This window comes from Anopheles marshallii, chromosome 3, assembly GCF_943734725.1.
Source record: "Anopheles marshallii chromosome 3, idAnoMarsDA_429_01, whole genome shotgun sequence".
Lineage (NCBI taxonomy): Eukaryota > Metazoa > Arthropoda > Insecta > Diptera > Culicidae > Anopheles > Anopheles marshallii.
Genome location: NC_071327.1, coordinates 6,184,267 through 6,472,624, shown reverse-complemented (window position 1 = coordinate 6,472,624; position 288,358 = coordinate 6,184,267). Strand labels below are relative to the sequence as shown.

At 43.4% G+C, this 288,358-nt stretch overlaps 13 protein-coding genes, 1 non-coding gene and 1 pseudogene across 15 annotated transcripts; 6 read left to right on the top strand and 9 right to left on the bottom strand.

Annotated features, from left to right (window-relative positions):
* Window positions 1–77,655: 77,655 nt before the first annotated feature.
* Window positions 77,656–79,224, top strand: LOC128714395 (equilibrative nucleoside transporter 1). The gene is made up of 3 exons (XM_053809270.1): window positions 77,656–78,226; window positions 78,292–78,839; window positions 78,910–79,224. Exons 1-3 carry the CDS (start codon window positions 77,659–77,661, stop codon window positions 79,222–79,224), a joined length of 1,431 nt encoding a protein of 476 aa, XP_053665245.1. The 5' UTR covers window positions 77,656–77,658.
* A 6,658-nt stretch (window positions 79,225–85,882) lies between these two features.
* Window positions 85,883–149,407, bottom strand: LOC128711950 (1-phosphatidylinositol 4,5-bisphosphate phosphodiesterase classes I and II). The gene is made up of 18 exons (XM_053806841.1): window positions 149,150–149,407; window positions 122,727–122,873; window positions 117,092–117,229; window positions 101,983–102,116; window positions 94,828–95,013; window positions 93,858–94,055; window positions 93,615–93,797; window positions 93,374–93,554; window positions 92,923–93,304; window positions 90,822–90,994; window positions 89,952–90,165; window positions 89,530–89,687; window positions 88,592–88,762; window positions 87,988–88,504; window positions 86,988–87,775; window positions 86,811–86,920; window positions 86,194–86,338; window positions 85,883–86,092 (listed from the first exon to the last, which is right to left on the bottom strand). The coding sequence occupies exons 1-18, from the start codon at window positions 149,405–149,407 to the stop codon at window positions 85,883–85,885; spliced, it is 4,293 nt and encodes a 1,430-aa protein (XP_053662816.1).
* Window positions 141,354–141,554, top strand: LOC128716558 (small nucleolar RNA U3). The gene has a single exon (XR_008410042.1). It is a non-coding gene; the product is annotated as a small nucleolar RNA U3 (small nucleolar RNA).
* A 13,267-nt stretch (window positions 149,408–162,674) lies between the features above and the next one.
* LOC128714165 (protein cornichon homolog 4) lies at window positions 162,675–163,294 on the bottom strand. The gene is made up of 3 exons (XM_053809041.1): window positions 163,220–163,294; window positions 162,819–163,141; window positions 162,675–162,747 (listed from the first exon to the last, which is right to left on the bottom strand). The coding sequence occupies exons 1-3, from the start codon at window positions 163,292–163,294 to the stop codon at window positions 162,675–162,677; spliced, it is 471 nt and encodes a 156-aa protein (XP_053665016.1).
* A 960-nt stretch (window positions 163,295–164,254) lies between these two features.
* On the bottom strand, window positions 164,255–183,113 carry LOC128716120 (calcium uptake protein 1 homolog, mitochondrial-like). The gene is made up of 10 exons (XM_053811039.1): window positions 182,797–183,113; window positions 182,533–182,710; window positions 181,844–182,003; window positions 180,559–180,596; window positions 179,237–179,248; window positions 177,308–177,422; window positions 165,161–165,330; window positions 164,784–165,025; window positions 164,499–164,716; window positions 164,255–164,416 (listed from the first exon to the last, which is right to left on the bottom strand). The coding sequence occupies exons 1-10, from the start codon at window positions 183,111–183,113 to the stop codon at window positions 164,262–164,264; spliced, it is 1,605 nt and encodes a 534-aa protein (XP_053667014.1). The 3' UTR covers window positions 164,255–164,261.
* Window positions 171,571–174,330, top strand: LOC128716121 (carbohydrate sulfotransferase 13-like). Its single transcript, XM_053811040.1, has 5 exons — window positions 171,571–171,978; window positions 173,028–173,418; window positions 173,505–173,764; window positions 173,841–174,124; window positions 174,204–174,330. Exons 1-5 carry the CDS (start codon window positions 171,571–171,573, stop codon window positions 174,328–174,330), a joined length of 1,470 nt encoding a protein of 489 aa, XP_053667015.1.
* A 753-nt stretch (window positions 183,114–183,866) lies between the features above and the next one.
* On the top strand, window positions 183,867–185,111 carry LOC128714034 (putative protein FAM10A4). Of its 2 annotated transcripts, XM_053808910.1 has the most exons (2): window positions 183,867–184,995; window positions 185,035–185,111. In XM_053808910.1, exons 1-2 carry the CDS (start codon window positions 183,867–183,869, stop codon window positions 185,109–185,111), a joined length of 1,206 nt encoding a protein of 401 aa, XP_053664885.1. The 2 variants fall into 2 exon arrangements, with proteins under 2 accessions (XP_053664885.1, XP_053664884.1); XM_053808909.1 differs by having other exon boundaries at window positions 183,867–185,111.
* Window positions 185,112–185,976: 865 nt separating this feature from the next.
* Window positions 185,977–187,937, bottom strand: LOC128714959 (zinc finger protein 722-like). Its single transcript, XM_053809840.1, has 3 exons — window positions 187,791–187,937; window positions 187,558–187,709; window positions 185,977–187,486 (listed from the first exon to the last, which is right to left on the bottom strand). The coding sequence occupies exons 1-3, from the start codon at window positions 187,935–187,937 to the stop codon at window positions 185,977–185,979; spliced, it is 1,809 nt and encodes a 602-aa protein (XP_053665815.1).
* Window positions 187,938–188,873: 936 nt separating this feature from the next.
* On the top strand, window positions 188,874–189,759 carry LOC128714985 (trypsin-1-like). The gene is made up of 2 exons (XM_053809868.1): window positions 188,874–188,928; window positions 189,005–189,759. The coding sequence occupies exons 1-2, from the start codon at window positions 188,874–188,876 to the stop codon at window positions 189,757–189,759; spliced, it is 810 nt and encodes a 269-aa protein (XP_053665843.1).
* Window positions 189,760–189,937: 178 nt separating this feature from the next.
* Window positions 189,938–190,317, top strand: LOC128714986 (uncharacterized; annotated as a pseudogene).
* A 137-nt stretch (window positions 190,318–190,454) lies between these two features.
* LOC128714984 (trypsin-1-like) lies at window positions 190,455–191,346 on the bottom strand. Its single transcript, XM_053809867.1, has 2 exons — window positions 191,286–191,346; window positions 190,455–191,218 (listed from the first exon to the last, which is right to left on the bottom strand). The coding sequence occupies exons 1-2, from the start codon at window positions 191,344–191,346 to the stop codon at window positions 190,455–190,457; spliced, it is 825 nt and encodes a 274-aa protein (XP_053665842.1).
* A 667-nt stretch (window positions 191,347–192,013) lies between these two features.
* Window positions 192,014–192,720, bottom strand: LOC128716290 (glandular kallikrein-7, submandibular/renal-like). Its single transcript, XM_053811211.1, has 2 exons — window positions 192,543–192,720; window positions 192,014–192,399 (listed from the first exon to the last, which is right to left on the bottom strand). The coding sequence occupies exons 1-2, from the start codon at window positions 192,718–192,720 to the stop codon at window positions 192,014–192,016; spliced, it is 564 nt and encodes a 187-aa protein (XP_053667186.1).
* A 383-nt stretch (window positions 192,721–193,103) lies between these two features.
* On the bottom strand, window positions 193,104–194,344 carry LOC128715013 (trypsin-3-like). The gene is made up of 4 exons (XM_053809893.1): window positions 194,260–194,344; window positions 193,920–194,194; window positions 193,685–193,855; window positions 193,104–193,409 (listed from the first exon to the last, which is right to left on the bottom strand). Exons 1-4 carry the CDS (start codon window positions 194,342–194,344, stop codon window positions 193,104–193,106), a joined length of 837 nt encoding a protein of 278 aa, XP_053665868.1.
* Window positions 194,345–195,925: 1,581 nt separating this feature from the next.
* LOC128711760 (uncharacterized) lies at window positions 195,926–203,910 on the bottom strand. The gene is made up of 3 exons (XM_053806646.1): window positions 203,853–203,910; window positions 196,235–196,392; window positions 195,926–196,150 (listed from the first exon to the last, which is right to left on the bottom strand). Exons 1-3 carry the CDS (start codon window positions 203,908–203,910, stop codon window positions 195,926–195,928), a joined length of 441 nt encoding a protein of 146 aa, XP_053662621.1.
* Window positions 203,911–218,767: 14,857 nt separating this feature from the next.
* On the bottom strand, window positions 218,768–244,990 carry LOC128713896 (uncharacterized). Its single transcript, XM_053808768.1, has 11 exons — window positions 244,570–244,990; window positions 239,995–240,128; window positions 239,514–239,661; window positions 230,619–230,792; window positions 227,598–227,757; window positions 226,014–226,155; window positions 224,860–225,000; window positions 222,930–223,097; window positions 222,490–222,851; window positions 221,232–221,756; window positions 218,768–219,227 (listed from the first exon to the last, which is right to left on the bottom strand). Exons 1-11 carry the CDS (start codon window positions 244,988–244,990, stop codon window positions 218,768–218,770), a joined length of 2,835 nt encoding a protein of 944 aa, XP_053664743.1.
* Window positions 244,991–288,358: the final 43,368 nt, after the last annotated feature.

Sequence of the window (288,358 nt, the reverse complement as noted above, 5' to 3'; positions counted from 1 at the left end):
ATAAATAACAATGATATTTATTTGCCCCTGATTGCTAACAGTCCCCGAAGACGAAACGGACACACATTCGCCGGGGGCAGTCGGAAAGGATAAAGAAAGGAAAAACCGCTTCCTTCGTTCTCCTGCGGGTCCTATTTGTGATGTAATTTGCTGCCACCCGAGTGTGGGGGAAATTTGTCCATAAAGGAACGCAAGGTCGGACGAGGTAAACCACAACCGGCGCGGCAGATATGCAAAAGGGGGACCAGCGGAGAAGGTTGATTTGAATCGAAAACCGTAATAATGCTGAAACCGCAACGGCAACTTGTTTGCCTTCTCCGGTGCCGGAGCCATACGTCCAGCTTCAGCGACGATGGAAGTGTTGATCCGGTTTTCCGAAAGGATGAACCGAAGGAACGCTAGCTGGAAGGAGTAACGAACTTCTGGCCCACACGCTGGAACACTGCTCAAGAAGTCGGCCACCAACAACCGAGCTGAGTTTATTGGTTTGTGTAATCCAAAAGATTCAAATTAAATTGCTCGACCGTCCACCGGTCTAGCATCGTCGTGCGCCAAGCAGCCGGGCCTGAAGGTTCTCGGAAGCCCTCGGCACAGGGTGGGTAAAACTTTTGCTCAACATCTTTCCCTGCGTAACGGCGCCAAGTACCGCAGCAGCAGTGTTGTAAGATGCAACAAGACGAACCAAACGGTAAAACCTAAATCCCTGACTTTTGCCATTCGGTGCCGTGTTAAGGTAAGGGGGTGGAGTAATCCTGGCAATCCGAGCACCACAATCCACCTTTGGTTCGCATCTGGGATCTCATCTTGCCCAAAAACCGCACACATTAAGAAGAAACTTTCAACTGGATTTGCAAAACCACCGAACCGGCGCTGACCGCAAACAGTCGTCGTTTGTATTTGCCAGTGCAGTGGCATTATGTGCTGCATCGGAATGGGCTTTGCTGCAGGCGGGAGCTTGATCTATTGGGCCAGGCGTTTGGTCAGATGATTTCGTACCCGTTCCGTGCACGTGGGTTTCGTAGGGCTTGGATCTTTGCATTCCGTGTGCTTTCTCCCGTGACGAGAACGAAAACGGACGCTTGATGGAGTGATTAGCAACAGTATTGTACTGAGCAATTTTTCAAGGCATGCAACAGCAAAAAGCTAAAATGTACAACTTGTGATTCCAATGTAATTTCAAGATACGGCAAATTGATTACATTTAAATCATGTTTCAGACATACTTCTCTGTTAATAAAGTTATCATACCCTACCTAAATTAAACTCATCCAATAATCACACAGCTCTTCCACAGTATCTACTAAACTTGTGCACGACACTGTACCTATTCACACACCGTACACACCACGGAAACAATACCTGCAGTAAGTGTTGCGAAAGGTCTCAAGAGGTTAACCGCAGGAATTCCTCAAAAGACTATAAAATATGTCATCCCCGGTTGCTGTTCTATTATTTATCGAGCCTCGACCTGTAATCTATGGCATCGACGCAAACCGTTTCGCTCCGGATGGCGCAGTCAAGTCTTCACGACCTCTCTTTTCCCTTTCACCCCTCATACTGCGTCATCTTTTATTCGTTCGAGAGAGAAAGTTTGGCACCCCGAAACGGAGGTGACCGGGAACTGGTGCGTGGAACCACTCACAATAGCACCCAAAGGAATCCGGAAACGATGCGCAACATCGCGCGCGGTTAACCGCATGGTCCTGCGAAGCGAAAGCGGAACCGGAAGTCGTGGAACGGAACAGAGTTCGTTGCCAAAATTCCAACATCCAATGCCAAGTGGTGTATCGCGCGGATTACAAAAGGACGAGGACGGCCTTTGTGGCCAATGGGCCCCGGCCTAATTCGCGTGGCCAGCTGCCAAAGTGGGCGGTTCCTGTCGGTATTTTTGTGTGGCAGCAAACAAAAAACGGAAAGAACTGCAAAAGGACCAATTGTTTGTGTGGAGCTCAATGTTTTTTGTTGTTGTACCCCCTTACTTGACGCCATCCTGGCGGCCAGACTTTCCTTTGTCATTATGCGTCAAAGCAGACGCTTTTCTGCATTCTTATCGACTCAATCGAGTGTATGAGCAGCATACGCTATGTGCTGTTATTAGGTACCGCCCGTGAAGGTCCTTTGGCTTCAGCTCGCTTCCCGCCAACTTCGAGCAGCAATGTATGAATATTCAAATTCGTTACATAAATGTCGCCAATGTCCCCATTATGTCGGCTCGATCAGTATTTATGTCAGCATTGTCCATCGATCTTGTCACTCGCTTTGATGACACGGCAGCGTGTAGCGTGAATTTGGTTGGCGCAACACAAAGCACAATCATTCTTCACCATGCAATTCTAATCCGTATGCAAAACGGAGTGAAAACAAAAACCGAAACAATTGCAACGCCATTTTGCAGTGCCATTTCGCAGTAAGACACCCTCTCAGTGGGAATCGAACCGGTTATCACACCGACCGGCATTAAATCGTAAATCCATCACCGAAAAACGACCATTGCTAACTCGTACCAGGGTGTGAAAGCATCATTCGCAAGCGCACAATGCCAAGCCCACCGAAAAGAAAAGCAGCGCTGGCCTCATACCGTGCCCGCCTTTTGTCACCGGATAAAACCATAAATCCTTCGGAAAACCGTTACCATTCTCTCACCATAAATCCATCGCTGGCACCATGCAGCCGAAGATATCGTATCGTGCGTATGACACCGAGGCTTGCACTTTAGCTCGGTTCGGTTGCTTTGCAAACAGCTGACCATTCTCACAGACCCCCCGCCCCACAAAAAAAGGGAGGAGATGTTGGTGACCACTCTCCAAGGGCTCAATGATTGCTCAATAAACAAATGGTACGGAATGAAGTTTCTTGGCTATCGACACTCGAAAAGATCGCACACTCTGATCGATCGGCATTGGACCGTCGTTTCCTGGCGATGGCAGCAGCACAGCACGAGCACGAAGAGATGGTCAGTAGGATTAGCAATTTGGTGTTTATCTTTCGCTTACCGTAAGCTCTTAAGCTCGTATACAGCATTCGCCATGGATCGACCAGGACCAGGCCATCATTGTGGAACCAACTCAAGGGTGATGTTTTTAATGGAACAATTCTTGGGATAAAAACATATTGCTTCTAACACGTGCATATGTGAAGTGTTTGGAAATGAACCGCCTTTTAGTTGAGTTGAGTTGAGTTTTAGTTAATGCAATGGCTTTTATTGAATACTTCTCTTTCTCCTATTTTAGGTTTCTCATATTTCAAACAACTTGTTTCGCCAAAACCTAGCTAGTCCGATTACCCATAGCTTAACTATTTACATATCATCAATGTAGTTATCAAAATTGTTTAGGTTTTACGATATCTTAAATATAACAAAGACAAACAATTACCTAAACGTTGTTCCATGCTTTAAAAAATATAAAAAAAAATTTTAAACGGGTCATAATTAAATTAATTGACTATTTCCATAAGGAATTTGCATAAATATGGTATAAAGTCTAAAATTTTTAAAAAATATATCTCAAAACCTTTATCAACAATTAAACAATTTATTCTACAACGAAAGTATCTCATCTCAACTGCCTAATTTTTGCTCAGTTTTATCCATTTTTGTACCCCACGGCAAATAAACGAATTTATTCAATAACCATTATTTCTTTCATCTCGTTTTCAATAAGTTATAGTATATCGAATAGAAAATCCAAGTTTTTTGAAATATTTAAAATGATGGAGGCGTCCAGTGGTTTAGTGATTATATTCAACGGCAGAAACGTCGCCACCTACCTTCTTAAAAGTATAAGACTAAAAAAAATGTAAAAATTAAGAAGAAACAAAATACTACATACACAAAACTTAAATAATGGTTATACAGACAAGGATATATCGCAGAAGTAGACAACGCTTAAAGATTATCACCAAAAGTAAATATTGCGATTCCACAAAGCTTACCTTCGACATAATGTTACTCCCTATGGTATTCTTTCTTATTGAAATACTTCCATAAATATCTTTTATCGAACCGTTCGTACAGTTTTTTAAAGAAAAAAAAGGATAGAAACGCGATAATACTCAAACGCATTTTTACCCCTAGCGAACACATTACTCGAGCTGTGAGCGATTTATCACCGTAGGTAAAGGTTCCGGCCACCCGGTCACGGGAGGGAATAAAATATTCCTATCATTTTGTAGCCTCTAAGATAGGCAGCAGTCTCAATCTAAACTCGAGCTCGAGAATAACGTCCACATGCTTTAAAGTATCCGATAGCTGCACAGTTAGATGACAATCGCACCGGATCGCACCGTACGGCGGCACCACAGAACCGATCGAATGGTAAAGTTATGTTTATTTTACCATGAATATATTGTCCCTTGAGAACCGCAAAACCGTGGCGTAAGAATATACATTCTGTCCAATAAAGTCCTCATCGGCACACGTACCTCTTTGCATGTAGATAGACGGTTCGAGACACTGTACGCCTCGGGAAGCCACGAACCGCACACACTTCCACGTGCATCTATTTATTTTTCAATTCGTTTCCCTAACCTGCCCAACTCCCCGATCGAACAATGAACTGCTTTAGATTGTGCCCTTTTTTCTGACCTTCGTACGGTACGACGTGTGAACTTTTGCATTACGACACATCCCTACACTAACCGACTCGATTGTCTTCCGAGGCATGCATATTTATCTTGGGGACAGATCACAGTACCGGGCCACACCAACCCACCCAAAAAAGGATAGTCGAAAATCTATTAAACCGAACTTGTGTTTGCATTGGAAAATTGCTGCGCCATCTGGTGCAGGGTTAGCAAAGCTTTGGGTGGAGAATAACAAAACAAGCATGGCATGTTGTTTTATTTCAACTTTTCATCTCATTTCACGTTTTCCGTGGAGTTCTGAACATTTTCCCCATCCGGTGGGAAATATTGGAAAAGAAATTTATATACACTTGTGGGTAATCTCGATCTGCAATTCGTTTTCCGCCGACAACGGCAAAGCTTGTGACCGAGTGGCAAAGACACAACAACAGACCCAAAATGCCATCTTTTAAAACTGCACCCCCAGAAGAAGCATCCCAACGGAAGGTTTCTCCCTTCCTTGTTAGTTGGTTCCATTGAAATGCTTTTATCTTGCATTTCGCCGTAGAAAAGGAATCGGCTCAGTGATGCAATTGCATTCGAGCTGCAGTTTTACGTCTAGTTTTTCTTCCGCTGCGAAACCCCACCGGGATAGGGTAAATAGGCAATATATGTGCCTGTGTTCGTGCATCTTGATATGCATCGCATTTGTTTCTTTGCCCGTTTTGGGTTTGTTTGTTTGGTTTTGTTTTACCAAATTACACGTGTTCACGTCAAATGCAAGAAACAACTCTCAAAAAGAGAGTTAGGGCTAAAAAAAAAAGAATGGAACGATCTTGGGATCGTAGAGTGCACACCAGAACCTAACCTGCATCAAGATACAAACCTTCGTGCACTGGTACCAACCGGCGCAAAGAAAGGGAACGAAGAAATTGAGCATGAAATCCATTTTGCAAAAGGATTTCTTTTCGTTTCCCATTTGCCAGCAACCTATTTGCCTTCAGTTGTATGGGTCTGGGAAAGCGAAAGGAGAGGGTTTCTTTACCACCAGCAGCGGCCCTGTGCAGTGCAGTGTGCGGTTTTCTATTCAAATAATAGCAGCACCGATGGAAAGATTGCCAACCTCTTTGCTGCAAGTGAAGAAAGAATGAAAGAAAGATTGGAAGGTGAATCACAGACAAACACATAGGTACACACACACACACACACAAACACACAAGAAAGTAGTACTACAGCATGAAAAGGTAAAGGCAGCATGGCACATCCCGTGTACGCTTGGAACGATAAGAGGAAACATCTTCTTGGCCGGCTTTCATCCCATTGGATTTGTCCGAGGTCATGGGGATTGTGTTGTAGTGTGTTTGGTTTTGCCAATGTTGATTTTATTTCCAACCCAACACAAAAACCACCCTCTCGTTCCTTTTCCCCCTTTCTCGGGATGCATCTCCTTTTCCATTCTATCAAGGCTGCTGGAAAGTACATGTGGACGTGAGCTACGCGTCGTGCTGCAGAAATTGCAATGCCATCCCCACAATCCTTTCGTCCATCTCTCCTGGGGTGACATTGCACTTGCAGATAGTGCGACGAACATGTAATCATGTTTGTTGCCTCGAACATCATGGCGTTTCCTACGTTTATCGATCATCTCTGCCTAATGCCTCGTAGCCAGCGCAGAAGAATAAAAGCTTTCCCAGCCCACTTTCCGATATCCCCGGAAGCGAAAAGCCTGCTGCCTGCTGTCTGCAGGTGCTTGCAAAAACAAAGAAAAGAAAATCCCTTTTCCGGTGCGTCGCTCGGGGCGAGAGCTTTACTCGGCCATCATCATTAGATTAAAAATCAATCTGTCATCCGTTACCGATTGCGACGAGTTTAATGAGATTATGGTTTCCATCGGGTTGACGGGTGATATGACAAATGCTGACTACAATGTAATGCTACGAAGAAAGTGTGTGTGTGTGTGTGCTGATGTGATGATAAAAATCTGTGGTTTAGTAACGGAAGAGGCTACAAATTTCTACCTTGAATATAAAACATTGCAGGTTTCTTCGGTGAGTGTTGCGATTGATTTTTATTTGGTATGCAATAGTTGTGTTTAAGGTTTTAAAAGACAAGTTTTATGTCATTACTAGCGGAAAACCTTTTCATTCATTCCATGTAATAAGTTATCATAATTATTATAGTTATAATAAGTCATAAGTTATGACAATAGGTGTTCGTTTTACACGCTTCTCACCCGTCGTTGCCGGGTTGTGTCACTTCTTTTGCATCATTTCCTACCTCATCTGTCATCGCAGCTCGGCTTGCTGCGACAATCTCTAATCCCACATCACACGCATGCACCGGAATGTGTCAGTAACATCATGAAACCGAACTCGTGTGTCACGGTGCCGGTGTACCCAGAAATGGTACCGGGGAGATAATACGGTTTCTAATTGTGCTTGAAATATGATTGCCATCACTCTTCAATCAAATTTAAATTAGCACTTGCTTCATCTGCCGACAAATCATTCGACATGGTATCGAGTTGGCCGAGCGGTCCAACCGTACGGTGCGAGATGTACTTTGCATCTCGACGTATGGCTTCGCACGTGCACTTAGCCGATGTGTGTGAGTAAAAAGTATCCTTGGCTTCACGTTCTCCTCCGGACGGGCACCGTACAGCGGGTTGGGTTTTACCTGGTTGCGAGGGAAATGCGACTCCGTCCGGTTCGCCGTACAAGTACGAGCTCTAATTGACCTGAACTTTTGAGTCATCGTCATCTCGTTGACCGATCCTACGCACCGTACACGCATGAGGTTCTCTCTCCGCATGGACACACACACACACACATCCGTATGCAGTGCCAAAGAGAAGCAATTTTAATTAAACTCCTGTGATTGTTTCCACCCTTTCTTCCACTGCCTCTTTACCGTCACCGGCCAGAAGGTTATTGCAACCGGTTAAAAGGGTTGCTCCTATACTGCTGCATTGGCGGAAACTAACTGCTCCGGGGCAAAGGTAGTGGGATCAGTGATGCAGAAGTATAACAGCGCAACAAAAGCGGTCGGGAAATTTTCGCCTCTGGCACTGTGGACAGGATCAAAGCAGAATGCGGGGAGAATACGCGTGTGCATCTATCAAGTTCCGGCCGTCCGGTGCTAATGGGTACAGATTTCACAAATGACGCACACGGCTGAAGTTAACTTGGTGGGGGATGTAGATGTAGTCTTATACCTGGAATGATGAAGGAAGATAACTGATGAACAATAAAGAAAATAAAAAAGAAATTTTTATTGGATCACAAGTATAAAAACTTGTCGTTGAGTCGTAAAATAAGCAAATTTCTTTTGCACTATAGAAATTCACCGACAACGGTGACTAAAGAATCACCGTCACAGAGAATTTTTGCATACAGTCCTTTAACCTTTGTAAGTAAGTTAACGGTAAAGAGATCAGGTAGAGAATCAGAAAAAGAAGAAGCTTATGGTACATTTAAATTCGAAATGCAAAAGAAGGGTATCGAATTTAAAAGCGGAGAAAGAGTAATGTATAGGAATCATTTTAAAGAGATAGTGCGTTGGATTCCATCAATTATAATGAAAAAGGTTAGTCACACAACCTATACTATCAATATAAATGGAAATATTAGATTAGTGCATAGAAATCAACTAAGGAAATTGAAAAGCAAAGTGAATTACAATTATGTCATAAGAAATGAATCTAACAAAGAAAATACTGTCGTAAATGCTAATACGAGTAAACGCAAACGGAGCGAATCGCGATCTCCACCAGTTAGACGATCGGATAGATTGCGTGGTCAACCAAGACCAAAATATTTTAAATAATTAAATAGTAAGTTTGCGTTTAGTGAGGAGACTGTAGTATAGGTAATTATGGCATTTAGGTAATTATAGTAAGTCCTTATGTATTAGTGATAAGTTAAGTATAGAACTAAAGTTGTAACCTGAAGCGACGAGTCAGTACCGCTTGAGCTACAATAAAGATCGGATGACGGAAACACAGAACAGTTGTTGAGCATGTCTTTTTTCAACACTTGTGGAATTACTGTTCTATCATCGAAAAACAAAATTCCGTCTTCTATTCCTAGACGATTTTTGACCTTGTTGTATACATTCAACTGTGAATCTGAATTAATTCTCCATCCATTTTTTACTAATTCGTACACCTTCTGGATTTCTTTATCTAGTAACTGATATTTTTTTATAATTTCTATATCTATTTGAGAGTTTTCCTGTAGCACATTTACTCCCAAATGCACGTTTTCTACTTCATTTTCTTCAGGTAGCGGTAACCTCGACATAGCATCTACATTTGACATTAATCTGCCTGCTTTATGCTCAATGGAATAATTATAATTTGACAAAAATAGCGACCAACGTTGTAACCTGGCAGCTGTAATTGCTGAAGTTCCCTTCGACGGATTGAATATTTCTTTAACACCACTATTATCCGTTACTAGCTTAAAAGCTCTTCCGTATAGGTACTTGTGGAATTTTTTAACTCCAAATATTACTGCTAATGCCTCTCTATGCACTTGTGCGTAATTCATCTGTGCTGCAGATAACGTGGATGATGCAAATCCTATTGGCTTTTCCTCAAAATCAATTATATGGGATAAAATCGCTCCTACTCCATATGGACTTGCATCCACTTGCAAAACTAACGGTTTGCTTTCATCATATGGCACTAACACTTGATGATCTACTAGCTGATTTTTCGATTTATCGAATACGTTTTGACACTGCTTTGTCCACTCGAATTTTGTTTGCTTCCTCAAAAGATTATACAAAGGGTGCAATAAATTTGCTAAGTTAGGAATGAAACGATGGTAATAATTTACCAAGCCTAGATAAGCTTGAAGCTGTGTTACATTCTTCGGAACGGGTACGTTAGCAATTGCCTTCACTTTACTTTCGTTAGGATGAATACCCTCGTCGGATATGGTATATCCTAAATAATCTATACTTTTTTTAAACAAGACTGATTTAAATACATTGATTTTAACATTGTGCTTGTTCAATTTGCTCAATATCTGGTACAGTCGCATTTTACATTGTTCCAAATTGCTACCTCCTACCAAAATATCATCAATATACGCGATTCCTTCTGTGTCCTGTAGTATTTGATCTATAATCGCTTGAAAAATTGCGGGCGCTGAATGTATTCCAAACGGCATACGGGTATATTGATATAATCCTTTATGGGTGTTAATCGTACATATTTCTCTCGACGTTTCTGATAGTGGTACTTGCAGGTAAGCACCCGACAAATCTATTTTGCAAAAAACCTTCCATTTTGCTATTCTTGCAAAGATGTCGTCCACCTTTGGCAACGGATAATGTTCCACCGATAATTGCCTATTCAATACCACTTTACCGTCCAAACACAAACGTATGCTTCCATCTTGTTTCTTCACTACTACAATTGGACTTGCCCATTTTGAAAATCGAGTAGGCTTCAACACACCTTCTTGCACTAGCTTTTCTAATGCTGCTTCTACTTTGCTCTGCATAGAAAATGGCACTGGATACGCCTTATGAAACACAGGACCGCAACCTTCTTTCAATACTAAGTCCGCCTCGAACCCTTCGATCGTTTCATGTTCTTCCGCTTTCATTATCTTTGGAAATTTTTCAGATATTTCCTTCTCCAGATCCGGTTCTATACTGCTGATCTCAAACGATTTTCTCCAATTCGGAAATAGATGATCCAACCAATCTCTTCCTAATAAGGGACTTACTTCCCTTTCCGTAGGAATAACTACTAACTCTAGCTTTTCCGCGTATTCCGCTTGTGGCAATTTTACATTCACTTCAATTTTGCCTATCGAACTTAAAGATTGACCTGACGCCGATATAAATGACATAGTAGTCGGTATTAACTTAGCTTGACCGAATACATCTGTATATGTCTTTTGCGAAATCACACTTGCACATGCACCGCAATCTATTTCGAACTCTACTTTTTTTCCGTTACACATTAACGTGATCAACTGGGGTACACTAGTATTAGTTCCATCCACTCTTCGTACGCATCTTTGATTCGATCGACCCCGACACACTTTAGCAACGTGACCTAACTTCCCACACACGTAACACTTCCAGTTTCGCACAGGACAGTTCAACTGGTCATGAACCTTACCACACCGTCGACACAACGCCTGTTGTCTCCGATGCTGGTTCACGGGTTGTTGCTTCGCTGTTCTCTGCACACTGGCCAACACGTTTTTCTCCTTGTCGATCATCGCCTCGTTCTGTTCTTGAGCTGCTTCCCAGGTTCTAGCGATTTCACACGCTCGCGCAAACTCCAGGTTCTCCTTCTTTAACAGCCGCTTACGGAGCTCCTGATCACGCACACCAGCTACAAATTGATCTCGTAGCGCGTCCGATAGGAAATCTCCGTAATTACACGTCTGTGCAGCCGCCTTCAGCTCGATGATATAATCTGCCATCGATTGTTCCGATGTCTGCTTACACTTCCTCAGTTGATAACGCTCCGAAACGACATTCACATTTGGCTTAAAGTGCTTCTCCAATATACGCACTAAATCCGCATACGGCTTGTCTCGTGGATCATCCGGTGCACATAGCTTGATGGCCACCGAATACAATGACGCTCCCGCCATCGTTACCAATATTGGTACCTTTTTTTCCACCGGAATATCATTCGCGGTGAAATACATTTCCAGCCGATGCACATACTCCTTAAAGCTTTCGCCCAACACGTAGGGCTCTATATTTCCGATTTGACTCATCTTTACTATTTGTGGAAATATTTTTGCCTTTTTATCCTCGTCGCCACTGTTCTGTGTTTCCGTCATCCGATCTTTATTGTAGCTCAAGCGGTACTGACTCGTCGCTTCAGGTTACAACTTTAGTTCTATACTTAACTTATCACTAATACATAAGGACTTACTATAATTACCTAAATGCCATAATTACCTATACTACACTCCACTTTCGGTGGCAGGAAGTGAAACATCGAACATCGGGAAAGGGTTTCATTAAAGTAGGACGCATTCTTTCATTTTTCTTAGTACTTGGTTGGACTGCTATCGAAAAATCCCCTTACCGTTCTATTGGTGAAATCGTTGATGCACGACCCCATTTACCAAGGGGCATTTGATTACTATGACGTTTGTGATACCATGCTGGTTCTGTCGCTTATTTCTCATGTTTACTGGACAAAAACTTAAGCTTTTTTGCCATTTACTTTGCGCTAATCATCTGCTCCTAACAGGAGGTGGCTTTAGGGTTCTTTTGTTACACCAACAGCCTTTGTCAATTTTAGGTTCGAGTGTATCCCTCTTTGGTCAACGTCAAGGCTTTCGATCTATGTATTTAGTATGCAGGTACTCAATACTTCTTGATGTGAAGAAGTTTAGTTACGCATGTTGAGTTTTAGTTGTGATTCGAGTCTAACCTGCTAAGTCGTATGATATGTGATAATATTACTCCCAAAACCTTAACGTTGTCCTTCCTGATTTATAAATATTTGAGAAGAGTTTAGCATTAACTTAAACTGAAAGTAAAGAAAAATGTGAATATTTCAAGAAAAAGCACATAAAAACTAAAAGAATTATGATAATAATTTAAAACGATTAAATTCTACATAAACTCTTAGTTACATTTACATACATGGGAGCTTGTAGAAACATTTCCCATCGACGTAATTTTATATTTTAAAAGGACAAAAAATCAACTCATTGAGCTGAAAGCTTTTTCAAAATTGCATTTTCTCTTCGACATTTTCATCGAGTATCTACCGCAAACGCAAAACTAATCATCTGCGGCAACGCATCCAACACGTGGAAAACGCAAATTGCAATCCAGGGATCGATTGCAAAGTAAACCGAATCGAATTACACGTAATTCTTCAAAACTTCGTTTCCCGCACAGCACAACACTATTTCCACGCGATCATCACCGCGGCGAAGCGAGAATATGCGCTGCGGGTTTTTGTTATTTTTATCCCTTTTTTTACATCCCCGTGGCCCACAAGCTATCTGTCATCTGGATGACAATTTAGTTAAGTCATTTCTGGTACAAAAACGTAAGCCTTGTAGGGGGCATCACCACCACCATTGTTGCTGCTGCGAGCGCATTTCGTGCTTTCATTTTATATTTTTAAATATTTGATTTGTTCTTCTGACATTTTGATGCAACATTCCAATTTCGTTACATTTCGATTTGGTAGTGGTATCAATGTGCTAAATCTTCCTTTTTTCATTCCGTACATTCATTCGGTGTAAGCCCAACGTGGAAAACAGGACAAAAAAAAACAAACATAACTCCCTTCGGCGTAGATAGGGAATACTATTTCAGCAGAGTGAAAGCTGGGTGGCGAGTGGTACGAGTTGAGCAGAATAACAAAATAGAACAGGAAGGGGGCCGTGAAAAAATGGTAACAAACCGGACCGTAAGTAAAGCAAACATCAAACCAGGCCAGTGGGCAGAAGGGATAAAAGCGACAACAAAAACGCATCAACAACAGCAGAAACCATTCAGCACAAAAGTCCCGAGCGCGCGATAAGCGCTGGATATCGATAAAAACAATTTGCTCCCCATTGCGACTGTCAACTCGATCACGCGTTGAGGAAGCGGGAGGAAGGCCATAGTGGAAGTGGGGGTTGTGAACGAGTCTGCAGAAAGCCTGCAACATAATCCAACATAGAATCAAACCCTCGCACGTGGGGATTCCCCCTGCCAGACGATCCATTACCCCATTCGGGGACAAGCGTATGGTGACCGTGCCATGGTGGATGCCAACAATCGACAAATATATTTCATTTATCTATAATTAAATCTAGCAAACTATGGCCGCTGCAGTCCTGCTCTATTTTGTGGTGCGCGATTTTCGTGTTTCGCGTGTATGTGTGTTTGTTTTGCAACCGGTTTTCCTCACGCCCTCAACAAAATCCCCACTATCGCCGGTTAAATCATGCTCGAATATCGTGTCTCATTTTTGGAGCTAGTTTTGGCTTTTATTTGCTCATTTGTCCCGCGCCAAGGAAGGCAAGACAAGAAAAACGCATCCTCCTGGCCGTCCATGCTGAGGTTAGGGGGCCAAATCTTTTGGCCGTTGGTCATTTCTGTCACCAGAACGTGGAACAAAAGAAATTGGAACTTGTATGGGAGGAAGCTTCGCTCGCGCTCAAACGGGGAAAGCTTCGTTTGTTTACAAAGCGTGGTTTAATCCTTGCTGCGCTTGTTGTCCATTTAGTCGTTGTTCTTTTCACCGGGACCGGTTTTAACAAATTTCACGACCAAAACGAACGATAGAGCGAAATAAACGACTGTACAAATGCAACATTTATTTTATCCAACATTAATCTTCCACAGCTCCATTTTTTTCCTGGGGAGCCATCTGGGCACATGGACCAATGTCACTGCAAGGATCCATTCCGTTACGTTGAACCCCAAAAAGGGGCACCCAAAAAAGGCTTCATTAGAGGGGCAACACTACAATAGCGATCGAAATCATATATCATATTCGGTTCGTTATTTGGAGATTCCGTTCCGTTCCTTGTGCAAACCAGCGGACATACTACCGGGGGCAATCTTTTTTTTTTGCTCCGTTTCTCACTCGCCAAACAACAGGGCAAGTATTACACTAAAAGCCTTCCTACTACTACTACGGTCGGCCTGTACGTCCATCGACGCTTCGCACAGTAATTCCCCGGCCTGGACAAACATCGCATCCATGCCCGATCTGCTTATTTGGGGTTTGTTTTGTCGACGCAGAAAATGCAAACAATTCGAACCGTTTCCGGTTACAGAAAAGTGTGGTGGAAACTCATCCCCCAAGCGTCACTCCCGGCCACCCGTCCCGGTTCCACTAGCGTAGCGAATTGGAAATTGGAATTTATTGCTGGGTTGCTTGATAATCAGTTAAATGCACAAATTTGATTACTTTTCGACTTACCGCCGGGTATTTTGGGTGCACATGCAGTGTAAGTGCGTTTTCGATGCATTTGTTCACAGCAACGAGTGACGATGTGAGTGGCAACACGGAAGGGTTGCAAACAAAAGTTGCAACAATTTTTGTTCCAGCGCAGGCTGGAAATGTGTGCGGTAAAATTAGACTTACTGTCCAGAAATCGTGTCGCCAGATCGGGGTGCGCACAGTTGGCACCGTGGGATGAAATTGTAACAACAAATCCGATTGCACAGTTTAATCAGATTAGTGGGTTTGTTGATGTTTTGCAGCAGTGAAATGCAATTGTATCGTTACGCTTCAAGGATATGTTTTATTACAGCCAGAGAGATATTTATGTGTGTTATACAGGACGGATTGAATATTTCGTGATGGCTATTTTAAAAATATCCATGGTGTTTCCAGGAGAAAAGAATAAAAATATTATAGATTAAACATTCATTCAGTTTAAGACCATAAAAAACAACCTAACCTGCAATTCACTGGCTCTGAAACTCTTTAAACCAACGTACCTTTTTGTCGGAACAATATCAACAAACTACCAGGGCTAACGCATTATCCAATAGATGAAATTACCATCAAAGTGTTTAGTAACAAATTAGTGTGGAACATACCCACGCCACCAAAGAACCAATATACCATCGCAACTAACATTACTCGCTTTTCACGGTAAACTAAACATCGACCGGGTAAGCGACGATGTGAGAAGGTAGTTGGTTTGCCCAACTTTTCTCATAAACAAGCTCAAAACAGCAATCTAACAATCATTAAGCACGTATCGTGTTATCATGTCGCACCCAAACCGGGAAGCAAACAACAATTATCGATACCCGAATGGAATTCCCCTCCTTCGCTACGCCACCAACCTGCAAACTAGCAACCCCCGGCTTTCGTGCGCCCGGTTTTGTTCTTGCGATAAAATGCTGGGGCTTCCTTATTCACCACAAGAACAGACAACCCCATGTGTTGGTGCACCGCAAAAAGGAAAAGGGCTGGCACTTTTTTTTTACGTCATTTATCTTGCAGTTCAATTTTGCAAAAATAAATTTAGCACGTAAGAGACTTTCTCATACGCGAGAAGGTTTTGCACGTGGGACATGCCGCGCAATGGAGGCGCATGGTGTCTAAACTTTCTCGGCTGGTTTCGTACCGCCAACGATGGTCGTATGGTACGATGTTTGTGTGTGTGTGTGTGTGTGTTTGTGTTGAGACGTGTGTATTCTGAACCTCAACCACATCACCCACACCCATCGGTTCATGTTGACGGTGAACACACGTGTGACAAGCGATAATTAAGTTTCGACTTTCCGCTTCATGTGCAACAGTCTCGCTCGCTGCAGCGCACAATGCAGGTGGTAAACAATATAGCATACGGGGTTTCGTTCGCTGCAACCGTGACACCGAAGACCGGGGTGTCGGGCGCACTGCCATCACGGGAGAAGGAGTTTCCGTCTGCTTGCTTTCTTACCCTTCCGGTGCGATAAGGGAAAACTTCATTTTCCTCCATTTGCAGTAGCTTTGAAGGAAAACTTTTCCTAGAACCACCTATTTTCACCGTCCTCAATGCTCCCATTAATTCACCTACACCCTCACGTCCAGTGAGCAGGCTGTGTTTCATGATTTTCTACCAAGTGACTTCTCGAGGTGCGCGCCTCGATCACCTCCGTCGTTGGGCCCGGGTTGCGAAGGTGACACTTTCTTCTCACCGAGAAAGCACCGAACCGCGTAAGGAATAAAAACCCACATACGGCAGACATGCCGGGGTTATATCGCGGTTCCGGAAAATGGAAAAGCCAACACAGCACCGTTGCCGTGTTGTCGCGGCATAAACGCATTCTTCGTGGGCCATAACGGGAAGGTGAAAAGCGAACCGTTTCTCCGTGCTGCGGCATGCACTGTAAGGCGAGGAAAACAAATAAAACTAGTAAGTCGTAAATTAAGTTGCACACAACAGCATTAGGCGCGGGTCGTTTTACCGGCATTCCACCCCATGGAGGTGACCGTGTGTTTTATGTGATAGTGTTTTTTTTTTTTTTACGTTGTTGCTGTGGCCAGGTTTGGCTTTACCTTCTTGTCCTCCTAGGGCAGCTTCGAAGTGTCCTGCAATCACAGAAGCAAACTCCCTGCTTTGCTACTAGGTTTGATTCCCATCTCGATACGGGTTGCACCTTTACGCCCGACACACACACACACACCCACAAACATGAAGCGCAGCTCCGTGAGTTATGACCCTGCCTTATATGACTCACACGCCCGTGTCGTTGAATGCCTTTTTCTTGGCCGCACTTGGGGTATTGCACTTACGGTACGGTACGACACGTACCCGCAGCTCATGGGAGCTCACGTACAGCTTCCGTCCTTGGAGCTGCACCGCGCGTTTTCACAGCGCCCGGGCGACAGAAATTGCTTACGAGCGCACGGGAAATTCATCCAATTAATCTAAGAAATAACGATCTTAATTACATTGCACCAACCATCCTGCGGCAGCAGCAGTAGTGAGCAGCTACGTACCAGCAAACCAATCAATTTGTATTTTGCTCATCGTATTTTTCCTCATCCCGTTAAAAGGAAAGCTCCATCCCATGTTTTTGCCTTGGCACAATCAACTTTCCTACGAAGATTTCCCCTAAAGAAGAAGCTGAGTGCTGATGGAGAAAAGAAAAAAAAAATGGTGGTTGCTTAGAAAATTACTACCGGGACGGGGTTTGCACTTCTTAATTGCACTGTAACGGATTTTTAGCTTAATTTTGTCGACGACCGTTTCCCGGTTCGTGTCTCCGGCGTGTTCGTTAATTATTGCTGAGTAGATACGGTGATGTTTTTCGTGCTGAAAAACATAATTAAATATTACCCGGCTACTTGATCACATTGGAGATTAGCTTTACCGGGCTTAGCCGTCCCAGAGATTGAGGATGTATTTCTTAATGAGACAGCTAGTAGTTCTTCATTGAAGTGATATTTCACGGAATTTGTATCATCTTACTTAACGTTAAATGGTTCCTATGATTGGTCAAGAACTTTACAATTCTATAACATCGACTTCTTTCAAAAGGCGTTCGATGATTCGCGATTAGCTGTACTTCCAGTTTATTGGATTAAATAAAAAAAAATATTTAAAAAATCAAAAATCATGGATGATAACTTCCGTTTGAGTTTGACAGTGAATGAAATCTTTCTTAGAAGTTCTAACGCCCGTATTTGAAAAACATTGGGACGTTTTGAACCCTTCAGGGATATTTTCATATAAAGGGCGAGGTCATTTCATTCAAGATGGTAGATGAAGGTCACGATTTCTACACATGTTATTGCCATTGGCACCAAATAGCACTCGTCACCCTTTGAGGCGTTGGCATTCCAATTCTTTGCAAAGAAAGCTTACATCAGCACTGTCACTCGCCTCTGCTTGCTGATGATTGTTGAACTCTGACAACTGACGCTTACGAAGGTACTTCACACAGGAATTTATTTATGTTAAGACTTTTAATTGTATAAGTAGATTTATGAATCCCATTTATAGACCCAAATGGCATTTGATAAAAATTATAATCAATTTTATGAAAATACAATTTAATACTGCTTTCTGATAAGCATACCCTAATGTTGCCCATTATTTATAATGTAGTTCCAGTTAATCTTCAATTTATGGAATTTACCATTCAGCATACATTTGGTGCGGGTGTTGCTTAACATAAAATTGTTTCGTTATCGAAGCTTTACCACCATGTTTATTTAAATGACACCAAATATAACATGCAATGCAGTAAACTTTGCGCTAGCATTACTTGTGAAGTCAACGGTTTGGCACGTTTTTTGCCGTCCAATATTTATCTTTCCTGCAACGTCAAACCATTACGCTGAGCATTCCCTATTCAATTACGATAGCAGTTACCGCTTAGCAGCGTTTTTGATTAGCACAATCATCCTCCGCCTAACCACCGTTCCAGCCCCCCAAATGCCACAACATAATGCGCAAAATAGTTTCAATAGCATTGCGCTCGTTTAGTTTTGATTTATGAAACGTTAATATTTGATTAATGTTTGCCACCACGAAATTAGGATGCAATCAAGAGCTAATTCGTCAATTATGATTATTTCGCCAAAACCGCAACAAACGGGCGCCATTTTGCGGTGTACGGTTCACCCACAGTTCGGCAACAGCACAGTGACCAGGCTGCTGACACGATTCTGCTGAGGTCTGTTTTATTTTTGTTAACCATCCGAGGCGAACCCGGCCACCACCGCCAGAACCACTTCCAACTGCAAATTCCAAAACCACCAACGATCCTGACGCTGATTAGCCTTCCTGCTTTCTCATCCGTCTCAGGGTGTACGGTGATGAAAATTGGTTCACCCCCAACACGAAACCATCCTTTTCGGGCGGTTCTCATTTTTGTATCGTTTCCGGTTTATCAATTATTCATCAATATCCTTTCGGAAAAGCCGTATCGGTGTACTAGCCGGGTTGCTTGTGGGCGTGTTTGAGGGTTAGCTGCCATTTCGCTTCGTATTATGGAACCATTAGTGGAGCCGTCAGAAGTAACGCAAACTGGTACTTCTTTTATTCATCTACCAGCACCAGAAACGATTTCCATTTTTTCGGCCAGCAACGATGATGTTCCCACATGCTTGCGCTTACGGCTGCCGATTTCTCAGTGCTTGCCCTGGGAAGAGCACAATCAACCCCAAGGGATGTTGGCTGACGAAAGGAGGAACCGTTTCGAACGCCGCTGGAGCCACCAAAAAAGGACTTCGGAGCGTTTGGTTAGGATTGCGACCATAACAACAACAACAACAACAATGGTTTGCAGCGGCAGAGGACCAAAACGACCGAAAGCAATAATTTTCTGGTTAATTATTCAGTTTCAATTACTGACTCGTGGTCTGGTGCTTTGAGCGCGATCACCACATGCCGTGTTGTATTGTGCAATGCTTTTCTCTTTTCTTTTCCAGTAAGCTCCCACAGGAGTGTTTTCACTTTTCTTGCTGTTAAAGAAGGGTTTAAAGTATCGCTTTCGGGAGTGAAACAATCAACGAACATTTTGGCAAGTGACCGTAAGTTTAACCTAACACTGAGCAACAGGACCTGTTGTGTACAATAGTAGAAATGCTTTAAGACACAGTGACTTCCTGGTGGTGAGTCCTATGACTTCATGTAAGGCATTTCTTCTGTTCACCTCAGTCAGCCACATGTTTGCTTCGTGGTGAAATCTAATTAACGTTTATAATTAACAATTTTATGTTCCACCGACAGTAAACTTGATATTCTCCCACACCCCAGGACAAACAAAAATTTCCATTCGAGCACGTTTCCTCTATGGTTGCGGACAATAAAAAGAGAACACAGAAAACGAACGGTAGAACGAACAAACATGACCCATCCATATTGGATCCGACCCGAAGTTGCTCGATGTGTTTCGTTGTGGCTTCATGCTTCACAATCATTACCATTAGCTCGCAAACGAAGTGGATTGCAACCGGGAAGCTTCATCACTCGCCACAGACACATCGAACACTGAAACGCCCCAGCGGTACTGCAACGAAACCGCTCGACGAACGGTTCGCGCTTTTTATCTTATCTAATCACCGGGCAATAAAACCGTAAACACCAGAAGTTCAAATTGAAATTAGATACATGACTTCACGGCTACGGAAGACGCGACCGGGGAAAGCGAAGGAAAGCGTAACCAGGGAATGAAGAGTTCTTCCGGTGCTTGAATGTTTCATCCATCGTTAAAATGAACCGCCGGCTAACAATTCCTGCACTATCCGTTACGGTTGTGTAGAGCAAACCTTCGTCTCCGGCACCACATTTCCAGCGAAACTACCCAACAGCGAAACCGCACACAACACAGCACGATATCCTGTTGCCTCGAGCGTGAAGTTGTTTTCATTTTCAATTAATTTCCATTCGCCTTCATTTCCTTTCCGGTGTTGCAGACCCGGTTTCGCCGTTGCGGTGCTGGTGACCGTGCAGGACTTACGGGGTGGAAAATAGTTTATGCAATCTATCCCCGCCAAAGGTTTCCCTCGCAAATGGGTGGGAAGCTTTTAGCACTTTGTTGCTTCGTTGCTGCAACAATCCGTGGATCTTGATCACGATCGACATCGTCCGGACGATGGGGGCTTGAATCGATGAGCTGTTTGAAATAAATTACAACTGATAAACTGTTTGCTTGCGGTTTTCTTACTGCTGTTGAGTGGGTGAGACAGTGTGCCATTTGAAAGGGGGAAAGAGTGCTAAGACTCAACAACCATGGCGCGAGTGTACGGCAGGGGTTGTCAACTGGTTGTTGATGAGTGCAAAAGCTGTGGTGTGAATTGTTTCGTCAATATTTCTTCAAAAGCGAAGAAAGTGATTGTAAAGGAACATTAGAAGTAAATAATTTGCATACTTTTGTAGCAAGCAATTTCAAAGAAGAGTTTAAATCAAATATTTTATTTTTCATATATAAATCATTTTTTAAAATTCGTACTATAAAAGATATGGGTAAAAGGCTTACACAATATGAATAGTATTTGTGTTATCAAAACTACTTTGGGATTGTTCGCTTCTTTGTACAGATCAAATACAATACCAACACAGACATAAATTCCCCCAACGCAGATATGAACGCAGAAATTTCAATGTGTACTTTGATGAGAACATGCTGCTACATCGTTTAACCTTTCCATCGAGTACGAGAGAAAAAATCGGTCTACTCCGTAATGTTATCCTACCGCAGCGTTATGAGACGATAGGTATGATTTGCATCCACGCAGCCGTGGAACAAATTGTCATACTTTGTTCTTTGCCACTGCAATCAAAAGATGTCTGTTAAAGTGTGCCTGCTAAAAAAAGGGGAAAAAGGTCAAAAAGGTACCTCAAGAATGAGGACACTCGAGTGCATGTTGACTCGTTTATAACAAAAAAAAAACCGATCCTTCCGTGCGGATGTAGTTGTCACTGTGCTCCGGAACTTCACCTTCAGCATAAATCTTACCAAAGCGGTGAGGTCACGTTGGGGGTAACGGTAGTGCATACAACGTCACATGACATGACATCGGAACACTCGAATGTCACCATCATATCAGCATCAACGACTGATGACACTATCGCCATCGTGATGGGGCAAGATTTTATGCTCACGTATCATCAGCCTGCCGTTTCGACGTTTGACTGTTATTGAAATGTGCCCTTTGCTCTGCTTCATCGTGCAAAAGAATGCCACATCAGCGCTGCCGTCACCTCGTCGAAGGTAGCGAAAGTGCACTCGATAGGGTGGAATTGAAAACTCATATTTCACATTTGCAGAAAAATGCATCACCATGACATAAAGTGCTTCGACGAGTGCTTTATTGAAAATCAATCATCTTTCGCTCGTCAGTTGCACCGTCACTGTCATACGATCACGACGCGGGAGATGCAAGCGTTGGAGATGAGAAACGGGAGAGTGCAGTGTAGCAGCCAGTATTGATTGCGAATGAAGCTTCAGAAGGGCCATTTGGTGTACTTAAGCACTAGTGATAGTAGCTCCGAGTGTGAGACCGAGCGGAAAAGTTTCCATATCTCACTGTAACAGTTTGTACTTACACGTGTTTGATCACTTGGTGGTACAGCACCATTGTCTCGGTAGTGATTAATATCTGATAGATAGAGAACAGTTTGACAGACTTTTAAGCCTTAGAATAACAAAAATCCTTCAGGAAAGTTTTACCTCCTCAAGAAGCTTTCCCGAAAAAAATCTGAACATCCCGTTTATCACACCAACACCAGCGCATCCACTTCATCATTCTCGTACCCAATCATCGATACTCATAAATCTTACACCGTAAATTACCCATTAAAAAGCGATAAAAATGTATCATCCGATTGTTCACTGCGGGCAAATAAAAACGAACATTATTGACCCTGTTTTATGGTGCGGTACGGTTCGCTCACCCTCATTCCGATCCACATCCACGCCATCATCGATTGCCGGCCATACCGTGATGGTGGAATCATTAAAACTAGTGAAAAGAAAAATTGCCATAATAGTATGAGTTATGGTCTATTTGTCTCCTGTTTGGAAGGATGCGCCCTGGAAGACGGTACCATCTTATCTTACGCCGGCCAGACGATGGTTTGGATAGTTTTGCGTCGGTTTAGTTGCCATACGAAGCCGGAGACACTGCTTGCGCATCGATGCACATCGTTAAGCCCTGTTTATGCGAACAGGATACTTTGGCTCCTGTTCCGGTGACTGTCCTAGGTTCTAGGGTGGCTCCATGATTCGTTCTACGTTTTAAAGCATATAATCAAACAGTTGTAGCACGGAAGCGAGTAGAGGATATAAACCAAAACAATGATTGATAATAAATAATAAAATTTCAATAATTTTAATTCGTTTTATTTATTTCCAGGAGCCTTGTTTTAAGACACTTTAGTGTCCGGTAACATGCACCGGTAACATTGTTACATATACTATGTTAATACAGAAATTACTATTACGTGCCGTGATCTCTTAGTATTGTAACAGACCAAGACATGATTAACAATTGAAATCAAATAATAAAGATGTTTCAAAGATGTAGATCAAAGATGTAGAAAGGTCTATCAGGCTCTGCAGTGCCTTATGACTTTAAAAACCTTGTATTATATTAGTCACACGTAATATACTCCCGATATGTTTTGCAATTCGACTTGCCTACTGGTAATGGAGTAATTTAGCTCGAACTAAGACGTTTAACCAACCATGGCAGCCTTCCACCCGTAATCAACCTTCTTCTTTGGGCTGTTACAAAGCTGATTGCTGCTATCGATTCGCCCGTGTTCTCTATTAACACAATGAACCGGGAAAATAGATTTTTAATTTAGCAAAATTTTGGTCCCACCATTCCTCCGATAGGCCACGAAACAAATTTTTAATCTTGCCCTATTCTTGCCGATTTCTTTTCGAACGATTCGTTCACCCACCCCAGCGCCAAACATCCTTCAGCGGGTCAACTTTAGCGATCAAGCGCGACTTTCACTTAAGCACAAATAAAAACTTCCTTATTGACGCTTGGTTCGCTCCGGGTGGCCATCGTTCGCCTCCGGCAGTTGGCACGAGCACGATGGGATGGGATAGATTGAGAAAATTTCTACACCAATAGGCGAAAAAATTGATTTTACCCTGACGCACCATTGCTACCATCCTTCCCGTACCATCCTTCGTGGAATGTGGAGTGGAAGCGCTCGAAACTTTACGGCGAACTCGCGGATTACTTTCACAAAGTAACATTTAAACAGGCCGCGTTTTTTTTTTCGTCATGAACCTTCAGAAAGATTTCATTACGCTTGACTTCTTTGCCAAAGGTTCCAGTGCAAACTGGCAAAAGGTCCCCAGGCTTGTAAAATACCTTGCAACTTGCCGGCATGGGGAAGTTTATCCCAAAAGTAAAGCAAACGGTTTTCTTTTAACAAGCCCCGAAGGTTCGAACGTTAGCACCATCATGGTCAGCGTTGTTGTAAGTTGCAGCTGTACTTTTATGTTACTTTTATTTCAGCCCAATGCTAGTTTAACCTATTGCATGTCGAAAGCAAAGATGCCATGAAACGCGTTTATGAGTGTTCTCTCTTGGGAGGTTGCTGTACAATAGCTACGCGGTCGTTGGTTAATTTTCGCTCTGGCCCGTACCGAAGGCGATAGGGAAAAGATTTTAATACCTTTGCCTTTACCGAACGGACAACGAAGCTAATAGCCCTTTTTTGGGTAATGATAAGGTGGAACTAGGGCGACTCGGGACGTTAACACCTCACAATCACTTTTCGGCACTGCACAGAACATGCAGAACATTTCGGTCCATTTTGTTGCCAAATCGCTTTTTCTTCTTCAGCCTCGGTATTGCATCGGTATCGTTACGGAGTTTTCCAATTGCATTTCACCCGTCCGAGCGTGTGGTTGTGCATGGGAATGCTTTCTTCGCCATTCCATTTGGTGATAAAAATTAAATAAACATCCAACCGTATCTATTCACCGTTTACCCGCTGCACGTAACAAACGGGTGGAAAGCAAATGTTTATGTACACGATAAAAATAAATATTTGATTGGGCACGGTGCCTTGGTGTTTGGGTGGTTTTGGGGTAGCTGTCGGTCGGTCGTTTGACCCGGGAACGGAATAAAACCAACACCGTCCAACGTGAACAAGGCGCCGTATGCGTGTGCCGTATTATCCCGGGCGAAGCATATGCTCGTACTAGTCGATGGGTTATATTGTTCTAAGCATCGAGAAAAGCGAAACCATTTCGGTGATGGTTTGCAATATTGAGATGGTTATTTCTGTGGCTTTGCCTTTTTTTTGTTGCTTTTGTTGGTTTGCTGCTCGTTTGGAACACTTTACTTTACAGCAATTGCCATCTTCGAGGTGATACTGTGTGGTGCGATAAAATCCACGCATACAACCCCATTGTGGAGATTGGTTGACCTTTCGGTTTGAAAGCGAGATATAGATTGCGAAAAACACTAGTCAAAACAGTTTTTGGAAGCAGTAAAAAAACAGCTTTATATATGGTGTTGGGTTCATTCAACTGTATCTGAATCATTTATAATTTTGTTTTAGTGCATCATTACTTGTGTTATATTTTAAGCAAGAGTTTCCCTTTATCTAATAATTCCTGAAGAATCTTCTCTTTCTTAGCAGTTTCTGAAATAAAAATAAACTAATTAATAAATTATTGAGCTTAACCTAGGAAATTGTTATTAAATTAAATTAACTATCAAATTATGCTTTATAAGCTAACAAAACAGTAATTTTGCCCTCTTGAATATGCTACTTTTTCAGGATTTCAAGAGAAGCATTCTTTTAACTCATGTTTTGGATTTCGTTTACAAGTCAGTGAGAGAAAACCACCCGGTGGACATTTTCCATTTAATTGAAAGCTGCTCCCGTTCACCCATTCAATAACTATTGCCAGTTCCACTCCATCATCGTGATTTAAACGATTCCCTATTTTCTGCCTGACTGCTATCCAATTGCATCGAATGTCTTGCGGTTCGGTACCCATTCGCCCCCCCAACCAGACCGCCCAAAACTATCGACATAAAAGCATCACGGGCGGTTTGCAGGCAAAGGAAAAATGGACATACTCTGGCAAAGAAGGAAAAACTTTTCCACCAAACCTGCAGCTTCTTTTCCTGCAAACGAAACCATGGCAGGGCAGGGGAAAAGAAATTTAATATTTCACAATATGTCGCAATAAATCAGAGTGTCAATACCGAAACCAAACAATAACAACACCCGAACGAAAGCAAAGGTAGGTTGTCTGGCGGTTTGGGAAGTGAACGAAGGAGAGAAAATGGTCGTCGGTTAGGTTGGGAAAATAATAAAATTTCAATTTTTATAAAAATATACCGCCGGTGGGCTGTAATTCAATATCACAACGCCGTAGTGCAGCACGGGCAAGAAATCAAGAAGTGAGGCAGAAAAGTTAGTTCAGTCAACGGTTGCTTTGGTTTTTGCTTTATTTGTGTTGTTAAGGAAGCTTTGCCGTGTCCTGTAGTCCGATAGTAAACCGGATGCTGTGTGAGGGGAAACTATTGTCACGTGTTTAACACATCGCTTCGACCAGTAGTTGGAGTTCCGCCCGTCTTTCCTGCTCGTATAGTAACAAGCACTGCGAAAGATCACCACAACTGTGTCTATGTCCGGAAATAGATGAGAGCAATCAGGAAAAAAGGAAAGTTCTTCACATTTTGTCCACCACTTTCTTCTATGTTTCTCCGTTGAGAAGTATGAAAAGAGTGTTTCATTTGACGAAAAGAAGCATCTACGCTAACAACAACAAGAAGGACACTCAAAACGGACCACACACATTGACGTGGGTGATAGGACACTGGATCGTCCTGTCCTTCGGTTCGAAAGCATCGTGTCCATCTCCGGAAACACATGATGATGATGATGGCCACTGCACGGGCCATTATAGATTGATTTGAAGTTATTTGTACGACGAGTACGAGCTAACGATTCGGCTTCGGCCGTTAACAGCCGTCCAACACGTCGGCAGCATGTGAAGGATCTTAATGGAATCCTCTTAAAATGATAAGAAATGTGCACTCGAGAAGGAATGTGTGACACGGAGGCTAGGGAGCGTCGAATCAAGAGACACATCGTTCAAAAGCAGTCAAAGGGAGGAGTGTTCGATCCATCATCGAATTGCACGCCACCCATACGGTGGCTTTATGGCGTTGTAAAGCTGCATATTGCAACAACATTAATTGTGACATGTGAGTGGTTTGCGCAGTAAAAGGAAGCTAATCACGGTAGGGAAAGTGTTTCAGTTAAATTAATGCAGCATGTGTGATGAGAAGAACTTGCTTGGTGTATTGAATGGTTCTTTAGAGAGATTGGCACACTGGCAGCCACTTTGTTGCTATCGAAGAAAACCGATGAAAAGCTTACTTACACACAACGGCCATCTTCGAGGCAATCGGCACAGCAAACCCGAACTAAAGCAATGGCAATGGAAACCAATTTACCAACGAAGCAATCATAAGAAGCTCTTCTACTTGAAACGGGCTAAGGCACGATATTCTTCGGCGACAGAGAAGAACGAAAGCGTAGTTCAGTTTTCAATGTGTTTTTGCTACATGCTCGTTTACTTTTGTATCCGTTGGAAGGATGTGTAGCACACTTACGGGCGACTTGTAGTATAGATAAGTGAGATTGAACGTACGGCTGTTTCCGATTTTCGTCTGGAGACAATTTGTAAAATGGATCGCAGAATGGGAGACACATGTTGTAATGATTTCTAGACATACACACTCAACAACAACAAAAATGCCATAAGTAGATGTCATCGTTAGTTTCTACTTTAAATTTAAAGTCTCTTTTTACATCTTTATCGCGTTCTACTATATTCACTGCCGTCTTGCTTTTCGTTGTTAAACAGACTCCAAACTTCCATATGTAAATTTACCCATTTTCTTTAGTTTTTCTTGCTTGTTTGCCTTTCGTTCCCTATTCGCCGTCAGTCCGCTACAGCATGAACTGCTAACCACCGTTTATAACATGGTAATCAAGGTGAAAAACCACTGTACTGTCCCGTGCTGCTTGGCACCTGATTGTCTAGACACACATACGTACCGCAATCGTCCGATGCATCGAAGGGAGTCTTCGCCCTAGGAGTTCGCTTTCGCTGTGTCTTGCCAGCGTTGGCTGGAAAGAATTCACCTCGTTGGCTCGTTATCGGTCGAAGTAGCACAAACCGGGCAAAGTCACTGTACTCCAACGTTCACCCCCGCCATCCGGAGGCACGGTTTGGAGTCGGTCGGAGTCCGCGGTATCGGTTCGTGGAAAATGAAATTGCCGTGTTATTACTTCTGCGAATTGTAATACAGCTGAACCGGCTTGTTTTGTTGTCTTTTGTGTGTGTGTGTCCCGAGGGGATGCCCGGGGTTTTCGCTAAGAAGGGAGGTGGATAAATGCATACCGTAAAGGTGGTTTAATAATGTAACAAGGCTATCAAACAAAAACAAAGGCTAGAAGTACTCCGTTTGCTGTGGTTGCCATTGCGGCAGGTTGGAAAACGTTGAGGACGGAGCACGGATGGAAGCAGTTATAAGAAACAACAGGTTAGCGTAACATTTGGTTGGTATTTTGAAAACGCTGCCAGCAGTACAGTTTGAGGTTCCGTTTCCGAGAATTGGAACTAGAGCGCGTGTAAACATTATTTGTTACAGTTCTACATGTGTTCCATGTTGACAAACGATAGAGCTATATATACACCTTTGGAGTTAAAACCGCCAGTCAAAACTTCCTTGTAATGATATCCTTTCAGTAGTTTGAATTCTTATGTAATACGCCTACAAGAAGTGCTTTGTTACGCCATTTTTCCATGAAGCTCCTTGAGTTGCGGCGATATGATCAACAATTATGGCTGTTAGTGACATTTAAATTGCTAAGATTTTATCGAAACTAAAGACAAATCAGAAGTACCTCAAAACAAGTTTGCAATAAAGATAAATCTGACTAGTAACAACCAGTTGGAAGTTGCATTTCATAATCCTTTCTTCACAAGACTTATTTTCTTAAAAGAAACATAAACATCAATATACACAATTGTAGCATCATGCTCGACAAACCGGTTAGAGAACTATCGCTGTAAAGAAATCACGTCCTTCTTAAGATATTTCTGCAGCTCTATGAAACGTGCAGACAAGAATTTTCCTGCATGCAACTTTTCTTAAGCACATTATCCCAGGCCCCAACACTGTTGGCATAATTTTCCAGCACAGCAGTTCACTTACGCGCGATATTTAATTATACTGAGAAGTGCTAACTAAATTACGCCAACGCTGCAGACGACGTGTAGAAGGTAAGTTTCGGGAAACATTACATGGCGGATGTGTCGCTTGCCGGTGACAGGACGCCTGCAGCGGTGAATATTGTACCGGAAACTACCAAACGAGAATGGGAGTGCATCCATCGGTTGGAAGATTGGGTTACGTCATTGGCGCTATCTTGGTACCGCGTAGGCACCCCGATTGTTCACGCATCCTTTCACCCGGCAATGCATGTCTGCGTGTAATATGTCCCTGTGCAGACGTTCTGGTCCGGGTGTTTTCCCTCCGAGCGAACATGAAAAACACATTAAGAGATTACGAAGTAAAATTAGATTTTTCTTTCAGGCATTCGCTACGAACACGCCGTTCCTACTGCCCCGACGGCTAAGGGACTTTCTTCTACGAACCAATAATTGAACCCGACGCGATACGATCGCATAATTTTCGGTCCTATCCCCCATGTTTTCAAACCCCCACTGCCAAGCGTCAAATGCAAAGACAAATTTCCGTTCACTTCGCGGCACGTTCCACGATCGCTAATGAATATCCTTTCAACGTGTCGTAGCTGGTACCCCGAGTTGGACCTCCCCCACCCCCCGGAAGACGGTGACGCCAGCCATCCAAACCGGGGCTACACCCATTGATCGACCGGGCACAAGGAACCGGGTGCGACTGCGCCTTTCATTACTATTCCGTCCGTTTAATGAACGACTATTAAAAAGCAATCATCATTTGTTGTCGTACACGAATCCATTAGATTGACCGATGATAAAGCGTTTCTTTCGGAGCGTCCAACTCTCTAAATCAGACGCTTCGAATTCTTGTCGCCAAACACGGCAAGCTTCGAAACGTGAAAACGGGACGCGTTTTCTTGCCACCTTGAGGTTCGGCGTTCGGTGAAGAAATGCAACGCAACGGTATGTAGAGAAAGCGCTCAGCTTAATTATTATCACACTGGGCGTTTGGTGGAGGAATGAAGAGCTTGAAAAAAGTAGGAGAAAAAATCACCGTCACTTGTCCTTATCTTACAACATTAATCAACTAATCTCGATAGCCATGGTTTTGCTGCACTTTTTTTTGTACTCTAAAAAAACGCTGGAGATATTGGACTCAACATCTTTCTTTCTAGAAAAGAATTGGCTTTCCCATCGAAGGCACTTCAATTTCCAGACACTTCATTTACATGCCCATGGAACCTCCCTTCCAACCGACGAAATCTCCTCTGCTCGGTGCACTTTGAAGTGAGTGATTTCGGAATAGCAATAACCTTCTCACCTTGATTACAGGTCGGTCTAGGAAAAATGAAACAAGAAAACTGGTACCGTCCAGATGCAAATTAAACCTCCCACCACGAACAACCACCTGCAAACCAAAGCATATTATTAAGGATTCAATGAAAAGCGAGCGTTAAGAGGTGAAAGTCAAAACGATGATTTTAATCATACCGGGTAGCGCCATGCAAGCTTCACTGCCCGCCTGGATAGGAAGGTAGGTAGGTACTTGGAAGGCATCAGTTGTCAACCAAACTCACCTTGCTGTGCGCTAGCAGCCAAACAAAGGGTAGCATAATTACAAACCATTGGGAGCCGATGGGCAAGCCGGCGATGGTGGAACGAAAATCAGCTCCTATGCTTGACCTGTGATTAAGCACAGCGGTGCGAATATGTTCGAGTTACACTTGCTCACAGGGTGTGTCGTTTCGAAATGAGCATGAAAGAGGAGCATATTGGGAGAACAGTGACAGTTCTATCCGTGAAGGTATGTTTGGAAGTTGTTTTAACCTTTGCAAACTTTCCCCTGTTCGAGATAAACATTATTGAATAATTGTTCATGAGTTACACGAAGCATTCTCCTAAGCTCTCATGTAATAGTCTAATATATTTAATTAATTTACAGAATCTTACAAATTCGTAAAACATATTCAATCATTCTAAGTATCGCTCAATAAAGTAGTATGTGAATGCTGATTTTTAAAGTTAGAATAAAAATTAAATATTAAATTAAATACTTCAACCGAACATGCCCGAGATGAGGCAATAGACATGGAGGAAATGCCTTGAGGAATTTGTACTCTTTGCAGTTATTATAGGACTGATAAGCCGTATTATCAGAGCCAATCAAGAGCCATTATAAATATATTAAATAAAAAAAACTGAATTAAATTACTAAAATTCACGAATATTTTAAATCGCCAAACACACAATTTTGTGTCAAGCTGTAAGCTGAAATAGCCAATGTTCCAGGAAGAGTAATCATAGCCACGAAGTAGCTTGCAGCCTTCTGCCAGCATGCGAGACGTTGTGAAGGCAACCATCGGGTACGATGCTAATTACCACGCAATTCACATTTTACCAAGTCATCTTATACATGCACGAATGAAGCAATTGGCGTAGAATTGCATTCATTGCAGTAGATGAAAGGAATGGGTTGTATTTTTTTTGTCCACTGCTGCTCTTGGATCGTGATCGCAAAACGTGCGGAATGAAACGAGGATTGAAGTGAAGAGTATGATTTTTAATCAAATGTATTTGAACTACATAACAGAATCGGGCATTACGACTGCAAGATGAGTAGCATCGATAATGGATATGAGTTCTGTGTAAACAGCCTGCACCACTATCGCCGGGATTGGTTCGCTTTATTTGCATTGCCTCGTAGCTCCGAAATCGTTGCATATTTATTCCGATCCGATCCGAGTGGACATACGTCGACTATCGGAATTGCGCCAGCATCATCAGCGCCATCATTATTATTCTCCTGGGCAACCGTCCCGCATGTACATACTCCGACACCGGCGAGATAGCGGCCGGAAAGATTGAAAGTCACGAAGCATCCGCAATGATACACACAGCTCGAGCATGAATACAAGCTCGTTGGTACAAGTTTTGGTGTATTCCTTTTTTTTTTGTTGGCCTCTCGTTCCAATACGAAACTGCTCCCATGGTACTTAATTAAACATGTTGCTTGCCAAAGTACAGGAAAAGCCTTTTTTCGGGGCGAAGAAGAAGGAGAAGGGATGAAAAATTACCAAACAGCCGATCGGGGAACAACAACGAATAGCAAACGGTTGTACTAGTGTTGCTGCGGTATAGGACCCACGGTGGGATCACACACTGCCAGACTCGTACGAGACCGTTCGGTTCGGAGTTCCTGTCATAATGCGCAATTTGTGGCTCCGCAGTGTCTCACTTTATGTGTCCCTCAGGCGAACGGTCTCGTGGTGTACGGGAAAAATGGTGGCCAACCGGGGATAAAATGAGCGAACGGGTACAATACCCGAGAAAAAAAATCGCTCCACCACGAGCCTCAACCTCGGAAGCCCGGTGAACAAAAGGCCTACGAACGGTAATCCAATATATGTATACATTTAGTTTTTGAACAAGTGAGCTGCTTGATGGCGGCTGTACGAGCCTGGAAAGAATCTGCTTTGAATACACAGTCTCCGCTCGGCGCAAGGCGGTCCCTTATGATTGCTTTACCCCTTTCGGAAGGCATCACCTTGTCGTTGGGATTAACGAGGGATGGGAATAGGTACGCCAAACGCCTACGGGGCTGCGTCTGCGGCTGGTCTCTTTTTCCCTACGCGACACTGCAGTAAAGTCCAACTTTTTCATCCCGTCGAAGTATGAACCATTCAGATAGATGGAAAAGATGAATAAGAGGAGCGTAAAACAAAACTGCGACAGCAGCAAAGCAAATTAAGCCGCAAGACGAAAAAAAACACACACATTCTAAACCTCCGGTACATCATGTCATCCCATGCGGAAGGAACTCGCCTCAAATTCAACCGCGCTGTCGGACGAGCACATAATATATATTCATGCATTGGAGGTTGGAACCACAGACCCGCACACAGTGAGGAAAAAATTTCCACTCGCATATCCACGTCAGTTTCTATTTCACCTTAAGCTAAATCAACGCGTAGAGAACGTTTCCCTACCGACGCCGAGATGTGTTCCGTCGCTTCCTGGAAGCTGCCGGAAATACAACCCGCAAAAAAAAAAAACATAGAAATGCTCCCGGAAAAATGGATTTCGGAGCAACATGGCAATGACCAACACGTCTATTCAACAGTTTTACGATGGGTGGTTTTTTGTTTTTAAAATTAAATCCACTCGCCTACTGTTGTTGATCGCCCTTTTCCTCTTTGTCCATTATGTTTTGCCAGTAGTGAATGCCTTATTTTTGCAAATAGTCTCCAAAGCACAAAAGCATCTCACACTCACATGTGTGTGTGTGTGTGTGTGTGTGTGTGTTTGTGTGAGTCATAATAATAGCGGAACGATCGCGAGGATTGGAGGTAAAAGGTATAGAGAAAGCTTAGGAAGCGAAACTACCACGAAATGAAGCCGGATTAAGGCATTGACGAATTATTCAAAATCAAAACACCAACAAAAACCTACACCAACTGCCGGACATTGCCATGCTGGACATGAGCACTAAATCTGTAATTGACATAAATCAAAATCGCTTCCCAAAGCGATTCCACCATGCGTGGAAATAACGAACAGGGGAAAATCCAGGGATTGCATCGCTCCACAGGCTTCTTCCACAGTAACCGCCAGTTTGATTCATCCATCATTTTGGTCCTTCAAACCGGATGCGCCATGTGTCATGTACGATCAGGAACTGGACGGTGTACCATGGCGAATGTTTCCCACCCCCAAAACCATCTACCAAATCCTTCCCCGTGCCAGCACGATTCCGTGGTTAGAACCGGTCGAAAAATTGAAAATTCTGACACCGTCGCTGTGCCTAAGCGTGAGAGTAAATATATCATGCTACGGAAACGGGGTGGATGGCCCCAACTGCAGCAACAAAAAAAAACACACAGAATTGGCATCATTCACTTCCGCTCGTTGATCGGTGCCAGTACGTGATGGGGATTTGCGAATTGTGATGCTTCTGGGCAGTGGACACACACAATACAAAAAAAAACACCAATAAATCGAGTGTAAAGGGAAAGGGAGATAAAAAAAAAACCCCCCGCAGGAAAATGGAGTTCTTTTTGCGGCATTGTGCAAAACGGGAACGATTAAAATTCTCGTGACAATCATTCATTACAGTTTGATTGAAGTTTCATTTTTCGCTTCCGATGGAGTGTGTACGGTTCGTGTCTGGGTTTTTATGATTTGTATCGAATGCACATTTAGCGTGTGATGGGAATGTGATCGAAACCCATTAGAAATAGACACTATTTTGCTGATTTCAATCTATTGTGCACGCCCAACCACTTGGTACAGGAAAACACTGTGCGGAATGAAAATAAGTAGCTGATCACGAAACGTTTCAAACGAACATGGCACCAACGGGAAGCTTTTTTGTATAAAATCCTTCTTTAAATCGAACACCATTTGTGAAAATAGGTTAAAATTTAAAGAATAAACTGATCGTAATGAGTAAGAAGCAACATGAAGAAGGGGTTCAAATAGATATTTAGAATTAAATTGACAACAAATTAATGAGACCATTTTAGATTAGTAGAGTTCGTCTAATTTTCAATAGTTTTTGACTAACAGTTTTAAAAAAATCAGATCACGAATTTCGTAAATTCTCCAATTTCTAAAATCCAATTTCAAAAATTTATAGAAAGTCTCCTCCAAAAAGGATCACTATTCCTAACACCATTTTCCATACATACAACCCAAACACATCAATTAGTACAAACCGAATAAACCACCGGAAATGGTATTTGCTTTCCTGCACACAACACCACCGGACGAAACGGGGTTCTTGTTGCGCCGAAAAAAGGCCTTCCCATCCTTCATTCCGACACGGATCGAACGGTGAAACGTGATCGACACGATACCGGGATCGCCTAATTCGCTAACGAGCAGCCACATTATGCAAGCCACCATTTTCCGGGGCATCTGATTTCTTCACTCCAAGAGGCGCTTTCCCACCTGCAAAGGCCTAACATCAATGGCGTGCCATCGCCGAATGATAGCAGTGATTGGTGGGATGAACGCAGGAACACTTCCACCTCGCAGCTGCTTGCCATTGTTGCGTGCAGGTTGAGCCGGACGGAAAATCGGGTTGCTTCAAATTATACGTAAACGGACCCCGAGCTTTGTGTTGTTGCGTGTGACGTTTTGGCCGGGTATCCTAATTGTACCAATGCATGGGTCGGGCGGCCGTAGAGAGAGAGAGAGGGGAAACGCAGTCCGCGCGCGAGCGTTGGCTTCGGTTTGTGGGTTATTAAATTTTCCAAGTCTACGATTTTCCAGCGATTGGGAAAAACGGTTTCACATGCCACGGTACACGGCCTGTTGCCAGCTGAAATGCGATACACAACAACGCTAACTAGGCGCCAATGAACTATGCTGCTATTGATGCTTCAAATTCTCCTGGCCAGACAGGTTGGACACACTTAGCAATCAGCAATCGGTCCTCTCTGCTTGCGCACAATTATCATTCGGCGAGAAATAATAGTTGCTCGAGGAGGATTCGGCGCATTAATTAATTCAAATACTACACGCCCGCATGCAGGAAATCCGAGCCGCTTTAAGATTCAGATTCCAGTTTTGGTACGGTTTTTATATTCCCGTCCAAACATCCCGTCATCCATCCATCATGCTCGAAAGGGATGCAGAGCGCACATCCAGAGCACGGTTCGCTTATTTTGCCAACTGTGTCAACAGCCTAGCGGCAACCCAATTTTTCCATGTTTAATTTCCCGCATCGCAAATATCATTTTCATTCGCTCGACTCGACGCTGGCGTTTCCAGGGCGCTTCGCAGCAGCCACGGTAGCCGCACATGGACACTGACCCGCTGCTCGGGATAGATACTTCCTGCCCGATACGTGTACGTGCAATTTTCCCGAGTAAGCAAGTGGAGCGTCAAATTAAATACCATTTCACTTCGCATATGGTTCCGTGGCGCATCCACGTTGTTAACCGTTTACGAGACGTTCGGTTTCGGTTATCCGGCCGTGCATGCATGAAAGGGTAATTTTAAAATAAATATCATCCGTAACGGATCCGGTAGTTTGCGATGTATTTTCTGTTTTTTTTTTCGCTCCCATTCCGTTGCCTGGTCCACCAAAAGATCGCCCGGTGCTTTCCCAGCAAAATACATGTATTTTCATCAAGCAAAGTCACTGATTTACTGCACTTTTGTATACCCACTTTACGCAAATGCAATTATTTGGTTTAATTACTTAACTTGCAAATTTCCGCCCATCTCTCTTCGCGTGTGTTTGTGTGTGTGCATTTTATTCGTGGTTCTTTCAATAAATGCGCACACACACACACACCGTGCGATCCCGCGTAAAGCGTTGCGGTGAAAATGCTTTTACTCAAATGTGTGCCCGAAAATAAACTTCCCGTACCAAGAACCGTTTTTCGGTGGTTTTGCAAACTTTTTACCCTTTTTCCGTTGTCTCGTGGCCATATCATTCATTTATGCCACTTACCGTGTTTGTGTACTGTCGAGTGAAATTGCATTAAAAAAAACAACTCCCCAATCCAATAACAACATGCAAACATATTGGGGTTGATACAGGCAGGCGCAAGGTGTAGAGATCGGAGGGGTTCATGGCACATTTCGTTCGGCTGCCAAGCAAGGTTTAAGTGCGTTACACTTAATTCAATCAACAAAATTGTCATTTTGGTTATAACTTTTTTCTGGTATTGGAAGAAATGTATTCGGGTCAATGCGATATATAGAAGGCCTTGATTACGGATGACTTGGATGAAATTTGAATTGAATTTACAGTCTTTTGCGATATTCACCAATCTTCGATAATTATTTATCTGCACCCTAATGAAAGACCAAACACACAACCACAGCGAGTTCACCTATGTTTCGAGCTCAATCTACTACCATTAACTATTTTATAGAGCGTCGTTGCTGCAAAGACGAAGAAGCTTTCTATAACAGAGCTTAAATTCAACATAGAGTAGCTGTTTATTCAAAATAAATCCCAGATATCCTTATTCGACTCAAATTGCTTCCGAAAATTGCTCCAAAAATTTGAAAGCGTCCAGCAAAACCTACCCTCAGTAGGAAATCCAATCAGCCCTGTATGCTCCTGGTGTAAGCCATAACGACCGTGCTGCTTTTGGGATTTTCACAAGCAATATAAAGCCCGGAACTGACCACACCGCCACCAACCATCGAAGCAATCCTGCAACAAGCACCCATTTTACGCGAAAAGTCTCTTTGACCGCGCGCTATTGCAGTCCCATTAACCGGCGATGGGTTGTTTCGCCATTGTCGGAACTATCTCGGCCGTTTTAAATCCATTCGACAAGCCTAATCGTATCGGTGACCAATACCGTCGCTTGTTTCCGTTCACTTCCGCCGGATGGTTGCAAAGTGACAGGCAGGAACAGTAGAAGAAAAAAAAGGAAACAAAACGCAGATAACAACCCTGTGAAAAGGAACCGGATAAGGCTGGGTACGACAGAGAGAGGGAGAGAGAGATGAGAGAGAGAAAAAAATAGATTGGGAGCGAGACAGAGTTGAATAGCATGCAACGTGCGTAGCTTTCGTGGGTCGAACGCACCAGTATCGATGCAACTGCAATTTGATTCGGCCATGTTGGGAAGGGAGTTGAAACTGGCCGAACTAAACTTGGCTCCAAATCAGAACAGCACGGTAAATTTGAGGATTTCAGCTAAGCGAGCCCCACCATCATCATCATCTGTGGTAAGGGAAGAAACCCAACAAAAAAAAAACGGTTTGCGAGCATGTCCGAGTTTGCGATATCATCGTACATTATTTCCGGACAAAAGTCGGCCTCATTCTCCACTGCCAAACATTTGGCTTTCGCTGGTATGGCCTTTTTACGCAATCGGTGAGCAGAATGGAAGGGAGGCGAATGTCTCTTCGTTTGCCACCGGTCGGGCTTTAGTGACCGGATAATGGTCAGTTCCAATTTTGGGGTTTTGGGGACAGGTATTTTTCAATTTGTATGCACACTGCGGTTTTACCCACCCGGCACGATACCGTTCGGAACCGATTTGTTTCTGTTGCTGTGTCCTCCGCGCTCGTCCAACACCTGTCCCGCACGCGGAGCGCTTAGCGTGGTGGAGGCAATAAGGTTAGCACATTGGAAACAGGCGTTTCCATTACGGGTTTTCAGCCACCGGGCAAATGTATTTGCGGCTTTTTTTTTCCTACAGCCTCCATTTGCTTCCATTCCGTAAAACCATTGCTGCCGGATGTGCAATGTGATTCGGTGGAACAAATGGTTGAATGGTTATCTGCAGTCAACTGGAAAAAACATGTTCTTTTTTTCACACACACAAACACACACACACACATACTCAAGCATATTAAACACTAGTGCATGATCCGGGGTTTGCTCTTAACCGAAGCTTTTAGGGATAATCGAGAAGGAATTTCATTTTTCGTGTCGTCCGTTCGGTTTGGATGGTCCCCATTGTCGTGCCAGCGGTACTGCGTAGCGTTCTACCTTGAACACCTTGTGTGCGATAAACTGAACAAGCTGTACCGGCCACTTTACAATGCATTGTTGCTCTGTGAAGTGTTAATTACCCTTGAGGCAGGGGGGGCAAGTCCAAAAAATCTGCAACTGCCGTTGCCGCTTATGCAGCAATGCGGTTGCCCGATGGAGATGTTCCAATAATCGGTTCAACAGAAACACATTTGTTGTGACCTTCGGAACACCTCTATGGTACTCCAGGTTTAAACCCCAATGTGGCGATAAGGTGCTTTTTTACAAATTTTCCAATCAGTGAAACAGTTTGTTTCATCATTAATGTTTACTATTAAAACAGAAGCTATTCCCGAGAGAAATTGGTGATTGGCCTTCAGCTAAAAAATGATCTCAATAGTGTGTAGTTTAATAGAGCTGCTTATGCTTCTCCTCAAAAGAATCGCAATAGCTTCATACATAAATAATAAATGACAATATCATAAGTTTTCGGTCGGAAAATTCTTAAAATAGTCCATACATAGTGACGAAGATTTCTTTCAGAATTTTCAATGAATTGTGCCACTGATGGGGTTCGTTTTTTACCAATAAAGAAAGCAATTTAAAGAGCAAATAATGAAAAGAATTTCCGAAGAATGTATTATGTGAATGTGCATCATCGCTTTATATTGAAACAACCTTGATTGTGGTGAAACAATTTTCAATGAATACCTTCCAAGCAAAGCTTCGCAGCAATTCCCAAAGCTTGAATAAAACAGCACTCTCGTACGCTACTATCCTCCCAATCCTTCTCTGTCTAGGGACCCATATCCCTATTGAGGAATCTTCACGTCACTGGAGAAATATTTCTCGCATTGAAATGCTAATTTTTCACTCCATGCAGCACAATTTAGCTCTTCCGACATACGGCCATTTCGATCGGGATGCACAGTGCTCCCCCGAAGATGCTCCACCACGAAACGAGACGACGCCCGGAGGCTGGTTGGGCAAAATATTTTCGGAATGTTTCGAAATGGATATTTAATTTCCATCCATGTATGATTTTCTCTCGTAAAACGTAGCGGAAGAAAAGCGAAACGAAACGGGAAAAGATGTTTCACGGATAAGCCTGCCCACACCGATTGCCTTATCGTGCCCGCAGTGCCAACGGAAGGGCAATAAAATCTGACACCACCGCATGGTTCACCTTCGTCCAGGACCTCCGTCTACCAAAGTTGGGACGCTTTCATCACATGTCCGCAGACGAATCCGTATGCCGCAGCAAATATCGTGGCCGACAAGGTTTTTCCCTAATCTTCAATCCAAAATGCATTCCACACTACGCTCGCACGCTGGGAGGTGGGATCCTTGGGTAGGGTTATATTGCGCCAACTAAAGGAGAAAAATGGTGTTAGACGGGATGCTAGGGTAATATAAACCAGTGAAAAATCTGCATATATATTCAACCGGCATAAGCAACAGACACATACCAAAACGGAATGAAAAAAAGGAAATGAAAAATGAATCAGAAACCAAACAAAAAAACATCCCAAACTACCCAAGAAACTCCTGTGTGTAGCGGTAGTGGCAACGATGGCATACGAATAAATAAATGCTTTTTGCATTTCACCATATATCTTTTTATTGGTTTGCCCGTGTGCTACCATCGCATACGAGAGCCGTCCGAAGAGAGCGCCGGCAGCCGGGCATGAACCAGTGCTGGTGGCAATTTTTATCGCTGCCCAAGATTTTTATGGTTTTTCATATGAATATTTAAGTTGCTCCTTTCGTCACTTTCCCTCTGGTGGGGAATGGAGTCCGATCGAGGCAGCAAAGGGGGTTCTTTTATCTGTGCTTTAGCTTACTGCGGTACGGGTTTTATTGGATGGTTAATCCTTCCATTTTGTGCCTGATGTGCCTGGCTAGGCTAAGATCCATTCCGAACAACAAATGACTTTCGTAACGGTTTTATTAAGTTTCCAAATGGGGACTTTTTCCTCATCAAATTTATTCCTTTACCATTCAAAAATCGGCCTCTTTGCAATAATAGTTTAATTCGCTTGTAGCGTTCGCGGGACATGTCGTGCTAAATGTAATATACAATGATGGATGGCTACGCAAAATGTCCCATTGACCTAATTAACACCCAGTCGCGATAATGTGATGCCATTGCGATGGGCAATTTATTGCATTTTTAATCTCTTCCCCAAAAAAAAACTCATTGAAAGCCATTGAGATTAAAATTACTTTCCTCTGATGGTGGAACCGTCTGCTACATACCTCACATCTGGACGTAATTTTAATAAAGCACGCTTTTAAATTCTCCAAACCCGTAACTTTGCACTTTTCTGTCAAAGTTTTCGGAATGAATGTTTTCCGTTTTTTTTTTGTTACTTTTCTTCTTCAGTTCCCATTCGATCGAAAAGCCGGTTGACGACAGTTAAAAGACGGTCTAAAAAAAAAAAAACGAGATGCAAGACAAAATATGCTCCCTGTCACCCACTCAGCATGAGGCGGTGGCAATAAAAAAATCGTTTGTTCCACGAATGCTCATGTCTCTGTGCACGTCTTTGCGCATACCGTTTCTGTTCGCCAGAGAAAGAGAATTGTCAACTCGCCTACAAATAACATCGAAATATGCAGCACCCACCTTCGTCAGTGGTGGGAAAAGAAAACATTGGAAAAGAAATAAAAAAACGAGATCACGAACACGAAAACTTCCGGCAAATGCACTTCTTGACTATTTTTTATCCTGCTCCATCCAGACGCGTGGAAACGGAACGTAAGTCGAGTGGCGGTTCCGGTCGTTTCCGGTCTCTTATGCTTGCTTCACTTTATGTGCTGCTTTCCGGCCAGCGCCATTGTTTCCCTTACCTTCCCGGGCCATTCCTATGTTAACCCCCTTCCGTTTTGCCGAATCGCACATCGGAACCGGAGGAAAACAATATCCATTCGGGGTCCAAGTTTTTCTCCAGCTTTTTTCGCTTTCTCATCTCATGTGCTGTTCTCAATTTTTTGTTATTACCACTCCTAAGACTCACTGGAGCGTTCTTCCGTTTGTGTCACATTAATTTTCAACTTCGTGCTTTTTTTTTGTTCTTGTGTGCTCGTTGTCATTTGCTGGTGCCGTTCCCTTTATTCGCCTTCCATTCGAGATTGGCATCAGCTTAAAATGCAAACGTAACCCCGCTACCACTAAACAGATTAAAAAGGAAGCCAAAACCCTCTCAAGATAGTGCAACCTGACATGCGATGCATATCAACGCGTTCGCCATACGGCAACAGTGAACCAACGAATGGTGTCGGCTATCGCGAAGGAAGTCATACTGTCGTCCACGATGGCAACACAGAATTTGCATACGGAAGAGCGCGAAAGACATAAGGGTTGACAGTTGCTCAATGAGGTGAGGCTCTAATTGCTGGTAATCCGGCGGAGTAAGCATTGCTTAATCGCTGTTGCAGGCTAATTGGCGTGTGGCGGCACTGATAAGTCCAATCGTTCGAGTGGAAATAAACACATTAGGTGCAGGAATTTATGATTATGTCCTGTTCACACGAGCTGCCTGATGGTGTGCAGTGTTTATGGGCTGGAAGAACGCCAATGAACTCGTGCGAGGTCACGAAGATGCTTAATCTCGGTGGGTCTCTAGCTTGTAGGCCGAGTAACAAGCAAGGAATGTAAATTTTGTTGTTGCTTTCGAACATAATGAATTTCAAATTGCATCAGCATTGTAATATTGTGATGCAAAGAACAATTTCCCTGGCGCTCTTCCACATCGGAGCACCGGCGAATAGCTGCCAATATTACATTTATTGAAATACCGTAACGACTCGTCGCAAAACACACTCCGACAGGAATGTAATTTTGAAACATAACCTCAAATAATCCAACCGAAGCTTTTACCGATGCTCCCAGCAAGCCATGAAATTGACGTCATTCTTGCTTGCGGAATAGCAGCATCACCATCGAACTTGTACGTCTACTCCCACCATCATTCACAGTCCCAAACTCGGGCCAGCCTCTGCTACCGGCCTGCTTCGACTGTCCTTGACAATATGAAACTTTTCAAGCACACACTTGACTTGACTTACGCCAAAGTGGGATGAGAGTGAGCGTTTTTTCTTTCGCTCCCTATTTCTACTTTCTTTGTTTTACTCCAGTTCACCGAACAAAACCACCCAACTTTACGATGGTATCCTGAGCACTTTTGCCCATTTCTCGCGCTTTGCACACACACACACACTCATACACTCGTATAATGCGAAGGACTGTGGGGTCCACAGGCACAGGATTTGCTTCTTTTTTTTTCCTTTCCATCACATTTCTCACCCGCATTGCTCTACCCCCCCTCCATGACCCGCATTCCACAAACAAACGGAAACTGACAGCACAACCTTTCATTCTTTCGCCACAAATCGTTTCGCAAGTGTTTCCGTGAAGGGCATAAAATTTATGGAATTCTGTGTTTTATTTCTTACCGCTGCACTTCTGCTAGGCGTTGTGTCCTATTCGTGCCTTCTTTTCTTTCTGGTACTTTCTTTTGTTTCTGCCACGAATGGTCACGGTTGTCGTTTCTATTGTTTTTCACACTGACAACTGGTGGGCGGTTTAAAGTTTATTAACATTACAAACAACGAGAGATAGAGAATGAATGAAATAGACAAAACCGAAAACCACTGAAAATAAGACAATTTCTTGTATTTGGTATGCAGTGTAAAAGATAATTTGTTAAATTCCTATATTTCCTAGAGCAAAAACAGGAATAAAGAGGATTTAGTAAGAAGAAATTAGGATCGAGAACAAATAAAAGGAGAAAAAAATAAAGAAACGCTAAAAGGCTGTAACTTTCGGAACGTTCGAAGAATTTTTGGGGAAAGAAATATTATGTATTCAATTGTTTGTAACAATCAAAAAATCTAAATTTAAAGATAATTAAAAAATTACTTTAATTGGCAACATAATCAATCCAGCAAGTGCGTCTATGAGACGATAGACTTGTATTTTCCATTCAAATCCATTGCTTTGACCAGCTCTGCTTGTGGCCCCTCAGCAAACTTCATTCCCGTGTCACACGTCACACGTTTTGCTGTCAATTGTCCCTTTTCTGCTGCTCAGCAAACCGTCCAGAAGTCAAAGTTCCATGACTTGACCAAAAAGGACTTCCGTGGTAATGATCTACCTGTAGGACGGACAACCAGATGGAAGGAGAAAGTTTAGTGATAATTAAAGAATTCTTTGCCACTGCTAGACGGTCCGTTCACCTTTCATTTACGGACGATTGACTTCCGGACGGACGAAGCACAAGGAGCGGGTCCGGATGACTACTTAACAAAAATCTTACTTTTACTGCCTCTCTCGTTGGCTGCGAGAGACGAAAGGTTTCTGTCAAACGGGCGTGAAAATGAAAGATCTTAAACAATAAAAGAAAGCGTCTTCCGGGCGTTTCTTTCACTGTTGTGTGACGAGCCATGACAAAAAATCACCTTCAAACAAAGAACGAAGCGGACGCACGGCTGCAGTAGAACGTGATGCCCGAAGGATAGAATTAATTAAAACTAACCTCAAATAGACAAGTGAAATTTCGCTACAGGACTCCACGAGATGGCCGTGGACTAAAGCGTGACGCATAAATAAGTAAAATGAGCGTTTAAATTTGGACTGTTTCCGCTCAAACTGGTTCCCCTGGACGAACTTTATCCCATTTCCAATCGATTAAGTACATTCAAAGCAAACTCCCTGTTTGGCAAATACTGTGCGCGAAACCCGACTTGAGTCGTGTCTTTTGTTACTTCAGTTGGAACAGCGTGCCCATTAGATAATGAATTGCGATTATTGTTGGACGAGCCGCAGGCCAGTACGCGCGGGTTTTGATGTAGCCAGGCGATAACGCTCAAACAACAATAGCAATACCGATGCCGTGTACAGCGATTGTTGGCTGCAAATGTTGTAGGAACCGTGACGAGAAGACGAGTGGTGGATTAATTAGTTAATGGATTAATAATTTTAACAAACACATGCAAACTACCACACGTAATGGCTGACGCCGTATAACCGGGCTGCGCTCGATCAATTCGCCGTTGTTGACCGATTGTTTGACAGGCGCGTCCATCCTTCGGGTGACGTAAAAGCGGTTCGGCTTGGATGAACGCACGGGAAAACCACACCGAAAAGCCATCCTTTTATACTAATTGGGATGTAATGAGCTGTTCCAATCATGCCATTTCGAACGGTGGTTCGCAGGGGCTGGCTTTATAGCGTGCAAGGCTCTACCGTGCAGAACAGGCAATTTATCGTTGTCGTAAGATAAATAATGTAAGAAAAGTCAATACACACCATACAGTTGGTTGGTGGAAGCGAAGCAGGCTTTTGTTCTTGTGTCAGAATGATGATAAACAGTCGCTTGAATCAATTATGTTAAGCATTATTCCGATTAGTGACGGCGATGGGTGTTGCTATCGAGGGTTGATGAAGCGTATTTTGTTTGCCTTACTGTACGCCAATGTGTGATGATGGCATCTAAGCTCTGGGTAAGAATATTATCTGCTACTATTTATTTGATTCTCTTCATATGTTTCAGACGGTAAGGCCTTTCATGATGACTTCAATACAATGAAGTGCTTTGAAGAACCTGTTTGAATGGAGTCGGGATTATTCAAATAATGGTGTTTTAGTTGTGTTTTCATTACCACTTTTGTACAATGTTTCAATTATAATATTTGAATGTAATTCTTATTATTATAATATTTATTACTACTTACTATAACAATACTTCAATGGAATCTTTCATCTTTCAGACTGTTTCGGAACATTGAAACCTTGGTTTGGTTCGTTTATAATTTATTTACATTAACTTCATGCTAATTAAAACAAAGCCACCATTTCTTTGTTTTGTAAATACAATGAAACGTCTGCAATCCGTTACATTAACCATACGGATTACATATGCTTCGCGTCGATCCTTTTTTCCTGATTATTTTTTCCGCCCGAAAAGTTTTCTTTCAACATTAAACGGCAAAACAGAGCCGAAACTAACATTCATCACACGCCCTACATTTTCCCGGCAACACTCAAACGATGACAAATGCAGATTTTACAAACAAATCCACCAGCAATCTTGCCTGGGCGAAACTTGCACGGGGTAAAGCTTCCTCGCCATTACTCACGGAGGAAATGGGAAACGGAGTGGTAGCCCTAAATTCACCGGGCTAATTTTACATCCACACAAAACGCTAGGAGTGGCATACGCGTGTCAGTCATTGTCACTGTGGAAATCCTCATGAGAGTAGGAAAAGGAGCCGGCACATGCCATTACCACGATGACACTCTCGCCAGCAGCACATTGGGTTAGGGAAAACTCACCAAAACAATGAACTCCACTGCTTTGCAAACTGACTCCTGCACCTTTTACTTTTCGTTTGGTTTTTTTACTGGCTGCTGTCGCTTTTAAAAATTACCCGTGACGATGACGGGTATGGCGAAATTACTCCACACAAATGCAGGGAATGGAAATGATGCGAGCACGGAGCGACTCGAGAAGACACGTGGGAAAGTGCATTTTTCTTCTAGCGAAGAAAGGGTAACAACATGCGGATTTGTTTCCATCGGTTCGTCCCGAGCTACTGCAACTCAGCATCATCGCATACATCCGTACGTGCCCAAAAGCTTCCACATCTCGGCTATCCAAATTGAACCTCACGGTGCGCGGGCTGGTAAAACTAAACGTTACCATCTTCTTGCGTCTCTTCGTTCGATGCCTTTGCCGGCAGCAACAATATAACAAAAAATGTTCAAACAAAACGCAACGACATCTACAAAGGCGTGGAAAAACAACGCAGCAGCAGCGAAAAAGAAGAAGTGTGAAGAAAAAAACTAGTCGACACATTTTTCATACTGCCTGCCAAGTGCCAGTTCCTGTGGTGAACGTATTCAGAGGCTTCCTATTTGGGCCACTATCATATTGCCGCGTCGGTTGGCAGAAAAGTACTGTAGCTGAGGACATCTTTACAAAATTTATCTATTTCAAAGGAAATATGGAAATACATATTCTATTTATAAAGGGAAATAGGAAATATAATATTTTTTTTTTTTTGTAAACGAGTTAATAATGAACCAAAATAAATTTATACCACTTAACTTTAATTCAGCGCTTTAAGTAATTGTTACTCTCGAAAAATAAATATTGCGGCTTTTCACACCATATCATGAAGATGTGGAATCCTTCTCGAAGTGAAACAAAAATCATCATAATCAAGCAGGCATAAACTTCTCGAACCATTTGTATGTTTAAAAAAATAAATAAAAACCGAATCTACCCAACCGTTGCAGAGGAAAAGACCATCCGCCATAGGTAACTTTCATTCGCAGAAAGCATTTTATTTCCATCTCGCCACAATGGCAACCATTTGCCGAGACGGCGCATAAATAAACAAAACAAATGAACACACTCTTTTTCTCGCAACACTCCGCAACACTAACCACACCTCACGCGGTACCACGTTGTTCGGTGGCGCAACACACATACACACAAAAATGCACGTAAAGGAGTGAAAACTAGCATCATTTTTCATTCCGGTAGACAATATTTTCACTCGGCATTTGTTCCCATTTACTGCCACTAGCTGGCCGCTACCTTTTCTCATTTTAATTTTGAAGATTTAATCTAAACTACACACTGCACCGCGTGTCTGCGAAATGGTGCGGCAGAAAACGTGAGACACCGGGCGTCTCCACGATCCCGGTAGGGTGATCGGAAGAAGAAACGATCGTACCCTTTTTGCCACCGGAAGCACACTACACGAGTGTGTATTTATTTATGTTTTTCTGGCACTTGGCCACCTGCGGCGACCACTTATTTATATCAACGCCAACTTACCCCCGTGGAGTGTTCGGTTTTTTTTTTTTTTGCTTTCTTGCCGACGGAAATGAAACCGACAGCGCTAGGGCTAGGATCGGGTCGGTAACCGTTACGGACCGTGGGTGACGAAAGATGAATAATGTGTGCGTTCACCGTACCACCTGAACATTGGCAGCATAGTGCAGCTTTGCGCCATTAAGCGCAACAATATTTCTGACCTGTTAATTATTGACACGGTTCATTATGAAGTATTGGGTTGGGATATTAAAAAATGCATTCATCCATCAGGGACAATGCTCCCGCAAGGCACCCCCCGTGGAATGGGGAATGGGGCCAATCGAATGCAAAACGCTATCGTTTGTGACAGAGCAATAAACACAGAAAAAAAACGAAAACGACACTTCAGTCACCGCAATGGGACCGCTTAGCGGTGACTGCTTGCCGTTATAAATGGTGCTTCATTGCTCCGTTTTCATTGTATCGCGTTTGCCGGGGACAGCTGAAAACATGACAACAAAAGCGGTTTTTAAAAATGGCAACTAAGAAAAAACTGGAACAAAACTGCTTTGTTTTTGTAAACCGATCGGTAAACAGCCAATACATTAAATGGTTTTATGTGAATAATACAAAGCACCAAACCAGAGTAAATATGCTGTTGAGCGCTTCAGGAAAAATAAACACACCATAACAGTGCGCAGCATATTTTGTAAGTAAACCGAAAGATCAAATGAGTATTTTGTTTTTCATCGCGGTTTATGCTATCGTCCTTGCCGTTACGCTCCATATCAATATTCATATGGTGTTTAAATACAAAATCGGAAAACAAGTGCAAATCAATCCGTTCCGATTGATTGATATTTTTTTCCGAAGCACAGTTACACGTAACAACAGTTCATATGTTTATCGAACAGGTTATATATCAAATCGTGGGATTAAAGTGCTTTTATGATGATCAACCTGAAGCGATTGCGTTGTCAATACAACGAAATGATAATAAGTAAGTAAATTATGGAATATTGGGGCGGCTCGGTGGTGTGTTGTTAGCGGCGCCGGTCTTCACACGAACGGATCGGATCAAATTCCCATCCGGACCAATCCCCCGTAGCAAGGACTGATTATTCAGCTACGGGTAAATATAGTCACAGACAGGCAGAACTGGCAGGCTTAAGTAAACCTCATGAGGTTGTTGTGGCCGATACAGAAGAAAAAAATATTAAATTATCAATTTTGATGAAAACAAATATACAATCCAATGAATTTCAAATTAATATCATGTTATTCCCGCATTTCTTTCCTCAAACGATTCATTTTGTTCCTCCATTAGAAGATGTATTGCAAGATTTACCAGAAGCTGTTAGCTTAGTTGTGCAGCCAATAATTTGTGCTTTCTGTTATTCTCTTTCCAAAAGCTTGCATTTCGTCATGCGCAAGTTCCACAATGCCTCACCTGCCTGAATGTTGATACTTTTCAAAATTCCCCGTTTTTTTTGGTACATGGTAAACACGAGTGTAGGATAGCATGTTGATTTAGCTGATTCCTTGTTGTTTCATAACTTTCCCTTGCAAAAACCCACAAACCGAACGCCACATTTACTTTGTACGGAAAATTCCGATTGAATAGATCGAAGCGTGGTTGCACTATCTCATCCATTGCCGGGCATCTACGAGGGTAGAAAAGGTAAATAATAACGAAGTCAATACGGTTCCATTTCCAATAAACCGACCGCAGTAAACGATATGCCTGTCCAAACCCCCAAATTTTGAAACCTGCGCGCCCCAAAACTGTCCGTTGTGTGTGGTTGCTTGCATGCGGTTTCGTGTGGACGGAGACTGGGAGTAAAGTCATCCTTTTTCTATTGCTGTTAAAACAAAAAAAAGCCATACACACAAACTTACAGTTTACCCATTACCAAACGCATCAGTAAACGGGCGTGGACGGTTTGGCTACCGAGCTCGGCATGGTATCGAAATTTCCCGTCCATGAAAGACCCATCCAACCGAACAGAAACGGACTCTCCGGCTAATAATCGACGATACTTCCCAACTCCCCGTTTCGATCGGAAAGGGAAGGGATGATGGTTGGGGACAACGTTTTTGGAAAATTGGAAATGTGTTTTGATGTTTTTCGGGCAATGGTCCAATCAAAAGTGGCAAAGTCATTGGTTACGGTATTACGGGGGTTTTTCCTACCGGCCCTACCCACCTAATTGGACGTTTGCTCATCCGAGATTTTAATGAACGCATGGGTTGGTTCGGGTGGTGGTTTTGCTATTGGTTATTGGTGCGATTGTGCACTGACCATCACTGCCGCCCAATGCAATTCCTATCCCTATGGTAACACGTCGCCCGATGCGCTGTGGTAGCGTCACACTAACTTTATCTATTATGCTACAGATAACAATATTGCAACCCGCGATGAATTTCCTTTAAAATCGTAATACATATGCGTAAATTTTTGGTTCCAATTTATAACGCAAAATTGTTAAAAAAAAGTGTAGTAAATGCACAAAACACGAGACGAGATCTATGAAAAAGGCCAACATAATATGATGTAGCAGAACAAATAAATCTAGCAAATTCAATTTGGTTTCAATTGATATATCGCGATTTTTTACAAATTTTCAATGTTGAAATATGCAACTTCTGTAAATTAAATATGGTAATGGGGAACTTTTGCATATTCTGCAAATTCTTTACGAATTTCACATACCAAATGTTTGTGTGAGTTCTTTGAAGAGTATATTAAACCAAAATAACATGCAATTCCCACAAACCTTGTGAGCTAAGTAACTTTGTTTTCGTTTCTGAAGAACTTAAATGAATTTCTCTTTATCCAGTGTTCTTAGTTAAGAGCTTCTGGATGGGGAAAAATGTTAATTTTATATAAATCTGACTTAAATATGAAAGGATAAATTCACAAAGATTTTTCAAAACAGCTATACCTTCAGCATGATTAACTATGGTTTAACGTTAGTTTTATAACAATATATTTAGAATGGAACAGAACGTTTTTAGAATGATATAGCTCAAATTAAGCTGTATCAAAAAAGATGTTTACAAATTAAATTTTAATAAATACGATCAATGGCACTTTAAGCCAACTATTTTTTTGCCCTTAAACCGATTTCACCACGGCTTTCGTGATGATTTAACTATAGCTTTAACAAGAGCGGCTCGTTTCGGTTACTCCCGCCCGCATATATCTCACCCATCCCACCGCCATAACCACATTTTTACGAAGAATCACATTCCCATGATGGATGATACCTTTCACGATGCGATTAAATCCCAAATGGTGGCGTCAGTCTCAAACCACAAACCGGCACGCACTATCCCACCGCCAGACCCGCGTATCCTTCGAGCGTAAATAATCAAAACATTCGACAACAGCCATCGCAACATTACCCAGTTCCCAAACGCATCATTGGGCGTTCCGGCGCGGTTGGTGCCGGTTTTACTACCCTGCACGCATTAATCTTGGTAATTGCCAATTAAATCTGACAGATTAATCGTATTAATAAGTCTCCAACGTACCGTTCCGCCTGGCAATCGTTTTGCCGAGTTGCGGGCGTTAAAGATCGGTAATCCACTTCCGGTTGGGTAGTTTTAAGCTTTGGCTAATCTAGCGAACGGTTACAACTACGCCAAGTGTGTGCCCAGTTTTTGGGGGGCAAGGTGTCAAAATGCCACGCTTACAGTTGCTAACGTTAATGCGCTGTTCGCTGTTTGGGGCAACAGTGAGCAGTCAGCCCGAATTCCACAAATGCTATGTTTATGTGGGTCTAATCCTATTTTTTCCACATGACCAAGATTATGACACCTCGCTGTGTTCGCTCCATTAGCTTTTGTTAGTGGCCCCAAGTATTGGTGTTAGTCATTCGGTTGGAAACATTAACATGATTAGCAGCACGGCAATAAAGGAAAAAACTTCACCAAAGTGAAGATCTTGGCACGTTTAATCAATGATAACGATGAAGAATTCGATGCACAAACTGCATCACTAGTGGTCCTTTAATGTTGCACAACGGGAAGTTGGAATTTAATTAAATATATAAGAGCATTTGCTGCATCGCTTGAGCCCTCGCCAAAAGTGTTCAATTTCCTTCGGTCAGCTATTGCACCAGCACCGTACTACCAAATTCAATTGTCTTCTAAAGCGTTCTCTATAATTTGATTTTCCTATTTGCAAATATTGAATTTGTCCCATGACTCACTACACTAACCGCAGCCTCACTGCCTGTACAAATGAGTGAATCGCTGATCCCCATCCTAAATTACTTACAGCACAGTTACTTACACACATTTCTTGCGACAAAGTAAGGTACAATCTTCAGTTGCCGGTTGGAATGCTGCATGTATCGTTTCGGCCGAAAACCTCACAAAGGTTTTTGCATGATTAATGCTGTGCCTACCAGCACGATGGTCTATTGTTTGCCATGCTTCGTGTTGTTGCACTGCCCCTATGCAAATACACAAACTACTCCGTTTGGTAGTATCTCTCCCTCCCTCTCCCACCCTCCCCCTCTCTCTCCCTCTCTCTACCACTGCATAAATAACAACCGGTGAGTTCAATCGGCCGAAAACGCGCAGCTGGGTTTGCAAAACAATGGTCGAAAAAAAAAACCGGACAAACACAATCTCGCCAGTGCTTTTCTGACCGCTAGAAAGCATAGCCAACCGAACGCCTGCCACTGATGAATGCGCGGCCATATTTTAGCGAAAATTTATCACACACCATTCCACACGCGACCGGCCAGCGACACGCACCGGATGCGTTTGGAAGCGAGGCCTTGCTTGTGTTTGGGTAGGTATTCGATTCTTCCTTTTTTTTTTTCATTCCTTACCCTGAACTTCGATTCGTAGAGATTCTGGTCGAGAGTTCACATTCCTCAAGGAAAATGTATGGCCGGTTTCGATATAATTAGCCAATGTGTGTGAGAGCTTGGCTCCATAATTGGCTGTATAAATCATTTATGTTGATTTGCGAGCGTGGAATGGACATTAAGGAGGTAAACAGGCAGTCAAATAGACAAGGGCGAACGGATACGCTCTTCTTATATGGTGTAACGGCACGTTCGGCTCCTTTGAATGTTCGATAAAACATTTCTCTATTACCAGACGTTGTCTTTCTCCTGAAATAAAAAGATTAACCTTAAATGAAGAAAACTTCTTTGTAGAACTGTTAGCTCCTTTTAATCCCCTCAATAGCATTAAAAGAATGATTTTCATGAGGATTTCTATAAGTTGCTAATTATTTCGCTCAATAGTCTTGTAGCCTAAGGATAATGGCACTAATAATGGCTCTGATGCAGCGACATCCCTTCAAGCATGGTTAATGCTTTGGAAATATCTACTGAGAATCCATCTTTTATACATCAAACAGCTTAACTTCCAGAACCCTGTATGCTCGTAAAAGTCTTTTACATTTTAAAACGCATTCAACCATACATTTCGGTTTGAAATGATTTCCTTTTCTGCTCACTTATAATGCCGAAAAGCTATTCAAAATGAACTAACGCCACACCCAATTTCCAGTGCAATAATTCATTTTGCACCTCATTCGCTGCACAGTTAAACGAAAAACAAATAAGTACAATAATTCATTTCAACATTGCTGTCAACAGAACAGTCAACCACACACAAAACCAAAGAATCCAAAGCCTGCAGGATGCGAAGGATAGAAAATATTACACCCCCGAATGATGGTGTCATGTTTTAAGCTTCTTCTGATAGTGGACGACCGACGAGTTCTACCCTCGGCGCCATCGGCATAAATTCACCTTCACCGCAGCGTACCGTCACGCTCGTTGCCTGCCCGGAACAAACCGGACACTTGGAGGCCCGAGAGACTAAGTCCTCCGGTAACACTTAATTTATGCTTCATTAAATGAATATGCAGATAAAAAGCGAGCTTCCAGTGCACCCATTATCGTCACCGTCACCGAGATGAACGGTATGTTCCTAGGCGAATGGTGAGAATAAATTTTCGGACCGAAAATCGTCCTGAATAGCCAACAGCAGGAAGAAAAAAAAAACACCCACAGATCACGTCCTGTAAGACAAAAAATCTTTGTGGTGTCTTCTAGGAAGTGTGTACTTTTACCATGTTTTGTCATGTTTTTTTTTTCAGAGCTGCGCTCTTGGTAAGGTTCATCGTTAACACAAGCAACCGTTTCGAAATGACATTACGGTTTGCTTTTCTGTGTGTCGAAGACACTGGACAGCCTGCAGCACCATCCGCTGCGGAAGCTTTCCCGAACTGGAGGGTTGTCCGTGGGTCGCTTTCCAACCAACCAGCATAGTAATGAGCGTGTGGCACCGACTATGTGTGTTGGTCTCTTGGTGCTGCTGTTTACTTTGTCATGGTCAGTACCGCCGTCGGACGGACAGCTACGGCACAATCACCCAACGATAGCTTCATTCGCAAAGGCAATCCACCCGACCTTCCGCTTCCCAGCCCCCACGCCGGTGCGGTGGGCGATATTGACAACGAATTCAGTTTGTAAAACACCGACAACAATTTGCTTCATAATCATGCATATTCATAAGGACCTTCTTTATGAAGTTTTCCTCCAAGGTGTCCTTTCGCTCGTTTCGTCACACTTTTTTGTTTTTGGCAGTGGAAATTGCACTGGAAACAGTTCGGCCGCTGGCTATGAACGAGCAACATTTCAACGCGGGTGCAATTGCTGTCTATTACGATAAAGTCAACCGGATGTCAACAGCAGAGATTTGAAAACGTGTGAAAATGGGGGAAGTAGCGACTCGTTGGATACAGAGGTCTATTTTAAAAAAAATTATCATTCATTTGCATACTGCTCTTAATACTGTAAGCTTTAATCGCAAAGGAGGATGAAGAGAGATTCATTTAATTTTTTTTTTCCATAATTTGCTTTCAAAAACCTGGTTTACACCTGAATCAAATAGCTTTTAAAGATTTCTCCGAAATAAAATAATGGAATTGGATAGTACTTAAAATATTTATAAGTTTATATTTCAGATTACAGCAACATTTAGCGATAATGTCTGAAATGTTTTCTACTATTAGAAATACCGGGCTTTTCTTTCGGACAAATCAATCAAATATCGTCTTCGTCAAACAAACTACAGACATTTATGACAGCCGAAGAGATAGTAAAACCATCGCACAGTAAAACTTAGTAGAGAGTCATAACGTTATTTACCTTAAGCAATGCCATTCATCATCTCACAAATCCAATCCGCACGAAAGCTCCACTTACAGCTTCGATTGTGTATGGATCATCATGCATTACATTTACGCTCGACCAATAAATAAGTATTTAAATTAGCTTCATCAGCATTCCGCCTTGCTACGGCAACCAATGTGCGGCACATCTCAGCACTAAATTTTCATACCCTTGGCCCGCATACAGCCCTCAACAGTGCTATTGCATCATTCCAATCAGCGTGGTAACAACCCACGAACCGATCATCAATTTCTTCATCACGTCATCGAGAGAGGAAAATCAAATCTCCCCTTCATGGTACTGCATAAATAAAAACCCAACGGACCACGGGTTGGCACGAGCGACTATCTGCAGCCTTTTCCCAAAACCTCCCAGATGCTTCCTGCAAATACGCTACCGTAAAGCCAGCCACCATGAATTGCTCCGAGGTGCGAAACAGGGCGAACAGGGGCAGGCAGACAACACTCTGCTCATCGAAAAATGTATGAAAAATTGGACAAACATGGCACGGCATGGGAAGATGCTCGAAAATGAGGATCTACTGTTGAGCTTATGGCAGAGCAAGAACGGCATGTTCTTACACGAACAAATCCCAACGCTCGTGGTGCCCAACGTTCAAATGGATTTGCACCCGGAGATGCGGAATCCGGGCGGTTGCCCTAGGTACCGGAAATGAAGTGTAAAGGAAAATATTAAAAAGCGATGAGTGCAGAGGAATCGTACCAGCGCCATCCCCCGGAGTCCTTGGCTTTTCTTCCATTTTATTCTTTTTGGTTAGTATTCAACGGTTGGATCCCTAAGGATCGAACGGGAATACGTGCTTCGGGGTGTTACTATACCCTGTATCGGTGGCACCCGTTAACGGTTTGGGTTTTCAAAAATCACACTTAAGATTTGTTGTTTTGTCAAGAGTTGCCTTCGAAATACACAAACTCTAGCCGTTCCTAGCTGACTTTTCTAGAAACAAATGTGTTTAACTTTGAAGAATTTCACTTCTAATGTACAGAAGAACTAATACTTTTATCTGCTCAATACATTTATTTGCTTGTCTCTTTCTCACTCGTTCGAACATACTGCTAAATTATGCATTGAGAAATCGAACCGAACCATGAATAGAATCCCACATGGCGCACACGGAACACAGCAGCGTGTGTCTTTTTTTCCCCTTTCCCAGCAAACCCGATAGTAATAGGATATTTGGCGAGAATAAAGGATGCTTCCATGACCGTTTTGCATGATACAGATGAGATTCTGAGTGGGACAAAATAAAAAGGACCACACTGCGTGAAGAATTCGTTTGACAATGGTGCTGCTTGCCCGTTGGAGACCGTCTGTCGCATAAAAGCGTACGAAATGCAATCATAAAGAAGCTTAGGAATGCTCTAGCCACATCAAACATGTTTTCTGGGTAGCTTACCTTTAGTAGTACTCATAGTTCTGTTTTCTTTTATTAATGAACAAAGATGAAAGGAGTTGACGAGGAAAAGAAAATAATTGAGAGATATTAATTAGCGGGGAGAGATTATTTTTTTTTTTAAATAGCGCATGGCTTTTTTAATTATTCCATCTATTCGTTTGACTTACAAAAGGATAATCATGGTACAAAGGGTTCTGGTAGTCATGATGAAAGCGCAATCGTAGCATATATTTCTAGAATGCTTAGCATAATTTAAGCATAGCCTGTCATAGCGTATATTTCTCGCGATTTCAATTTATTCGTTCAGAAGTATAAAATAAAATAAAACAAATAATAATATACGGGCATTGTGGTATGCGATTAAATTAAAAAAAAAATAATAATATCCACTCGGCTCTTATCTTTCTTGCCTTTTTTCCAAACTCTCGCTTCCAAGCATCAGCGTTCCGGACTGCTTTAATCCCCATTTCAAATATACATTCAATTAAAATCGCAACATTTCAATTAATCGAAGTAATCGTATTAAAACTCATCCTCAGCTAGTTATTCCTTTTCTTTCTCTCTCTTCAACGATGCGCTGCACTTTACACGTACCGTACACGGGTGCATGTGCCCTATTATGCAATGACGAAAAGCAAGTGCATCAAGCATTAAGCAGCACCGTGCAGCGTACGCTTAATGGCTTTGGTGGCTGGCAGGTATCGCAGGGTCAGGTAAAATGCGCCGCAGGTTGTACTACAAAAGCGTGTATAATTAACAGCATTTTGTTGTTTTCCATTTTGGGTCGGGTAACAATGCCAAAAGCCCCCACCCGGGCTTTTCCCTTTCCCATGCTCCCCATTTGCCTCCGGGATGATGGATTGGATCGAGCACAAAAGCGCATACGGATGGCCGTGGACATTGTAGGGAAAGTGGCGGAAATTAAACTACACCAAACAGACGGTGTGTGTGTGTGTGTGTGTGGGTGGGTGGCGTTGGCCAACCGCCCCATAACCGAATCGTTATTACCGATTGTCGAACTGGCAGCCATCGTTGAAAAAGCGAGAAAAAAAACAGTAGCAAACTCACCCCTATTCGAGGAGGCATTGGTGGATGGGAATCAATGATTGAACGTGGTAAAACATCCGTACTCACCCGCGGGTGTTGGCAAATGAACGTTGCCTTGGTAACAAACGACTACCGGGGTTACAGAATGGCGTAATGGTGTGTATAAAAACAAGAGACAGAGAGAGAGAAAGGGAGAGAAAAAATTCGGATTATCGAAAAAAAACGGGATAAAAAAACTACTTCCCACTCCGTTCGAGGAACTCCAGTTTGGGGTAATCGGGAAAAAGCTTTCATTTCGCATCATTAACATTGTGTGTGCATCCCAACCCTGGACACAGAACATTGGGAAAGGAGCACGGAATACGATTACACACGATCAGCTCGTAGTTGTGCCGTGCGAGTGGGAAATGACACAACGAGCAACAACCAAATGAAAATGAAACACCATGATTAACAGCGTGAAAAACGAACCGATTGCAGCTGCATTTGGGCGCGTTTAGCAATGCATTTTTTTTGCTGTTGTTGTGTTGGTATGTTGTTTGTAATCGAACGATTTTATTAAAGCTCGATCATTATCTTTTTGATTGCGGAGGGAGCAAGGAAGAGTTCGTTAATTTATTAACGCACCGAGAACGATCAGCGAACGCTTATAACTGTTAAGCAATCAATGAACACGTGTCGACGAATGGTTGAAGCTTAATGAAGGTGTTACATCGCGCATACATTGTATTTTTTTCCTATTATTTAATTTATAACAAACAAAAAATGAGGTGAATGTCTTTGCTAATATAATAATTCAATTAAAAAAAGAATGCGCTCCAAAGGGAAAATATTCCCTCGCATGGTGATCGAACAAATTTGCATTCAAGCTCCCAACCTAGTCGTCAGCTGTCGTCACTTTTATTGATTCTTAAATAATGTATATTTTAGGACGATTTTTCTTCTTTTTTTCAATCGCCGATACCAATGTACTGCAATAAAAATGGCCGGCAGGGAATGTGAAACGAAATGCATTTGGATTATATCGACGGCACGCTCGGGTGCGTCTTTACACACGCACACCATTCGCAGGCCCGAACGGAACGCAATTTAATCATAATCCGGTTATACGGTACCGGATGCAAAACAAAAATGCAACAAAAAAGAGCATGAAATAATAATAATAATAATAAAAACTCACGCTCCACCCACCAACTGGCTAATACTCGTATCAACAGCCTGACAATTGTTTATACGTTACCGCGTGCATTTATTCATGTACACGTTGATGAGGGTTGTGGGGACGTCGTAGCCACTGTGGAGCGACATGCATCGAAAAGGCAAAACGAAACGACCCACTCTATATTCACGCTACGAAGGCACAAAATGACATGCGACAAGGGGTTTTCGGGAGATTGGGTGGTTTTTTATGAGATTTATAAAATCGTACGCGCCATGCTAAATCTTCAAACGTGAAGTGAGTGGTGAATGTTTTTTTTGTTCGCTCCTGCGATTTCGTTCGGTTTTGTTGGAGTCCATTTCTCATTTATCCTTCGTTTTCATCCGTTTCATTCAACAACGGAAAAACTAAAAGCGAAGCTATCTTTTATGGCCCACTCCGTAATAAATATTTCATCATCCAATCCGGGGTGTCGTCCGGAGTGTTTCGTCCATACGAGCCGCAACAAAAAAATCCACCAGAGAATGGCAATGAAACCGATTCATCTCCCGCTCGTGATGGCAATGGCCAATGCGTGGAGGGAATTGCATCTATGTCGTATGAGGGTCCCTGGATGGCAATTTTGGGTTAGTCCCCGGTTGTACCAGCATTGTCACAGGTTTTGGTGGGCTCATATGTATGGCACAGCAATGGGCCTTTCGTTTTTCAGTATTAACGGACTTACGGTAGCTTTAAATTTAAGAAGATGTACCTACATTTTTTTAAGTTTATTTTTTTATTTTTCATAATAAAGTAAAATTCTCCTGAAGACCTGTGCCTCGGTTCGTCTTCTATTTTTTTTTTCTAACTGGAAGTTTTTAAATTATTTTTATGGGTTCAGAATAAATAGGCGGCCAGGGGGAGAATTGGTAGTTTACACAATTATCCATTGCAGTGTTACACTGTTTTCTAAAAGGCAGAACAATTTCTTTTTTGGTTTTAACACTTCCGCAACAGTTCTCCATTTTGTTAAACGATTGTTTTCCTACCGTACTATACAAAACTTTGTTTTTTTTTTGTGGACGGCTCAACTTGCCATCCACACAACAACTTGATACGTTTTGCAAACAGCAAATGTTTGGTTGTTTGTTTTGCTTGTGCTTTTTTCAGCAGGAAAAATGGGCATTTTTCATTTCAACATTTTCATCTCGCGCAACGGCAATCGGGAAGGAATTTGCAAAACCCACGAATCCACTGGTGAGAAGGTGCAGGATTTGTTTTTTTGTCGGTGATGTTATGTGCAGCATGGTGCCCGAGACGAAAAAAACCATACCAATCGCAACCACTCGCAATAAAATGGATGAAAAAAAAGGAAAGGGAATGAAAAAACCTGAGGAGAACACGCTTCACACTACAGCACCCCGAGTGCCCAGCGAGAGATAGAGAGAGAGTTACGCAGTGGTCCCATAAATTATACGTTCCTATCTGGAATTAAAACAAATAAAATTTGATAACATAAATCATTACAGATAAGGGAATGGCACCATTGGGAAACTGGTCGGGGGGAAAAAAAGAAAATCTAGCGATGTTATTAGCACTGCCGCATTGGGCTGTTCCGGACGGTCCGTTGGGATCCGGGATGGGCCTTAGGAAAAAAAGCCCTGGCAGGTGCAATTGCACAATGCAGCAGTGCGCCGGGAAAGTGCATCCGTAAAACATGACAGTGAACATACCGAAAGGGGCTTAATAGAAAGGAAGCAGCATGGGAGGGGGATGGGAAAAATCATCACAATACTGTGTGAATGAAATGTGCAAATTCTAAAAAAATCCTTTCCTCATACAATTCATCATGAGAGGATAGGGAAAAAATCACGTTCAAAACAAACAAACATATACAAAGGTGTGCATCCGCAGCTGGATGGATTGGTTTGAATAAAAGGAACAACTTTGTTTTCCCATACAAATCTAAAGCGTGATGAAAAATGGCAGCTGAATTCAGCGGGAGAAAGAAAGAGAAAAAAACACACATACACACACAGGAAACACACGCTCAATGGACAGTCAAATTGGAGTATGCAAGCACGTCATGTCATCATCTACCGAACAAAAGCAACGAGACAGATAAGCCAGGCGCGTCCCATCATTTTTTAGTGCATCGTCTCGACACCGGCCAGCGGTATCGGTGTCATATTCAATTTCCACCTGGCATTATTATTGCATGCTTTTATGCTGTACATATATTATTTCCCTCGCCCTCCAACAGCATGAGTCATATTGGTCATATAAAACTAACCGAAACAGGATACAATTACACAACGCATGTGACCCTCCCCCCTCCAAACACACACGCATGGAAAAAAAGGCAAACAGCCAGTTCAGGAGTTCTGGGTCCAGTCGCCTCTTTCCATATGTTTATATTTGCCACCTGTGCGCCGGTGGCTTCGGTCGGCTGTGCTGATAGAATAATCATCAGCTGCCAAAACCAACCAAACCAAGCTTTTGTTTTTGGGCCAACATAGCCCGTCGGGTTCCCCATCTATCCCGACCGTCCATTATATGGCCAAGCGGGGGAGATTATTATTAATCTGTCTGCATAAATATGTGTACATCGGGGTGCCGCTTTTTTACTGTTGTTTTTCCGTTGCTGTTGTGTTGCTGTGTTCGATCCATACAAGCTGCCACTTTTCGATGCACATTTCACTCACCACGGCCTACTATTATTATTATTATCTCTAACAAGGGACAGTTTGCAGTACTGATTTTTTATCGTTTTCCTTCTGCTGGGATAATAAAACAAAAGCTTGTTCACTTTACACACTTCAGTGAAAAGCAAGCACCAAAACAAGCTGCTCTGCCGCTGATGTCCCGTGGCATGCGGATGTGTATTTATTTGAAGCATGCTTTATGAGGTTTTGGCCTGTGTTTAGTTCACACACGCACCGGGGACGAATTGTTGAGTTTGTTGTTGTTGTTTTTTTAAGGGTTGTCAAAACAAATGCATTTTGCGGTTGCGATTATGGCTGGAGATTTAATTACCATTCCACGAATACTCATGTGCACTTGTTCTCCATGGCATTTTTCACTGTTTGGAGAACGCATTAAAGGATGAGTTTGTGGAATGGGAATAATTACGGCTAACCCTCTTATAACGAGTTTATTCAGTTCCAGTAGTTCACTTGTTATGTGAGATATTCTTTCACACGAAAATTCTACGAAATGTTATAATAATATTGGTTATCAAAAGCTCACCTATGTTGTTTACCAACCAGGACCGATGAAAACTTAAATAAGCTTACGTGATGTTCAACAGGTCAATTGGAGTGGTCGTTGTTTTAACATTTTTTTTATTGAATGTGACAAATAACAGTTGTCTAGATGAAGTTTATCAATACATAAAAAAATAATATCCTAAGCATTCAGAACCTTCAGAATAACTTAACTCCTTTTAACTCCTTGAATTCTTCTCGGGAACTCTTCTTCGATAATGATGTTTTATCGTGCAAACTCATTTTAAACTTTAAGCATTTAAAATAGAGATTTTGAGGAAGATTTTTTTAATTGTTATAGCTTACAATATAATTGTAAATAATTTATAAAAACATTCAAATATACACCATTACGCCAAATATATCGTATATTTATTGTCTTAAATATATTTATCGCACTTCCTTACATCGGCTCGTTGCTTTCCTTTATATCCGTGGAATGGAATAAATAACATTTCCAATCTCCATCTAAGATTCTCTATTTAGAAGACTGGCTTTACTCGACTGCTTTTCCCTCCCTGAAGGAGGCACATCATTTTCAATTGCCAAACACTCACTGTTAGTCTTGCACGATTATCTACGGAATGCGTAACGGTTGATTTCTTCCAATACGCTAAAATATTTACCGAACACATTAGCATCCCACCGCTGCGTAGCCTTAATCACGCGCTGGAAGCGATCGAAACTGCGGCACACAAAAACCCCGGTAGCACGTACCGAATGCGTGACGCAAATACGAGCTGTAAGTGTAAAGGCAAACGAAAAATCACAAGAGCAAGAATAAATATCAATTAAGCGCTGGGAAAGGATTTGTACTTTAATTTCGTTACCCCCGTGCAAAGATAAATAAATTAAATCCTAATCCCATCGAAGAAGATCCATCGGTTCTCGGTTGTGGTAGTAGTGGAGAGGGCAGCAATCTCTTCGCCAATCTGCCAACCATTACCGTGGTACATTTCAATCAACAAGTGTATTGTAGGCTGTGGGAAGCTTTTCCTATCGCACAAAACCCCTAGCTGGAAGTAATTTATGCACCGTTTCCTTAGGCATTGATCCCGCTCGGGAACTTTTGCTATATTGAACAACCCTGCTTTGTGGGAAGGGGTCGTCGCATAATATTTCACAGCTGGAAGGATGTGAATGAATGTCGGTAAATATAAAGAAGCTCCGGAAACTTTTTTCTCCGGATTGCTCCGGGGAAAAAGTAAAATGAAATCACCCCTATTTTACCCTTGAAGATGGAGTCACATCGGTGTAAGGGATGGGTTCTTTCTCCCCGAAGCAAAGGGACGCCAACCTGCTTAACCATCTTGTCGCTGTTGCTTTATGGAACGACATATTTCCACCCAGTTGATCGCAATAATTTCCACGGTCAACTGGCGCTAACTCAATTTGCCGTATATCTCGCTCACATGCACCAACGAAGCTGGTCTGTGCGTAAGCATCATGCGTGTGGGACATTGTACGAGTGTGTGCGTGCGTGTGGTACGATTGCTCAGGGGAATTTTCGATCGGAATAGATATTTCTTTTACTCTGAACCCAGGGAAAAAATGCCGGTCTCGGGGACGTGACCTTTCAATAAAGAAAGCAGTCCGGTTTCACAATGTTCCACCAAAGAACCAACAATTCCGCAACGCAGCCTACTACGGTTGGCGGGATGAGTGCGCACCAAAAATATGGCTACTGCGATGGGATTTTGATTAGCTTTAAATTTGATCCAATTTTCTCGCCGTTGGCGAAATGAAGCGTGGTGGACTGTGCGAGGACGGTGTTCCAGCGTTCCATACGAGACTAGATTTCTGTGCGGTTCTATGCAACGAGTTGAGGCGCTGTTTTTCCTTTTGCCTCCCTGATGGGAATTTGAGACAGTTTTTTTTTTGCGTCCAATCCACATGCGCCACCAGGCGTCTCCATCTGAACGGTCAAAAGACGCAGCAAAAACAATTCCAGCACGCGTCGAATAGCGTTCCGCATCTAGCGCACACACACACACACACCAAAAGTTTTGTTTTTTTTCCTCCCAAGCGCACCAAAGCAAACTGTCACTCTCTACGTTCTCCAGGGCATTTGAAAGCTGAACTCAATATTCGATTCCCGATATCCCCGGGACTGCGAGACGTTTGATGTGATGCCGTTCGACTTCGGGCATGAAGTTGTGCGTTCCAAACATGGCGGAACAAACTCCCGCCCGCCTCTCAAGAGAAATCGCGCGTTTCGAAATGAGAAAGTTCAGAAATTGAATTATTGACAGCAAACAGTTCCAATCGGAGATTTCGCGTCGGAAGTGCAGCTGCCAGCGTCCTTTTGTCTTCTATCTTGGATGTTCACTTTCGAGGGAAAATTGTCTTTATGAAGCGAAGTTAGCTTCACCGTTGTTGGTTAGTGGAAAAATAAATGTCTTCTCCCAACAGAGTGATTGGCTTTCTTTCTCGTCTCGTTGAAGATGTGTTTCTCCGACTATCGCACACCACTTAATGACATATCTCAAAAAGTGAATCACAAGAACAAATGAAGAAAGTTTCACCAAACCGAGGCCACCACTCACCTACGGCAGCAGCATTTCATAATCATTCGATCGAAAAATGTGCCTCCCATTCGGTTACTCTCGGTGGATTTTCTCCGGGCTGCCAGGGCCAAGCAATGGACCGGTTGCCAAAGGGAAGTTTTTCACTCACTTGCGTCTGCTACCGTATGCAGTGTGCGACAATGCATTAGGGATTTTTCTTGCCTGTTTTCTTCCCGTCCGGTATACTTTGTGCACATCTAGTAGCGAAGAAAAATGACTTTTCCCTATGACTCTTGCACTGCTTTCAGCGAGGGAAACTCGCTCGGTCTGACTCGAGTGGCAACAATAGGGGTGAGCTTTATGATACCTTTCATCGTTCATCAATTCCTGTGTACAAAGAAGCAAAACCCCACGTTAAACAAACCGAGCGCAAGCTTACCTTTCAAGAAGCATACCTTGGGTAGCTCTATCAGCGTCCCACACATGCCGGTACCTTCACGCGTCGTACGAGACGAATGTTGCGACTTCGTCCCTTAGAGATGCTGATGAACCATCCAGCGGCTGATTGAAGGATATTTTCATGCAAATTTTTCCTGCATCATCAACGCTTTGCGAAACGAAGTGTTTTGTTGCACTGTGACTAAGTTGCTTCTTTTAGGTCGCTAAATGGAAGATTGTTATCGCGTTAAACGATGGTGTATTGTTGTGATTTGCTGTGAGGTAAGTTTGCCATTTGTATGCAGGTGAACATTCTGGCACGTATATCAGAAGGCAACAAATGAAGCTTTTATTTAGCAAGTATTTTTCTGAAAGGTTTTATCCTCCAAATGATTGTTGAGATAAAACAAATAGAAAGCTGCTGTTACATTAACCAAAACATAACCATACCTAAATGCTAATAACGACTTTTAGTAAATAAATTTAACACATTTTTAGTACACATACAAAACATTCTTACTGATGTTAATGAACGCCACAAAACATAATCCTTTTGAAACTAACTTTTTCCAAACAATCACGTTTACCTAAAGGTTACTCAACAACCGTTGCTACGAACCCCGTGCGAGAAAGACGTCGTAAGGTAGTTGTCGTAGGTTAAACTTCCTGCTGCACCGCCATGCCAGCTTTCGAAAAACAATCCACAAACTACAAAACTTGTCCATTAGCTAACACCATAGACCAAGAGATGTGCCTGCTCCAACGTGTGCTAGCATTGCTCAACAACAGCGTCCAGCACGATGCATGAGTTTGCCCAACGTACGACAAATTTATGCATTCGAATAATTAAAATTAAATTACCCTCAAGTGTAATTTGTTTTACTTTCGGCTCGGGGTGTTCTGTTCTGACCCGGTCCGGTTTTTGCTCAAATCTCTGCGCCACGCAGACCGAACGCTGTGAAAGGGAACGGATCTATTAATCGCATTACTTTCGATCCACCGGTACGGCTCACACCAAGCAATACTCAGTATGGAGAAGAAGTGAGACGCAGTGTGAGACATTCGTTCGACTCACACGGTGAGATGAGCTGACGAAGGTACCGATTGCTATGTGAGCGTGCAACGTTAAGATCAAATCAGTTTAAAAGGACTTTTTATTGGTGTAAAATATCATTCCGACGTTACATTGTGCCCGTAACTCATCTCCGTTCGTGGTGCTCCACCGTGTCCGTACTGCAGCATAGTTGGGTGCACGAGTGAAGATGTAGCAAAACTGCTACAAGGAAAATAAACATACAATTGCTTTACATTAGCATGCATTTCACACACGTTCCCGGGTACACACGTGCGGTGTGGCCGTCGGGCTCAATTTACTCCACTTTCCATTCGAATCCCTTCCGGTTTATTTATACCACGTTTTTTGGCTAAAGTTTGAGACCTCAAAACATCCGTTTCCCATGCCGGCTGTAGAAAGGCGTCGGATGGGAATCGTGGAAGACAAGTTGAAGCTAAACACCTCTCGTAGAACCTACACCCTTGAACAGGACGCCAGTTGGCAAACCCGAACCAAGCTGTGCCTGAGCATTCCCGCTCACAGAAAAGGGTGACCGCCTGCAGGCAGTTCCCGAAGCGGCTCCGGCCAACGTCTGCGAGTCTTGAGATATGGGTACACTTTCGTAATATTTTATTTCCTACCACACTGCACTCGGTGAGACCGGTCCAACGCAGCACCGGCACCACTAACAGGGTGGAGTTGATGGTTCGACCGCAAAACGCTCCAGGCTCTCGAGAACGAAGCTAGAAAGAGATCAAATTTCATAGCACTCCACAACACCAGTGAACCACCGGCAATGAAACTGGAGACTCTCCCTTCCGGGATGTCGGTATGTGGCACCTGGAAGGGGAGCGCCGAAACGCCAAACGGGTCGGAATGCTGCTGCACCGGAATGCAGGCACAGCCGAGGCACAAGTTGCAGAGTCGCGGTTGAAGTGGTTTACATTGCTGTACGAACGTTGGTGTCACAATTCTTAGTGACATTCCGATTTGCCGAGTGTCGGTTATGCGATACTGCTTTGGCTCTCTCTCTTTCTCTCTTTCTCTTTCCCACCACCAAGAAGTAACTATTTACCTTGGTTGCGTAAATCCTTGTAGATTGTTGTTTGCTTGTTGTGAGGAGAAGGAGGAGGAGGTGGACCACAGAGAAAGAACAGGAGTGGTGTGATACTGAATCGCATCATCGCGATGTTCGTTTCTAGTGTTATGAACGCAGCGAAAAGCATGGTGACAATACACGTGCGTCATTTAAAATTTGCAAGTAACGTATTTGTATTAACTTGGAAGGAATGTATCTATGAAAGAATGCTTGCGAAATGTGTAAAAATATGTTAACCCACTATAATAGAAATTTATTCTAGCAATGTAGCTCTGCTGTTACGTCAGCCTATTCAACTGCCTGGCTAAAAACAGGTTAGGAGAAACGCATTTAACTGGTCGGGGCAAATGACTATGATTATTCGTGATTATCAATCAGCGGTGTACAATTGAATAAGCTTTCGAAAAAAATGCATTTAAATTAATTAATCACCTAAAGCACAATAAACTGCAAAAAAGAAAACAAAACGAAACAGAGAAACAAAAAAAATAAGTAGAAAAGTGTACAGCTACAACTGAAATAACTAGATGCAAAAATTAAATAAATCAATGAAAACTCATTGATAATACGTCACAACAGAAACTTATTGTTAAAAATTGACAAACAAAGATTAAAAACAAATTAATGCTCTTTCGTTTGCAATACTTTGCAAAAAAACTTAAATGAAACAGAACAATAAAAGTAACACAATTATTCAAAATAGCTATCTTACGCACAATAGCTAAGTATATCGAAATTGATAATAGAACTATCCATTGTTTTGTTTCAGATGTCAAGAATCGCTAGCGTATTGGTAAAACTTGATTCAAACCAATAAACATAAGTATGAAACTCCTTCCAAATAAACCACAAAACGTCTCTGTGGTATATCTTTACAACAAAACAAAAAAATCTGTAATATATCATAATAAAAGTCTCCCAAACAACAGAAGAAAGTGTTAAATGACGTAAACTCCTTCACAGCTCAGAAACTTACTGCTCTGGAATCACACCGTCACAATATTTACAACAACTGCAACGGATTTTCCACCCGAAACTAACCCACAGCACATTCGTTTGGTCGTACACCAAATTTTCCCCTGTTCTTCTATGCTTTGGCCAAATGTGACATTATAATTCCATCGCGAAGCGGTTTGTTCTATGCTTTGCCAAACGCTCCAGGACTCGGTTGGTGCGGTTTGTGCGAAGCAAACTACAACGGGTTAGTGTACGGCAAACTTCCTGTTCATTGTATTTCGGTTTTGCTTGCCGGCTCGTTTTGCTTGGAAAACTTTTCTATCGTTTTGTTCCCGCACTGCACTTGAAAGATCATCCCTGTTCTGGTCCCCCCTCCCCACACACACACACACGGAATGCGCCCGCCCGTTGAGGATGTATGATGTTTGTGTTTTATGCGGTGTGTTGTACAAGTTTTGGGCGTGAGGAATGTATGACACCAGCGTGCTTCTTTCCCAATCCGTCTAGTGGAAAAGTGTTAGTAAAGAGGAGTTTGAAGCATTCGGTGCAACACACCGCACACAATGAACCACATTTGTCTTCTGCATGATGCGGCTGTGTTGCGGAAATCATCTCCTATTTAATTCTTTCCCTTTTTAAACGAGAAAATCGTTTTTGCTGCCTCACCAGGAACCTGGGACCAAGGCACTATTCCTTGTCAAACGGGAAACTTTTCGCGCCGGGATGAAGTTTTGATCATGCAACATAATTTGCTTTCTCACTTCAAACAAATCCCACCAGTTTAGTAAGCTTTTGTGAATCTTTGGTTAATTTCGTATTCATTTGGGAAAATAATTATCTACACAGCTGCATTTAAGTCATTATTTTAATTGTGACGAGGATTTTTTTTATCATTAATTAGTTACATTTATTGTAAATGTTAATTTAAAGTATATATCTCAATAAGTCCATAAAAATCGCCTAAGTAACCATTGGCTACTTTATTTTCTATGTGGCGCCACCTGTCGGTGGGTAGCAGTACTAATAGTAACATTACGTTTTGTCCTTCAAGAAATCGTTTTCATAAAAACCATTTTCAGTTCGAATAATGTCGAATTTATTATATTTTAAAAAAAATTAAAACAATACTAATTCTCTTGGCTTCAAGTTACGAAACATTTATAGTAACGTTTTAAATATATAAATGAACAATCTTCCACTCCATCTTACACTCGTTCCATTGCTACAGCACTAATCCTTTGGCTTACCACGAGCGGGCATTAAGTGGACCGTATCCTTCCAAACCACCAAGTCCCACTCGCGACTACGACAATTCCCATCCGGTGTGTTTCAATAAAAAACGACAAACCCTCAATTTCAATTTGCTACAGCAAATAAAATTCACCGCCACCGATGGTCACCGAAACCAGCCCCCGGTGGGATTTACATTTGATGGAAAATGGGTGAGTATGGCACTGTAGTATCCCTCCATAACGATTGTCCTCCTTCTCCAGAGCGAATTTCTTAAGCTCCTGCTGCTGGCGGGTGGACGGGCTAGCTAACAGTCCCAGTGTGCTTTTTGATTTGCACTGCGAATCGCAATCTACTGGGCCACTCCTCCCCAAAAATCACCCAACCAACCATGCGACGCGCCGTGAATCGCTTTAACAAAGCGGAAAAATTACTATTACTTCGTTCGCTCTGTGTGTGTTTCTTTTTTAACTTTTCTTCATTATTATTATTCGTTTCCATCTCTCCGGAGGAAAAAGCTATCGCATCAAGCAGCAAGTTACTTTCATTTTTTCGCGATTTTTGAAACGTAAACCCCACGGGGATGGACGAGCGCCCAGGGAACAGGTACGGATCGCAAAACCAAGTTGACAGCTTTGGGAAAATTCGTTCATCATCAGGCCCTGACAGACTCATTTGTTGTTTCAATGGTGACTTCCACTTGCGCCCGTTCCACAATCCAGCACTGGCTGAAGATGTTGGTTTTGATTGCTTGGCACAAATTTGAAATAGCAATTTTTGCGCACGTCACAAACCAAATATCAATGCGTCTCTAGTCAGGATTCTTCCCTTCTTCCGAGAAGTCACTGCCAGAAATGCCGAATCGAGAACTTTCGTCCAAACGGTTTTGTAATTAACGTTTACGCTGATGTAGTTATTATTCTTAGCTTTATCATTTGTTTTCAGCTTGAAAAAATACTTCCTTCAGTTGGCAAGAAAATAATGAGGAAACGTTATTCCTGTGGCAACACAGAACTCAACCAAAGTCTATTTTCAGGAATCCGCCACACCGGAAGCGCCTTTCTCCATGACGTTCGATCTCTTAGCATTTGTGCAGATTCCGAAGCAATTTCATCTGATTGCTTGTTATTCTCGCCCGTGCTGATGGAATGTTATCCACTTCGAACGTATTTAAAAGAACATTCACAACGGAAACCGATTTCCAAGCATTCCAATCTGCCGCCCAAGGCTCAAGGATTCCCATTGCCGACGACGTGTTCTTAAGCGGTGTTTATTTCCACTCCCAGCAAAAACAGGCATGGTGGGTTTTTCCATCTTTTACAAAACACCAAAAGGACACACGGGTGTGTGAGCGATGGTAAACAACGCAAGTATAACCCACAAACGCATGCACATAGGTGTTATCGATTCTCATTAAAATTGTTTACATTTTCCAATCGTACCGGGCGACTGAGGCACCTAGCAACGTCCATAAACAGTCGCAGCACTTGCATAGCATAGTAAGCTTATGGTGCTTTCATCTGTCAGATGTCTTGATTGGAGTCTTTCCGGAAATCGGTGGGTCGGCTCTTCCGGGTGAAGGATGCTAGCAGGTAGTAATATGAAATTATGTTCACTTTTTCGTGGAACATAAATTTACTTCCATTTAACTAAATCCAGCCTTTGACCCATTCTACGATGACGACATTTTTTTAACGATTAAATTAAGGACATTGTCTGGAACAGCCATATCTTCACTGGAATTAAACAACATTTGTAACGTATTCATCAAATCAATTGGTACTAGTTTTGTGTGACAAATTGCGTCCCTTACGGCGCAAACCAGTGCATGTGTAGCGGATCAATCTAGTAGGCATTACATCGCTACTGAAACGTAGCAAAATCATTTGCGATGGTGAACAAATTGAATAAATGTTCGTATGCGTTAACTCTTCAAACGGTTGCGTTTCGTTCTCACACATGTTTTTTTTTTTTTTAATTCCCCTAATGAACCATTGAACAAGGTTTCATATTGCTAAACACAAAATCCCAAATTTGATATATTAAATTGATTTTAAGCTTAAAAAAACCAACGTACGTAGTGCAATGTTTTTATTGTCGGTAGAATAAACACTCTGTAACACTCTACCGCTAGCGGAAAACGAATTTAATTATGTTTTCCTCCGAACCAGACAAAAAGTGCACCATTCTATTGAGGTCGTGCCTATTGGTATCGTCGATTTCATTAAGCCGTACAGTACGCCATCCACGAACCACGCGAAAGCCACTCCAATTCCTAATAAGAACGGCTTTCAAACGAATGTTTCGTTTCGTGTTACCGGTTACCAAACTGCAATGATTTTCCCCAAAAAAAAAGCAGGGCAACACAACAACAAAAAACTGAATACTTCCCACAAAATCTCCATGTGCAATATAACGAGTTTCATTTCATTTGCCTAGACCCGGTGCTCCAAAACAGAATTTCCCTATAAAAAACCCGTAATCACTGCTCATATATTGTACCCACACGGGGTACTGTGCCTATCGGTTGTTAAGGAGATCGGACACTTCTTTTGAAGTGTGCCACTGTGCTTCAGTTCCCTACCGATGCACCAGCAAAAACCGACGTTCAAGCTTCAATCGACTCAAACGGCAACTGAAACATAACATCCGTTCGGAAAAATAGGCTCCGGGAATGCAATATTTTCCCGTTTTGTACCTCCGGTGATGTTCGTTTCGCGGGCGGTACACGATCAAAATCAATCGAACAGCAGCAATGAATGGTGGAACACAGCTTTTCCCTTTTAGTTTGCTTTTATTGTGCTCATTTTCCCTGCCCTGGTGTGTCCGCGTAGTGAAACACGCAGAAATGAGCCTCACAAACGGACAGCGTGTTCGGTACAGTCCGGTGTTCGATTGAACTTCATCCGGGGCTGTTGTAGTTTGGAGTGCTTTATTTTTTTTGGTTCTCTATTTTCCCTTACTTCAATCAAGTTTCAGCGTGTCGCGTGCAACATAATTCTATCCTGTTTTCCTACCACACACTTTGCCGGGCTTAAAAGCCGATTCCATTCAGAACCAACCTCCTCCGCCTCGACAGCAGCGCACGGGCGCTTCATTAAAAGCAAGTTCGAAAGAATACATTAAGCTGCAGTTTACGGTTTATAGCGAATGGAAAGCGAGGCAGTTGTTTTTTTTCTCCTCTCATTAAATAGTGTCACGTAGTTGATTAATATTTTCTTCCCAGAAAGGAACGTTTCCTTTAGCAGTGCGCCACAAATAATCTTTTTTCCAACTCTCTTATCTACAACTTCCAGCTGCATTTGCGCCCTAGTGCAACCGGGTATGCTACGATTGCAATCAATTTGTTTGCCGCGCCTTGGAAATGGAAATTATATCCATAATAATAACCTCCCATTTAAAAGGATTAACACAAGCAATAGTGTGCATTACATTCGTGAGAGTACATCCAATAGCTTTTGGGATAGTTCCCACACAAAATCCCCATTGCCACCACCTACATGCTACAGTTTTCTAGCAAAGGCTTATGCCTTACCCATTATGGGTGAGAAAAATCATTAACCGTGTGCTGCTGCTGGCCAAAAGTGCCCCCAGTGTGCAAGAACCCCTTCGTTCGTGGTGAAGGAAAAACGGGGATTAAGCTTAAAATCTTTACCACAACCACCCGCAAGAAGAGGGAGTGGTTTCTTCGAGGAAGTTTTGCATATCACACACAGGCACACGTACACAAACCACTAGCCTCTATCCGACGGTAGAAGGATCCTGTATGGGGCCACACTCGGTACCGTGGTCTGGGCAGTCTTAATCTATTAGAAAACTTTTGACCACTTTTAAGCTTTGTCGGTAGAGCGGATGGCGGGTTCGACCAGGGAACGGATGCTGCCTGTAGCCGTTAGATAAACACATTAGGAAAGGAAAGTTTTTCATCCCCTAGGTTGTGTGTGTGTGTGTGTGCTTTTGTTGTGCTTTTTTTACTGCTTTCAATTATCATCCATCCTTCTTGTTGCTATACGTTCAAGATCACAAGAGTTATTCTGGTGTTTTGTTCTATCAGATTAACTGCCATTCATCAAAGTCAAGTAAAAACTGTTCAATCTATTCTTCGAAGACCTGTAATCCGGCAACAGTAGGTGGAATTTTAGACACCTGCGTATACCTGAGTTCGTTAAGGCCCTTCACTGGTTTTATGGAAAACGTCTTAATCCATCAGCACCGTGAGAAGACTTCAACCGTCACCTTCAACTTCACCGTCTTCAAATGGCAGGAAGATCCCAAAAAATATTACATTTGAGAGCTTAAACTACATCAAATTCCTCTCAGGCACTCGCTCCAGACGGCCTTCCAAAGTCAACTATATGAAGCATGTTAGTGGGACATAAGCTAAGATCCTAGGACCTTCGCCAAATGGTCATAGCGTGTCTTCATTTATTTAGTGGAGAATCCGCTGCCATTTCCTCTCGTATGTCACAAGTCGTTGACAGTTGGCAACCCAACCTATACCCTCCCCCCATAATCCTTTGGAGCAGTGAACTCCATCTCACTCCAACTCATAATCGTAACCATGAAGCACTTTCGTCAGCAAGCAGTTGATTAGTTTGCACCAAACTTGTGCAATTGCATCGTAAAAACCTTGTCGAACAGGGAGACGAATCAACCGGAATCACAAGTTTGCTAGTCCAGCATTTCCTTTTCCCCACCAATAGAGAACACGTTCCGCTCAAAAGTGGGTGGCCAAGAAATTCGAGTCCAAATCGCTTCAGGGCTCCCCGCAGAATATTAATTCCGAACCCGAGTACATCGTTATGGAGGATAGTCGACCCGGGACCAATAGGGCGATATCCTTCGAAAATTGGTTTGCGCATGGAACGGAGCGAATCGTTAAACCGCTGAATGTTGGCATCAAGTGCAGAATGGTACAGCCAGAAAGAAATGATATTAAATATGCACGCAGGTAATGGACAATAAGCCTCCTGGTGGAGAGGCTTTCGATACATTTGTTTTAATATTATCCCTTCCGGATGGTCCATCTGGGAAAAGGATAGATGTTCTTACTGCTGCTCTTCCAATGAAAGTTCTTTCCAGCCTCATTTTACAATCTCATCTCGATAAACTTTCGTACCAGGTAGAACACTGTCTCGATCCTTGCACCAAACAGTTGTCGCACAAACACGGCCACACTAAAACAATTTACCCGGCCAATTGGGTTGGATTTGGTTTGATACCACACCATCACGCACCAGTTAAACGATCTTTATCTTTACGAGCTTTCCGCTCGGTAAGTGTAATCTGAAGGGTTTCCCAAACTAGCATGCGAGTTGTGGCGCCTTTTTGGCTAAATATTTGCGCCTGTTTTAAGACGGGTAAAATGATACTCTGCGTGAAGGAATAGGCAATCAGTACGGTAGAGTGATTATTACGGCTTCAAACTCACTTCACAAAATGAAACAAGTTACGATGAGCAATAAAACGATTTAATTTCTGTACAGTTCCGTGCGAAATTTTAGCACTACAAAACACGTCTGATACACAAGATTGAAAGTTGTAATTCGGGTAACGGTGAATATAATCACAACTGGTTCGTTGTGTAGCAAAGTTTTTGTTATTTAAACTGTTATTATACAACTGCAAATAATCTTAACAGGCATCTTTTGAGGAAATCACTGTAGGAATTGCATACATTTAGGCGTTTATACCATCAGAGAGAGACAGAGAGGAGTTTAACTATTAGTAGCCCCAAAGTACCATCATTGTTCCAATGATAGTTAATAACTAAACCTTTTGTTCGCTTCCCCGATTACCTCGTTATGGTTTTTAATAAAAATTATAAACTCCATAATTCTAAAACACCCTTTATTCATTGCGCGCTTAAAAGGGTATTTTTACCACTGTGCATTGACTTCATTACAAAAGCGCTCGCCAATAACGCTTCAATTTGTGGGCAATTTGAAACTAACTTTTATGGCATACTTAGATCCATCCACAGTTAGCATACATTTGCCGGTTCGTAATACATGTTCGTGGCATCTCCTACGGCGAGGCAACCGCTTCGCTCAATAAATGTCAGAAAATGTAATACCTGCCCAGGCAGGACGATATATTGATGGAGGTTTTTGTGGCATCGTATCATCGGACATGGTGGTAGAGGTTGGAATTCATAAAAAAGCTGCTTGTTGCTACCCTTCATACCAGTGCTTGCTCCAACTGGCCCCAACCCAACGAAACGGGATTCAATATCTTGGTAATTTCATTCTCCATCATAACCGACCGGTTAGAAGGATGGGGATCACTTTTCATGCGCTTCACTGTAATGCAATTCTTATTTGACAGGGAGGGAGGAAAAAACAGGGATCGAGCGTTGAGTGATAACAAAATAGCAGGTTAAACCCCCTCAGGAAAATAGCATCCAGTTAGGGTGGCCACTCCCGGGTGGCGCTGGTCGGGTAAAGGGAAACATCCCCGGGGCAGCCGTCCGACAGCTTTCGAAATTCAGCTCAATATTTCATGTCAAACGGAAGCGGTACGAACAAAACATCGCAGGCTCACGTTTCGGGGCCAGGATGCAGCACATCCTCTTCGAAATGAAAAAACCCCATGAACCGGTGTGAACTTTTCCTCCCAGTTCTTGCAAGAAAAGAGTGTAAAAAACTTGTTCAACTTGTTTCATCATACGACAAGCCAGAGCAAAAAAAAAAACTAGACAAGGGAATACAATTCGAAAAGGAACATCAATTGGCGTTTGAAGAGCCAAGGGAAAGTTTCCAAACGAAGACAATGCGTAGGAAAATGCGCGTTCCCGGACTGCTTTCCCAGTTCGAAGTCGAAGAAATACTGCCACTTGAACTTCCGGATGACTCCGGGACACTCTGGTCGTAACGATGCTCGCAACGAACAAAGCAACGAAATGGGGGGTGAAAAAAAAAGGGAACACACGCACACCAAACCCTTTCTGCTTTTTGTAGTCAGTCGTTTCAATTGGAATTGAAATAATGCGCTCCGGAAGTGAAGAGGGAAATGTTCTCCGATCGGTTCGAGTTCGATGCTTTGGCCCGTATCTCCGTCCCAACAGGGGTTAGCTGGGTGGAAGAAAATTGTCGAGATGAATGGGAAGAAACTTAAATTTATTACCGACACTCGTGTGCCAGCAGTACTGGCAGTCTTTCATGCCGTTTGCCACTCCGGGGGGTGTTTTTTTCCCGCCCGTTCCGTGCCACTAGCTGCATGAACTTTTATTTATTACCACTTGTTTGCAAGCATCGCGATTCCGATTAATCGAACCGTGAGACTCGCTCCCTACCCACCGCCCACCCAAGTGTATTGGGTGGCAATAAGTATCGTAAAGAATTGGTGACAATGGCTTCACAAGCTCACGCCGGCGAAAGTATTCCACCACCCCTCCCGCACGGCGAGCGAGTGGGGAAAAAGTTTTCGCCTTGAAGCGAACGCGGACACGGGACGCAGAAGGGCCAAGAAGGATCAGATATCAATTGACGGACGAATTGATGGCTGCCTGATATTGTCGACTATATTCCGATAGTTCCTCGACGAGCGCACCATTTGACGTGAACTTTTTATGTTTACGACCTTCGAGTGCTTTCGCTGTTGCTGCTGTCGCTCAAGAGGAAAAAAGTTGTTTTTATTGAGAAGTATTAATAGTAGATAAGCATGGAAGGAAAACTGATAGAAACGGGGTGCGCTCGGACAAATAGTCTTCTTGAAAGAGAGTTGTTTTGTTCAAAATCGTATCATACTAAAAGGTCTCCTTAGTTTAATTTTTGTGTATATTAATAAACTGAGCCTGGCGAATGTTATCAGCAATACGACAGCTAGTATAGCCTTTTTCCTTCCACACATACGGGGCCAAAAATAATTCTAAGCGTCTTCCTCTCAAAAGCGGCTAATGTCTTCGAGACTTATGTGAGTATCGGAACTATATAAGCCCTGTATATTCCCAGCATCGTCCTCCGTTACAAGTGTTTTGAGTAGAGTAGTTTCCTCAGACTGCAGAAGGACCGATTGGCAGCCAGCACTCTGGCGCTTATCTAAACATCCATGTCGTTATCGGTGCATTTTAACCCAAAATAGGTGAAATTCAACTATCTTTTCCACTTATTTTGAGGATATTAGCAATCAAATCTTGTACATCATTCTATGCCAAAAATGAATATTAAAGAAGTCCTGTTTGGTCATTTATTCAACCGACCCTTTTTTCTAATTTTATCCGTTATTTGTCGGACTTGCAAGCAATGTTAACTTTGTACGCAAGCATCACTTTGTTGTGTGCTATTGATCTAGTGAAAAAACTACAGCAATCCTGTCAACGGTTGACAGTTGAATCATGTACCGATGAAAAAGCTTCTTATTTCGTGTCAAATAAAGGGTTACTCACTTTATCATTGCTAATTGCTGGGGGAAATTAGTATTTTAATTCCTCTATAATTGTGATATGTTCGGAAACAACGACATGCAATTAACGTACATGATAAATGTTAACTTTTTCATATTCATATTTGCTGAAACCTAATGCTTTGTGGGCGAGCGATTATTGACGACCCCTGTCCTACATAATCATTCGACATATTTACAAACAAAACAGTAAAAGGGTAAAAAACAAAGCATCTGCATGCGTTTCGCATCGTACGCCATCCTGTGTCGAGTGATTCATTTGTTTTCAGCACCTGAATTCTCGTAAGTTGTAATTTCTCTTTGTGCTAGATAGGACAAACAACAATCGTCACATTTTCCCCCCTCTCGATCGATCAGCTGGTTCGAGCACAGAAGCAATCGCAGCACTAGCTCGACGGGTGCTGTGTTTTGTGATTGCGTGCCTTTTACAACGGTACATCCATCGCTGCAGTAATTGAAGCCCGCATAAGAGCACAAACACATACACACGTACTTAGCCTACAACCGATTACATACCGAGGAGAAACTTCTAACATCGAAGACGATACGGGTGCCCTTCACGCCTTGCAGCGACCGGAAAGTGGTAGCGCTGGTGGGTGTTGATTTGTTATCAGTAGCTACAATCGTGCACATAACGTACCGAAACTCCGACATCATCTGTCCAACAGTGAGAGAGCAGCTTCCAGTCTTTGTTGTGAATCGCGCGAAACATCACACAGCCTTGGGCAAGCGCCATGGTATTGATGTAGTAATGATTGTGCCATACCGCCCATCGATCGATGACTAACAAACAAGGCCGAGTGGGCACGAAAGCGAAACAAGCGTGTGACGAGTGAGACAACACCGGAAGCAGGACAGTGTGACAGGTGATCAGGATGGATTTCGCAACGAATGTGAGACCGCTGCTGCAGGACACCGACGACCGGGAGACGGACAGTGATGCGTTCCTGGATGATGCGTACGCCGGATCGATAAATGCCTCCACCAGTAACATTCCCGATCCGGCCAAGGAGAATGCCACCGAAACGCGCATCATTGCCGGCGGACATCGGATCGCACCGACTGACAAGTTCAACTACACGTACGCCGTGTTCTACCTCATGGGCATGACGACGATGGTGCCGTGGAACTTTTTCGTCACGGCCGAAGAGTACTGGCAGTATAAGTTCCGGAACATATCGTCCAATGATACGTCCGCACTGACACCACGTCAGCTAGAGTTCCAGTCGGATTTAAGCATTGCCGCGGCCGTCCCGGGGACAGTGTTTCTCATCCTGAATGCCTGCATCGGCCATAAGGTTCCGCTGCACGTGCGCATGAATGGGTCGCTCGTGTTTATGCTGCTGATCATGATCGGTACGACGGCGCTGGTGCGTGTGGACACCGATCAGTGGCAGGATGCGTTCTTTAACCTGACGATGCTATCCGTCGTGGTGATAAACAGTGAGTTCACCGTCTGCACACTTACTAACTCGCGTTTTATAATAAAATTCGCACTTTTTTTGTAGGTTTTTCAGCCATTCTAACCGGTGGATTGTTCGGTATAGCGGGACAGTTCAGTGCCCACTACATGACGGCCGCCGTCAGTGGGCAGGCACTTGGTGGAATATTCTCGGCCGTGGCCGACATCATCGCGCTTACCTTCGCCAGCAATCCGTCCACGACCGCGTTTGTGTTCTTCATCGTCGGTTGTCTAGTGTTGCTGCTGTCCCTCGTCGCGTACGTCGTCATGTCAAAGACCCTATTCTTCAAGTACTACACCTGCTCGAAAACATTGATGAAAAGCTCACTGGAAGCGAATCCCGCAACGAGAGAAATCTGTGCCCGTTTGGAGCCCCGGTTTCCGGTGGTAATGCGAAAGATTTGGATTTACGGGTTCGCCGAGTGGCTGGTGTTCGTTACGACCCTTTCGATCTATCCCGCCGTAACGGTGCTGGTGGGGTCGCAAAACCATGGCCGACCGTGGAACGATGTTTATTTCCTTCCGGTTGTGAACTATCTTCTCTTCAATACGGGCGATTACTTGGGACGTGTTTTTGCTGGCCTGTTCGAGTGGGTAAGTATCAGCGAGGCTATGTTGCTGACATGTTACAGCTTAAACTAATCTTTATGATTGTCCTTTTCAGCCGTGGAATAATTCCATCCTCATCGGGGTGCTTACGATCGGCCGGATAGCGTTCGTTCCAGCGATGCTGCTGTGCAACATAACCCAGCATCACAACTTCCCCGTCCTTATACACTCGGACTACATGTTCATCGTGCTGATGGCCGCTTTTGCCCTGTCGAATGGATACCTTGCCAACATTGCCCTCATCGGCGCGCCGCGTGTCGTGGACGGACATGAGAAGGAGATGGCATCGTCCATGATGGCCGCCTTTCTGGGTGTCGGACTGGCGTGCGGTTCTGCCATTAGTTTAATGATCATCGAAATGATCAAGTGATACACATTTTCCCTAGACCAAATGCAACAATGCAGTTAGTGACAGAGTTAAAGACAGAAAGGGGCATTCCTATTTTTGGATGCACCCGATGGAAAACAAAGGTACGTTCTCTAAGCATTATCCCACTCTAGCACTAGAAGGAACTGTTATACACTATATTGTTATACACTGCGGGTACTATTATTGCCGCCTTCGTTAAGTGAGGCCCCTTTTGGAAATGTGGGTAGACTTTATATAGTGACAATTTTATGATTTTCATCGTTCTAACACCGCGCGCTAGCTGTTTTGCAAGAATGGCCACGATATGAGGATTAAGGACCGAGCAAAGTTAGTTATACATTATACACACATCGAACTCCGTAAGATACTTATTTATATCGATCACAATGTCCAGCCCATCGGGAAGGGATTCTCCCGGGTGGCAGAGGCGTGGTAGGAATATAAACATAATCCAACTAGGACAAGAACAGGTGGAAATTGAGCGTGCAAACGTGACGCAATAAATGGTGCTCATATATGTAATACTTACCAAACACAACAACACCGCTCCGTGCCATAATGGTGTTTCTTTCGATTTATTTTTTGTTTCTGGGTGAGTGGAGCACTAGCTGGCAAATATTTCGCACTCTCTCTCTCACTCTGACAGCTGCCCGTGACCGAGTTCTGACCTGACCCGATTGTAAACCATTACGCGGCGCATTATTGCATTATAATTGGCAAGACAAACGCACTGATAACAAAGTCGGCGGGGAGCTGCACTGATCCGAAGCGTTGCAATTGGCATGCGTTCTTTCATCCATAATCGATCCACTTCGCTGTCCGATCGTTGCTTTGCTTTAGCTTTTATTCTTTAGTTGTTTAATGTTGGTTTGTTTCTGCTTTCATCACAACAATCAATACTGCCATCTCCGGTGTTCCCGGTTGATTGTCGGACCGGGTAGAGAGGACAAAAACAAGTGGTAAGTGCGTATTACATGCGTATATTACACCTTACAGTTGTGCAACGGTTGGTTTTTTTTTTTGTTGTTGTAATATTCCTTTCTTTTTTGTTTGTTGCGGTTTTCTACTTCTACTGGCCGTTTCACGAGTGTCGATCAAATCGAACTTTGACAAAGCCTTACCCGCACTGGAGCACTGTGTTCTGTGGGATTAGTGTTGCCTTGTTCGGTGGAAAATAAAAGGGGTAAGCTTTAACCCCCTCCCAAAAGTCCGCTCCGCTCCTGTCGTTGCAAATAGTGTTAAATATGTTCTGTGTCTGTCCACCGTTTTCATATCAATTATTTCATATCTATTTGTTTACACATTAATACAATAGCTGCAAATTGTTGTTTTTTTACTGTTTTTGGTAACTTTCGCTTTCTTCTTTTCATGTTTCGCTTCACCGTTTCGCTATTCGTTAACATATGTGTTTTCCTATTGTGATAATCTTTTTCTCATTTCCGTTTTATTTCACGCATTATCAACTATTATGCAACACCTTACACAGTTTATATAATCAATAAGTATCTTTGCTTTGTGTTTCTTGTTTAGTTTCACTGTTACTTCTGCTGCGATGTGCCTTCATTCTTATGGGCTTCAAGTTATGTTCCCATCGATGGGAAGAAATTGTAGCCGTAAGGGTTTAACAGCAGCAGCCGCATGCCCACGGTCGACCATTAAACCTACAAAAGTGATAGGAAAGTGAAACACTTGGGAGCAACCGGGCACATGTGTTCATGGCTGGCATGTCGACACACTGGCCCGGTGTCCGCTGATCGCTTCAATCACATGTATTGTGTCACAATAAGATACTGTCGGTTTTCCTCGGACACGCACACACCGTCTGACCAGGATGGGCGTACGATCCGTTCGGATCAAACACCGCAAAACCTGTGGCACGGGAGTGGTATACGATCCGATTCGTAATGTACAAGAGATCTCGATTCGCAAAGGAGAGCGAGATCGATTCGAAACAAAGATCAGTCGATGAGAAAATGGTTATGATTGCACCGAGCCCCGAAATGGGCGGTGAAAGCGTTACAAATGAGCTACACTATTCCACCGTCATCCGAATAAACAAACAAACAAATCGAGCATTCAGCTGCAAACAACGATCCAATCTAAATTCCAAGTTTACTAACATTAGTGTGGTGTTTTAAACGTTTGTTTGTTTTTTTTTAGTTTGTTTTCTGTTTCGTTTCAATCTCTGACACCATTCAGTTTTTAATGCTACTTGCCCACTCCATCCGAGACGAGTTTGAAACACAACTTTTAACAGTCTAATAGTTTGCTTATTAACAAGATCCTCTTTTCTTCTTTGCTGCACGCTGTTAAGATACGTGGTTTGATAGTTGCATATTATTTTACTTGAACTATAAAGTAGATGAGGTGACGAATACGCGTGTTTGAAGTGTAAAATGACGTTTCGCTTCCAAACAGGACCACGTTTGAAACGATGGGGAAAAGAATGGATGAAATGTGAGTGTTATGTGCGTGTTATATAGTTTTGTTTTTCCTGTTGAAACTTTTGTGTTCGTATGGTTGTTTTATTTTTCAACGTTCAAGGCACATAGAGATAGAAAGTGTAGTATTTTTTTTTGTTTTTCGGTTGCGGTATCGCCGTGTTGGGTTTTCCTCGTTTACAATATGTTCGAAATATTGTTATCGCAGGCAAACCCTTCATTAAATAAACAAATCACTACTATACAACAAGGATAATGTAGAATTCTTAAACCTCATATTCCCGTTCGTCTCCCTACGACAAACCTTTGCATTGTATTCTTGGTGCGATACGCCTGAAAGTATGCAAACGCTATTTTTCGAGTCATTTTTTAGTCCTGTTTTCGTCCAATTGTTAATTCATTGATTATGGCCTTATCATCCATAGCTGTTGACTGGCCTTTGACTCAAAATAATATTAGTTTACAACTGTCCAATTGTAAACACATTTCAAAAAAAAAATATTATTAGTGTCAGGATCCTTCCAGAATCCAGAATACTCCAAAATGTGTGCCAAATATTGAATACGTTTCTAGATGTTTGCAATTTATCCGTTTTTAGGATACCATTCAACTGTTGCATAGAGCATCAAGTGTAAAAACGAAATTGCATACTTTAAGGCGTTTTGCACCAAAAATACAACCCAATGAGGAACCACCGGGAATGTCGTGTTCACCTATTTTTAGAGCCACAAATTAAATTCAAAAGAAAAGTAATAATGGCAAATAAAAGGAAAATAAAGAGCAACCCCGACTTTCCCTTTCTCTCTCTCTCTCTCTCTTTTTAGTAGCTGCCCGTTACGAGATTTTCGTTCTACGAACACGAATCTTTCGAGTTTTGTAATAGTGAAAGCCCTAGTGTCTTTCTCATAAGATGACAGTGTCATTGATTGTCTTCGTTTTATGTTTTACTTCTGTTTATTCAACTTAAATGGAAAAATAACATATAAGGAGAGATAACAAACGCTAAAAAAAGAAAAGCAAATAAATAATACATATTAAAACTAAACGAAAACAAATTTCCCTTCACAGCGATTTTAATTTATTGGACGATCTGTTCACCATGCTGCCTGTCGTGTTCTTCTAAGAAGAAACCTAATACATACCTATATCCCTTTCCTAAAACGAGTGTTGTGATCCTTCTACAAGTGATGGAACAATGTGGGAAATGTATAATTTTTCTCAACAACTAGCTAGAAGTATTCCTACAAACACACACACACACGCGCGTCAATACACACATACATACATTGGTTGCACAGACACATCGTTCCGAAACGGAAACGAAAGAATGAAACCCAAAAAAACGAACCCCTCCCAACTGCTACGAGCCAATTAATCCCTCTGGGATGAGAACATTTGCCCAAGATATTTCCTACTATGTACAACCCGTTCAACCGGTTCAGAATTCGTCCTCCAATTCGGCATTTGTGGTGTGGATGGGTGTGATCACTATTCCTTGTAACTAGAAGAAACCTACATCAGAACGATACATCAACACTACGCGTCGCGACGCACAATAGACAAGCGAACGGTTCCCATCATCCTCCACAACCAAACAAGCCAAGATCACCGTTGCAAATTGGATTCCGATCATTTCAGTAGCTGGCAGCTACTGCCACCTTTCCGTCAACGTGCCCGTGCATGTGCGACGACATCAATTACTATAGGTATGATAATTATGATTGATATTCCGTTACGGCAAATATGTAATAAATAGTGTTTAACTACTGTTTCTCCAAAGTTCCCAGTTGTCCCCGACGATCGATTACTGCTGGCAACGATGCAATGAAGATGCGCTCAAGACAGCACACGATCACGGACAGGTCAACAGGGGTGTCAATTCAAATAGTGCGTTGCTGTATTCGTTTCCGTTTTTTTTCCGGCCCACTCTGCTCCAAAACTGCTTCCATTCTTCCACAGTTGTAATGGCGGGAACTTCCGTTAGAAGGATGGCTTCAGGGCACCCACGTGGATGCACGGATGTACTACTATACAGGTTTGTTTGCTCCTCCTTCCGAGATGGGTTGTATTCTCTTCTCTTCTATGCGAATAGTGCCCAGGAAGAGAAGCAATGACGGGAGTTTCACATCGATATTCATTAAAAATGCATTTCATTAAGCTACGGTGATAAATACGGAGGGCTTAGGACATTCGGTATAACGGCTGGTCATTGCACCAGTTTGTTTCTTTGTTGTACACATATTATTCTTCTTTGCATAGATGACTACCAATGATTGTTGCTGATGCGTTATGTTTCGCGGCTATGTTACGGTTGGATAGACTGTACCAATTAATGTGTTTTTTTTTTTGCATAATATTCTGTTGCTCAGTAACTGTTAACATGTACCTGTGGTTACATATACATTTATATACGTAGTGGATCGTTTGTTTGCTTGTGTAATGCATAATATGTAAAGTGCAACAGCGTTTGCGCTTTTACTATTGATAACCGGGGGATTTTTGGGTAGCTTTAATACACGGAACCGCATTCACTGTTTGCCGGTGACGGAATGTGACAGTTGTTTGCTAATCATTATCCTCCGTACGCCTTAAAGCTGTACCTTGCTGTATGCCGTCTTATCTTAGAATCTTCTCTTCCAAAACATTCACGCCTTGTTAACTTATTCGAGCACGCGAGATGATGATGGAAGGTTAAATGAAAAACAAAGCAGTGAGATAACGAGATGTTGCGATCACAAATTACAAAAACCGACCTCATAAGCAAGTACATCCTCGTGCATCAAATCCAAAAGCACATCTTCAATTCCTCCTGCCTTCTTCCTCCCATTTAGCTCATGTCGGAGTCAAATTTATAGCGATAAGTTCCTTTTTTCTTCAATTGAATTTAAGTATAAAGTTGATAGTTAAGTAAAAATGTTCCTCACAGCATAAACTCTCTCCGCTTCCGGTCTCAAAGCGATTCCTCCTTGATGGCATCCGAATTTCCCGTTCGAGATTCTTCGCTCCAGTTTTCGAAATCTTTGATTGCTCGCGCTTCTAAACGAATAGATTGCACATCGTTAAATATGTTTAAATATTACATCGCAATGTTAATATGGTTACACGAGAAACGTGCGGCACTTACAGTGCTGTTTTATCGACAATTCCACGCCACCGTCCGAAAAAAAAACACACACACTTAACAACTGTTGGTAACAGACACACGCACACGCTAGTTTCGAGATTGCTACTCTATTGTTTCTAATACCCTTTAAATTACCCGTCAAGTTAAGTGTTGAATAAAAACTATGTACTTGCGCGCCTATGCTTTCGGCCGGGGCAGCATAACACTCTGTTAACTTCAATCCAAACAACTGAGTACTGACTACGTTCCGTCCACAACCAAACCCTTCCAAGCTTTCCACTTTGTACCGTGCCTTGCTTCCTGCGCCAAACGTTCCGTCCCGACACCCCTTTTGACCCAATCGAGCTAATTAATTCTAGTTCTATTCGAGTGGAAATAGAAAACAATCAAACACAACACTGAAAGGCTTCGACGTTCAACGTTTCGGCCCCTCGGCATCGGAAAGCCGCTTTTCCCCTCCCGAAAGTGTTAATGTGTTTGTTCTTGTTTTTTTTAAAAGCTCTCCTCCCGTCTGATTCCTCCCTTTCCCATACCTAAATATGCATTTGTGCACGAACGTAAACGGTGCCATTTTTTGGGGGGGTGAGATTCAACATTGACTAACGATACACACGACTATGGCTCCCCAATCGGTGACTTGTGCCGGAGCAATAAGATCTAACAAACACCTAAGCTTACAAACGGTAGTAGTGCGTTACACGTACGATATCAGACGAGTCGCTCGATTTTCGGGAGAAAAAAGGTTTGGGCCAGCCCGCTACCACGAAACGAGAGCTAACCGACTTTAAGATACGACTACCCGATGATTACCAGCAATACACGATAACAGTAATTAGGCCAATAAGTTGGTTTTGCTAAAGTAGGTTGTGCTGTCGAGTTACAAATATATATAAATATACCGCACGGTGCAAACAAACCTTCCGCGCTACACCTTGTTCTCCGCTTAAACTCCTTCAATGACATAAACCACCGGAGAACCGGAATCTTCGCTCGAAGGGAACCAGGCTCAGAGAATGCAGAAGGTTTGCCGTACCGGTACCGGTAAGCTCAGTTCCGTTTAGCTCCTGCGACCCACGTTCTTGCCCTTGCCGGGTTATGCGTGAGCATTGTTAACGTTGTTCTCGTGGGTGGTACCGGTGGCACCGCAAATGTTTCCGCTCGATACGGACGTCGTCGGTGGATGGTTGGTGGTGGCGCCGACCGACGAACAGCTGGTCGTGCTGTTGCTGGTGTTCAAATGCGCTAGGAATGTGTCCGAAATGAAGGCATGCGATTCTGCCTCCCTCTCCAGCATCGACCGTGCCTGCGGATGGGGGCGGGTGTGGTGTGGGAAGGAACGATACAAAAAGCCATGAGCGATTTCAATGGGGATGTAGCAAACATTTTTGAAAGCGTCCCGCATACCTTAAGTTTGTGTTCTTCTAATCCTTGCTTTACTGCATCGTGCTGTCGCTGGAGCTCGTCTCGCTTGCGTTCGTAGGTGGCCGTCAGCCTGACGCGCTCGGTGACGCCTTTCTCCACCAGAGTAGAGTCCACCTCGCGCTTCATTCTAGTTACGTTGAAAGAAACACAAAGGGTACTTTTACTAGTTTAAAATTGTTAATTAAATTTCAATCGTGATGGGAAATCTGACATCTAGAATCACGAATCCACTCAAACTTTGATCCACAAGATTTGATTCCGAGGAAATTCCTTAGCCTTTCTACATTTCGAACTTCTATGGGATCTTCGAAGTACCAATACTTTGAATTGTCCTGGACAGACTAATGGAATTGATCTAGAGTAGTTGTTCATTTCAGAATGGTTCCAAAGTTCGGAATAGATCCGGAGTGCGAAATAGATGCAGAATTCGGAATTGATCCGAAATTCTGAGGAGATGCAGACTAGAACTTCGGAGTTGATCCGAACATCTTCAGTCACTGAGAATTGATTACGAAGTTTCTTGGAATTTAATCGATCCAACTTCGTCCAGAGAGTGATTATGCCCAAATTTCAATAATATTGAGATGATCGCTACTAACCTCTCCAGTTCATCCTTATCTTTGTGCACCATTGCCAGCTGCTTAACTTCACTTTTGCGCGACAATTGTAGTTGTCGCATCACCTCGCTCGTTTCCCGCTCCAGTTGCGTCTGCCAAAAAAACGGAAGTTAACCATCAAATTACTGTTGACTCTTCAAAGCGTTCCCTCTCACTTACCTTCAACTGCTTCATCTGAGCATCCTGTGACTGGCGCAACAAATCTTCCGCCATCGTGTAGATGATCTCGTGATACTTTTCCAGCACCTCGCGATAGCTGCCAGCATGATCGCGACAGATCTGTCGCAACCGCTCCGACTGCGCATCACCCGTCACATCCGCATCCGACGCAGACGCACACGGTGGTACCTTCACGTTCATATCCGCCATATTTTTGCTACTGAAACGCTTCACCAGCTTGTTGCCCATGCCAAACTTGGACTTCTTCACCGGGGCATCGCCACCCAGGTCGGTACTCTTCTGTGCCGCGTGTATCTTAAGCTTCTCCTTATCGTGACTCTTCTTCAGTGCCTTCAGTTCCTTCTCCAACGCCTCACGCTTTTTGCGGATCTGCTTGTCTTCGAAGATTTTCTCCAACGGATCGGCTACGATTTTGCCACCCTCGGGATGGTTTGCTGAATCACCGACACCCGCGCTGGATGTGTTGGTCGTCGTTGTTATGATGGGACCAACCGTCGGCTCTCTGGCCGTTGATTGCTTTGACGCAGGAATGCTAGGATGGTCAACGGATGATGATTGTGCTACTGGCAGAGCCACCATCTTGGTAATTGCTTCCAGGGGTGGCTCTCGCTCAGCGTCACTCTCCGCCGTTCCAATCGTGCCGCCCGCTCCTTGCGACGATTGATTTCCAGCCACGGAACGTTGCCTCGCCGGACTGCTGGTGGTGTTGTTTTCACTCGACTTCAACGTGTCACCCTTTTTGTTCGTACCTAAGGATACAACGACAACTGATCCACGTTAGGGTGGCAATTGGTGGGAATAGTGCGGGAAGCATAAAGTGCGAGCGAAGGGATTAGGAGGAAATAGAACATAAGAAAACAATAAATAAAAGCGAACAAATGGCACACAAAAAGCATCGAGAAGGTAGAACTACTAGTCCGCAATGGTTGGGTAATGGAAAGAAAACACAGACGAAGCTCTCTTCTCAAATCACCCTTACATGAGTCCTCCTCCGTCGGTTCCATGTCTTCCTGCAGTACGGCAAGCTGCTTCGAGCGCTTTTCCTGCTCACTCTGGTACTTGATCGGATTAGCAAGTGCTTCGGCAAAATCGGACAGCCCATCCGGTACGTAGTCCTTCACCACAATGCACAGGAAGAGTGTGGCCAGCGGTATCGGTTGCCCGACCTCAGTCCGCAGCGTCAAATGTCGATAACCCGGGCACAGCCCTATCACCGGCAGCACCCGATGGCCAATCAGCTTGCCACCCTCCTCGTACGCCGCTATCCGTATGCTGGCAAGCTCTGGCAACACGACCTTCTTGAACACGAACGGTTCCTCGTCGTACACCGGGTTGATGCCGTTGTCGCGTACGATTTTGGTGCGAAATTTTTTACGCACCGTATCGGCCGGTAACCCAAACATGTCCACCTCCACGTACGTGCCCACCTTCTTGTCGGTGAGAAACTGACCCGATATTACCGTCACCATTACCGTACCCGCTATGATACCGTCCACCTGCCAGTAGAGACAGGGAGAGAGATCCGGAAGATTAGACACTCCCTAGTGTGTGGCCGGGGGGGCGAGTTCTTGCCTTCTACTTACCGTACTCTCGGCAAACGGGTCCAATCGACGATCCTTGCGACGCATAAATTCTGGTTTCAGTATGTACCCACACCGGTGGTTGTACTCGAAAATGCCAAGATTTAGCTGCATCGCTAGGTCAAGCGTTTGGTAGTTTAATGCCACAAGCTGGCAACCAGCGTTCCAGAAGAGCTGAAAACATACACAAACCGTTTAGAATACCATTTGTTCTTGTTTTTTCTTTCGGTGATATAAGCTTAGAAGAGTTTTGCGACCATTGTGAATATCTAAGTATTCTTGACTATATTCATCGATACCAATACGACAGTCGAAACAGTCAAAAGTCCTGCCCTAGAAGGTAGACCTTTTCCGAATTTAATACTGATGCTAACTCCAACTCGGCTACCTCTAAACCATCGTCCGCTCACCCCAATGATGAATGCTTAGTTAGTCATTAAACGAAAGCACAGCACTAACGTAACTCAATTTGTACAACTAACAAACAATCGCCTATCATCTCGCTTAATTAAAACCGAATTATATCTATCCGTGTGTACTTCTGAAAAACACCAACATAAATTGTCACATTTTATCCGCCGCTGAAATCAATTCCGGGCAGACAACAATACAGCCACAATCGATTTACAGCGCAGTCATTATAATTACACTGCCACCGATGCCAATCACCAGTGGCGGGTACACCGAGGTCGGATATGCATACCGATTTGTTCCTCTAATCCAATTAAACCGCTTCTATTTGATGCTGCCAAAGTACCACAAATCAGATACACTACGCAGCTGCATCATTAGCTGCAGCTAGCTCGGAAAATAGGAACGCCACTTGCCGGTTCCAGATAATAAATGCAATGCACCCTCATTTGCGTACACAAAAGCTTCCAGCACATCATGCTACGGGTTCCCGTATTGTACTTGAAGTTTCAACATTCGCAACAACTCACCTGAGGCATAAAATTGGAACTGTCGAAGCGTGTACCGGCGGGATAGACGCGCGATAGCTGATGCTTGTTGTAGTTGACGAACTCGATGGGACGCTCCTTGAGCAGCGTGGTCGCCTGCTTCTCATCAAACGAAGACATCTCGTAAAAGCGTGCCTTTTCTGGTAGTGGAAAAAGATACAAGGAAGAGAAAAACAGGAATTGATGCACACGGTTTCAGCCGTTTTCGTCCACCTTCAACTGCACCCGTGTGAATTGGGACGGAAAATTGTACGGGATCCAAGCGGGAAAGCTTTCCCGGGTTCGCTATTGGCGGGCGCACACAAACCCCCGATAGGATGGAAAAGATCCCACGAGATAGTTTGTGTGTGCGATGGGTGGGTGTGGGACAACTTTTTGGTGGTAACATGGGGTGTTGTACATACTTTCCGAATTTTCGAAGCTACTGAAGTGCACCGGCTGTACGTAGTTGACGAGGGCGGATATTTCCGCGCCCGCTTCAGTCTCTTTGGTTTGGGGCACCTTGTCTGCCTCGTTCGCACCGATCGGACCGACCGCCGTACCCGGCATGGATTCGTCATCGCTCGAACTATCCGTATCCGACGAGCCGGTGCTTTCCTTTGAGCTTTGGCGAATTTGCTGCAAATAATGGAGAATGGGGTAAGTTGTTTTGCTAGCTTTACTGAAGTCAACTTCTACGACGTTTAGTGTTTGTTGGGTCGGTATAAAGCTACGAATAATTGAACTACTTTAGATAACAAACAAGCTTGCACATTCTCACATCGAAAAACCATGCTGCGACTATTTACATCTCATTTTCCCGGCTGGCTGCCATTGTACCCAATTGTAAATTGATCCATACCACCCATATTGTCGTACGAGAACATTCTGGTCCCGCAGAGTTATCGAGTCACAAGTCGGTGCAATAAGTTTCAGATAAAATGGCTGGATAAAGATACCAATCGTACCCATCATCAGCCAGACAATCTTCCCGTACTTTCGCATCGCTTCCATTGCGAGCTGAGCTGTGTTCGAACAGTGCGCCAGGCGTTTGCCGATACCTTCCAACGGGTTTCAAAGACTTGCTTATGCGAGCTTATCGCACCGGCAGCTCAAGAAGGAAAAGCCGTACCCTCTACAAGGAAGTACCGGAAGCAAGCGGTATGAATCGGACCGGAACCGATAGTATGCTTGCAACAGGAAGGAAAACTAGCGCACTAAAGCCACTGGTGTTATGGAAAGGAGTGCAGCGGTGCACTGGTGTGCGAATGTGTGTGCCCCCGGAAGTGTAGTACCTGGAGTGGTGGTGCATGGTGCGGTAGTTCCCCGTTTCCGGTTGCTTGCTGTTGCTGTGCTGCTAGTGGTGCCGCTGCCGTACCATTGTTGTTGCTGACGGGGACCGGGTTGCTGGTGCCGGTGACGTTGCCATTAGATTCATCTTGCTGCGACTGCTGTAAGCTTGCGTTTGCTGCTGAGCCCCCGCACCAGTGATGACGATGCATTTGCCGTGTGGTGTGTGGACGAAAAAAAAACGGAAAGGAGGAAAAGAAGCGTGGTAAATAAGAGTGAACTAGAAAGCGTGCAGCTGCAGACGCGAAAGTCATTTAATGAAGCAGGCACTTTAACGGAACGTCATTTTTCCATCCCTGCCGGCTCTAGCACAATCCCGGGTACGTGCTTGTGGTGGATTCGTGTTTACGTCACAACTGGAATTGATGTGATAAAAATTGGGATACTTTCTTCGCCCAACCCGCCAACCTTCCCCGCTTTCTCATAATCCTACGGTTACACTACACACGTATATACGACGGGAAGTTTGTGCAGTGCAATGCACCCATCGCATCCGGTACAACAGCTTCCACAGTGAGTGAGATTTATGTGGTGGAATGCGTTTTCCTGAGCCACCAAGCACATCGCTGGTGGGGAGTGAGATTTCTGGGATCTCGCTCGGTAATGGAACTAAATCGCTGTTCATCAATTGCTAAGTGCGCTCTAGCAGTATCAGCCTGGAGCGTATGCAAATAGCAATACATTTGTTTGCTTAGCTCTTTAGTAGTGTACGGAAGACAGATTCGCTTTCGGAATGTCTAAGTGTTCGTTCCACGAAAGAGAATGCGGGCAATGCTTTTTGCAAGAACGCAAACATATGCGAGCTGTATAGAATGGTTTCCGCAGAAGCATCGATTGAAAAGAATATTTTTTAGGAGAGCAAATTTGAAGAACTGTCATTTAATTTAACACTTAATTGTTAATTCTTCACCCTTAGCCTATTATTAGCAGTCTACCAACTATACTCAGTATAATATAATTCTAATTATAATGCTTATTCTACCAGCACACTTTTTTGCCACTTACTTCTAGCTCCTGAAAGTATGCAATATGTTATCAAAAAATGCTTTTTTAGCAGAATAACCAACTCACCATTGCACTGAACTGTCAAACTTCTATCTGGAACTACGTCTAATGTTGGTAAATGATTGCATACATTTAGGTGCTACATGCCTTTGACAATTACATCAAAGGTAGTGATGCATGTAGCAACTTCACTGGCGTACAATTCCAGCGTACAGTTGTAGTCATACTAGCAATTATTTCCTATTTGGATTAATTTCACACCTTGACAATCATTCCTCTGCTCTAGGGATGATGTGGATTTGATTGCTAGCAAACACACGTCGAAGAATCTCCTTACTCTTTGTATGGTTATTCATTTCCAAATGTATTCCACCCCTGTATGCTGCTCCAGCGCTTACAAACATTTCCTCCGGTTCAATTAAACTTTCCTTTCCAATTCGATCCAATTGCATTTTCCCATTCCATCCACCGTACACTCAGGGATATTATTCTCCAAGGTTTGACACCTACAAAATCATCCTAGCCGTTTGATCATCGGTGCACCTTTGTGCCGCAACGACGAACAAAAGCTCTGTAGCAGCTCGGTCGCATTAAACTTTCATTCCAATCCTGGGCATGTTCTTTCATGTCTCCGGAAACTATCACGTTGACACTTTTCGACAAAACCCTTGTGTGTGCGCGGGGCTTGCGTTTGGTGGTGGGCAGGAAAAGTTGAACCCGCATATAATATGGCGATGACGTTGTGACTTTTTCCCTCGTTTTCCCGCAGACAGCAAAAATCGATTTGCAAATACTCCCGTTCGGTAGCACAAAACCACGTCCGCAATCTGTAAATGGAGGAAACCCACCCCTCCTCACGCTTACTCCACGCTTTCCCGCCCTTGAAGGGCCATGTACTTCCTCGTACCGCATTGTCACATCCCGCATTATCATCCACAGTTGCCGAGTGTCATTATTCGGTCATTTAAAACGAGCGTAGAGAAAAAAAAAGCAACAAGACGAACAAAATAAACCGGATCAAAAATGCCACCCTCCTATTACCTGCGTTTGTACTGTTATTGTTGACGGCCGGCATGACCCCGGTGGGTGAGTTGATGGTGGCGGCGACGGTGGTACTGGTGGCACTGCTGTTGTTAACTGTTGTGGCATGTGCATTAGCTGCGATACTATTATTGCTGACATTGTTGCCAACCGTACCACCGGCCGGGGGTAGCTGTTGCTGCTGCGGGCTCGACACGACGGTGGCCTTTTTATGATGATGATGGTGATGGTGATGATGTTTTTTCTTGTTTTTAATTATAATCTTTCTCTTGAGTAGTGCCGGCGGTGGAAGTTCGACGTTCGATTCGAGCGGATGCGAATCGAGTGGTCGGTCGAGAAGCATGTCACCGAATATCTCCCGACAGTAGTTTGCTATCTTGGCCTGTGCGGTTGGAAAGATAAAGTGTCATTAATCTGGAACACAGCAAACGAGAAACGACCCCGGATTTACCTGTTGCCGCGGATTACAATGATTCTCAAAGCTCAGTATCACAGGAAATTCGGACGTTTTGAAGGCGGTTTCCGCTATCGCTTCCAGCACGTCCTTGGCGCAGATCTCCGGTACGAAGGTGTAGCCGTGTACGATCACCGGCTCCTCAGTACGTCCGTTCCAGAAATCGAGCTCCACACACCTTTTACCAGGACGGAATAATTAAAAAGCGAAAGCTCTACTCTACAGTGCAGCTACTTACCGACAACCGGCCAGCAAACTTTGACGATAGATTTCGACCGAACTTTTGCCGGTTAGCTGATGCCCGGTCAGGTAGGTGTTGTGGGATGAGTTGATGAAGTAGTGCGCCATCGGTTGATCCATATCGTCGGATAGGTCTAGCTTACTTGCCGCCATGATGGGATTATCCTCCGACATCAGATACCTAACCGCAAAATGCAACAGGTTAGTAAAGACCATTTGCTATGGCGGAATCAAACCGTACCTTAGGAAACCGTCGAAGCTTAGCTGTCCCTTTTGGGCGTTAAACTTGTTCGGTTCGTACTCCTGGATGAGATCACGGGCTCGGGCCGTGTTGGCGTACGGGTGCAGGATCTCGTTTAGCCGTGGATCCCGCTGAGTTTTGTTCAGGAAGTCGACTAGCTGAGACGTTGACATTAGTCGCCGCTTCGAGGTTCCGACACTGAAATTGGAAAAAGATACAAATACATGGGCAAACGGGCAACGGAACCCATCGAGAATTCGATTTGCTGAAATGGCCTAGCAACGTGCGGCAGTTCTTTGCAAGATCGACCCGATCAAGTATACGATCCACCCCATCCCGATAATCAATCTTCGTTCGGGCAAACAGATATCAGTAAATTGTTTGCAAAGTCAAGTTGTTACTGGCCGCAGAGTCCAAGAAAAAAAAAAGCAAGTGGAGGATAAGTTACGATCCATCCTTCACAATCATTTCAATTCCAACCGGGATGGCTTTTCGCCACTTCTCCAAAACCATCGTACCGCCAGCACCGCACACCGTAACCTTTTGTCAGGCAGCAGCAGAGTGCAAAACAAACCAAACCAGAAGCGGTTTGTTACATCCATCGAATGTTTAACGACTCAAAAAGAAGAACCCTCCCAACCCTGCCTGGCCACTGCTCGCTGCAAATCAATCACTGTCTGCCGAGCGGTTCCGGTGTGATGCGGTGAAGTGTATAAGCTGCATTCGATCTGTTCTGATTACCATCCACCCGGGAACGCTTGCCCAAGATGGTGCTGCTACCGGGGACAATAATCAATATTTGTGGTACTCAGGGCATTACTTTTCCTAAAGCAGAGCAGACCGTCCCATCGTTCCAAGTCGAAGATAATCCAAGCTGAAGTACGCCGCACACTGCCTTGCAGACAGATCAATCTACAGTCTCATCTATCCTTGCAGTACCCACTTAGCACCAGCCCTCCATTACACTTACAGCTCATCGTACACTTTCTCCACCTCAGTTCTTTGGGAAAGGTTTTTGTACAGATTAAAAAAGTCCTCGAACTGAAACTTGGCCAGTGCGAGGGTATCGCCTTTCCCGGACGGCAACCCCGACACATCCAGCGCCTTCTCGACGCGCCTCCGGTCGTCCTTGTTCGTGGCGAACGTTTTGATGATGCTGTAAAGACAGATGACAGAAGAAAACACAACATGTAAGAACAGTGGGGAAAGTACCGAGAATTAAATCGGGATAAATATGCAAACTGAATGCGAGCGGCGAGCGAGCGCCACAGTATAATGGGGAACCTGATGCGAAACAACGTCAGTAATCCGATAAACCGCATTTAAGTTGTTTCGGGGCGTTTTTTTTTTTGTCGCTCTGTCTTTCCGCCTCAGAACGATTTGGTTTCTGCTTTGCTGTCGTTTTTTTAGTGCGCTTTTGCCATTACTGGTTGCGTTCAGTTAAGCGCCATGCAATTTCGAACAGCAGGTTGGAAAAGAATGAATGAAAGCAGACACTTTAGTTTTTCGCTTGCTGTCGATCGTCGTTGTATTGCTTCCAAGAACAAACGAATATTTATTCTCGATTTTCCTTTCAAATAACAAATCCCACAATGAATCGTTTCGCTGCTGAGATTATTTTTCAAACAAGTTGCAAAAAACGCCCATGGCACAATGGATTGACTGATCATCACTTGATCGTTCATCACGCTTAAGGCGCAATAATCAACTTTATTACCACTAGTTTGCCTCTTCCGAACTGGCTCTGGTTGCTCTTTTGTGTCTGCCCATTTCAAACCAACAATCAAGGCTCGCAGTCGGATGACTTATGGTGCAACATTACGCGTTGTTCTCCGGGCCCATCCGGTATGTTCACACAACTGTTCGCCTGTAATGAAAGTCATATATTTGCTGCTCCCACTCACACACCACAATCGATTTCGACCGCAATTTCACAATTCTTTTGGGGATAAAACTTGGACGGGATAAAAAACTTTTGACCTTTACGACGAGGAGGGGTGTTTTATGTGCGAAACAGTATGGACATGGTAAAGGGCCGTAACAAACACGCCCTACTTATTCGAGAATTCGTTCAAACAATTTCTAGCAAAAGCGTATGGACCGCCTGTCCTGTCCTGGTCCGGCTTGGTAAGCCTCGCGGGTGCAATAACGAGTCTAATGTTGGATTTCCGTATTGCCGCTTAGCACGTAATAAACGCACCATTACTTTCCTGTTGACACCTGAACCAATAACGGAAGCATTCGGAAGGCTGTGACGATTAGTCGCGTGGACGCCTCGCCTGCGGAAGGAACCGACCACTGGTTGCAGTTATTAAAGTGATGCGTGCGAAAGTCGGAAACTGAGGTGTCATAATGCACGTAAACGCGTTACTTTCCGTATAGTTTAATAGCGGAAGTCCGCTGGATTATGTTAGTGAGGCATTATCGGGAAGATTGATTCCGAAAATAATCCATCCGAATGCGAGGGGAATCCCAATTGAGGTTAAAGCTTATGATGTCCATAATATTTTTTTCCTCCTTCATACGCCATGAACCTATTTTAAACTTACTAACTACAAGGTAGAATGTAACGCCACTTTCTGGACGGCCGGTTCTATCTTTAGCAGGGCGGCCGGTAGGTCATCATTGCTGCTCAGCCATCCAAAATGACCATAAATTAAATGCTAAAGATAGTCCGTTAGCAAACATGACCTGACTGGCAGGCGTAATCGGTATCAGAAACATGAAAAAGGACGATCGTCATGGAGAAAGTCGGGTCTACAAAACAAAAGGCAGAAAACTCGCAATATTGTGGACATCAGAATGGCATTCTGTTTTCTATTAAAACTGTGTGCGAAGCTCACTTTCTGTATTCCATATATTGCTCGGAACGCATATATAGTCTTGTTCTTTACTGATGTTCTACTATGCCGGGGGGGTTATGCGGAACAATGATCCGAAAAAAGTCATTTGAGAGCATGTAACACTCATTCTTGATTTTATCCTGAAACGAGTGTGGGCCGATACAAGCCATGTAGACAATTGATCATGTAGAACAGTGCTAATGGGTTTTCGTTTCCATGATATGGATTGTCCTGTGAGGTTCTGTGAAATTGTACTGCATGAAGAAGATGTTCAAACTTAATTTATTTCGAAACAATGGGAAGATACAACAGCACAAAAACCTATTAAAACGCATAACTCATCTCGCTCATATGGTTTTTAAGGATTGGCATCCCATTATTACATTTCACATACAGACAATTTCTAGCATACAAGTAGTTTACATGCTTCACTAGGTACATAAAGTACGTAGCAAATCGGAAATAATATAGGTAGACATTTTGTTCCCATGAAAAAGATGGCCTTAATGACAATCGTATGTTTTGAGAAATCACCTTTACCACAAAAACAGCACCAGAGCTTCTACCTGTGTGGGTTGATCTAAAACCAGCCAAGTTTATCACTCTTCGTGGGTACCCACAGTAGGGAGCCATTATTTAATTCAAGTTAGCAGTACACATTCCCCAAATCAGCAATTCAACTCAACCACCGTTCATTTTGAGCAATCGACTTACGGGGGTTTGCGGGTTTTCTTTTACAAATCATTATAACGTATCGTGCGCTTATACACCGGTCATCAAATTGATTCCTATGCCTTCGCTGTACATTCCCTTTCTTAATGGCATATTATGCTCCAATGAGAAGCAGCTTACCGGTTTCGAAAGGAATGTTTTTAAACATACCGAGCATGTTCTTTTTTAGTTCACTCAGCGTTGCCGCAGGATTCCATTTCAATTTACATTAATAAGATTACAAGCCACCGGGCGTCTCCATTGCGGTGAAAGCACCAGGCGCCTCCATCGAGGCGTCTCCATCCACGTGGTTCCAAACGATACAAAGCAACGCAGCAAGAGCAATCATACTATAATGGCCCTCGGAAATGATCTGATACAAATATTTTACTTTCCTTTTCGTTGTCAAAAAATACAGCAAAGACTTTGGCTTATTCAACCACACAGGTGAACCACAAACATTGCCTCAAAATGATATGGATGCGTGCTGGTACAGGCTGAATATCATTTTATCAGTTTAATGTATTGTTGATGAAATGTGCAAGTAGCCACAAACAGAAACATGTCCATTGCTTTGCGGAAATCTGTTGTAAAAATTTTTATCCACAAATACACAAATACCATCAAGAAAGTACAGCTTTGTGACTGCTACCTATGCTGGTTTCACAAAAAATAAGTAGGACACCGCAAAGGATAAAACACAAGAAACCGTTTTAGTAATATGCAAGACATGCGAAATGTGAAATCCTTCCATCACCAAGCCTCTTGGGGTTGGAAAAATCAGAAGCCCCAATGTGTGTGTGCGAGCTTTCCCGTGTCATTTCATCATCCCATCTCGCCTCGTACCGTAGAACATGTGCACTGGTCCCAACCATTAGACTTGGCCTTTTTTGTTTTTTTTTGTTGACTTAATTTCGTTCCCTTTCCCTTCATTACCGTCGTCATCCTTCCGTTGAGCCATCATTTCACTCCATCCATTAAAAAGTCCTCAATTTGCTTTCCAACCCAGCATTCGAGGACAGGGAGCCCGGTAGTACCGAACAGGGGGCACTAACCGTTTGAGAAGGTGCTGATGGCCAGACAATGATGGGTGAGCACAAAAATCTTATCACCATTTATGCAACAACACTCGCTGCCAAACCGAGCGTGGAAATTGTATCATAGTTGCCCGTCATGTCGCTGCCCGGTACTAGCTTCCGGACGAATGCTGCTACAGCAAAAAACAGCCATCTCTTCCCTATTTTCTCATTTTGGGGACGTGATAGTACACCGCTCGTCACGCTCGGTTACGCGGTGCACCAAAACTGAGCTGGAGGGACACAAGGAACCGAACAAAAACAGCACACACCGGCTAAGGAAACCTCACTTGCGTCAGCGAAAAAGATTTGCAACCATTTAGAAGCTTCTACGGTAGCGGAAGGTTTCATCTTTTCAACATGGGTGGCCCGAGTTCACGGTGTACCCGCGGCATGATGAACGCGCGTACTCGCTTACCATTGAAGCATGTCTTAGGAAGCAGCCTTGGAGCCTTTTCATGGTTTCCCTCAATTTGCGTGACTTTGCATAACTTGTTGTATCACCGCTGGTCGATGGTGTGTGTGTGTGCCTTCTAGCAGCGTGGGAAATTCCCTTCCGCAGCCCAATCGAGTTCCTCCCGAACAAGTAACACGCCAAGTTTATGCTATGTTTGTGGACACGATAGGGATGAAGATGACAGGATTGTACTAAATGAAAATTTTTCCTCACAGGATTTTAAAGTCTTTTTTAACTTAAGCTTACTGAGGTAACATTTTCTCCTCATGTTAATGGAAATATATGAATATTTTGTTATCTTTAAGAGCAATTCTGAGTAAATAATGCATCTGTGGACCATGAATTCTTTATTTATTGCAATACAAAAATAAAATGTCCATAAATCAAATACAAATGACATTAATATCCTTACCATGAGAGTGTAATAAATTTGTTTCAATGTCCAAAACATAACATTAATGTAGGAAAACGCAACGAAACAACATTCTCATCCACTGGCACCTGCTATTCTTTCGACCTATGATAACCTTGGCCGCCGTCGCTGGCAATAAAAGCTTGCTGACAAAACCGCGAAACTACTAACTCATCGATTGAATTAGAAACAGGAAGTGACTTACGGCAAACCTTCAATAGCCATACCGAAAAAAAACGGCTTTGTAGTACCGTTCCCTTATGGAATCCGTTGCCTCCTCACTCGGAAGCCAATCGATCACCTGCGCTAATGTAATTCTCGTGTTCCGGTTGACCAAGCCCATTTATTAACCTGGGCCCAAACGGGCGCATGCACAAGAAGTATTTGCCTGTTGAGAAAGTCTCTCTCGTTTAGAGCCATTCATTCGCCTGAAAGTAAAACCCAGGGAACCCGTTCCTAAAACGGACCGATTCGCCTTTTCCTTGCCAACGGGCGCATTCCGTACTATGCAATAGCGCTGGACACGACGCTTCACGACGCGCTTCACACACGCTAGCAGGGGGCTTTTATGTGTCCATATATCATCGCTATCGGCAGACCGGTATAGATAGATTATCTATCCTTCCGAGATCCGTTCGGTGTGCGTCTCATCCTTCCCTGTGCGGATATGTTGCCAAATCCTACCAAAAGGTTCGGTCGTAAGCTTTTCGTTGACCTTTCCCTTTCGACGGATTTCATTGCATTTCATTTGAGTGACCTTCTGCCATATTTTTTCCACCCATTTTCGGTGCCACGCCTCGGTTCCCATCATAATGAAGGGCTGGTGGTGGCTGGGAGCAGTCGCAACCCCCCAGCGACACACAGCTGCTTCGGAAGTCGAAGTTGCGAAATCGATTTCCGAAACCGTTTGCATGGAAGCACTTGGATTTGAATTAGGTTTCGGACACGGCATTCTGCGTCCGGTTCTTAATAGACTTGCCTACTTCAGACGCGCGTGAAGTGTTGTTCAAATAAATGATCTCAAATCTGGCCTACGAAGTGCTGAAGATAATGTACACTCTGCATTCCCGTGGTGGACAGGAATGGAAAACGGACAAAATAATGGAAAACATTCCTAGAAATCAGTCGATTAAGCATAATTGTGTGAAATTCAAGAAATTGTGGCAACATGTTGCAAAGGCCGTATGTCTTCAAAAGAAAATAACTAAATTGGAAGTCATTCTAGCTATTGCATTGATCTTTATAAAAGTGCCCCTTGCTTCTGTAGACGTCGGAATAGATCAACCGATCCGATTAGAACTTTCCTTTACTATTTGACATATACAAATTATCCTGGAGTGGAAATGAACTTAGCCAATCAAAAATGATCCTGGAGTATTCCATTCCTTATTATTGGCTCGGATTTGATGTTTAAGCTTGAATTGCATCAGATCAGCTTTTTCACCCATTACTCCTTCTGTTTATCAAATCAAATCGCTTTATTAATTATTATTTACAACAAATCTGAGCTAGCTTCTACAATAATTTGCCATCACTTCTTACAACACACTGAGGAAATCGAAAAAAATAAATAAAAACAACACTAGGAGCGATGAAGATTAAACAAAAATACATTCAATTTTATCTTCACAGGAGGGCCGCGACCCATCGCTACCTAAGAAACCAAACGAATGCTGCAGATTATGCTACAGGGCGGAAATTATGTAAATTTTTTCTTCAACCAAACCACAAACGTCACTAATGCCAAGCGGGAAGCATTCAGCAACCAGTACGGTCGGGCCATTTGTGTCAAACCATGCTATAAGGTTACGATCATGACGTGCGAGATGAAAGTAAGAAACGGGCGCAAAGAGAAAAGAAAATACATCTCAAAAACTAACAGAAAAAACGCATTTCCAAAGTGACCTAATTTGACACGATAAATTAATATGCACGGTTTGCCCGGTGGCCTGTTTGGTGTGGGTAAAAATTATTCCAGCCCGCGTTTCCGGTCACATAGCAGTGCGCATCGCTGCCCTGAGGCCCTGTAGGATGTGGCCCCGTGACGATTGAAATGGTAATAAAAATAGGAAAATTATATTTAACCTTCCTTTTGCTACCGATCGGAGTGCAAGCGACAGCTTACACTACACCGAGAGTGACGTTGGCCGTTGGGCAAATCATCAAAACAGCAAACAATCATTGGACGATTTCAAGTGCGCTGGTAAGTGGGTGTAAGTACAAAAATTAAAATAACATTGCGCGTATTACGTGGCATTGCAAGCAAGAAATAAAACTAAAATCAAACCACCACGGTACACCCAGTGCCGACCACTTCACTCCGGGCAAATGCAACAGCAAAAGCCGTTGAAAAGCATACGAAAAAGAGCCAAAGAAAAGTCCCCATCGCCATCTTTCGACGTACATCGTAAAATGAAGTCGTACAAACCCTCACCGGGGCGCGCTGGACGGGAAATGCAAATATTTCTTTACGTCCACTGCCTTTTCCGGGCATCCTCGCCTTATCATCTAGCGCTATTTTTGCTGTGGAGTACACTGCTTCCAGCGCCACCGGCGGCAGGGTTGTAAAGATGATTGGCCCTCCCGCAATGGCCAGTCCCTCAAAAGGTTCGCGGATTCTACTTACTTCTTCACCGGGATCTTGCCAGTCTTGTCAACCTGCAGGCAAAGTTTGGTGTATGCCTTCTGGAGAAACATGATCGCCGGACCGTTCAGCTGGGTCAAGTTGTACGCCATCCGGATCAGCTCGTCGCACCATAGCTGGGGAAGAGAGTGTGTTAGATATAATTAATGGTTGTAAGTTTTTGTTTTGAAGGAAGGAAAACATGGTAAACGAACCAGTTTCAAACATTACCGATGGGTGCTAAATAAATAGCAACGCCGTGACACACACGCCTGAGGGAATGGTTTAATTAGGTACTTCAATAAGTAGTGTCGTTGACTTTACACACTAAATTAGACATAGCAGTGTGTTAGCTGTCTAAAAATTCTTGATTTTTGACAAAAAAAGTAATCGTTGACCTTATTTAAAATTAAGCAATATTTGATGAACATAAAATTGAGACATTTTAATACCACAATCATAAAAGAATGGTAAAAAAGTATCTACTTATTATTTGAATTCGTAATTACATGAGACAGACCCTGCAGAATGTGAATTAAAAATTATCATGTTAAAACTGTTGTTGAAAAAAGCATCGTACACACACACACACATTTTATCTTAATCTACATTTGCGGGAAAAATTAATTAGGAAAACAGCGAGAACTTTCTCTCCAAACCATTCAGCTTCCAACCAAGTTCACGGTATACACCATCACCGGACCGGAATGATGGAGACTGCAAAAAAGCTCAATCTAACAGCAGTTTAGTAAATTTATTAAAAAAAAAACAAGCACACTACACAAACCATTCCGGAGGAAAAAAAACCAACCCACCACGACCGCGAAATGAAACTTTTAATTAGTGCCATTTTTCAGCTGCCTTTGCTGGATCGCACTCAGGCGAGTTTGTCGTATTTAGTCGAACGGTGGTCACAACAGAAAAAAAGCAAAAACGTGTGAAGATAAGAACGAAACCGGCGTAATGGTGAGCTGACTGACGTCATCAGCCATCGAGAGACTGTCCAGGCATGGGCTCGCACATTATAAGCCACAGGATGTGTTCAGGCTGTGCTCCTGTGCCCGGCACACCCGCACACATCATGAACAAACCGGAACCGCGCGTTGCGTTCAAATGCGCGTGTGAAAGGTGGACGGCTAAATATGGTACCCGGTTACCTGTGTACATAGTGGCACACATCTGCGCATCTGCTCACTCCACGCGGAAATAATCGAATGCTCCGGCCATTCACGTGTGCGGGGAGGGGGTGGATGGATGGAGGATCCGGCATCCCATACAATGGTGTGGACTTATTGATTTTTCCTCACAATTTCTACGTCAAAATGGAAGGCTTGCTCAATTTCGCAGCTCATCAGTTAAATTGATTATGGGTAGGTATAATCATAAAACATGGCGCTCACCTCCCAATGGGTGCAAGGATTCTCGTTATCTTGGTGCGTACATTACCAATGTTCATTAGAAGGTTTGATGGAAAATGATTGCTTGTAGTCTGCATTGAGGTGGTTTGGACAGGAAGGAAAGGAACTGCATGCAATGAGGACTAGTTTTATTTAAACGAAAAAAAGGACTTGGGTACGTTAATTCAACCAACCTAGTAAATTTCAAGGAATCAGGAATTAAAATGCTGCAGTTTGAATATACTTTTATCATCTTTCTTTAGAATTCTGAAACATTATTTAAACATTCTCATAAGACTAATACCACAAACACAGACAAGCATCGGCTGTGAGACAAGTGTGCCAAGTTGTGAGTGGGACGCTCGGCATAGCATTTATTGGACGTAGGACAAGTTCTATTAATTGACAGTCGTGCTCGGATCACAATTCCATCGAATTCCCGCCAGGAAGGAAAAGGTAAATATTTTCCCTACCAGCCATCCAGTCAGGAAAAATAGCAGTTTGACTCAATGGCCGTAAGTGTCACACAACCAATCGTGTCACCGAGCTACCAGCGGGCGGTCGGGCGAAGGAAATGATAGAAACTACTTTGCATGTGCTAAATGTGAATACCTTTCGTTAGTGCAGCTCGTTATCCATATGCGTCCTGTGTTCTGTTCTGTGAAAGGAACCGACAAAAAAAGTGGTGTCCATACACATTCAAACTCAATCGTATCGGGAAAAGTCAAACCACTAGCAAGAAATGCGAATCCATTTATACGAGAGAGAGAAAGAGAGAAAGAGTACCAGAAGAAAACTTTTGAATCAACTACACACGCCAAGTGATCTGCTACAAAAGAACTGCGGGATGCCTGGTAGCAGCGCATATAGGTTGAGCAATGAGCAGTAATGGGTAATGGGACAAAGAGACATGCTTTTTTTGTTTGCCTTTCCGATTGCCCAGAGCTTCCCTGACCTACATCAATGTTTATCTACACCGTCCCTTACACTGTGTGCAAAGGCGCAGCAATGTGGGCAAATATATCCTGCCTTGCACATTGCAGCCCGCTGGTGTGGCCGCATTTGTGCAGTGTAAATTGAACGACCCCATCCAGCTAGCCGTTTTAAAATTGACTTTGCGTTGCGGTTGCGGGACAGGTTGGGAAACATGGGGGACAGCGAGGGGGAAAACTTTGGACGTGCACACACAGAAAAGTTGGTCAGTTTTGGTTTCACGTTTTTGTGCGCGGAAGTCAGTCAGTTCCATGCATATATCCACGTTTATCCTGGAAAGTTCTCGGCACCGTTCCGGGTAGGGTTTGTGTGGGTGGGAAAGGACGAAAGAAAAACATCATACACCACTTCTTCTACGTTTTGTAATTGCTCTTGACGTGAGCAAAGAGAGCAAAAGAGTGGGACAAACACGCATGCACACGTGAACATTGTTGCACAGTGATTGACATTATTAAAGCTTCTTTGCATATTTTTCTCTGAGAATTTCTGTTTATGCAATACTGCAACGCCCAAAAAAATAGTGTATTTCCTTTTGGAAAATATAAGAAACATAAAGAGTTCTATGATTTCTTTAATTTAAAAAAATTTTATAAATTTTATTGTTGTCTATTGAGCGTCCTCTGCTTGATGAACATAAAAACCAAACTGTACATGGTACTTTCATTAGTATTTCATCGAAAATTTTATTTGTAATCCATTACATTCAATAAACCGATCATGTATTAAAATATTTTCGTAAATTTACTGAACTGAATAGAGTTTAAGCACCTTTTTAATGCAAGAAAACGGTCAGGTCGTATTGTTAAGCATACAAATCATTCTTATCGTATAAAAACTCAATTTGGGCAGAACTATTTTGCGGCTCTGACTAAACAACACTCAACGCACTTCGTTTCAAAAGGCGGTGGATAGTAGTTTGAAAAGTTTTTATTTCTCCACCGTTCTCGACACAACCGACCTGGTCACTAGATCTGCACCAAGTTGTAACTGCAATCAACCGAATCCACCGCTCCCAAAAGCTTCACTCCTAACAGCGGAGATTTTACTCAAGCTGGTAGAGCAACGAAAGCATGCAACATGTTTGCCCTGTATCCCTACGATCTGGGAACAACTCAGGCTGCGTTGGAACCGAAGTGAGGTTGATTAGTGGCAGCGGTAGCTGGATGAACACGGGGCGGAAAAACCTTCGCCGTGCGAGAAAAAGCGTTTTATCTATGGAAGTAGTAGCAACTTTTCAATCGAATTAAAATACCGGTGGTACAGCAAAAGTTTTGCAAGCGCTCTGTTTTCCACTTGACTAATAGTGCCCTAAGGGCGTTCTACATGGGTGTGGGCTGAAGGACAAACCGACAGTGTAGTGATGGTAGCCTTTTTTTTCTCTCATGTTTGTTTCCGTTCGGAAAATCTTCTTTGCAATTGTTATTTAATAGACTCGCACAACTTTACGACTAAAACATTCTCCTTAAAGGTTAGAATTCATTGAGCAATTCGAAAGGAGCTACACTCTAATTGATAATGTTACCAGCACGATAAAACGACGACAGCTACCTTCCCAATCCCATTTAGCAAATTTCCACACTCCCGGGATCACTTTAAACCCACCAAGACACATAACTTCCACTTCCATTTCAATAATTACCCTTGCCATTTTTAAAAGGATCCATAATCCCATTATCCTTGAATGCTTGATGGTTCTGCTACGCAAAAGTATACGCGCCCCCTTACGGTTGCGGTCCCCAGCGTCCTGCACCTTTCTAGAGTTTCTTCCAAGCGGTAGTTGTTGATTGAAGTGATTCTAAATTAATCCGATACTCATCAACCTCTTTATCCTTTTGACCCTACTCACGCAACCACCAGGAAACACGGGTACGGAGTTCCACCTCCGGAAGCCACACTTCACACGTACCCGGGCGCGACCCGGACCCGGTCCCCAGCTCGGTCCGGGTGCATTGTCATGGTCGCCCGGCTAACATGGCCAACTAGCAAAACTCACCCCACTCATACGCACACACAGCGCCAGAAGGGGTATTTTTGCGCGACCATATTTATCTTGCACTGACAGGCTGGCCCGAGCACACCGTGCTATATGGGGTTATAAATATGAAATTAGAAATCCTTCACAGTGCAGTTTTCTCGCCAACAGCATGCGATAAGAGGACGCGACGGCATGCCGTGCCGTGAAACAGCAGCTTGTTATGTGTTTGAATGGTACCGTCAGACTTTCCACACTTTCACAGCTATTAGTGCTTCAAAAATGAAGTAGATTCACTTCATGCAGGGGATGGCAAATAAGTTTGGGAATTTGTCAGATATTGGAATGAAATGCACAAAAATTGGAACAATTGCTCATTAATTAAGCGAAAAATAGAGGAGATTAATAGAATAAAAGAAATTGTAAGGATAAATCACCTTTTGGTAATTTTATACCCTTTTTTCATTGAAAATTATGTTGAAGAATTTGATAATTCTGATGTTAGCAACAATATTCTGTGAAAACGCATGTTAAAACATTGAGCATATGAATTTTGCGCAGGGATTAATTTACTCTTTGACCTGTAATTTGATGGTATATTTTTTCATTCAGCTATTCAGCTTCATTTATTCCAGCTCAAGGAGATTTTTAACTTAAAAATAATCCAAGATTGAATTTTATAATAATATGACTGCATATTTCACCTATAAAATACTATGGACATATGTAGAAGTGCGCTAAACTTTAATTGCTTAAAAGCTTCGTCGTAGATTCTATCAACCCGCACATTGTCGACCACTGCGCTAGCGGCGCATCCTTTGGCGAACCTTGGATGAGCACACCAACCGTCTCGTGCGTAAGAAGACGCATATTTCCGGTTCCGGCAATGGACCTGACGGCGGATCATGCGAGTATGAGTGCCGCCTACCGGAGCTAGCGCACGTTCGCTTGTACGCTATTCCCCCCGCAGATGCCTGCCAATATTCGCGTCTAGTGCTGCTGTTGCTTTTTCTGCAACTGACAGCCTGCCAGATAGCACTAGACTAGAGATTCCTATTTGAAGAAGGGAATGTAGTACCGTTCCCTTCTCTCTTACCCGCCCCTTGCGCGATGCGTACAGTGCGTGGGACGTTGTCGTCAGACGTCGGTACGGTTGAGGGAACAAATTTTCCACCGGAACGAACCAAATGAGGGCCATCGTTCGTTCCGTGCATTCGTCACGAACTGGGTATCTGCTCAGGTGTTGATGGCTTTGTTATAGCGGGGAAGGGTGGCCGGTGAGGAAGAAGGAACAGAATAGGGCGGTATGAAATTGAAGCCCTAGACGCACCGTTCCGTACCGGTTGGCCGTCGTCACCTGTCTGCGCGCGGCCCGTTTGCAGCAAGGACGCTGTCGGTGGAGTCAGAAAAATTATGCTCGAACATGGTGTCAGGTTGAATTTTGGGTGATGTTGCCTGGCTGGCGCGTTGTTTGTCGGTGCGTTGTTCCGAAAAGCGTTTAGCTAAATTATTTTCAGCGCGTTGCGATTTGCGTACGGTGCAGGGAGTTTATGGGTGAAGCAAACGCCACGTTGGCCATTGTCCAATAAGAAGTGCAAAGTGTAATTAACATTTTCCACATAAAGCTTTTCGTGTTTCTCGAGTGCCATTTTTCATTTGTGATAATTGAACCGTGCCTCGACAGAGAGGACTTAAACTATCGCACCAAAGTGTTGGTGTTCTCATAACTTTAACCGTCCCATTCAGCAACAAAGCGATTCATTAGCCAAACGCAACAAGGTACAAAAATTATCCCCATGACTATCGTTTGGCGTTGGGGTACAGCAGTACAGCAAACGCAATCACCTTCGAATGGGCGGCCAAATTTTCAAATGCGGTTTCTTGTTTTAATCCCCGTACTCTGTCAGGCAAAGTTCGCATCCCTTCGCATCGATGGCGCGCGATTCGGGGTTTTGCACTTCCCAAGGGCAGATAAACATTGAATTAATTATTTAACTTTCTTCATTAATCAACTTTCGAGATGATTCCTTTCTGCGGGCCAACCGAACAACTAAAGGACAAAGGTTTTGCAACGTGTTTGCAGTAGCGTTAAAGGCGAAACACTAACACCCGTCTCCCGTGCGGCGCCATTGCTGTATGTGTGGTTCCCTGCTAAGGCGAGCTAATGCCTGCGGTAATGATATCGCGACGGTGACATTAAACATTAAGGGATAAGTTTAAGCATTTAAAGTTTGCTAAACACCAGGCAACGAACATGACAAACTACCCTGCGCTGCGAGTGAACTATGCGTATTCATTAGGCTGATTATTAATCTTTGCACAGATTATTAGCTACGTTGGAAGTTTTCCATTTTGTTCTTTTATTTACAGAAGGAAGAATTATAAACAGTTAATGTAGCAATGTTGTAACATAAATCACCAATACTTGAAATAGCTATGCTAAGCTAGAGACTTCAAAAGGGCGGACTTTTTCCTAGTGAAAGCTAGATTTATACAAATAAAAATAGCTAAATAACTGATATCAAAGGGTAATAAACCGATCGTTATTACTTATTATTTTCACATTATTCGGAATGTCTTATTCTATCATTTCCGGAATTTCGACTGTTTGTTCAATAATTATTTCAAACAATATGCTTACTACATTGATTGAAGCTAAACTTATGTAAATTGCATTTATAAATTTTTTTTTTTGTTACTTAAATATAAAAAATTAATTTGGAAATTTGGCAAAAACAGACACATATACTCTTTCTTCAGCTACAAATGAAAGTCCAACAAAACAGAATGATCAACTTAACTCGCCGACATAATGTGCGCTCGTTATCTATTATTCAAACGCCAGGTACGAAATAATGTCCATGCCGACGACGCCATTGTCTCTGTCTCAATTCACATTAGCAATACTGAGGGGGAATTAAATTACAGCCTGAATTATGTGCTCGAAAAGAATGATCGGTACAATCATAATTAGAGCTGGCTTGGTCATGCCATATTCAACCAACGTGTTCCAACCAACCGACGGATGAAAGAATACCTTTCGTTAGGCTAATACCGTAGAATATATTTTCCTGAGCCTCACTCAATTTCTTACCTTGAGTTTTGAAACAATGCCATCTATTTTGAATTGAAATTACAATGCTAAACCTCCCTTCCACAAATGGTTCTTCCCGGCAGCAATTCATTCCCCATTCATTATGGTCGCAAGGCAGCGCGGTCCCCAACATTCTGCAGTCGAACTCTCTTGATCCTCCGGTTTCTGTTTGCTTAACCGACCATCCGAAACCAACCGATATTTACCGATGCCACCATCCTTCCGGAAAAAGTCACGTCCCAGCGCTCGACAGCACGCACAGCACTAATTCGTTCGGCAAGTGACTCGCTGCCGTAGACGCCGATGCAAACGCAACAAGCAAATGGTTTCTGCTGCTCGTTCCGGGTTCGTGACACAACACGGCCGTAACCATTCTTTGCTCGATGCCCCTTTTTGTTTATCTGCAATCGGACGTAAACAATCGTAGCAAATGGTTTAAAAACCTACCGTACGAACAGAGTATGGCCGGTAGAGGCAGTTTTGCTGAGTGCGTTCCATCACCTGGAGCGATGGCGATGGTTGAGAGTCTTTTAAGGATTCTTCTGCTGGAAGGATAAAGCTGTAATGGTGCATTTTAATTACACCCCGGGATGGAAATGCTTCGGCAAACCCCATTTCCACAAAGCTGGCACATTGCTACACTTGTAAGCAGTAAATTAATCATCCACAAGCACACTTCAGCACGGAGAGATTAAACTGGCTCTTGTACACTCGGCAGTGTATTTATGATTCTACACCGTACAACCACAACCGACGAGAGCCCCGGAGAGTACGCTTCTCGAACGCATTAAGTCCCATTGCATTATTGCATTCTCCACTTCTGCATTAGAACATCCATCAAACCAGACAATCAGACTCGAGCAGGATAATCATTTGCGTTGTTCCGTGCCCCTTTCGTCTCATGCTCGCTGTTCTTTTTACCCGCGGTATCAACAAACTTCCGAACATGATACAACAACTGCCTCCAGTACTATTCGCCCTACACCACACACCATCAAAGCGTGGAATGGGGCCCAGACAGCAGAGACAAAACCCATTTGGCATGTCTAATACAATGATGGTTGTGTGGCACAGTCAAGGCAAATCAACAGCGATCGGGTTGTCGCTGGTACAATACGGTAACAAAAACGTACAATGACACGGAATCGCTTTAAGCGTAAAACCAATTCCCATTTTATTACGAGCGAAAGCGAAAGAAGTAAAAACAATACGAACTGAAACCATTCCATTTCGTAAACAAAAGAAATACACCGTTGGTAGTCGAAAAAAGCAGAGTAAACAATCCGATGACTGTTTTCATTCGTAAAAACAATGTTTTCCACTCGTCGAATGAGCGCACCGGAACCGTGATGTGTAGAGTATGACAGAGCCATAAGCAACTTTTTAGTATTGAGAGATGATTTATGATACTATATGATTACACCATAGTAATAATAAACGCAAAGAGTGATATTTATAATAAACAAAATAAAAAAATGCATGACTAAACAATGTTTGTCGTTACTAGTTATGTACTTAATTTGAAAAAAAAACTAACTAAACTCAATAAAATTAATTTTAAATGTTGGAACATCTTCTGTTGTTATACATTTTATTTATTTAAATTTTTATTATAATCATTCTTGGGGCGGTCAGATGGTCAACAGTGAAACAAGTTAAATACCTTTGGAAATAAAATACATATTTTAAGAAATCAGAAACGATTTACCCATGACAACCGAGTCATAGCTTTCAGCCCCATTGTCCCCTACGCAAAATTTCATGCTTCACGTTCGAACGACACCATAATATCTCATGTTGCCTAGTATAACGACAAGAACCATGCTTCATACGCACGCGTGTGACGAACGGGGCTTGTTTACCGAGAGCTTTTGTTTAGCTCGAAATGTTTGTACTTCCACAGATGATTGGTATGACTTTTTCGCTTATCTGAGCCTTTGTTTTCTAATTTCTTTCAAAAACAATGTACAATGAATGTACAAAAAAAATTGCCCTGATGTGGTGTGTGAATCCACCGTGTAAAAAGGTTCTGGGAGCTGTTTGTGGTTCTGCTGTAAATGAATTAGATCAATTTATTATTGTTATTTTCATGTGGGTTTCAACAAGCTCAGTCCAAACGTAATGTTTAAAATTGTTTATAATAAAAACTTTTTACGTTACAGTGAATCACAAATGCTATTATCACATATTTTTAACATTTATTAAACCGAACCTTCATGCATCAACCACACTTTATGAGCACCGTTCAATAATTTAGCTATTCCATCAAACGCTACTACCGCACATAACCGCCCTGCGTAAAGTCCTGCTAGGTTGAGTCATTTCACGTGAAACGTTCAACACAGTGCACAATGTAACATTAAGGAAACGATAACGATAGCCCGTAAAACATACATATTGCATCGTGCATACCGGGCGCCCCACACATCCATCATGGTCAAACACCACATAAACAGGGATTCCCTTGGGGACAATTTCTGAAAATCTCAACTTTATCACCATGTCAAAGGCATATTGTCAATCGTGTCAGGACTGTCGGATGATCTAGGAGTGTTTTATAGATATAATAGACCCGCCCATCCTACGCTCTTCCATCCGGGTTCCCTACCCATACCCCTCAAGGCCCTTTGCCAGCCCTATCCTCTGTTAATTTCAGTCAAAATGTTTATGCAAAGAACGCCATAAAGTACGATAAACACAGTAGTGTGTTCGCTTCGTTACGGATGCACCATTTGAAACTCTCTCGCTTCACCCTGCTATTTTCTTGGACTTTATTAGTCATATATGTTGTTGCCCATCACAATCGCATAGTGCTTGTGTCCTCAATGTTGTTGGTAAGAAAAACGACCGAAGAAGGCAAAGTCGTGACAACCCATCATCATCATAATCATCATCATCCAAGCTCAACCTGCCATCGATCATTGCCGTTGCTTCCGTACGTCTGCATTGGTTGCAGGATTTAAGTAAAATACATCACACGACCATAAACCATAACGAGCATCTGCAAAAGCGAAGAAACAGGACGTAAACTACCACTACCAGAACAACGGCTTAGATCGAGCGAAAGCTTTATGAAACGATTGCCCTCCGAGGCGGAGACGTGCTGTGGAATGTTTTGTCATTCGCTGGGCAAAGTCGGCAAAACTATTCCACTTTTACCGGTATCTAGCAATAAAAGAAAACTCGGACACTGCAACCAAGGCGAACGGGTTTCGTAGGACATTGTCTACCCAGTCCCCGAATCTCCTTTCGCCATCATGGTGGCACTCAGCACCACAGGAAATTATTATTCCTGCGAGAAGCGACGGCGACACGCACACAATCCCACTACTGGTCAGGGTCAGTCAATCGATTCCATCTCCATCTGTCCTTCTGTGACTCTGTACAGTCGTCGTCGTGGTCGACGACGTCGCGGAATTGCCCGCGGCAATCGGAAGAAAAAACTGACCCTGCTGTGACACCGTGATTGAATCGTAAAAGAGAAGCTTATATTGTTTATCGTCGTCGCTCTGCTGCTCGAAGTTTCACGCGTGCTAGGGTACGGTATGCGTTTCCGTGAGAGGTTCAGCTGTCCCAGCGTGTTATTTTCGCTTTATCGTTCCCTGTTAAAGGTATTCTTTGCGTCGCTCATGAAGATATCAACATCTTTTCCCTTGTTCGCTTCCACGCAATACACTACAAACAAGCTATCCTGAATCATCCAGACGAACAGCAAGAATTGATGGGATGCTTATTTTCCTTTGCCCGAGGCCACCAAACAAGCGTGGAGGAACAAACCAACCACAACTGATGAAAAGGTTAACCGAAAGGTCAGGGCGTAGGGAAGTGCGAATTATCCCTGCCGGGCGTATGATGACCAAACGGAAATGATCGATTTCAAGGACTTTTGTCCATATTTTTCGGGTTTCAGCTTAAAAACAATTGCTCGACACTGTAACTCTATTGGGAAAAAAGCTTGATTTATGCTGTGAAAAGACATATTGCTCCAATACTACCCACACGATTATTTATATAAATGTCGTTCTTTTAGATAAAACCAGAAAAGATCAGATTGGTAAATAGTGTGTGTCCATTATGACAACCTTGAACGATTGATAGAATTCGTTTTCTCACCGGTCATGAATAATCAAACGTCAAAATAACTGTTGTACCATTGAAGTACTCTGCCTCCAATGTTTGTCTCACACAAAATTTTCCTTTCAGTAATTATGTGAAACAAAACTTAAATTTGATTGTTCATCGAAAAAAAAATCATCTAATTTAAAAAGCCGGGCATTAATAACTCTCAGTTTACTAACCATTACCCTTACCTGTAAGCAACGCGTTGCGAGATACATAATTTAATGATAATCCTACCCTGCAACCGTTCCGAGGAATTTGTCACAAGTGTTCTGATTTCTTAGATATATCCTCTAGACATATCTCTTCCAGTTTCACACCTTAACATCTTGCCCATCAGTCAAAAGATTTACAACATGAAACAGAACAGCAACAGAAGAACAAACTTTTTCCTGAAGGGATGAAATGATTTGAATAAGAAAAACACAAGCCCATCCAGTTGGTGGTGATTATAACTTTGCCCATGGATTTGCGACACTGAAAGAAGGACAGCAGCATCTTGATAAAGCGTCACGCGTTAAACATCCGAACGTAAGGGAATCATTCAGCAGCAGAAGCCTTGCCGAGTGCGCATTTCTCCCCGAAGGGCGAATACTTTGCAATGGTGTAGGGCAGATAAGAACGCAACGCGACGAGCTTTCTACTTTCATTCTTAATCCTTCCCGGTTAATTCAAAACGATGGATTTTTGCTGCTCTGACGTCGCGTTCCTCTACGTTCCTTGATCGTCAGAAGCTTCCAAGTGCCAACAGTTGCCATTAAGCGTTGATTTTGTTTATTATTGCTGTGGCTTACGCTTTCACTCGTGATTCACTTTCAATTCGCGTCGCGTATCCAAAGCGGTACCGTTTAATAAACGTCATTAATGTTACAATAAGGTGCTTTAACATTCTTTTGATCAAAACAGTGCTTTCTTCCATTTTAATCATTCCCAAACAAAAGAAAAAAAAAACAATCATGTGTCCAATCAACCCGACCCGAGCCATTATCGCCCCCACAAGCTGTCAAATTTTAAGCACGCACCATTCAAATATTAACCGACGCCTTCTTCAAATCATAAATTCTACGACCGTCCAATTAATGTCCAATTTAGATATCTCTCGTAAATCCCACCGAAAACTTGCAGCTCTGCCCTGCCCCGAATAATGATTTTGGGGGCACGGAAAAAGTTTTCCACCTTCCGCATCCGAATCTTTGTCACCCTGTTTGTCACCACTCTGACCCATCGATGACAAACCTCCAGCGTGGTTGGCAGCGTTCTTCTGTGCGCAGCGAAACACCTGATGCTCGTAAAAAGCACCCGTGAGCCCGGTTCTGACGTGAAAAGGGGTGGCTTAAAAGTTTACGTCAATGCGACCACACGCCGTTGGCCTTTTTCTTTTTTTTCGGAGGAGGATTTTTTTTTATTCTCTTTATCCTGTCGGGAACGAAAAAGTTTTTCCAACTTTGGTTGAAAAGCAATACCTGCTCACATCGCCTGAAGGTCCATCAAAATTTCAACACCTTTCCAGCGGGTGCAGCACTCGAAGAATGGCCGATATTTCAATTAACCACTGTTCGGAGGTAAGGATTCAACCGTGAGCTTTATTTAATCGAGAAGTTCCATGTTCCATGATGCTTCATGTAGGGGAGAGCTGGGAAATTTTGATGAAAAATTCTGTTTTGATAGCCTTTCCATTGCATTGAATTTTAATATATTCCCGTGATTTTATGCCGAGACAAGGCAGTATGATAACTAGTTAATGATTTAGAATTTTAATATTAACTGATCATTGCGAATTAAAGATATCGAAAAACAAAAAGTGACAAGCATATGAGTGTGGAAGAAACAAATGCCTATAATTAAAAAAATCTACAAGAATTTCGATCCTGAGTGGTGTTCTGCGATGCACGTCCAGGGAATGACAATGGTCATTGCAGTCGGTAAATTATTTCTAACTGTCTATATGTATAGAAGCTTCATGACAGACTTAATTTAAAGGTACAGAATTCGCTATTCTGAGGAATAAAAATTAAGCTCATTCTCCAAAAATTTTTCATTTCAAAACAACTCATCATTCCCGACTGCCCTCTTGATACTCATACGATCTCGATACGATCTCATACGATCACAAATAGTCAAAAATTCTGATATATAGCTAAGAATTTATGTTGTTCATCAATACTAACTCCTCTATGCCCCACAAAAGAGCTACAGGTTAATAATGTCACCCTCTACGATGGATAGTAATTATCCATTTGCATTTTCATAGAACAGCTAAGAACATCCCCGATCATACAAATTGCATGCTCATGAAAGGTGCGAACTTTTCATCCGGTCCACAGAATTATAAACGTTTATCGAAATGTGTCATTGAACATAAGGAGCTAAAACCCAAGGAAAACATTTGCATTTAAATTTTATTCCTTACCACTCGCAGCAACATCGATGCGAACGAAGATGCCACCCAACATGAGCGTCGATCGCGTAACGAATACCCCGACAGCAAATGAACACGTCCCATGCGCCCGATGAAACAAAATGAGCCCCGTGGCTGCCCTTCACGATGCTGCTGTCCCAACACTCGAATGGCACTTTGGAGTGACATCTCGAACGATACACCGTTGGTCTACAGCTCCCGTTGTTGCCTCGAGCGGCACCAAGGAAAGGAGAACCACTACAGAATCAATTTTGTCCCCACATTATGGGCACCGGGTCGGTGGATGGAGTTGCTGTTCATTTTCATTTTCTCAACAGTAGTAGAACGAACTTCCGCTTCCGTTTGCGCGGTATCGACACTATAGGCGCGTCAGTCGCGCGCAAACCAATCTAAGGTCTTTCAGGTTTTCAGGCATATGCTCTTAAGGGCCGGAGATACACACGTAAGAAAAATATAAAGCTCTCTTCTTTCAAGCGCCGGTATCTGTGTGTGTGTGTGTGCAACAAATGAAAACTTTCATGAATATTGAATCCCCTTTACGAATGTAAGCAGTTTAATTCGAACTTTTGTCCCGCTGTGTTTCCGTTTGCTCCGGCACAGATGGTGGTTTGGGAAGAGAAGAAAAAAAAAACAAATTTGGGGAAAAAAGCCATCACCATCCTCATCATCATCTGGTGGAATTCTACTTTGTTTTATTTCCTCAATACCGGGCGAAAAAGGTCTACTTATTGTTGAAAGCTTTTTCTTCACTGCGGAAAAGGTGGTTTTACGAATTTCTTGCATTTCAATCGACTTCGAGCCACTATCTTTCAGTGCTTGAGCGTGGCTTCTTGGAGTCGATTGCCAATCGAGTCCTTTCACTGTTTCCATTACTTTTAAGCTATACACTTTACGCCCACTTAACACCAAGATCGGCCACGTGGAACCTATTTTTTCCCCTCATGCTGCGTGTGTCACGTGTCCGTGCGCATCCTTAACCGCGCGCTCGGGTTTCGATTCATCCATTCAAACCGAACGTTTTGGAGGAAGCAGAAGGAAATTGATTTCAATACCCGGAAATGGATTTCCACGCGCCAAGTAGCCACGGCGGCTGATACGAATTTGTCTGTATTACTTACCCGAGCAATTTCCTTGCGCGTACAGCAAAAGTTGATAAAGTTGACGTTCACAAAGTCGGCCCCGTAACACACGGTGACCGTTTTCTCCTCGAGCGTATCCTGCGAACCCATGGTCACGATTTGTCGTAGCTTTATATCCTAAGGGAGTCGAGGGAAAGAGAGAACATAAAGGTGAATTAAAATTAATATCTATCATTAATGCACATTACAATGTTTGACAGAACGTACGTTAGAAGCGCAACCTTGGGCCAATAATGTTCACTGAAATGACACACATGGATGACAGATGAGTTGTAATTTTTTGAGCCCTACACAGATGCATTGCGATGCTTGATTTGAACGTTCGCGTACAATCAAATTGTGGCTATTGAAATTACACACAGCCGTATTAATATCATCCCCGGTGGAGACGATGAAGCTTACGGCACGGTTCCGTCCATGCCTGTCATGTCATGTATTCGGCATGTAGCGAAACATAATTTTCAATTTCAAACGAATCATACGATCAAACAACTCGATGCCGAATTATCTTTCGAACGTATTGGACCTGACAGTTTGATGGAGTCATTCGATATCCGAGCATTGGTATTGGTTTTCCTTTTACTTCGGAACTGTATGGCAATGTTGAATTGGTTGTGACGTTCGGTTGAAAACATTCCCATGCAAAACAATATTCCTAGAAGTGTAGCAATGCTGTAACGATTCTTCAGAACTACAACTGAATCAATTTCCCACTATTCTCGAGATGTCAGAATAGTCGAAAGAACTGCCTTCAAATATACTCTCTACGATTTCACTTACATCGCACAAGGGCGACGCAATGTAAACAACTTTGGGACCTCAAACAAGTAACAAACTTTCGCCCAAAATGCAATCGAGGTAAAAGTGCTTCATCAGCGCTTGGAACTGCTTCATTACGGAAACAAGCCACACGTACCCACCCACACCAACCCCAAAAAGAGGGGCAAGTTGGTTTCCCAAGCCTTTTGCAAAGCAAATATTCGAATACTGTCCTGGTAAGAAGTTCGGTACACGAGTCAACAAACGGCTACCCGAAGCAAAGACGCCAAACTCGGGGCAGCTTTCGTCTCACCAGCGCCATAAAGGAAGCTCCTCCCCTCCCCCTTCTTCCCGTGTCACCAATGTAACCAAAGCCGCCCGTTCACTTGCGAAGAGAAGACTGCTCAATATTATATCGGTAACTTGATTTAAGCAACTCAATAAAGCAAACATAAACTCAATACATGGACGCATGCATGCAGGGGTGAAATCTTTCCGCAGGTGCCCTGTCAAAGGGACCTGGCGCATGAGTTATCTGTATTTTGTTTTCGGTGCGTTTTTTTTATCCCCTACCGTCCCCTTCGGTGTTTTTGATATTCTTCAAAGAATCGATGCCTCAATGAAGACATCCAGAACATTGGTTGGTCCTGGTCGTCTCGTAGAGAGGCGGGAAATATTGACAATCGCATCAACAACCCAACTCGGTTTCTCTCACTGTAGAGGTAACGTCTTCATTTCTCGCCGTGTTTTTGATCGATCATTTTCACTTGGAGGGTAGATCTCACGTTACATTACCCGTTCCAGCATTACCACCAGTTCCATGTCGAAGAACGGTCTCTTATTACGGCATCTGATCTAAAGGTGCTACCTGGAAGTTAGATGGTTTCGTGCGTTCGTTCAGTTGCCTCAACGTATCACCGATGGATGCGGGTGTCTCGTGGATTCGGTTTTGCAGAAAAACATCTAAATCTTCAGTAGCGAACACGCTCCATAATGTCCCGCCGTTTTGACCTCCGGGCTCCATTGGCAGTAAATGAAACATGATACAGTAAACGAGGTAGCTTCGCTCGCTGACATCCAAAACGCGATCGCGCGGAAGAACATGATGAACAAGCGCCTCAATAAGTTATTCGCTTTGTATAGCAGCAATGCCCGCAGCAAACACATCCCACCAACCTCCGGTTAGGCAAACGGCAATGAGGAACGCTTCATATGGGGAATGGGAGGAAAATAAATTGAATATATGAAAATGGAAAGTGTGCTGTAGGCATCTTATCTCAGGATGTTTCCCTTTATTCGCACCGAAAAAAAACGATCAAACAGAAGAGTGAGGCCAGAAAGGGACAGCAAACGTGAGAACATCAACAACAACACGAACGCCAACCGAAAAGGAAATCAATTTGCACACAAAAGAATGGAAAATTTCTACACTCTTTTCATCGCGCCCGTACGCCAGGAGCGTCGCGAGTAATGTTGCTTCGGAAATGTATGCCAAACACTGTGGTACTTTGCTTCAAAGGCTGTATCTTGGTTTGCCCAAAATCGTAACAATGTCGGTACACGGTGTTGCTGAAGGCGGAACAAAAAACTTCCCTGCATGGTAAAACGGGTCCTCTTCGCACCCGGTTCCGCAGGAACTCTTTCACAGCTTTTACCGTTGGGTCGATGATTTACGAAGCATTCTGTATTGCTTTCGTGTGTTGTCCCATTTTTCGGTATGGACGATTTACGCCTAGAGTGTCATAAATCAACGGTAGGAAACAATGGTTTGTGTCAACGTGTATTTTTCTCCCAACCCACGTTCAATTCAAAAGTTATTCAATCAATAAACGCAATCATGAGCATGATTAATTTGTGCTTTTCCTCATTAAAATTTCATTAGTAACTATTTTTTATCGTGCTTCTAATAGATATTAATTAGAACTTTTCTATTTAAGCATCATTCCATTTCATGGAAGATTTAATCTATTTTTATGAGGAAACGCTATGGAATTACACTGTGAATATTTTGCGAACTTGTCTTATGCGAATGACGAAACGTACTGCAAGGATTTTTTCCCCAACATATACAACAAGCTACAACAAGCATGAAATATTGCTCAATTCGATATTGCACTTGGTAAACAAACAAGCAAAATTATGACAAATCATCTAACATCATCCCCTTCTAGGGTCCATACTCTTTAAATCCACCAGGCATAATAAATAGCGGGTTACATTAGAGTAAAGAGGTGATAAAAATGGATATCTTTATACTTGCTCTCTTGTCGCAAAGCATGCACATGCCTGAGTTCGGTGAGTTCTTCAGAAAGGGTTATAAGCACATCCCAATATACCAAAGCTCACAATAGACCCGATCTCGAGTCAAATTGGGACGTAAAAGCACATGAAATAATTTAACCTTCTTTACACACTTTACCTACCCTGGCGACCACGGTAGCCATCCGTGCATAAACTAACGCCGGCATACCTTAAGCCCCTATAACAAAAACTCACCACAACCTTATCCTTTTGCATAATCCTCCACATCATCACTAATAGATGCGGAGAAATGCAAGGGAAGAGGAAAAAAGAGAAACAAAGTAAAAAAAAAAACAATCTGATACGAACGCTGAACGAACAGCAGCAACAACCATTTCGACACTGTTTCCTCACACACCATATCTTATCTGGGGCAACAACACCGGGGCCTATCTTTTAAGCTAATCAAAGCTCGGCGAGAAGAATACCACCCGGATTATAGGAGCGAAAATACCTAACACAAATGAAAGGATTTTCGACGCATACAGTAACTTCGGCTTCGGCGAACGAAACCGGCTCAAAACACGTAACTTTTTACGATCGTCCATTCTTGTGGGGGACAGCAAATACCTACACACACACACTCACACACAAACACGCAGTAAGGTCGTTACAGAACATTTGTTTGTAGCCGGGCCTAAGGGGAGGCATGTCCACTACGATATTACTTTTTATCCATCGGTAAGAGGATCTCATGTAGGGAAAATCTCACCCTAGGTGCTGTCCCCACGAGAGATCCCCACGAATTTTCATCTTCATCACAATCATCAGCAAAGGGCTTTTCCACTACAGTGACAACTACGTTTGCATCGTTTAGCTGTTGTAGATGCGTTTGCGAGCGAAGCGGAGAGAGAAAGTGGAGAGATAAAAAGGTGAAAAATTTTCCCGACTTCCCCTCGACAAACGTATGTGAGTGTGGGGGAATGGTGTGAACAGGGATGAGCTTTCCATTTGGCATTTTTCCATCCATTTTCTCTCGGTCCCGTCAAGATTATTGTCGACTACTACTTTCCCTGTTGCTGTTACTTGAGCGCGAGCGCCCAACAACGCGAGGACTCTACGAACAACGTTCACCGTCCTGGACATACCCGGGCCCAGCAAGATAAGGACCGAGCAACAACAATACTTTCACAAATGTTCATCAACACGGTAAACATCCTAAGCTAAAGGTGCGGTTGTAAAAATGGAATATAAAGTACGGTAGTTAAATTTAATTGGATTGGAGCACGGCGATGATGTGCCCACTGTCCACAGGACACCAAACCCAGCCCGGGTTGGTAATGAAGGACATTCCGTGGCAAATGAGAGTGTTTGTAAAATAAGACAAAAAAAAGGCTCACATCAAAAAGGTAACACCAATCCCAACAGGACGCTCTCCTGGAGCAATCTAGCATGATGACGGGATAAGCGGTGAATGATCGCATAATTAATTCGTGCCTATTTAGGCCGACCATCCTACCGAAAAATGAGTGGCTGGCCCATGCCTTACAGCCGCATCACACTCCCGAGACCTATTAAGCAGCGCAGTGAAGCGTTGTAAAGTGGAGTGAAGTACAGCGACAAAAAAAAAACGCACACACACACACACCAACGCTTTTGTCCGTCATTTATGTAACTCCCACCAGGAGCTGAATTCCAGACCGTCATTCCATTGCTTTACCCCGGGATGTCTCCCTTTTCGGAAGAGGAAAATGTCACAGACAACGAAATTTGATTCAGTTAATTAGTTTCCATTTCCGTCTAAACTTATTTCAGCGCTTTTTCGCGATTGTGCTACCCTTTAGACCAAAGTTCCTTTCGGTTCCATACCCCTGAAGGTGTTTTCCATTTCCCAAAAGGTTACGTTCACGTCTACCGATACCATTGATTTCGGGCGAGTGAAATTTATGGCGATCGTAAGAACAAAAATTACCATCACCAAACTCAGCTCACCATCGCATCAGTACGATGGAAAATACCACCTCAACGGCATTAACTTCACTGTAATTTATCATTTTCTATAAATTATTTCCTTGTCTCGCATGAGTAAAGGATATCCCTTCGAAATTTATCGCCAGTTTAGCGAGATAATTGTTAATGTTTCTTGGTGTTTTTTGTTCTTCCTGTTTTTACTCCTCTGGTTTATGTTCATAAAGAATTGACATCGAGAAACAGAACCATATTTTAGAAAAAATATTGTTCTTCGTTTTTGGACCCTTGAAACTTTTAATTATAATATTTGCTCATTCAAAAAGCATTTCTTTTCCTAAAACCAAAACATTTCAAAAAATACCTCATAATCTCTAGTAGAGATCGAGAAATAGTTTCACAATCTTAATTTATCGTCACAACTCCGGGAAAGCTCGTACCATAAAAGCATACCTAGAGCTAATGGAAGTAAAAGCCAAACCGTACCTAAACGCTGTTTCCGCCAATCAATCTCACCAAGGAGCAAAGTAAAAATAATCTACCGACAATCCCCCTCCCCCCAGCAGGGTGCTCACCAAAGGGTCAATCGGGGTTTCCCTTTGGTGGGCAGCGTCCCATAAATAGACGCACGCTTGATCGAACTTACCCTCGGCTTCTTGGCGTACTGCCCGGTCCGAACGTCGCGAATGGTGGCAATGTCCAGCATGTCCATCTCGTGGTTCTGATCCACCCAGTACAGAAAAAAGCCCTTGACATCGACCCGCAGCGTCACCGGTGTACCGTTGCACGAGTCCTACAGAGATAGAAGACGTAAGGAAGAAATAGAAGAAAAAACAAACGTGTCAGTGAAATTCCATCCTTTATCCGGCAGCGGTAAGGGCAAATGGGTTTGTTGCGCGTTCGATTTAGTGAGCAGTGTTGGAAATTTATGTCACGCGGAGCTTTTTCCATCTGCAGTTATTTCTCTCTTTCGCTATCTCTCTCTCACTTTCTCGCACTCTTACGCGTCTAAAAAAAGGTTTGGAACACTTCTCGCCAAGGTTGGGCGCACACTTTACTGCAAAAATTACGACTAAAAGCTTTTCGCAATAACCTCACATTTTAACCTTTTGCCTCGAACTTCCGATGCAGTGGCCAATCCAATTAGGCACTCTGTGCAGGGCATTCCGTTTCGTGGTGGATACTGATTTGACCATTTGCATGCAGAACACGAGTATCACTAGGGTCATCGAGTCTAAGCAGCCGAAGGTCCTTAATACCCTTCGATTGTTTGGGAATCGATTATCTTAATGTGCACAATGATATAAATTGTGCAAGTGTTCTGGACACGAAAGCTAACCCAATTGTCCGGTTTTATTCAATCTTATAGATGCAAACCCGATTAGCACCTTCATGTCAAAAAGGCCAATGTTATGATAATGACCCATTTCAATTTCTATAGCAGAAATCCACCATTAAAATATACATAAATATAAATAAACTCGCTATTCAAATCAGAAATGTTTTCACTTCTCTTTCAACGATTGAATCACCGCTTTCACAACGCAACAATACACAACACACCAGGAATTCTCCTTGGTGTTATCGATCCTTCACTGATATAGCAAAACTTCGAAAACTGCTCAACCACGGTTCATTTGGCGTTGCGTGGATCCAAAAACCGTATCCATCCGGTACGGCCACCATATTCCGGACGACTTCCGGCTACAGGAAATGACCAGCAGAACGGGTAGGAGACACGACCTCGATGAAACCACTGCCAGGGCGGAGTGTTTTTGGGTGGTTGCTTCCCATCGTAATCGACAGCTTCTTGGACGGTAATAGATGGCTAAGAATTCCACATTCCCGTACCGAGAAGGGCGACGCCGCAACCTTGCGCTGGTGATTATGTTGACTTCCGGTGCGAGGGATTAGACAAGTTGCACCAAACCTTCGGAGCAACATTAACGCGACGCGCAAAGCCACTGATTGATGCCCACATTTTTAGCTCGATACATTATGCAAGAGCAGGAAAAGGGTTTCAGTTATGGTTTCGCGCATTTGGACGTGACCAATAACAATCCCTTGTGAATATGTTGAAGGCTACGAACGAGCTATCATGAGTCATCATTTAAGGATGTATTTGGAAAGAGTGAACTACGTGGAACAAACTAACAAGCAAAAGCTACATAGTTTCAACTTTTGTATTATTTACAAAATATTTATACAATCAACATATCAACAAACTGGTATATCCCATGTCATCAATGGTATTCGATTCCACGGAAAAGGTTTCGCTCAGATCAAAAGTCATTCGACCACCTATCTAGCTATTTGTATCTGCTACAGCAAAATGGCAAAAAAAGCCAAGCTAAATGGCAATCGTATTCGGAAAAACAGAAGGTAGAGAGTTGCTGGACAACTGCCGCAGTTTAAAGCTAGATATCGCCACAAACATTGATAAAACCCCCAGCAGCAGTCTCCTAAACCACACAGACATACAATGTCCTGGAAGCGAAACAAATTCACCTGATGCGCTACACGAATAGTGCGGAAAAGCGAGTCCACGATACGTTGTATTTCAATGTATTCCCAGGTGAAACGTTTTCATTCGCTGTTCCCACCCTCAACATTCCGGAGTGATTGTGCTATACATAGTTGCTCCTTTTTTGATCGGAACTCCTCGAACTGTAGCTCTTCCCCGTGGCGCATCTTTGAGCTTTCTTTTTACGATTGAGAAGGTTGTAAAAATGCACACATGTTGATTTACGATCCCCGGGACGGTACCGGGGGTGCTAAGGCTTTCGATATGTTCGGTGTGTGGAAAATTGCTGTGATACCGCACATCGGAGGCAAGCGATCCTGCGGGTATCGTGCAGGGGTCTGACATCGGTTGTACACACGGGGGAGGCAAACATATCCCATGGTGCTAAAGCAGCTTTTCCGCTTAAAGGCAGAAGCGTCGATGGATTCTATTAAACATTTGGATGATGTTGCATGCAGCGAACAATGCAATTTTCCTTGTAACCGTTTTTCAGGCTGTTGATGCATTATATAAAGCGATTTGAAGTAAATATTTATAGAGCGATGTTTGAATAAATATTAACTGCTTTTTATTCTTACCATTATCGACAAACAAGTAAACGAATTAATATAAAGTTGTGAAGCTTATAAATAACTAAACGACAAGACTATTTTGCTTCCTACATTACAGAACTTTCAATGCTTCTTTTACAGAGATTTTACACAAGGGCCTGAATGTTATAAAATCCAGCCAAGTTGTGCATGCCAAATTTACAACAGATCGCCTGAAAACAAGAAATCCGGATCGTTTTTCTCGTTGAGTCCCATCGGTATTGCCCTAAAATACAATATCACTCTCCCTCCAACCACACTTCATTGTCTCCAGTGACTTTGACGTAATTTCCGTACATTAAACTTAAGCTTACAATACAGACCTAGCTGCAAGTAATCCATCGAAGCAACTTTTTAGTGCAAAACCAGCTTTTACCGATATCACACTGGTAAATGGTGTTCCATGTCTAACCCCGGTGCCAGTAAACAATAGCCTATGTCGAACCCGAAGCTATGCAATAATGCCTTCCATAAACCAACGTATTCTTGCAGGCTCATGATAAGATATTGCTTTTCTAGCAAAACAGGGAAGCAGGGTTTTCATTTAACTTGGCATTAAAACACTCTCACCGTGCCCGAAACGAAAGCAAGACTCTTGGAGCTACTCTATGGCGTACATCGATGCATTCCTTTGGACGAGGAGAGAGTAGCTGTTACTGCCCTGACGCAAAATGAGCTGCCGGTAGAACAATGCCTGCAGTCACGTCCTTCGCTGTATCCCGATCGCTTCACTCCGTACATTTTTAACCACCCACCGAACGATAAAGAAAAATAATTCCTCTACAAATGCTTCGTAACTGATTTCAAAGTAATTTGTTCCCGGCAGTACCTTCATGCAGGGAGGCAGATGTTTGCCGGCAAGATAAATTCATAACCTCTCCTTAACTAACAAAATCCTACGGTTGTGTGCGATACGGAATAATAACCGGACTGATAAATGGAATTTTTGCTACTGTCAGAACGATTTCCTTCGGATTGTTTCCTAGAACTCGAATAGGAAACTACAATCCTTCCACATGCACCTACGCAAAACCGCTTCACCTATTTGGTGCGAGGCATTGTGAGGCTTTCCTGTGATCGATTTCTTACGCTCTACTTGCCCATTTTCTTTGCCCGACGGCAGTACCAAAGTAATTTAATGCAATTTATGAGGATTAATGATGGGGTGAGAAAAGAGCAAACCGGAATACGTTTTCTTACAAGTACCGAACGTATACATGATCAAGCATCTAGTTTGTTGGGGAATGAGACCAATTGATTACGAATTATGAACATAGAAGCGTAACACGATTGAATCAATCGCTTGTCATTATTCTTAACGATTGTCTTTCATACACGTTGGGCATTGGGAAAATTGAGGAAAATTTGTTTCCGACTTTTGCGATTTCGGCCAAAACATAAATCCCACGTAGCTTTGCTATCTCACCGAAAAGTTCATGCTCAATTGTCATCGATCAATCATTGGGCATTAAACATGAACTGATGACGATTATTATCTCCTCGTTCGTTCTCTTCACAGGTAAACACAGGTATAATAAACGGCAAATGATAAATTGATATTGAAGCATCAACTTCTTCAGCCAGAATGGAACTGATTGTCTTTGAAGATAGATTATCACAGAGCCACGTGGGAAAACAATTGACCAGTATTTATTTTAAGCAAAACAAACAAACAAACAAAAATAACAAAACCATGCTCCAGCAAAGCCATTTGCTCGCATTAGATGACAAATGGGAAGCGAAGATTAGCCAGATCTGAATTAAGAGCACGAAGGACGCATCCATTTCTCCAGCACCCGGTTCGTCGTGTGTTGCTATGGACCTGAAACTTTACAAACATTCTGGCTGGGGCCGGCCACCAAACCCGGTGGCTCCCGGGGGCAGCGACCGTTGTTTGAAAACTTGTTTAAAATAAACAGACACAGCACCGAGCGGGAAAGTAATTGCCAACGCTGAGGCGAACCGGTCTGCCTGCGCCCAGCAGCATCACTGTCAGCTTCACGGGGTTTTGATGCGCAACATTCCACGGCAAATATTTCGACGGAGTAGTTAGTTGTTGGCGATGTCTCATCGTACTTCATGGGGTGGAGCAGTTAACATAGGATACACGCGCGACCGGGACGCAACAGCGGTGGCTGTTGAAGATGTTTGTTGCTTCTTTGCAAACAATTACCATGAGAGAAGCGTGTCGTGTGCATTGTCCAGAAGCGAAGAAGCTACCTAGGGAGCTAGCCTTTTTTTCATGCCGAGATACTGTCAAGGCCAGCGGTTATCTTCCGTTTAAGAAACTCATTTGAAATTCCATTTGACAAATTCATTACAAGACAGCGAACGGTAATTTTATGCGGCAAATTCTTGTCGGAAGCTGCTCTTCAAACACTGTCGAGAATGTATCTCATATCTAAGTTGTTTTGCATACTTCACATTTTAGACAGAAGTGTAAGCTTGTTATTGCTTACATAGCGCTAACTAAGTTATGCCTAGAAAAAGGACGTCCAGAACTAAATCCACACGCAAATGGTGACGACAGCAACAAGGCGGAGCACTGCTGTTTATATTTCCATTCTCACCATTCGGATTAGTTTGTTATGGTACAGTTTTGAAGATGGAATGATAATCACAATAGGTTTTGTCATGTTTCGATGGGCTACAGTGGTTTGAAAGCCTCTATAAGCGAACGGATCACCTTCCTAATGAACGGATTATCTGATATGTCTTTCCTTGCTGTGTCTGACATGACTCTACCCTGATCTCCATTCTGACACTCCTACCACTATTCCGATGTTTATTGAACGGAGCAAGACAAACTTTTGCATGCTCATTCTAGTGGTTACCAGCAGCTTATCCTTCAGCCATTCTTCGAACACCAACTAATGGACCCTTTTTCATCAAAAGTGTGTCTGGTTTGGAAGGATCATTTCCTTTCTCTCCTCGCCATGTTAAACATTCATAACGAGCTAACGAGCTGGAAGGCACAGACAGCTGGCTTCCCTTTGGATGTAATTTTTTAATCCACTCAATCAAATCGTACTTCTAACCAACGGAACAGCTCATTAACCAAATTTCTTTCACAATACATTTCACCTATCAATATGCTCGACTGGTTTTTTTTACTTACGAAACACGTTCATACTTCCTGGATATAGTTAACGTTCCAGTTGGTGAATGTATAACATTTTCCAACCGAGCATAATAAAGAATCACAGATGGACACCGGATCGGTAAATCGGCAGCGCAGCATTGCTTCCGGCGAACACACATCAATCACATTTATGATGCAAATAAAGCAAACGATGCGTGTGCGACAAGCAGAATGGGAAGATATCATTCGCATTTATCGCAAACCGACCCCCTCCCAGGTCAGTCGAACGGGGAGTGGAAAAACCGTTTTACCCCACTCGCGGCACAAATGGGAATGGGAGGCAAAAATTGTTAATTAACCCAAAGATTCGATCACGCTCCATCTGCCACAATGTGTGCACACATTCGCTTTTGATGCCGGCAAGTGCACAACCCCGTACCGCACCTCTGCACTCACACACTCACTGGTGCCAGTTATTGCCAATTGATTGATTTTATCGTGCCACTCTTCAATCGGCACAAAACCCCGGAACGCCTGAGAGAGCAGCGATCTGCGAGCGCTTCAGCGCTTCCACCTCCACCAAAAGCGAGACTTGTTCGTGGAAGATGCTGATGGATGAACTTTTCCTGCCATCACCACACGTAAACTGCCTAACTCGAATGCTATGATCCGGGGGTTCGCCGGGACCGCCGGACGAGGCGAGGATCGGACGAGAAGAAAATATCTTCACGCGCTTAAGCTGCTGCAGTCGGGCCGATGAAAGGCTAGATGTGCGGCTAATTGATTCAATTATCTCCATGGTGAAAGGATTTCAGAATTGTTCGCCATTGGAGGGCTTCCCCGGGCCCGAGGGTATCAAAAGCTAATTGTTAGAAATGGACACCAGTGATGTTGGTGTCATGTTGGACTGACACATGGGGCAATGTCGTATACACCGTATGACACATAGCGGCGTGTCGAATAGAGTTTCTTCCTTCAGCAAGTTTTCTCACAATTGCATATTTTGCTAGAAAACATTATGTGTGAGTGTGTCCTTCAATTATCTTTTCAGAGGAAAATATTGCTCATATTGTGCGTCAATCAAACGTCCAATCTATCAAAACATGTCAGATTACCTTTCGTAAAAACACTTATATCTGAAAGCACAATGCATTAAAGATTAGGTTTTTTTATTGCGAAACAAACCCATAAAACTCCCCGAGCATTTTAAAAGCTTTTGCTCCGTTAAGAATGGAAACAAAAACTTGAAAGAATATACCCAATATACACCACCTCTGAACCACTACTGAGATGCATTGGTCGTAAAACCTGTTATGACTAGCCATCCAAATTCCAATTAACTATGCAAGGATATAATGGATGTGGCATTAACCGTACCCCCTTAAAAAGTATGTTGCTTTTGAATGTTTGCCATTTTCTTTTAGAGTTTTAAAACCTACCAGGAGAAAGCAGCTCATGCTCCAAAATGTACACCGGTACGGTACAGTTCTGCTAATGGTCTGTACCGCATGTATTCTGTCAGTCGTTCAACATTACTCCATCACGCCCAACACTCTCAGGACAGTTTACTGGAGTATCAGTACACCAAAAGTCCTGAAGTTTCTACAAGGACAAGTTTTCAGTACATGAATAAGAACGGACAAAACTGAAGAAAAAATAACTCTTCCACCAGTGTTCATCTCACAGCGCCACACCCATTTTAAGCCCGTTTACCCATTCGACCGTGTGTAGCATGTAAAATCCCTACCACCGTCGCCTGCACGTGACGCATTCCTCCCCGTTCAGGCCTGCAGCCCCCAAAAGGGCGCCGGAAGGAATTTAAAATTTATGAAATTTCACCACCGTTACAGCAACAAGCATTTTCGGCATCGGGCATCGTTCCATCCGAAAGGCACAGCCTTCAACACTGAGCTCCACCTATCGCACGTGGTGTTAACGTGTCATAGGCATACGAGCTCAGCTTGCGGGTAACGTTAACCATGATTATGATCCATTATGGAGCAGCTGGAAGAGTGCTCTGGAGACGGTAAGCGACGTTTGATACCTTCGACATAGCATCCAAAGGGGCGAAGGGACAGAAGAAGTAACGCTTCAACGCCAAAGTAAAAGCGCTTAATTGAATCCGGTACCTTCGCCGGAGGTTCTTCGAACAACTTCAACCACTCACGGTTCAAGTGGCAAAAGCACAGATATGCCGAAACAAATTAATTATCCCTTTAATTGGAAAGATTGGTTCGGGCCCGCAAGGGCATCTGTGTGGTTCGCAATGGTTTTGTGTTTATGTGTGCGCGTAAGAAAAGTTCGCGCTTTGGTTCATCCCCTTAAAGGGTGCTTTGCTAGTGCACGATAGGAGGTTAAGCATTTTCAGCAGTCATCATCAGTAACCGGGCATAATTTTCAAAATGTTTAATAATGTCACAAAGTACTATCTGCAATGGGTCGGTAAATGGTTGCATCTTCATTAGCGCCTACATGTAGGCAAATCGTTTTACAAAAGGTAATTTACTTCCAGCACCAATCAGGACAGATATTGTTGCAAAAGCTGATGAAACACCTTCGCAAAAGTCTCTCTACTCGTTACGAGCAAATGCTGCAAAGCACACGCAGTAAAAACTGTCTTGCAATTCCATTCCCAGAAGTGGCACATAAACATTATCGCACGAAAGCTTCGGGAAAACCTCAGTTCTTGGGAAAACATTCAGAAAAAAAGCACTCGCACTCATTGCCCAAGGCAGCACCATTGACACGGGCGGTAGCAGACGACGAGTAGGCATGAACATGACACTTTTTCTCATTAACATCGCTCCAAGTAACATTCCTGCTAAATCTTTCGACCATAAAAGTAAACATACCGAACCGGCAGCATGTAGTAGACGCGAACGGCAATGCTATCCTGACCCCCACAGTACACAAGAAGCCGTGTTCGGTGCTAAGCAGCCAACTTTATCGTATGTATGTCTTTCATTTCCAGCGACTTAACGATCTGTGTGTTTCGGGCAGCAAACAAACCATCAAGACACCCAAACTCCATCCAAAGGCTGTTTTTCCACGCTCTCGTCCTTCACTCAAACCATGGCCCACCCGACCCAGTGGTTCCGAAGGCAACGGAAAATAATTAGCAGTCATCAAACTGGGCTTCGTCAAATATTGACCGACCAGACGTCGTCTAGTGATCGCCCTTAAAGGAGGTCGGAGAAAACGCTCCGAGCGGAAATAGAAAAAGGGCGGGAAAAATTTGCAATGAAAAAGAAGCGAAACTGAGAGAGGTGGAACAATTTCAATTTTCCCACTCTGTTTCTCTTCAACGGATGGATGCCACCAGACGCAATGGAGGTGCACGAATCGACTTCCTACCACAACAAAAAAAAAAGTCCCAGTATCATTTGGTCAGCGAAATGGTGAAACATTAGAAACATTGGGCGCACAATGCTGAACCGCTAAATGAAATTCCAGTCGATGCTGGTATAGCCATGGAAGTGAACAGGCTATCATTTATTTGGCTGCTTTTAGTATCACCATTGGAAACCCCCCAGAGACCCGAACCGAACACGTTTGGGAAATTTGTTGGCGTTGTTTACGATTACGGGTGTAGCACGGACGAAACTCCCGATCGTTTCCGATGGGCCAAAAATAAGGCGTGGAGTGAGTGGACCTGCACGATAAAGTTGTTTATTTTACACCGCAACATAGCACGTGCTGTAAAATAAAAATGTGTTCTTCACTGGTAAAATTCGCTGACACAAAGCAAACCATCCATGCTGCATGTGGAAATTTCCACCAGGAAATCCGAACGTACAGGCTATTTCCACCAATGTCAGTGCAAAACCCCAGAAAAGAACAGCAGAACATAAATTAAACCATGTGTTCACAGTTTGAATGTCCAGAATCAATAGAGCAAGCTTAAAGGGTGTTATTTTTCGAAACTATTCGTGCGAAAGAAGAACGAAAGAAATGCAGTTCATAAAGGACGTATTTCAGTGAAGCTCATTAAAGAAGCATTCAACAATGTGAAAAATTGCAATTCTTTCAACAGAAAGTCGATTACAAACCAGAACTTTACCAACTTTACTTCGAGGATGGTAATTTTTTAGAGATCTGAAGATATCTGAAGAAAAAACTGTCAAGGCATTAGAGATAAATGTTTCAAAACTCCAATGATTTTGACCTTTGAAATGATGACGTCACTCTAAAGCAGTATGAGTCGTAAGGCCCCTTGGAGGGCTTGGACATGTCAGGCAATAATCGCCAGACAATCCCAAATTAGCTGCCAATCTCTAGCTAATGTGATAATTTGGCAAGAATTTTTTTCTACTATTAATGCTTCTTTTCATTTTTGTCTGCTAAATATTGAAGGAAAGCAACTAACGTGAAACAAATAGAAAAATACATACAGTCTTAAACACACAAAAATGATCGGAATGATCACACAATCTGAAATACACATACCATTTTTAAAGCTACTGAAATTAAATTTGCTATTTGCTAGCCCAACTATTTCGTAGCTCCATGCAATCTAAAATCTTTTTATGTTTACCCGAAAAAGGTCTTACCGGGCCCACCGTGTGGTATTCCAAACATCGCATAAAGGGAGAAAATATGAGCACACTTCCGTCTTCAAAGTGATCGAAGTTTTGGCCAACGATTCATCAGCCGGCCATCAAACGAAATTTGATATTCATACACATTCGAGTAAACATTTTCGTACTTGTAGTGCTCATTTCCTCGTTAAGTTAGGTTCGGTTCGGTTTAATATGAAAGCAAATCGTAACGGATGGTAGCGTGCACAGATGTTCGCATCACAAACTGCAAAAAATGAATAGAAAATGGGATGCTTTGGATTTTTTTTCCACATCGGAGCGAAAATCGGATAGAATAAAACCAAATCCAAATCCCAGCACTGTAGACAAATGGAACATGTCAGAATAGATTAATTGGATGCTCCATAAACAGTACCACCCCGAAACGATCTGGCCGCGTGTTTGCTTATGGCTTTTTTTTTATCAATCCTGCCTTCTTGTTTTTCCGGTTGAAATCTCATTAACAAGGGTTACATTATGATCCTTCAAGCGGACAGCTTTGCCTAAATATTTACTACTTTAAGGTTCGTGCGTAACGGTGCAGTGAGTTCGCAGCTGTAATGTCCATTGGCGAAGACTAGGAATGAGCCAGCAATTTGGCAAATTGACACGGAGCTGGCAAGTCGATTGTGAGATTTCCTTTCATGGAAACCGACTGAAACGCGAACCAGTGTTCTTAACCACTCGGCAGACTGCGGTCATTTATCAAATTAAATCATCTTCATTGGGCTGTTTGTGTGCACACAATCCTTGCAGACGACGTGTGACGAACTTGAACCCGCACGATCATACCGCTAATTAACTTATATGGCAACGACGGATACGCACAAACGGGATATCGCTTTTGAAGCGTAACTAACACGCCTCGCTCATTTCGCTGTCAAACTATTAAACAACAGTTAGCGCAGCATACTCCCGAGCGCCGCGTTCAAATTGTCTCCTGGTACCATATTAATCACATCACACTTGCCCTCCCCTTTTAACCTCCCATTCCTAGGCGAACAGTAATCGGACCCCGACACCCACGACACGATCACGAAGGATCGTTACGTACAAGACAATGGTAACGCATAAAACGCCCATGTTTAGCGCCCACACAAACAGACCGGACGGTCGGACGATGCCGACATCAATAATTCGTCATTTGATGTAATCTTAATGGGGCTTTCCTGTTCACTTCCTGTCCACGAGTAACACACTTTCTCTTTCGCTCGCCAACTCGTCCCACGGTGACCGATTTTCGAAGGCAAGCCTCTCGGTGTTGGCCTGTAATTAAAATCGTATTAATAAAACATTTTATCACCTCGTAGAGGCTGCTCGCACAGGTGAGGTGAACAACTTGATACGATTCTAGGGAAAGGAAGCGAAAAAAAAAACCATGTAGCGAATAAACTACTGAATGCTAAACAGAGAAAAACTGCTGCACACATACAGGAGAAAATGTTGTTAATATATTTTTCATCCCCCTTTTCGGTGGGGTTTCGTCCATTTCATCTAGGTCGGTTCCTTTCGTGGTACAGTTGTCGAAATGTAAATTTGCTCCCTTCCATCAATTATGCATCGTTTTATGACGAAAGTGCCATTTTCTTATCATAACCTCCGCGAAACTTCATCGTCGAATGGAATGCTTGATTTTTCCCCGTTCAAGCACCACCCGCTAGGCGTTGGATGTGTAAGCGCGTAACGGTAGCACTTAATCATCACGGTCCCACGGCAACGCAGGAGACAATCGTGCTAAAATGCTATGTTGGACGGTCGCTTGAAAGCAGCAGGCAGCAAAAGCATAGCTTAACGTCGCTAGGTTATGCGATACCGGGCGTCTCCATCAAGTGCCAACGAAGATTGCCGGTTGGCTGTTTATAATGCTCCCGGGGTAATAGAGAAGAGTTCCGAAAACTGGTCAAAGTTTAATATGAATGGCTGGTGCTTATGGGTATAGTAATTTCTCATTCTCCTTCTACAGCGTGGCTATTATTAAACACCTTCTTCTCACAGGCATTTTTTCCATAACTTTTACCCATTGGTCTTAGCATCTCTTTAGAGATGCAGCGAGCATCACCCGTGGTGGCAGATCAAATTGAATCGATTACCCGGATAAGCACCACGGAATTGTGCATTCCGTGCCATGTACTGTACGCTGTTTATGCAGCACACGATATGCCAATTATGTGAACGCAGCTCAAGCAGCTTGCGGGGCACACAACACTCCCGTACATCACTATTCCAACAATATGGCAATCCCGGCCAAGCACACCATGCGACATGCAAATACGCAAGAATAGTCCCGAGCACAACCAGAACCAATCTGCATACGACCCACCGACCCGTAAGGAAGAGGAACGGAATTGTTCACCATACCGTTTTGACAAATGACAATGGTGAGGTCCCTGACAAACGCACCGAAAGCAGGACAATGGGACGGGTGAAATATGAATTTTAAACACGCATGTGTTCTACACCGTTCGTTTGGGTGGGAGATTTAAATATGACAGCCTTGGAGGGGTGGTTTCGGTTTTCATGCAAATCAAACCCATCACAAACCAGATCCTTGTTGCCGGAAGTGGTAGATAAGGTAAGAAATTATTTAAAAGCGACTAGTGACACGAGTAGCCACACTGGACGAATGACCCGAACCACTTTGCCCAGGAGAATGGAATGCGAACTAACAATTCTTGCTTTGCCTTAAATACGTTGAGAAAGTGTTCCTTCAAAGTGTTCATAATATGCTCGGAAGATCAGCAGAGTTTGGTCTCTTTGTGTCGAGCTTTACATACAATCGAGAAACATTTTTGTTATTTCTTTGTTCGTCTTGAAAGATTGATTAATTTAATGTTAGTAGAAACATCATTACTCTGTACCTAACTCAAAATTTTTTACCAACTGCTCTAATTTTTGGTAGCTTTCGTAACATTTCTGAGCTGCAGAGAAGTTATGCAAATATCATCTGGCTACATTTACATTTCGCCTGAATCGTTCTCGTGCATTCCGTGCCTTTAAACATCAAATGCCAGCCGATAGACAAAGCAATTGAAAACTGTTGCTACTTTTGGGAAAATTAATTTTGCTAATGAATCCATCCTAATCCATCGATTGTCTAATCCGCGACACACCTTCCCAGAATCCATCTAAACAACGCGCCTGCAACGCATTGACGCTCGCATTGCTCGTCTAATTATCATTAGAAGCGCTAATCCAACGTAGCAATTCAATGCACAATAAGTAACACACCAAAGTACCACTCGTCGTTGGCTATTGTTTTGTAAATAAACGCAACTTTACCAACTTCCACTAGCACTTGGTACATAAATACTAGCAATTTTGCTGGAATCAAAACAAGCACCGGCTTTATAAACCACTTTGCCGAATGCTTGGCAGCACATCAAAAACCAGTATATACGATTCGGTGTACAACGGCACCGCCTCCCTTTAGATGTCAGGTGACTACGGGCAAACGGTACGGGCAAGAATGCGGCTGCGTCTTATTAAGAATTCCTACGATCACGTAAACACGCTCGCCAACCAGCATCACCCACAATTATACATAAGCTGAACTATCAAAATACCATCTTCTTCCACAGCCGGCTTCTGGCCCCAGTTGGTCCCTGGTCCCACTAACATCCGTTTGGGTAATTCACATTGCCCAGTGCACCCAAGGTAACGAGAAGTTAGGTCGAAGCAGTAATCATGAAATTAAACATGAAAATTGTTTATTCCCTCGGAGGCTAATGGTTCCAATTACGGAGTACGATTTCTGACGATCGTTTGCAGAAGTAAGCACGATTTTTCATCTTTTTTTCTCCTTCTTTCAGTACTGTACACTGCCTACTTCCCCAAATAGTTTACCAAAAAAAAAACATATCCTTGAAAATCGTATCCCTTTTGAAGCACACCGAATGGATGTTCATTTCGATGTATTCAACAATCTGCACGTACTCGGCAAATGGCACGACTAGCATCATTCCAACTCGGCGCCTTCCAACACACGGAACTAGGGGCGAGACGTAGAGTGCAGAACGATACCCTTTTCCGGACGGGGCAAGCGGTAGTCAAAACAGTTTTACATTCCACGTACCAACACCGTCCATCGACTCGACTCCAGAATGCCATTCCGTATCATCACTTTCTCTCACACGCACACAAAAGGATGTAATTTAATTCATTTATCGTTCGTGCTCTGTTTATGAGTGATCGTGTCTTTCCCGTTCGGAACTGGAAATGTATTCCCAATTGCTTGGAATGCTGGTAATGATCAGATCCAATTTTATCGAATTGATGTTTTGCAATAATTCTATTGCCAAGATGGAACTGGTTTAGCACGTTCATAGAGGCAACGAAAACAAATCCTCCAAGCTTGTTTGCTATAAATCAGAGGTAATGGAATTGTGTTCTTGTATTCCTTTTATGTATATTTGACTACCATTGCCCAATGTTTTGATCTTCATGTTGTATTTATATTGACCTTCCCTGTAATATCGCAAGATCATCTATATGTACAGAAGAAGTGTAGTAAGTCCAATTTGAAGTGGACAGATTATTGATTGACTATCAACCGGGAACAGTTCAGAGAACTTCTTCACGGCGACTACTTCTTCTCAGCAAACAACCTCTAGAACCTCTAGAGTAGAAGATCATATCCGGATCTCGAAGTGACTGAACATCATATCCGGAACATCATATTTATTATTTACATAATAAATACTCAAACTACAAACATTTTATAATATTCCAGTTTTAACTGAGATGATCGTTATTAGTCTATAGCAATCTACAGCAACGTAATGTATTTAGCAATTATATGAAAAATAACCTGTACAACCATCCCAATCCAAACACTCCCTTTGACGCATATTTCTTGCTCAGTAACGAAACAGTCCTCACTTATTCACTCACGTTTGTGAAGAATAATTGCATGTTTACTGTAAACCACCCATTTCGTTTTATGTTTCCTTGCCCATTCGACTCCATGTCCCGCATCCTCTACCCAACCATCCCACGACGACGTGAGAGTGTGGTCTTAATTTTCCTTTTTAACCATTTTATTTACAACCAACGCCCCGTGTAACAGGTGTTTGGATTTTATTAATAAATAATTTATGTCAGCGGTGAACGAGTTTCACGCAGAAGAAACCGAACCGCGTTACAAGAAAACGGATAAGAAACAAAACGGAAGCATTGTGGGCGGGTAGTGTGCGAACCGTAGTGGAAGTGTTGAACGTAGATTGCAAAAAAAAAACAAACGAGAGGCAATGAAAAAAAGGAAAACACCCCCACGTTGTGGTTATGTTGTGGAAATTTGCTTAAGCATTCCCTTTTACTCATGAAATCCGTTACCGTTATAAGAAAACGTTAAGTGAAGGTAAGTGTTTTTCTTTCGATGTCCTTCCGGTGGAAAGTTCGCCAGGTTCTTGCAATTGCTTAATGTTGTTTTGACTACTTCAAAACTCCCTCTTCAGAAACGGCCCCATTTCGCGTCGAGTTGGGTAGGGTTGGGAATTAATTAAACAATTGTTTACGCTTTGCTAACTGGATTTTATGTTTTTTTTTTTTATGGTGACGAAAACGGAATTTTCCACCCGAAGCGGGAAACGCCATATTTTCCGTTCTGATCGGCACGCTGGAACTAGATGCATAATGCCAAAACAACTACTTGTTGTCGAAAATGGCACCAGCGCGTAAAGATTCCACCTTTTGCCGGGCGAGCACAAAACAGCAAAGCGAACTGCAATTACGAAGTTTTGCTCGTAAAAAAATGTATATAAATATATATATACATATATAACCAACAACAACTGGCGGCGGGGCACAGATTTGACGGATCGAGAAAAGAAGCATAAAAAAGAACCATATTCCAGTGGCCTCCCCTTAAAACGACTTTCAGTGTCAAGGCACCGCAAACTGGTGTACAACTTTGTCTCCCTAGAAAGTCCTTACTGAAGACTGAAGACCAACGTGCCATTCCACGAACGATGCAGACAAATAAAACGCGCTGAAATAACATAAACTAACGCCATAAATCAATTCAGCATATGGTGCTGTTGAAAAATTTTCCGCACACTTTCCTGGCACTGCTGGGTTGCGACCGGGAGGGATTCAAGGCTGGGTTGAGTTTGCAAGAGCGATCTGCCCCATTCATCACCGGTATCACGCGTGATCACAATCCGATATGTTATTGGGGGGGAAGGATTTTAATCTAATTTGAATATTGGACACCTTCGAACTCCCATCGAAGTACCGGTGCGATAAATCATACCTTCGTTTAGGAGAAATAAATAAAATATAGCTTTATCTTGGAAAATAAGATGTTACGGAATCGTATTCACACGGTAAAAACGCCAATTCAAATAGCAATCAGCATACAAAACCATTTTATCTTTAATTGATGCTTATTTTTTTTTTGTTTCTACTACTTTCTACTAATTCTACTTTTCGAAGTAGCCTATTGAGTAACCATGAATATATGTAAAGAAAAATACACGGTTGACAACAATAACACTGTTTCCATCTATAACCACTTCATTATTGATATATCACAGCGAAAGCATATTTAAATCACCACGTCTCAACGGTTTGGATAAAGATTAATTCGAACCCATAACCTTTCTTGTGCCCGGTGCTATCCCACGGTACGCGTTAATCTGGCTAAATCTGGATAGTAAAACGAGTCCATTCCGACCGTTCTCATCAATGACACCCACTGTAACGTCTTGCTTCATTGCTTCATATTTACAAAACCTTTCATCAAACACAAATCATCTCTGCGCGAAATGTTACCAAAATATGAATGATCCTCTGCCAGATCGCACCGGGGACTGGTCGTAATTTTTTGATAAAACCTGCGGCACCATGCACCATGCGCGTCACTACGTAATGGCGTTGAAAAACAGGTGAAGATTTATAAATAAAGTATTCCTTTTTTTCGGTTTTGTTCTTTCTCTGCGTTACACTTGACCAACAGTGCAAGCACAGCTGCCCGCCTTATAGGCGAGCGCACGAGTAAACCGGGTATAGAACCAGACGCAAATACATTCGACTCTACGCAACAGCGTCTCCCAGAGCAGCTTTCCCCGCCTTCGTATAACAGCGTTCCAGTTGTTTCAGGCTCAGGTTGTACACGCTTTACCCAAATCGTTTCTCACAGTATGTCGTTATTTAACGCTTTCATCTGATCGTCACCGGAGCTACAAGAAGAAACCCCATCGGACAGTTGTTTCTTGTTTCGCCTTTTGCATGTCAGTATTTGCATTTCTTTCGCAGGATTTTTTCCGTTCTCTGTTTTTTTCCTCTATGCTGTACAAATTCATCTCTTCCCAGAAAGACCTGGCTCGAGGACAAACTTTAGTGTACCCAACGCGAACAGTAGCAAATGCCGCACGGATCTATATGGACAAAAAGATAGAAGAAAAAAGTATATATATCCACGAATGATGAACGATCCTCGTCTTTTTTCCACTTCCTGCAGGACACGCTACATCCAGCTTTATTACAACTTTTATGAATCTTCTTATCCCGTGATACAGGCAATAAAATTTAATCCCATCCACTGTGCGACGCAGCAGGCCAGAAAAAAACCAGAAACACAAAAAAAACTGTATACGAATAAGGAAAAACTAAAATAAAACAAACAGAAAAAAACCCACTGCAAACGAAGGATGGAACGAGTTCGCATTCTCGCTAATCCTTCTTTGCTGATGATGTAAAATAAGAGGTTTTCCGCAGCGCAAACGAAGGGACACAATGCTTCCGGGCGTGGTAGAATCCGAGTGCGGAAAGCGATTGTACTGAAGTCATAAATTACAACTGTCAGATTGCATCGGACACCCGTCTCTTATCGCTTACTGTTGTTGCTAAACTTTCGTTTGTTTAAAGCCGGAAAATAGAAAACAGCTGAGCGTGAGATTAAACATGAAGCAAAAATGTACAGCAATGTAAAATTTACCGATTGCTAGAATTTAAAAAAAAAATAAGAAAACAATATTTTTGGTTTAATTGATTTTTTTACAGAAAGTCAAATCAGTCTAGAGAACGCTTCACCATGCATCAACCAAATCATTCTCAGATGTACTGGCTCTCTTTCTCTTTGCAACTGTTGTAAGGTTCTGCGGCCAGGTTCGCTGTTGTTCTCTTTCACGCACTCACGCAGCGTTGCTTGTGTCAAAACAGCTAAGCGTGCTAAGCGACCGCATGGTTAGCGACCACGTGCTGCGGGCAATGTTTTGATTCGTTGCTTGTGCAGTAATCTCCGTACAATCTCGTTTAAATCAAATCGAACTATCTCGGAGCACGCGACAAAACATTGCATTGTATGCAGCTGATAATAATTTAAAGTCCAAATGGTAAAAAATCGAGCCGCATGCAGGTACGCAACTAAGATCGGTTCTCTGCTCTTTCTTTCTCACGTTCACACCCGATTGACGTACGCACGTCACGCAGTGCTGCTAACCATCGCTAGAGCGGTATGCTTGGCGTGGATGCCGTGAGCAGCTGAAACAGCTGTTGAGCTAAGACTGTGCTTCATAGGATCATTTCTATAGGCAAGTTTTCACCTCTATTTTTCTTAAAGTAGAGTTATTCCAACCCACGATGATGAGTGGTAGTGGCTGTCCTGGAGCGTGAAACTGTCGGACCCGGCTGCGTCTCTGACGTGTCGATCTGTACTTGATGATCGTATCCTTTTCAAAAGGGCAGACACAATCTGAGTGGTGTTTTTAAAGACATTTTAATTATCAGAATTAACATCCTTCAATATCGTCTAACCAGAAAACATTTCAAGAAAGAATTCTAATATTCATAGTTAATCCGTGTCTGTATTAGTTATAACTAAATTTCTGATATCTTGTAGATCGTATTTGACTTATAGATCAATAGAAACAAAGAAATGTCATAAGAATGACGTCAGACATTCCAAGCCGTGAGATTTGTTATAATCGAATACACGAACAGAACTAACGCAGCGATTAAAATTGGTTAAAACCCGTTTGAAGCACTCCTTCAAATATATTACAACCCAATTTGTATTATTGCAAGAATGTTCGCTTTACCCTTAACACTTACACCAGCAAAAACACTTTAATTGTTCAGCATCACCCTCTTAACCACGCCATTTCACGCTCTCTTAACTAATAAAAGAAACGCCATTTCACTTAAGATTGTGGAACGCAACGTAGCGAATGTGGTTGGAGGTGATCGCAATAGGGGGTAGCCCCGTTATCACTCAAGCATTCCCGGAAGAGAGATGTGTGGTTTACACACATCTGCGCTCGCACATCCACACATATGCCCTTCATTCAAGAACAATTCATTTTCTTTGAACCCGCTACCCCGCCCCAGCAAGGGGTGGGTTGGGAACGCGCCCAAAGAAGAACGACCTGTTATCGACCCTCTTGTCCCAAGTCTCTAAACAAAATGAAAAAAAGGATTCCAATATTACTCGCTTGCGGGGGGGCTAGAAGTTTCATATGGTGCAAAAGAAAACGAAAGCCCGGTGTTCGTTTCTCGAGTGTTAGTCGGCTTTTTCACTGCCGAACGCTTCCGAAAGGATGTCTGGCGCACGCCAGCCATAAAAGAATTCTCATCGCTCAACCGTTACCATCCGCCCGCGTCCAGCATGGTACCTGCCAGAGACGCCCGAGATCTCCACAATCGCTATTCTGAACCGCCCCGAAGTACCATACGCCATCGTTGAAGGCACTGCTTAAGGACCTGCAGAGCACATCCTCGAGCCATTTTATTATGCTTTCCTTTCCGTTTTTGGTAATATTTTTATTTTTAGTCCCAACTTCGGGCACGTGTATCCTTATACAAACACTTTTGCTAGAGCTTTGTTTCTTCTTGATCGTCGGAATAGGCAAATCAAGCATTACGCCCTCTGTCTCACCGGGCGAATCGATAGAAAAAACGGAGGAATAAAACTAGCATACAGCACCCAAACCAAGCTGGGGCTCGTGTTTGGTGTGTAATCAGGTCCTATAACGAACCGTCTGGGGCGATTTCTTTAAAGGCGCGGCTCACCCAAACCCATCATCATCATCATCAACAACGTCTTGCAAAGAGGCTACGCAATCGATGAAGACGCGTTGGGAAACTCAAATTCAACTCATCCGTTCGGTCTGATGGAAATGTGCCGTACCGTTCCGAGAAAAATCTCCAACCGTCGCTGGTAGAAAAGATGGTCCGAATGGTAATGAATGCCATGGGATTGAGAGCTAACAGTAGTGTACCACACAACCAGACACACCTTCACTTGTTCAATTTTGCAGTAGGAGGACGCTTGCGAACTGCTACCGAGTGATGGGAAGGTACCATTCAAGATGACAAATACATTTTCTTCCTATCGAGGGAAAAATGTATCACTTTTACGGCAAATTGCTTCTTTCAACAGGGCAAAAAAAAAATATATTTTTAGCGATGGAAAGAAAATTTTGAACATATTTTTTATGGTTTCCTCGAGCATCTGGCACTAAAAACTAATTTATGACATTCTTTCCAGGGCAAAAAAAAACTAATTTGAATCTCTTATGCTGGGTCACATTTTATGAATACACCACTGTCAACCGATTGCGAACTTCATTTGAAACTGATAACAAATTATTACCACACTCTCCCATGGCTCCAACCACATTATTTGCGCCCCGCGTGTTATACGACGAAGCAAAAACTACAGCGCGATGAATATGCATCGGTATAAATATTCATCAAATATTTTGATGTCCACCTTCAGGCAATCAACGCATCATTTTCACCGAACTTGGATGTCGAAACAACGCAAATATATGTCCAATCGAATGGGCTACAGCCACCGTAGTTGTGTTGGCTTTCCAGGAACTTTATCATACATCAATCCAATCAAATCAAACTATTTTACATCGATTTTTATCTCGCCCCCCAAAACGGCACACACGCATTTTGTTGATTTAGTGACTAAACAGGTATGACTGTTTGTGTGCTAAATAAATTTGAAATTTCACCCACCGGACACGTGTACAGGGGAGTTCCAAACATAATTTCTCTTTCACAAGCAGCGCTGGAAATTACTTTAATTTTATAATTCATCGCCATGGTTGAGTGTCCGCGTGTCAACCGCGTGTTCGTCCGGAAAGCAGAGATTATGTGAAATTGGGAATTAATACAACAAAACCACTTCCAGCCACAACCTGACACATGCATCTTTCGACGGTCCCCAATTTGATTGACACCGTAAAAATGGTCATTATTGGAAGCATGTGGAAGTGTTCGATTCCAACAAGGGGGTAAACAAGGATATGACAGTGGGAGGAAAATGGAACCGACTATAAAAAATCGATCCAACACACCAGAAAAAATATGAACACACACACACACACATGCTGTCATGCGTGTCACCCGTTGATTACCCCATTGTGGCCAATCGGAGGCGTTTTTTTTGGTTTATGCTCTCCCTGTGATTAATGCTACTTGTGACAGCAGAACGTTCCCCCCGGCACGATTCCGAACTTTGCACCCTAGGGGACGAAAAGTAATTATTACGCCCGGGTGTACAATCGAGAGGTGCAAAAGGTGTAGAGGTGTTTTGCGCGTAAAATTTAGTTTTAATTTTGCATTCATTATTCGCGCTTCATTCGGCTCAGATCAGCAATATGCAGCGGTTCTATTGACTGTTTTTGTGAGCAAATAGCAAAATGGAGCTGGTTTGTATGAGTTGTGAGCCTGTTAATCACGTCTGATAATTAGAAAAACACATTTTGATTTAATAAGTCAGCCAAGTGACTTTTGCCAGGATCATTCAAATTGATCAACGGATAATGTTTAAAAAAAAAGGAATATGGGCACTGAAACGTACCGAAAGGTAACGTAGTGTAATGCACTTTATCACAACGAATGTTTCATAACTTGAAGTATGTATTAACGGAGACAGAAAGTTTTCCGGAACATGTATCTGGGGAGACTAGCTTTGCCGTACCAAATGAACTGCTTTTCAAATTGTGTGCACCTTCAACATCTTCCAGCGCCACCCATCATGAAGTTTATAACCCGTAAAAGCCCCGACTAAAACCTTCCCATCCAACCTCGTATAAAACCACAATATCACTCTAATTTAGTTCCCTTTTTTTCTCTTCAATTCCTACTTCAAATACCCGCACCACAAACACAGCAAAGATGAAATGCTCCCTGCGTGGTACGTGTGCGCCTTTAGCAAACCGCACTCGGGTAGAAGTTTCCCATGATTCTGCACCTGGGAACCACACGGCAGGGCTTTATGTCAGCAGCTTCCGCTTACATTTCCCTATCAAACATTAACATATGCTTTATTCACTTGCATTTACAGAAATTTCCATCCGACTGTTCCGTTCACCGAGCGGGGAACTCTCTCTCTCTCTCGCGTTCTTCCAGTGTCGATGGAAAGCCTGCACCCCATGAAGCACTCTTTCACCGTCGGTCTGACCGTCAATGTTTCACCATTCCGGGGTTTGTCTTGCTGGAGGATGGTTGGCAGACAACATGGGGGACGACGTCAAAATGCTGGCGTTATCTACCGAACTCATGCTGCTGTTTCTGTCCAGGAAGGACACTAACAGGTAGGTAATGCAGGAAAGCATCCTGACACAAGCATCCGAAACAATGTGACCGAAATGAATGAACAGAAAATGAAGTGGTAGGATGGACAAGCAAGGTGTAACAAGGGACATGCACAAACAAAAACAAAACAACAGCTGATCCAAAGCGTACCCCCCACCGTACGATGGCTGAGATTATGATGCAAATGAAAAAAGACGTATCCACCGAAGCAGCACATTTGCTTCCGTCTCGTCTCAATTCCACCCACTGCATCCTTGCTCTACAACACTAGCTTTGGTTGTAGAGAAAAAGAAAAGGAAACGCCATTCGTGTCACTTTACCTCCCTAACATCACAACTTTATCATTCGCCACTCAACCGAAGGATCACGGAAGAGCGGTGGTGGAGTTTGGGACGTTTGGGGAAAGACGAATCTAAAGCTTTTCCTATCCAAACCCATACCTGCCCAATGCTCGTGTTTGAAAAAGGATACCGCTTAGCTGCTCAGCATAACCTCACTTCATCTTGGGGCTTTAGCGAGACAGCATTGGTGCTGGTTACGGGTGGAGCGGGAGCGCAGTGGTCGGTTGTCAGTGGCACCGCCCTACCCCAACACAGATGAAAGGAAACGGGCCACATTATGCTCCGGGAGAATGCTTTCAGGCATTCGGGGATTTGTTGTATCAACAAGCGTGTATGTAAACACCCGTGCGCAAGAACCGTGGAGAAAGAGAATGAGATGAGTGCATTTGGGAGTGCTGCTGCTCCCTGTTCGTAGTGAATGGTGGGAAAAGATTTCTTTTCCATTCGGTGGGAGACATCATGGTAGATGGTTCTCTTTGACTTAGGCAAATCATATACATGCAGCGATGTCCTACCCTTCAAATCCACAGTGCGTGGAACAATGTTATGTGAGATATTTAGTTGTAATTATTATTATTAATAAACGAGCATAAATATAGATTTTCGTGACTCACGATGTCTGAAAACCTCCAAAGTAAATTTGTACACATCCTTTTCCTCTAATAACATATTTAAATTCATCACCATTTGTCTGCAATAAGAGACGAACGATTAGCAAGTGAATACGACAGTAGATTGTTAGCAATGTTATAAAAAAGATCATCATTAGAGCAAATAGAAATGATGAAGAAAATAATTTTGATACAATACGAAGATATAGACCACTTTAACAACCTATGCTCCAGGCATAGACTCTAAAATATATGCTTGGTGATTATCTTATGAATTTACTATTTACAGTACAAGGGTAAGCCGATTTGAAGATTCCATTCAACAACAAAAATATACTTTGTAGATTCTTAAATTTATCAATGCACTATTAGTTACTAACAATTATTAAGCGAATGCTATCGAAGCAAATTAACCTCGAGTTACATTTAAATTGAACATATTTTAATAACCAACACTGTATGCAAAACAAATGACCAAAAAAGATAACGATACAGATGATAGAAGAGAAAGAGAAAAAATACGATCGTAGAAAATTTAGTACAAGAGCCATATTTTGCGAGGGTTCGTTTGAAGTGGCTCGTTTTGCTGCCAAGCAATGGTTTTCTAAGGACTTCTAAAGGATGACGCTTCAACCCTATATTTGGACGAGGGTGTTCTGAAGGGTGACTAAAGACGCCCCGACACCGAAGGATACGTGGTATCAGTTGCAACTTGAGGACAACGGCAATCCCGTGATTTATGTAGCGCATATGGAAGATTGTATGGAGAGTATATGAGAGGATTACAATGGCGCTTGAATCACACCATCATATTCGCGATATGCACTCATCCTTACGACATTCGTGCACACAAACGTCATACTGACATACTAAATACCATACCATACTAAATGCAACGCAATTTGGTTAATTTTTGCTCCGTTTTAATTCCCAGAACGAATTTTACGCGTCACTTTATGTTTGTATGAAATGAAATTACGACGCTTCATTTTAATTGCCTCCATAGCTACAATGAACGAGTTAGAACAACAGAATAGTACGAATTGTAGCGTTAGATTGTTAACATAATTTGTTATTACTGCATGAAAAATTGGATAACATTACAGCCAATTGTAGTTTCCAAATATACAACCGTCTGTAATTAAATTATCATTACAAATTAACGAACAATTACCAGTTCGCTGCTTCCAGTGTAACCGGATAATGTGCGGCATACCGCCCAAAGACACAAAAAAAGAAGAGAAAACGCAGATTGCAACACAATCTGCAAACACCACGCGTAACAGCGTGTTACGCGATTCACCAGCACCGAAGGCATGGGTTAGATGTTGCGGTTAGGCAAGTGAATCCACTGAACCGACAAAAACGTGCATCGGCGTCCTTTCAGTGAGAGCACCCGGCAATTTCAGGAAGGTTCCTACCGAGCGGTAGGATTTTATACGGATCGATTAGCACATTGTGGTTTGCATCTCGAGATGCTGCTCGCTCGCGGTATCGGTATCGGACTGTTCCGCCCATTCCTTGCACAAAATCTCTGGCAAGTAATTACCGCATTCCGTGCAACCATCGTTAAGTTTTAATATCTCATCCCCTTTAGAACGGTGCCGAATGGCTTTGTTGATTGCCTGCTGAACATCACTTGCGTAAACGAGAGTAGTAAAAACTACAGCCAAATGAAAACTGTCATCATTTCGTGAACCGAACCATGATCCAAGCCCTAAGGAAAGTATCAAAACAACCAGCACAGAATAAAGTGGGCGAGAAAAAATCAATATCTCATCATCCAAACGACACAACACCATTCATCTAACCATCCCTCAGACCGTTCACTTTCGGACCGTAAAGTGGCAGCGGAAATCGGTCAGAATAGTCCATCCATAATTATTATATACGTTGCTCCGCACATGTTCCAGAGCGCACACACATAACCTTCGATACACGAGCAAAACAAAAAAGCGCAGAGAAATAGGAAAAGCTTTCAAAATCCTTCAACATTCCGTCCGCAGCGGGTTGATAGAACCCGATAGCTCGATCTCCGTTCGTGTGGAAAAATGCTCTCGCAAGCAATAATTCCCGGGTCCTTCCTCAGCAGCGGCGCAGCAATAATCTTCGACGAGCAGGATATCCAGCGTTCGCTCCATTTATAAAGTTCATAAATAGCCTCCTGACGAGAAAAAAAAATACTGGGATAGCTGGGATTGGGGAATAGAAACGGGAACGTCACTTCTGCCGTTATGCTACGCGTATCAACGAAAGTACCCAAACAAACGAAACGTGCGAAAGCTTTTTCGTTCGCTGAGAATTCCAAGAATCGCATGGGCTGTAAATTATCATCGCAATGGCGCTTTCCCGTCCAAGGTCAAGCTGTGGGGAAGCTGACACAGCGGAAATGTAACGGATTTCTTTCGATACCGATAGTTTCCCATTCGAACCGTTGCCCTTATTACTGTGTCAGTTTGAATAGTGATACCGATACAAAGGTACGATCAACAATAAAACCCTAGACACAAGCAGATAGTGCTTCTGATACAAACGTCAAAGAACCAATAAGCTGATGCTTAAACATTCTTCGGACGCATTGAACTTATTCATACATTCCAGATCAGCCTCACATCGTGCGCTTGACAGACGGCTGTCAACTGGAATTATCTTCCTGGTGCACTGTCCAGACGGCACCCAACTGAAGTACTCCCGGATTGAGCGCAAAAGAGAGCAAGATATATTGGGGAGGGAGAGTGAGAAGAAATCAAATGCAAATAGCGCCCAACATCTCGAATATCCCGACCACTTACCTCATCCCATTTGATAAACTTCTCGCCGTCCTGGAGCGCCCTCGGGACATCCATAACGCCCAGTTTGACGGCGGTTGGGTTGTTCATCGCCACCGTCGTGCTGCTCGCGGCTGTCTGACCACCGGCATTCGCGCTCGGGGAGGCTACATTTCTCGGCGAACACGATGACAGCGATTGTGGCGACTGAGTTTGCTGTTTGCCACCAGCACCATCCGCTGCACCCGACGTTGCACTTGCGGCTGGCAATAGGGAGGCCATCTTTCCGCGTACTGCCACCAATGCCCGTCAACAGAGCGCAACACACAAACACACACACACAGAAACACAGACGGATCACTGGAAGGGGGATCGATTGCCGATAATTCAATCAATCTCCTTGCCGCTATGTCGCCCGGATGCACTTACACAATCACTAATACACGTTGACGGGCGCGCACAATCACACGCACGCGAGGGTAACTCTTTTCCTGGAAGTAACTTTTTTTTTACCAACGCAGAATCTCACACAAAATGGCGACCGAGGATTTGAAGAACACCCCCGACAATCCGGATCCGGATGTGCAACCTAGACGACACACACACTCACACGCACACTCGTGTGTTTGTGGTGGGGAGGGGGGTTTAATATACCCTTTTTATGGGACACACACACTCAGCCACACACGTGCCTTCGCGACACACGTGCCATTGTTGCCGTTTTAATTAATATTTACACCCGGTCGGATACATTTTCCATTAATCACCACCAACCGATCCTGCCCGGGGAAACCCGTCGAACTTCGATGGGAAAGCAGAACGAAAAGCACACTCTTTTCACGCCACTCCTGCACGAGCCAAAGGAAGCTCACTTTCAGTTCTGCGCCTGGCTTTGTGTGGTTCTGGTGGGTTTAATCAATTGCGGACGTCAATGTTGAAGCAATTCTGAAAAGAAAAACGAAAGAAAAGTAGGAAAATTCAAAGCACGGTCCGACATGGCAACGGCAAATAAGCTGTTGCACAATTGCTCGAATTGTTCTTCCCCTTTTAGAATCGGCGCTTTCGACTAGTCGAATCTAGAATAAACAATTATTTGCCACCATTTGCATATCCACCGAACCAGTGTGCCGGGTGCGCGCCATTTGATTGGTGTCTAACTCTAATTCGCGTAATCAGCGAGAACGATTCTTTTGATCTGTACAAACAACCACCTCGATCCAATCGGCAAGAATCGATCGCCCGCGACCGCAAATCGACGAGGCCCCAGCACGACCATTTTTGCTGCGGCAACGGTAATGGGACACACACGCACACAATTTAATTTATGCAAACAGCGAGGATACGCCGTGTGGCCGTGGTAGATCGGCCGCACGAGATTACCACGAGTAACGAATGAATGGGTGACAAACGAGTAGATTTTAAAACCACTGCTAAAGATGCTCGCCCGGCTGATTCCGGGCTGCCCTTCGGTGGAGCACGTTTGTCCTTTGAGACGAGATACATCTCGAATCAGTACGGTGCCCCGATACTACTGATTTATGGTAGTGGCTCCACAGTAAAGCAAGTATAAATTATGTCCCTCCAGTCTCCGCGTGGGAACGCAATACGCAAGCAAAACTAGAGCGAGCGGAGGAAGCAAACACGTGCAAATGGTAATAAAAACGAACGAAATAGTGCCTCTTTGGTGAAAGAAGAAATGCGCTTCGACGAAGCCACGCTGGCAGGTTCCAGTGCAAGAGTGTGTGCTGTGGCCGCTGCTTGTTGCTTAAGCAAAACACTTTACCCGCCCGGAACGCCCCGGCCAGGGCGGTGAGATGAGGGTGCACATAACCAAAAGGGCGGTGGGTGCTGCGTCGGCAGATGATGGCACTTTCCAACATGCCACCAACATCAGGCGAAGGAAACGGACTGAACCGAACGAAGGCTGCCGCTAAGTGATTGATGATGAATGGACGTCAGTTCGCGCGTGCAGACGGATGGAATGATTTGATTTTCGACGTATAAATGTTTTGCGGATTTATTTCTCATTCGTCTTCGGGTGATGTGTGTTTTCTTGCGATATTTCTTTTCATTTCTCATACAGGATGGAAATTATGGCAGCGGTGCGGTGAGTGTCTGTTTGTAAAGTTATCTATTTTTGTGATGAATAATACCGGAGAAGTTATTGTTCACGCTGCACTAACATGTTTTCTCATGCGGATATATACATAAATCATGCAATATCTTTTTCTTGCTGTAATTAGATGGAGGAACAGTAGTTTTTGTACCGGCACAGTTGTTTGACATTCAAACATAAGAAGTCTTATATACCAATACTTTTATGTCCAGCCATAACAGAACAGATTTAGGAATGAAAACATTGTTTGCAAAGTTCTTCAAATAAAGCCGTTGCGGATTGTAGTTCGGAAACGTAACCGATGAAAAATCATTATTTTAAACTGGGTTTCTCAATTCCCAGCAATTGAAATATCCATGACACGGTCCAGTCGAGACTTTCACCTGATCCTGACGAGTCGGTGAATGGTGCAATACCTTCCAGTCTATGTCTAACCAATGTAAGCTTCAATGAGACAGCAATAATGATTCAATGATCAGTCCTTCTCGTTGGCATTATCAACGATAGTCTTAGCTAAAGAAAAACTATCAACAGGTGTTCGAACACGGTTTATGCTTTGGAAAGCTATTACAAGTGGACTTTTTGGAAATATAAAATGTACCCTAGGTGGAGAATTAGTGAATAAGTGTTGAGAACGCTTATTAATCTCGCTCCACTCAGTAAAACCAAACTACAACTGCCTCGGTAAATATATTAAATATAGCTTCATTTCATCAATTAGAAAATCATTGGGAAAATATACAGGATCGACTGTTGATAGCAGAAAGATCAACAAACTACCACTGATAGATTCGCTTAAAAATTCAGAGCAATCGCAATAAGACGAAGAGGCATTAAAAATAAAGATGTATTTATGCTTAAATTCAACCGTGAAATAAAAATTAATGTTCAACTATCCTTTTATCAGCAGATCGGAAAGATCGGAAGTAATACAATATTTCCTTGCTCCCATTACAATTTTATTTGCAACAGTTTTGATAGTTCAACCCCCACGAAAACACCCAAACAAAAATAGGATGATCATTCCACTTGGGAACACCGGAAATTGTTTTAGAAAAATTGTTTTTCCTGCCATCGCCAGTGTCAAACGCTACTTTACAGCATCATTCACTGGTGCTAAAGACGGTGCTAGACACCAACCCCAACCACGTTGTTCACGCGTCCACTAAATAGCCCCCGTCGGATGGTGGCGGATCATCAGCACCGAGATTGCGTTCATCCGGTCACCTGTTGTCGGTCGTCGATCCGGTATCCGGTTACTTCACACCGCGACCAACACAGCCCTGGCTGAAGCGTTCGTGCAGTGAAGAAGCAAAGAAAGGAAACCCATAGCACAGTAACACTATGGCACTAATAAACCGATCCAAAACAACATCAACAACAAAAAAATGACGCTTTGATACGGTCGAAGGGCGGCAATGGCTTCGGGTCCGTAGGTGCAATATGTGCACGCCATACCCTTGCTGCTCGCCTTGGCGTCTTTCCGGCTGTGTGGAACTGATTTTGCACTTCGCTGAGCTAAGACATTTGCCACCCGAAAACACACATCCTGCACGGCACATCATTCGGACGTATTATTTGTCGTTGGTGGGCTTCTTTTTTCTCCCACGAGGTACGATTTTACAATTTCCTTTCCGTCTGTCACAAACTATGCTCAACGGAGAGCATGCTCGTGGAGTGTATAATCGCTTTCCTGCCTCGAGGTAGCAAATGGAGCGACATTATGAATCCGAGAAAATATGATACTCCATGTAAACCTTTTTACCCATTTCTCGAACCGTTTAGAGCATCGATTGCAAGCACAAATGGGCACGGATCGAATCGCATCGGTTTCGGTTCGACGGTTTAACGCCACAATTTCGCAACACGTTTCGATTTCGAAATACGTACGATGCGTGCGTATTTATATGGATGGTGCGTTCAGATTTTCCCACGAAAATTGCCCGACCGCAAATAACGACTACGACGACCGATTGATCATGACGATGATGATGGCGGCGAGCGGGCGCTGATACCGGCTGCCCCCAATCCTTCACCATCATCGGGGAAAAGCGACCGCCGTTTTTGCACTCTCTCCTTCTAACCAAAACGGAAAAATGGGTGTGTTCTTCTGTGCGAGCGCACACCATAAACGGACTCGCACTCTTGCTTTTGCTCCGTGGCCTTGTGGCCTACGCACCCAGCGTTGGGGCTCACCCCTTGATTGGCCCGATTGGCAAGTTTGACAGATTTGAAATGGATCCATCATCTGTTACGCCGAACAGTGCCACCTTCCGAATAAGCTTTCGCAAAAACATACACACACACACACTGGCTACTTGTAGGCGAACCATTTATAGACACATATGCCAACCCCGGGTTCTCCTTTGGCGGCATCATCGGTTGTTGTTGCGCTAGCGTAATGTGAGCACAACCCGACGCCAACCGTTCGAAACCGCGTTTTTCCAACCCACCACACCCAAGCCATCGAAACAAGAACCAGCTAATGGTGGGTTTCGTTTCGGCTAATTGAAAACCTTCATCTTTTCTCAGATCTGGACCTTCTTCGTGGCGTACCTGGGGATGTAGGGGAAGACATACGAAAGTTTTCCAACGAAATACCTACTCCATCTAGATCCATTTTCTTCGGAAAAATCAGAACAAAACAGCTACACCTTTCGCTCCATCCATCTAAATGAGCTGGAGATTGGCAGACTCATAACTATTCCCACATTCCTAATATAGCAAAGTACGATTCGCAACGGAAAGCTACCAGTGTTCGCATTGTTCTATTTTTAAAACTCTTAAAATTTCCCTTTTTTCATACAACTAAGCGAAACGAATAAAAGCACCTTTTGTAAAACATACCTTCAATTTCGGCAAATCCGAACCCATTCCGTATTTTTTGCATTGTCTTTAAAAATCTCTCCACATAAAGTTGAAACTTTTCGAGAGAAAATATGGAAAATGAGCATCGTTTTTTTTTCTTCCACATCCGTTTTGCAAAAACTGCAGAAACAGCTTGCACATGGAATGCATAATCGATAGCCAATGGTGGGTTGGGTTTGCTAAAGTTACCAGCAGAAAGTTTTCCAAGCAATTCGTACTAAACTAAAGCTAAAGCAAATAAACAGAAAAGCAAAAAACCAACAAGAATTGTTCAGTTTGCTCACTGTTAGCTATAGCAAATTGGGCAAAACTATAGAAAACAAACAATAAAAAAAACTAACCGAAAGTTAGATTGGACAGGATGGTCAATGTTTGTCAGATAAACTTGTTCTTTCATTGTTTGTTTTTTATTACCATTGAGTTTACGGAAACAAGTTTTAGAATTTGAGATTATTTTATACCATCAGTCCGGCAGTTCCATTAATAATTTTAAACTTTAGTTAGTTATTGTGCGTAATATTTTTTAAAAAATCTACTAAATAAAGAAAACACAAACCAAATTATCCTGCTTACCCTGCTGAAATCACCAGACCCGAATTCTACCCCCATAAATATCACCCCCTAAAATGTAAAAGTTACAATAAATTGGTAACTTGGTACAAAAAAAAAACGACAGTAAAAAGGTCTATTTTATCACTTCACCATCCTTGACGCACGGCGTTGGGACAGACACCCTTAGAATGAAGCAGCTGGCAAAGAGATAAGATATTAGTGTTAGTTAGTAACAACCCTAACAGACACCCTCTCAATTAACCAACTTGACGTGAAGGAAACAAAAAGTCTAGGGTTGAAAAAAATCTCTAATCATTAATAACGTACAGGTTCATGTACGTAAATTCACCGAAAAAGAGTAAAGAACGTATTACGAAATTATTATTTATACTTGCACTCACCTACGTCCAGCCAAAAATGACAAGTTCGCGTGTAAGTGACCTTGAGTTACTTAAAGCGTGAAAAATGGAAAGTTTTTCTCCCGTTCTTTTAAGTACCACTACCCATCCTCCCAATTCAGCACTCACTCAATACACCAGGGTGGACAAGGATGAAAAATTGAAATAATTTATGACCGCATTTTACTAATTGCAATTCACAGATCTCACCGTACCTTCCTTCCCACCAGATGCGAATGTGATGAATGTGATTCTGCCGAACCTGGGAAAAAAAACCTCTCCTGACGATTTTCTCGTCCACCATTAGCGTATTTTCTCGTTGCTTTCTAATTGGGGAACAAACAGGAAGCAGGAAAAGAGAAGCTATTTTTCATCCTAAATCCGATGGTAAAGACATCAATTTGCTATCTACACCCTCGTGTCACACGTCTAAAACACCACTGCACCGTAGTGGGCTGCAAATAGTGGTACGATGAGTAATCGTACAAGATCAGCTTTGGTTGATCGTGTCGTGTTCCATCGTGGTTTGTGTTTTTGGGGTTTATTCATCACCTCGAAACCTCATCCATCCGGCCAACTAATATTCCTTCCCTAATGCGCTTCAGAACGGCGTTAATCAAATGGTAATACAAAAAAATACATGCACACACACACACACCTCACACCAACCACACAAACCACCACCCACGGGGGTTGCATTTAGCACCTGCGCTTGCGTTTAAATGCGACGCACGCCAAGATGCATGTGCATAAATATATCGGATCACCGAACGCTCGGTGTGGCGTTGGCAACGGCAAACACGCGAATCGTGAAGGCAGTGTGATGCTGCAGGGCTTTTGGTGTTTTGGGCGGGGGCAGAGACTTAAACCTGGAAATGGCACTGGTAGCGTTTTACCGCCCCACATGTTTTGGCTCATTAAAAAATAATAAAGAAGCCAAAACCACCAACGCCACAGGTGCATCGTTGCGAATGCATTAGCACACCCTACACTGGTGCCTAGATTTCAAAGCGATCGTGTAATTTAATAGCGTGTTGATTGTGGTTGGTTTTGGGAGCGTCAACTTGAAGCTTTGTGCTAATACTGATGGTGCTAAAGCCGATGAGCGAACGAAATAGGTAAATGTAATCTGTTATCTTTAAAGAAAATGCCAGTCTCGAAACGTGACAAATAAACCTTCTTTCTTGTGGTTTAGTAAGAGGACATCTCTAGAAAGGCTCACAATATACTCCACGGAAACGGTCCCACCACGAAATTATTGTGATTGAAAATCAATATGATTTGAATGTATTTTTAAAGTTTTCAAAATTTAAAATTTTTAGTTAAAGTAAAAGAACGCGATTGTAGCGCTTGTAGCATTGTAGAAATCTTGTAGAAATAGAGCATTAAAATGGTATCGTTCATAAATATACCACCACGGAATTAGTTCCACAAAAAAAATTTGCCATTAATTCAATAATAATTGCTGCTGCAATTTTTTCAGATTTTAGAATTTAGAAGATGATTTTACTTTTATTAAGGGTTTTTACACATTAAAAAATAATGGTAAATAGTTAAAAATTATAGGATAAATATTCATCGATAACATTTAGTTTTTTTATTTTTAATAAAATGTAAAATAAGAATGGAAATCGTGATTATTACTCATTAAACACTAATGCGAAAACCTACTAATCAACTTCAACACCGTTCCAAAACCCGAGGTTGCACTTCAGATGCAAACATTTTGTTGTAAGCAACCTTTCAAATGCACACCGATGCCAAACTGATGCAAGCCAGAACTGTCGGAGTGCAGCGATCCTTTTGCGCTAAACGCAACATTCATCGATCAAGATCACTTAGTTTTAAAATAAAATTCCTTTCGCTTTGCGTGCACCGGTACAATCTCACTGTCCCGTGTGTGTATGTGCTTGAAAGAAAACGGTTTATACTAATAAATGGTCGCGAGCGGGCAGATGGGGGAATCATGACTGTCTGGGCAGAAGGAACCGTATAAGACACGCGTACCGATGCAATTTAGTGGCATGAGCTGAGTTCTAATGCAGAAATAGCCAAACGGAGGGGGCAACACCAACACCTGCTTGCAAAATGGGGGAATAATGATCATCTCCCCGGATCACCCCGTATCGTTCCCATCGAAGGGTGATATTTGTTTGTTGATTTCACGGAAAACTCGCGCTCCAAACGTAAGTGAGCCAGGAAAATTGAACCCCGGTGCACCCCGCGTGGAGGATAATAGGTGTAGTTTACGCAAATAAATCGATGCTACTTTATTGGATTGACGGTGGTTAAAAGAGTTCTTGGAGAGATGTTTTTGGGAGTGTTTAAAGTACCGATCCCAATCACCATTTCGGAACACACCGTAATGCTTGCTGAAGGCGACGGCGAGCTGCTTTCCCGACACAAGCGTACCCACCCCCCACATGAATAAGTAAGGACGCTGTTATTCGTGCTACGAAAAATAGCGGCGAACCATGGGCCCTTCTTTGGATGCTAAATACACTTGACTAAATCTGCACCGACTAACCTGCGGTACATGAATTATTAAGATCGATCAAACAAAGCGGCTCATCTTGCTGCTGCTGCTGGGACTAGAAGAGATAGTATACCCGTGCCGGTTCTAACACTGCCGCAGCAAACCAATCCTACCATTTAAAGTTTTTAGTCTTGGCGGGATGAATATTGCATTAGGATTATACCCTGAAGCACCGTACCGCACGGAGCTAGCGCTCGCTATGTATCATTCCGCTATTCGGAATGCAAATGTCGTACAGGCGGGAAGGATCTTTGCATATTGGGCAAAGAAGTAAGGCATGATGAATAAAACTATTAAGAGTATGCTCACTTTTTTTGGACGAGATTCCGGGAAATCATTCAAAGTTTCTGTCGGGAGTGTTAGAAATATGGTTCAACTTTGGCTTACACCGTTGACCTTTTTCAGGGACAGTGAGTGTCCGCCTTTCTGACCGAGTTGACGGGACTTTGGGAACACTTCTCAAACAGCACTTCTGAACTTGTTCAAATATTCATACTGACAAGGACTTCAGTTGACGACTTTAATCGTGCGGGGCGAGTCGCCAAGCAAAACGTTACCTCTGTGTTTGTCACGCACCACCTGTTCACGACCAAATCCAACACCAAAATAACTGACCTACACCGACATTACTTTACTGCCCAGAATGGTGGTGATGATCGATGATGGCACACACAGAAACACTAGCACCTTACCAAACTTACAACACCAAGCGGATGCGGTTCGGATCCTTGTCACTTGGTACACTGCGGCGGTTTTGGCTTTGGTGTGTCCCCCAGACCCACACGGCTGCGATGTCGGCGTGAACCCGAATTGGCCGATGATTGTTGAATGAATGAACCGAGCTGAGATGAATATGTTTGAAGGGTCTGCCAAGCCCTTCAAAAGCGAACACCCCCAAACAGGGATGCATCGTTGGATCTCTCTCTCTCTCTCGCTCATTCTCTCTCGCGCGCGCATTTGGTCATGCTGGTTTGGAGGAAGGCAACCTTGAGAGAGAATACGCGCGACAGAGCGAAACAAATCCGCACGCGAGATGGCGAGATGAAGAGCATGAGAGCACGTACACTTAATATGAGAAAGAGCGAGTAATACACGCGGCACAATCATCAGTATCGCATGATTAATCCCCCAGGGCCACCCATACCACCCACCCCACCAACACCCAGCCCCCAATCCACCCTAAGAAGGAACCACAAGTCCGGGGTTTCGGAATAAAACCGGAGCTGGAGAACAGAATGGCAACAGCGTCCTTAATGGTCATTCCCAACTGGAGTCGCCGGACACAATCCACGTCCAGCGAGAAGGACAGCTAAACACCAAAAGCTTCCAAAAAACGCAAAAACAAACATGCTTGTGGTTTTAAGGCTGTAATAACATTCGAACAAAGTTCCCGTGTTTTTGTACGGGGACATTTTTGCGGTTGCTTGGTTTCGATTGCATCCGGGAGTAACTCGTCGAAAAGTGCCGTCTTGGGTCCGGTCTGCGAGTCTCCCTCGCCGAATGTTTACACGAGACGTGCCAAAGGGGCTTTTTTGCCCCACATCAAAAGATTTCACTGAGCGAGCCACCCAAAGCACGTACATTGCAGCAACGCAAAGGTAGCGACGCACACAGTAGGCCACGCGTATGTCTGGTGAGGTTTTTTTTTTTTAATCTTCTCTTGACATCTCATCGCGATCCCATATGTGTACGGTGTGCACAACACCTTTTGGATCGTTGGCGGGCGCACACACCACGTACGCAACGAGGATGTCTGTGCGTATATATGGCAGCTGCTTGTACGTAGAGGGCCGTCGTGCACGACTATCTATCTGCAACCCACCAGCACCCCACCCCCCCTCCTCAGTGGGGTTCGTTCCACAAGATCCTTCACACGATGTCTGCCATCCAAAACATGCACGTGAGCGAGGCGTTGCGACCCCTACTATCTGCACAAAATGATCGCGCCCTCACCCAACCAACGAAACTACCGAGAGGCCGTCTGCTGTCCCTTTTCTCTTTCGCTGATAAGCTACGGAGAGGGTCAGGCACACAAGCACACGACTTGTAAACGGTTTTTAGTACCAGACGCCCTAAAACAATAATAATGTTTTTACAGCAGTATGTCGTATACGCATACGAGTGAATCACGGGCATCCGCAGAGTTTAATGTTTTCGCTGTTTTAGCCTACTAGATGGCCGTAATTTGTGGTCGCAATAAAGTACCCCGAGGCGACCAGCTTTACTGTCTCCTCTCCGGAACCGGATCTCCACCGGGTGGCTGTAGAACGTCACACAGAATGTTGGTGTTTGTTTCATTGTTTTCCTCTTTTTTCCGCGCCGTCTCTCCACTGCTACACGCTTGTTTACACTTGCGCGCGTCAAACCTGTCTCGCGCGGAAGATCGCACCCGTTTCATAACACAACTCGGCGGTTTGCTTCCTACCCCGGCTTGGTGGCACACGGCGATACGTTTAGATCGTGAACAAAAACCCACACATTAACACTGCTTGATTAACACTAAAAGAAACACACGCACATCTTTACATTCTATGCACTCGAAGCAAGGATGCTGATGACGCGCGATCCATCAAACGTGTTACCATGACAACGGGCACAGTTGCACTGGGTACTACACAAAGCGTAAAGACCAGATTAACTGACCAACTTTCTGACGGTAAAACTCTCCCCAACCTCCTTACACACCCTACCCAAACAAGACATAATGCAAGCGATAAGGAGACGCTTTGACTCGGACGGGAACCATCTTCATCTTTAAAAAAAATGAAGAGAAAACTCCCCCCCGAAAAGGTAAATGGTGTCAGAAAAATGTCTCCGGCGAACGCTAAAGGATATTGAACAAGATAAACAAAATTTACCTCATTTCCTTTGCAAGCCAAAAGTTTTCTCTCCTTCTATCGCTCTCCGGCACTCCATCCCAGCGTTCAACAATAGACACAAAAATGATGCTTCCTATCATTTTACTCCACCATCCCAAGTGGGTGGACCCAAGGTAAAATTGTGGAGCAAATGCTGTTGCTGATTGCGCGGGAGAAAAAAATCAACAACGAACTACTTGACCGGAGATTTGGATAAGCCAGCATTATCCCCCTGCCGGACGGGCAGGGGAAGTGGTTGGAGATTGCGAGAGGGGTTTACCGGGGAGGTGTCCAAAACTCCCTTACGGGTGTGCAAAAAAACAACTCAATACCACAATTCCCGGGGAAAAGATGTCGATTTCAGGCAGCTCCAGAACGACCAGAACTGCGCCCGTGTGCCGTGCGATCCGATGGTTACTTTGTTGTAATGTATTAGTTGTTTCTCTCTTAAACTTCCCTCACTCGCCAATATTATTGTTTGCATTCGTTTCGTTAAGGCGGTCGGTTCGCTTGTACACTGACCTCCACGAAGTCTTTCCAACCCCTTATTTTTCAGTCCCGTTCACACCACTACACACACTCTTGCTCTTGGCCGCTTTCGGATCCCTCGCGCTCTCTTTCTCTCACACGCACTCGCTACACTGTGGGGAGGTTTGGGGGATGACGATCCCCTTTAGCACCTGAAGGTGCACACACAAGAACTCACTTTGGTTCCTCTTACACGCCGTGTGCAGCTTCATCAACTCCCGGCCGCCTTATGCCGTGCTCGGTGTGGCAGATGATCTAATAATGGTTGATGCTACACATTATGCGCTCCTTGCACAACACAAATGCCGCGGAGGATGCGTCGCCTTCGTGTGCTAAACGTTTCTGGCGAGCCTGGCGTTTGGGCCAGTACGCTGGAGCACCAGAAGATGTTCGGTTTTGGTCCACTCCGTGCCGTGTGCGAGAAAAACGGCACGGGTAGCTCACCAATAGGGCCAATCGGGAGAGATAACCGGATTCCCATCAAGAGGAGATAGAAACACTACAAAGTCATGTACGCACTACAGTGCGTACCATAGCTACGGGGGTAGCCCACATCGTTAAGAATAACTTAGGATTTAACCCCAAGATGAATTGAAGTCCTGAAGGAAATATTTTATTGGAAATGTTATTAGATTTTCTGGGAATAATTTAAAATGAACTTAACTAAATCTTATAGCAATGTTGAAATTATCTGTATGATTATTTATAAAGTAGGATCAGCATTTCAGAAGTCTCAGAGAACACTATTATACATGAGTAATTATTGTACATGTCACTTTTATAATTATTTAAATGGCTATCCAAAACATAAGAAATAAACAGTCAATATACGCTACTGCAAACAAATATTACTATCACGCGACACACTGTACGATCCATCCCACATGACCACCTTTTTTTTGCTGAAACGCACACTGTGTATCAGTTTCTCACGTATTGAGAATGCGTGAGAAAGCAATGAGAACACAGGCCATGAATCTTCTCCACCTGGCTAGTAAACCGCTCCCCAACAGTAGAGCTAGAGAGAGAGCATCGGAGAGAAACGCCATCTCAGTAAACAACCCCCTTTTTCTAGAGAAGCGAAAACAATCCACTCACCCTTGCCTCAACCGTCTTTTGTCCACTATTTTACTCACCCTGATTTACGCACGCAGTGGGGTAAACGTTTGGGGGTCTTCTTGATTCCGTTCGGATAAACACAGTGCGTTTCATGTTTTCTCGCCAGGCTTCGCATTTCTACTTCTGTTCCTACCGGGGCAGACAACTTCAGTGTTAACCATGATTGGCACTGTTCAAAGAACTACAAAGGGAGAAAGATTCCAAGTACTACTACTCACATCACCCCAGCATGTTGCCATGGATACCATTTTAACAGTTTGCTAGACTGTTTGTTCCACAATCGAAAAAACGGAAGATTCCAAAGAAGAAAAGAAGAATGGCACCGTGGGCGGGTTTTTGCTAATTCTTATTTATATATTTTACGCAAATTACTTACACTTGTGAGTATTCTTTGGCTAGAGGAAGTTGACTGATTTGAAATCATAATTTACTATATCTATTATGCATTACTATTACCGGGATGTACCGGCTCTCTAAAGGTGCCTTTTATGAGTTTATAAATAAAAGAATCTTTTCAAATGCCACTTCACTACAGCACACGTTCGGTCCGAATGCTTGTCTTCGGGTTGAGTATTTAGAATTCCGTCACTATTTCCTCCTCTTCGTGTCGTCTAATCGGATCTCCCTTCAGTAAGGCGATTATCATACTGCAAAAAAGGTGTTAAAGTTACAAATTTGGATGATTTTTTAAAGAAACCCTCTGCCATTATATACTCACCAGTAAAGATAAACGAAGAAGATAATCAAATAAAAACCCAATCCTATCATGGTGTCTCGCAGGTGCTTCTTGACCATGCCTCGGTTATGGATTTCGGCCGGATCGTAAATGCCAATGTTCCCGGCTGGCACACGATACTGTTCCCACACGAGCCAACCCACCATGGGCAGGTTTACCAGGCACAGGATCCAATTGCCATGAATGAGCAGCAAAAAGGTCAGAAACCCATGGGCAGCCAGCTTGGGAATGGACCAAAAGTTGAGCTTCGAACAACATTCCTGTGCGTTCATATAATCACATTCCAGATCGGACAGTATAATCAGCTGCGAATATTAATAGTGTTAAGGAAATACACTGCCAGATGTGACGCATTCGGTGCGCTAAATATTAGAAAAGGATACGTAGTAAATAAGCAGAAATAGGATGGCACCCGTGATGAGCAGCGCTAGCGCAAACACCAACGTTTCCGGGAACATTTTATGCCGTTCTCTTATCCTATTTACATAAACTGGTGGCGGAAATAGCACTAGCGGGACACTTGCAACTTTCCCGCACTTTTTCGTACGCTAAACGATGTAATTTTCATACATCTTTTCGAGTCAATTACTTATATGGAAGCAATATTCGCTGCACCAATCAGCAATTGTTTTCCTTTATGTTTGTTTTGACAGTTCCGAATGTACGCAGAGAAGCCCAGGGTGAAGAGAGATCAGGTGAGCGAAATACTGTCATTTGGTCCTTATTAACCTTGGCGCGCACATGATTGTGCGATGTTTTAGTTCGTTGCGATGATATTAAGTCCAGTGCGAAGTAATTTTCTATTTTGCGAACTATTTCTCCAAATTCATAATTTTTACGTTCACAACTAGCATATTATTGATGCTTACAAGCTTTTGGATTAAACATGCTTACATGATTTGGGATGCTTTGGGACATGTTCGGATTGAAAATGCAACAAAGAAAGACACACATTTAAATTCGCAACAAGATTCAAAGGTATGGAAATTTAGTGAATAGAATACCTGAGGAGCATTAAAATACATAAAAATCGTTAGCTTGGCGTCGTTTTACGTATCCTGCTCAGCTCTATTCCGATAGCGTCAGGTTGAAAAGGAGGGGTGGCTATTTTAGATTCATTATACAGCTAGGAGAGTATGCGTAGGTTATGACTTTCCTCAAAGGACTTTACGCAAAGGCATTAGAAACTTAACGATAGGTAACAAATATTCGATCGCTTGTTTGCTTTCCTTTAACTTGCATTCACTTCAACCACACTCTAAAACTCCTTCTTGCACACACTAAAACTAATATGCAATCCCTGTTCTAAAACACGTTGCACCCACTTTACTGTCGGTTGTGCTGTAAGTGAGTGTGTGATGAGATTTGAATACAATTGCAAACCGGAGGACACGCGTTGTGCGAAGCGTCGTTTAAGTTGCGTGCTTAAAGATCCAGCAGAACGGGTTTGGTATCCTTGGCACACTTCAGTATCGAATGCATCAGCTTCACGAAACCGGTATCTTTCGGTTTCTCGAGTCCACGGAGCAGACGATTCTTCATTACCGCTACAAATTCCCGATTGCTCAGCTGTCCGTCCACTGTGGAAAGGTTAAAGGGAAAACATTTAATTAAGAATCTCCCCCAAGATGGCAGAGTAGTTCTCTGCGTAGCTTTACGTACTGTTTTCATCGAAGATCGTGAACACAACATCAATCACGTGGCTGGAAAGCTCCACCAATGCCACCGTCCTGGCGACGTGTTTCAGCGTATCCTGATCAATCGAAGCACCAGCAATGTGGTAAAACGTTAGCGCCGTGTCCACGTCATTGATGTTGTTGAGAAAGTGGAAAAAGTTTAAATAATCCTCCTTCGAAATGCCCGAGCCATGATCACGGAACCTAAATAGGGCGAATCGATTAAAATTGTTTTCTACTTTAAAGCAGGAAAGAAAAGTCCAATCTTTACCTCTTCTTCACACGCTTAATCTTCTTCACTTTCTTCTTCTGTGGATAGCCGGCATACGCAAGCAGCAGTTCGGCAAAGTCCGCCTCGCTAATGTTGCCATTCTCGTCCGGGTTTTTGCGCAGAAACTCGAGCGTTAAAATTTCACGCTGCAACTGCTGCTGAAAGTCAAGAAACTTCTCGATCGTCAGTTTCTCGTCATTCTTCGGTCCGAAGAAGTAGGTCGTCAGGGCTGAATTAACACCCTGTTTTGGCACGGAGTTTTAACGCAAAACCAAACAAACAAACCAAAAAACCGGAACCGAAGGAAAAGGAAACCAAAAAATAAAAAAACAAAGATCCCATTAATTCAGCATCAATCTTTTAGATAGTAAAATTACTTTTTTTACTTTAAACGTGTTGCCCGTGTTCGCGTGATCTCTGTGTCTATTACCAATACTCGTTTGCTGCCGGATCAGGTTGGCAACCTTTTCAAACTCTTCGCTATCGACGTCACCGTCACCGTTCAGGTCGAACATCCGGAAAGCAATCTCGAAGTGCCGCCGGGATGCTGTGAATGAAAGCAAAAGGCGAGAAAGAAACAGAAAAAGAGAGAGAGAGAGGGAAGAAAAAGCAAACAGAAATGGGAAGAGAACAATGTTTAGTAATATCCAAACTCGACAAATAATATCAACTGTGAAGTAGTAAATAGAAGTAGCAAACATACAGCGAGAGAACGTAAGAAGAGTAATAAATACGTAAGACATTAAATGTGAACGTAGAAGAAGTATAGTACAGGAAGAGAATGTTATCTAATCTTTCTAACCAAAACAAAAAAGAAAACATACAAAGAAGAACAAAAAATCATTCATCTACTGAGAGTTGATAAAAAAAAACTAGACACACAAAACAAGTGACTTTAGTACAACAAAATAGACACATAATAATCAAACAGCCTCTAATGCTCAAACCGCTGCCGCCATCGATACCTTTTGTTTCTGTTTTTGTTCCATGTGAGCTTTAAATGTATCGTTAAATATGCAACAAAAAAGCAGCCAGCAAACATCTTGAACCAAACTAACGACACACAAACGAAAAGGTACGCAACAGCCTGCACAAATCACTATCTCTACATACAGCGCGGAAAGCTCTTTTCTTGTGTGCACTACTGGCGGTGGCCTGCACAACGACGAGATTTTCCCAACCCACCATAGCGTGTTCCGAAAATGGATCAAAAATTGCTTTATTTCCTTTTCCTGCACCAAGAGCGAACGCGAAAAAAACCACCCGGCATAACATAAATCTACTCCGTTCGATGTCCGTACACAGCTGGGACTTTGAAAGCTTCGGGGTGCTGATGTTTGGTCTAAGGGCGCACACAGGAAATTGCCTCATCTGCTGCTACCACCGGGGGGTTTCCGTTAGACCGAGCGAACCGACCAAACCGATGATGACCGATGATGTTACGGGAGCGAAATTAATACCCGCAAAAAAAAAAGAAAAACAAATCCTGCCATGGGCCGCAACAAGCATAATATTGCGCGTCCTAATTTTGGTCAGTTTCGCCCCTTAATAAAAAAAAACACCCTTTGCTAGTGGAGTTAGCAAACATGTTCCGCCGTTCCGAACCATCTTTTCGAACCAGGAAGAAGTAGTACAAACGACGCGATGCAACCTTCAGCTTAACAAACATGAAATACGACCAGCTATGTACAACCCATCCACATCCCGTTTTGCCCCAACGATTTGACACCACGTTTAAAAGGCGGGGTTCTATTTTTAGCGCTTCGTTTTAAGGACACTCCCGCATGGTCCGCTTGGTGTGGTGATGGGTAGCGGGCCACGGCAGCAGTTTCCTGTTTCCTGCCACTATGGAAAAAAGACTTCCCGCGCCCAGAAGGACAACGACGTTCGTCGTTAGCAGAGTCAAACGCTTCTTTCCGTTCGCTTGGTTGGTGAAGGCTTCATAGATGCAGAATGCAACAGAGAATAGAAAATGGTGCCACTAAAGAAAACCCGGGTGTGGGGGGAGAAGGAAGGTACGGGAAACGACTACAAAAAGAAAGACAACAAATAGCAACACCATTCGGAACGCTGGCTGACATTCAAGAGTTTCCTTTCCATGAGTTTCTCATCCGGTTCACCGAGCACCCGAGAAACAAATGGAACGGAAAATGCACGTCGACGAAAGGCACGGCCAACAAAAACATCGCCCAGCATATGACGTGCCTTTTCTCCCCCTGCGAAAGGCGAACGAAGCGTGTTCCGTTTTGTTCCGCCTGCTGGCTCTGTCTGGAAAGTTCGCCATGTAGTGGTGTGACGTTGGCTCTTCTTTTTTTCTATTCCGATGCCGACCGAGGAGCTTTCGCTTTGATAAGGAAGGATGCAATTTCGGTTCGGGTTGTGTTTGTAGCACACACGTACACAGGCGCGCGCGCGCGCTTTTGGCGCTCGGGAAAGCTTGGCGTTCATAAACAGTGTACCACTACCAACGTAAAACGGAAGGCATCCACGTAGAAAGGATCGTACGTACGTCATCCGAACGGCTTTCTCCCTTTTCTTTTTTTTTTGCAAAACCCACTTCAAACAGTGCCTGACCCACGGCACAACACAAAGCAAAACAAACCGCACACGGTATCCATATCCCTACCGGGGAGGGGTAATTGGTGGGGGGGGAACGGAAAGATTCCGGGTTCCGGTTGTATGTATCATGGTGCAAACGGAACACACCGCGAACATTCTTCGATTCGCCACACGATGCCACTGGCAACATGACCAGCATTCCAGGAATTTCGCGCGCGCAGGTCACAATCGATACGATGGAGACGCCTAGTGTGTTGTACGGCGAGCGATAGAACCAGGAAGACGGTGTGGCACAACTACAGGAAGGCGAAGGAACGGGAAGCAGGATAAATGGACGAACTCCGGAAACAAGCGCACAACAGCGAATTGCTGCAAAAAGAAACTGATACAGTGAACAGAGAGAGACAGAGAGAGAGTGATAAAATTATAGGCAGACAAGGAAGTTACTGAATGCTCTGCTCAGCTCAGCATTGTTGCCGGTTTTATTTTCGGCACTGATTAACCAACTATATCTTCATCCTCCGTTTAGTTTTTGCTGCTAATAAATGAAAACTGACATGGGTGGAACGTACATAATGGCAGGATAATGGCAAAATCGTGTGTCGATTACGTTGATTATCATGATAATGGAGCAATGAAGGAAAAATGGAATGTGGGAATTTACTGCATATACAGGGAGAGAAAGAGTGGGGAGGATAACGACCCACCAAGGAACAGTTCGGGACGGAACAGAATAATGCACTTCGTGTAACATTTAAAATAGAACTTTGCGTGACCTTGAAGCAAAACAACAAAAACAAAACAAACCCTTCTTGACTACGGTGACATGAAACGCAAACCCGCATAAACAATCAATTTCCATTTAATAAGGCCGCCCGAACGCAAAACAAAAGCTGATCGATTTGAAGCGCAAATTAAGCTCGCTTGAAAAGCGCTGTGTGCGAGTTGAACTTAATTAGAATCGAGCGCAAAAACTTTACTGCAGCTAGTTTGAACAAAAACATGGCACGTATTAAACGGCCAAACACACACACACACGTGGGGAGTACATCCCGGTGGGATTTATGCCCCGTCATCAAACTAATCATACAACCACGTATGATGGATCGGTCGTGATTCCCACCGCAGCTCTGCCCCATTCCAGCAGGGCATTTCGCTCTCCTTTTCTAGCCAATAGACAGCGCGTTCCGGTACACGCATGGAAATCCTTCCCTAATTAGATCAAATCGTACGCAAGCACGCAAGGACATCAAAGGTGGGTGGCAACATACACCAGCGAGCGCAAAAACGATGGTCGTGTGAACTGTAGCAAAAAGGAAATCTTTCATTTCGTTCAATCTAATCAACAACGAGAAAACTCCACACATTCTCTCCGCCAGTGGATGGAGAAATCACTACTCATCGACACAAATCGTCGGATCCGCCTTGCTGCCTCAAAAAGCCCCCCCCCCCCCCCCCCCCCCCCTCCCTCTCCCGTTTCATTCCGTCGACTTATGAATGGTTCTAAAACAATCGAAAGCCCTCATCTGCTTGCCCTGCACGGTTCGCACGCGTCTACAAAGTGTCTACCGATGCCTAATACAGTGTGCCGATAATTTATGATTCGTTCATGTGCTGGATTGATGCCAAAACGCAGCCTCCACCAAACGCTACATCCGTTGGCTGATGTTCCGAAAAGTGGAGCGATTCCGGGAGCCTTTCTCACACACACACACACACAACCACGCGTACATTGAAACGTGATCGAAAGTGAATGTTTTGACTCATCCATTTGCAGCGACCTCGATTATCTTCTTGTAGCAGAAGCGGTGGTGGTACCGGGCAATAGAGGAGTGGAAGGACCTCTTTTTGGTATGAATCAATTAAATTCTCAGGCCACTCCATCAACAAGACTTCTTGTCGATTACGGGCACGTTTTTTTTCTGCACTGGTCCCGCCGTTTTGGCTAGCAGCCCACCCAAAAGTGGCGCCAAAGTGTGTTCGGTCCCCCTGTGTTCTGCTTGTACGAGGTGTCGGGTAGTTTCCGTACACTCGATGTGGCCACATGATTTCGTTCCATCATCGAGAATATACAACGCGAGTGTGTTTCGAGCCCGTTAGCATCATGCGAGACGAGATATTCCATTGGCGAACATTCGGAAGCTGGAAGTGGTCCGACTGCGGAGAAGAAAAGAAAGCCGAATTAAGCGTTTTTGGGGGAGAAAGTGAATGCGATAGTAGTTTCCGTGGTTAGAACTTTTGTTTCTATATGAGTGTGTCCACCGAGCCACGCACACTAGTCCACCGAGCGGGTCCGGGAAGCGCATCAGTCGCGTTGTATTCGCTGTTGATATCGTCGTCCTTTCCGATGCCGAGTCACAGGAAGCCATACACACAGCCATACAGTACCAAACACAACATCAATATTCCCCCCTTTTTTTCTTGTGCGAGTGTTAGTGAGAGCGCTTTTCCGAACTGAAACAGCGACACGGCGGTGTAGTAGTGCGTTTCGAGAAGGATGTGTACAAGGATACTACACAAAGGACCACGGTAAACCGATGGGGAACGGACTCCGACTCCGGCTTTGCATGTGTGTGTGTGTATAAGGTACGCAAATTGCAAAACCCGAACCGAAGCCTTTGCACGGACACACACGGGTCGTCCACCACACGGGGCTGGAGCATTTGAACTTCGGCCCTGCTGCATTCAACAAGGTGGTGGCACTGGTTCCACAACACGTAGCGCGCTGGCAGCCGTTTGCGTACAGCGTAAGCCAACCTTCAAGGTACACAGGTTGCACACAGGTTGATAAAGGCAGGCGCCAACAGTGGAACAGCGTTGGGAACTCTGTGAACACACGGTGAACTTGTTCGGTGAATCGCCCAGAGTGTGTCGTCGTGATTAACGACAAGCCACAGCGCGTTTCTGTCTACGCAATCGATAAGAAAAGCTTCTCCCTTTCTCTTCTTCACGCTTGCGGGCAAAGTGCGATGATGAAGTGCAATCTCTTTATCAGCTGTAAATCATGACTCATCCTTCAGTGTCCTTTTTAAAGGGCAGTCAGAGAAACAAGCCACCAGCCACACCATGCTCCGGGAGAGGGAAAGGCTGTATTTCCTTTCCTAACCCAACGCTTTAAGCTTTCGGTTGATAGTGCGAGTGTGGTTGTGTGCATGTGTCCGTGTATGTTGTACGATACGATCAATCTTCCAAAGGACGAAGACGCATCGATTTGCGATTGGTGATTGTGTGTTGATTTCATGATACAGTACGGTGCAAGTAAATGTTGCCTTTAGAATTAATTACAATATTGCTCAGTAAAACAAATCTAAGGAGTGTTCTAAAAATACCAAAACAAAACACATGGCCACACACTTGGCCATAAATGCTCAACTCTAACTTCCTTTTTATCACTTGATAAACGCAGATGAAGAAATGCCGCTTAAGGTATCTTTCCCTCTTATTGGCCAAAATTCTACTTAAAGCGTTTGAAACACCCATTTCGTTCCGCTACACTTCAATCCAATTAACACACGGTGTGTTCAAGCACTGTTTGCAAACAAACTCAACCAAACAGCCCCGGGAAACGATCCCCCCCCCCCCCCCCCCCCCCCCCCCCCCCCCCCCCTAACTATAGTCCCCACTAAATCCGACAACACGAAACACGGGACAACCAACAAAAGTGGTGTGCTCTGCGTGTCAAAACACGGAGCAAAGCAAAACGCTGTCACTAAAAAAAAAAAAAAAACAATATGGAGCCCGCGCGAAGGAGTTGGACAGTTTTAGGTAAAAACAAACAAAAACCCTTTCCCGCTCCCCGCTTTGCCACTGGGAAATGCGAGGAAAAAAACAAATCCCTTGACACCGTGGACACATACACCCGATACACGATCGTCTGTTTTCGACTTTACGTTCTCAAGGGACGAACATTTTAATGACTCAATTAGGGGATGAAAAGCTATCATCACCACCGAAGGGCTTGGCCGTGTGTGTAATGTCGCCACCGTTGTATTGACAAGCCTTGCTTTTCCACGGTTCCGAGTACAATTTCCCTCTGTTTTAGCTTGTTCATTGTGCTGGCCAGTAGTGAAAAGTGTGCAAACAATGTGTCCAGGTGTTGTCTAAAACGAAAATCAGAAAACCAATCAGTGCAAGACATCCATCCTGCGGGGATGTGACAAGCGCAAAACACGCCACGAGGAAAATCCTCCGAACAGCCCAGAGTTCCGCGATTCGATGCGTATTCACAATGTTCCACAAATCCACCTTTCTGAAGGGTGCGGGTGTTGCCGCAACGGCACTGTGTCCCGGTGGTGCCAGCAGTATAGGGCCGGTTGCAGGAACTTGTTCCACCGGTGCCAACAACGGTTCCATGGGTGAGAAGCAACGGTTCCGCAAAATGAATCTACTGCTGCCACCGGTCAAGTTGCTCACCAAGCGGCGGTGTTACTTATGCATTAAGATTGCGGTGCTGGTCGTTGTGTTTGGACTGTACTTTATGCTGCTGCTGCGGGAATCGATGAGTGCCCTGACGGGTTCATCCTCCTCCTCATCGGGATCTTCCGCACCATTCGCGTCTTCGTCGTCGATGCCCTCGTTTGCGGCACTAGCATCACGCGCTGGAGTGGCGCAAAAGGCTGGTGGAAAGCTAGATGTGGTAAGTTTATTTCTTTTTCGCCACAGATTGGTCTTGGACGGATCCACAAATTATTTAAATCATCACGATTCGCAAGCACATACGATCATCGTTACGATCATGGTTCAATCAGCCCAGTCTGCATGGTCTGCTGATAGTATTGCCATATCATTAATAAATTATTCTACTGCTAGAAGGGTACCCCAGCAGGAAATTCCTATTCTTTCTCACTCTATCTCTTTAACCATCATCATCGATCACTCCCAAGCGGATAGACAATGCCACTAAAGGGACGGGCCCTTTCAGGAGCGTTACACACACGGACAGCATTAATGGAAGAACCTTCATCAGTCGCTCCCAACGCACATAAACCATTCTTTTTTGTCCCTTCACACACGTTCTTATACAACAATAACAACGAAAAAAAAACGTCCACCCATATAATGTCCCTCATTGGTTATCAAAAGGATCGGCACATATAGAAACACACACACACATCAGGAAAATATTCAAACGGTGGTGGAAAACGACTTTCACAGGCCCTAGTTCTAGCAATAGTCACATGTCTATTGGATGGACTCTAGGGGGGAGGCCAATGCGTTCGGAAACGTTAAAGCTCGTTAAATATTTAAATGCGAATTTCTATCCCAAGCAAAGTACGCTCCACAGCTTCTCGTCAGGGCAGAATAGAGAATCTATGACTTAGTTCGAAAGTTAAGCTGAAGAGAATCCTGCTCTGCTCCTCAACTTGGAAAGACGACAGACAGGCAGTTGATTGCGAAAACAGGGTTCGGATAATGAATAATATAAAGAAAGCACATACCACCGACTAACTCGCTGGCTGGGCTGACACGGACGCGGCCCAGTACTAAAACCCAACCCAATCCATAAGAAACCATCAGCCTTCAAGGCTTTCTGCAATGAAAATGCAAAACTACTTCAATTTCCTGTCCCTGTCGCTTCATTGTCCCAAGCGGGGCGCGCACCAGCGTGATGATTCACGCTCCATTCTAGCGGAGACACCGTGTCGCGGCGATGAAAAGTTGATGGACATTTGGCCTTCGTTACAGATGCAGGATAGGCGGCACGGTCGGGGTGCGGGCAGGCACGGTAATAATGCTGTCGGTGCCGAGGGACGACTGCCCCGGCCATTGCAGATGGCGGCCGTCGGCGGTAAGCAGCGGCATCCGTTTCCACCGCAGCAACCGCCACCGTCCGATGGTAGCAATCATTCCACGCTGAATCCGGTGTACGAGTACTCGGACGAGATGAATGCCGCCGCCGAGACGGACTTTAACGAGCGGCGCATGATGCTGTGGAACGTATGTGCCGACCATCGCATCATCGGCAAGTATCCACCGAATGCGTGGGAATTTTTCATCTCTCCCGGCCATGGTATCGCTTGGTGCAACATCTTCAAAGCGGCCAGCAGCACATGGATGTACTATTTCAACATACTCGGTAAGAATGTGATGTGAAAGCGGTTTGTTTCGTGTATCTCATTTTTAATTCGAGTATGTGTGTGTGCCTGTGGTGTACCTTCAAAGGTGGATACAGTGTGCAATACCTGCAACGTACGAAGGCATCACCGATCGATCTGGCACGGAAGCGCTTTCCACGGCCCACCGCTAACGAGCTGAACGATTACATCTCCAACACGATTTCGTTCCTTATCGTCCGGGAGCCGTTCGAGCGGTTGCTCTCCGCCTATCGCAACAAACTCGAAGGATGTCGCAACAAATACTACAAACTGCTCGGCGAACAGATCGTCAAAAAGTTCCGCAAATCGCACCCACTGAAAGGAGCGGTAAGAATCGCTTGGACGATCGATCGTCCAACGATGTGATTGGTTTTGACGCAATTTTCTTTTTGCGATTCGACAGAAAGCGCCGCACGGTCCAACGTTCCGGGAGTTTCTCCAGTTTCTCGTAAGCCATTACCGTTCCGGTGGACGCTTCGATGAACACTGGAGCCCAGTCTACTCGTTCTGTACGCCCTGCAGCATCAACTTTACGCTTATCGCCAAAATGGAAACGTTCCAACGGGACAGCGAGTACATTATACGGCAGGCCGGACTGGAAACGCTGCTGCTAAACAAGATGCCCCGGTACAAGGCGCGCTGGATAACGAACCGATCGGCAAGCGATACCCGAAATCTCATACCAAGGTAAAGTCTTCCCAATGGCCTATACTAACTATACGTAACGATTAATGTTCTGCCCCCCCCCCATCCTCCATATCGGTAGATATTTCGCACAAATTGACGAGAAACTGCTCACGGATGTGTTGGAGATTTACCAGCTGGACTTTGAGCTGTTCGGGTACAACAGCACCAAATACTACAGCTACGTCCAATCGCCCGACTATGGATAGCAAACGATCGGAACGTGAGGGGCAAGCAAGGTGGAAGCGAAGGCTATTACTTAAAAGACTAAGCAAAACAACAAAACAAGCTGGCAGTGAACAATACCACCACGTGTAGATCCCGTCGAGAAGCGTAGCTAATGCCGACCGGAAATAGGGTGTGTGTAGGTGTGTGTGTAGGAGTGACGATAGAAATGAAAAACGCGTAGAAAATTGTGTTACGAGTCAACCGAGATGAATGTTTTCCTTATACAACCAACAAAAAACAAGTATACACCGATATATATATATATACTATATATACACAACAAACAACACAATTCTTCATTTATTGTGGGTAGGTTCGAACAGGTCGAGACGGTCAGAACGGAAGTCTAATATAGTGCATCCTCTTCGAACACCTTGGAATATTTGGTGTAGTTCTATTTTCGTATACAGATACAGACACTTGCTAACCGTGATAAATGTAGTTGGTCGTACATTTTGCGTTCGATTCATCGCTAGAAAATTTACCTTAGGAATGTGATTTGTGCTGCACAAACTGGACATGATTTGACCTGTGTTTTGTTTGGGTTTCGGTGATTAGGTTAAGAATTCAAGTTCAGTATGTACTCCGTATCTTGCTGATACACGCACGACACTAACATTAACGTGAGAGAGCTTACGGATTTCCGAAGACGGAACATTTTACCACCGGACAAACGCAAAACCTGACAAGATAACGAAACGCAAAACGCGAGGTAGTGTGCGGCGAGTAGTAGCAATAGCAGCCATCCGATGCAATACTTTAACAGCGCTATTAGTTAATGCTTGTTCGGCAACTGTGTTCTTAAGTCCACGATCTATGCGTTCCTTGTTAGCCGTGGTTTGTTTAATCACAGATACAAGGGTGACCAATGTGACCCCACATAACCCATTGTAGATGGTAACAGCGCAAGCCCCCGTTCGAGGATTAAAAGTGCCAAACGCGAATGTTAAGAAAACAATGGATTATTGTGGAGGACGATTGTGCAGAGGCGATAGTTGCAATACGAATGAATGGACACTTTGCACAATGGTAGATGCGTAGAGCCGCAACACATAAAAACTCCCTTTAGCGCACCACGTTCGAGATGATACGGGGCTTTACAGGTGTAGAAGGATATGCTGTGAAAGTAGTGACAAACACTTACAGAACTAATCTTTCCATCCCCAACAAAGTGGCGAGATGAACTGGAACTGGTAGTAAACATTGTAGACGGAGGATAAGAAGGACTCTGGTAATGAAGCGTATTGGTTTTTAAAATATTCCTTCAAATGGAGAACTTCTTTTCTCCTCTCGGAGAAGGGAATTGATCCGGTCACAAGTACGCGTCTAGGATAGTGACGAAATATTTACACCCAACAACTCAATTGTAATTGCACCGAAAACAAAAAATTTCGAAACACTTCGCAACACGTGCGACAGCCGGTTGATGTTGACCCATAGTTCGTCATTGAAAGTTGTAACGAAACGAAAAAAACCCTTTCACGGCACGAGGGCAAGGAAACAATGATAAATGAGCCATGAAAACAAAAAGCATGAAGAAGAGACTAATAATGGCCGTGGCAAGGCAAATGTAGCGGACGAGAGAAACAAAACTAGCGCGAGTGGATGATTTTGATAAACATATTTAAACAACGTTCGGAAACTAAACAAAAAAAAAAAGAACAAATCAAAATTCTAAATTTTGAACACATGTGTACTTGATTTATGTCTTTCTTTGCCACCAAGAACAAAAAAAAACGTTTAAAGTAAAAGAACTCGAATCCTTATCGTGTAACTGTAGCTAGAGGTGCAAAAGGAGAGAAGAATTTGATAGGGAACGCCAAAAAACAAAAACATATTTCCGGGTTTGTAGAAGAAACGCGACGGTGAACTTGCGTGGGAAAATATGACAAAACCAACCTTGATGCTAGTGACTATATAAAAACACTACACGTTATACACATAAAAATATATAGAAAAGGAAAAACAACGTTTACAACCCTCTATCTTAATCTGTAAATCAATTTAACGCTGTTTCACAAACAACAAAACCGAATACCATGAAATAAATGATTATTAGTACACTATATAAAGATGTTTGACAGACAGGAGAAGAAAAAAACATTACAAATGTAACGAGAACAACATTGAGCACGAGAAATCCACTATCAAACAGCAATAGAATGAGGTAACACACAGTGGCACATAAAGGAAAGCATCAACCATAATATATAAATCTCCATTTCGTGTGATCACGAGATAAGAAAAGAGATGCACCATACAGCTTACAATAACAGTAAGGTAAAACAAAACCAAACTTCTATCCACACACTTGAAAACAAAAAAAAAATGGTTCATACATAGATATAAAATACCAAAATATGATCCCCATTGTCGTTGTCAACCATGTACCTTTGATATTTCAACAATATCCCAACATTCAAGTACGAAGAATAACGAACGTTTGAATAAAAACATGTACGAATAAATTGAATCTGAATAATCGCATTATAAGACGGCAGGTTAACAATGGGAAGGAATAAGACAAAACTCTTCTACGGTTACAAAAGAAAAAAAAACATCTATAAGACCATTTAAAAGAAAACGATAAATATATACCAAGGATCGCTCACTAACCACTTCACGCAAACAAATAGAACAACACAACAACCACAAAACAGCAAAATACCCACGAGGTTCGTGCGAGGGCAACAGCCAGCTAATGTGGTAGGTTAGCGCAACAAGGCGAATGTTGCAAGAGTGTTGGATGTCTACCGATCGAGCGCAAAAAAGGTCGATAGAATAATGCATGATACAATTGGATAGACTGATTCAATAAAAGTACGAAGCAAAGAACCATTTCCGTTGTCGTTTAATCTGGCGGTTCAAACTATTTTCCTTTGCACAGCATTCCGGTCATTTACAGATAACAAGGTTTTGGGATAATGCACACTTGAACAACGTATCGGTACTACTTACTCGACAGGACGGTCAGCAGGAAGATGTAATCGGAGAACGAAATCAGCCCGTACGCACCGAGCTTGTAAAAGATGCTATCGCTGTCCAGATGGAGATCCAAACGGCTGGAGACGCTCTAGAAAAGGAAACACCAACCGAAACGGAACGGCAATTAGTCATCGAACCCGTGGTTCATCTCTTACATGCTACGGAAGTACTCTAGGTTAAGAAAACAAAGGCATTGCCGAGCGAGACAGGCTTAGTAGTTGGGAAACGGGAAAAACGGAATTGGGAAAACTGTTGGGTGAAAGCAAAGCAAAGACAAAAGTAGCAAAGTTTAACTTTTTAACTTCAATTAGACTGGGACGCTGGTACGCTAGGTAATAGGAAAGGGAGTGGACACAGTGGACAGGAAGAGGATTTGAAGTGGGAGAAAAATCGTTCCCAATATATCACATAAATAATTGCTAACAGAAATCTATATTGTGACCACTCTCGGCTCTGCTTGAACGGAGGAAAACTGCCTTTTTAGTACAACAACGTTTTTTTAGTACAACAGTGAATATTGCATTCATTCTGCATCTTATGTGTTTGTTCCAATGTATTCCCCACAAACTAGCAGAACGAGGAAAATTAGAATAGTAATATTGATTAAACAGCAGCTAACACTAGTAGAATATAAAATCGTTTAATATGTGGAAACCCCTATAATATCACTACCAAATAAACGCTGTGTGCAATTGATTATTCTATTTCAACGACACCAAATACACACTTTAACACGCTGGTGGTTACGGGTTCAACCCCGCACGTTAAAATAAATCACACCGAGACACGCAGAATAACATCGATTCCGTGAGATTCGTGAAGATAAGAAACTTTTAGTACACAGGATCATATCAAATCGAACATGATATTGAGGGGAATAGCAGGAGGAGCTTTATCAAATGGAAAACCGTCCCATCATAGAGGAGCTGTGCATAGGCGTAAAGTAGCGCAATGGATAGATGAAATATGGTGCGTTAGTTTTTGCCAAAGGAATTCTCATTAAGAAGATTGTTTTGTTAAAACTGCACTATTTAAGGATGGTCGAATATTATACAGAACATGAGTCAGCGTTAAGAATGATCCATTTTAAGATGATTTATAACCACCCGCCTACAAGCTACCTTTGAAAAAAAGATCATGTATATAGTAGTAGCTCACGTACATGCACAAATAGTAATATGTGTTGAAGAAGTTCGTGCAGAATAATAACAAAGTTAGCCATATACTTCATTCTGACAGCTAGAAGAATGAGTGCAGTAAAAAAGTCCAATCAATCAAATCATTACTCAACTCTGGTGCATAAAATACACGGAAACATATTTAATCATTACTATTTCAGCTTGTACAGATCGGCCTGTAGTGTTGTTTAAAACACTTTTTTTTATCTTTTTTGCAACATTTATTCATTGATTGCCGAAATAGCGCAGAGGGATAGCATAAAATTCGGCACACGAAGAATAGAAAGCTGCAGTATTGCTACTGTTAATTAATTGGTGCCGCACTAACGCCGATCTCTAACAGCGCCAATAGCAAAGTAATAGAAGTAAAGCATCCAAAACGCGAACACAACCACAAACGGAGCTTGTTAGATGTTACAAAGATATAGTAGAGCAGCAGCAGAAGAAACAACGGAATCTGTTAACAGCAGCATTCAGCAATTGCAATAATAATAATAATAATAATAGACAATCAAGTAAGGATAGAAACGGAGCGTTATGAAGAAAGAAACAAATAGACAAAGAGAGTTTGATGAAAAATAGTTGTATAGTCAGCGGAGAAATAGGGGAGATACTGGCTTTGCTTTTAGGTTTGCGGTTTCGCGTCTGAGCGATCTTTGGAAGGCTTTTATTGTATCGTTCGCGTTTGTTTTATTGCTTTTAAATCCCCCTTTTTATGCAATACCTCTTCAATGCTCTGAAAGTACACGAAATTAAATTTGATTGAGCATCAAAAGCAATAGATTAGTTTTTATAGTGTACAGGCAAAGAAAAACAAAGGAAAGAAAGGAACTACACGTAGTATGAATGAGCGCTATCGATTAGAGAAAATGACGAGTAGAAACGAAGGATGAGACAATTATTTGCCTGGTGAATGATGATGGGTTTAAAGTGTGTATCTTTTTGTTTTTTTTTTCACACTTTTAGAACGATGTTTGCTTTTGTTTTAACGTTTAATGTGGTTTTTATTCTGTTTGCCCATTTTATTCCTTTTCGGGTGGGAAATGTGTTGCATTCAGTTATGAAAAATGGAGTTGACAAAAATAAATGGGCTTAACGACATAACATACACTGTTTGCCGCACTCGCGTTAATAATGATGGAAAAGTATAACATAATGAAAATTTTAAAAAATATGGAATCAAAGAAAAAAAAAACACAGACAACCCGCCATTCTCAATGCGAACGTTTACGATTGCACAAAAACACAATAAAAAGCAATAAAGATGATGATGAAAAAGCGTTCAAACACATCGAAGAAAAATTCGTAACCAAAAACAAATAGAAAAAAAACGGAAAGTAGATTGTACAACACTCGCTTTTCAGGGTAAGACTTGTTGAAAGAGTTGAAAACACAATTAACCACATTGAAGGATTAGTTTTCAGATAAGATAGACAAGAGAAGAAAAAAATCACACACACATTTATGATAGAAAATAAAAGCAACAAACGGTAAATAAATACAAAAGAAAGCGATCGTGTGATAAAAGTATGGGAAAATGTGAAGGTTGTTGAAAAAAATACATTTCTGGTGGTAAACAAAACAGAAACTACAAGAAAACTGTCGACTGTTTCGGCAACAGGGCAAGTGTTCGTTCAAGTAGTAGTGTGGCAAGGGACGCAAGTGAAAAGAATGCTCAACAAATTAAGTATATTGTGAAGTGATTGTATTTAGAATTTTAAAAAGTTGCGACACAGTTTTGCATTACAAACGGAAATAGAGAGAGAGAGAGAGATACAGAGAGCGAGAGATCGAGATAATTGTTTCGATCTAGAAATCTAGCTGGTGACGGGGTGTACGGTAAGATATGTGTCCAATATTTAAAGTTTGAATAAAAATACAGACAAAATATTGAGAATAACCAAAACAACATGATAAAAAAACTGTATGTAAGTAGTGGAATGTGTGTATACATGTGGTGGTGTGTGTGACAGTTCGTGTGGTTGTACTAAAAACATCTAGTGGAGCGGATCAACGGAACAATCGAACAATACCCGTAAAACATACCTTGGCGTCATACCGCTTGTATTGATCCAGTCCAAGTCCTGATATGCGTACAGATGAACAGATCCCGGCGCGTCGTATTATACCGCATTTCGATGAAAGAATACAAACAAAACGTTAATATGTTATCGGACTATTTTACGAAACGCACCATGTTAGAGTAAGTGTGTTCAGACGAAGCATGCCTATTAGTCTGTGAATTTAGTTAGGAAACAAAACCAATATTGGAAGTTGTAAAGCGTTAGTTCACGTTTTTGTGGCTTAGGGTTAGGGTCGAAAACTGAGTAACAGCGTGCAGAAAATAGGTGCTCATAGTAGAACAGGAGAACAGTGCTTGCGTGAAACAAAAAAAAGTGAGAAGCATTCACAACAGCAGCGAAGGTATAAAATGACGTTCACTACAGGCTACAGTACTCTAAATACAACGAGTAATTGCAAATACCCTCTGGTTGCTTCATTCCCGGTGTCATGCTAGTTAAGAAGTCGATCGGAGTCATGAACACCTCAACGCCATCGTGAATGGTGGCAAAATAGCGGAATACCTTATCCGGGGTGCTGTACTGACGGATGCGATTCTCATATTCGATTATCTGCCGAAAAACGTGGTTGATTCCAAATTAGACAGCATGACAAGGAATGTACGAGGATGCTTCATTGTTCAATGCGTTTAACCAATGATCGTGAAATGATGATGATCATGCAGTAGAAAACATATTTTTTTAATGAGGACAGTATTAGAGCAACCAATCGTAAACAAATTATCAGAACTGGAACAGTGAATTATACGAAAAACACAGAGAAGAAAAGATTCGTCGTCCTCGTCGAAAGGTTCTGATTTTGAAACAAATTGTCCCAAACATGCAATACATTATTGAGTTAATTTCTTATTGCTTCTTTTTATCTCACGATTTTGAAAGTTTTTTTTTAACTTTCGTACTTCCATTCGGCTATTATTCACGGTCCGCTAGAAGCAACTCTTCTCTTCTGACGCCTTTAAAACATTTCGGTCGGTTACATAAAACCAATAGAACATACAATTACTCTGCTAGCCTATTTACTACTACTTGGTAGCATATACACAGCTATACACCATTGCTAGTTGTTAGTCCACACGAATGTTAAATAATCTAAGCTGCTTAGCAAGAGCCATTTGGTAGGCTTTTCCGACCGCATCTTTACGAACTATGGGCTATTACAGTCTACGGTTAGTTAGTCCACTTTACACAAACACATCTGTTAACGTACGGGTTAATATTAACAAACGAGGCAAAAAACGGAGCAACATTACCCTCCGGCTGTTTCATTCCCGGTGTGATTGCGCGCAGAAAGTCGTACGGTGTCATATAGACCGTGGACGTTTCCCCGTGTATCAGCTTGATGGTGGAAAAGTATCGAAACACCTTGTCCGCCGTTGCGAACGTGCGCAATCGGTTCTCGTACTCGATGATCTTTACGTACGGCGGCGATCGGTGCAAAACAGCCAAAATGTACGCATTTATACAAGCGCACGGAGTGATGATCGAGTGCACCAATGGTGAATTGGCAGAATGGCACAGTGACATTTACAGTGAGCAATTGGGACCGTGATGGTTCGAAAGCGGGCGTGCGAATTGATCGGAAGCAGTTGTACATGGTACATCGACGCGGGAGACGTAAACCCGAACACGGATTTGAAGGTGTTCGTAACAAAGAGATTATACAAGAGGAGAAAAAAGAACGTAAAATAAACATGATAATTAAAAACAACGAAAAGAGCAGGTTAACATCGAATAAAATTGAATGGTGAAAGAAGTGAAAGGAAAAGTGAAAAGTTCGGAACGTTCGAACATCCGATTTTAATGATAAGAAAAGCAAACGAAAGTAAACCGATATACTTTGCAGTTAGGTATCGATGAAGTCTATTTGAGGACTAGAAAGTAAAGGTGATCTCTAAAGGAATGATTAAGCATTATCATCTCTTCCGTCTCCTCCCATTACCTTGCGATCACGAAAACCGATCTTTTCCTTACGACTCTTCTTTTTGCCTTGTGCGTCTACTTCGCTGTCCGAGTCTTCCTCCTCTTCCTGGTCCAGCTCTTGGGAGCTGGAGCTCTTCTTTCCCATCTCTACACCGGCATCCGCGTCAACCTTTGGCCAACCAACTGCTGCTCCAAGTCTACAATTTCGAGACAAGACAAATACAGCTAATGAAGCAAAAGGGTTTCTTCCGGGCACTATGCTCCCTCTGTGGTATTTACTTACTTCTTCCAATCGAGACATGCACCCACCATTGCGGTGGAAAGAAACACAAGGAACAGCCTCGTGTACAGAGGTTCCTTTTCATCTTGATGGCCGAAATTTTTGTAGCCCCGTCGCTTAGAATCCTGCCAATTCCCGGGCACTAGCAGGGTGTGTTCTCCAGCCGCGGTACGTCCTTGTCTCGAACCAGCACCCAACGACGACAGGAGTCTCAAGTGCGCTGGGTACAATCCGTACCTTCCGGAAAGCAACGGATACACACCTTTCGACAATGGTCCGCTACGGTTCAGCACTCCGGATATCTGCCTTAGCAAGGCCATGATGTCCTGTGCACTGCTGCTTCACACGCAGTAGCAGGATTTTGCGCTGCTTACTATTACACCAACCACAATACACGTTAAACAAACATCGAACACACTCAACACGCACGCATATTTTACCTTCAAACGCCTTACAAACGGAGTAAAAGTCTCACCAAATGCAGATGAAAAAATCCTGGAACAAATCCCTATCGAAATAATCAATTTTTTGCACGTTAAAAATAGAACACCAACGAAAACATTACCAATGACAGCTATTTGACAACCGCATCGCTCAAGGTTACTTTATGTTCAGTGTTATAATTTTAGTTATTTCTATTTATTTACATCAACCGACCATTTTACTCTGAAATAAGAAATACGTTTCGATCAGTTTATGTTTATTTATCATTTCTTTCGACCCATGTACATCAGGCCCTCCGTCCGACCAGGTTTTATGAATAAAATGAAGTTCTTTTGTCGGGCCCATCTTTCTATAGCATGCTCGGTTAACGCGTATATGCACTCATTTCCATGCACCTAGAATGATCTCGTTTTTCTGAGAATCAGGAACCGGCAGCCGCGTAAATTTTCACCAGCCACAACAATTTGTTTCCCGTACCTTAGCAACGTGACACACAGTTAATCGACCGCAAGGAACCTGTTTCAGGTATAGTGCGGTGGAAGATTTCATTCGAAAGAGTCCTTAACAAACAGCATCAATTTAACGCATCGTGTTTTTTTCCGCCGCACAGGGCGTGTTTCACAGCAAACATGGAGTGTCCGATCTCTCCGGCCGAGTTGCAATCGCTCAAGGTGCTAATCGACTTTTGCAAGCTAACTCCTAAGCTACTTAACCTGCCACAGTTGCACTTTCTGAAGCAGTTCATCGAAAGTTTGGGCGGCAAGGTTCCGGAAGGTATGCCCGATCTGAACAGCAAGGTAGGAAGCGACAAGCAAGAAAGCAACGGTGGCACTTCAGCGGAAACGAAGAAAGAAGAAGAACCGATTGAATCGGATCCGGAATCAGAACTGGAGCTGGATAACGAGGGATGCGTCGAACCGGACTCGGAACCGAACCAACCGATGGGCGATGTGTCGAAGGAGCCGACGGAGGAAGAGTTCGACCAGGCAAACGATTTCCGATCTCAGGCGGCTGCGGCATATGGCGAACAGAAGTACGACGAAGCCGTAAAGCTGTTCACCGATGCCATCCAGCTGAACCCGAAGAGTGCTTTGTACTATGCGAAGCGTGGTCAAGCGTATCTGAAGCTGCAGAAACCGAACGCTTGTATCCGGGACTGTAACCGTGCGCTGGAAATCAACCCAGACTCGGCAACGGCCTACAAATTCCGTGGACGTGCCAACCGTCTGCTTGGTCACTGGGAGGAAGCAGTCAAGGATTTGCGACAGGCCTGTAAGCTCGACTTTGACGAAGAAGCGGACGAGTGGCTAAAGGAGGTAACACCCAACGCGAAAAAGATCGAACAGCACAAGCAGAAACAGTCACGCCGTCACCAGGAGCGTGAGTTCCGCCAACGGCAGGAACGTGCCCGCAAAGCTCAGGAAGCGAATCGTAAGGCGGCAGAAGAGGCTACGGCCGGTGAGGGAGCTGGACTTGGTGGAGCTGGTGCTGGTGGTTCGCCTTTCGGTGGTAGCATCCCAGAAGAGCTGCTCAAATCGTTTGCCGATCCCGAGATCCGCGACGCCATGATGGATATGTTTAGCAACCCGTCCAATATCTCCAAGTACATGAACAATCCGAAGGTTATGTCGGTACTGATGAAGATATACTCCGACGAATCGGGAGGTGGTGGTTTCCCTGGATTCGGTGGTGGCGGTTTCCCAGGTTTTCCCGGTTCGGGTGGTGGTGGTTTTCCCGGTTTCCCTAGCGGCGCTGGTGGTGCCGGATTCCCGAACTTTGGCGGTTCGGACGGTGGAGCAGGTGCGGGTGCAGGAGCTGGAACAGGTGCTGGCAGTGGTGGTGGTGGTGGTGCCCGTGTGGATGATCTAGATTAGAGAACATGTTAAGAATGCGAGTGTGAATGTGCGGCCTATCCAAGGCCAGTTGCATTTAAATCTTTTGTTTATATCCAAAAGCAGTGTGCCAGCAAGCTCTAAACGCTAGTTATGCTTAGTTTTTCTCTCATATTACTTCACTTTTACAACAAGCAGAATCATTCAAAAAAGAGCTTCCCGTGTGCGGGTGTACTTATCCGAACCCGTTTAACCTCCAGAATAGCATGAAGCACAGGTTAATATGCACGAAGCTTCTGCAGAATTATAACGATGAACAAAATAACAATAATTCCACAAAGGCTATGCAAGATAAGCTGAATGAAACATGTTCAGCGAAGGTATGTTGGATGAGGACAATAACGCCTTGATCACCTGCAACAACTCCACACAAGCGTTATCCGTTAGAAGAGAGGAATTTTTGGATCTTCTGGAGCATAATTCAACCTAGGATCAGAAGTTGTCGTAGAGTCCCTTGTCGCATTACGTGCGTTTCGTATAAAAAAACATCATTTCCCACATTCGAACTAACGGCATGTTGAAGAACTGCAGCAATAAAATAACTTTAAACGCCAAGCTGGTTTTGTGAACTTTTTTCCATTTATGACACAGTGAGTAATTATGATTACGACCTGCTTGTAGGTCATGACTGGTTAGCTAGACTTATTTTAAGACAACTAGACCACGGAACCAGTCAGGTAATACTTGCTACGGAGGAACAATCCGGTTGGGATTTGGGACGACAGGATCGACGTCGTGTGAGAATTCGGCGACTGCTGCCGGACAAAACAACCAACTACATTTACGTCACCGCATATATACAACATGGCCTTATCGCTAAATGTCTTAATAGTCTACCAATAATCTTTCACTGATCGAATATGTACGTTGGCTGCGGGTTCATCAGGCTCGGATTCAGCACAGTCGAGGCTGACATGCTATAACACATATCGTACCCACCGCCAAGTTCGTAGTGCGTTTGTTGCGTGCTTGGTAGGGCCGTCGAATGATATGGTGGAAGATATTCGGCCGAGTAGAGATTTGCTCCAGGTTGATTAACCGCCATCGACTGGTGCATGATCGGTTGCGAATGTTGATGAGCGTGTGGATGATGAGGGTGATGATGATGCGCGTGATGTTGCTGCTGGTGATGCCGATGGTGGTAAGGATGAAGCTGCTGCGAGGCCGCCGCCAGATGTGAATGATGCAGATGGTGATGTTGATGCGGTACGTGGCTAAAATGTTGCGAGGTTTGTGCCGCGGATGGCGGCGGTGATGTAGTAGGTTGTGGAACGAAGGTTTGTGCATACGGCATACCACCGTACGAGAAGGATTGACTATCCATCAGCGAAGTTGCTACGGAAAGCTCCGAACTGGCGGCACTTTCAAGTGAACGATTTTCATCCACCTCGATGGACAATTCTTCCGGTTCGCTTTCGCGCGCAACGACCATCGGGGCCGGTTCCGGGCTCGGGACCTTTGGTCGGTGTTGCTGTCGCATGTGGCGCGTCAGGGCGGACGATTGGTTAAACTTCGCATCACACTCACCGCACTCGTACGGCTTCTCCCCTGTATGTATACGCCGGTGCGCTATCAGGTTGGAGCTGTTGGAAAACTGTTTACCACACTCCTGGCAATGGTACCGCTTCAGCCCCACGTGGACGGTGTTTTTGTGTGTATTCAGATACGATTGCTTCACAAACGCTTTGTTACAGATGTGACACACGTAGCCTTTCTCTTCGCGGTGCGTTTCGCTATGACTCGCTAAATCTCTCGACGTCCGAAACGCTCGTTTACACACGCCACACACATAATTCCTTTCCTCAGTGTGTGTTTTTAGGTGCGCGTGAAGGTTGCTGGACGTGCGGAACAGTTTGCTACAGATTTCGCACTGAAAGTTACGCTCATTGCTATGTATCCGTTGGTGCAGCCGTAGATAACTGGAACGACTAAATCGTTGCTGACAGACGGTACATTCGAAACAATTGGCTTCATCATTGTTTGGCCGCTTTCCCAATTCAGCAGCCTTACGCGCAATGTCATGCTTTTTGCCACCCTGCAAACGTTTCCATTGGATTCGTCGCTGGTGTATTATTTTGCCCTTCGTACTCAGCCATAGCTTTTCCTTGTGCTTTTCGAGCAACTCGTCTAGTTGGGCTTTTCGCTTGAATTGTCGCTTTACCTTCACTTTCTGTGGTTTGGCCGATGAGCAACCTTTCGACTGTTCGTTGGTAGTTTCGTCTAGCAAATTGCCCAACGTGTGAGGCGTAATTATTGACGGTTCGGCTTCCTCTTCCGGTCCAAATATTTCCGACATAGCAGCATAAATATCATCCTCTTTGCTACCCTCTCCTGTTCGGTCGTTCATTGATAATAATCTTGAACAAATACCAGAAAAAAAACGTTTTAAAATAGACAAAACAGATAAACGCGCATTGCCTTCACTTACAACTCATTTTTGCCATCGCCATTGGGGATATTTTGGTACTCGCGCAGCTTCTGATCCGAGGATTCACATCGATTGCGAAATTCAAAAGCCGTTTCTAGTTGGTAGTAGCAATTGTTACACATTCCCGAAGGTAAGCCATCTTTTTCGTAGATCTACAAACAAGAAGAACAGTTTTTTTAGATATCCGGCAAATGAAACAATTGGTTTATGAGATATCCGGCTAACGTGTGTACCTCTATCGTTGTACACCGGTTAATCATAACCAGCGGGCTTACGGGGAGATTTATCGTGAACAGATCCAAAAAGGAACCATCCTGAAGCTCTTGCAGACACAACCGACATATCTTATTCACGTCGAACGAGAAATCTTCCTTTTGCATCCTTGCAGAACGAATGGATATGAAAGTGTGCCCAAGTGGTTGAGAACTAATTCGAATCACATTCACACGATTTACACGGCACAAATCAAACAGCAACCATATTCCAAAAGGCAATAAGTATCTGGATAAATAAGTAAATAAGTAAAAAGAACAGAATAAAGGGAAACAGTCGAACTAACATATTTCTCTGTTTCCCACTACGCTGGACATTGTTTTCGTTTGCTTTGGATGTTGTTTGTGTTGACAGCTGTTTGTGCATAAGGTGTGTACATACGCCATAAATTATAGCATGCTGCAACATTTTACCCAAGGTTCGCATAGCATCATTTCATTTTTCATCGAAAGCTATCCGAGGAACGATAATTTTTTTGCTATGCCCGTTGATTTTTTTGCTATGCCCATTTTTGAGCCACACATTACTTTTACTCTCGTTTCTCATCACAAAACATTGCCGGTGTATATGTTGAGTCAATAACCCAGCAGATTATCTATGCTTTTTCCTGTGCTCTTGTTCGAATCATAGGTCAGTTGTTTTGCAGGTTAACTTGCTTATCTCTTTTTATGCGGAATTTCGATTTCTGGGTGGTTCGATACTAATGCCAATGATTATTTCAATCCCCTGCTTATGAACACATCCAGTAGTCGGTCTTTGATTTACTTATCGTGTCTTATCTTGCGATCAGCTTCAATCTGCTGATACGAGCGGGGAAACTTACCGAAATTCCCATCTTTACTGTGTCCTTCTGCCGATAACCGTAGCCAGATTATCGAGTCGCACACTTCTTATGACGTAGTACTTGCGCTGGGTTTTCACCTGGTAAGTCCAGCTTCAGACGGGATTTGTTACGTGATAAGTCTGATAAGTTCCTGGCAATCATAATATAAAAGCAATCGCCGAAGCGGGATGGACCTGTAGTTGCTGTTTTGTTAGCGAAAATGAAATCGGTTGTGGCTCTGCTGTGTCTGGTGGCTCTCGCAGCCGCTGCACCACGTAAGTAGTGTTCGCTAATTCGATTTGTCTACTGTTGGACTATTCTCCTTACAATGGCGTTGCAATATATTTGAAGGCTCGGTGCAAACCAAGTATGGCTTCCCCAGTGGACGCGTCGTTGGAGGAATAGATGCACTGCCGGGCGAGTTCCCGTCGATTGTGTCGATCCAGCGTGTGATCCTCGTCATATCCGCCCACGTGTGCGGTGGTAGCATCCTGAGCAACTTCTGGGTCCTGACCGCTGCTCACTGCATCACCGAAAACCCAGCTACGGCTACCTTCCAGATCTGGGCCGGTGCGCACGATACTTCCGTCGACGAGCCCAGCCGTCAGATTATCGGCGTTGCCAGCAGCACCGTACATCCGGACTACCTGGGAGGCGTTAACCCGACCGATATCGCTGTTATGCGTCTGGCTTCTCCACTTACCTACACGGATCGTATTCAACCGATCGTCCTGCCCGTCCCTGGTAGCACTCCGACTGGTCCAGCGACCCTTGCTGGATGGGGCTCCACCGGTGGTACCCTGCCGACCCTGCCCAACATCCTGCAGAAGGTTACGAAGCCACTGATCACCTACGCTGAATGCGAAGCCGCCGCCGGCATTGACTCTCCGCTCGGACCGACCAACATCTGCACCGGCCCGCTGACCGGTGGAGTGTCTGCCTGCTCCGGAGATTCTGGTGGCCCACTGTACACGATCCAGGGCGGACAGCAGGTACAGGTCGGTATCGTGTCGTGGGGATGGATCCCGTGCGGTACGGTCGGTTTCCCGTCGGTCTACGTCGGTCTGTCGCACTATCTCGACTGGGTCCAGGACAACACCAACTAAACAGATCGCTAGTGCATAACAATAAGCTAAGCAATAACAATAAAACACGCCGATCAATGTAACGAAACGCAAATGGAAACTATTCGATGAATGTTGTATTGATAAGAACGTACGGTGGTCGGTTTGGTGCCTGCTGCGAAAAGAAAGCAGCTTATAAATAGTACGATATCGTTCGGGAATGGTGTCAGTAGTGAGTACAACTTCCAACCGAAGTCGACCATCGAAACGATGAAGCTCAATTTTTGCTACGCAATTCTACTGTTTCTTATCGGGGCTTTTACCCTGTCCCAGGCGGAACCGACGGGAAGAAGAGTTCGAAGGCAGAACATGGAGCAGATTAAACCTTGGATGGAATGGGGTTCCAAGTACGGCCAAATCAGTGAGTAATGCCAATGGGTAAAGGAATGGGTTCGATGCTTTGCTACGACTAAATCTGCTCACTTTTGCTACGTAGTGGCAACGACGGTCATTATGCCAGCAGCTCAGGAAGCGGCCAGTATTGCATCAGCTGGAAGGGATGGCGGAGATGGAGGTGGAGGTGGAGAAGGCCAAAGTTAGTACAGATGTTTGGCCCAAAAGGTGATACTACACGTGTAATGGCTAAGAATCAACGAGCGGTTATATGACTTTTATTATAATTCTATCAATAAAACAAAACTATTCCGAACATTGGGAGCGATTCGGTGTTACGTGGTTTAAATCTGTGAGTTCAGGTTAATCCATTCGATAAATGCCGATACGCGTGTCGTGATGCTGGGAATGCCCGGTTGTCCACAGGGTGATACCTGCCACGAGATGATACCGACGATCGTATCAAACCCGGCTATGTGCTGTATGGCCGCACCGCCCGCATCACCAGTACAGGCACCAATTCCACCAGTCGCCGGCCCCAGACAGACGTTACGCTCCGTAACTGGACCGCCACCGATCGACCCGCCCATCATGATCTGACACTGATCGTTCGGTACGATGCCGACGTGGAACATTTGCAGCTGATCCGACATGCTCGGTAGCAGTCCGTTCGTGGTGGTACCCCAGCCGGCAATCTTTACGACACCATCCGGGATGGAATCAATCGGTGGCAAAACGATCGGTGTTATGAACTGATTGTAGCCGAATGGTGATGCCAACCGAACGGTCGCAATGTCGAACGGGCTGGCCGAACCGTCGTACTGTGGGTGCATCGTGAACCGGAGCACGTTGATCGTCTGTTCGGTAGGTTCGAAGCTGTTCAGCAACACCTTGCCCGCCTGCACCCGGTAGCGGCTGTTCTGGTTGGTGAAGAAGCATTGGGCCGCGGTCAGCACATGGAACTGGTTCAGCACGGTTCCACCGCACACGTGGCTGGCACTGATGAGTATTAGCCGTTGGATGGACACCATCGCCGGAAACTCACCGGCCAACGCTCGCACACCACCAATGATGCGTTGTTGCGCTCGCATGTCATCACTGCCGGAAGCTGCGGAGGGACGAACCGTTGCTAATTAAACAGGCCTGCATGCGGATCAAGTCTCTAAACCACTAACCTGCAGCGCAACCATACAAAGCCACCAGTAGAAGAGTGAGTATTCTCATCCGTAACGCCATATTTTGTCACCCAAATAAGTGTCCCGAATGGGGAAACGGTTACAAAACAACTGATCCGATCTGTTTGTTCGCTGTCCGATGATATACCAGTGGCTTAATCCGGTGCAACTACAACAGTGGTAGAAAATTGTTTTTACATGGATTTATTTCTCCACTGTCTGGAGTATCTTATCTAGCGACTACAGTGCACCGGACAATTGACGGAAGAAGTTCGTCTATCAGAGGACCGGGTTGGTTGATAAGATTGTGTGATGATTAATCGATGGGCGGATAGTTTCGGGAAGAACAAAAGGTGCAGAATTTGGTATTCAATTCGTCACGTACTTTAGCGTATGTATGCAGCAAAAATGTTACGCGTCAGAGCCTTTTGATATCTTACCGTTGATTACGCACTGCAATTATGAATTGTAAGCGCCTAAGGGTATGCAATTGAAACACTGCATTTTTTAACAATCGGTTCAAGGAGTTATCCTGCAATGTAAATAGCATACCTTTGGGCGCAGAGAGTTTTATGAGCAACAAGCCAAAAACAAGTGGTCAATTTAAATCATTTCTTTATTTATAACTCCCATCGTTTTTCTTTACACCGAGAAACAAATGGCAACGTTTGTGGTTTTCAAAATATTGTCCTTATGCGTCTATTTCTTCCCGCTTCTACAAGGCCGAGTTAGCCTGTATCCAGTCGGTAAACGCCGACACAAAGGGTATAGATGGATGGGGTGTTAATCCCACCGCACGGCAGTACATTCCACGCAATGATGCCAACCTGCAGGAACACATCGTTCCCGAGATGCTGTGCCGTGCAGGTCGAGATGCCACAGCTCAGCGGTCCGGTACGGATGTTACGCTCGTCGAACGGATCACCCGGTCCACCGAGAACACTAAGCCATTCGTTCCAGGGCACATTTAGTACGTTGATTTTCTGCAGCACGTCGGAGAAATTGTTCCCCGGCAAGATGCTGTTGCTGGTCGAACCCCAACTCCCGAGACGCACCAGTCCGGATGGGAGCTCATCGAACGCTGGCAGTGTTACCGGGCGGAAGAGGTACGGATCTGGCAAAAGGAAAATGACAGGGTAAAATGTATTTCCATCTACAATACCGCCATCATTTCTCGGCTCCAAGCGTACTTCACTGCCACATCGAACAAGCTGGTTCCACCGGTATATCCCGGGTGCATTCGTATCCAGAACACACCGAGCACTTGCTGCGTATCGGCCGGTCGGTCGATGCGTAGATTTCCGGCCACGATTTCGAAGCGTGACGTTGAATCGGTCGAAAAGCAGGACGCTGCCGTCAGTACGTGCAGTGGGTTAAGAATCATACCACCGCAGACATGTGTCCGTGCGGTCAGAAATGCACGCTGTATGGACATCTGGTACGGGAGCTCGCCAGTGAATGCGTCCGTGCCACCAAAGATTCTACGCTGTGCGGTGATTTGTTGTGGGGGATTTGGGGGAAGATTTGCTGACAAGTGTTGACAAAGGTGTACTAATGGTGTCTTACCGGGAGCAGTAGCACCGATGGCAGTGATACACGCAATCGCCCACCATACGCCCAAAGTAATTGACTTCATGTTTGCTAATGATCCAATGCATTGTGCATTACCACCCGGGTGGGGCTATGGCTTGAACCTTTTTGTTGGATTATGCTATCCAGTGTTTATTTATTTTGTTAGCTTCAAATGTATCTTATCTACGCCGCAGTGGGTAATCGTGGCGTTAGGTGCTTCTACGGAGGTTTTATTTTTATCGGACATTAATTGACACCGATTATCGCTAGAATCCAATCGAGATGGGGCGCAACACGAACGTGCACTGATGGGCCCGTTCCACAGGGTGCCAATGTCAAGGAGGGAATGGCCAACAGATTGTAGGGTTGCAGTTCGGTCGCAATCATTACCGGGCCACCAGAATCACCGAGACACGTTGACGTACCGTCTACTGTTGGTAGAGTCGATCTAGCGTTATCAGTACAGATGTTTGCGTCTGTTAGGTAGGTAGACAGGATTGGTCCCAGACGTTGCTGACACTCGCAGGTCGTTAGTATCGGTACATCGGCCATCTGTTCCGTGGGATGACTTCAGAGAGTTACTTTTATCGATACGGCGTTGAGAATCTCTCTTGAACCGGATGCTTCTTTCAACGGGTTTTCAATTTGTCAATATTCATCATTCAAGCCTCAAATTATTGGAATCCAATTGCTTCAATCTCCCGTTTAACTTCTGGCTTGCTAAACGCTTGTTTAAATATTTAATACCCTTAAGATTTCCTCCTGCAAGGTTAATCAAGATATCGCTCCGTCGACTTCCGACTTCCACACACCTCCCAATACCGTACCTGCAGCATCGGATTCCTATTCGAACCACCGAACTCATCTCCAGAACGAGACAGGTCATAACCAACGATTGTTGCTCGCCAAACCATTCCATCTGCAGGAACTTCCGCTCCATCGTACAACGGAATTGGCTGTACGTTGGTCGTAAAGTTGAGTGGCTTCCGCATTTTGAGCTGTAATAGACGTACACCGGCTATGCTTCAAACACGGAAAGGAAAGCACCACTGCTTGTCTTACCAGTGCCAGATCGTGCCCGGTCCATCTCGATGCGTCAAAGTCTGGATGCGCCACAATCTCCAGCACGGTGCGATACATGCGGATACCGCAAACGACTGCGATTGTATCGATGGGGAGATCGATAGTACAGTGGCCGGAAGTTAACAACCAGTTCGCATTCAATATGGTCGCACTGCAACGATGGACGGTTTGGTACCGCACGGAGCAGATGTGCGGCAGGTCGGACTGTGATACTTCCACTCGCACGCTCCCAACGATACGGTTTTCCGGTGAACCTTTTTTTTGTGGACCAAACCCAAAGAAGAACCATGTCAATCCAGGGATAGTGAAGCCAGTGGGCAAGCACTGTTCTTACCATCGCAACGACGAACGGAACCAAAAAGAATTGTTACAACCGAAAAGCAGAACGCCCAACGTTCGGGCATGTTTATTCATTTGCTGCAGTAGCGCCACACTGAATGACCCACCGGTCGACGATGTGGGATGCTGTTGCCGAAAGGTTTTGGTGCACGTTGGCAAAGGGTGTATTAGGAAAACTGGGAGGTAATTCGCAAATTGCGCCCATCTCGGGCGTTCAGTGTGCTGTTGAACGTATGATTCGCTTGGTCCCCGAGATAATGGTGCTCATCAGTTGTGGTGGTTGTATTATCCTCACCTGGCAGCAGTGGAAATGCTCCACAAAGCCAACGCGTGATGCTAATAAGCGGGTCTTTAACTGTCCATCTTTACAATTTTCGGAACCCTTCCTCGCTGCTTCCGTCGCTTGGTTTGCTTTCGTCGGAAGAATTATCACCGATGGCCTGCTACGCGCAATGGAAAATGATATGGACCATTAGTCGATGGCCGTACAAGGTGACAACAGTTTGACCACTGCATGGTTGTTCTTACCTGTAGTATATTTTTTATCACCTGACGCCTGGTGGAAGGTCGTCCGGTTGATTGTATCGTCGAATCGTGGTAATCGTCGAATGGATACGATTCTATGCAATCGGAAACAAAAAAATGTATCACCAATAAAATATGCTCTCCCAAGCACAGTTACCACTTACCAGCGGTGTCCAGTTGCACCAAAAGCAACACCGCCAGCACGACCAACAAAATCACCTTCCAACAAAGCATGATCGATAGTACGATGAGCGACACAAGACACAACCGTATTGGGTAAGAACTCTTTAAAAACTAACTTGTGCTGAAGCTCGCAAAATGCACATCTGCTGTAGTCCGAGGGTGTGCCTCGTCGGGTTTCACTCATGATAAGGTGATAGCTTTTGAATAACACGCAAAAATTCGGCAGTCAAGGATCAGCAGGTTATCGCGTTTGGCACACTTTGCATCTCGAAAATGTGGTGCGAATGTTCAGCGAAACATTCAACAGAGGGAAGGAATAGAATAACCTAATCCCAAAATAAAACTAATTCACGATGAAGGTTAAAATGGAGCGATAGTTAATCGGTTCACGTACAAGAACGAGACGTTCGTTGAAGTCTTTTTCAAAGAGAAGCCGGCTTTGAGCAGGGTTGTCAAACCCTGTTGGGGTTAATGTTATTTTGAGGATTGGATGCTAATGCTAGCTTTTATCAGTCATTTCTGGGAGAGCCTAGATAGATTTTTGATGTTAAATAAAATGTTTCAACTTGCAATACCCAGACACAAAACGACAACAGTTTTTAGTACTATTGTACTAAAGATGCGAAACCACATTCCTTTTTGTTTCTTTCCATCGCGAGCCTGAACAGCTACGGCCGTCTTTGCTAACGTATTCCGAATAGAGATTGGATCATTTTTATTGCTACATTTCTCACTCACTTGATCCACGCTAAAGTAAAACGAAAGTAAGCACATACTGCTCTAAAAGGAAAGTGTCGTATCTGTTCTAAACATAATGGCAGTGTTGTTTTCCATTGTCTAAATGTCGCTCGTTGGGATAATTTCATTGTTTGAATGTTGTCATTCGTTTTAAATAGATGGCAGTACACTAGTTCCCGGAGTGTTACGGTGTTATGGCCTTAAGCCTTTTTCGCCTTGACGGCGGCAGCCTTGCTGATCTTGTTCATCTGCTTCAGCAGTTCCTTGATCGCTTCCTTTGCTTCCTTCTCGTTCGAGATGGATTCGTTCGAGTGCGAGTTGCTTTCGCTACTGTTCGAGTCCACCCTTGGTTTGGATGTTATGTCATTACGCAGCTCCTCATCGCTGCTCGATTCGGATGAGAAGCGTACCGGGCGGTTTAGTTCCTGCATAACGAGAAGGAAATGGAATTGTTTGTGGCATTAGTTCGAGATCGTGACCGGACAGCTGAAAGTACTCCCTGTTCGTACCTGAATCAGCTTTCCCCTGGAGCTTCGTCCCGAGCTTTCCTGGAAGGCTGCAGCCAGTTCCGGACTGATCGAACCAAGCGGTTGATTAGGATAACGTACGTAAACCGGCACGTATCCTCCCTTTTTCGGGTAATCCTTATACTTATCAGGCAGGGCATCTGCATTCAAAATGGGCGACGGGAAAGTAAAAACATCGTTCAGAATATATGGGGACATGTTCACAACTTAAAAGCAAAGTTCTCCAACGCTAACGAAAACGAATAGAAAACGACACACCGGTTTTGGTCAGTTAGCTCGCCGGGCAACATTTCTTTATTGGTATCCTCGATCGTTGCGATGCGGACATTTTAGTGTAAAAAAAGAGAAAACAACACGTCTGTTTTGCATGTAACGAAATAAATAACATTGAACGTGTGTGTGTGCATCAATTTGCACAGAGGTAACTGTGCCGGGTTAGTTTCATAACGGGTGGGGAGAGGGTGGTGGGATGCCATGTTCACTGCCATCTTGTTCCCGTGCCTTCACTTCCTTCAAACGGTGGGTGCATGGGCTGAAGCCTCCGCAGGCTTTTTGGCCGATCCCGCCAACAGAACCTTTTCGTGCTCGTCCGAGGCGGAGTGCGAATCGACCAAGCTGGACGAATGGGCGACACCCTGATCAGCTTGCAGTGCCTGTACGTCGGGGAGGGAAGAATGGTGTTAGCTAGGCGGCGGCGGTGGAACATTCAAACAATGGAAGGTGAATTTACCTGGGCGAGTTCGGCACGACTGACCCGGCTTACCGGTTCACGGAATGCGGCCGCCAGCTCCGGATTTATGTCCGCCAGTGGTTGATCACCGAGCCGGATGTACACGGGGACGTAACCTTCCCGGGGCTTCAACACCTGATAGCCTGGTGCGGCGTCTGTAGTGAGAAGTGTGAGGTGTTGTTTTTGTTTTGGAGATTGTGTTCTAAAACAGGCCGAGTTGATGTGATATCGAGGATCGAGCTTTGTTCTAAAGGATGTTGGCATACATCTTGATCCCGACTTTTTTTTTTTGGATGAGTAAATGTCTTTTAAGTATCTGTACAGTTTTTAGTGAATCATGCATGGAGTACGTGCGTGTGTGAGTTAATGGAAGTGAGGATACGGGTGTTGAGGTGTGCGAGAAGGAGCAAAATATGTGCTGAAGAAACTGATCATAAAGAAATCTTCGATTACAAAGAATTCCAAGTCATCCTGTCCAGATCGAACAGAGATTGATCGTCGAATGATGAACGCTTGGCCATATCCAGGTGATGTAAAATGTGAACACCGCCCCGCACAAAGTCGTCCAAGTCTATCAATCCCCACGATCCCACAGATCGAAGCTGAAGAACTGACGGAGAATCTGGTAAACGTTCCACTCAGAACCTTCCGGCAAATGCGGTGCACAAAGTCAGCGACCTGGGCGGAAATTTTTTTTGCACTAATGACGATAATGATCGTTACGGTGGTAATGATGATGAAGAACATGATTTCATAAAACATTAATGTGGCTGCACCGGAACGCCGGTGTGTTCCGACAGACACCACCATGCAAGTGAACAATCATTTTCGGGCACACTTTAAACATGCCACCGCCGGTTCAGTAGTGTGACGACTTTCGTGACGTGACGTGACGTTTATTGGAGCTAAGTAGAAACGAACATGGTGTCATCATGCTGCGCAAGGTAGGTATGACATGGTCTTATAGAGCGTTTTTTGTTCTTGCTGTTTAAAGTTTCCTTTTGGCTTCGTAATTCTTCCACCCGGTCCAACCGGTAACGGTGGTTAAATTGTTGCAATTCTATTTAGCGGGTCTCAATTTAATAACCATTGTGCGGATCACTCAATTGACGCCTAAATGGTTCTGCGATCGTTCTTGGGAGTTGGGAGCAACCGTTAGTCACGGCGTTGCTGCTTGCTGCCCAAGGGTTGTCCCACGAGTTGTGGGCCGGTAATACGATCACGAACATCGTGCTTTATGGTGAAGAATTTAAAGGAGTCACTCTTTTCCCTAGAACCATTCTTATGCTGCATCACTGATCGTACTGTTTGATCGTATGCAAAAGCGGGGTAAAACATTATTGACTTTACACTGGTTATTCGTCATACCGAGCTGGTTCATTTCCTGCCCTAAAACCGGAATGATAATGCTTATTAACACTCCACTTCGACTGTTGATAAATAAAATCCTGTACAATCAATCAATTAGCTTGTACCCACGGCGTGCCCGGCGGTGCATGGAAATGTGATCATTTGCAAAGCAAAACCCTTGCGCCCTTTTCTGGGGGAGACCGGGTGCCCTCGTGTGGCCTTCAAGGGTGTGGAGTCAACGGATCGATCGTGAAACTAGTTTATTTCCCGCCACCAACGCCCACCGGCATTCAAGCGGATAGAATATTCTACCCGCATTCGTCTGTTCGTTCTTTCGACTCCTTTGCCCGGCCGCGGTGCACCGCGTACTTGTTTTGTGTGATAAAGAAAACTAAAAATAATGCGCAACCAGTAACCAGTTTTTTTGCACCCGTTTGCTGCTGCGCAAAATGCATCGAACGTGAACCATTTGCATTAGATTGCACCGGGCGTGTGGGTGTGGGTTAAACTCCCCACGGCGGGTGACATTGACCACACGGTCCGCGTGTGGGGAAAATTTCCAAACCACGATAAAGCTCACGTTACTTCCGACTGCGGTGCACTGCTTGCTTGCAGGAAGTCTACCGTGCTAAAAAAAGTGTGTATCGCAAGTGTAAGTTATTCTTTCGGCGAAACAATTTATACACTGCACATATGCGCATTTTGCCAATCGGCATGGGATACACATGGTTGGGTGGTGGGTGGTTCACTTACATGGCGCCCATCTTTTCAACCACCTTGTGTGTGTGTGTGTGTGTGTGTGTGTGTGAGCGTGTGGTAGGGGGACAATAAAAATTGCCCATCAACGTAATGGGTTGGAAATAAAATCAGTCCCGAATGCACCGTGGAATGCAACGGTGAGGCCATATAATCGACACCGGTCAGCTGGAACCGGTTTCATTTAGTATGTGTTTTTTTTCCCTTCTTTTCGTGTGTAAGACTGGCGGATCGAGTAAACGAACCGCGTCATCCGGGTGGTGGTCAGCGATGTTTCCCGGCAGTTGGTTTGTTGGTCCGGGATGCGGAACTGCTCTGGCGCACGCATTGCATGCCGCAAACCAGGGCTTTATTTTATGGAAGGAATTCTATTTTTCTACTTTTTAATGCAAAAAACAAAAAAATATTACACTCTGCACTAAATCGTGCACACGAGAGCAAATGGTTGCAGTTTTGGGTGGTGAAAACCCCGGGCGCAAGCTTACGTTCGACAGAAGCGTCAAAAAAGCTCCAACGTACAGTGCGTGGCGCGTTGTCGGATACAGTCTTTTGTTGGACATTTTTTAAGGACAAAAATGTGTGCAAGTGTAGCATGTGTAATGGGACGATTAATGATTTACTAACGTAATATAATGTAGAATACTAGAATCTTTTAGTTCCGATGCGTAGGTTACGTCAAGAGATGATTACTTATTGCTATATGTCCGATTTATTCAGTTATTTGGGGAGCAATATTTGACAAATCAGCTCAAGGTCGATAATTGGTTTAAAACTTAATTTGAAAGTTGTTTTATGCTACTTTAATCATGAAACTTCACTATCTGCTGGTTTAGACAAGCTTTCCGTTGTTCCAAATATCAGTTATCAATAATTGAAATGGACTCACATTATTCTTCTTAACCGTTACTATTTTTTAATACAGCAAGTGTACACCAAGTGCTGTTATATTAATAATTGTCACAAATATTATGTTTCGGTCAGGTCTAATATTTTATGAAAATAAATGGATGCTTAAGTCTCCTTCAGCTTGCCACCAACACTCTGTAACACACTGTACTGCTCAGCTTCGACGATGGTAGTCCACCGCCACCCACTATCGGGACGCTTCGGGTTCAGATTCGCCACCGTGGCGCTTCGTTCGCCGACAAAGATTGCTTTTCGGGATAATGTAATTGCCCTCCTAAGTGATATGCCAGGCGGTCAAATTAGGGTGAAAATTTATCACCATTTGCCGTACCCATTACGGCCGGCCGACTCGAATTGGGAACCGTGCAGAAATTGTAGTGATTTGCCACGCTGTACTAGAAAGAGCACCGAGTTCGAACTTGTGCACTTGTGCAGCGTCGTATTACGGTTGAATCTGTACGGTCACAAGCTGTTCGTTAGCCCCGGACCGTAACTATAATCTTGGGCTCTCACCAGAAGGCTAAGCCATTGACCGGCAAGCTCGTTCGATGTTCTTGATGCCTGCCCGCTTAAGCCTTCTTACTCTCAATGCTACGATCTTGTCTCATCTTTCGCCACACCCGTTGCCCTTCCACTACCGCACCCCTTAGCGAGCGTAAATGAAAGGAAAACAAGAAGCCACTGCCGTTGTTTGCTAATTATTCCGCACAGTTCCACCGTTTTTACTGCCGCGACCGCGTACGGTGTGGCCAATGTTTAGGGTTGCGCTTACTTTATTTCGCTCATTTTTATTGAGCTTTCCGCATACGCGGATGCTTCCCCTCGTACGTACGGATGCTGGGTGGATCAAACCGACTAAAAAAAAAACGGACTCCAAAAGTGGTAAGAAAAACAGAAGAATGCCAGCGAATACAATAATAAAAAGAGAAAAACCTGCCCCAAAACAGACGCTTGGCGCTGGGCTATAGTTTCGCGAAACCGGCAAAACACGAGAACGTAACGCGTTTTGCTTTTTTTTTATGATGCTTTCGTGACCATGGCAACCGTCGTGTCGCTCACCGGGGTTGGGGTATGGTTCGGCAAGAATTGATGCGAAAAACTGCTCGTCCGCTTGACGCAATAATGGTGGCCAGCGTTCGGAGGAAAATGAGCTTCCTGCACTGCCTGTCTGCCCGGAGGCTAATTATCGGGCACCGATCTGGTAGCTTTGAGTTCTTTGCTGTTCTTTCGTGGTAGTGTACAAGGAACTTTTAACGAATCATCATTTTAAGCATAAAAAGAAATTCATGCTCAAAGCATTCTCGATTGCCGATGTTCCTGGGAGCATAAATAATAAACTTCAGAATCAACGGGATATGAAATAAGCTAATTAATATTTTGAACAAAAAAGCTGAACAGAATGGGTTTTTAAATCCGTTTTGCGTATTTAATAGGAGCTAGCACAAAGTTCTTTTGTAAGATGATATTCTTTTGAAACTACTTTGAATATATTCAATTGGTTTTACTTTTAGCTCAACCACAGCGATGGACGACACGATCAGATCGCTGGCGTAAAGTACGCGATGCTGCTTCGAAACGCCCTGCAGCCCACGACCTTGGTAAGGCACAAGGCTGTAGCAACGGAATAGCAATGTCTATCGAAGCGCAGCAGAAAAAAAACGTAAAGCCCCGTAACAGATTAGTGTGGTTATTAACTACTTTTAACAACAGGAAATAAGGTGGACCTAGTCGATTGAGTACGCTTGGGTGCCGTTTTTTTTTGTGTGTGTGCAGCAGCTCTTCCCTGTCTGCATTCCAACCGTTAGGTCACGTCACGAACTGTTGGATAAAATATTCATCATGATTTGATGTATCGTTTTCGTCCACCTTCCGTCCACTTGACGCTCCACTCAGACGATCATGCGAAGCCGTTATGAGCCCGGTACATTGACATGAATCATCGATTCTACCGATCTCCAGCTGCACGGTAAGATGACCTTGTCCGTGTCGATCGTAATAAGACAGCTCGACGGACGGTTAATGGCATCATTTCTGCAGTATGTACAGCAACACTCATGCTCATCTGCTGGTTCACCATCACAAATCAATTGTAAAAGAAGTCAGCAAAAAAAAAAACCCCTGGCAGGAAACAATTGATTCCCGTACAGCTTCCTTCACGAATCAATGCGTGTAGCTTGGTGTTGATTGGTGCCAAAAATTTGACTCTGTTCTCGTTTTTATAGCGATTTCTACAGTGGTTGAAGTTGTTATAGGTGATCAGGCTTTTTATTGAGAATTTTAACCAGCTACTGCCTCTTGTGTGAAGAATAGTAATAATTCTTAAATACAGAATTAATTGACCAAGAATGGAAATTTGTCGGAAACAAGGTCTGCTTTTGGTCTTATGAACCTGACCAATCAAAAGGATATTCTTCTTCTTCTATATCGGCACAACAACCTCAAGAGGTCTTGACCTGCCATTTCTGGATTTCTTTGGTTTTATTTACACGTAGCCGGATCAGTCAGTCCAGCGTACAGGGGATTGGTCCGGATGGGTTTTTGGACCGGTCCTGTCGTGTGAAGACTGGTGCCACTTTCAATACACCACCGGGCCGCCCCAAAAAAACATTCTACAGTGTAACAAATTCCCTTAAATAGCTTTTAAAGCATGTTTAATTTACCAAAATCATCATGGACTTAAATCTATTTCTCTCACTGTTCTCCGGGCCGGTAATTATTTTGCGTGAAACAGTAATATCCATGTTATCGGTGGACGGAGTCGAAAGAAATCGTTCCATCAAAAAGAGAACACATTAGCAAATGGGTTTCGGTGTTGGGAAGAGATGATTTCACACATGAAAAATAACAAACCGATACAAACTACTTGCAAACATGCACGCAGTAAATCATGCTGAAAGACGCGATTCGGAAAGCGTAATCTTCTTTGTCCTTTTGGGCGCAGAAAGTCACTACATGAGGTTGGTTTGTTCCATTGCAAATAAAAAAAAAAACGCATATAATATAAGGAAGCACCCAATAGCTCCTCTCCTAATACGTGTTTTACGAGCGTTGCGTATGAGTTATTACCGTAACCTTCCGGTTGGCATCGCTCTCATCTATCATCATAACGTGTCTTACCGGCGTGTGCGCCGGCATACTGTTATAGTTCAATAAATTTTAACTTCTCTGTGCGTAACATCATTATAAGGCTGCCAAATTCCACCATCTTTGCACCTCTGCACCCTCCCGGCACATTTTTCCTAAACAGCATTATAAAAATCTACCAAGTTGGTGAAAGATGGAAGTGCAAAACGATAAATCTGGCGTGAAGCAGGAGAGGGTGTAAATTTGGCCATTTCGATGCCATTCTAATTCAATCGACCACAGCTGGTGTTTTCTGGGATAAGGTTGTATGTAACTTTTTTTAACATTTTATACGGAGAAGATTTCTACGTGAAGACCTATTTACACACATGCTGAAGATAGTCACCGAAAGAAAATAATTGACAGATAGAGAGTAGATAGTAGAATTATACAGTGAGAGATAGAAGAAGTGAGAATTTAAGAAGAACCAAGTTGCTGATGAGATGTCGCAGATCGTGAAGATAGCATATGTACACTAAACACGAACAGTTATGGGATGCACTAATTATACACAGATCACTATTTACACTCGCAAACACAGGCTCATGCACGCGAATAGAGAAGATGCCCGGAGGCTAGGAGGTGTATTTACAGATGGTACGAAGAAGGACGACATGCACATGCAAACACTTATGCTACCCGTGACTAATGATATCTAGTGCGATCGGTGTAAGATCATGATGGTTGCATGCAATGAAATCTCAGGGATAGTAGCATCCCGGAGAACGAACTTACCGCCAGCTTCCAGCATCATGGCGATAATGACCAAACAGCTCAGAACCATCCACTTCATCGTGTTTGCGATTAGATGCACTACACTTTTAAATTTCCTGAGGTCACTCACACTACCCTTGGGTGGATGCGCTTTCCAATACGTCACGGTCACGGTGAACTTGTCCACTGGTACACGCACTGCCACTGCTTTCACGGCAATCTCAGACAAACGGCGAAACGGTCTCGTTACGAGCAAAAACACCACAGTCCAGTAGGCAGGTTCGCGAGTCAATGATTGATCGTGACCAGATCGTACCAGTCTTTAAGCCTTCCAAACGGTTCCAACGCGAGAGCGAAATAGAGGAAAAGAATGCGAGAACGGGAGAGGAACAAAGATCACGCGTCCAGATCGTCGAAGAGGTTGGGAATCGTTGGGGAAGGTGTATACACACCGGTCGATCGATCGATCAACTTGATCGCGATTCGATGCTGACTCAGCAAAGCCGCAAAACCGTGCCCCACCCCCCTTTACGTGCCCTGCGGCCAAGAATTCGTATGGAGCTATTATTCGTACGCTAAATCTGCACAGTCTGTTTTTTTTTTCGCTGTTGTTGTGCCAGTTCCGTTTTTCACTTGATCTTCGTATCTTCGTAAGCGGAGCTCCAGCGTTTAGAGTCTTTGTCCAGCCATTCGCTCGGAAACTCACGCACTGAGAAGAAGATTGTAGTTTGGAGCTTCTTTTATAAGATCTCCGCCAGTGCTATCTCTCCGCTGGTCGGAGACCGTCGCCCGGGACACTTGTGGAAGAATTTCGCTGACAGCTCGAAGTGTGGCTCAAGAGAATGCCGGCCTCCGTATACGTGGCCCCTAGTAGTACGCGAATAGTTTTGATGTTCTTTCTTGTCCATTTGCCATAGTAAGTGTTCTTTTTATTATGCTCTTTTCATGAGAGCTGTCTCTCCCTCTCTATCCGGGAGATGTTGGTCAGTGTCGAAAATAGTGAAAGGTATGAGTCTGTGGGGAACTAGACTGAGCATAAAGTAATCGGTTCTTCTCCTCCCTGCTTTGTCATTCTGTTGTGTTTCCACGCGTTTTATGTTGTTTGGAGCACTTCGGCGCGGTTGTGGGCGCTCCACTTGGTGGACCACCTTTGGCTCATTAGCGAATTCTAGCGTGTCGCCCATTTTCGGCGGGTACCTAATCAGTTCGATAAGAACTAAAGAAGAAAAAAGTCCAGTTAACCTAGATTTATGACATTTTGCGTGACCGTGTGTTGCTTCGCAGTTCTAGCGGAGAACGGAATTACTCATAATTTGTCCTTCCTTATGTCTCTCTTCTTTCCCTGGGTACGAGTGTGGGCTCTCGAGGAATACTTGTGCACCGGCATCTTGACAGTGCTTGACCCGTGGACTGTCAAAACAAAAAAAGTGCGCTCACACACACAGCCGTTTAACGGTTTACAGTTAAACGCAACGATGGTGAAAATGGATCAAAAGTGAAACATGAAGACGAAGAAATAGACACGATGTACAGTGGCCGTCTCGTGATGATGTTGGGGCGGGAAATGAAAGCACGTGAAGCGTGTTCTCGATCATCAGCTTCCTGGAAGTGATCGTGCAAGAGGAAAGATTTGACACATCGCGCACCGGCCGATGAGTGGCTTCCGACACCGATGGGAAAGCGCCCTGACAGTACTGACCTACCGGAGATCTCTGGTAGAGGTTCCTGGGAGTATGGGAACCACATTGAAATTAGCTCCCTGCTTCCTTTCCGTCGCTTTTGTTACTGACGTTCTATTTTTTCTTCCACCCCTTCACAGGTGAACGGCAATTTGTTGGGGAACATACCCAGCTCCAAAGCTGCATCCAGGCAGAAGATGCACTAGCGAAACATTCCGCCATGCTACGAACTGTTTAAGTGCATTACGGCACGAACGATCGTACGGAGTTTGGCATAGTTGCGGAAAGAACGATTATTAAAATAGTCGTTGGTGCGCATTACGATGCCGGACGAACCACGGACTGATGAAACGTTTCCCGTGCTAATCGGTTTTGACATCGTTTTGATGGCGATCGTCTGGCAATGTGGAGAATGTTGCTCGGACGATCATAAGCGAAATTAATTCCCCACCTCCACGCAGACTCAGAGGCTTCTTGTTTCTGAACCTTAGAAGTAATTGACACCGGCATTGGAAGATGTCGAATAACGGTGGCCATTTTTTCGTGCGAAAAAGAAAGGTTAAACGCGGTTCCATCTCTTGGGGTGTGAAAAAAACGAGCCTCAACCATGTCGTTCGATTTTATTTGTCCACAATTTCACGCTGCCCGGCACTTGAGAAAGGGCTGTAACAGTGGCAATAAAAGCGAAGCAAATATGTAAGCAAACAAATTCAATTAGGACGATAGAGCGCTCAGAGTAAAAGGGAATGGCGTTCTCCGGTGCTTGTATACTAAGAGCACCACATCAGACCGCACCGGTTAATTGTTGCCTTTCCATTAGAGAAGAGTCCTCAGGTCCTCTCGCACCTGAGACGGCTATGGTGATGGTGTGTCTATTTGATTACTTGATGGCAGATTCATGAAGCCGAGGAGTGAATCGCCGCGGGACGATGACAAAGCAACTTAGGAAAGTGGCAGATTTGCACGAATGTTGCTATTCCTATTCTTCATTACATTTTATGTAAGAGAAATGGATTCCTATCCCACGAAAGGATAGATGAATTGGCATTAACGTCGGCAATCCTCTCCCAATGCAGGGCGATTCTTCGTTCTTCAAAATTAACTTCTCCCCGTATCGTGTTGCGGCCGGAGCAATTGGGAGGTTATCGTTTATGCTTTCACATTTTTATTACTCCATGCTTTGACGTTCGACTCCTCTCCATGTACACACACGTGGTGCCTTGAGCTTGGATGGCAAATTAATAAATTACTCACATTGTACCGCGTGCGTTCGTCAGTGCGAAGATGAGCGCGCGTTGTTAGTACCATCCCGTGCGATACTTCGTAAATTCCTCCCAGATGTAAGCCGCTTGCCACGATCAGCCGTATCCGTATGTAGGCCAATTCGCGGCACGGTGCGTATGGAAACAATTTGATAAACGGGTGACATGTGGAATATTATCATCATCATCATCATCCACGCCGCCGGTTTTGCATTCGCGTTCAGTGGGCGAGTACCGAGTCAAGCGTATCACCCAAAAGAGGAAACGAACTTCCAAAGCAGAAGCTATCAGCAACAGTGCACATCCGTAAAACACAGCGGAGAGAGCAAACAAAAAAAAAAAAAACCCTCACCCATTCTCTAATGGACTTCGCACACCGCTGGAATATGAATATGAATGGATGGTGGGACAAAAGGTGACAGATGCAGGCAGGAGGATGCTACAGATGCTGGATGGTGGATATAATGATGATGTTAGCGACTGGTGATGATAATGATTTGCATAATGGAGGAAATCCAGCTAGACACGCTTGTTTTGCGCGCTGTTTCTTGATACAGATACAGTCAGCAGCTTCACTTTGCTCACTGCTGCTGTGGCACTCTGTTGCGGAGGTGGAGTATTATCCCGTCACGTACTGTGTTGACCGGAATTGGATAGGAATTTAGTTTGCTCCGTTTGTTCCTCTCGGTGTACAGCCTTACGAAGAAAAAAAGGATCCACTGCACACATGAGATGTGTTCCCTTTTCTATTTGCCTTTTCGATACGTGCGGCTTGTAGTGTGGATGTAAGTTGATTTGATATTAAAATAGTCAATGGAATTTAAAAAGAGTTTAACCCAATTTCAATGGAGCTGCCTTTTTATTTACAACATTTGGCTCAGTAAATTACGAAGATTGAAACATAATCCTGGTCACGGCACCAAGCAAGTGCTAGCAAAATCCTAGCAACGAACGGGCTCCTACGATCACTATCTTGTATCGTTTTCTATTTCGCTATCCCATTAGGGCTGAACGAAACATATTTAATATCCTTTTTCCCTGTAGCATGTAAACTTGCTTCAACCGTAAACAAAACGTGTCTCCCTGTTATCCCTGTTCTATTTCAATTCACTTTGACCTCCCGAAAACAGTTCCTAATCTTGCCCCATGAAGTTATGGGCTTTATCGTACTTACTACCAGAAGGGCCGCATTACTGCAACGGTGGAAGAAGCACCCAGTGAACCTTCCACATCCGATGACACACACAGACCCAGGACTCAAAGACCAAACCAGCTATCCGAACACCATCCGCCATGTCATACGGAAAGGGATCAAAGTGTAGATCGGTATTAGCTTAGCGCTCGCGTTACATGACATTATTGCACTCGGCTGCATCCGGAACTAACCTTGGTACGACACTGGCGATAGCAATGCTGTACAGTTCGTGCTCTCAAAACCGGGAGTTACGTAGAAGATTAGGAATGCAATTTAGTACCCCACGGCGGTTGGTCGACTCCACCGGCGTGGGGCGGCTTCGTGGGAGCAAGCAGCTCGCACCAGGGTCGCACAAACGGGTAAACAGTTGCGTTTTATGTGATTCTGGCTCGATCATTTACCGTACCGAATGTGCTGAAGCGAGCTGGTGCGATACCACGGCCGGGTATGCTGGAATCTAAATCAGGTCTAGCAGGCTTCAAGAGCGGTCGAGTTCCGTGGTGCGGAACAGAAGGAGACAGTCTCCGTGGCTCGTGCACATAGCTGATGAGAAAATACGAGCCAACGTTATGGTAATGCGATTAGCCTTCTTTGCTTCCTATACGCGGGTAGCCTTAACTTATGGAAAGCGCGAATTTATCTCTTAAACAAATACGGTGCAACGCTGCTGATGGGAAGAAGATTGGATTGGCAAACGGTTTTTAGATGGGATTTTGCAGCTCGTTTTGAGGTGTATTGTTTACTGGATGTGTGAAGGAGTTTTTTCATTCATTACTTCCATTCGGCTCAGTTCCACTTTGGGCTGGTTGTTTTGTTTTGCTCAGCGCGTTGGTAGAAAACATGCCGACACAAAAGGTATTTTTGAAATAAATTTTGTGTTTCTAGACATTCTTTTACAAAACGAGACTTAAGTATAAGTATTCTTTAGTCCAGACTGGTAAAAAAAACGCCAGAATGAGTTAATATGTCTGAATAAAATGAAACACACGCCGTTTTATGAAACTCTTTCAAACAAAACATCAAAAAATGATAAAAGTACATGCTGGCTGCAGAGAAATTTCCTTCACCTCAGCTTCAGTATCTTCGGATTGACGATTCATTGCTTTTCTTAATTATGTTCAAACTGTTTGGAAGAAAGAAAGCAGCTCTGTTTTACTGTAAAAGTATTTAACCACTTATTTATCTCCCGTTTGAGTGCTTCGTTATGCCGTGTATCATTTCATCTTCACATACTTGGCGAAGCACTTTTCACTTTGTAAAGTCGTCCAACTTTTCTTTCAATGTCTGTGCGACAATATTGATGGGTAAGATGACGATGATGATGACGGCGATGTGGAACGGGCGACGGGCTAATCACGATGATAACTTATGCTGTACTGATATGTACCACGCAACACAGAACAACAATAAAATAAGTCCTTGCTATCGCTTTATGTCTTGCTTTCTTCTTTAGAAGACGAATGACAATACACGTAATAATGATAGCGAAAGATGGTTATGCCGCCATTAGGGGTTATGTGCCGACACACGGGTGCGAGAAGGTGGTAGAGATGTAAAAAAAAAACAATCCTGCCATACCAAGGAACGATATCCTAGAGCGTTGAAAATGGAGCAGAAGCGGATAATGTGCCGTATTTGCCCGAATTACTTCACCACCAGACCAGGACGCGTAAGGATCAAAGGGAAAGTGGATCAGGTTTCTGCCTTTAATCTTCACAGCGTTACACACACACAATGCGTTGATGTGACTATCCGGTTGGTTCGTTTCCGGAATGTACATTTCCCCTTCGTTAAGAAAGCTCGTAACGCAGTTGTGCAGCTGGGAAATGGTTTTTGCATCCAGCGGAGCAAATGGCGGACGGCATGTTTGCGACATCGCGATCGATGGCGCAATGGTTGTTTGGTGGCCTGTTTGTCGTGACATGTGTACAGCCGGGGATATCGCACCGGGATGTGTATTTAATACGCCAAACCAAAAACCACGTGCAAACGTAATCGAATTCGGAACGGCTTCTCCGTGATCCGGTACGAACAGCAGCAGAATATCGTTGGGGTTAGTATCCTTCGCGTCGGGTAACGGCCAGGCTAATGGGATTGGGAGCAGAATTTCCCTCTCAAACAGGTAGCAGATTGTTGTGCTTGCAAATCGAAGAAAGCACAATTGGCTCGAGAATTGGTCCCCGTGCGTTGGGTGGGGAAATTGAACAAACAGCGCAAAGCGAGAAGCAGTGCGCTGCAGGAAATCAATTTCCACCTCTTGTGTGGTGCAATGCAATTGGCTGTTTGTTGTGGGAAAAGCGGAGTGGAGGTGGAAATAAATTAAGCATCGCTGATAATGAAGCGTGTTGTGTAATCAAAACACTTCAATTCCAACAAGAGACAGGGAAGGAAGGGCAATAAGGAATTGACACAATTTCGTCATGTTTTTTTCTATCCTCGAAAAATAGGATTGGAGAAGGAATCCTTTTCCATTAGGCAATTTCGTGTATCATATAGGATCACTCTTTCTGAGAATTGTTTCCATCATCAGTTCAAGTCGTGGTTTGATGGTGGAAATATTTCAATGTCTTGTGTGCTGATGTGTGATAATCCATCGAAGCAGAGGTCGAGCAGAGTCTTTGCAGCGGAAATTTTCCCCGTGTCAAATTGGTCTTGTGGTTGATTTATGAAACGTTCAGAAGCACCTGTGTTTCACGTAAGAAGACTATAAGGAACAACAAACTGATTCAATGTGCTCAACGTATCCATCACCATCGTGTTATAAGCTTGAAAGATCGAATCGTCCTGTCCAATTACTTAAACCGAGGCCAGACTAGCGTTGTGTATCCAAGATGATTGAAACATAATTCAACATGAAGGATGTTTCCTAGCGTGGTTGTGTGTGTCTGTATTTTTACCACATCTATTTGTCCAATTCAAACCCGAAAGCTCGGGAAGGAATGTTACCGTGTGTTGGTTTATTCGTTGAACTGTCGCAAAGGGAACCCTTCTCTACGGTAATTGAATTTCTGTATCGAACCACGAGAATAAACGACAACATAAAATGCAACAACAATCAAATGCAATTAAGAGAAGGATTTCAAGGTCATCGGAATTGATTTGCGGCTGCCTGGTAAGTGGGTGATAAATTTAATTTGCCACCAAATTTTAACAGGAATCGTTTGGCGTTTTGGTCGTTCGCAGATGGTTCAAATACATCACCCAGAGCCATTTAGCCCAGCCAGATGTTCTTCGAAGAGAAATTATCTCTTTTCAGCTGAAAGTCATTTTAAACATTAGATGGGAATTCGTAAATTGGGACCCCTTTCCATGTGGCAATCAATAAAGTATGCAGAGTTGTGAAAATGGCAGGGAAATGATTCTCTATGTTTTTTTCTATGTAAGATTAAAATTTCTAATCATCAATCGAACGATTGTCGGTGAACTTTTATCATGCTTCAAAAGTTTGAATTGAGTTTGCTCTCAATTTCTGCTCTTCCCGTTCAACAAACAGCGTCTCATGCAAAAGATATTACCCCACGCGAATGGAAACTTTTCAAATCACAACTCTATGTGGCCATTTGGCAGACGGCTAGACGGAACGCTACTATCTATCCCGATGCGTCACTGGTCCTGCACAAATCCACAATCACACTCACGATTGCAAATAAAGTAAAGAATCGCTTCATTCGGCCCTCAACGAAAGAAAGAACGACCGAAGACGTGTTTCGTTTTTCCTTCCAATAATTTTCGGCAATAGCTTACAAGTGGTCTAGAACATGAGGTTGAATAGCACAAAAAATGAAGCCAAAAATGAGCCATTTTCATCATTTCCATCCAAACGCTCATCACCTTCATCAGCGGTATCCAATCGAACAAGTTTCTTACTCACGTTCACGAAGCTCGCTGGGAGCAAAATTGACATTTTCTTTTACGATCTTACTCGTGTATGCGTTGCCCTACCGCTGGGACGAATGTATGATTGGGTTCGATTAGATTTTCTCACACATTGCGTTTTTTGCGCCCGTTCAGTTGCGTGAAAGTTTTTCGAAAATGTCCGTAAATAGCTAAAGCAACGCGGGTGATGACGGCAAAATAGAAAAATATTCTCAACACTTTGGTGGATTTTTGCATTTCTATCTGTTCTCTCGTCTGCAGAACACGTGGTGCAGATATGTTTGGGACAGGTATTTGTCGAGGGGTTTTTTTCCTGTTGGTTTGGGCTACTACGACGCGTAAAAACTTCATCTATCGAAACGAGCCAACCAACCGAACGGTCGATTGCAAAAATCGATCACTTGTCTGGATTGAGAGTATTGCATGCATAAAAAGCAGCATAAAGTAACGCAAACTTTCTCCATTTTCCACGCTGTTTCCATTCGGTAGAACGCTCGAAACACACCACAACACCGACGAAATTTTCCGGGCTCGCTCGCTTTTCGATGTATAAACGTTAATACCCTTAAGGAAAGCGAATAGATGCCCATCTGCACAAAATACACAGCACGTCAAAATCTTCATGAAATACGGCCCAACGAGGCTGTTACAATCCAATCGACAAGCCCGTTTATAGACAAGCTTCAAGCACAGGAAGCATTCTTTCGGGTGCTACACACACAGGAAACAACTGTAGATGCTAATACGCACAAAATAAGCAATCTTCCCAAAACAAGGTGTGCACATTCCGGACAGGGAAATAAACAAATGTCTTGTCTCTTCGCTTCTCTCCATTGTTTCCCATTTTCCCTGCGATATTATTTATCTCGCGGAAAATCACTACCACGTATGCGTTGGGATTGAATTCCGTGCTAAGGATTCGATTTTATTGCTTCTTTTACGGGGGCTTTTGCTATTCAATAAATAATATTCACGTTCGGCAGAGGGATTTCGGGTGTATTGTCGTGATGATGCTGATAGCATCAAAACATAGCTCCCACATGTCCATTATCTGCTTTTCATAAGGCGGCACTCACGGTTTAGGGGGAAAATCAATAGGTATCATAATACGTACATGGCCACATTTTCATCCCCATGCTCATCCCCCGAGTAAGTGTGCGAGCAATGTGCGGAAATGTATTTATTTATTGGCACCAATTCACTTTTTACGTCCACGTACCCGCACACTAGCTGATGGGCTTTGATTGTTTGCCGTTGGAAGTATCGTTAGCGAGTCAATGGTCGTCATATGGAGCAAGATTTGATTTACAGTGAAGATGTTATCTTACGATCAGGGAATAGCAGCTTTGTTTTAATCTTATCTGTTTTTATATGCAGAAGATATTTGAACAACACGGATTTAAAATAAAAACCAAAACACAGAAAATACAGATAATGGAATTTTTATACTAAAACTATCCTAATTTAAATTTCCCTTCATTTAAAATTTCGTATATTATGTAAGTATTTATGTAATAAAAATAAATAAAATGATTCTAGCTTTGGCTGCTTGTTTTTGTGGCGCCATCTATTAGCGGATAGCAGCAATAAAATCTTTGGAGATTACATACACAAAATAATAAGTATATTTTCTTTGTTTTGTTATGGCTTAGATTGCGTTGAGATAGCTTATAAATTAACATCAACTGAGAATTATTATAACTGGTTCCCTTTCAAAGATTGTTCATCCCTGCCTTGATATGTTGAGTTATTGTTCCAAAGGATGTAATTTTATGATGCTATGGAGCGAGCATTTGGAGTTCTAACTGATAGGTCTATCCTTAACGAAGTACATTTGATGATTTTTTTTATTATAAAGCTATAATCACTCTGTTAATAGTGTTTTTATGTCCGTAACCTGACGCTAATTAATTTACTGTACAGTATAAAAAACAACAACATGATTTATCGCAGTGTTGTGTTTGTTTCCTGGGAAACATTACGATGGGAATGTACATAGGAAACAAAAGAAACTGCCATTAGACAAGGTACCAGTTCCGGGATCTTGCCTGTCACACGAATCAGGAAGACACATTTCAACCTAAAGTGACATGAACATCACCAGACATCGATACGGAAGTTGCAGATAAATGAATCTCTATCACCTTGAGGAGAAGAACCTTCGGTCGAAGTACATCTGTCCTTCACGGCTTCGGTGGATGACACACTTTTCCGTCGCATCAAGGCACGACAAGAAGGTTACGAGCGAGATTCAATTCGCCCGTTCATTCACTAGCACGACCAGACACCCGAGATACATATGTTCCACGGTGTCTTAGCGTCTGCTGCTTAAGCTTCCGGTCTGGGGGAATATATCCTTTCCCAGGAAACTACGGGCAAAAGATTTCAGCAACTGAATGGCGAATGGAAAAAGGATCTTTCGCTGAAATCTTGTCTTTCCGGTTGTGTTTTTACATCCCAACGCACCCAACCAACTTTCTCGCACATATTTTTGTTTCTTCTTCGCAAGGAATCATTTCCTTAAGAGCATTTAGATGAGCATTTTCGAACTCGCACGCTTCTAGCTGTTGGCTGTTTCCGCATCTGCCCACTTGCCGCCCTTTAACCACCGTACTCGACACGGTTCAACAGTTCCATAAATCTTCATATCACACACACACTCGCGCGCGTGGACTTTAAGCTGATGCAGGGAAAATGGAATTGAGAACCGGAAATATAGACAAGGCTGAAGGCGAGCGTTAGTGCAACGATGGCACATAAATGTGTGGATTAGGAAATGGAAATTGATGTTTTAACTGAAATAGCGGGTGCTTCAGTTTATCAGTACCGTAGCTGAGATCTCGCTGGTGCGCTTTGCTGGTTGGTTGGTTGGTGCAGTTCGTTTTACGCGAACCTCTTATATACAGCGTTACGGTGTAGCTGCATCCTTCGGATCGGATTGTTTCCAGCGAGCTGTGGGCGAAATTTGTGCCATAAATAGCAGCGCGAAAGTATCTATTAAAGATATTAAAAAGTGTGTGCGGGTAAAGTTGGACGGATTTATCGCAGGAATCGAGTGTAGAGGGTATAATATTTCTTTCTTGTGTAATTAATTTGAGCTTTGTATTTACAGTGGTGTGTCTCATGCTGAAGCTCAAGGACAATATTCAATGGGTCGTTTGCTTTATTACGGTGGTTCATACATTTGTAGTAGTTAGAACAGGGGAATAGATTAAATATTGTAAATGTTTATCCATCGAGAATGTGATATTTATATAATAGATTATTCCGTGAATTACTTAAATTATGCATCACTAAACAGATATTTTACTAGAAAATAGTTAACACCAATGAGAATAAATGTATGACATGACGTGTACAACGCTGACTTTGATACACTGTGCGATACATGTTATTTGTATTGCCTACCTTTAGGGGCTTTTCGAGAAATTTAAAAGATCAGTTGTATCGAAAAAAAAAAAACGCCCACGATAAATTAAGTGAAAGTCAGCTTTGCATGTAAAACAGCTGCATTCGTTCACATAGCTCAAGTTTTAAGTTCCTTCACGCACGTGATTGTGATTGATTTTTTTTCTATCAAATATCGCAAAACATTTTCGGAAAAAACATCGATTGATAAAAACCCGATTTCTATAAGCTGCTTTTCTCGAATCGATGTAAACCAATATCTATTCAAAATGGAAAACAAAACCGGCCCGTGGGGAGGAACGATTTTCTTTAAACTGACGAGAAACATACAACAGCTTAAGCGGGCTAGATAAAACAACGCCGTAAAGAAAAGCAGCAAAAAAGCAAACAAACGCACCAACTCAAACCATCTTGAACGGAATGATTTGCGGAAGCAATTTGGTGTTGGGCAATGATGCAATGGTTCGCAATAAAAATCTCTTCGAGAACGATCCTACGAGTCGTCGAATGTCGTACCGGATGCAACAGTGCATTATCGTTCGTCCGTCTCTGGCTTGTCCACCCGGCACAGTGGGACAAATCGAACCAAAGTCAGATTATCACAGGAAAAGGTATAAAGGGAAAAGGGGACCGTGCAAACGAGGATTACTGCGGGCGTCATCTCATACCCATCTCGGATGCACTTAACTAGAGGTTGAATGATGAAACGGGGAAAACATTTGGAGCAGCATAGGCGAGTGCAGGCAGTAGCGGAAAACCCATCACTTTATACCGTATCGTTACGAGTGCACCAAGGACCAAGGAGAAATATAAATCGTACCGAATGGAATGAGAAATGTGACCATTATTATGATTTCATTTTCTACGCTTTGGTCGCTCTACTTACCGAGGAGCAGGGAGTTTACATCAAGTGGAAGTTGCATGTACACGACGGTGGTTGGTTAAACGTATGCCCTCAATGTAAACGAATCTGTAGTGGAATTGTACGGAAATGAAAGAGTAATATTTTACCGTAATAATTCCCTTCTCCCCAAATATAAAAATAAAAACTCAACCCAGCTAACGAAGGGTCCTAAAGAGAATTCAATCAATCGAGGATTCACATTGAGTAAGATGGCAGCGAACCAGATGGTCATCGTTCACCATTACAGGAAGGAAAAAATTCATTACATTTCGTCCAATTAACAATGAGAGTTGGACAAACAGTGCAGATATTTTGTGAAAAAAGTAAATAAAAAAATTGTGATTTTCAAACACAGTCAATCTTTAGTAGGTCTTACCAAATATAATCCGTTCCTAGGTTTACCGCTTGTTCTTTCGCGTGCACCAACTTTTAATGAGCTGGAGTAATGATTATGGGGAGTGTGGAATAAGTAGTGGAGATAGCATTGGAATATAATAATGTTGCAATATATGTAATATTGCACAGTGTGTCAAAGTCAGCGTGGTACACGTTATGTCTTACATCCTTATTGGGCTGCCCGATAACATCCTTAACGGGCTGCCCGATAACATCCTTAATGGGCTGCAGTATAGCATGTTTTTCTTTTGAATGACGATTAAAATAATTTCGAGTTTAGATAGTTCATACAGTCCCACTGGCTCAACGGCTCAAAACAATAAAAAAATAACAAAAAAATAATAAATGGTGAAAATGGTGATGGGAAAAAATATGCAATTATCTTTTCGAAATGACATTGCAATGACCGCTAGTGTTTCTTTTTTCATCGATCCCTTCAATGTGCAAATAAAATATGCCCATACAAAAGTGCCCGAGGATGTAAATATCGAAATATTTATTTTAAATTACTAGCTGACAGGGTGTGACTGACCGAGCAAGTGTAAAATGGCATATTCGCTTCATTTAAGCGATCAATTAAAATGCATTACGATAAAATTGCTACGAAAGGTTGTTGCAACGATGGCATTAACACGTATAGGATACACGCTCTTCTACTGGTGGATTTAACGATCATTAAACAATTGTAATAACCTCCGTTATGCCTTGTTGTGTCATCGTAAAAAGGAAACGTACCCATCGAACTTTACTGTCCTTTAGCTTCAAAATCAACTCTTGTTTTATTAAATACTCTTGCACTCATTCTACTTTCCTCCCTTCCCATTCGTTCACAACTCTAGCATTAGTTGCCTATATAAACGCTACACTTTCGCTTCCGCCACGAACAAACATACACACAGAACGGTTTTGTTTTCAAAACAGAATAATAATATTTCCCAATTGCACTACTCTCACTCACATCACGGCCACAAAGAACATAAATAAAAAGGGGTTAAAACAACACTTTATAGCTAAGAAAACAAGAAACCAATCATATACACTACACACAGTATGTATAATGTATCGCACAGTCACGTGTATGTGCTGTTTAGTTCCCGTCGACGTTGCGCAATATACCGATTCCGTACAACTAATCGGGCATTAGTGTGCACTTCGCGTCGGAACCATTTTGACTGTGCGTCGCGTTGGAATTTGCTATCGAATCAATCGTGCTTATAATTATTCATGCCACTTTTAAACGCAAGGGGTCGACAATAATCTGCTTATCGGAACGGGAACGGCGTACCACTCAACTTTTTGCACCCAACCTCACCTCACACGTCTCGCGGGTGGGATAAAAAAGCACGCAGCACGTTAATTATAATTTATTGTGAGAAATAATCACACACACACACACAAACACACTAAGCGGCAATGTGTATCACTCTTTGCAGGCAGTTCAAATTAATCACAAAATTGGTGAGGCTGGGTGTTGAAACATTGCCACACATCGCATCTGTCAGTTTGACACCGCTCTCGGTCCTCCATTGCTCGATTGTGCGTGTAAAATTCTAATCCATCTGCATAGCTTTTCCATCCACTCCACGGGTAAGTATGGACCATGAATGATAAAATTATGATAAAACAATAGGCTTAATACCCGATTTATCATAGCGTATAAACGGGGCAAGATAAACAATTTATTATTCGATTTGGCATAAAAATTTGCTATTTAACTAGAACGTCCGCATGCGGTATAGGCGGACTTGTATTCCCCGACGCGTGCTTGCATTTCGGCTTGCATGCTGGCAGTTTGCTGTCAGTCTCTTAACACGTGCTCGTGCGAATGAGGGGCTTGATGGTACGCATAATAGTGAGTAAAGTAATAAGCAAACAACGTAATCGTGTTTTAGTGTTTGGCAAACGGAATATTAAGGAACACGGTTCGACGATGGCTACCTCTAGTACGAGCAAAACATTAAATTGATGAAGAATTCACGCTAGAGCGTTGCCCTTTGTTTGCTGATTATGTTACGTAACGTTACGTTGACAGCGAGAGAGAGAGAGAGAGAGAGATAGAGGTCGCATTTTTTCTTCTCTCGACACGCACCGCTTCAATGAAACGTACAACATTTGATTTAAAACGATTTCGCACGGATGCAAATTTTCTACGAGAACAGTCCCTCCAGTAGGTGCAACGAGATGCACAGGAAGAACTTGAGTATTTTAAACTTTAGTCAAACGGAAGTCGTGATCTGCTCCACCACCTGAATCGGCCGATTCGGACGGCAGAAGTTGACTCCGTTCGCGGTGGTCCAGTGGCAGTGATTCCAGTGACAGTCGCCCCCCGTTCCCGGGGGCACACCCGCACCAGCCCGTCCCGCCCCGCCCAACCCTTCGGGGACGCTTCGACTGCGGGAAGGGTGGTACTGCAACCCATTCGCCGGATACGGTGGCAATGGGTGATGGTGTTGATGGTGTTGCTGTTGCTGCTGCGGTTGCGATTGCTGGTGACCATTGTGGTACTGCTGGTGGTGATGATGGTGCGGTGTTGACGGTTGCTGACCTCGGGCACTCGCATGACCGGTGTGTCGCGGTGTCTGTCCACGGCTCGAGGCGCGAAAACTGTGCTGCCGGTTGAGTGTGTCCCGATGGACGGTGATCGGTGCGGTCTGGGATGGATTGTGTAGTTCACACCTGCCGGAACACGATGATGCCGAAAAGAAGCGGAAAGATACGTAAAAGAATGATTAAAAAGTTTCCGCAGGATAGTGAAAACGTTTCGTCGAAAATTGATTGCCCATTTTTTTTTACTGTCCTTTATTCCCCCGTAACGCTACGGATCACGGTTGCTGGTGGGAATGAAACAAAAGCGAACTTTTATCGTTCAATTTATTAATGCCTTCTAGGTCGATAATTGACGTTGATCTATGATGGCACGTGCGCGTACCCGACAAATGTGTCGCAAAGCATGAGAGAATTGGTTTACATTGCTTCCTTCTTTCGTAGTGATCCAAACGATGAAAGACGAACAGACGAAAAATACTGCGAAATGCGTTAATAACCAACTGAGACGGTGTCAAAGTGTCAAACAAAATTTTGATATACTGCTTTTAATCTCCCTTAATATTGTGTGTACTAGCTTCAACATGTTACGATAAATATGGAATGAAGACATTATAAACGTGAAATATGACTAGCCTGTACCAAGTTCCGCTCAGTTGGGTCTTAAGTATCGTGCGGCTAAAAGTATACAATTAATAGCTTTAGAATCGTTATTTGAATAGCTGCAGGATTTGGTAGCAAACAGCAGTCTCAGTAAGCCTCGGTAGAAAAATTCAATATATTGCATACTTTGGGGCGTTACTTTAATTAGACATCATCCAAGAATGATTTGGTGAAGAGAATGGAACACCAACAGTATTTAAATCACATTTCTAGAATTTTTCCCCAAAAACTTAAACGCCAACAATTAAAATATAATTCCCGTGTACACTATTCCATTTCCATAACCTTTCCACTCGTTACGATTCCACAATGTCTACGAACACACTTGTTAGACAAGTGTTTCTGTCAGCCAGACAGTAAATCTAATCTAATCACACCGGCAATTCTGAGAAAACATGCCAAATTACACCTCCAATGCCGGCAAATGCAACCAAAATACCCCATCTCTATCATTTCACCAGTTTCTAAGGTATCGTTCGTTTGTTTGCACTCGCGTAGCGTAGGATAATTGGAGTAAATTTATATCCCTCTGTGCTCCTACCCACCGTTACCGTATCCCTCCCATGTTTTGGTCCCCAAAAATACGTGACATAATGGCTAACAAAAGCTGCACTAAACTAAGCGAGGTCTAGGACACTCCTCCGCTAAATGATTATTGACGGTACGTTTGGTGCACGGTTGCAAACGGTAGATCTAAAGCAAAGTGTCCCACAGCCAAAGTGTTTAGCGACCGGTGGCAAACGATGAGCCGCAAAACCTCTTCACCTTCACCACCGCTACAGTGCGCATTAATAAAAACGGAGCATTACCGAGCCAGCAACTTACCGTCCCGGTCATTGAAACTCTTGCAGGCGAATTCCCAGAATCGACGCACAGTGCTTGGTTGCGGACTGACACCTTCGGGACCGAAGGGAAAATGCCTTTGATCCCTTGGAATGCCTTCGGTTCAAAACCCCGGTCCCGACAGCAGTTGCGAACAAGTTGAGCAGTTGTTGTGAAAAGGATATTTTCGCATAATTTCATCTTCATTAGCCTTCTGGCCGGCGATGCTGTACCCAAAATCTCGGTCCGTACCAAACGAGACTATCTTGAGAAGATACTGCAGTGGTGCCTTAAAGCTACGCAGGGTAAACGCTGTACGCGGTGGTTGCTTTAACTCTTTGCGAAAGTTCACCCGCACGGAGCTAATCCCTGCGTTTAATACACGCTCAAGGCTTATCTGGGGAGGCTTTGGTGCGGTACGCGGTGCTTGGTCGCCATTTTCCGTGACACAAAGCTGCTAATTCGAACGTACCAAAGGAGCAGTCGAATGAATGGCGGCACAGGAGGATTATAAATGGAATCCCTTGATAGCCAAAGCATAGAACGATTGTTCCTCATGTGGAAGATTGCAAATTTGTCATCAAAGATCAGCTCGCATCGGATACACCGCTTTCTAATTGGGTCCAATTAAACGCACACGCTTGCACGTACCTGGAGTAGCAGCGGCTCGGTGGTGGGTAGTCGGCCGCGTAGCCGGACGCCTGCTGGCAAGTGTGATGTATCGGATCATCACTGAACATCGGTGTCTGGAACGCGAACGATAGGCTCTTGTGCAGCCGACCGTGCGGTTGGCCCGCGGATTGGCCACAGAACGGGCTGTGGTAGCTGAACCCGGTACCAGCCTGTCCGCTAGTCGGATTATCAAGCGATTGACTGTTGCCGAGCAGACGTGCACCAGCGCCGGCCGCTGTCGTGGTCGCTGACGCGTTCGGTCCAATTCCGCCCGAGGAGAGATTAAGCCCACCGTTCATGAATTGACTCGTGGACAGACAGCGCTGCAGGCCCGTCCCACCGGGGTACGTACCGGATCCGTGACAACCGTTGGAAAGGTTAGTCGCGTGCGTGTTGTTGCCGTACCACTGTGGGTTGTTGTAGCGCTGCGAGGAAAAGCTTCGGTCTAGGATGTGCTGGCAGTCGCTCGATGAGGTTGGTGCGGTGCACCGCGATGTGATGGAACTGTGGGCAGAGAAGCAAGTATGTTTATTAATACACATACCTAAGGAGGTAAATTGGCAATGACAATGTTATAATAACCCTCTTGCGTACAATCTGTTTAGATTCGTTTGATCTAAAACATTATACATTAAAGTCCAGAAGAGATAACTTCAAAGCTGACTAACTAAATTTGCTTAGATTTTTTTAATGTAACCCAATGACAAAATGCCTAAAATGCGATAAAAAATAACAACATTAAAATATGTTATCACAATTATGTAAATGATGATTGCTTTCTTATGATATAGACAGTCTGGATATCTCCAAGATTTGAAATTAATAATTTCATAACTTGATTACATTTAGAAATATCAAAATTAATTCTTCATTCAGCAATAGTTAAGACAAATTTTAAGACTTATAGTTAAACAATTGTAGACAAATTTATTACTTTTGTGTTTTTTACGTTTTTCTTTGGATGTTCTGTTAATTATTTGGTTTGGATTACTTCGTATTTTAGTTATGTTTTACTGTTTTACCAATTTAAATGTTTCAATTTTATTTTTATCAATTCAATCAATTTCAAATCAAATCTATCAATTTTATTAAAATATCACATTTTAGGTTATTGTTTTGTATTAATTTCTACGTTTCATTAGGTGACACGATTGAGTAGCCGAGTAAAGATGAGATATTCAAACTAGAAATGAAATAATATTCCGATTATCGTCGGGATAACCTTTTTCTCACTTACCCATTGGTAGAGTACTTCATATTGCGCCCGTCCGGGTATCCCACAAAGAACAGAATAATAGCCGAGATGGCCGCACTGGCGGCACATATGTAGTAGCCCGCCCGACCGTACCGGTGCGAGGAATCGTTCAGAAAGGCGCACAGTGGCACGCCGAACAACACCGGCAGCGATTCGGCTCCCTTGATGAAACCCCACGCCTTGGAGAAGTACTTGCCCCGGATGCGCTCGATCGCAAGCATCTTCAAGGTGTAACGGTAGCCGCCGAGTCCGAGCCCGTATGCCCACGCGGAGAAGCATAGGCCCCGGTAGTCGGCAACGGCTGATAATACTAACAACGATACTGACACTAACGTAACACAGCCCTGCGTTACAAAAGGGGATTGGATGGAGAGTCGTATTAAAAACAAGACATTGTAGAACGTACAGCTGATTCGACCTACCTGACAAACATATTGACGCGATATCTGAACCTTCCGGAAGGATATTTCCAGCGTCTTGTTGATCGATGATCCGCTAAACACTATACCTAACGCTATCGACAGTCCGAGAAAGGTTTGCAGCAGCACCAAGTCCTGCATATCGTACCCTTCGCTAAACCCGTGCAGAGACTAGCTCCGTGGGACAGAAGAGAGAAAAGGGAAGCTTTTAGAAATAGAATCGGGACTCGATTAGCAGAAATGGAACGGAGCAAGCATTAACAATGCATAATTGCGAAGTGGTACGAACGGGACGCAAGAACCCCGGGAACGACGTGTTACTATTAAATCCACCATAGCCATCTGCAATGGCTACTCGATTAGCCCCGGTTTAGGGTCAGTGTGGATGAACGTTTCCAGTAAATAACCGGTACCGGTAGGGTCGGGCTAAAAGCTCATCCATACGTTCCAGTGGTAATTTTTCCACCATTAGTGATCTCGTGGTTCGTTGATACGCGTCCTGCTGGTACTATGCGGCTTATCTACTACATGGATGTGGGATCTATCTCTCGAGTTCCACTGTACAAACCACTGTACAGGATTGGCGATTAAGTTTAAAGAGGATTTAATGTACACCAGTGCTTCCATTTTTATATCCCACTCGTGTTTTTGCTGTACGGTGTAGGTATGAAATATTTTCACTAATCCAGACATGCGCCCGTAAAGAAATATCCAACACTCAATAGCGACATAGCTCCAACAAAGGTACAGAAATGTTAGGTGTTACAAGTGTAGGTGTGTACATCTGCACCCGAACATAGCAACTGGAATAGTACCAGTCGAGCATCGTGATCCGTGCGGTTGGACAGGACAAACCGCAAATGCTCTTATTGTTTCGAAATTGAATCGGGGCTTTGGAAATTGGAAAACGCACTCACCACCAACCGCTGATGCAGCACATCCAACGTGTTTGTGTGCGTGTGTGTGCGAGGAATGCTGCAGTTCGGGATGCGGTTGGTTATCACATTGGAACAATGCATTCAATTTTCGTGACCCATCGGATCTGACGATACGCAACAACAGTTTGAATTTAATTCAATTTCGTGATGAAACCGTTAGCTTGCGAGCGAGCTAATTTTATTTCAAAACGGATGGAGCTGTAGTTAACTAAGCGAAAAGTGAAAGTGTGTTGAACTATGATGAATTTTATTGAACCCGATAAATGCATTACCAAAACGGTATCGGTTGAAGTGGGAATTGAAAAGTAATTGATTTTCTGACGTTTACCTAACGGTGGGGGAAAATTGTTCGGAAGGAAGCGTAATCCGCCTTAATGTAGGCAATGCGCTTGTCAGATGTGATCGTAAAATCCTGAATATCCCATAATTCGAATATTTTCCTACATGTTGTTGTACTCAATCTTTTCATTATTGAACATTTTTGAAAAGGGTAAATTGAAAGTGAAAAAAAATCAAAACACTTGTTGCGCAAAAACATGAAACAGCTGCACAGGGCAGCCTGTCCGAAGTTTTCACTCACACGCCCTGCTCGAGATCATCATCAGCTGATGGGGGAGCAAGAAAACTCGTCTCGAAAGCTCGATTTATGTAGGCGAAATCAATTTTCCCTTATTTCATCCGGCAAACCCCATCGGTCCCGGTGGGACGGTTTGCTGAACCTAACCATTGGAACGTTATTGTGCTTACGGAACAGCAGAAACGGACGGTACCGATTTCGTTTTCCTGCTGCTGCTGCCCCCAAAGCAAAGCTAGGAAATTGAAGCGCATTAGTTCGCCTTAACATGGGTATCAATTTTGTGTTTTGTTTCGTTGTTTGTCGGATGTCGGGGAGGGAACACACTGTTGCCCACTGTTTCCGGCTATCGGCTCAAAGTCCGAGGTGAAGATAGGTTCGACATGCGAGACGGACAGCACTAAACCCAGGCTCAACTTACCAGGAAAAATATGGGCGAATAGATGCCTAGTGCGGCCACTGATGCCGATATTGACAGCATCCGCACCGAGGAAGATTTTAGGGGCGTAAAATCGAGGAACGGTGGTTTCGGCGTACGGACGTGAGTTTTCTTTTCCTTCACCTGGAAAAATGATAGAGAAAAACATTTGTGCACGAAATGCACTTTGAGTGTGTTTTATTTGCTTGAGAGAAAAGAGGGGAAGCGCAATGATCCGGAATGGTTCCGTTCAGGAAGCGTTTGTGATAAAAAGAGACTTGGAAAGGATTTTGTTTGGAGGTTTATTGAATACTGGAATTAAAATCGATAAAAGGAGCTGGAAACAGCTTGATTAAATGAAATGATTTCAACTTCTCATAATAAATAAACAATTCAACTGGATTGCACCTCATTTCTTATGTCCACGAATACATAAAGTTTAAAACACATTGCTCATTGAGGAATTTCCATGGGAAGTATTTTGTTTTCCGTTGTTGTGGAGATATTTCCTTCGGTGTTTTGGAAATTCATTTTGATCACAAAACTAGAAAGCAATTGTATATTTTTATAAGAATGTAACATTGCGCCCAAAGCCCAAAGGCAATCAGTAAAACATTAAAGGATTATTTACATTGATGAAGTAAGGTTTACAAAATCATTAGAGTGATGCTGCCGAAGTCCGAATCCTTTTCATGAGAAAGTTAAATAAAATCTAATACTTTCGATAATATCCTTCACGAAGCCGTACAGTTTGGGATCATATTGCAAGTATCCGTTGATTGGCCCATTTTAACGACGCTTAGCGAGCGTGCACGAAATTCGATAGCCTTCTCCACGGCGTCAAGCTTCAGCCCGAAATACTGTAAAAGCACTTTCAATCTCTACAGCCAATAACCCATGCTAGTCCCCGTTTAAGAGGTTTTCCGTTGAGTTAACTTTACTCGGAGAGCACGATTGGAGTTTACTTTGCGGTCACTGGAATGGTGGCCTCAGCTTAAACAACTAACGGAAGCGATGTGTTCCGCTAGCAAGCGGAGAAGTTGAAAAGCCTTTTACGGGCCGGCTTACTGGCCCCCGGGCCGACATGTGCACGGGCGTGCGAACAAAGCAACAATCTGCACCGTCCGGCAGTGGGTACGAACGGAAAGACTAGCTACCTTTTTCCTTTGGTTTTTCAAGTGTAGTATCGCACGCCGCTGGGGATGATAGAGTGATGCCGGCCGGTAGAGCAGTCCCATGAAGAAGCTGAACGATACGAGCCCTGTGACCGCTTGCAGCCCCAGGCGCCAACCCATCTTCCTGCAAAAATAGAGAACGAAAGTGAATGACAGCACTCGCTATTGGGTCGGAAAACTGCAATAAAAGCTATGTTGAATGGGGTACAAAGGAGGGAAAACTATCATGAATTCTTCGTCTTTCTGACGGCTCCAATCGCCTCAAGGGGTTAGAACACTTGATTGATGCAAATTATTCCATTCGAAAATGTGTGTTTGTGTGTGTTTGATTTAAACTTGCATACATTGTTTCGGAAACCCTGTCTTTGGGTCATTCGGGTAAGTCATATCCCCCGAAACGGTAACTAATTTTTCACAAACCGAGAAAAACGTATCAAATCCTTTTTCGGGTGGTTTTTCCCTGAAATAGGCTACGAAAAGGGTCTGCGCGTGATAGATTGTAAAAATGGGAAAAAACAAATCTTGTTAGACGGGGCTTCGGAAGAAGAATTTTTCGGAGAAAAAACAGCTTCCAAGTTATTTATTTTTTTGCATTAAGATCGAATCAATCCTGACAGAATCCTTTTCGTATATCTTTTCTGTTTCCTCGCTTACTTCTGGAATTCTATCGACATGATACCATACCTCTGCAAGCATAATTTAGCCGGCGGAGCTCAAATAAACTCAGGATCAGTTCTGCTGACTACCTACAATTAATCGCCGTTTGGTCTATTTTTCATCGGCCAAAACCAACCGTAACTTCCCGTTTGAAGTTAACAAAACAACCATAAAGCGCAAACTACTTCATAACACAAACCTCACTGACTACTGACGGAACGATGGTCTGCAGATGGAAATGATAATGAATTTCCTGCCCTCGAAGAGGTTCTGACCGTTAAGCGGGTTTTTTTTTCCTCTTGCTGCTTTGTATCAATCACCGAGCCGCAGACGTGTGTATCATTGTGTTGATTAAAGCTACATCCTCATCTAAAGCCAGTAAGTCGCGTTCGGTGAAGCATTTCCATGAACATCGTCCGGATTGTATCAAGCGAACGACAACGCGTCGGTCGGAGTATACAAAGCTTACGGTAAAGTTTTTCCGCCTGGTAGTTGGGAAAAGTAGTTTTTTCCGCATGAAACAGGATCAGTACCGGACACGCAATAAGCTTTTCAAGTGAGAGATACAGAGGACAAAGCTATAAGAAGTGAAGTGAATTAAACCTTCGGTGGAAAAGCAAAGTGGAGAGGATTTTTGTGCTGGATTTGTTGTTTTATCTTGATTTGATTAAGTTCTAGCATTATTGAAGGACTTACTAGAGTGAATTCTTTCCTATAAAATTACAGTATAACTAAAAAAAATTAGAGTTGTTTTATTGAAATATTTCCAAAAAAAGGTGTACAAGAAAATAGAAAATAAATTGCCGAAAATAATTATTTATTTCTACAATCGAGCATTAAATTCCATAAAATGTCCTGCCTCTATTTCTAGTTTATTAAAATCAAACTGAGTTATCAAAGCCAACTTACCCAACGCCTTCCTTAAGGATGACGGAAAACAGCGCCACACCGACACCCTCACCGGACATGGTGATCATTTCGACAAATTGTCTCCGCCGTTTGAAATAATGGCCCAGCATAACGGCGGCCGACTCCCGTACCATGGCCGACCCGATGCCTACGATGACGCCTGTGACCGGTCGAACAAGCGCACCCGGTTGATGTCGATAGTGATGTCGGTCGGTTGACGAAAGATGACGTTCCACCAGGTCCAATGTACCGGTTAGCGTAGATGGAAAGGAAAGAACCATTTGGAGTAGTTATTAGTGAGCTGAGGAGATGGAAAGGACGCTCCCCACAAAAGGGCGCTTTTACTCCCACCGACCAACACGGAATGTTTAGTCAAAGGTTTCGAGCAGACGAGGTGTTGCAGGAATGAGATGCCGGTATGCAGTAGTTTTCCTTCCACCACAAGATCCAGCCAACAGGCACGAGGGGCTGTGGCATTTTGCTGTTGCAATGATGGTGGCAGGAATTAGGTAACAATGTCCCAAGAACGGGCTAGGAAAAAAAACGTTCACAGCAAAACGTTGTGCCGTAGAAAAGATGTGGGGGAAAAAACGGCATTGAATTCCATGGTCAACGAGATGGAACCGCATCGAGCAACCGGCACCGGAAAGTATCTGGGTTAATCGTACGCCTGCCCATTCTTTCGGGTTGGATGCCTTTTCTCTCGCCCAAACTCGGTCACATGAGTGAAACGAACCGTGCCGTGGGTATGGCCACGAACGGGCACGAAACGTAAGTAGATCGGTTCGTGTGTCTATTTCTCCTTTCGGGCTGAACACAGAAGCCAACCGATGGAGGAGCGCACAGGAAGCAGAACCATAATCCATAACAAGGCCCACTCGGAATGGTGAGCATTATACCACAACCGTACATGACCTTAAATGTAGCATCCTTGCTGATGAAGATAGTGTCTCGTAGTTCAAAAACAGTGTATTACGCGTTTGGTCGTACATGGCCCAAAACGCAATAAAACAAATCGAACCACCAGCACACTATAGCCATGAACCAGGGTAGATGGGTGCTGTAACAGCGCAAAATATAAACTCTCGCACAAAAAGGGACACACTGCAGCGTTTGAACCAGTCCTATCAAAAGGGGTCCATAAAGCTTACGCAGTTGAGTTCTGGTTTGAACCATGCACAGGAAGGAAGTGTTCGGACGGTAGTTTACACCACCGAAAGGTAGAGACAGGTGGCAACAGCACTTCAAGTGACCATAATTTCTGTGAAACCGAATAAAAACCATTCCACCTTTTTTGTGTCTGGGTGCTCCCATTGTCCCGGGAAAGTGCCAGGAGATAGACCAGAAATACTTTTGTAACACAACCCTCACAATGCGCAGCCAGGTTGGGAGAGATCTACAGCTTTTGAAAATGGCTTTTTAGCACAAATGGAGTAAAATGCCCCATAAAGCAACAGCGTCGTGCACAATGGACCTTTTACAGTTGCATCCAATCCGATTATGGACCGTGCCGATTCTGGATATGGATGCAGTTTCAAATGCTTTATGTTCTCGAGACCGATAAGTCTGATATTAATGTCCGAGAGAGATGTATGGGGACGCCTGTCATATGTTTCAATGGTTGCGTTGAGCGTTGCTGAAGGTGTCGAACGAGGATTTTTCTGCTTGTAGGGCAATGAAGTACATGATATGAAGCGTATGATGAATGTTTTAAATTGATACAACCAACTTGATTAAGTGGATGTTTTATATCATCCAAGAGGAAAACTCGCTCTGGAATACATTTGTCGCTCGAATGGAACAAATCCGTCTAAAGAAATCTGAGACACATTCATCACGGGATATTTTAGACACCAGTCTTCAATTATACTGAGGATCTTAAGCAATTCGAGACTAAAGTATACGTACTCTCTAACAATTCATTCCTGCGATGCATAAGTGAGCACGCCCGAAAGTATGCAATTGAAGCGTTGATTCGCATAGTCACACAACTGAGAGCTGCAAATGAGATGTAGAAGTGATGCGTATAATTTAAATTGCATACTCTTAGGCGATTAGAATGTGAAACAGCATCAAGTGCAAACACTTCGAGAAGCACATGATACAATGATGCCGTAATTTTGTATAATAAATGTCTAACAACGCATAAGCTTCGTAAGCCCAGCCCTGAAAGTATGCAATGAAACACACATTTTCTGTTTAATCCCATTGCAACCCACTTCTCATCCGCATTTAATTACACAAACAACATGCTCGCTTTCATTGGAATATTAATCATCTCCACCGGACTTGAATCATGCGCCTGGAACTCAGGTGTGCTTGGAGGTGAAATTCGTTGGCTGTTAATTTGCCCGGCGGTTGAACTACTGCAACCAAAGGCGCGTTGGTAAAAATCATTACCAAGTGGTATGTTGCATGAATAATTGAAACACACAGCGCATACATATTCATCGTGTTATTTAAACGAGAACACCCAGTAGTTATGGAACTGCACACCATAAATGGGATAACGGCACCGAAAACCAGAACCGCATCGACTATTAGTGGGCACGTTGCCAAATGGATGTACGTTAGCGGGCGCCGTTGTTTTTGAACGGAACGCCAGGCAGAAAAGGATCGACCAGTATCGCAAAACAATAACATCAGCTTCGGGTATGAAACACAGGCTTTATAGCGTCCCAAGCACAGCAAGTGTCCGGAAGGTGGGTTCTTCTCACGAAGCTAATATCGTCCGGACACGTCTAGTGTGCTGCTGCTTCCTTCAGTGCTACCGCGCCATTTCCTGCGTCGACGTCTTACGTATTGCTGTTTTTATCTTCCCAGTATCGCACCATGAAAAACATTCTTTATGGGCGCTTTGTCTTACGGCAGTATTGGACAAGTATAACAGCTCATAAACATGCAAATAAAACATCCCTATGGCTGCCGCACCTTTTCGGTTGTCGCTGATGCTGACTCATGTCGCAAGACACATCCGAAGGGGCACAAACCAGCCCCCCGGACACACACACACACACTTACCATAGCTGAATGCTACCTGATGCAGCTGGGTAGCGAACGATGTGAACAGGATGCCCAACGCAAGCACCAGCCCACCGAGTACCGCCGTCAAACGGGTGGACTTTCGACGGCAAAGCGCCACCACTATCGTTGCCGAAAACAGCGACATGGCCCAGCTGGCAGGCCCGAGCCAACCTGAAACGATAAAGAACCGAAATGGAAGCGTCTCTGCGTAAATAAGAATCGGTAATAGAATTACGAATCATGCTGGGGGTATTTTTCATTTGGTTTTTGCCGTGGAGGTTTGTTGGTGTTGGGACGGGAAGGAAAGGCAACCAAACACAACGATCATCATGCGCTTTAGGAGAAGATTTCGAAAATTGAAATTATCAAATGCAAAGACATTTTCTCGCTAAACATTTGAAACACGTGATGCGTAGGTTTAACAGTGGGGCAATTTATTTGCCACCGTGCCACAAAAAGCATTGCTAATGCGTTGGAGATTCATGCTCACGTAGCGATTTTTGGGAACGTTCATTCAGACGTTCCCAACCGTTCCGAACCGTTCTGCGGCCAAGCGATGCTTTTCAATATGAATTTATATTTATTTATTTATTCGTCGCATTCCGTTTCCATGGCGACCACGAGCTCCGGAACATGACAAAATGGATTCATCTAATTCATGGGTTGAATTATGGATACACTTAAGCAGCAGCAGGCGGTGTGCGGCCGGTCTGGAAAAGGACAACACGTTTTCGCAGCACGGTGGCTTTTTGTGCCATTATTTATTTGCATAAATTTTCAACTAACTAGCCCTCCGAGCGGTGGGCGTGAAGCGTGAGAAAGTGGTTAACAGTTTATCTTGGGGACGATTTATGGTATACGGCTGTGATGTGTCCCTCGGCGAGCAGAGCGAACGACGGTTTTGTGTGATTTCTTTTCACCCCGCACGTACGCATTCGAGAAGGCCGCACAGTAAACGGATGTGATTAAGGGGCTTTTGATGGGGCAAAGTTTACGTTCCTAAACGACGATTCTACGCGCGAATGGAATGAGTGTTTGATTTTTGGCTCAACGAATCGAACCGGGGTTTGGGCAATCATTAAGCAACAGGGACATTGGGACTGCTTGAGTGCTGATTGTTATGGATCTTTAATGGATGGTTTTCGGCTTGAAGTGAGCTGCAAGTGTTTGATCTCGGTGTTTAATTGAAGTGCTTTATTCGCGTACAACCGTTGCGTAATGGGAATAAACTGAAAACACGTGCAAATGACTCTACAATTAATTTATTGTAGCTTAAATAGAATCAAAATTTTAATTAAATTTTGTGCGGAATGGGCTATTTGCATTAACTAATTCAACAACTTTGCCAGGCGCATACATCATGCATAAACCCTTGATGAAGCCATCAGCAACAACAGCAACATGTTTGCTGAAACAAAGTAGAGTGCATGCATTTACATCAGAAGCATCACTACAACACAAACACCGGCACAACATGCATGAAAAGAAATCCCAGCAAAGCGCATTATTCTCGCGCCCGGCACCCAACGAATGACTTGTAGTGGCGGCAAATGTGCACCCAAATGGGTGCTGCTGAATCAGACCCCCCACCTGAACGTTGCCATTGCCGTCAATGTGAGCGCAGCGTGCTGTGACCGCGATTCGTGCCCAAACCGTTCAACGGAAAAAGGATATTCATTTCAAGAAAACGACCCACTAAACGCAAAAGGTATGGTTTATTTTCGCCCGCCTTGAGCACAACAGTCCACAGCGGGATACAGCAGATGCGGTGTCCCGTAGGAAGAATCGTTTCTTCGTACCGCACAAAGTGTTTGTTACACTAGCGTCCTAAACATGCATCGCACGGCTGAGCACAACCCCAATAGCGTACGTACGGCTGCAGTGTGTAGTTGGGCGAGTCTCCGTATGCGTGTATGTGGCTGTGTGGTTCCTGTTGTTGTTGTGGCTTAGCGTTGCCCTCGGTATTTATGGGATCACAAGCCACGGTACCATGCTATGTGCTGTCACCATGCCTGGGATCCCCGGGTTCTGGTTGAAAATTGACAAGAAAAATCCTGTTTTTGACTCCCTTTGTAACCGGGTCGTACTCCGTTCGAAGCGTTCGGAAGCATCAAGACCGATCGAAAGGATGCATTTTGTGCACTCGTTAGCTTCTTGCATCGTTGCACCGCGTATCCGGTCAAGCTCTTTCGTCTTCTTAGAAGAGATATGTTTGTGTACGTGTGTATGTGTGTGTGTGTGTGTTGATTTATGACGGAAGCTAAGACGAAACGACCCAGGGATGTCTTACGATGTGTTAGAGAAAAAATCAAACGCTTATTTCTCCTTTATCTTTTGAGGGAACACCGTAAAGCTAATGTTGTAGAGCATTTTGTCAAACTGTCGAAATTCATCGTCCAAGAAGAGTGAACAGATGGGATTACGTTTTATCTTGCTGCAGCTCCACCCACTCGATGGGACATTTGCCAGAGTATTGAAACAACCGGATACAAAAATGGGTAAATTCATTCCAAGTGAAAAGTGGCACATTTAACCTATTTCTTTATTGTGATTTGTTGGAATTGTTACAACATAAATACTCTCATGCACATTACGACAATTTTGACAAATAATGAATGGCAACAAACAGTAGAAAAAAAAGCTTTATATACTTTCTATATTTTTATACGAACGATTCCTTTTTATATTTTTTTACAATTCTTACGACAATAAACTAGATAAATGACAAATTTATGAATGGAAATCATGAGGACATTGTAATGGTCGCCCAATTTTACACAAATTATTTTTATTACTTTATATTTTATTCGAGAAATTTTTCAAGAAGTATAAGAATTATTATCCTTAAAAACATGTCGAGTAGATAAAATCCTTAGCCGATTGAAGTGTCTCTGAAACTTTTCTCGAATACTACACACACATTGGGAAATCATTCATCATTAGCACCAGTGAGCTGAAGCAGGTCAAAAACAATACACGTTGCGTTTTCTCGATGTCTGGCACTTCATGTTTTAAAACGAACGCTTCGTCAGCAGTAAAACACTACCTAACCACAGCTCCAAGATCACTCGTTTTATAAGACCCCGGTGTATAAATCCCAACGATAGGAAGACCGTTGACACTTTCCAATTTAAAGGCACCCCAAACCGTACCCCACCGAACTCGCATTCAATAAGAAACCGTTAAATGTGCCATCGTCTCTTAGGAAAAGCATTTCATGGGAATGCTGTCATCTTTCGAACAATCGGGCGTTTTTCATGTAGAGCACAAACCAAACCAGGACCGGAGACTGTTTTTCTGGGACGGTTTGTTTCGTGTTTTTTTTTTTGTTGCCTGCTTACCCCAAATTGGAATGTGGTCAATGTGGGAAGATATTTTCTTCGCCGAAATAAAATGCCAAGATGTGTTGTAAGTGCGTTTGTGAACAAAAGGGCACAACGTGGGACAACGGAAGCAAACAAGCTTGGGGGCATATTTTCCTGGTAAAAGTGTTGCAAAATTATAATAACATGACATGGGGGATTTATGATTGGATTCGTGGGCATGAAAATCGATCGAAACGAAACATGGGCTGGGTCGATGCGAAAACCGATGATGATGTTATGATTCCGTGTAGATTTATGGTCGGATAACAAAAGACGTTGGAGTCTCTGTTTTTGATAAGTTAAATCTCCCGTACGGGTAACTGAGAAGGATTTCTGGAAACTCAACACATGGGCTGTTTTCAATTTCCATGTGCATTGTTGTTTATTTTGGACAATATTGTTTTTGAGTATAATATTCATTACACTATAGCAACACGGGAACGGTAACAATATGACACCTTTTTGGAACAAAAACAATCCGAAAGCTTGGCGCACTGAAGCATTGGCATTACCGAAAAGAAATAGCAAAAAGCACCATGCGTCTCCATCTCTGGGTGAAACTTTTCATTCGGAGTGAATCAACTACCAGGCGTCTCCATCACGATTCCATCACTAAACGAAAGAAAAAGTGGCTTTTCCAGAAAGGTGTTCCTGGAAAAAAAGAAAATTTCACTCCAGGCAGTCCCAAAGGTGTCCTTTCGCGAAATAAGAAGGCATTGTAAAGGATTTCCCTCTATCTTCACACATGTGCATCACTTCAGCCCGACGCCCAGTTACAGCCCGGGAAAGTGTGATTGTGTGGTAAAACGGAACAAGCACCGGTGGAAGAATAAAAACACAATTCCCAGCTCGCAGATTTGGGCATCTGCACGGCAAATAAACCCTTCGCCGTGATGTTGTGCTAGCCTTTTTTTTCTCCCTCCCAAACAATCACGAGTAGTCGCGCGTGTTTGTGCTAACGATCAAATCAACGATCCCGTATGACTGATGAGGTGCGTTTGCGGAAGTATTTGTGTGACACAGATGCTAGCAGCCGCGTGTTGTGCTTTTCATGCTTTTTTTAGTGTGTTTTTTTTTGCGGCTATGAATGGCTTCATGCCAAACACGGAAGGCGCGCTCCTCGATGGTTGTTACGGGATCATACCGCTGTTGGTACTTTTTACACAGTCCAACGGGCCGAAATGTCACCCCTGGGAAATGAGCGGCACCGGTTTGCTGTTTCGTTTTAATTCCATCGCGTTACAACCGAAACATAAGGTGCCGGCTGTTGTTGCCGGTTGTCCCGTGAAGTGCTAGCAAACCGGGCTGGACTGTAGGATCGTATTTGTCGGATGAGTTATGGCCATAGTTTTGTTGGCCGAATGCCATGGGAAAGGGCATTTGTCAGTGGATTGGTGTGTTTCGGATCGGAAAGCCTATCGTCCTACTCGTTTTTTCCGGAAGGAAGGAAGGAATTGAATTTGATCAGGGAAAACGATGGTTAAAAGTACACGTTTCCACGATTTCCTGGGAGGAATATGTTCCGACGGAAGTGATAAAAGGTGTTATTGTTGGGGAGTTAAAGAATATATTCTATTAATGAAAAATTATAGCATTCATAAATGCCATACGCACTAAGCGATTGTTTTATTTGCATAATTAACATTTAATCTGTTGTTGGTTAATGTTTTCTTATTTACTAGAATTCATTCAAAAGTTCATTTAACACTTGATTTAATTTAAAATTCAATCATTAGGAGTAGACTATATCAACAAAATCCTAATCAAATCTTCACATCAAGAAGAAATTTCGTTAATATTGTAAGAGGTTTATTTCAAGAATTGATAATCATTTCCCATTATTTGTATTCCCCTAAGCTTCCAACATCCAAAGATATCCGCCAATATCTACCCATGTGTTCCGCAAAAACCAATCGTAATAAAACTCACATCATCGTGCAAGTAAATCTACCTTGAGCTTTCACTTTATCTCCGCCGATTTTGCGATGTTGTTTCAACGCACCACCACGAAAAGCTTTTCACTTTTGGTGAGATTAGCTCAAATACGCTACGTACTAACGATATAGTCATCAATCAATCGGAACGACCATGGCGCATGTGGTTATGGTTGCGAGCGCACCACTGAGTGAGGGCGCGATCCTCCATACACACGCACAACAAATACTTACGCACCCGACACGGTAAGAAAGCTGTCAAAATTGCACCACCTGTCGTGCCGCGTTCCGGTACATGTGTGGGATTTGTTGTGGTGACGAATCCTTTCCACTTTTAATGCTCCCAATGATTGATCCACGATGGATTGCCGAGCCCGTGCGCGAGTGGTAAGTTAGCGCTGTGAGTGGTGGTGAATTTTTTTGTGCCACCCTAAACTGACGTTAACATACCAACCTGTAACTAAAGCCCCTGTCAAGCGAGTTGACGCGAGGTGGCTTCCGGAAGCATTTCAATTCGATTAATACTCCACAACGTGGTAGAATATTTAATCGATCAGTGCAGTGAGTTTGGACGAGTTAAATGGATGGGGGTGGAAATACAAGGATACGGGGAATGATTGAGTTGTTATGTAATTTGTGGAATTTGCTCTCAACAAGGAATCTAGGATGGTTTCGGAACCGATAATGTGTTACGGGTTTTCTAAATGGAAAATTAACATTATTGATGGAACGAGTAAGTGCGATGTAATGGCGACGGAACAATAGATATGTTATCTGCGGTATGTGTTATCAGCTAGTCAAAACACCAACCTTAAATAGCGTAGATATTTCCCGTGACCGTGTACTTAAACATTGTTTAATAACTGTCAGAACTATGTAACGCAGTCGGAATGCTGAAGGCAACTGCAATATGTTGCTTTGTTGCTTTATTTCCCCCAAGGAATTCTAGCAGCAGCTGCAAGCGAACGTTGCACATTTTCCATTTCCCAAAGGAAACTTAAACCGTAAGTTTTTAAACTATGGGCAGCGCACACTACATCATGTGGCTCGTTTGCCCTTGAGCTGTTTCGTGTGAAACACAAGAAAGTGCACTGAAAATAAAAGCAAAGACGCAAACAAAAATACATGATCAATGTTCGAAAACGGAAGCAGAAACGGAATGAAAACCAAGTTATAAAAAAAAACCGGATCAGGATTTTAATCTTGTTTTATGCTACGGGAGGGTTTTGCAAACTTTTTTGCCTTTTATTTTGCTTATTGCTTCTGCATCAGGTTGAATGCAGGGAAAACTGCTTCCCGTAAATACTATCATTTGTCCGTTCTCTTCTTTCCGGAGTTTGAAAAGTGTTCATTTGCTTTTTCTTTTTGCTCATGTTTTGCTCACTGACGGCTAGTGATGCAGGGCAACACTTCGGAATGGGATGGCAAGGACATTTGTGATGTGATGTCATCCTCTAATGCTTCCGGTCAGTGTTTTTGTATTGGATTAGCACGGGTGTGGAGAATCAACGCTTGCACTAGATCAGAACAGAAAACAATCGCTGTGTCTGACTACAGGCGCAATCTGTGCTGCGATACGGATGACTAGAGTTGTTTTTGTGTTGCGAAAGCTTTGTTGTTTGAATTGTTCAAAAATATGGTAGGATTAAAGAATCAGAAATGTTGTTTTGTACTTAGTCGAGGGATAATAGAAGTAAAACAATTCGTGGCAATCATTGACAAGTGTCCGGCCAACTGCTGTGGTACGATGAAATAAATTTCCTCACTGATGAAACCAATTAGTGCTTCAATCCTTGAAGTAATTGAATCACCGTAGTGACCATTACCCCATTACTTGCATCCCGTATGATACTTTAAGACCGATAGGTACGACTCAAATCATAAAAAAATGGCAGTGTCAGCATTTTTCGATCGATCTCCACTACTTGATAGCTATGGGGGAACGAGTTTCCTTCGCTGTAGCTACTGTAAGCCATTGTAATAAGTATTTATTTCAAGTCCATTACTGTGGGCAGCATGAAGTACGCCACGTACAATAACCTTCCCGCGTACTCAAGCTCCTCCTTTGGAACATTTTCCATCCCCAGCACGTAAAAGACCGTAAGCATAATAGCCTCCGTGCACGATTAGCTCCACTAATCCCAGCAACTAAAGCAGCACCATCTACGGGTCGACCGGCGACTGTGTTTCCCATGCCTCGATCGCCAAACACATCGCCGTCTCAACAGCAACAGCGCGCCCAATGCAATAAATTAAGTTATAATATTTATTTATGTCTATTTATTACCGAAATGTCCACCAACTGTGATAGTAAAGCGTGACGTTGGTGTGTGTTGGTGACGATGGAACCAAACACACTATCGTCAACGCTGATTTATGTTACCACTCGCTCCAACGGTACGTGAGGCACGTTACCGTGCTGTTCGTGATGGAAACGGAAGTACCATGGCACAGCTTTCGGTGTGAAGTGTAAAATTCATGAGCAACTTTATCTATTTATTTATTTTTCACTTCTTCTGGAGTGGAACCAATGATGGCCAGTGCCAATGGGGAGGGAGAGAGAGAGAGAGAAAGAGAGGGAAATGGAAAGTTTTCGAGTACTAGAAATAAAAAGTTGTTCATGTTCGCAAGGACGAACTTTACTAACTGAAACACAACGCCCGGTTGGACTAGACAACGGGATAAAGTTCCCCTAATCTGATATTTAAGAGCAGCAAAAAAATGGGACACTGCACACCGTAAGCTTCCAAAGCCAGTTATCATGTTTGACGCTTTAGTTTCAGCAGAAATTTCCCTCCCCTTCCGAAACACATTACAAACACAGTACACGGGAGTGCAGTTTGTCTGAGTTCGCAATGATAACGACACAATAAGTGGTTTAAGCATATGGTTTTGAGTTATGAAGTTTTGGATTGCAATAAAGTTTCCGTTTGATGCTTCAAATGTGGAATGAAATGAGTATTTAATTCTATGGCTGTATTAACAGCACGATTGCATACTTTCCAGGGGCATTTAAGAACAAGGTGATGCATACATATCTGAACATCTCTTGTACACAAACGGTATGAAACATTGTTGCGCAGATTGTACAGCATAACATAAACCATTTTGGCCAAACAGGACTGGACACCACACATGCCAAAATGGAAAATGGCTGTTTATACTCGTGCCCGTTCCATACATGTGCTTTTTTGGCTTAAAACTCTTTTTTTTCAGAACGCGATCAAAACGCAGTAACCTTGAGGAATCATACCCCAAGGGGTAGAACTGTGTAAAAGTTTAATATTTGAACTACACTTGCTCCGTTCCTGGGCGTTTGTCTGTATGTGTGTTGCTCTGTTTCGAAGTGATGCTTTTGCCACATTTCCTGCTGTTTGTATTCCTTACGGCTACGTGCTGTTGCAAATGGACATTCTAAATATTTTTTTCACACTGTTTGCTGATGCCGGAACACTCGCGGGGCATTCCGGAACACGAAGAGAATCACGTTGCAAACAGACTAAGCGCAAACGAACACGAGTAAGCGAAGGAAAGGGTGTATCGAAAAACGAAAACGAAGTCAAAAAATGGTAACAAATTCGTGCGTTTCTAACCTGCTTCGGTATTCACCTCGTGACCCAGATGGCGTATCGCGTACAGCAGCAGCAAGCCGTACGACAGCTGGAACCCGGTGGTAAGGACGTGGGCCAAAAATGCGACTCCGCACACGATCCATCCCCAGCCACCGTCCGGATAGAAGTGCTGCGCCGCGTTGTCCGTGTTGCATACATTCAGGCGGTTTTCCCCGTTGCAGAAAGAAAATGCAACCGCGCGTGTTTGTGAGTGTGTGTTGGTTTTTCCGAAGTTCCGATGTTGCGTTACGGGGGACAAAAGAAGCGAAAAAGAAAAGCCAGAAATTTATACAAACAAATCAGAACGTTTTTGGTGCTACATGAGCTACTCCGGTCGTGTCGTTATCGACTCAAATGGTGCGTGTCAGATGCGTATACCATGCGTTGATTTTTCCAGCACGAAAGTCACAAAGGCTTGCTGTGACATTTTAATGCTCGGTACCGCTCAATCGGCTGTTCTTACCTGTCGGATTGCGGTCGTATCGACACCGGCTCGTCGTAGGGCGGGAACATTGCGATGCAGCGAGTGGAGCTCACGTTCCAGCAGTGCCGGATATGCCGAGTCCTCCTCATCTAGCAACCGATTTCGATCGTATCCTGTTTTGGGTAAGGGAAGGAGAGAGAAAGAAAGCAAATCAACGATGAACACATACGCGCGCGAAAGGACAGTTTAATCGAAATCGATAAAAGGGCCAGAAACAGGAGATGTGCGTATCAAATTTCGATCAAAAATTCATTTACCATGTACGTGGCGGTACAGTTTGATCGTTTTCGCGAAACCCGGTGCCTGTCGGAAAGATTAAAGAGAATCGCGCAAACGATTCATATTACGCCGAAATCATACTCACCCCGGGCGTCTATCTGCCTGTACGGCATTTTGTGTTTTGGTTTTTTTTTTGCATAATTCCACCGAGTGAGTTTTTAATATTCTTCGCACGAGAGTACAAAAAGCACAAAAATCAATGCGTCACATTGCGCGCAGGGTGTAGTGAAATGAAAATTTCATATTCCTACACCGGGGCAACTTTGTGTCGGTGTACGGGGAGTGCGCAAGTTTTTCAAGAATTTAAATCGTTTATCAGCGTATACTTTAATCTTGGTTTGTTTGTTTTACAGGGCAGAAGATGGGAAAACGATTATTGTTTTTGAATTGTTGTTAAACATTTCAAACAAGCGTTAGTTTTTACTCGATGGATCCCTGCAAGCCGAAGGGTATGTAAATTTTTCAATGTGGTTGATTTATAGCATTAACGCAATACAATCAGCGTGGACGATGGGGGATAAATTAATCATTCACGGGCACATCCGATTAACGTGCTTTAGGCGGCTTTTGTGTGGTTTATCAATCATCTCCCTAATCAAAACCGCAAACGGATGGACAGGACGCACGAGTTGGCGCTGGTTGATATTACGGTCAGACAAAGGTGTGGAAACCACATTTCCAACTGTTTTGTGTTCGCTATTATACCGCATGTGATTTAAAAAATAAGGGAAAAATAGCACAAAGTGCACCATGCGATGAATAATACAATTTTGTAATTATTCTCACGTTTACATAGCATAAATCATATTCCCGTTCCATTTCCTCTGAAAGGAACACCTTCTGGAAGATTGTAGTGCTCATTTTCACCGCCACTCATCTCGCAACTCGACGCTACCGTAAAATGGTGAACCATATGCATAAGTGATAAGCGGGCAAGCGTGTTGCAACAACTTTTCACTGTTTACCATGCGTTCGGAGGAACTCCGGTGGTTAGTCAGCCCTGCGAGTAGCAACGTCCGTTGTGTACGTATGTGTAATGAAACATATGAAAACCCTGCGCTACCAGTTTACGAATTTCTAAAACTTTTTCTTAACCACAATTTACTCGCGGTTAGGATGTGTGTGTGTAATTTTAGTTATGCTTGCCACAAAGGAGAAAAGTTATGTGCTGCAACTTGAGGTTCAAAAGTCACAAAACTGGCGGGCACACGTACACCCACGGAAGGTTTCACTCATTCTCATGAGGTAAAGTTTCACGCCGGTGACCCGTTTCGCCGTATTCTCACCGCAGGTTATGAGTTGTAATCAAAAACAATTTCATAACGAACGGGTGGCCGGTTTTTAAGCACCCGGCTAGGTACGGTTGTAAAAGTCTCGTGAAATGAATATACATTTTGAAGGAGTTCATTTTTTTAATCTCTTTTTTTGTAGCTGGGGGCACCGTTAATTAGCTGCGGTTGGTCACCAACTGTGCTGGAATAGATGAAATGGCTGAAGCTTTGTTGTTTTCGGTGGGATATTGTTGCAGATTTTTTTTTGCTGTTTCTCAGACTTAAAACGAGAAAATTTATTCATTTTAAAATTCAACATCCGCTCAGCTTAGGAAGGGTATTATAAATTTAGACTCATAATAATATATTCTCTTATTTGTGGAACAATATTTTTTAAAAAGCTCACTTGACGGAGTTTCCCAACTGTGATTTCATAGACAAAAATCAGTTACTCATCATTGGCAGTCAATGCTTTTCTAAATTTTTCAGGCAATAATCAGATAATACCAAAAATAATGTGACTCATCTTTAGACATAGAGGCAATTTTTCTCTGAAAGAAGAAAAACGATGGTTCACGTTAAACCCTGCTTTGGGAGGTTGAGCTTCCGGATAAGCTTCCGGTGTAAGTTAACATACTAAATAGTTGAACTTCAAAAACAAAAAAAAGTCATTGAAATACGCCACAAATAAAGTTAATGTCGTTAGAGTTTGTAATTTCACATTTGTGTGAATGAAGTTTGATTCACTAATTTACGTTTCGTTGAACGAAAAGAACCTAAATTTCCCCTTTACCTCGGCACTCAGTGCACACGAGCTTTCTGGCTAGCACCGATAACAGTTAAAACGCTTCCCAAAATTAAGCTTCTGCCAACACAAAACCTAATTTATCATTCCACGCGTAACAACTTGCTCACACTGCAGTATCGCATCAATTTGCATGAAAATACTCGGCATTTCCCATTTCACACTTGGTCCTCCACTTCCAGCCTTCAGGCACATTTCACCGACGCGCGGCATCCACACACACACAGATAATTGAGCGCTTTTGTTATGAACTCAAACATCAGCGACTGCTGGTCGTGGAGCGAGGATTCGGAAGTTTATGGGCCGTTGGAATCGAAATTGCTTGCCTTGCCCCGTTAGTACCAGCACCGACACCTACCGACACCGGAATGCTCAACCGCGATGGATGGGAAAGCTCAATGGAACGGCAAACCAACACTCTCAAGCGCGAAAACTAGTGTGACATTTGTGCAATGGCGATGCCGTTTGCTTTTTTTTTCTTGAGGGAGTTGCAAATATGGTGTGAAATATGTCCACATGCTCCCACTTGCGTCTACAGGCCACCGTGCCATATTTTCAACCAAAACGAACCATTTCGCTGAACGAGTGGGCCTTGGCATGGAATTGTCCTCCGCGAGCCGCATAAATTTAATCAAATTCGCTATTTACGACAACATTCCATCGTTGGCAGATGAGCCTTTCGGTTGAGCAAGGATAGAAGAGCATAGTTTAAAGCCTTTACCTTCAAGAGGGGTCGACCATACGCGTATGTGCCCGCAGCTGGAGGATTCATACCAGCGCGATAAGTGGAATGAATTCCTCTGCACTGAGGGCCACCGTTTTTTGTTACCATCACTATACTAAGCGCGGCCATTTTTGGAGAGGAATATTAATTATCGTAGACGAATGTGCACCGTCAGCCAGACGACTTAAGCCTGAGCAAGTCACCTAGGATGGGAACCATTCGGTCAGCACCCACTGGACAAGGTGTAGATTCCATTTTAGGGACGCTCGGTGCAAATTGATACATCAACCCTATCATTATCTTCATCACGAAATGTGCCACCATCAGCAGATATACAGGATCGTGATAATGCCAGTGGTGCACCTCGATGGATCTTGCCGCAAACAGAATGAATCCAATTCTCGTAGAACGACGCGTAGAAGTCCGCAAGGATTTGGCGCGATACTATCGTTCTGGCGAAAACCTCGTCTAGAGGGACTCCGATTGTCCGAGGCACGTCTATTCAAACAACATAATATGACGAAGAGCTTTCCCGGCGATGAAGTGTGCTGTATTCTGACGATACTTTATGCAGCTTGAAGCAGTATTTTGGCACGAAGAAAAGCACAGGGCATCTGTCATGCACGATGTCTGAACGATCTTTCCACAGCAGATTATCGTTCTTCTATATAAAAATCTTCAAATATCCATAATACGACACAATTTTGCCGCAGGGTGGAGCTCATTTCTGCACGTTGTTTGCGGACATGGACAACATTACAAATGAATATGAAACAAGCAGCGATGTTTGCTGCGCTACCGTACATGCCATCATCATTCCATCATACAATTTCATTCAATTTCAATCCAATGGCCGCTTCCCCAGACGCCGAGATATTTGTACACGTATAATCCCCACGCTTCGTTGCAATGCTTGTCTTGTTTCAATTCAATAACGGAGGTTGGGAAATTAATTATTCATGAGAAACGTCGTGCGTTGGATTCTTTTCGTCTACCGACGCACAGTTAGAATTCAAGACAATGAGTCCATTTTAATTTGATTCTCATTTTAATCATATTGCCAGCATGGTGGACGATATGCGAAGGAAGAAAGCTTTCCTGCCCGAGGGGTATTTTGTGTGTTGATTTTTGCCTCGTCTAAGTCCATCATTATGTTTATGTCTTTCTGGAAGCTTCCCTGTGAGCATCGGTTTATCTCAAGAACTGGAAGGGATGTTAGCATTTCAATATCATGCAGGGTTCTTGAGCAGGAATTGGCAAAGTTGGAACCGTTTCTCGATTCTTCGTCAGTTTAAGAAGGGCTTTAGAGGTAGATAAGGAGTTTCTCAACTAGCAAAATTGCACAGCATCCAGATATGATGGGCCCCCCAGAGATACGAACTTTTGCACTGGAACTTGAAAACCCTGTAAACACGCAGCAAATACTTCTGGGAAGTTTAGTAGCGCAGCGTGTTTGCTACATATTAAATACCTACCAGGATACGTGCCGTTCCCAGTACCGGCGGATGCGACCGTTGCCGTAACACCACCCGCCGTATGCAGATGGCTCGAGCTGGCAGCCATATGGTTGCGCTCGAGTGTTCCCCCGTTCGCGGTACCACGATGTGTGCGTGGCAGTGTGCCACCGCCTCCGACCGAACCGGACCCCAGCGTTCCCGTACCGCTGGCAAGATGCGGATGGGAACGGTTGAGCGTTGAGCTGGCGGAAGCCATCGAGAACCGACACCGCTGACAGCCGTTCCGTACGGGTGGTGGCAGTGGTGGCGGTGCCGGTGGCGGTGACGCAGACAGGCCCGGTGAGTCCACGTTCGGATCGTCGAGATCGTCCTCATCGTCGTGCAGTGGATCATCGGACCCATTGCCGAGGGGTTTACCGTCAGCCACGAGACCTAGCATTTCTTCATCCACCTGCGATTCCTGGTGGTGCTGGGTAGGCCGTGATGGGCCGGATGGGACCGTTTGGGTGGGTTGCGTTGGTGGCGAAGGTATCTGCACACCGACGGCAACGGTTGACGGTGTGCGGGAGTGATGGGTGGATGAGGTACCGCGACAACGGGGCAGCGAAGAGTAGGACAGTGGTTGATGCGAAGGAGCAGTGCTGCCAGGAGCGAACGATACACTCGGCGGATTGCGGATGGAGGAACGGCGCCGGTTCAGTGTCGACGGGGCCGATGAGTGCAGGGTCTGCGAGGTGGAGTAGAAATATCCCAACGCACTCGACGACAGACAGGTGCAGGTCAGGTTGATGTTGTTGTTGCAGTAGTAGCAATTGTTTTTCTTCGCCGACTGGTACGGGCTGTTGCCGATACCGGGTAACTTCGGTAGGGACTGTTGCGTCTGCTGTGTGTAGGTGTGGGATAGTGGTAGTGTTGGTGGTGGTGGTGGAGGTTGTTGCTGATGGTGCTGTCGGTAGCTGTAGTGTCATGGAAGTGTCATCGATTGCTGGGGGTACGCAGCAAGACCGGTGCTCGGACGGCCGGCGAATGGGTAGGACGACTGTTGCGGAAGGTTCGGGTAGCTACGGTACAAGCACTGTGTTCCACCCAAATTACCTAGTGGTGCCGTCGGATAGTTCGGATACATCTTCACCTTCTTCTGGCAGCTTCAAAGCGGTGCGGTTGTTATTGTTGTGTGTCCTTTTTCTTTTCACTATGCTGAGACGATGAACGGCTGACCTACCGACGTGTGCAGCTTCTACCGAGGTTACTACTTGCGACGCTTCGTTGCTTGCGATGGACCGTATCTGTCAACCTTTGACAGGTGAATTGGTGGTGCGAGCTGACACCGTATATCGAACACCGGGCTCAGTAGAATGCCGCAGTAGCAGCACTGTTGTGGTAAGTGCACGGCTGCCGTATCACAGACACAGGCGCCCCGACTGTAGACAGCTTGATGATGTTGGTACCCTTCGTCAACTCCATGTCCCGGTCGAAGTTCGTGTGCCTATGAAGGTGGTCGGCATGCGGTGGCGGAACAGTCAGTGCAAAACTGCGCGTACGTTACGATATCCGCTGACGCTTACCATTTGTTGATTCGCGATTCGCCACTATTATTGCATTGCCACGCGAACCCATTTGCATAATGGTGCGTAGAATATTACCCGACTCATCCAAAATGAAATTCAATCAGTGCGATGAGTTATGACGTGCCGCTTCTAAGTGTGTCTGCCCGTTGTCACATTTGGAATGGCGCGCGCGTGTGTGTCGCCTAAGTGTGGTGCTCTGGGTTGGTCATACACACAAAAAAAACACACATTTGTAGATCACATCAATCGGGTAAGTGTGTTACATCACTGCTCGTAATGTCCGTTGTTGCAGCGTGCTCTTGTATTAATGGCCACTGGAGGATGATGCATGCATGTGCGTCTCTCCGAGCCGCATTGTGTAGCGCTGGGGCACTAAAATTCTATCACAACTTTAGACGCGCTAAACTGTCTCCACATCTTACGCGCCACCCTTTTCCTTTTCGTTGTTCCTCAGTACTCAGTGCGTGACGCCATCCTGCGAAAAAAAAAACGTGGAAAAGAAACGAAAAAAAAACTGTAAGTGACTATCATTTGCTGCCAAAAAGGTGGATGGGACCGAATTTTAGATGGACCCAAAGGCGCACACATGAACGCGAAGCACGAAGAAGCAATCTAGTAATTTATGGCAGAATAAATTTCGCTTAATGCGACAGCGACAACGGGAGAACATGGGATTTTGATAATTTAATACACACCGCCACCAGTTGGAGTTGAAAACGGCAAGCGTAAGAAGAAAACTGTGTTTTTTTTTACCTCGACAAAACAATATGAACGTGCGGGTCATGTAGAGAAAAAAAAGGCAGAGAGAGAGGGAGCCAGACGAAGCATAAGACAGAAACCACCCTCCGGGGGTCAGTGTTGCTACGTGGGGCGTCGTCGACTGTCCTGGGAATGGTTCTGTTTTTCTTTTTTCTGCCCAGAGTTCGTATATAAGTACGAAATTGCGAATGGACGCGGTTTGCCCGCCCGTTAATTTTTATGTTTCGCGATGAATATGTCTTTATCAGTTTGTTGCACTAATTTAATAGTGACTTACGATAGCGCTGCATTTATCATACCGCGTCGGGTGAGTATCACGACAACAGGAAGGAAGGAAGGAAGAAAAAAACAAGCAATTACACTCGCACGACGCCATATCATCCCCATTTGGCAGCGGTAATAATCATTAAGAACATAACTTTTGGGGCAAGTGTTTTTTTTTTGTTTTGTGTGGCTCGTATCGCCTCCTTTAGCTGTAGCTGCGATACGGGTTTAGCGCACCTCTCCGGGTTGGCCGTTTTGTTGTGTTTTAAATGGGCGACTCAATTTGTAATTTATTCGTTCGTGTGCAATATGCTGTCACTTATGTACTGTGCTATGTTGTCCATGTCCGACACGATTGCGCTGTCTCGCCCATTGAGCATTAATGATCCGATAAAGATGTCTGTTGAATGGTTTTTTGTGAATATGCGTGGGTTTATTTTAATTCTTTTTCGAGCGACAATTTTTGCCATCTTAACGTTTTGTTGAAGCACACACACGCACATTGGACCAGAAGGAACTTCAAGCATGAGAACATACAGAAATCGATAAAATCTTTAACACTCCACTAGGAACAAGGGCAAAGTGTAAAGTTAATCCAGACGCGCTAGTACGATCGTTATTTGTAATGCTCCTCCTGGGTGTAGTACTGAGGTTCAATTTTTGGTCCTTCTAATACAGTTCATGAAACACAAATTCGGACATGCAGATATTGACCAAACGATAGTGTCAGAGGGCAATGTTTACTGTCCAGTGAATTTTGTTGCAGTTTATCATATGCATTATGCTATTAATTATTTTGCTCATCTGACTAATCAGAGCTTCGGGTCATAAATAAGTCACACAATGCCATCTATTAGACCAGGCCGAAGATCAATTCCAAAAATCCAACACTTCATCAGATGTGTTTTGTCCATAAGAAAAAGAACGTAATAATAGTAAATTACATTACTTGAATTGAATTACATGAAAGAAAAATTTGCATAGAACCGATTTTAATTTTGGTACAGATTTCCGTTTCTAGCACTGTAAATACGCAACCCGAAACATTTCAGCGAAATTGTGTATAAAATTATGTTACCGATACCGATTTAGGGAAAAGCCCAAAACTTTGACACTAGCGCACTTGCTATGTTTTTCCGTTGCCCCAGAAGGACTTCCCGACCAACTTCACGGCAAAGTTTCGGGGGTAAATATCTTCGATATTATTAGCATCATTATCTTTTCAGTACAATGGGCAAATGGGTGACTTGGTTGGTCCGCTGGTCGGCCTGTAATGCCAAAGTACCAGAGACCGTGTGTACCTTCCAGCACTGGGCGTTACTACCGAATTCGTTCGCGTCTTATCTGACCGCGTTGGCTTAATGTGTGCCACTCCATTAAGCGACGGTTATTAATGCAAACCTGGGATTTTGCAAGCATAAGCAAAATTTCGATTAAAGTTCCTTCTGCGTTTTTGTTCTAGAAATTGATAAAAATGCCATTTCACCAGCCAGCCACCACGACCAGCGTGGCCGAGGGAAAATTGAATTCTGATATTAAATTTACACCCAGTCTTTGTGAGTTTCAAAAGGTTGCAATGGAGGGCGGAGGTTCCTTTATTTCTTGGAAGGATGTAATCAGGTCACAGACAGAGCTGAGCTCACGGACAGCTCAATAGAACGAGCCTCCAACGGTTTCTAGCGTAGTACAATAATAATAGTAATAATAATAACATTGGCCGGATCACCTCAGGGCCTCTGGGAATGGAACACCATGGTCTGGTCGCTTTTTGCTCTCCGTTACGAAAGCTGGTGATAGTAAGTTTAATAATTTTCTAATTATAATTTTTATGCCCACAGCCACAAAGTCCCACGCGGTTCGATCCCATCATCTCGTTGAGGTATTTCGCCGGGTGCGCTTTTACTGAAGAGCTTCGCTTAAAGTTGTCTAGGAGACAAAACGCTCTAGTAGAATGAGGAGAACCAATTTCACCCATAAGCACCGTACACAAACAACGAACCGATGTTGTGCTGGAGCAATATCGGAATCATTGAGCTTTGCGGTTTTACACGCGGCAGGCAATCATCGAACTGATCCCCTTTCGCAAAGAAGGCTAGGCCTGCTCGGTGTTAGCTCTGCTCGAGCGTAGCCAGAGGAGAAATTTAATACGCCTTTAATGGTCCAATTATCTTTATGATTTATCGGTGCGATGTGTTTCCGTCCGTAATTACGTTTGCCAATGCTGGAGCAAGAGAAAGATTGTTTGAATAATTGTCATTGTCAACGGTGGTTGTTTCCGGGTTCGTTCGGGTAATGCGGTCGGTTAAGGATCGTTGTAGCGAAACAATGTTGCCAGCACACCCGCGGTGTGTTCAGTGGATCGCTTGCGGCGGAAGTTGCAAGCACAGTACACAATTTCCTGTCACACCTGAAGTCTTGCGGCGTTTCGCGGCATCCTTATTCGCACCGAAACGGAACGGCAGCTCGTTTGCTAACGAGCTGCACGGAAAAGAGTTACACGATGCCACCCTGCACACTGCTTCAAGTACAGCCCACATAAGGCTAGTGATGAAGAGGAAAGTTTTATCGGTATGCAACGTCGAAAGGAGGTGCTGCGTGAACGAGACACACGGACGGAAAAGAAGGAAGCAAGGAAAGCTTTTTTACTCCGTTGTATGCTTCGACTAATTTTGTAACCAACTGTCACTGCTTCCGAGCGATGCTGTCCTGTTTAGTCGTTTTTCTTCGTTTTAGTTTTCTTTTCCGCTATCCCCTTCACACCCTTTTACTACTAGCTGTCAGTTTAAAACATAGTTAAGCTGAGCTGTTGAAATTTTTGCATTCCCTGCACCATTATGCCGTTCATGGTTGTGTGTGGCATAAAAAATGCTAATTCTTCTTTGTTTTTTTTTTTTTTTTTTACATTTTTATTCTGTTTTCTTCATTTTTTTTTCTTTCATCGTTCATTATGGTGCACTCGTGCAAAAGCTCATAAGAGTAGACATAAGCCGTAGTTTACCATGCGGATTACAACTCTGGTTTGTGACAGGGAAAATAAAGCATTAATTAAATTGAGAAAAAAACTAGGTCGTAGTGTAGGTTAGAAAGCAGAAACGTTATTAATAATTCCACATAATGAACTTATTATGTACCGACTGAATGAAAGTGGAAAAATATGTTTGAAGTTCATTCATTATCATTTCAAAACCATTTAAATTAGTTTGAAAAGAAGCATAGTTCATTGTATTCACAGAGCGGATGTGTATAATTTTATTTGTAAAGATAATTAAATAAAACATCACGCCTGATTCAAGCTGTTTGTTGCACTTTTAGTCTTTAATAACTATTTAAATACCTGAAACAGTAAATCAAATATTGCTACCTTTAAAGACCAAACAATCTTTTGTTTAGTTATCATGGAGTGAAGTCCACAAACGATTTATACTAGACACACAATCACAAAGGAAAATGAGTGGTAAAATTTACATTTTATGTGCAGAAAAGAACCAGAGTCAGATTGAAAAGGTTACTTCCACATTTTTTGAGAAGACGCTACAATGGGATGTTATATTTCATCGCAATTATATTGACGTAAATCACGTATGGTCTTTGCTGGTAAGTTGCTGTGATGAGGTCGTTTCTGTAACTCAATTTTAAAATAAATTCACAACTTCCAGAAAGATTCGTATTCAATCATTCCGATTGCTGACATTCAATTTGAATATGTATTCGTTTAATTACATAAAGAACTAACGAAACACTGTGGCATTCCAAGATATTCGACTATGCTTTACACTAAAACTATTCCTTCTAAACTGTATTCAATTTGTTTGAGAACGTGTTAAAAGCCTCACAAAAGCTCTATAATTCCTCTGCGTGTGACTGTACGCAACATCCAAACTTCACGAACCTTATCCTTGAAAGCTGGCGTTATTTAACATGCAAAGCTCACGTCTTAAATATCGTTTGCGTACTCTTTGCGATGTCTCACATTCAGCATTCTAGCGGAGGATGTCGGCAGTGGCAAGTTGTGCCGGTATGATCTAAGCAGCTTTATGCTCAACGGTACAACGCAACCATCACCCGCAACGATTTCTGCTAAAGGTAAAATAAATTAAGATAGTTGAAGCACCCAGCTTTTCCGTTCACTTCCATTCATTCCACCACGCTGTGGAGACGTAAGTGCTCACAAATGGTGAACCTCTTTTCCCAGGGTTTTTGTTCTTGATAAAATACGATTGCGGATCTGTCCTTTCGTCCTAGGATCTTTCGCTTCGTCTGCCAACAGGGGCCCCAATGTGCTGAAGGGCTTAATTGAATAGTCTTACACAGCGTACCAGGCGTACAAACGTAGGCCACCACACACACTCACGTCGCGTTCGTTTGCCAAACCTGTGGGTAAAACGAATGAAATCACTTTACACAAACGCCGTAAGCTGCACCTTTCACCTGCGTTGAAGGAGCACTTCAGCGATGAAGTAGGTAAAGAAGGTATACGATTTAATTCTTCGCATCGTTCACACCGCAGGTGGAAGAATGTCTCGAGGTTTGATTTATTAATGACATAACTTTGTGCGGTATGGATACTGGCGGTGGAAGGTCTGTGATACTTCCATTTAGTTTTCGCTTCGTTGGAAATATTTCGGCGAGAAAAAAAGGGAGAAAAAGCATGCCAAAGAAATCATTTGAAGGATCGCCCCAAATGAGCCTTTCCAATAACGTCACATACTCGCACGGATGATGGTGGAAAAGGTTGCTTTTTGGTCGTTTTTCCCGTGCGAAGTCTAACCTACCGTGTAATGGAAAATGCAATTCCAGATGGGAATTTACCGGCAAAGACAAAAAAAAAAACCCCATTTCACAATTCGCATCCTTCCGAGCTACAGCAGCAGTACGAGTCGCTTGGAGTGCAGAAAAATATTTTTTGCTGATCTTTCGCTGGCAAATCATCTGTCGGTTGGCTCGTAAAAAGGCACTTTTGTGCTAGCAACGGCAGATTAATGCTGCCACACCACAGAGCAACAGGAGAAAAATTTCCTCCCGCGGCAGATGCCCTTCGGGAGGTCGACACATAAAATGGCTGCTCGCACACCATCGACATGCACATGTATTATAATTTTTCACCACATTAAATCACAGTTGTCGTCGTATAATCCTACACCGTCGCTTTCTAACGATTCCGTACGTGGTTTGGGTGAGCGGACAGACCGACCAGCTTGTCTGCCATTGTCTTTGGTTTGCGAGCAGCATTTTGTGGTTACGTGACAGTATGTTGCCCGAATTTCCCGTGGCCCATTGTGAACCACTTTTCCATTAGTCCTTTCCATTGACAAGGCTGGGGAGGGTGTAAAAAATACAAGCAAAGAGGACCCACCATAATTCCCTTCTCAAGCTGAAGAAGGTCATAAAAATGGTACACCCTTTCCCAGAAGCCGGTCCAAACTCTCCCGGGAAGGATATCCCACAACAAATCGTGCACTTACAAAGTCGTATGCATAGCATTAAAATGCAAAATTCTGTGGAAGAATGTACAAACTCCATGAACAAAAAAGTCCCACAAACTCATATCACTTCACTGGCGGTCTCGAAGGGTTTTGTCGTGGTTGATGTGAAATAACCCCACAAATTGTTTTTTTTTTTGCATACTGGGTTAAAACGGAAATAAAAGACGATAAACCATATTGTAATGTGGTTCTGTTTCGCGAACACAACATTGGATGGATTTGCTTTTGTTTGAAGTGATTGAATTTATTTTTGCCGTCCCGGAAGATGGGTACTGCGAAAGGATATTTTTCAAGTTTGGAAATAAAAATTTAAAATTACCATTTTTATGGTTTAAAGACTATGTGTGCTGTACAACAGAAAGAGCTGTGCAAGTCATTTCTTCCAGCAGATTGGTACAGTTTGCTGGACTAATTTGATACGATAATAGCTTGCGTGAAAGGATGAGGTTCTGCTACGGCGCAGAAAGCTCTCATAAAAGGACAAATGAAGAAAGTCAGCACGATCGTCATGACAACCAGCTGCCTCACTATCGCTAACAACGTTACTTTGACGTGCAATCGAAACGGATGAAGTGGATACAGGTTCGAAGCCGCGCCAAGCACAAGATAGCGTAGCAAAACCCATCTTCCGCTTTTATAGTTTGTCAACTAGTTTCTCAAAAACTAATTACCACTAATCGCTTTTCAACAGGGATCTATCGACGGTTCTTAAGGAGAGAGAAAAGAAGCAGCAGAAGGATCACCATAAACCAGAAAGGATGAGCCCCAAACGACGACAGCCGACTGTCGTTTGGCTATGAAAATTATAATCTTCATCGAACGGTGTTCGGAACGGTTCTGCTAGCTTTAGGCGATTTATCCAAAGCTTCGGTAGCTAGGGAAAGTTTAATTACAGTTTTATAAACGATCAATTACAGTTTGCATCGGTGATTGAATAGTTTGTAATTAGTTTCACCGATTTATCCGATGGGATGGGAAGCAAGTAGATGGGAAGGATGATTACAACATTTCTCAGGATTGAAGGTATAGCACAAACAAATATAATTTATTCAGCAATTTGTTTTTCTTTCTTTTTTTTTCTGCATTTAACATCATATCAGTGAGCTAAATCATCGTTTGAGACTGTATACATTTGATTGAAATCTTCGTTTATTCTACTCTGCTTGGGAATAGTCCAGTTAAATACTGCGAGTAAAAGCGTAAGTGGGGCAACAACAATGTTAGAACCCTTTGTAATAAAGTCACAATTTTCCTTTTTTCAATAAATATATAACGCTATGCTAGTGTTAACGCTGAGACACATGAAACATTCTTTAGTTTCAAGAATGTAATTTTGGAAAATGATGTCAACTGCCTCATCTTTTTTCAACCACAATTATTTTTATTTTAATAGCAAAAAACTTACGCTGCAGCCGAGTGAAACGACCCACAATGTGGTTCCTCAAATTACAAAACGCCATGCTCGTTGCTCCTGACAGGAACTGCCGTACCGTACCGTTCACCGTTTCCAAAGGAAATAGGCAACTACAAGTGCGTACGAAAATCCTTCCTGACCCAAACGGAACGGTACAACAGGCCACTCATCTTAACATTAATTTGCGGGCTTCCGCTTTGCTATCTTAATCTCAATCTTAGAAGAAACTTTTTCATGTACCATTAAAACTTTAACAACTTCGCTTCCTATCCTTCGTAACGCAGCTTTCCCGGAACAAGTGTTGCTTCCACCTTTGGATGCGTGTTGTTGGAAGTGTTGTGGTTGCTTTAGTGTAACGTCTTTTTCTACTTGGTGAAAAAGAAATCTTAAAGCAAAAGAAAAAAAATCATTCTCGCTTAAAGCGTGCTCATTTCTTTCGGTGCAAGTGTGAATAAATTGAATTTTTAACATAATCTCCATTCTTATTACTTCCTCGGTCTGATCCGAAAATCGACACTTTGGCTTCGGTAACGAGTCATGTAACGGCTAACGGTGAAATGAGGCCGCTTGGTGGAAAGAGGCACGGAACGAGTGGAATGAAAAGTTGTTCAAATAATGAATCCAGTTTGAGTTTGGTTTGAACGAGCATATTCACTGCAGCCAAGAAGCTCGAATGAACTGACACGCAAGCATCTGTCCGGGGCGATGGAAAACTTGTTGGCATAATGTTTCAAACATTCATTCAATCACCAACGTTCCTTCGGTCGTCCACGGTCTTGCAGCATCAGCCCGCACGGTTTGAATGAAAATGAAAAGCGAAGGAAAAGTTCATCTCAATTTGGGGGATCGAAAAAACGTACCCGGAACTTGAGTGAAGTAAAACCAAAAGCCAAAAAAAACATCCCCACGCTCAGCTGACCGAGCGTCCGAAGAGAAACTTCTCCAATAATAGAATGTTGCGGTGGGTAGTAGTCCAAAAGCAGCAGAAAAGCCCTTTGGGAAATGCAACAAATTATCAACAAATGCTTAAACTTTATGTTCACATTTTTCTTCCATTTCCTTGTGTCAAAAGTTCCTGTTGTAACCTTCATGTTAGATCGGGAGGAAAAAATTGAATTGGAAACAAAAGCTAACTTTAAACAATAGACAATAAGAGTACACGTTTTTGTATTATTGATTTTACCATGTTTTGTCTGCTGCGCTGCGCGTTCCCATAATTAACTGATAAAGCCAATAAAATGTGAACGAAAACTGTATGCCAGAACCTTCCTGGACCACCGCGGGGGTGTTTTAATTAGTTTATGATCGTCGTCTTGCCTGCGCTAAACTTCCTGGCAAGTATTTTTCGGTAATGAAGTTGTTCACCGAATGCTGGCTTCCGCGTGTCTCCATTTAATATCCACACCGTCTGCTGGTCACGGGTCTAAAACAATAAAAATCTTAACGAAGATAAAAGAAAAGCCGATATCGCTTATTGCGGCCAGCAGAATGCAATGGTCAAATGGCCGTGGAAAGGAAAAAGACAAATAAATATTTGGTATTCGTGGTGATTCCTTGCGGCCGCTGGCAGTGGAAACAGCGAAACTTGGATTCCAATCAACCGAACCGATGGTTGATCTCATTCGGCGTTTGTTTGGTTGTGTGTGGGTTTTGCACGTGGACAGAGTTGCGAAATGGGGTTTGCTTTCGCATAAGGTTGCACGGAGTTTTCGTATGGCATCCGATAAAATCCGATGTGGCAGAAGGTAAATGCGATTAACGTGGTGATGGATGTAATTGATTTCATTGGATCAGTCGGTGAGCAAAAGCGTTGGATGGTGCGGCGAATTTTAATGAATCCTTTTGTTATACGAAAAGAAGATCCATTAGGTAAGGGAAAATTAAGTTTCCTTGGGAGAAGAACTTTATGCATTGGATTTTCTTATGTCGAATGCTGATTATTTTGTTATACTTTTGCTTTAATGAAACGTTATGTTGATCGATATTTATTTATTTGTTCAATTGTTATTTATTTTTTATTTTTAGCTGCTCAAAAATAAATATTTTATTCAAACATTGAAAATTCAACGCGCATAGCCAAAGGTTACGCAAACCACTTGAGGTGCATTCCGAAATTTTACAGCTCTTTGGTTGTGTCTTGTTTTCTCCGTTTGTCTGTATCCAAAATTAGCTGCAATAAAAACCAAACCGTCCCGCCCCAGGTGTGCAATTAATCGTACAATTTATCACCGACTCAATCAGGCCCACAGGTACACGGGAGGGAAGGATCATTAAAGCACTTCCCATCAAGAAACATCATACACGGCAAAGGATGCGATGTGAAGGTATGCAGGAATGTACCATTTCTTGTTCTTGTTTCAATTTAAGTATATCCGATTGATATACTGCCAGCAAATAAAGTGACCTCCGAAATTAACCACATCCTATTCCTCACCCTGGTGCTTCTTCAAAACCCCCATTTGATGATGCAAGTGCAAGTGAGGCAGTCACGGAAAGGGTAAACAATGTAGCTCAAAATATCTGCACTAAGGGTATAAGTAAATTCTGTTTCACCACTAACCACGGCTGCAATCGCGCTGACATTACCCGCACAGGAGGTGTAACTCGTTAATTTGTGAAACGTTCACCCTGAACTGGTGCAGGCACATTCTGTCCCATCGAATGGCGGTGAACAAAAATAACCTCCCGAACACGATCGTAAAAATGGACGGCAACACTTAACAAGCGTTTAATGAAACCTATTCCGTATAATTTCATTAAAAGCGCTCGCGTTTGGCACGGCCCGGCTCGGTCCGGCGTTCCTTTTGGCCGATTGGCAATCGTTCGCCGGGAAACGAACCACGATCGCAACGACGATAAACCATTTGCATTGGAGCGCAATGGCAGCCCCTTGTCGGACGATGATTTGCTCCCCGCCCGTCCCGGACGTGCCGAAGGATGCTTGGTGCGCATCGAGCTTGATGAAATGCATTGAGCGGAATTGGTATTGCTTTATCAGCAAGAAGCACATAGCTTCAGGTTTGAGGGGATGGAAGCGTAACGTGACCACTCTTTGCTTTGCACTACAAGCGCAATATCTGAACTGCACTGCTGTGCCTTCCGTTCATGGTCTGCGTACGGTGCAATTTGTTGTTCAATCAGCCAGATAAACTGGTGATCGAATTTAAGTTGCCTTTTATTTCAAACCAAGCTTTTAGAGAAATTATACCACCTGAACTTCAATGTTGCCCGAGCTTTAAAGAATATGTGGTATCTTGTTTGCTTTGTGGTTTATTTGCCTCAAACATAAAGCTCCGTTATTTTGTTTCTTTGTCTATTATCAATGGATGTGATCATTTGCTGTTACCATTACCAACTTTCAGCACACAATACGCAACAGCACAAAAGGAAAACATTATTCAACGGAAGCAAACAACCGAAGACAGGAGCACAAAAGAAAGGAAGCTACACAAGTGAGTGCCGCTGCTGGAAGAATTGCAACCCTTTCGGGCTACAATGCAGGTGAAAATTGCTATCCGGAAACATATCTTGCACTTGCAGCTCGCCGATGGGAAAGCGAACTCGCGAACAATATCTTTCTCGTGGCACACTCCAAACGTGGGGCGAAAGCAAAAAAAAAAGTGGCTTCATTCCAGTGGCTAACAGGAACGTAAGGTACTTCCTGCGAAGGATGTGCGAACGAGCTGCAAGGTTTGCTGTTATTGCATTTTTCCGTTCCGAACTCCAATTCCGGATGACGGTGACTGATGCTCACAAACTGCGTCTTCGTTGCACTTTTTGTTCACGAGTCTGTATGCAGTGGGGAGCGTGTTGCCATCTACTGAATGTCAATCAGGTTGATGTGCTGGAGTTATCATTTAGCGTGAGTTAATAAAAATCTTTTGAGATAAAAAAAAGTGCATGAAGAGAAACACAGCAGATGAACCGAATTCATTTTTCGTTGAAGAAAATCAGATAGACCACAGAAAACCCTGCCGTGATTTTACTCGTGTGAGATAAATAGCGAAACATTCACATGCTATTAAACTTAATCGGGTCGGCAATTATACCGCTGCACAACCCTTCATCCCTTCACGGTTGAATCTGGCCAGCGCAGGAACTGAGTCCACTTTTATGATACCTCTTATCGAGAGAATGAACCGAGAGTGCACTAAACACAACTCCAACAGGTCTAGCATCGGGCTAGATAAAATCAGAGTCAGCATCAGAGAAAGACTGGGAGCTTTGTACAAAAAAGGAAACATTGCTATAACATCCAGAAAGACAAAAAAAGCACACACACACATATAGTCCCAATCGTAAAAAAGCGGAAACTACACGCTTCAACAACTATAGAGGAAATTATCCGTTTAATGATCCATTTCAAACTGCACTGCTGGCAGCACGGTTCGACGCTTCGATGCTGGCTTAGAACAGGCAGTGTGGGTTGTTTTTATCACTCTGTCTAACCGTCTAACCTGCTGTATCGATCTGATATGGCCCAATCCCCGGGGGTCGGATAAGGGACGCACAGTGCGGTGGTAACATAGAAAGGGCTTACGGTTGAAGATAACATTGTTTCAATCGATGTACAGCACGTCGATTACTCGGGTTGCGTTCGAATGTGGAACACAAAAAAAAAAGCGAAACAAGATGTCTTCTTTTGCATCATGTACGATGTGAAAGAGGGGGTGTATATAGCTATATAACATTTAGCTGGGAAAGATGTAGATAACAAGCCGGAAGCTTCGGCCATATGGGGAGGAGTAAAAAGCACATATTAAAATGCACCAGCATGCTACCACACGTTCGGTCAACAACGATGAGTCGTGCATTGTGTGCACTGCAGGAAGTTGTTACCCCTGGGAATGGAAGGCAATCTCTTTTGTGAAAAAATAAAGATCTGGCAGCATAAAACAAGATGTTAATTTTCTTTTTTGCTTTTGATGGATAAGTAATCGGAGTAGCGAAAATATGTAACACAAGACACTTGGTTTAATTTTCCTTCGCACAAACTCTTGTTACAGAGGATCGAGATTGCTAACTTGTTAACACGTTTAATTACTTAATTTACTGAATCGTTGTGCTGAAAACAAACAGTTGATATTCTGTTCCACAAACGGTAGTTCTACCACGCCAAGTTCAAATTGCATTCCTCGATCAAAGTGAAATAGTCAAAAAATTTCCTTCGCTACTCAATTGGATGGATGGATGATCGTGCTTTGCCATAGAATCAGTCATTGTAAGCTAAAAAGGCTTCACACACGCACATCCGTGGCTGGACATCAGTGATTGGGAGGGGTTTAAGCCTTGCTAAACGCAACATGCAACATGTCTGCCAGAATTAGATCAAACGACCCTTTCGAACCAGCGAACGGTAGCGAAGGTTAGTGTGGACACTCAATGGTAAACCGGTGGACCCTTTTGTTATGGTCCTGTTCAATGGCTACATTACTTGGTGCAAAAAGGGTCAAACATAACAAGGGACGGTAAACACCGTCTAAAAAGAGCAACCAGGCATTGTATGTGTGTGCGTGTGTTTCTTTTTCCATAAAATCAACCAGGAAGTTACCCGCATCCGGAGCTGGTGCAGTTCACGGTTAACACGAGGTCCGCTTGAGCTTTGAACTTCAATCCCTTGCTGGAAGGGAGGTGGGATGCGAAAAAGCACACTGTGTCGAGATCGATGATGCTCACTGCGGTTGGTTTGTGGCATCCGTTCGGTGAGCTTCGCTGATGGATTGCAACGAAGCAATGGTGCTTTCGGGTCCCTCGTGGGTACGGTTCATTGGAGCTTCCGGAGTGAAAACAACATTTTCCAATTTTTATTCCCGGTGTTGTTTTTCTTCCGACCGCTTGTATTCCCTAGTGAAACAAAGATAATTTTGGAAAACCGCACGGACTCGCGTGTTGTTTGAGCAGGATGTAGCATTTTTTAAACATTTGATTTTGGGTATCTTTTGTCTACTGTTTCATACAACAATCGTTAGTGTTTCTACAGAAAATCAGTGTAAATCTTCAATTTTTAATAAACTTCTATTAAAACCCTCATCAAAGATGAGACGAAACTCCATCAAAATTTGCAATCGCAGTGTTACTGTTGCTCTGTTCTACTATATCTACTCGACACATGCTCACACTCATCGAAGGACATTGCATCAGCGATAAGTTACTTTTGGTCGTTAGTCATAATTAAATTTCGGCCGCTTCTTCTATGAGGTTGCTGCTCTGTCATCAGTCTGTCGCCGTACCTCAAACTTAGTATCGCCCGGTATGCAAAGGCATACCACCAGGGCAAGGAAATTAATTTTCCTCACTGTTTGCTAGAAATTCGAGCAAACACTGTGTCAAATTTAGCTTCCGGCCTTCTAATGTGCCGCCAGTGGATCACTCATCACTCTGCTAGAAGCGGTTAAGTAAGTCAAGCATGTCGGGGAAGGCATTTCGCTACGGATCTGTTGGTGGGCAGATAAAACATGTAGCGTGAAATTGATCGCAAACATGAAGGTTGAGTAGAATAACAACCTCGCCGTTGAAAATTCAGTCGCAAACAAATTGATATCCCCGTGTAGTATCAACATTGTCGTTTCCTTTCTTCATAAATACAAACATCCTTTCTCTTATGAAATTCAGTACGTTCTGCTTCAACATTTCTTTTCAGCATCCACTCTAGCATGGGAGTATCGATTCTTGAATTTCGGAGTACTTTATCAGACGCCGATATGGTTGAACTTGAGCTACATTTAATGGTATGCAACAATAAAACTACCCAATTTATCCCCATCTTGGGATCGATGGAAATGAAACGTTTCCCGAAATATGAGCACGAGAGGAATATCGTTGGGTTGTCTCCTGTTGTTCCTATAAATTTTTTACATTATTATAAAGTTTGTTGACGGTTTTCGGCCCGTTTTCCGGTTTGTTTTGAAAGCAGGTTCGCAGCTTTATTTCGCCGAAAGTGATGGCGGCATTCAAAATTGGCTTTTTTGGAACATCGGACGAAAGTTGAAACCGGGTGCCGGCGCAACCAGCACAAAACAGACACACACACACACCCATATCTAAAATGGCTTATGAGTTTCGGGGATTTACAATAAAAGGCAATCTTCCATTTATGCGTCTTTTCTAAATTGCTTCTTAACAAGCGCATGGGAATCGGGAGGGTGCCCCCGAAAGAAGAAGTTAACAAAAAAAAAAAAAACACTACACATTCACCATCAGTTAATGTTTCAGCACCAATCCGACCGGGTGATGGGCAAATGACGAGATTCGCCCAGAATCGGACCATATGCATGGGCTCAAGCTTGTTTCGCCCATTCGCCCGGCAGCCTGGGTCAGTTGCCAAGGTGCAATAATAAACACAAATTTCCGAAGAATCCGGCGCGTCCTTTCCAGCGATCATAAAAATATGCCTCCCCATTAAAAGCTGCCTGTTCCGTTTGTAGTGCGAGGGGGGAGGCTGAATTAAATGAAAAGCTTTTAAGACCGCAGCATCCGAGAATGCGATTAAATTGTGCCCGGAATGGGAGGTGAAAAAAAAGAACAAAACACGTTTCCAATATAAATTTTATTAGCAGGGTTGTGTTGTGGCGATACGATCACCATAATGACTGACTTATCGTAACCCGCAACAACCTACCTGTTTTTTTATTCACGGTTTCCGTGTGTACCTTCAATGAGAACCAAAGAGAGAATTTCACAAACGCGTTGGCGTTTCGATGCGAAATTCCCTCTTTTGGCGGTTCCGGTAACGCTAACCACTTGCACTCATCTCATCGTGGTTGCACCTAACGAGTCGATTTGGTCACCTGTTTCGTTGCTTGCAGTTGCATGTTGCACGCTGTGGTGCATTCCAGGTGAACTGCCATTCCCATTGTAGGGAATTGTTTTTATTACGGATTTTGATCAAATAATTCCCTAGCAAAACACAGGAAGAAATGCGACTCAAGCGCACGCAGTGCACGACACAACAACAGCAATAACCGTTCCGTGATTGCATTTAAAATCTCTCTTGATCATGGTGGTTAAATAAGCTTGGAATGTGTTTTTGTGTGGGCTATTATTTACCAGTCTCTCCGGCACTCTCAGGCGCACCGCTCAAGCGACTTAATGCACCAAAGATGGAAAATAACCCTTAAAACCTTCGGCCTTTAACCTTCGGCCCGTTTGCATTCGAGTGGTGGCTGGCAAATGTTTAGCCAACACACCGGGTCACACTGGGTGGTGAGGTTGCATTTAACGGTTTATTAAATTTACGCGACACCCTTTACGTTATCTTCGTGATCGGTCATCGATCGGTTTTTGGCACGATCGAGCAACGCCTACCGTGATATTACGGGGAGCGTCGCGATGGCAGGGTAGAATTATGTCTGTTTTGTTTTTGTTTTCTTCCTGCATTAAAGGTTCAATATTTTACATCACCCTCATCATCATGATCATAAGCATGAGCGGCACATCGTAAACTTCGTTCGTGCCCTTAGGGAGTGAATAGATTTTTTATACGCGATCGGTGGGAACTGTGAGCGATGCTCGAAGTTGCCTCCAAACAGATGCACGAGCTGGTAGGTTTTATTATTATGAGATCATTTTTAATATTTGATCTGTTTTTTATACTCACTTAGAATGAAAAATTCCAAATGAAAAGCAGTATAAATTTATAACATGTATAGAAGAATAGTACGATACTAGAATACGGAACAAGGGATTAATACAAGGAAGTAATAAGGTAATTTAAAGAACTGTTAAGAAAAATCGTAAACATGATAAGTGGAATACTTAAAATAGCCAAAGAAAAATGTCAGTACTTAATAGTAACTAACAGATGTAATTTAAATAAACTATTTAGATCACAAGCTTTGAATTGTCCTCAAGAAAGATAAATATTAGCAGAAATCATTCATTTCAAAATTCCCGATTCCCTTTAATAAAAGCTTCCAAAACCTAATATTCAAGTTGTAATTTAAGCAAACCTCTTGCAAACGGCCCACATAACCGACGCCAACGAAAACCCCTTCAAGTTCCGTACCGTTTGATATTCGAACGAGTTCAAAAGTTGGTCCGTGTAACTTTTCCCACCCCGAGCAGTGCTGCAGCATAACCGCCGGTAGAACATTTCGGACACCCCCCCTCCCAACAAACATTCCATCCTCGTGGCTCGTGGAATGGCTCGTGCATAAAATAACGCCCACAGTGTCACAAAAATTACAAGGCAAAGTGTAAAAGGATGCTTGCGGTGTGTAACGGAGGGGCAGGGATTGGTAGGAACGCAGAAATGCAGCTTAACCGCAGAAACGATCACGGACGTAAAAGGACCCAACGGTCCTCTTGGAAGCGTGGGAGTGGTGGTTGAACGTTGCAGTGCGTCGTTAGAAAGTATTTGAAACGGAAAGTTAGTACTTTGGGTGCTAATAAAACCTGTCACCAGCAAACCAATAGTTTTCTCCCCTTTTTTACCGAGTTCGTTAAGGAATGTTGGAGAAAAGATCTGCAATGCGATTGAATTTTCTCTTCATTAAAAAAAACGTAAAAGAACCAGTTGAAGGACAGATTCTGTAAAAGAAAGCAATACTCATTTATGATCAATAATAATTTTAAGAGAGATTCCTACACTGCTCTCCATTGTACTTCGAATCCGGTTGCAATCTAAAATCCTTTCCCCAATCAGAAATGACACTTCAATTTACAATCTTCCCCTCCCAGTGCAGGCCTGCCTGAAGTTGCCACGCTCGTACCGCAAAGAGGACAGGTGTGTGCTTTGCTACCGAACCGAAACGAAATTGAAATTCTCCACGTTAATCGAGTGGAATAAATTCACCGTACACTCGTTTTCATTAGTACACGGGGAGGTTACGTTGAAGACGTACAAAAATGTTGTAGGAGTCTCGCTTGGCTATTATACTAGCTATCAACCCACCCTCTGAAACCTCTCGCTATTAAAGCGACGCACCACGGATTCATAAATTCTTCCTTTCCATTCCCGCCGTACTCTAATGGTTACGATTGCGATTAAACCCGATGCTGGCAGGGCACGTTTTGCCTTTTCCCTGTCGCTCTAGCCAGAGTTTTCTGAGAGAGCAAAAATGCGAACCAAGTAACGCTTACATTAACCTCGTCAACCTCGTGGCTGCTCGGCTGCACGTAATGAATCCCCCCGTCCCCGTTCCAATCTTCCAGTGGCGTTCGTCTTATAGCATTTTTTCCCCAGAATGTTCCACGATTAAATCCTCCTTCAGACGTATTTGAGCATATTCACTTGCCCCGTAGTACTCTCGCCGATAATACACGAGTTTTCTCACCTTTAACGAGGCACGATTGAAAACAGCCAAAACAGGAGAGCAAATACGCGCTCAAACGGTGCGCGTAATGTGGTGCGATGAAAATTAATTATTTGTAAAACGGCACTAGAAGCTACTTGGGAACGCTTGCGTAAGCATTTCAATTCGAACCGGTAATGGATTTGTCAGTTTTGCCACGCTCCAGATGGGTACAAGCGTGGCCGCAACTGTTCTCACCGCAATGGCTTTACAGTCCCGGGTTTTGCATCATCGGTTCATGCCCATGATTGATGAATGCAATGACACTTCGGGATGAAAGTTTTAGTGAACGTGAAATGCTTTGATTAGTGGTTTAAATGGGGCGTACAAACACAAACGAATGGGAAAATGGAGACCGGATCGAAGAAAATGATTGAATGCTCATAATGGTTTGTGGTGGAAAAATTGCTCAATAATTAGAGCACAATGTACATAGAACAATACAATCCAATGCTGAGAATAGTTACAACAGTTTGAACCTGATGGCAATATTAATAATTATCGTCAAGTCTGTTTTTAATTTGCTTAAATAAAACACAAAAACTAAACATACAACGCGGAAGCTGTTCGAAGTAATCAACTGTGAGCAACGATATAGAATTAAGGACAGTTTTCTTCATAAAATAAAACTCCATGTCCAAATTTCAAACTGTTGCAGGTAAAGGCCTTATGATATATGCCATGCTTTAAATATTCTTCACATACTGCTTCCCAGTTCCGGCAAAAAAAAGCTCATAAAATTCAGCTTTAATCCAAAATCTATCTCAGCCACCGAATCCACCCATGGCGCGAACACACGAAAACCGTACAAAAGTCAACAAATCAGAAACCCATCGTGTCGCAAACAAATTTTGTACGATCTTGCTTCCCACAAGTCCTTTGCCAACCCCGACACCCATCTGCACAATGAAAGGGATGATTTTATTCTCTTTTCTTATCTCTACTTCAGCGCTGGATAACGAACAAAAAAAGCCCGACATCCGAAATCCAAAAATCACTTGCAAAGCCATTTCCACGCGGAAGGAACAGATCGCGAGGAACCATCGTACAAACTTTGCTTTTATCGCTTTTATCGTGCCTATCTGTTCGTTTGTGTTATTTAAAATTTGCCGTACGGGAAATATGCATAAAAAATTCTCTCTCAAGGACAGTTTGAAAATGTTGGTTCGCAAAAAAAAGGGGGACGAAAAGGCCACCGAATGGGACGAGTTTCATGATGTTTTCTTCGTGAGCAAATTCATTAATCAAACATGGGTTACATACTTTATTTGCCCACCTTGTTTTTTGCCTGCCAGATAGCTCGGATGAATGGTAACATAAGCTGCTTTATGTGTTTACCTTTCAGTCGGGGGATATAAATATTAGGATGCGAAGGTTGTAGGGCTGGGCAATATTAGCTCCATCAGCTGCTTTACGGTAGTAACGCAAATGGCGAAGCTTTAAATTATTGTCAACCAAAGCTTGCTTCTCGTGCGGGAGGATTTTTGTTTAATTCAGAACAAAAAGTGCAGTAGGATAGATAAAACGAACCGAACCGTTACATTCCGGTCCCGTGATGAAGCACTCGTTACGATGATGTTAAAAGGAGCGTTACGATGCATAGGAACACTTACGGCTGATAAGATGATACGGTGCCGAAGGGTACCACATAAAAACCCTCGTGGAAGTTTGCATAGGTACGGGCGGAGTGAGTTTTCCGGCGAGTTTTCCCACTGTCTGTTGTGTTTACCTTCATGTAAGCAGCACTGTTTACCATGGAAAAACCACCTGCCTAAGCTTGTTATTGCAGCATTGACACAGCGTTGCTTATTACTGAGCACGCTGTAGCCTCTACGTCTGTTTGTGTGTATGTGCGCTCAAAAAAGACTGTTGAGTACAACATTTAAATATTGATGAAGTACGTTCTAACCGCAGCATATATACACACATACTTCAAAGCACATGACCGAGTGCCACCATGGCAGCCATGGGCGGTAATCGTGTTGACATAGGACCTTTCGGACCATTTTCCTATCGCCTTCTTCAATCGCTTCGGCTAACCCATTCACGATGCTCGTGCGGTACAACGAATGGCACGAAGCGAGGAATTATAGAAAGTGTAAACTTCCATTTTCCGTTTTTCGGGCCGCAAGGAAGCGATGGGTGTTGTTTGAGTTGCATTAGGCGGAGACACCGGACCGATGGTGGTGTCCTTTAGAAACTTCGTACGAATAGACGTTGACAACCGTGCCGTGCCTTTTGTGGGGTAACCATCGTACGGGATGCCGTTAGACCACAGTTAGACCAAGTTTGGTATCGATTCGGGGTCGGTTGATTATTTACATTTGTAACCATTGCGTTTCTGTTGAGACGAGTTGCGTGGGAGCTATTTTTGTTGGGAAAAACAGCCCACAGCCCGTCACACGGCTTCAGCATGTTGTGTTTGGAGTGTAGCAATTCCGTTACAAGTTAAAAAAATCTTCATCGTGTAAGGTTGTCTTCATTAGGAATTGGTTTATGGAGTTAATTTAATTTTAAGGGTTCACGATTGAATGTTTGAGCACACACAACTTTTTCGAAGCACTTTTTGTGCCAATTTACCATGAGCCAAGACCAAGAGTGCTTAAATTTTCTACCCTAAAAATGTACAACGCAGTTGGGTCTGCGAAACTTAGTCCAAACGGTATGAAATCGATCGATTTTTTTAAATGGACGGTGACTTATGATGATATGTAGGTGAAATACGACAGTATTGTGTGAAGACAATGTTGGTCAAAGTATTATAATGCAGGTTACCAAGTAGGAATTATGATGAATTTGGTGGTAGTGGGCGAAAATCATTTATTGTGAGTTGCTTTTGTATGGCCTTATGCCAAAATCATGTCTCTACCGACAACCATTTGAAACCAATTCTTGAGAAGAAAGGTAAAGAATCGATTAACAGAGCAGATGTTGTGTTTCATCAGGACAATGCAAGGCCACATACTTATGCCTACAATTTGGTCCTGACACCAAGCGATTTCCACTAATTTTTCTTGATAATTTGATTTGAATAGTATTTAACTATTCACATTACCCAATCCCATGTTAAATAAGGAACTCTAATCGACCATTATTTTCCAGATCTCAGCCTCGGACTGCAAAACAATTAGCATCCATTGCACGTTCTTCTGATCAGCTTCATTTCTAGTCAAGGATGCTTCTTTAAACTGTTTAATGGTTTCCTCGCAGAATCAGTCGGTTAAGCTACTAATAAAATGCAACAAAAGTGCTATACCAACGCTAGAAAATCAATATCATTGCCAGTCTTCATTAATTACCTACTCCCTGCTGAGTGTTTATTTCTGTTTACAGATTCGTCACAAAAATGCATTTGATGCTGAATGTGTGGCTGGTAGTAAAAGGAACAACGCTGACCTGGTTCTGGATCAAACGAAGGAAAATAACAACAATAAAATGTGATCCTCAGTAGCACAAACTTCCGGTTCCTATCATCAAACGAACTGCCTAAACGAAAGAAGATGGAACAAAAATCGTCTACCAACGTCAGTCACGTTTACGCGATGTCAGTATGCGAAAATGAGACTAAGATGGATGGTACAGCAAGCTTAGGCCATCACGGTGCTCCGAACATTAAAATTCTGTACGTACCAGACCCACACGGTCCCACACTGTTTGCCTTACAATAGATAATTTACCTTTTCGGGCCACCAGTAGCAGTGGTGTGTTGGTGCGTTTTTTTTTTACGAATTTTAGAAACTTTCGCCGTTTAAGGTGGTTCGTTCTGCGTGAGCCTACGCCGTTTTTTGAAGTACGCACAAACCTGGTCTAAGGAAACGTATGATTTGACTCGTTCCAAACCCGGATATTGAACCCGTCAAACCGTTTTCGAATATTTGATCCACGTTCGCTACACACAGACACACCGGAGCTGATCTTTTTGAAATTCTTTTTTATTGTGGAGTCGTCACAACACTGTCGAAGAAAGGGAATTTTAGTACAAACACGCACCATCAATCCTGGACGAGGATGACCGACTTCAAAGCACTTTATATTCTTTATATTCGATCTTTCGCCGTTTGCTGTTTCCTTTTTTGATTGAATTTCATACGCAAACACACACAAACACTGAGCACGGTGAAGTAAATATTTACTGGTGAGAATTTTACGACCACTCCAGACGACCCGTTCGCACATTAAAAAATACCCCGCACTACATCAATTCAACAGGGGCCAGTGTAGGGCAGTCTACCTTTTTTTTTTTATTCGATTTCATTGATTTTCATTGGTCATAGGGGCACGAACGAACCAACGCACCCTAGCTTAATGGGCAGTAAAAACAATAGAGCTGAACGCGATACAATTTCTAACACTCTACGCCCCCAAAAAGTGTCGCTCTTTGTTTTCTATAGATGGTGATTTATTAATACTGAACACACGAAGATGGAGACACTACTCGCGATGTGGGTGGCCTCCAACTGCTTTCCCGATATGCTGCACATTTACTGCACTCTGTAACTCTGTAAACACTTGGAGCGAACGGTGGAACAAGAGCACAGCACATTGAACTGCTTCAAACATTGGTTATGGCATAAAATTTACGAATTCAGTCGTTTGTCACTGTAGAAAGATGGAAACCCGATTGCACTTCTACATCTATCGAAATGCTCAATCTTTTTTTTCTTTTCAAACACCACACCACAAAGAAGATGGCACAATCTACCCGACCATATGTGACTGCCAATAAATAATCACATTTATCCCTTGGGGAATGATCGTAACCGAGTGGCGGCAGTAGAATTGTTGGCTAACTTTTAAATTCATCGATTCCCACACATCGACCACGAGTCACTATGATTTACTGCCATGTGCTGTCTGCTGTCCGGATGAAGGGCGGGAAAGTTGCTCCACAATGCTGGAATCACCATAGCTCACATTCCCATTCCCTTTCACAACCAGGCGCAAGGATCCTGACCATTCCAATCTAAGAATCACTATCGCAGGTTCAAACCGACACTGTGGGAAAACTTCGCCCAATTCTATTCCATACGCACTCGGCACTCGACACTCGGCGTTTGGCTGGCGTGCGTACGTTCGCGTGCCAGACCTGCTCGACGGTTCCGATAGGACTGTCGCCGTCGAAGTAAGTGGCCACGATCCCGTACACACAGCTGCTCACGATGAATGAGAAGATGCCGCCGGAACCAGGACGACGCGCGCGTATAACAAAACAACCTTCCCCCCTCCCTTCAATCGCCAATCGCGGCACGGCTCCAGAGAAGATGAGCCAGAACTCAAGTGCTGTTCGGTGAGAGCTGCATCGCTCACTCTCGCCAGCTTGCTCGCTCTCCGAGCTACTCACAGTGAGAAACAGTTCAGTTCGGCGAAAGGTAACTCATCGCGTATCATCCCCCACGACCGGGAGCCTTTTTCACCGTTTGTACCACACTGCGTGCGGCCAGGGACGGTACATTTTCCACGCAACAAATGTATCCGGAAGACTCGGATGCTGTTCGCTCACCAGACCGAAAGTGAACTACAATTCACACGGCAGCGGATGGTGATGTGTGTGTGTTTTTGCCCATTCGTTTACTGCTCGCTTCTTTGCGAACGCCGTGGGAAATGATGAAAATTGATGAGATCTTTGCGTTTGGCAGCGTGCCCAGCCGCTCTTCCGGTGAGCATTGTTCGGCAGTAGCAGCGGCATCGGTTTCAGATAAGCAAGCCTGGGTGTATAACTCGCTAACAGCATGCTATCATTAAACTTACTCGAAGCGGTGAGGAATTACTTGCTGGGTGCGAAATAAACGGGGCACGTGTGACTGCGTGGGACTTAGCAGGGAGAGCAACAAGAAAAAAAAACAGACACAAAAATACATATACCTTCCATAATCTGACGCGAGCGAAGTGAAAGATAGAAATGACCTTTATCTGTACAGCATGAGGTCCAATATTTCGATTGCTTCATCCACCGTTCGGCATAAACGCTTATCTAGTTAATGATTAATAAGTGTCGCGTAAAATCGATCTCTCAAACCCAACCAGACAATCATGCGACAGGTATAATGATGTTTGATTTTCGTCTTTCTACCCAACCCACCTCGATCGATCGATCGAAAGCGTTCTTAAAAGCAAAACCGTGTTAAAGTTTTGTGTTTAAATTAATAACACTTCACCTTCCTCACCCGGGGGCCAATCTTTTTTTTTTTCGGACGTTCATTATTTATCTTGCACTGGTGCACGCCCGAAACACTGTATCAAACTTGCAGTACCAATTTGTTCGGCGATACACCTTGCCGCGGCACACGTTGTGTGTTGGCGCCCACGGTTATGCGATATCGCTCTTTCTCTGGTTTTCAATTTTCCCACGTTCACCTGTCACGCCAGAATGGTTTCCGCTTTGGGCAAGCAATGGGGAACAAAACATACACACACACACTCACACGGAATCATCGCGGAAGAAGGATCACGCTACGCAGCGTAACCGCTGCGTGTGAGAGGATACTTCAATTAACACACGCCACACAGTTCGATGCCACTTCAGCACAAATCCATCTGACAAGCGTCCCGTATATTGTGACACATGCTCAGCCTATAAAGTCCGGTCCGAACGGTTTCTGGACCCCGTTTGTTGGGAGCTTTTTGCTGACTTAACCATCAGATATCGGGGGAGGGCAAGGCCCGACAGTCAGTCGGCAATAACGGTGCCGTGTTCGTTAATTTTTACGTACATTGTTCCAGCAGGATACCTTTGGATGGCAGGTTTGGATGGAATCATCGCATAAAGGTGGATTCCTTTTTTCCCCTTCCTCGCATTTGAACATCCAGCAACATACATTCGCCGAGTGAAGTCATCGGACGCGTTACGTGCGGGAATGTGATTATTTGGTGGTTGTTTTGGTTGGCGAGCTATTCTTCGTTCTCTACATCGCGTTGCTGTTTCGTTGGTTTGTGTGTTTTTTTTTGTTTGTTTTTGGATTTCGAAGTTTGTATTGCGAGTTTGTTTTCGTTTTGGGAGAATTTGAATATTCCATAGCTAGCTTCCGATTGAAGGTAATTTATCGAGCATAACTTATGTTAACAAATCATTCCTTTTATCGTCAAAAAAGAGCTTTACTGAGAAATATTTCAACTATTTTTATGAGAATGAAAGAGTTTTACAATTTTACTTTGAACTTTGTTAAAAGAGATATGTTATTTGCACAATTATTTAAAATGTTCACTTACGGTGCTCTAGAACACTTATTAACACAACGAAATATTTAACAGCAGAAGAGATCCCCGTGCAACAAGTGACTAACCCGTCAAGAGCTATATTTTGAAGGACCATCTGCAGGTTTTATGAGTATGAGCTGCCTCACCGTAATAAGAACTATTTCAGTGCAAGGAGCTATGAAGCAATATCCTTATATTAGAATATCATTGCGACATGCCTTCTAGTGACTGTATGGCATGTACTTATGTTTAATTATTCTTAAGCATCACTTAAACAGTATTGCACCAGAAACCCGATTCGATTCCAATCCAATCAATCATCGATCACCGCGGATTTTTGCACTAATGCTGTATAGGATTCAAAGATATGGCGCAAAACATGGCTGAAACAAATTATCGTCTAAAGAAACAAAACATTTCGATCGGACCCGACCTCATTCATCATGATTCAGATTGTGTCGTACAATCACCATTCCACCCCCCCAGTGCACTATAACTTTCACTTGTATACTTCACAAGAATGATGTATCACTTTTCGCTAGATGTACCATTGTTCTAGTAATAGGGAAACATAAACGTACAAAATCTCCTGCTTCCACCACACGCTGCCAGCCGGATGTTGTGTTTTTCCGCAGTTTAAATATAATTTTCCTGCGTCATTCCATCAGCCAGTAACGTAGCCCTGCTCCACTCGGAACCGTCGGTCGATTAAGGAAAGCGAAATGGCGATGAGGAAACGAGCACGAGAAATAAAAACATCCATTTGCGATACAAAAAAAAACATGTCAGAAACATATTATTATGATTTCATCTGCCACGGTCACGGTGGCAGGATGAAAAAAAAAACAACCCGCAAACCGCCGGTGTAGCGTTAACTTCAATCCACACCTAATCCATTCCACCTTTTCGGTGGTTCCTTCTCACCGGTATCGTTAATCGTCCTAATCGCCTGTCCCTTATAATCTTCCAGCTTCTTACCAGGCCCTGGACACCGAAAACCCGCATGCCATGGGAAAAATGAACACATTCGCGCTAATTTGTTTACACATTCGCGGGTGTCGCGGTGTCACGTTCGCGGTTTTTCAAATGGATGTGTCACATGCGGCTCGAACGGGAAGAAACATTTGCTTTTGTGTGTGTGTGCATCCGTGCTGGATGAAGATAAACCAGTGGTTGTCAAGATAGAGAAAAAGAAAAACGATGTATTCGGCACGGATTTGTGTTGGATGTAATTTATGTAAAAACTCCCTTCCACGTGTGTGTGTGTCATTGCCGTGTTTACTGCTTTACGTTCTAAATCAAAATCACTCCGTGTGCCGTGCAAGTTGCTCCCCAGTAACGAACCATCAGTAAAGCGGAAGATCTTCTAACTGAAGTGAAATAATGAAAAAAGAAACAGTTCCCTCCATCACGGTAGCATTTGCCGCAACAGCAATTAAAACCGCGCGCCATTGATTAATGACCGAACAGTAAAGGAACGGACCGTTCATGTTGGAAAATCGCGAAGGTGTTTCCCGAGCTACGACGTTTCGCAGTCACATACAGGGACAGACACGAGCATAATGATGCTGCGGCCAGGACCGGGAGCTCATTTGCGTCTGCCGCGCGTCGTAATCTGTCGCCTGGACGGATGGGTTCATTTGCATTCCGTCGAAAAGTTAGCCCATATCCTGTGCCTTGAGCATCAGGGCGATTATGCTGATTGAATTCGATCGAGCAGGCGGTGTTCGTTGGACTGGCAGCATGCCAACGAAAACGAAAAAGCAAGCCAAGCAGAATAAACAAACAGAACTGCAACTGCAAATCAGTACGCTATTACACATTCGAAAACGAGACTGCCGACTTGTCCTTTCACACTCCCTCCGGGGGGTTCCTTTTTTTGTTGTTGCTGCAACCGTTCCAATCGATTGATTGAGTTTAATTGAACTAGTTCATTAAATGGAAATTGATTTAAAGATTGTCTTTAATCTTTCTGCTCTGATACGCAAGCTACGAATTCAGGCAGCACCGTATGTTGATTTTGCTTTATTGCTTCTCACACTCCCTGCCGGGTTGCAAACGGGTTCACCGTTCACAAGATCTGTTATCCCGATAACTGCAATTTTTCTCGCTGTGTTTTTTTTTTTGGACTGCAAGCCTGTCGATGCAAGGTGATGAGAGTGAATAAATGGTGTGGAGAGTGAAAAAACTCGGTATTAAGACATGTATGCAACGAGGTTCAGCCATGTAACACGACGCAAGGAGGAGCAACCAAAATAGAAAGAAATGCAAAACAGATGGGCAAAGCGAATACATTAATCGATGAGATAAATTGACCGTTTCTGTTTGTGCATCCTGGAAATTGTAGCAGTTGATTAAGAAGAAGGTGTTTTCTTGTAATTGAATTTAAATACCGTATCTTACAACGTGGTGCTTGAATGTCAGTAAATTGTTTCAAAACCAAATGCGATTTATTTGTTTCTATTTGTTGCTATTTTGCTGAGCTTATTTGCTAGTTTATTTGGAGAAATATTAATGCAAACCTTCAGTTTGTATTGAGGAATTTGTCAGGCTTCTCTAGATTTGTGATGTTTTTTCACTGGATTTTCCAGCAGTTAATTGGGTTTAGCGCAGTTATCATTAGAGTTCTCCGAATATTCTCCTACATTACTCGCAGTTTTTATCGAAGTTATTAGAAGTGGTCTATGAAGATTTCTTCTCAATTTTATGCTCCCACAAAAATTATCATCTAACTCTTCTTAGAAACATGTCAAGAATTCTTTGCGAGTGTGACAAACATAATTATCGTAAATCAACATAACGCCATCTCCCAATGTTGGGGGAAAAATTACCGTCAGTGTCTTATTAAAACACTTCCCCCTACTATACAGCCACTTCATAAAGTAGGTCAAATGTAAACACCCTAAAAACTCATCGAACGTATTTTCACACACCGTTTGCCTGCCAGCAAACGGTCGCTTCCCTGCGGGCGTGCCAAGAAGCGCCAGCGTTGCATTAACTATCGAGCATGATTACAGGTGGTTCATCCGTTCCATGAACCCCAGCTATAGCCCACCATAATCCCTACTGCTCCCTGCCGTTAATCCGGGGCCAATGACCGCCCGGTAGCAAAAGGACTGAATTCAATTTTCTGCGCCATTTACACCAGTTCCAGTGTGAGCCAATCTTTCCATTTTCTCCGTACCGTGGTTGTGCTGTTGGAAGTTTCCTTCCTCATCGGCAAGTCGACAGGAATGTCCAAACATACGCGGATATACTTTCACGACACGCATAATGGGGGAATGAAATTCATCACCGGGTGGGCACCAGCAGCACTCGCACTGTGCGTTGGAAATTGTATCGGTTGTAATATAAATCTGTCACTTAATTGGATTATTCAAATTGGTTTCGGTTGGCTTTACCGCCATCTTTCCCACTAAACACTCCCACCGGGATCCAGGTTCGACAGCGCTGACAATTATGCTATGCATAGTCAACATAAACACCACGGTCACCGTTCATCCCCCAAATGCAGCCGTCTGTTTCTTGTCTCATTTGCTCCCAATTACGTGGGGCAGGCTGGGTGTAGAAGGTGTTGAGAATTAACGCAACGTTCGGTTTGAGTTTTCCTGAACGACCCGTTTCGCCGAACGCCGAGGTGTGTGCGCACGCGCGCCCGTCTTGAAGTTAAATAATTCAATTAAATTTTAATCAGTACCACAAGGCCACTTTCGACGTTCGACGGATTTGCCAACTTAGGGGCGGTCGGCCGATACGGTAATGTGATACGGATAGTTCTGGGTAATGAAATTGCCATCCTGTGGGTAATACAGTGACATGTTTGTGTTTCTCATTAGCAGAAGTAAAGTTTTGTTTATCTTCGTTTTATAAAAGAGACAAAGATGTAGAACAATCCCTATCAAGAAATTATTTACTTATGGCCAACCTTTATTCTAAGAAGGATTGGACTGTGACTGTGAAATTGTGATAAATCAAATTATGTAGAATTTTTAGTAGATATTCTTGATTCTTCTAGCAAGTACTTCTGTCTTAGCTACTTTTACTGTTGATACAATAATTTACACTTTAAATTACTTTAATTCGCGTCCAATCATTCATTTGCGCTTCAAACAAATCGAATTTTGATCGATCATTGCCATCAAGTGCCGTTTCGAATCGATTCTCGTGTATACAACTGGTGTAACGAGTAAAAGTCTCCACACCTAAAGGTAAACAAACGGCAGTAAAATCACGACGTCCGTTGTCTAACGTATTAATTACTTCATGGTTACTGCTTACTTACGAAACAAACTTTTCCAGTGTTTCCTTTTTGCTCGTTCCTATGGCAACGTTCGTGGTCCACACATACTAACATAGATCCAAAAAAGTTAATAAACAACCACACAAACACACACACACACACCGATACACTTTAATCGGAAGCTGGAGTTCCAAACATTTGCACGAGAGGAACTTTCACCCTCTGTTACCTAAGGAACGGCCAAAATTGCACACCGACAGTTGATTCGATTACCGTAATAATTATGAGAATGGGTAACATGAAACTTTTCCCACTTTTTCTTTTCAGATAAAGGAGCTTTGTAGGCTAGGGCAACGTATACTCGCTGGAAAGATTTACTAATGATACACATACACAGAGTAAACATATGAACACGGATATGACTCCAATACGGGCGTCTTCCCTCCAGCATACCATCACTAAAACTTGCAAGAGTTCCAGTCAGCTCATCATCAAGATTATGACGATGCTTCCCAGTGCTTCCCGGTCGCTTGTCCGTTGTAATGCAGTGCACAATATCTCTGGAGGCGTTTTAAAGCTTCTTCGCAAATTCTACCAAACAAGGGCGTAAACCTTCCGAAGCCAAGCTTTGAAATTGAAATCCAACGCGGCAGGATAGCTCATCGCTCACCAAACCCAAACAACGAACCGAACGGAAAGTTCGTAACCTTTGTACCAAAGGGAGAGAGATAATTTATGAAAGAAACAAAAACAAACTTTAAAACCCACCGTACCTTGCTCGCACCTTGTTGCTGCTGCAGAGCTTCATCATTCATCCATCAACCGTTCCCGGTGCTTGGTGGAGTCAAAATGAAGGGCCTGAAAAGGGTGTTTGGGGACCAGAGATGTTAACGCGAGCACCAAAAAGAACCCCAAGATGGGTGCAAAATATGATGAAACACTGCTGTTGTGGGCTATTTTTCATCACACCCCGTTAGCGGTGTGGATGATGATTTGCTAATGGTTCTTTTCATAGTTCTTTCCGGGGCAGGATGGTTTTGGGAAAAATGGAACGATGATGATAGCTTTTTATGCACAAGTGTAATTTTCATAAGCCATCGAGATATGAATGCAATGCACTAATTGAAGGAACTAATGATAAATATCTTACCTTTACTAGTTGTAAAACATTAAAGGGATTTTAGGTTTCATCATCTCTAAAATTCTACATCTTTCTCGTCATAGCAAGATGGCAGCTCTATAAGAATAAAACTTGACAAAATCACTTGACCCATGACGGCCCCATTTGACCAACCGTCCTTTAACCAGAGTGGTCTGCAGACGATCTTCAAGTGGAAGCTGAATGAAGATACTTTGAAGTGCCTGATTCCTGAAGGAGACAAAGTTTATGAGGAGAAGATCATCTCGTGTCTCAATATTTCACGTTTACGACTTGCAAGACTAAAATTTTGAGGCGTACTATATCATTCATGAAGTCATCTTGCCAAAAATTCTGTCCAGCGAATCTCACAAAAATCTGAAGCTCGAGCGGTTCTTTCATGTGTCATGTGAGAGATCGGAAGTCCATATGCGCCTCACAACTGTAGGAGATGTATGTCTAATGTTTGTTATTGAGATAATATCCAAAAGAAAACAATTTTCTGTAAATTTATAATACGCTATAACTAATTTATGCTTTTCAATAGCTTACCCTTTTTTCAAATAAAAAGGATTTGTTGTTCAACCATTTTAACAAAGACTGGTTTGGAAATCTTTCGTTTCGTGAGATTCGTTTTTTTACTAAATCTCTTAGAAAACATACACCAAACAATTATCAATTCGCTTCTCCCTTTTATCGCTAATTGACTATTATCGTGATGTGAAATGGAACCTTCTCTTCAAACACATGATAGCTTACCATTAACATTCCCACACAAATAAAAAAAAAAACAACAAAGCGCCATGCCCCCGGCAACGTGCAACTTGCACATTTTTGTTTGTTTGCTCAATTCGAACGACCTCACGTGCATGTGCAGTTCGCGTGTTGGTGCACCGGCGTACGATAAGCGTAATAACTTCATAAATCCCTGCTTAATAAATTTAAGTGCACACACACACTTAACACGCTAACGATGGGAAGGCAGTTCGGCCCAAGAAAAAGACGACATGTAGTCGATCGATAGCCGGATCGATCGATCGAGACGTCTCACTGTGGAGTGCACACAAAAAAAAAACAGTGGATCATGAAACGTTCCTGCAGTTTGTAGAGGAAGCCTGAAATTGGCCTCCGGGTGCGGCTGTCATGGCATGTCGCGGCCACTTTACTGGACGTGGCAAATAGTGACCAATTACTCGTCGCACCCCGCGCGCGTACCCGCACGTGCCGCTTTGTTGGCCCACAGATAAGGCCTTTTTGCTCGGGAAATGTACGCGATGTGCTCGTTCCTGCTCGAGGGCCCGTTGGAGTTATGTTGCCACCGAACGAGTTCACGGACGACGCTTACGATAACTGAAACGACACACGATGGGAGAGATGAATTGCTGCTGAACGGAAGCCTTTTTCGAGATAAATCGCAGCATGGTAGGAATGTTGCCACTAATTGTGTACAGTACGTGACGGTGTGTTGAGATGTCACATGGATTTAATATAATTTTCTTTAAGCACGTTTTAAAATCCTTTAAAATGCATCTTCCATTTTGTAATTCAATTTTCGTGGTGTTTATTTCCACATAACCTTAACCAAATACAGAACGAGTAACAAATGCCGTGTGCTGCTGGGTCGTCCGTATGCCAACGGGCGTTCGAGACTCCATCCTGCCCCGTTACTTTCACCCATCGGCCACGGTGCGTTCCGTGTTGATAGCGAACGATAGCCGCCAATCTCGTGCCGTCACACTGCAACTGGTGTTACACGCTGCAACCGACTCGATACCGATTATCAGATAATTGGCCGCGCATTTCTAGTCAAACACGCGACCCTCATGTGGCGCTCGTGTATGTTGCCGGCGCGCCTTTCGTTCGTTCACCAACGGTGTCGGTTGCGAATGGTGGCGGTTCTTCCTTTTTTTCCCTTTTGCTTCCTTACTCCCTACGTTGCAGTCACACCGGTGCTGCTGGCCGATTTTAGTTCATGGCAAAGCGTGAACGACAGTGCACACTACTCTGTGTTCGGCACGGCACTAACTGTTTCGCTCTGCTTACACCAGAAGAATGAAGAATGTTTCAGCTCGCGCCCAGCTTTATGCTGTACAGTAGGGAATACTTGCGATGCGAAATGTTTGCGAAATTCTTTTGCCGAAACAGCTGAAAGGGTAACGGTTCTTGTTAGGGCGGTTGAGTCGAAAAGAAGCGCCGAGTAGGTAGTTACGCTTAAGTTCCGGTGAAAAAGTAACGTGCGAAGTATTTTGCAGTCGTCGGGGGAGAAAGATTTGCATCGAGATCTTGGCAGGGAGATAGTACTAAAGACCAGGCACGCAAAGTTTAAGCTCATTTAAGGTGATATGTTCATTCGTGCTGGTGCGATATCACTACCGCTAATGCTCAGAAAGTAAATGGATGTAGAGATGAAACGTTTAAGATTACTTTTGTCTCTGTGAAACTTGTGATGAGAGATATTTACGGAGCTTACAAAAAATGTTTGTTCTGCATAAAGCCTTAAACAAGATCAAATGCAGGCCGACGATGATAAAAAAATCAAAATAGTTGAAGAGAAAATCAACCATCTTCAACTTTATTTATTATTACTTATAATTGTGGATTCAGTTGTAAAGTCTTTTTGAAGGTGAGCAATTGAACATTCGTTATGTATATTTATCTTTTTTCAATTAGTTGTAATAGACAAACATTAGAAATCTAAGTTTAATCTCAATGGAAACTTCAATTGTTATTGAAAAAACTTGTGAATTGCATAGAACCTACATAGTCCCAGTACTCGCATACGCCTCTGAGACATAGACGTTGATTAAAACTGTGGAAACCCTGCTATTTGCATTCGTGAGCAACGTACTCAGGAGGATTTTTGTGTATTGAAAGCATCATGCAGAGGAGCTCTACGAATTCTACGATCAACTAGTTCGTAAGCAAGCCAAGTACTCAACTATAGATGAAAGTTTCAAACATCAACCAAAGCTAAATTATTCAGCAATATGCAGCAGTCAGACGCATGTAAAAACTTCCAACAGAAACTATAACCACTGCCTTTTTTTTAATTTCACTGATTGTGTGCTACAGCATCGTACAATAAAACTATCTTTTTATTAGTTCACCTTTATGATCTCGAAGTTACAGAGCTTTCGGCAAAAAAAGGTGGATAGAAAAGATGTGATTTCGCAAAACTTGAAGATAAACAAAAATGTCTTCAGCTGATAATTATGGGTGAAGAAACTCCACCGAAAGATAACTGTTCCACTCAGCAGAGGGCACCCTTCTCAAAAATTCACCACTAACCCGACCAGATGCGGCAACGTAAACAGCATCCTCTCCTGAAAACGTCCGAAAATGTGGACACCCTGAAAAATATCGCAAAAAAAAAATAACAGATTGCTAATAAGATTAACAGCAATCACCTGCAAAACAAACATCACCGTCCGTCTTTTCTGCTTATGAGGGTCTCGGGATTTTTTTTGGTTTATTTTCAGTCAAACCTCTCCTTTACATCGAAAGTATCATTTTACATTTATTTCATTTTTATTTTTATTTTTGAGCCCAAAAAAAGAAATGACATGCTTATCACGACATTCGGATCACAATTAGTCCAATAATCATCGACATGACAGCTTTCCATCCGGATGGAACGGGGGAAGGCTTACAAGGAAAATTAATGTAAATTGTTTGGCGCAAAAATGGTGTCCCCGTGGTTGACGGGGTGAAAAACGACCACGACCGGATGTCTGGGGCAGGAAGAAAAAGCGGTGGCAGTTATTATGGCTTATGGGCAGAAATCGTACAGCTAATGAGCGGTACTACGGTACGGAACGAGCGCACGGGAGATCGTGACGATGCGCGTAACTGGTTCATAAGTTTATGAGCGTGTTTTATGTCACGAGTGTTTACATAGAACTTATTTATAGCTTGTCGCCACAGCCACAGCCGGCGCACGGGTGAAAACAGTGGCGGTGGCGATACCTGATCCAATTGGGAAAACGGGATCGAGCGATGGGTGAAATTTCCGCTAGGGATCATCGAAATTATCATCATAAGCCCCCCATCGGACGAACGGTCGATGGCAGTGAGAGGATCTTACAAGTGTTAACAGTGTTGTCATTAAATTGGAGCGATATTTACTTTAACAATGCAACAAACGGTTTGATAAAGTCTTTTTTCTGACCGAATTTTAATTTAACTTTTCTTTGATGCTCATTTGATTATTTTCACTCAATTGAGGCTAATTTCATATGCTCAATTTCCAGTTTTAATGAGCTGAATCGCGTCTTTTAAATATACTCTTGTCCCTTGCACACCTCAACTACCTTTCTCTCTGTAGCAGCATCCATTGCATCAACTGAACGCGATCCATTCACCAAAATGCGCACCCGCCGTACGATGCATTTTATTCCACAGCACACTTTGTGCACTCTTTTATCTCCATGCTGTCTACACCGCTGTCTTCACGTTTGCCAGCTGAATGGGCACATTGAACTTCTCGGCGCGTCTCGCAAAACATCCAACCAACAGGGACAGCAAGACGACCACAAGACAAAAAAAAAAAAACGACGCGAAAACAACGCTGACTACATAGCGTGTCACTTCGCTCCTTTATTATTCACCATTCTTAACGCCACGAATGTCAAGCCGCTAACAGGTGTGTGGAATCAAGACAGTGACTGCAAACGGAACCGTGGTTTTTTTTAATCTTATTTTTTACAGATTCCTTGTAAGTAGAGTAAAAGAATATTTTAAATGAGTTCGTCCGTTTTTCTTTCTCGTCTACCGAGCGGTCCATTATAGAGAGGTGTAAAATGATGCTGCTGCTGCTGCTGCTGCTACTGTTACAACTGCTTGTCAGTCGACCTTGTCCAGCCGGTCCTTTGAAATCGTAACTGTATTGTGTGTTTGTGAGACAGTCGTACCCCAGAACTAGGGCGTAGGTGAAATGTAACAACTGTCGCAAAAATACAAATCTCTTAGTTTTGTTGGTTTCTTCTGTCTGTTAGGTGTCGGAAGCTGTGGGCAAAAGCAAAGATCGCAGGTGATGACGTTTTCCATCCGAGTGCACAGTGCTTGGAATACGAGAATGTGAAACAATCGTATGGTATGTGTGCATTGATTGGAAGTTACTATAGCAACGCGAATGACTAATGAAGTGTGACGAAGTGTAAACGGAATTGGGTATTCTTTGTTTCTTGTCTTACAGGTTGGTGCATATCAAGGGACTGTTTGTTTATTATCATTTTGGGGCCATACTGGACTACTGTCAAATGTGGTTTAACAAGCATGACATGAATCTAACCACGTTTCTGTCAAGATCGATCATTGATGTGCAATATTCCCCCCCCAAGGACTAATGTTAAACAGAATGTTTGGTGGTGGAAGGGGAAGCACGAATGATAGAACCGTCATAGTTCATTAATTGAGAATATTGGTGAATATTCAGAAAATCGGGAGTTGATGCACCAATCAGATGTTTTCCATCATCGGACATGTTTGATGTCACGACATAATGCTTCGTAATTAAAATTGAAAATCAAATATGGGTCTCTTCCTCCAGTTTTCCTCCACCATGTTCGGCATCCGACTGGAACTGGAAAAATACCTGTAGACTTTTTCTTTGTATTGACTTTGAGAACTCAACGGCACGCCGTTTGCACCAAAATGATGTTCGCTTTTGTTGCATTTGTTTTCACTTAAAATACAGCAATTACTTCACCACTTGATGACTTCCCGCTGCTTGCTACCTTACCATGTACCATCGCTGTCAACATACCGCATCCAGTACGCTTCCCCGCACAGTGAAAACAATGGATCAGCCCAATCACTTCGCTATGGAAATCGTCCACATTATGCAGATGTCACCGGCCCAGACAGAACACAGAGTTCCTTTTCCCTACCATTACACACAACCTCCAGCGTTGCATGTCAAACCGTCAGATGAACTCGACGCTTAAAAAAGAACAACTCTCCGTTGCACCCACGGAAAGGCACCACCTCCCGGCCGACCTTTCTCCCAACCGCACCAGAATGCATACGAAATGAGGTACGATCGGTCGGGTTGAGATTGCGGATGAGATATGCAAAAATTTACCATCGCGTACCAGAGTTTCATGTACGCGGTACGTGTCAGGACGTTCCCGTTTCAAGCACCCTACGCACGGGTGAAAGTAGGCACACGACTGTGTGTAGCGACCGTAGATGTCGCCGGGTGCGCTACTGTGCTGCACCGTGTTGCCTTTTAAAGGATAATCAGCCGAATCAACAATGGTGATTGATAATTGATTTTAATGATGTCGAAAATACTTCATACATCGTGTTCAGGTTCGCATTACCGTATTCATGACCGCCGACTGCGGAGCATGTTATGCTAACAACGTGAAGTCAATCAGCCAAGTTTTGCCTAGCTAAATGAATAATTATTGACGCAGAGCAAATATTATTCTACCGTCTCATCAGGCACTAAACGCTTCGCTCATTCATCTTTCAATCTCATTTAACATTAAGAACCAACCAAAACCAACGTTTCACGCGCTGCCACAAGCTACACCTCGGTGCGATCTTACAGCATCGTCCCAAGGGCCATCATAAATTATGTTTCATCATCAAACTCCCACAACATTGCACGGGTCTCCCTCCCTCCTCCAGGAGGGAGGTAACACGGTTGAAAACACAAAAACACACCTCCATCGTGTCATTTCAAGAGTTTTGAGAGTATGCACAATCATGCACTCGGGTTTCTGGAGAAGATGAAAAAAGCACCATTTCGAGCCCGCCTCCCTTGAAGTGGAAAACCTCCGGACTTGACCTAATTTTCCGGCCGCATCTTTAACGCCTTCTGATTGGTCGCAAACGCCAGTGAACTATGCGACGTAACAACGGGCAGCACAGAAAAGGTCAGACAGTAACGGTAGCGGCAGTAAAAACCGCACACACCTACGCGCGGTTTTCCGATTTCCGGAACCATAAAGCTCCGGATAGCTTGAGTGAAAGATCCATAATTTGCATTTCAATTAGCATATTCAAGCCGGCGGCAAATTCGCTCTTTACCGTACCCGAAAACCCGATGAACTGTGAGCGAAAACTTAAAATGCAACGAACCGTGTGTTTGGCGCTGAAGGGGGAAACAAACCCATTGACACAGCCGGCAATGGGTGGTGAGAATTTATAATGGGTCCAGAAGGAAGAATGCAGAAGGAGACGAGTGAGAAAAACAAACAAATTACTTTTCCTTCCTGGGGGTTACCGAGCCGAGTGCCACTAATCATGCTGCGGCTATGCCCGGATGCATTGCATGCACTGCAACCGCATGCCTGCTGACGTGAATAGTTGGCTCAATTTCTTGGCGGATCGCTCCAACCAAAAAAGAAAAAAAACCCCCACACCTTACAATGAATTGATTTGACGTTGAAGATTGTTTGAACTTCGTGCCAGTGGATTTCACCGCTACGTCGAGATAATGAAGTTGGTGTGGTGCAAGTTTTTGAAATAATTTATGCGACGCACAGCTATCGTGCATTTATCTTGCGTTGAGCAAAAGTTAAGACCTGATTCGCGAGCTTGCTCGGTGTCTAATGTGGGAAGTTGGTAATTCAAGTAATTATTCGATGCCGGAGTGAAAAGTTCTTGGTTGGCAGCAGTCGTCAAGTAACGTTCATGCATGCTTCCCGAATTTTGTAGCATGAAACGTAGGTTGCAACAAAGGTTAGGATGATTTGTTTTGTTTTATTAAATTTATAAGCAGAAATATATTATTTTGCGTATATTGTCCTAAAACAATCGAAAACAAAACTCCCTTCCTCAACATGAAAGTCATTGAATTTAGCACAATATTCATACGCAAACGCTCAAAACTTTGCTGTCAACCTGATGGAATGTTCTTCTCTCCTGTGGTCCTGAGCGGTAAACAGTATGTAGCCCATAAGCAATTTAGGAAAACTGGCATTACTTAGCTTAATGAAGTAATTTTAATGAAAAAGTTTAAAATGAATTGCATCCCTAACGACTAACGAGCTACCACATAGTGCATAGGTATCATGAGAGTGTAGAATTTCTTTATTGTTACACACACTGTCAACGTACATTCCAAAAGCTGCACCATTTATCCATAACAAAGGATCTGCAGATCATTATCATGTAAATCAGCTCACCGGGTGGCCACCAGTCATCCCACATTGTTGATAATAATTTGCATTTATTAAAACGTTCCTTTCAACAAAACATAAACAACAAACGATGCTCAACTTTTGATTCGCATCATCCAATTACGGGTATTACTAGATGCGGTACGATGTGCGATGAAACATGAGCAGACAGCAAAAAGCGCATCGCGGCGCAAACGTGTCCGGGGTTTACTTGACGTGATTAACGCGCGTGAGTGCTATTGTACTTTGCGTGCACAGCGCTGATTGGTTGCCGAGTGGAACATTAATTAAAAGCATTTAAACCTGAAGATGTATTATCGCGTTGTCCACTTTGTCAATTTGCGGGATCAAATGATACGGCTAGTTTGCTTGCTGATCGTATTTTGAATTATTATCCTGCTGGGTTGTCGTGCGAACAAAAGAAGTGACAGTGTTTAAATTAGCATTCTGGCAGGCGCTTCGATTAAATGCGACATTTAAAATTCAAACGCTTCTTAAATCATCCTTTAGTGCCTTCGCTTTTTCGGGGTGACGCTCCAGTGCCCGGTACAAGCGAGACTCCAATTCGACAGGGTGTTACAACACCGAACGTGTCAAAGTCGTGACCAGCGAGAGTTGGAGTGGCAGTCGCTTTGCATCATCTTCGGTTCCCTGAACCCCAACCTTGCAATGCTGAGTTTAAAATGAATTAAAGCTAGGATCGTCCGGTCCGGACCTGGATGCGTGGCGTTTAGGATGAAAAGGGATAAAACAACACCATCTAGTGAATGTTAATCAAATCAGGAAAAGGTTTCATTGTTCTTTTTGCTTTGTTACTCTGCTTTTTTTCACTCTGCCACCAAAAACCCTAACCGACACAGAAACCCCGATCCACTGGTGAACCCTTTGGTGGAAAATCGATTAGCCGGGAAGCTGACTTTTCTCCTTCTGTTGTTTCGAGTTGCTCCCTTTTTGCTGTTTGTTGTTTGCCGTTTGCTTGATTATCTTGCAGAAAGTCGATTTCGGAGCTTGATTCAGCTGGTGTTCGAGAGTTGTAAAATAAAACAATGAGCAAAGACTAAAGCGGTTAAAAAAGCATTTCTAACGCTTTAGGAGTTCTGCAAAACGACGAACATTTGATGTTTTTCTTTTTGCTTAACCAAACAATATTTTGCAACATTCTCCAATACAGATCATCGGGAAGATGGATCAATTCATGGCACATATTAAAGCTCGATTAATTCACATTATAACTCGTGCTGGTAACATCTTTACCTTATGACCCAATCTTTTGTGTGACCACCGGCAGATGGAACAACTGGAACATAAATTAGATTCCCGGATCCTCTTCTCGGCATTCTTAAAGTATTTAAACCAGGTCAACACTTCCTTGAGCGTCTGAATCCATCCCAACAACGGTAACATTCCTTCGGCAACTTTTCCAAGCCATTTTCCTACAGCCTGACTTTTGCTTTGTTCGTTCGCCGATCCACTCGAGAATTTCCATAGATGAGGTTCGTACCAAAAACAAAAAAATCGATCTAACGAACTCTTGGTCAGCAAAATTTTGCCACCATCACACCCGTAGCAGCTGTGAACTATTTTCATAAACCGTGACATCGGAAAAATGAGTTCCCGAGTAGAGGAAAAACATCGCAAGGAAGCATTAGACACTTAAGTGGATGTGGAGGCTGTGTGTGTGTGTGTGTGTGTGTGTGTGTGTGTGTGTGTGAGTCTTCAATAGTGTACCACACTGAAGAGAATGCAATCAAGTCGTAAGCGGGTAAGTTTCCGGTAGGATGGTAGGTATATTCACTAAGGCATTATCAAGAAGAGACACACTCGAGTCAATTGATAGCCCATCACCACCACCTCTCGGACAGAAGCTGGCGTTACGTTAGACCGTTACGTTTCCGGTCCAAAAGGGAGGAACGACTGGACAAATTTTAAGAATGTTATGTGTGTGAGTGTGTGGTGGGTATAAGTGTGCGCACACAATGAATCTAGCTAGCCGATACACTTTCACCTATTGGTCTTTTCACCGTGCGTCTTAGACTGAGGCAGGGATTGGGAAATTCCAACCAACCATCCTTATGTCAGTCGCCCAACCTTATTTCAATGGAATGGAATGGTCAACTGGTCAACACGGTTAGGAGTTTTTCAATGTCAATATCTGACACCGATAAAGCAGAGAAGAAAAAAATCGCTCGAGCATGATTTCAGCTTTTCCGAGCTGTTCAATGGACGACAGGATATGATTGTGGCTTTTAAGCAAGGGATAAGATTTAGTAAGAGCATCCTTCTCAAAACGAAATCCAAAAAAATGAAATTCGTTTCTTGGCAAAAAGGAAGCACACCCGATGAAGGAGAAGGAAAAGATGTATAGAAAACCACCATCACCCCCGAAAACCCACAGGGTAAATTTTGCTCCACAACAAGAGTGGGAAGCAATAATCGATTTGATGGTTTTTCCGAGAAGCATCCCTACGACGCCAGCGAGGTTGTTCTTTATGTTGCTTGACTGGTTGAATGGTCACGATGGAAATGGAATGCAATATTGACAGACCATTATCATCAGTGCGAAATATAAGGTGGTGGAAATTGTTGCTCGCATAAGACGTAAAGAAGGCAAAGGAAACACACCCAAACGGTGCAACGATTTTTCAGCACGTTAAATGTAAACAGGTGCTGTTCTTGGTAGCGGAAAGTGGGATGATTGAGGTTTATCCCATTCCTTGAAAAAATGTGATGAACGGTGAATCACATAATCTAGCAATCTGATGGTTGAATGCCCTTTTTCCACAAAAATCCTTCTAGAACTAGAAAAGAAAAGGAGGAAAAAATAACGTGAAATCAATTACGAACCTTCGTTTTTTATACAGTAGAATTATAATTTACTATTAATTATGTTTTTAATAGAATAGTCCCTATTATTAATAGCAGTTTCATTTTGCATCTGGTACGACAGTAAAACTGAAGCCAAAAATCGGCCTGCTTAGTTATACTCGACTTACTGCACTGTTCACAACTTCACAATGTGCAGCTTTAAAACAACTCTACGAAACATCTCTTTTTGCAATCTCGGAAACATATTGATGGCCGGTTGCTAAAAGAAACGTCATTCTCATAGCTTTATTTCACCCATTAACACCGTAAGCTTCTGCATTATGTGCTTCGACTTGTTGTGTGTGGAGAGCATGGCCTTCTTGACCATGGCCTTTCCGCATAACATGAAAACTCGCTGTAGTGAACAGATTTGATTCGTTTTGCCTCATCGTTTAACCAAGGCGATTTTGACGCAGGAGGCGGTTGACTCGGTGTTGGCAACCATTTTACCATTTTAT

Excerpts from the sequence above, each read along its gene's own strand:
- LOC128714395 (XM_053809270.1), top strand. The coding sequence starts at position 77,659 with ATGGATTTCGCAACGAATGTGAGACCGCTGCTGCAGGACACCGACGAC. Across the intron at positions 78,227-78,291 it reads ATCCGTCGTGGTGATAAACA|GTTTTTCAGCCATTCTAACC; the intron begins GTGAGTTCACCG and ends CTTTTTTTGTAG. Across the intron at positions 78,840-78,909 it reads TTGCTGGCCTGTTCGAGTGG|CCGTGGAATAATTCCATCCT; the intron begins GTAAGTATCAGC and ends TGTCCTTTTCAG.
- LOC128711950 (XM_053806841.1), bottom strand. The coding sequence starts at position 149,407 with ATGGCCTCCCTATTGCCAGCCGCAAGTGCAACGTCGGGTGCAGCGGAT. Across the intron at positions 90,166-90,821 it reads ACCATGCACCACCACTCCAG|CAAATTCGCCAAAGCTCAAA; the intron begins GTACTACACTTC and ends CATTATTTGCAG. Across the intron at positions 88,505-88,591 it reads ACCCGTTTGCCGAGAGTACG|GTGGACGGTATCATAGCGGG; the intron begins GTAAGTAGAAGG and ends CTCTACTGGCAG.
- LOC128714165 (XM_053809041.1), bottom strand. The coding sequence starts at position 163,294 with ATGTTCCCGGAAACGTTGGTGTTTGCGCTAGCGCTGCTCATCACGGGT. Across the intron at positions 163,142-163,219 it reads TATTTCTGCTTATTTACTAC|CTGATTATACTGTCCGATCT; the intron begins GTATCCTTTTCT and ends TAATATTCGCAG. Across the intron at positions 162,748-162,818 it reads TTCTTCGTTTATCTTTACTG|TATGATAATCGCCTTACTGA; the intron begins GTGAGTATATAA and ends CCTTTTTTGCAG.
- LOC128716121 (XM_053811040.1), top strand. The coding sequence starts at position 171,571 with ATGTTCCACAAATCCACCTTTCTGAAGGGTGCGGGTGTTGCCGCAACG. Across the intron at positions 173,419-173,504 it reads GTACTATTTCAACATACTCG|GTGGATACAGTGTGCAATAC; the intron begins GTAAGAATGTGA and ends GTACCTTCAAAG. Across the intron at positions 174,125-174,203 it reads ACCCGAAATCTCATACCAAG|ATATTTCGCACAAATTGACG; the intron begins GTAAAGTCTTCC and ends CCATATCGGTAG.
- LOC128716120 (XM_053811039.1), bottom strand. The coding sequence starts at position 183,113 with ATGGCCTTGCTAAGGCAGATATCCGGAGTGCTGAACCGTAGCGGACCA. Across the intron at positions 180,597-181,843 it reads GGGAATGAAACAGCCGGAGG|GACTTGGACTGGATCAATAC; the intron begins GTAATGTTGCTC and ends TACGCATATCAG. Across the intron at positions 164,717-164,783 it reads ATTAAGCGTGTGAAGAAGAG|GTTCCGTGATCATGGCTCGG; the intron begins GTAAAGATTGGA and ends CGCCCTATTTAG.
- LOC128714034 (XM_053808909.1), top strand. The coding sequence starts at position 183,867 with ATGGAGTGTCCGATCTCTCCGGCCGAGTTGCAATCGCTCAAGGTGCTA.
- LOC128714959 (XM_053809840.1), bottom strand. The coding sequence starts at position 187,937 with ATGCAAAAGGAAGATTTCTCGTTCGACGTGAATAAGATATGTCGGTTG. Across the intron at positions 187,710-187,790 it reads ACCGGTGTACAACGATAGAG|ATCTACGAAAAAGATGGCTT; the intron begins GTACACACGTTA and ends TCTTGTTTGTAG. Across the intron at positions 187,487-187,557 it reads GGCGATGGCAAAAATGAGTT|ATTATTATCAATGAACGACC; the intron begins GTAAGTGAAGGC and ends TATTTGTTCAAG.
- LOC128714985 (XM_053809868.1), top strand. The coding sequence starts at position 188,874 with ATGAAATCGGTTGTGGCTCTGCTGTGTCTGGTGGCTCTCGCAGCCGCT. Across the intron at positions 188,929-189,004 it reads TCTCGCAGCCGCTGCACCAC|GCTCGGTGCAAACCAAGTAT; the intron begins GTAAGTAGTGTT and ends ATATATTTGAAG.
- LOC128714984 (XM_053809867.1), bottom strand. The coding sequence starts at position 191,346 with ATGGCGTTACGGATGAGAATACTCACTCTTCTACTGGTGGCTTTGTAT. Across the intron at positions 191,219-191,285 it reads TTTGTATGGTTGCGCTGCAG|CTTCCGGCAGTGATGACATG; the intron begins GTTAGTGGTTTA and ends GTCCCTCCGCAG.
- LOC128716290 (XM_053811211.1), bottom strand. The coding sequence starts at position 192,720 with ATGTCCATACAGCGTGCATTTCTGACCGCACGGACACATGTCTGCGGT. Across the intron at positions 192,400-192,542 it reads CGATACGCAGCAAGTGCTCG|ATCCGTACCTCTTCCGCCCG; the intron begins GTGTGTTCTGGA and ends TCCTTTTGCCAG.
- LOC128715013 (XM_053809893.1), bottom strand. The coding sequence starts at position 194,344 with ATGCCCGAACGTTGGGCGTTCTGCTTTTCGGTTGTAACAATTCTTTTT. Across the intron at positions 194,195-194,259 it reads CGATGGTAAGAACAGTGCTT|GTTCACCGGAAAACCGTATC; the intron begins GCCCACTGGCTT and ends CACAAAAAAAAG. Across the intron at positions 193,856-193,919 it reads CCGGGCACGATCTGGCACTG|CTCAAAATGCGGAAGCCACT; the intron begins GTAAGACAAGCA and ends CGTCTATTACAG.
- LOC128711760 (XM_053806646.1), bottom strand. The coding sequence starts at position 203,910 with ATGAAGTGGATGGTTCTGAGCTGTTTGGTCATTATCGCCATGATGCTG. Across the intron at positions 196,393-203,852 it reads CATGATGCTGGAAGCTGGCG|ATGCCCTGCCTGATAAGTAT; the intron begins GTAAGTTCGTTC and ends TTTTGAATGCAG. Across the intron at positions 196,151-196,234 it reads CCAGGGGAAAGCTGATTCAG|GAACTAAACCGCCCGGTACG; the intron begins GTACGAACAGGG and ends CTCGTTATGCAG.
- LOC128713896 (XM_053808768.1), bottom strand. The coding sequence starts at position 244,990 with ATGCTAGGTCTCGTGGCTGACGGTAAACCCCTCGGCAATGGGTCCGAT. Across the intron at positions 227,758-230,618 it reads TCAGGTAGCATTCAGCTATG|GCGTCATCGTAGGCATCGGG; the intron begins GTAAGTGTGTGT and ends GACCGGTCACAG. Across the intron at positions 219,228-221,231 it reads CCGAGCCGCTGCTACTCCAG|GTGTGAACTACACAATCCAT; the intron begins GTACGTGCAAGC and ends GTGTTCCGGCAG.